The sequence below is a fragment of the Epinephelus lanceolatus genome, chromosome 11, assembly GCF_041903045.1.
Source record: "Epinephelus lanceolatus isolate andai-2023 chromosome 11, ASM4190304v1, whole genome shotgun sequence".
Classification (NCBI taxonomy): domain Eukaryota; kingdom Metazoa; phylum Chordata; class Actinopteri; order Perciformes; family Serranidae; genus Epinephelus; species Epinephelus lanceolatus.
In genome coordinates this window covers 43990001-44232500 of record NC_135744.1, presented here as the reverse complement: position 1 = coordinate 44232500, position 242500 = coordinate 43990001, and the positions used below count along the sequence as shown (strand labels likewise).

At 43.2% G+C, this 242500-nt stretch overlaps 3 protein-coding genes and 1 pseudogene across 14 annotated transcripts in view; 2 read left to right on the top strand and 2 right to left on the bottom strand.

Annotated features, from left to right (window-relative positions):
• LOC117270367 (magnesium transporter NIPA2) overlaps nucleotides 1-22858 on the top strand; it is a 23961-nt gene extending 1103 nt beyond the window's left edge. Inside the window, exons 2-11 of one of the 2 annotated variants that reach the window (XM_078172678.1) lie at nucleotides 3176-3280; nucleotides 6038-6175; nucleotides 7165-7221; nucleotides 10085-10175; nucleotides 10376-10536; nucleotides 10756-10923; nucleotides 13042-13121; nucleotides 14342-14554; nucleotides 17488-17732; nucleotides 20850-22858. In XM_078172678.1, coding sequence (XP_078028804.1) covers nucleotides 3176-3280; nucleotides 6038-6175; nucleotides 7165-7221; nucleotides 10085-10175; nucleotides 10376-10536; nucleotides 10756-10923; nucleotides 13042-13121; nucleotides 14342-14554; nucleotides 17488-17721 — 1247 coding nt within the window. In that variant the 3' untranslated portion in view covers nucleotides 17722-17732; nucleotides 20850-22858. Of the gene's footprint in view, nucleotides 1-3175; nucleotides 3281-6037; nucleotides 6176-7164; nucleotides 7222-10084; nucleotides 10176-10375; nucleotides 10537-10755; nucleotides 10924-13041; nucleotides 13122-14341; nucleotides 14555-17487; nucleotides 18852-20849 lie in introns of those variants that run through there. The other variant, XM_033647931.2, reaches the window with a different exon arrangement.
• An 18599-nt stretch (nucleotides 22859-41457) lies between these two features.
• On the bottom strand, nucleotides 41458-163304 carry LOC117269255 (glutamate receptor 1-like). Of its 4 annotated transcripts, none has more exons than XM_078172675.1 (18): nucleotides 162986-163304; nucleotides 151639-151773; nucleotides 116959-117198; nucleotides 97360-97544; nucleotides 92426-92479; nucleotides 92167-92325; nucleotides 89997-90164; nucleotides 89804-89908; nucleotides 89091-89201; nucleotides 86988-87194; nucleotides 86677-86892; nucleotides 84238-84361; nucleotides 83988-84117; nucleotides 79664-79862; nucleotides 79126-79373; nucleotides 67210-67324; nucleotides 54600-54734; nucleotides 41458-46482 (listed from the first exon to the last, which is right to left on the bottom strand). In XM_078172675.1, exons 1-18 carry the CDS (start codon nucleotides 163083-163085, stop codon nucleotides 46261-46263), a joined length of 2853 nt encoding a protein of 950 aa, XP_078028801.1. In that variant the 5' UTR covers nucleotides 163086-163304; the 3' UTR covers nucleotides 41458-46260. The 4 variants fall into 4 exon arrangements, 3 of the variants coding, with proteins under 3 accessions (XP_078028801.1, XP_078028802.1, XP_078028803.1); XM_078172676.1 differs by lacking the exon at nucleotides 67210-67324 and adding an exon at nucleotides 65005-65119; XR_013492381.1 differs by lacking the exon at nucleotides 67210-67324 and having other exon boundaries at nucleotides 46415-46482.
• Nucleotides 106779-107603, top strand: LOC144464605 (uncharacterized; annotated as a pseudogene).
• A 32963-nt stretch (nucleotides 163305-196267) lies between the features above and the next one.
• Nucleotides 196268-242500, bottom strand: part of LOC117270487 (uncharacterized) — a 149449-nt gene continuing 103216 nt past the window's right edge. For 3 of the 8 annotated variants that reach the window (XR_013492376.1, XR_013492378.1, XM_078172672.1), the window contains one exon: nucleotides 217696-219248. Coding sequence is in view for 3 of the 8 variants with exons in the window: in XM_078172670.1 (XP_078028796.1) it covers nucleotides 219061-219248 (188 nt within the window). In the remaining 5 variants the exon portion in view is untranslated. Of the gene's footprint in view, nucleotides 196941-217695; nucleotides 219249-242500 lie in introns of those variants that run through there. The other 5 variants (XM_078172673.1, XM_078172671.1, XM_078172670.1 and 2 more) reach the window with 5 other exon arrangements.

Below are 242500 nucleotides of genomic sequence, written 5' to 3'. Positions count from 1 at the left end.
AAGAATATAAGCAAAACAAGCCTGAAAAAGGCACTAAGAACGGCGTCATCAAGCATCTTGTTATCCAGAGCGAGGACTACAGTGTTTTCTTCCGGTAAACGTAAACACGTAACACCCGCCCCCTATCCAATCAGAAACCTTCCCTGCCCCAAACCTTGTGCGGATTAAACTGATCTCTGTGTAAACCCTCATTCAGAATGAATATTTCTCATGTAAACTACCTGGAAAGACTTTAATTCAGAATGATTTCATTCAGATGTATTTCATTCTGAATGAGAAGCCATCATGTAACCACACCTAGTGAAGGAGTCGATCACTGGAGAGAATGATCATCAGATTGATCCATAACAGAAATGATCATTAGTCACTTTTTAGAAACAGATTTTTCTTCATCTGTTTATGAAATATAATAAGTTCACCTTCAGCCTGAACATTAAATCACACACAAGTATTAAAATCAAAAGTAATTGGTTCCAGAAACGAGCGTACAGTTTACTGAAGGAACGAGTTCTCTCATCGCTGACACTCTGTTGACAGTACTTGAGTACTTTTACTTGAGTAAAGTTTTGATTGCAGGACTTTTTCCACACTTTGCTAATATTTCTTCTCTCTAGAGGTTCAACTAATAATTCTGCTCGTTATCAAAGAATCTGACTATTTATTATTTTCTCATTTAACAGTTCGGTCCATAAAATATTAAACATATAAATAACTTTAAGATGCTCCGAGCTGAAGCTGACATGTTGACGTGTTGACATGTCTGATCAGCAGCTGATTTAATTCACAGAGTTGCGGTATGAACAGGAGCTGCTGACAGACGATTCGGCGTCCTTCTAATTTCACTGTGCCAAAGTGTAAACAAACACAGGCTCAAAATAAACAAGGCTCAGGTTCAAATTAAAAGTGTGATTTAACTTCAGATAAACTCAAAGACTAAAAGTATCGAGGTTTTTAACGTCCTGAGGTTTAAAGGAAATGACGTCGTGATTTATTTGATCATTTCCTGGACAGTGTGATTTAATTTGGTGCTGTTTATATGAGGAAGACAGAAATGTTTTAAACTCAATTTGAACCCAAATGAATATTCATGTATTATTAATTTAATTTTGGAAACTTTATTTTTTTTGTGTTTGCTACATTGAATTCAGACAAATGTCACATTTTTCTGTTTTCAGCCGACCTGCTGAAGGTCACACGTCACACAGATCAATAGTTTCATTTATCTCGAGGGAAACTTCTGTTCAGTTTGTTTGTGTTTTTTTTCTTGCGACTAAGCAACAAATGAATTCTTACCGACTAATGACCTTTGTGGTCGAGTAACGGTTGACGGCTGGTCGAGTGTTCAGGCGGCGGCCAAAGAAATAACGAGGAGATCTGTCGCACATTAAACCTGTAAAACAAATAAATCATGGCTGAAATGAAGCTGAGGAGTTTCTGCAGTCAGGTTTAAATAGTTCGTTATTAAGTAGAGATGCAGTGATTGGTCTATTAATCGATTAGCTGATCAAAGCAAATTTGTTTGGCAACTTATTTTTAATCAAATGATCTTTTTTGTTTTGGAACATTTTCTGGTTTGATGTTTGTTAAATGTGAGAATTTGATGCTTTTCTTTCTCAAACATGAAAATAAAGTGAACAGACCTGCTGATCTCTGGACCGTTGGTCGGATTAAACAAACCATTAAAAGACGTCACAGAACGTGTTTTTGTTATTTTCTGACGTTTTATTGACAAACAGTTCATCCAAAAAAATAACAGACAGATTATGAACACATGACGAGTCACAACTGTTCTTTGTTTTTGTTGTTAACTAAACTGATGTGAGTCAGATTTGGTTCGGTCGGAGCTGTGGACGACTGATCAGCTGTCTCTGCTCCTTCCATTTAACCCTTTACCCTCAGGTTGTACTCTCCTGTTAAAATGAGACATTATCAGTTATTGTATCAGCTGAAAAAAATCCACATCTCTGATTAATTAAGAACACAGTTGGTGTCAGATCTACATGTGTATCTGTTAATGGTCGGACATCAGCTGCAGGTGAACTAAAGAATTCATTGAACCGTTTGTCGATGTGACGTCTCGTGTTTTTGTCTCAGAGAAATTTCCACAGTTAAATTAAAGCGTTTGTTCGACCTGAAATATAAACATTGATTTTTGTGTGTGTGGTGAAGAGTAACAGTCTGCAGAGTGTGTGTGTGTGTGTGTGTGTGTGTGTGTGTGTGTGCGTGCTGAGGCCTCGGTGTTGACAGTGTAAATATTGGCCCTTGTGCTGGTGCCAGCTCTCCTCTTCAGGTTTCTATTAGCACACCGGTCAAACCAGTATGACACAGTCCTGCACCAGTTCCACCACAGCAGGGCTCACAGAGGAGAGACGCAGTCAGCAAACACTCGGAGGAAACTCTGGGAACGTTTCAAAATCCTGCTGAAACCTAACGTGGCGTGTTTGTGTGGATCAAACGACTCCTCAGTGTTCAACATGATTATTGATCTGTCGTTGAGTTTCTTTAGTACACGTCAGTTTATATAAAATCTGTTCACTTTTATTGATCATTAAATTCTGCATCAGTTTAATAAAAGATAAAACAGAGCTGCTCAACACAAGATGTATTCTGATATGTGACGCTGAAAGTAGAAGGAACTTGTTACTGCTGATACTCACAGTGTGTTCGGTCGACACGTCAGAGCTGACACAGTGTTTCTGCTGGTTTTCATTAATATTATTTTAACTATCGTCAAAATGGCTGACAGTTAATTTCCTGTTGACTGATGGTTTCAGCTTTGTTAATGCTGTTATTCATTTATTTATCTCTTTATATTTATTTATTATGTGTTTATTTATATACCTGTGTGTGTGTGTTTGTTTATACATTCATTTATTTATGAATTCATTTTTTATTAGGTATTTATTTTTCTCTGAATTTATTTATTCATTTATTCCTGTTTTTATTTATTTATTGATAAATTCATACATTTATTTTTTCCAGTATTTATTTTAACATTTATTTATTTGTTTATCCCTGTTTGTATTTATTGATCATTACGTCATCTTTTTTTCCTCAGCAGGTTTTGACTTGATAAAGTTTTTAAGTGTGAACAGGAAACAAAGGTAGAAACAGTTTGAGAGGTCGACTGATGGTATGTGTGTGTGTGTGTGCGTGTGTGTGTGTGTGTCTGCAGGGTCGGTGGTCCGGGTATGGTGCGGCTCTCAGTCTGTGGTGTGTTCACTCAGCAGAGATCAAACGCTGTTCTACACAACGGACAACAACAGCACACACACCACAGGTAACAGAAACACACACACACACACACACACACACACACCCCTCTCATGTGTGTGTGTGTGTGTTCAGCTTAAAGCTCTGCAGTGTGTAAACATCCTGTTTAAATCAGTGTTTATTAAAGAGGCTGGACTCAAACTGCTGTTTAATCATCACTGACACACAACTGTGCAGCAACATTCAGCTTCATCAGATTGTTTTGATTCAGTTTTATAAGTTTCATGACGTCAAACAGTTTCCAGACGTGTTGAGCTCTGTGACTGACCCACACTGATCCAGCTGCACATTAACACAACTTTTATAACTTTATCAAATGTGTTTATACACAGTTTTAATTTGGACCCACTCTCTGAATAATGATTTCACCAAACAGGACGAAACGTTAATAAGAGAGAGACAAACAGATTAACGTCATGAAACATGGAGGAAAAAAAGACGAGTCTCACTAAATGTTCTCAGTGACTCTGCACCAAACACACGTCTACAGTCATTAAAAAAGACGAGTAGAAATGTGTGAAAAGAGAAAAACCTTCATGATGCTCTTTTGTTTTTATCATGTTATCTCTAACTCCGCCAGGAAGCCAACGTCCTCGCTCCCCCCTCCTCTGTTAAATGGTATCTCCCAGACGCACTACGTCATCAAACCATGTGATGTTTGGTATTGCCGGATTCAGGAAGCTCTCGACTTTTCAAAAATAACATTGTTTTTCTTTTATTTATTATGTATTTCACACCAGAGCAGCCTAAACACACAAAGTCCAAAATCACGATGAGTGGTGACAAGTCATGTCATGCCGTTTTTCGACGGGAAAAGTTAAAGGATTACTCGCCATCTTATGTGGAGCTGTTAGCGGGGACTTAGCTGGTTTATAAAAGGTAAGAGTCTCACTCCTACCACTATTTTTGGCTGAGATATACCGTCTAGAAAGTGGGATCATAACTTTCACGTTTCATATGGCTTTATTTGGTGATATTTTATGGTGTTTCTGTGTCATAAACAACATCAGCTATCATAATCACACCTGATTTCAATAAGGTACAATGTTTGAAGCTGGCTGAGTGTTGTTTGATCACTGATAGTACTGTTTTGAAGCTGAGTGACCGACTTGTCAGTTGGAGCTCCGCCTGGATCTTTTCATGGTAAAAACACTGTAGAATGGTCATACTTTGAGCAGTCTTCTTCAAATTTGAAACAAGTGTTCATTGATAGTGTGCCTACAGCCCCACAGTGTCATTTACCTGCTCAGATGAAGCCACAGACAGTTATTCATCCTGAAAAACATTTTTTATTTTATTTTAGGCAAAATCTTCAATTTTGTACTGACTTCAGAGGCCCATTACTCTGTCTCTGTATCACCTAGAGTGTTTCTGACACTTTCACAAGAAACTTCAGGGAGTTTTCTTTCTGGCAAGACCTCATGCATGCATGTAGTCAGAGCGGTTCAGAAGCTACAGTCATTTTAGGCGTTTTCGCTACAAAATAGGGGTGGAGAACAAGAGGTTAAATATTGTTGTGAACAAGAGGGAAGTGTTTCCAAACTTCCTCATCACCTGACACCGTCAGAAGAAGAAGAAGAAGAAGAGCAGTGACATGTCGTTCAGCAGTCGACTGAAGTTTAAATCTAACAATGAGAAACGGTTCCTTGTTTTCAGAGGGGTTTTTTTTCCACTGAATCCATGGCAACACGATACTTCCTGTTTCCCTGAAGCACTGTGGGAATTGTAGTTTCAGAACTAGTTTGAGAGGAAGATGATCCCCAAACCAAAACAAGACAGAGGAAATTAATGAGAGTGAAGAGCTATCATCAACAATATATATCATTTTTGAAAACCCGCCCATAAGGATAAAGCTCAGCACCAGAACCGACCCGTTACTCGTCATTACGTCTGAGTCAAAGCTGCCCCTCATGATCAACCCCCCCCCCCCGGCTCCAGTCCCTCACATGAAGCTGGTTCTCCGTGTCTTTGACTGGATGGTGAAAACATTCAATCACTGCCATGGTAGGAAACATGTTAGCATGCTCCTTCCACCACCATTTTAATGACATTTTTATCAGATTTTTTTTCTGACATTTTATCACCATTTCTTTGAAGATGTTATTAATCTTTTTCAGACATTCAGTTAAATTTTTTTTAATATATATTTTCATTTTCATAATATTTTTTGGGCATATTATGACTATTTTTTTCAGATATTCTTATAATATTTTTCAGACATTTTTTTTGACAGATATTTTGTTAATATTTTTAGAACCTTTTCAGACATTTTTTAAAAATATATTTCAGACATTTAAATACCATTTTTTCTTGACATTTTTATTATATTTTTCTGATGTTGTATTAACATTTATTTGGACATTTTAATAATGTATTTCAGACATTAAATGAAGATTTTCATAACATATCTTTTTTTCACAATAAAATAATATTTTTATTATAATTTCATTTATTTTTAATTATTATCAACATTTTTTGGACATTTTATCACCAGTTTTATATGGTTTGCACAACTTTATTTTTTGCACTCCGCTCTCTGTAGCACCAGTGAAAACAACCTATTCCTGGGACCACAGCGAGTCCCGGGCAGTGATCACTACATTCCATTCATATCATTATTGGGTGAACTGCTCCTTTAACACAGTCTGATTGGTCTCGTTATCATGAAGGAACTGGTTCAGTAAATTCTTCAGGGTTTGATAAGGTCGTTAAACACACAGACGACAGGTACACACCCTCATGAACACACTCTCTTTGTGTCCAGATGTGCAATCAGACGTTACCTACAACCCGTGGCTTGGCCTGACGCTGGCCCTGCTGTCGGCCTTCCTGATTGGTGGGAGCGTCATTCTGAAGAAGAAAGCTCTCCTCCGATTGGCCAGCAACGGACACACCAGAGCAGGTGAGCAGAGCCGCGGCCTCGCTGTCAGACAGATGACCAAATTTAGGTCCATGAAATGTGACCAACTCTGAGTTAAAAGTTCTCAGTTACTGATGTGTTTACAGACACGTCGATGTCGACTCTTCTTTGCTGTCAGTAAAAAATCAAACTCAAGAAACAAAAATGTAAATCAGGAATAATAATGTGAAAATAGTTGTTTTTGTTTGTCAGTGCGTCATTAACTGATCAGACAGACATTTAACTGCTGTAATGTGATTGTAAGAAGGGCTGCCCCGCCAACACTCGACCAAACGTTAGGCGACCACAGAGGTCGTTAGTCGACAAGATTTCATTGGTCATTTAGTTGCAGAGAAAACATCACAACAACACAACAAATCTGACTCACATCAGTTTAGTTAACAACAAAAACAAAGAACAGTTGTGACTCGTCACGTGTTCATAATCTGTCTGTTATTTTTTGGATGAATTGTTTGTCAATAAAAAGTATTAATATTTTCCCCAGGATAGATTATTTATCTGCAGGTTGATTTTTTTTTTTTTTTTCCAAAGAGTTCAATTAAAACAAATGAAACGTACAAACAATCAGCAGGAATGTGAAACTCAGATGATTCATGTCAGTAAAATGTGTTCAGCTTTGTTCTGTTGAGTTTCTACAGTTCCAGGATGTAAAGTCCGAGAGAGAGAAACATTCAGAGATAAAGAGTTTGGACTCTGTGTGAAACCAGCGATCAAACACAAAGTTGCTCAACTGGTTTTTAGACTTTGATTCTTTTCACTGAGAGTTCAGTCAGCAAACTGAGCACTGAAACAATTTGGTTTTTAGTATCTGAGACAGACGACGGATCGTTGATCAAAAAGCTTTTATGTGTAGAGACTTTGTGTTCTTATACTGCTGATGTTTATTAAAGAATGTGATCATTTAATTGTGTTGATGATCAGGACTTGATGATGTCATAACCTGATGATGAGTTTTGTGTTGCTGTGTTCAGGTGATGGAGGTCACGGCTACCTGAAGGACTGGCTGTGGTGGGGCGGCCTGTTGACCAGTAAGAGTTTGATGTATCACCTGTGTGACTGGAGCACCATCACTTTCATTTATGTCTGTAGAGACATCAGTTTCATCTGTGTCCACTACACAAATGTCTTTGTCCTGCGATGGTGAAGGTCTGACCCGCCCTCCTCTCCCTCTGATTGGCCGATACTTGGTGCCTTTCTTGGTTGGATTGGTTATTTTTAGACACTAGTCCATAGCCATTGGTAGCTTTGTCACCTTCTACCTATGCCAGTCCTCAATGCCTATGTGCAGTTTCACATAGATTGACCACGTCAGTGAGTAGAAAAACGTGGGACAGACAGAATGACTGACTGACAGAATGACACACTGACAGTTTCCATGATTATGTACAGCATACCATACCATGACTTAGTCATACCAAACATTAGAAAACAACACCAACATTGGTCCACAGGGGGAGCCACAGCGATCGGTCGCATTTTAGCCATTTTGAAGCATTTTTCTGTTGTTATAGCGCCACCCAGTTGCCAATTAGAGTTAAATTTCTCCAGTCACCTTGAGGCGTCCTGTTCTACATATCTACCAAGTTTAGTAAAAATCCATATGGCGGTTAGGCCTAGATAAGAAATGAGCTCTCTAGCGCCCCCATTTTGTTTGATGGGGTCAATAATGGAGGGGTCCCCTCAGATTATGTGTGGTCATATGCCTACAAAGTTGCGTGGTGATGGGTGAAACCCTTGAGATGTTATACACCTTTATGTGATGAGCCACGCCCTCCGCAATATTCATTGCCTTATAGAAGCTCAGTTTTAGTAAGTTTTCCAACTTTTGCCAAGAGGGAACTTTAGATATTGGTCCCTAGATTATGTTCACCCAGTTTCATGCAGATCGCTCAAACTTCCTAGGAAGAGATCCATTTGAAGTGTTTTTCAAAAAATTCAAAATGGTGGAAAATCTATATAAGTGGAAGTTATGGGTTCTTGAGGCAAATGTGTTCCTCATGAGGAGAGGCATCTCTGTGCAAAGTTTCATGTCTCTACCACATACGGGGCATGAGATATGCCCATTCAAAGTTTGACATTTCAATGGGTTGCTATAGCGCCCCCCTTTGGCCAATTGATGTAATATTGCTTCATTGGCATCCTCCCATGACCCTCTACCACTGTGCCAAATTTCACATGGATTGACCAAGTCAGTGAGGAGAAAAACGTGGAACACACACACACGCACACACACACAGTTTTCATCATTATGTAGTGAGATGAGGAGTGGGAATGGTTCACGTGTCATTTTACACCTGGAGGTCGAACCTTTTTGGCTTTGTGGACCTCTGAGCAACTTTTATATAAAACATTTTTAAAAATGAATCCCTAAATTTGTCAAATAATTTATTGATTTGTCAGATAAATCCATTAATTTTCAAATAAATCTCGAAATTTTCAAATAATCCATTAATTTGTCAAAAAATGTATTGATTTGTCAAATAAATACAGTTATAAGCACATAATAAGCACATACATTTTTAGCGAATCCCATTAATTAGTCAATTAAATCCATTAATTTTTCAAACACAAACTGTGTGTCCTGTGGTGAGTTATCTGGCTCCCAGGTGAGGTTACCTGTCAGGGGAAAGCCGACAGTTTGGGCTGTTTGCAAACTCTTGGTCTAAAAGTAAAAACTAATTTATTAAAGAAATGTTTGACAATAAAGAATCAATGAAAACAAATGAATAAAAACTCCTCAGTTAAATAAAAGTTAAATAAATCAGTCAGACCTTGAACCTAAACATGCTGTAAGACCTGCTGTCGCTGTTTCACTTGTTTTTACTACCAAATATAATAATGTTAATATTTGTATAGTGACATGATGCAAAGAGCTGAACTTCCCTGTTCCCGAAATGTTTCCTGAAACGTTCCGACCCTGTTTATGAGAATTATTTATATGTTGTAACATGTTTTCATTTCACGTCTGTCTGTGTGTCTGTCTGTGTGTCTGTCTGTCTGTGTGTCTGTGTGTCTGTGTGTCTGTCTGTCTGTCTGTCTGTGTGTCTGTCTGTGTGTCTGTCTGTGTGTCTGTCTGTCTGTGTGTCTGTCTGTGTGTCTGTCTGTGTGTCTGTGTGTCTGTCTGTGTGTCTGTGTGTCTGTCTGTGTGTCTGTGTGTCTGTGTGTCTGTCTGTGTGTCTGTCTGTGTGTCTGTGTGTCTGTCTGTGTGTCTGTCTGTCTGTCTGTCTGTGTGTCTGTCTGTGTGTCTGTCTGTCTGTGTGTCTGTCTGTGTGTCTGTGTGTCTGTCTGTGTGTCTGTCTGTGTGTCTGTGTGTCTGTCTGTGTGTCTGTCTGTGTGTCTGTGTGTCTGTGTGTCTGTCTGTGTGTCTGTCTGTCTGTCTGTCTGTCTGTGTGTCTGTGTGTCTGTCTGTGTGTCTGTGTGTCTGTGTGTCTGTCTGTCTGTGTGTCTGTGTGTGTGTCTGTGTGTGTGTCTGTCTGTCTGTCTGTCTGTCTGTGTGTCTGTCTGTCTGTGTGTCTGTCTGTCTGTGTATCTGTCTGTCTGTCTGTCTGTCTGTGTGTCTGTGTGTCTGTGTGTCTGTCTGTGTGTCTGTCTGTCTGTGTATCTGTCTGTCTGTCTGTGTGTCTGTCTGTCTGTGTGTCTGTCTGTGTGTCTGTGTGTCTGTCTGTCTGTGTGTCTGTCTGTCTGTGTATCTGTCTGTCTGTCTGTCTGTCTGTGTGTCTGTCTGTCTGTCTGTGTGTCTGTCTGTCTGTCTGTCTGTGTGTCTGTCTGTGTTTCTGTCTGTCTGTGTGTCTGTGTGTCTGTCTGTGTGTCTGTCTGTCTGTGTGTCTGTCTGTCTGTGTATCTGTCTGTCTGTGTGTCTGTGTGTCTGTCTGTCTGTCTGTCTGTCCTCAGTGGGAGCTGGAGAGGTCTGTAACTTTGCCGCCTACATGTTCGCTCCGGCCACGTTGGTGACGCCACTCGGCGCTCTGAGCGTCCTCATCAGGTAACTGTCAAAGTTCAGGTCAAGCTTCAGTTTATCAGCACACACGATGTTCAGGACTGATGTCAGGGAAAATACAGGAACAGTTAAAGGTCAGACAGACAGACAGACAGACAGCAGCTAACACACACACTTTGTTTTAGAGTTAGAAAAAATATTTATTGGATTAACTGTTTCTGTGTGTGTGTGTGTGTGTGTGTCAGTGCGGTTCTCTCCTCCTACCTGTTGGGGGAGGTGTTGAACGTCGTCGGGAAGCTTGGCTGTGTGCTGTGTGTGCTGGGGAGCATCTTGTTGGTCATACACGCGCCACAGGAACAGGAAGTGACATCACTGCAGGACATGACCAATAAGCTGCTGGAGCCCGGTGAGTTTTTGTTAAGATTATTATGGGCTGTCATGGCGTCTTTTAAAATGTTAATGTGTCCAGTACAATTAGATTTATGGCCCAACACGAGAACTGAAGGAAGAACTCAGACGCTTCACTGTGAATCTACTCTGTTGTACTGAACATGTGACTTCAGTGAAAGTCTGTAAGTGTGATGACAACTGTGTGTGTGTGTGTGTGTGTGTGTGTGTGTGTCAGGTTTCCTTGTGTACGTGTCGGCCGTGTTTTTGCTGTGTGCGGTGCTCGTCTTCTATTTCTCTCCTCGGGTTGGGAGCTCCAACATCCTGGTCTACATCAGCATCTGCTCGCTGCTGGGAGCCTTCACCGTCTCCTCCGTGAAGGGCCTCGCCATCGCTATCAACACCGGTGAGACACAAACACACTTTAAATGTTATATCAATGAAGGGAGTTTAAAACAAAGGCCAGAATATTGCAAAGCATGAAGCTTGCTCAGTAGTGAGGGACGCTCTGACTTGTTTTTGTTCTGTATCGACTCTTCGCCATTTAAAACTGCTCCACAACAAACGAAAACAAAGAATTATCTTGTCTTGTCTCGTGCTAACGTTATTAGCACAAGTCTATGGCATTTTACATTGTATAAATTAGCCTAGCAGCTAGCAGAGATTTTCTCTTCTCATATGAAGTCAGGATAAATCACACACAGTGTGTGGAGGCTTTATTGTCTTCACAATTTGCATCCAACCACGTGTGTGTGTTGGCTAAACGTAACCACGTGTGTGTGTTGGCTAAACGTAACCACGTGTGTGTGTCGGCTAAATGTAACCACGTGTGTGTGTCGGCTAAACGTAACCACGTGTGTGTGTCGGCTAAATGTAACCACGTGTGTGTGTTGGCTAAACGTAACCACGTGTGTGTGTTGGCTAAACGTAACCACGTGTGTGTGTCGGCTAAATGTAACCACGTGTGTGTGTCGGCTAAACGTAACCACGTGTGTGTGTCGGCTAAATGTAACCACGTGTGTGTGTTGGCTAAACGTAACCACGTGTGTGTGTCGGCTAAACGTAACCACGTGTGTGTGCTGGCTAAACGTAACCACGTGTGTGTGTCGGCTAAACGTAACCACGTGTGTGTGTTGGCTAAACGTAACCACGTGTGTGTGTCGGCTAAATGTAACCACGTGTGTGTGTTGGCTAAATGTAACCATGAGTGTGTATTGGCTAAACGTAACCACGTCTGTGTGCTGGCTAAACGTAACCACGTGTGTGTGTTGGCTAAATGTAACCATGAGTGTGTATTGGCTAAATGTAACCACGTCTGTGTGCTGGCTAAACGTAACCACGTGTGTGTGTTGGCTAAATGTAACCATGAGTGTGTATTGGCTAAACGTAACCACGTCTGTGTGCTGGCTAAACGTAACCACGTCTGTGTGCTGGCTAAATGTAACCACGTGTGTGTGTTGGCTAAATGTAACCATGAGTGTGTATTGGCTAAACGTAACCAAGTCTGTGTGCTGGCTAAACGTAACCACGTGTGTGTGTCGGCTAAACGTAACCACGTCTGTGTGCTGGCTAAACGTAACCACGTGTGTGTGTCGGCTAAATGTAACCACGTGTGTGTATTGGCTAAATGTAACCATGAGTGTGTATTGGCTAAACGTAACCACGTGTGTGTGCTGGCTAAACGTAACCACGTGTGTGTGTCGGCTAAATGCAACCACGTGTGTGTATTGGCTAAATGTAACCATGTGTGTGTGTCAGCTAAACGTAACCATGTGTGTGTGTTGGCGAAACGTAACCACATGTGTGTGTCGGCTAAACATAACCACGTACGTGTGTTGGCTAAACGTAACCACTTGTGTGCGTTGGCTAAATGTAACCACGTGTGTGCATTTGCTAAACGTAACCACGTGTGTGCATTTGCTAAACATAACCACGTGTGTGCGTTGGTTAAATGGAACCACTTGTGTGTGTGTGTGTGTGTCGGCTAAACATAACCACGTGTGTGTGTTGGCTAAACGTAACCACTTGTGTGTGTCGGCTAAACGTAACCACGTGTGTGGTGAAGGAAAAAAAAAACATCAGTTGGTGGTGTTGTACCAATGTAGTGCTTTTATTTTGAAAGAGACTGTATGCAAACTGTACATTTCCTGTGAAAACAGAAGTGTATTTTGAAAACAGACAATGCATGTAACAGGCTGAAGTTGACACGGCGTCCCAGAACATCAACAACCAACACACCCAGGGTACCTTGGACGTCATATGTGGACGTGGAAAGTCCACGACCAAACGTGGACATGTGACGAGGTCACAGTGAGGATGATGTTGAGCTGTCAGAGGAAGGGTTGCATTGTGGGTAATGTGGGCAGCTGGCAGGAGACTATGCTGTGTAAAGACGAGGACGTCTGGTGTTCTGCTTCAGTTTGAATCCTTCCTTGTTTTTTTAATCAGACAGTTTTATCACAGCGTGTCATAAACCAGTTGATGAATCGTACTCTAAAACTCATCTGTGTTTTTCTCTGTTTAGTGTTATATGATATTTCAGTGCTCGCCAGTCCTCTCACCTGGATCCTGCTCGTCACACTCATCGTCTCCATAGTAACACAGGTGAGCTGTTTCATCCTCTCATGCAGGAAGTCTGTTAGTGTCATTTTAAATACATTTTAATTTTATTCTTATTTTAGATAGTTTTCAAAGTGTTAGTTTAATTTCACTTTTTCAGAAAGGCTTATTTTCATAAATGTATTTTTACAGTAGTTGTAGTTTGTGTTTGTCAGGACCAGGTTTAATGTTTCAGACGTACGGAGCTACATACAAAATATGTGGTTGGAATATTTGGGAATATTTCACTGCTGCACTCAGAAGAAAGTTTGACCCCAGCTGGTACTAAAATATTAAATCATCTTCTTGTTAATGTGTTAAATTTCTGTGGTTTAACGTCACAGAAATACATGTTTTTCATGTCTCCGTGCTGAAGATAGCCACGGTCGGAGACATTGTGTTTCTGGGTTGTCCGTCCATCTGCCTGTACGTACATACCTATGTCCATCCCATCCTTGTGTACACCATATCTCAAGAACGCCTCAAGGGAAACTCTTCAGATTTGGCACAAACGTCCACTTGGACTGAAGAATAAACGGATTTGAATTTTGTGGTCAAAGGTCAGTGTGACCTCACAAAATAGGTTTTTGGCCGTAACTCAAGAATTCATACATTAATTATGACACAACTCGTGGAAGCTCTTAGGAATGCGTCAGGGGAATTTCTTCAAATTTGGCACAAATGTCCACTTGGACTGTGCAGTGAACTAATTAGATTTTGGTTGTCAAAGGTCAAGGTCACTGTGACCTTATATGTCTCATTTTTGTGACTGTGATATCTCAAGAACACTTAAAAGGAATTGAAATTTGACACAAACGTCCACTTGGACTAAAGAATAAACGGATTTGAATTTGGTGGTCAAAGGTCAGTGTGACCTTACAAAACCTGTTTTTGGCCATAACTTAAGAATTCATACATTAATTATGATACAACTCGACACAAACGTCTAACAGGATAAAATAATGAAGTGATGACATTTTATATCTGAAAGGTCAAAAGGTTCATTTTTATTTTATTTTTTTAACCAGGTACTGTTCCAGTTCAGTTCTTCAGCAATATCGTTTTGATTTAGTTTCAGCTTGTGTCGATATTTTTCTTTGATTATTTTCATTTTAATTTCAGTTTTTTAGTTCACGATAATCCTAAATTAGAGATCACAGACACAGACAGATGTTTGAGGATCATAAAAAAGGAGGAGCTTCTCTCACCTGTCTGTCCGCCTGCAGGTGAACTACCTGAACAAGTCTCTGGACACCTTCAACACCCTGCTGGTCTACCCCATCTACTACGTCCTCTTCACCACTGTGGTTCTGTCCACCTCCATCATCCTCTTCCAGGAGTGGAGGAGCATGGCGGCCGTGGATGTGGTCACCACGCTGGGGGCGTTCCTGGTCATCGTGGTGGGCGTGTCCATGCTCCACCTGTTCAGAGAGCTGCAGGTTAGTGGTCCCTCCCCCCTCATCCACATGAATGTGTCTTTGTGGCTGAAATTCAGCGCAGTCTTCAGAGGAGGAAGCTTCATGACACTCTGACTTTTCACAGTGTCAGAAAGAGGTTGAAACGTACGCTTCAGTTTCAGGACAAGATGCTTCTAAAATTAAAGCTGCACCATGGAGTTTTCTAGTAAACAAACAAACAAACTGCTGACGTACCTCATGTTGATCAGTCTTGGGTTTCCGTCCTCATAAAACATTTCTAAGCATCCGTGCCAGCGTCTAGTCACAGCCGGAGGCTTTATGTTTTCTGGTTGTCTGTCCATACATCAATCCGTCCCCCTCGTGAATGCAGTATCTCATTCTGTCAGGGAATTTCTTCAAATTTTGCACAAACGTTCACTTTAATTCAGTGATGGATTGATTAGATTTTTGAGGCCAAAGGTCAAGGTCATTGTGACCTTACCCATCTCATTCTCATAAACATGATAGCCCAAGAATGTGTGAAGAATTTTTTTTTTTTTTTTTTTTTTTTCAAATTTGGCTCAAACGTTCCCTTGGACTCAAGAATGAAGTGATTAGATTTTGGTGGTCAGAGGTCAAAATTCAGGGCCCCCATGACCTTGCATCCGTCTCATTCTTGTGAATGTGATGTCTCACAAACACCTTGAGAGAATTTCTTCAAATTTGGCACAAACATCCACTTTGAGTCAGGAAGGAACTGATTAGAATAAGGTGGTTGAAGGTAAAGGTCTGTGACCTGTTCTGTTGCATTCTTCTCAACATGATATCTCCTGAACACCTTCAGGGAATTTCTTCAAATTTGGTCCACTTGACGTGAAAACTGAACCGATTACACTTTGGTGCTCAGAGGTCAAAGGTCACTATGACCTTGTGACCGTCTCATTTAGCGATCGTGATATCTCAAGGTCTGTTAGGGAATCAACAACGAACTGATTAGATTTTCAAGTTCAAAGGTCAAGGTCATTGCATAGTTTACGCTCGTATTTACTCCCTGTAGCTGTCGTCCTCTAACCTACATGTGTTGGTGCATATTTTACGACATTATCAGCACCTGTGGAACAGTGTGAAACCACTGGATGAATTGTGTCACTCAAACAAAACAGGGACCCACCCATTACAAAAAAAAAAAAAAAAAAAAAAAAAAGCTGCTGTGAAATCAGGCGTTTTAGTCGCAACAACCCAAAACAAGCCGGTAAATTCACAGAGGGACTGAAACCTGGGTGGATCATTTGGTGTCCACATACTTTTGGCCATGTAGTGTTTTCTGTCTTGGTTATGGGGCTGTAATGAGCAACACATCAATTCAATCAATCAGTTTTATTTATGAAGCCCAATATCTATATCTATAGCTGAAGGCTCTGGCTCCTGATCTACTTTTGGAGACTTTAGGGACCACGAGTAACCCTGCGTTCTCAGAGCGCAGTGTTCTGGTGGGATAATATGGCACTATGAGCTCTCTAAGATATGACGGAGCTTGACCATTTAGAGCTTTATAAGTTAACAGTAGGATTTTAAATTCAATTCTGGATTTTACAGGGAGCCAGTGCAGAGAAGCTAAAACAGGAGAAATATGATCTCGTTTCTTAGTTCCTGTTAGTACACGTGCTGCTGCATTCTGAATTAGCTGGAGAGTTTTTAAGGACTTACTAGAGCTACCAGATAATAGAGAGTTACAGTAATCCAGCCTTGAGGTAACAAAAGCGTGGACCAATTTTTCTGCATCTTTTCGGGTCAGGATAGGCCTAATTTTCACAATATTACGCAGATGAAAAAATGCAGTCCGTGAGGTTTGTTTTAAATGAGAATTAAAAGACAAATCTTGATCAAATATTACTCCGAGGTTTCTTACGGTAGTGCTAGAGGCCAGAGCAATGCCATCTAGAGAAACTATGTCATCAGATAAAGAGTCTCTGAGTTGTTTGGGGCCAAGAACAATAACTTCAGTTTTGTCTGAATTTAACATCAGGAAATTGGTGCTCATCCAAGTTTTTATGTCTTTAAGGCAGTTATGGAGTTTAGTTAATTGATTACTTTCTTCTGGCTTCATCGATAAATACAACTGTGTATCATCTGCATAACAATGGAAATTTATAGAGTGATTTCTAATGATGTTACCTAAAGGAAGCATATATAGAGTAAATAGGATTGGTCCGAGCACAGAACCTTGCGGAACTCCAAAACAAACTTTGGTACGTAAGGATGATTCATTATGAACGTCAACAAACTGAAAACGATCAGATAAATAAGATTTAAACCAGTTTAGTGCAGAACCTTTTAGGCCAATTAAGTGATCCAGTCTCTGCAGTAGAATTTGATGGTCAATTGTGTCAAACGCCGCACTAAGATCTAATAAAACAAGTACAGAGATGAGTCCTTTGTCTGAAGCAATCAGAAGGTCATTTGTAATTTTAACCAGTGCTGTCTCAGTGCTATGATGCACTCTAAATCCTGACTGAAATTCCTCAAATAAATTATTATCATGGAGAAAATCACACAGCTGGTCTGCGACTACTTTCTCAAGGATCTTTGACATAAAGGGAAGATTAGATATTGGTCTATAGTTGGCTAACACCTCTGGATCCAGGGTGGGCTTTTTTAGTAGAGGTTTAATTACAGCTACCTTAAAAGACTGTGGTACATAGCCTGTTAATAAGGATATATTGATCATATCTAATATATGAGTGTTAACTAAAGGAAAGACCTCCTTAAGTAGCCTAGTTGGGATGGGGTCTAAGAGACACGTTGATGATTTAGATGAAGAAATCACTGCTGTCAATTCTTGAAGAGAAATTGGGGAGAAGCAATCTAAATATATATTAGGTCTTACAGCTGTGTTTGAGGTTAGATAGGTACTATCTGAGGACAGGAGGTCATGCGTATGATACAAGAATTTAATGTGCTGTGATGTTTTTCAGTTGACGATGAAGCAGCTGACCAGTCAGCTGTCTCAGCCGGTGGAGAGGGAGGGGCTTGCAGACGAGGTTTCAGCCAATGGACGACCAGCAGCAGGAGGAGGAGGAGGAGGAGGAGGAGGAGGAGGAGGAAGCAGGAGTAAAAAGGAGGATAAATATGGACTGATGGACAACATGGTGATAGAGAGTCTTCCTCCTATGAGAGAGGAAGGGCCGAGAGTCTTCATCATCAGCTGAGAGGGACAGAGGTTTGTGTTTCCTGTCTGGGCGGGGCTGTCGTCCTCGCGCTGATACTGTAAATCTGTGTGCACTTTATTTTAACGGCCTCTAGTCTGACAACGTTTCAGTTCACCACCGACGTCTGTCAGCGTTCAAAACAAAATTTACTGTAAAGGTTCTGAAACCAGAGAAACTGAGTCACTGCACACGTCCAAATACTGGATATAAACTGTCCAAGAGTTATTTAAGACTGACTGAAATCAAACTGTTTAAACCAACTGTGGAGGACATGTGAGACACTTTATTACGTCGATGTATCTCTGAACAGGCTCACCGGGTTCAGGATTCAAAGAGACATCAAACAGCTACAGAGAGAATTAATGTGACCACAAATACACAGAAAAGGATCAAAAAGAGACACAAAGAGATGCAAAACAATAATCAACAGAATTAATACAACTTCAGAGACACAAAAAGAAATGACAAAGATGGCTACAAAGATGTATAGGACGACTACAAAGACAAATAACATCTGCAAAGAGACAAAACGACTACAAAGATACATTAAATGACGTCAAAGACACAAAACAACTATAATGAGACACCAAGCAGCTACAAAGAGGCACAACCTCAAAGGCACAAAACAACTGCAAAAATACAAAACGACTACAAAGATGCGTAAAACAACTTCAAAGAGACAATAAAGGACTACAGAGATGTATAGGATGACTACAAATACACAGATCAACGATAAAGAGAACTGAGATGATGACAGAGACACAAAACAACTTCAGAAAGATTCAACAATAGAAAATAAAGAGGTGAAATGTTTTGCGTAGATGAAAGTGTATTAAAATAATGATGTATTGAATTGTTACGTTGCCATAGTAACGATAGACACTTGAAATGACCAGTGTAAACTGGACGTCTGTTGCTCCTGTTGAAGGAGGCGACAGGTGTGTTCAGTAACACCAGGAAACATATATGAAACCTTTAGTTTCCCTCAGTGACCTCATCAGCCTTCAGCCATCAATCATCAACCAGCTGCTTTATTTAAGTCTCGTCTTCATGTCTGATTGAAATGAATCAGCTGTTCAGAGTTTCTTCCTGTCGACAAATCCCTCAGAAAAAATAAAAGTCTCTCAGTACTCTGAGTTTCCTCCTGTCTGTGGCGAATTTTATAAAACCCAACACTGCAGCTGATGATCACCTGACGATCACCTGACGATCACCTGACGATGTGAACAGTAGCTGCTGTGTGAGGACGCCACCTGACACCTGCTCTGACCTGAGATCAGTTTAAATAAATAACAAGCTGCAGTGTATTGAGGTCACACACACAGGTGTAACCAGAGAGCGCAGACCTCGGCTCTGTGTGTACGTTTCACTCTGCTGTACAGTAACTACACCTCAAATCTACGTCTCAGGTAGAATCAAACAACACAGGTGGTTTACCTCTGAAGCTCCAGAGCTGTGTGCAGAAACGTTAACGTGCAGCACTGCTGTTTGTTTGACATCATTCTCATGTACATATTGTGTTTATTTTCAATCAGGGACAAAAAAATCTGTCTTTGCATTTTATTTTGATCAGTCTGTTTTTACAAAAGTGCTCCTGACGTCTGTAAAGAGGCTTTGACTCGACATGAGAGACATGGAGCCCTTCGGAGACACACACCCATCAGCCAGAACATTCACACCACAGGTGAAGTGAAGAACTGTGGTTATTCTGTTGCACCTTTGGTTCATTCATGTGGATACCACCTGACATGTTCACCCACTCAAACACCGGTCAGTGATCGGTGTGTATCGTGCATCGCCAGCCAGCCTGAAAATACAGAGATATGAGCCCTGATTCTCAGAGTGAAGGCAGCCTGATGAAGGTGTCGGCCGATAACAATCAGTTTTAGTTCGTTTTGAGATTAACGTCTCGTCTATTTAAGTCGGGGGTCGTCAGCCTTCGCTATCCAAAGAGCCATTTTTGGCCAAAAAGGATTAAAAAAATCTGCCTGGAGCAGCAAAACATATTTGATCATATCATAATAAAACTTACGGCCAGTTCATCAACATCACCAACTGATCTGAACGAGCGTTCACCAACATGTTTCAGTTCAGGCAGCTCCTCTGCACTCAGATAGTTATCATTATTTGGTGCTTGAACTCTGCAGCGTTGCCGATGGAAGCAAACCAGCCTGTCGGTGCACCGTTAAAGTCTCTTTTTTCCTCTGAGATTTTTTCCCTTTTTGGATTTAGAGTCCACAGCGAGGAAGACTCAAGACAACTGTCGCCATCACCCGTGCTGTTGTGGAGGAAGAGGCTCCAGGCCAGACGTACGACACGTTTTAGTGGATGAAATGTTTTTTTAAATCGCTACACAGGCTGCACATTTATACAGCTGAAGAATGTGAGATTCACTTTAAGCCTACAGAATAAATGAAAATTGAAAATGTATTTATAATTTAATTTCCATGTAGGTTTCTGTTGAAGCCACAGGGAGCAGCTGGAGAGCAGCACGTGGCTCCAGAGCTGCAGGATGCCGACCCCTGATATGATAAACCCCTGGTTTAAGTCACCACAACACATAATGAAATATTAATAATCAGAAGAAAACACTGAACTTATTGTTGACTCTGATCTGTTCTGTGGATTTGTTGACAATTAGAAAAATACAGAATATCAGCAGATTTATTCTTTGTTCCTCCCATCGCACTTTATTCACTTTAACGATCATTTCAAAACCTTTATGGACCTAAAACACATTTCATGACTTTAAATGAATGATTATAAAGATACAAATCTGATATCAGACGTCACTGTAATAATGTGAAACATTTATCCAGTTTTATTTTTGTTAGTTTGTATTTTGTGTTGAGCAGTGACTGAGGTCGTTTTCTCATCAGCACCACTAACGAAATATTTCAAATATTAGTCGTTAGTTTGTCGTCGTCAGACCAGAGGCCCCGAGGTCAAACAGATCAGGTTGTTTTAAATGAAGGAAAAAGAAAATCAAATCAGGGAATCGACCTGGTTTGTAGACGATGAGAGACTCTGTGGTTTCAGGAGACGACAGAGTTCAGAGTGAGACGTCTCTCTGCTTCTTCTTCGTCTTCTTCTTCTTCCTGTTACTGACTCGTCTTCTGGTGTTTCAGATTGTGTCTGAACGTCCTCTCTGCCGACAGCTGGAGTTTATGAAGCAGCCGACACACAGACTCTGAAATATTCTGACCATCGTTGAGTGTTTTTATAACCTCAGTCTGTCTCACAGCTCAGGCAGTAGAGCCACACTGAGCTGCAGAACAGTCCAGTCAGTATGAGAGTGCAGTGGAACAACACAGGCATAATGAATACATACAGAGTGTATATATGAACACACTCGATGATGGTCAGTGTATTGATGTGTAACGTGTGTGTGTGCGCAGCTGAAGACTCGTCTGCTGATGACGCTCAGAGGAACAAACCAATCAGACTCATTATTGACTCACAGAGTTTTGATGCTGCAAACTTAAAGGAACGTTGTGCTGCTCTGCTCTGTTCATGGCTGACACACAACACTTTGCATTAATGCCGTCAGTTAGAGGTTATGATGTCACAGCAGGTGAAACTTCACTCAGGTGAACACACTTCCTCTCTGAGCGTCAGGTGTTCAGATTGATTCTCTGTATGCTAAATATGTAGCCACAGCTGCTTAGCTTAGCTTAGCTTAGCATAAAGACTGGAAACAGGGGGAAACAGCTAGCCTGGCTCTGACTACAGATTAGATCCACTGATCAGTTCCTGTACAGCTCACTGAGAAACATGCTGATCCTGGTTTAATCTGAGTAAAACCTGCAGACTGCCGTCGGGTTCGAGCCGCAGGTTACACAACAAACTGTTTTTACTCTTTAGTTTCTGAGCAGGATCAACAAACAAGTCAGGTACGGATATACCGACTTAATTTGAATTTTGTTTTTTGCAGGATGTAGAAAATCTCAACATCGAGACAGTCGAATCATTACGATGCCACAAAATGGAGCAGATGCGTTAACCGTCTTCTGTCGGGTTCAGACCACATGATATCAGCCTGGTTACAGCCCAACGCGGCGTCGTACTGTGCCGGCTCAGATCGTGAACGAGTGTTGTACTGATAACCCATGCTTTCATCTGGTGTAGTGTGTCATAGTAGACAACAACTGACGCCACGTCTGGGACGCCTCACGACGTCCCGCAGAAAGTCTAACATGTTTGATTTTCTTCTCCCGTCACAGCCGTCACTTTGACCAATAGGAACACAGAACGATCTGTTGCCATGGAAACTGTAGGACAACAACAGCCCAGCCTTGTAGATATTTCCTGTAGGGACGTTAGCACACAGAGTAAAAAGGAAACGGCAGAAACGACATTAAAGAGGACTGTGTGAACAGGCCGAGGGTCCAGGTGCCACGTCTGAAGGGTTAGTGTCGGTCAGACGTGCTGGACTCAAAGGGTTTATCTGTTCTGTCATGTAGCGGAGTTGCTAACGTTAGCTCGCAGCCAGCCTGCTGATGTCCCGCTGATGGCCTGAAACAGATTAAACTTGCGGTCTGATCTCTGTTTAGTTGGAGCCGTCTGTTTGAATAATTCGTATGAAGAAGAGTTAAAAAACAAATATGATGCTCAATCGCGTTTTAATCTTCGTACATCTTGTAGCAAAACAAGCTTGAAAAAAGTTGATTTAATATTTTAACTATTCAGAAAAAAAGCTGTTTCCAGTCTTTATGCTAAGCTAAGCTAAGCTAAGCTAACTGACTGTAGCTTCATATTTACTGTACAGACATGAGTGTCGAACTCTCTGAACTGTTCCTTTAACTTCACATCATCAGAACAAACTTTGACAACAGAAAACAGACGTATTTTTATTTTTTATCTGCAGCAGATTTTTAGTTTCTGCAAGTTTGTATTTTAAAATTATTTTTAACCAAATTTGGCTTTTGAGGAAGCAAAAAACAGGTTTATGTTTTAGAAACTGAGCGTTTATACAAAGCTGTGTGATTTAAAGTTCAACTGCTGGAACAAAAACAAAAACTCTGGTTTAGTTTTATTTCTTTTTTCTGAAGTCTGAAATTCAAACGTTATATTTCCTGTTCGTGTTTTTATATTTTTAATGCACACAGATCGTTTCAATAAAGAACAACTTGATGAATTTTGTCATTTCCTGTTTATTCCTTTGTTTTGGTCATTTTTTTTGCCTTCGTGCCGGCGATAGCTGTGGCTGGAGGGAATTATGTTTTCGGGTTGTCCATTCGTACATGTGTCCGTCTGTACGTACGTCTGTCCAATGTATGTACTTCCTTACTTCTTATGAACACAATATCTCAGGAAGGCCTCCAGGCATTTTTTGTTTCTTCAAATTTAGCACAAACGTCCACTTGGACTGAAGAATGAACTGGTTACAATTTTGTGGTTGAAGGTCAAAGGTCACTGTGACCTCACAAATATGTTTTTGGCCGTAACTCAAGAATTCATACACTAATTATGACAAAACTCAAACAATGAACTGATTAGACTTTGGTGCTCAGAGGTCAAAGGTCACTGTGACCTTGTGGCCATCTTATTTTGTAAATGTGATATCTCAAGAAGGTCTCAAGGGAATTTCTTCAAATTTAGCACAAACGTCCACTTAGACTCAACAATGAACTGATGGGATTTCGTGGTCAAGGGTCAAAGGTCAGTATGACCTTGAATCTGTCTCATTCTTGTGAACACAATATCTTAAGAACACTGAAAGGGAACTTTTTGTGGGCAGAAGGCGTCATACAACCACAGGGTGGTGATTCTAGTTGATAATACGTTTGCTGTTAGTATCGTGTTTTTTTATAAATAATTAATTCAGTGTAGCCTGAAAAAAAAGTCAACAATAACAGGACATTGAATCTCCAGAGCTCGGAGTGATTCTCCAGAGTGTTCATTCAGCCCTAGAAGGTAAAGAATTTAAAAACTTAATTTGAGCCATTAAAACAAATACAGAAGATGAAGCTAACAAACTTTAAACAGCCTTTAAAAACAAATGTCACAGTGATTAACATGAAGAAGAAAAGACAGAGGAGAAGAGGAGGTGGGAACAGATGAATAATTTCACATTATTTATTCTTCATCTTCGTCTTCTCTGTTCATCGTCACACAGTGTTCAGTGTTCTGCTGCTCCTGTGGGGAAACTGTCTCACTGTTGTCAGGGAAGTGTTTCGTCTGTAACCTCTGAGGACTAATTATCCAGCAGCCCGACAGACAGAGTGTCAGACAGACGGACACACAGGGCTCCTCTTATTTCTCTGTTTTAATAATAATATATATAATATATTTTATTTGTAATGCACTTTTCATCTTTGGATCTCAAAGTGCTACAGGTTACAAGCATAATATAAAAACATATGAAAAAATCACTATAATTAGCTCAAATCAACAGTCAAAGGCTTTTTTGAATCAAAAGGTTTTCAGGCCTTCTTTAAAAGAGTCCAGGCTCTGTGCAGCCCTCAGCTGGAGAGGGAGGTTGTTCCACAAACGTGGTGCGGCCGAGCAAAAGGCTCGGTCTCCCATGGTGCAGAGCTTGGTGCTGGGGACACGGAGGAGTAGGCTGCCTGCAGATCTGAGGGTCAGGTGGAGGATTGTGGAGTGATTAGTTCTTGTAGGTGTGTGTCCATTGATGCATTTGTGGGTGAGCAGCAGGATTTTGTAATTGATCCGGGACGAGACAGGGAGCCAGTGCAGTGAGTGCAGGATGGGGGTTATGTGCTCATGTTTACAGATTCTCATCAGTTTTGTGCCTCCTCTGTCCTCGATCTCAGCGCTCCATCTCGAAGGATGTGTCAGCTCCTAAAATGCATCTGGAGGAGTGATGAGCGAGGATGCCCAGGTCTTTCCAGCCCCCATTACATAAAAAGAGGTGCGGCACACAACTGAGAGTCGATCTCACCCCCAGGGAATCAAACTACGCTGCACTGGCAGTGTCACTGTCAATGTAAACACGCACTTGGACGTGAATTCCCAACAGGTGGTGCGCTGGACATGATACACATTGCGAAATATGCAAATTAAGCACCACGACTGAAGCGAGTGGCTCAATCTCACTTCATTCATGAACTTCAGCGACCAGTTTGCGCCGTGATAGCCAATCAGCACTGAGATTCTGAAGACAGTTTATTCATCGATTCAGTGAATTATTTGCACACGTTATGTAAGTCAGCACAAAATATTTGATTGAAAATTTGCATCACCTTTGGTGTGAACACGACATAATGACGCTGGGGCGCCGCTTTGCGTCTGTGTGAGATGCACCAGAGTTTCCAGCAACTCCAAAGTGAACCCAACTGCATCATTAGACTGAACTTAGACAGCGTGAAAGTCTTTGACCGGTACTTTGAGGAGAGCGGAGATCGAGACCAGCAACAGCTGCAGCGTTTGTGCCGCTCAAAGCCGACATCTGTGATCCTCTCCTAACCACAGCCAAGTTGCCTCAACCTAACCGCCAACCCATTCTCATTCTGAACCTGTCAAATACTGCGGCTTTGTCACTGACGTCAGCGCCAGACACGACACCAAAAGCCACCTGTCACATCGATGTGATTCGCCGCTGGATGGCGTCAGTTTGAAACACTGCTCATAACGATGTCACAGAAGGAGCTGCAAAGTCCCCACTGGACGGTTGATCCAACAAACCCTGAACTTTCACCTGGGAGCCCGCTGCTCACTTCCTGTGTGAATGTAGTGCAAAGCCATGATGTTTTTTCTAAACCTACTGTGTTGTACCACATACTGTACTGAGAGGACACAATGCATGCAACAGGCATAAATTGGCAGGATAAGAATAAAGGTGGTGGCGAAAGTCCAGGTAGGGCAGGTGGGTGGGTCCAACTAACACTGACTTCCACCCAGGAGGCCGCTGTTCACTTCCTGTAAGATTGTAAAGCCAAACCCTGTTCTTCTTTCCGAAACTCAACCACGTGTGTGTTGTTGAAGGAAAAAAACATCAGTTGGTGGTGTTGTACTGATGTAGTGCTTTTATTTTGAAAGGGACTGTATGCAAACTGTACATTTCCTGTGAAAACAGAAGTGTATTTTGAAAACAGACAATGCATGTAACAGGCTGAAGTTGACACGGCGTCCCAGAACGTCAACAACCAACACACCCAGGGTACCTTGGACGTCATATGTGGACGTGGAAAGTCCATGACCAAACGTGGACATGTGACGAGGTCACAGTGAGGATGATGATGATGATATTTGACGTGTTGGCCACTTCTTCCTGCAGATTGTTCTGCCTCAAAATACAACTGACATGCGTGATTGTAGTAACGCCTGGTTCTTCTGTCCAAGCGGTAAAACGTGACTTGTAGGGATGAGACGATACAGCTTTTTACCAAACGTCACTTTATGACGCTGTGATGCACGGATGTCTCTTTGTTACACCTCTCTCTTCATCCTCTTCCTCAGAGACATTTGAATTGCAAACTCAACAGACACTCAGCAGGCTGAGCTGAGTCATTAAACGCCTCGTCCAGAGATCATTTAAAGTACTCAGTGGCTGCAAAACAAATCTGAGGTGTCATAAGGATAAATCTGTATTGACGATCAGCTGCTGCAGCAGCACACACACAGATTAAGATACATAATAACAGATAAATAAAACTAAAACAGAAACTGTTTGTTTTACGCAGCGTCCCAACATCAATGTTTTATTTACAGCTAAATTATTAATAACTGTTAAATGTTCTTCTTGATAAGGGCACAGCAGCTGTCACATGAACACACAGATGAATAAAATTACACCGTGGACAAAAGGGTGCGTTGGACACTGTGGACAAAGGTGCAGTTGCTTGAGCACCCTGAGCCGCCGCCTCCGCACACGCCTGCCATGAAGTCATGCCAGCGAGCCAGTGAACACGACATCCTTCAGTTACATCACTACAGGACAGAGGGACAGTCTCATGTTTCCACAGAGCTGTGTTAAGTGAAGTGAGACGTCCTCCGTGACAGTGGACCGGATCGATTTCCAGGTCAGTTAAAGAGCAATCAGTGAAGGCGACTGGGACGCTCCCCAGGACCCAGAAACTGAAGCAGCTCAACTGAATCCACACGTTACTCATTGTAGTTTAAACGTGATTTTGCTTCTCCTGCTACATGTCCACATGTCCTGTGTTCAAAGAGACATACTGAGGGTCAGGTCTGCTTCTGTTTTCCAGCTCTTCAGTAGTTCCCCAGACGTCCACTTGGTGTCGCTGTGACACAAGCCCTCAGCTGACAGCACTCAGCAGAGTGTGTGTGAGTAGGTACCATTAATCACACTGCATGTATAAAACATGAGACACCCACAGACGTCTGAGCTGCAGCTCCTTAACAACACATTTCAGATACCTGAAAGCTTTGAAACGCTCCTCTTGTCTCGACATGTCTTTATCGCCCGCTGGGTGCTAATTGCTATTCAGAAATTCAATAAAGGCAGAATGTCTCTACCTGGTTTCACCTCATCAGCCAACAGTGACCTGAACATTCAGCAGGCTGTTCACCAGGACTCCCAGGAAGGGTTACAGCTCCCGCTCCACGCCAGGTGTTGGAAATGTTTCCAGGGCTGCTGAGTCGCTGTCGTGGCTCCGAGCTGCAGCCTCATGGACACTGCATGATGTCGGGGTCGTCTTCCTCGCTCACTCAGAGCTCCTGAAACTATTTAAAGTACATTAATGAGCACCAGGTCACATGATCTGTACTGTACTTAAATACAACTATAAAGTACTGGAGTATTTCCATTTTATGCTACTTTATAGTTTTACTCCACTACATCAGCAAACACACACACACACACACACACACACACACACTACATCTGCACACACACACACACACACACTACATCTGCACACACACACTACATCTGCACACACACACACACACACTACATCTGCACACACACACACACACACTACATCTGCACACACACACACACACACTACATCTGCACACACACACTACATCTGCACACACACACACACACACTACATCTGCACACACACACTACATCTGCACACACACACTACATCTGCACACACACACACACACACTACATCTGCACACACACACTACATCTGCACACACACACTACATCTGCACACACACACACACACACTACATCTGCACACACACACTACATCTGCACACACACACACACACACACTACATCTGCACACACACACTACATCTGCACACACACACTACATCTGCACACACACACACACACACACTACATCTGCACACACACACACACACACTACATCTGCACACACACACACACACACTACATCTGCACACACACACTACATCTGCACACACACACACACACACACTACATCTGCACACACACACTACATCTGCACACACACACATCTGCACACACACACACATTACATCTGCACACACACGTCACATCTGCACACACACACACTACATCTGCACACACACATCACATCTGCACACACACACTACATCTGCACACAGACACACACACTACATCTGCACACACACGTCACATCTGCACACACACATACACACACTACATCTGCACACACACTACATCTGCACACACACATACACACACTACATCTGCACACACACGTCACATCTGCACACACACACTACATCTGCACACAGACACACACATCTGCACACACACACTACATCTGCACACACACACACACACACACTACATCTGCACACACACACACACTACATCTGCACACACACACACACTACATCTGCACACACACACACACACACACACTACATCTGCACACACACACACACACTACATCTGCACACACACACACACACACACACTACATCTGCACACACACACACACTACATCTGCACACACACACACACACTACATCTGCACACACACACACACACACACACACACACACACACACACACACACACACACACACTACATCTGCACACACACACACACTACATCTGCACACACACACACACTACATCTGCACACACACACACACACACACACACACACACACACTACATCTGCACACACACACACACACACACACACACACACACTACATCTGCACACACACACACACACTACATCTGCACACACACACACACACACACACACACACACACTACATCTGCACACACACACACACACACTACATCTGCACACACACACACACACACACACACACTACATCTGCACACACACACACACTACATCTGCACACACACACACACACTACATCTGCACACACACACACACACACACACACACACACACACACACTACATCTGCACACACACACACACACACACACTACATCTGCGCACACACACACACACACACTACATCTGCACACACACACACACACACACACACACACTACATCTGCACACACACACACACACACTACATCTGCACACACACACACACACACTACATCTGCACACACACACACACACACACACACTACATCTGCACACACACACACACACTACATCTGCACACACACACACACACTACATCTGCACACACACACACACACACACACACACACACACTACATCTGCACACACACACACACACTACACACACTACATCTGCACACACACACACACACTACATCTGCACACACACACACACACTACATCTGCACACACACACACACACACACACACACACTACATCTGCACACACACACACACACACTACATCTGCACACACACACACACACACACACTACATCTGCACACACACACACACACTACATCTGCACACACACACACACACACACACACACACACTACATCTGCACACACACACACACACACTACATCTGCACACACACACACACACACACACACACTACATCTGCACACACACACACACTACATCTGCACACACACACACACACTACATCTGCACACACACACACACAGACACACACACACACACACTACATCTGCACACACACACACACACACACACACACACTACATCTGCGCACACACACACACACACACTACATCTGCACACACACACACACACACACACACACACACACACACTACATCTACACACACACACACACACACACTACATCTGCACACACACACACACACACACACACACACACACACACTACATCTGCACACACACACACACACTACATCTGCACACACACACACACACACACACACACACTACATCTGCACACACACACACACACTACATCTGCACACACACACACACACACACACACTACATCTGCACACACACACACACACTACATCTGCACACACACACACACACACACACACACACACTACATCTGCACACACACACACACACACTACATCTGCACACACACACACACACACACACACACTACATCTGCACACACACACACACTACATCTGCACACACACACACACACTACATCTGCACACACACACACACAGACACACACACACACACACTACATCTGCACACACACACACACACACACACACACACTACATCTGCGCACACACACACACACACACTACATCTGCACACACACACACACACACACACACACACACACACACTACATCTACACACACACACACACACACACTACATCTGCACACACACACACACACACACACACACACACACACACTACATCTGCACACACACACACACACTACATCTGCACACACACACATTTGACAAACTCAGAATGAGAATGGGGACCTGACCTAACAGCTAACCAAAGGAGGCAGGGAGCGAGTCGAGGCGACAGAATCCAAAATGTAAAGTTTGTACTCAAACACAGTTTATCTTCATGGATTCTATTGATGCTGAATTGACAAGAACACTGTCGACATACGACGCCTTTTATCTTGTGTTTCTAGAGTGATGTGTTTTTGTGGACATGTAAGGAATTGTTCATATGTCATGTTTTTTTAAAGGGTGTTTGGTGTGATATTTCAAGGTTCACTTTATTTGTCATTCTTATGCAGGTACATAAAAACAAAATACTGTTTCGCAAGTTAAAAACACTTTAAAAGAGAAGAAGCAGAAAGGAAATAATCTCAGAAGGAATCTAGTTTAGTCTGTAAATATTGAATCTGCAAGTATCTTCTGTTTGAACGGCGAGACTGTGAGTCAGTGATGATGTCACAACGTACACAGATTCAACTCTTAGTACATCACCGAACCTTCTGAGTTTGACTGACTGCTGCAGCGGAGGCGTGTCGCCGTCTCCGTCAGATATAATTCCTGAAGTTTCATATCGAACCATTTTCGTTGAACTTCTTGGATGGTTCTTACAACAGAGGACACAGAGCTAATGGCACCCGTTATTCATGGGCGGGGATGGATGCTATCTGCTGACTCATGAACATACACACGTGTGTACGATCAAATGCAGCGCATTTCCTGCAGCGTTGATAAATCCAGTGCAGGTTTTTAGTACTGACGTTTTTTTATGAGCCGATGTTATCACAGATTTACAAACATGTCATGAATGAGACCAGATGTCTTCAGATGTGAGAGGATGTCACACTTTAGTCTTCTTGAAGTCTTCCACTCTGTGGTAGGATTTACACAATCGTGTTCAGACTGACGTTAGTTTTAGGATTGTCTAGCTAAAAAGTTAAACGCAACTTTTGCTGCAACTCCACATCATCTGGTAACGTGCTGCGTTAACTAATCAAATACGAGCAAGTGCATTTTCCGTCAATGTAAAGATGCGATTAGATGTGATTTCCCACCGGGCGGCACAATGGATGTGACGTGAAATACGCAAATTAAGCAGCACAAATGAAGAAGTAAGTTGCAAGTGCCTCAAAACTGTACTTAGGTACTTGACTTGTATAAATATATATACACACTGTTTTGGAGTTAGATAAACCTTTAAACGCACCAGTGTGTCACTCAAACTGCACCTCCTGCATCATATTTCATGTCTCACCTTTAAACAACTCAACACTGTATGAAATAACTCCAGACTGATCCTTTAACTTCAGGAAACAGTAACTTTATTGTGTTTACTTGGTGCAGGTTTGTGTGAGAGTAAAGAGTCTGCTGCAGGTTTGATGATGACGATCAGCATCGTGCAGCTCCGATAATTAGAGTTATTATAAAACATAGAATCACAGCTCTATCTGCTGCCACTGATAACGACTCTCCGCTGTGACGAGTCACTGCAAACCAAAAGCCATAATTACATTTTGCACACTTTGATTGGCTTTTCGTTAATTCCCTGACAGCCAATCGGCCTGGCTCCTCTTGTCTGGGTCGCTCAACTCGCGTCCATGTTTGATGGTCACTTTAAACCCCCATAATCCTCTCTCACGGATACAAACACAAAGAAGCTTCTTCTTCTTCTCTCCTTCCTGTCTGACAGCTTCAGTGTCGTTGACGAACTCTTCTTCTTATCTGACAGTTTTCAACAGATGTTCCTCCGTTAACCGTCCGTCTGCTTCCACGATGTCTTGTGTCAGATGTGATTTTTATAATCCCTCAATACAAACTGGAGCTTCGTCACACTGTCTGCATCTGTGTGTGTGTGTGTGTGTGTGTGGACATGGAGTATTTGTATGTGTTTGTATGTATGCAATTCTTGTATGTGTTGGTGTATAGACCCTTTAGGGCCCACGTCACAATGACATCATGTGATCACCTGGAGGTGCAGCTGCCTCTCCCCCACAGGGCTGTAGGCTCCATAGGAGTGTTAAAATGTGTTTGTTTGTTGTGTTATTGGGAGCCAGAATAGAAGGAGTCATGGCTCAAAACCAGCCGCCACTGCCCGTCAACAAAAACAAAGACAACTATGGTTAAATGTGATAAGACCAAAGGACTGGACGGAGGCCATCATCAAAAATGCTCACATGTGCAGCGCACACTTCATATCAGGTTAGGGAAAAAGTATTTCCTGTTGTAGGGATGAATAAGGTTATGTGTATTAAGGGTTATCATGTCCACCTCATCAGAAACTGGGGAGGGATTAAGAGGAAGATTGGATTTCTCTGCAACGCTAACTTTTTAGCACATTAGCTAACGTTAGCTTCCATAGCAAAACAAACAAGTGTGGTCCTCCTTTTCCAGTTTGCACTAGCTAATGTCTATAGAGAACTGTTTTGCCTCCAGCTAAGCCCCGCCCACCACAAAAACATCACACTGTTCACTAACAATAAAAGGGTCTATGCTCTCCTACATATATTCTAATGACTTTTTAACTGATGGGTGTAATGTTCACCTGTATGTACCCTCCACTACACCTCTGCCTGAACCTGCCCAACACGTGCATCACTAATACTCAGAGGACAGGGTGGTGGTCCGTGGTTAAACAGAGTCAGTGCTGTGAGGGTGCTGCACAAACGCTGAAGTGAAGCTTGCAGACGTTGATACTGATATTTGAAGTTTCAGTTATTGTTAAAAAAATGAGAAAACATGAATTTTCAATTGAGCACAAATCGTCCCTTTTGATTGGTGTGTGACAAGTTTGGAGACAGTGATGTCATTTAGTAACAACCTGCTGTTTTTTCTGTCATTTCATCTTCTGTGTGAGAGCTGTTTGGAAACAGTAAGCTGTGAATAGAAAAAGCAATCAAGGAAAAAAACTGTAAATGTTTCTTCAGTTTGTGGGAAAATGAAGCGGCTACAGATTTAGTGTGTAAAGTTTTCACAGTAACAGAAGAACTGGAGGCTCTGTGAGCACACAGGGCTTTTTCAAATGATTTGTTTCATACTGGAAAGTTCAATAAGACGAACATCTTTGTCTCTGCCTCCAAAGTCCGTCTCTGGCTCAGTCCCTGATGGCTCTTTCACCTTCTCTTCTTTTTTTTATGTCTTTGCTTTATTGATTGGTCTGATATCCTAATTTCCACTTCTCTCTCTCTAACTTTTCCTTTGTCTCTTTCTTTCTTTGTTTCTCGTGGACAAAAGCTCTCCTTGCCTTATCACACTTAAACCCCCATCTCTTTCTTATGACTTTGTCTCCTCACCCCTGTTTCTGTCCATTAGCTTCTGCTCTCTCCGAGCTCCCAGGACCTTTTTATTGAACGGTTTGGTGTCCCGAGGGGGACATCATATCACGTAACACCTCATTACTCCCCCGGCTGTGAGGGAGGACGGAGACAGACGGGGCCGAAACAAAGCCGCCAATTAGCCCCGGAAAGGCCCTGATTAGGAGTTTGTGGCCCATTACCTTCCACCACTCGCCCTCATAGAGACTTCCAGAAGAACAGCGATGAGGAGGAGGAGGAGGCGGACTGGATCCCTGAGGGGCTGCTGACAAAACACCAGACCATTCTCCACTGCGAAGAAATACAGAGAAGTTTCAGATGACAACAAACAACTGAAAATGAGCCAAAGTGTTTGAGGCAGTGCGAGAAACTTTGGTGTTAGACGAAATAAAATGAGATGTTGCAGCAGCACAACGACAGAAGTAAGTACACATAAAAAGACAAGTAAAAAAATTAAAGTGAAATGAGATACACTCAGCAGCCACTTTATTAGGTACACCTTGCTGGTACCAGGTTGGACCCCCTGTTTAATTCTTGGTGTCACAGACTCAACAAGGTGCTGGAAACATTCCTCAGAGAGTTTGGTCCATATTGACATGATGACATCACACAGTTGATCCATGATGAGAATCTCCCGTTCCAGCACATCCCAAAGGTGCTCTATTGGACTGAGATCTGGTGACTGTGGAGGCCATTGGAGTACAGTGAAGTCATTGTCATGTTTGAGATGATGTGAGCTTTGTGACATGGTGCGTTATCCTGCTGGAAGTAGCCATCAGAAGATGGGTACACTGTGGTCATAAAGGGATGGACACGCTCAGCAACAATACTCAGGTAGGCTGTGGTGTTTAAACCATGCTCAGTTGGTACTAAGAAAATCTCCCCCACACCATTACACCACCAGCAGCAGCCTGAAGCGTTGATACAAGGCAGGATGGATCCATGCTTCCATCTGAATGTGGTTTTTCCAATCTTCTATTGTCCAGTTTTGGTGAATTGTAGCCTCAGTTTCCTGTTGTTAGCTGACAGGAGTGGCACCTGGTGTGGTCTTCTGCTGCTGTAGCCCATCTGCTTCAAGGTTGGACAAGGTGTTGTTGCTTCAGAGATGCTCTTCTGCACACCTTGGTTGGAACCAGTGCTTATTTGACTTCCTGTTGCCTTTCTATCATCTTGAACCAGTCTGGCCATTCTCCTCTGACCTCTGGCATCAACAAGGCATTTTAGCTCACTGGATATTTGCTCTTTTTGGGACCATCCTCTGTAAACCCTAGAGATGGTTGTGCTGAAAATCCCAGTAAATACTCAGACCAGCCCGTCTGGCACCAACAACCATGCCACGTTCAAAGTCACTTCAATCACCTTTCTTCATCATTCTGATGCTCCGTTTGAACTTCAGCAGCTCGTCTTCATCATGTCTACATGACTCAATGTTAATGAGCTGCTGACACCTGATTGGCTGATTAAATATTTGAGATAACGAGCGGTTGAACAGGTGTACCTAATAAAATGGCCAGTGAGTGTACATCTCTGTAATATAAGAATAGAGGTAAACGAACTAAGAGCCATTACAGATGAGGTTTACAGCCACAGAGTCAGTAGTGACACGTGTGGAGCGAGACACATTGAGCTCATCTTTCAGGCTGACATTCTGAAATATATTTAAAAACTCAAACACTCCGTCAGCGTCTTAAGGCCCAGAGTTAATGCAGTGAGTCGTCCCTGATAACAGACAGACAGACAGCCTGCAGCTAAGCTGTTAAGGACAGACTGCCTTCAATATTCTGCACAATTTAACCGCCATGACCTTCTTCTTGAAACACATAGTCTGCCCTCCAACACTGGATTTAGTATTTGAGACTGAAAAACTAAAGCTTGAGTCATTTCAGCAAAGGCTCAAAAACAATATCTGTTTACATTCAAATGAGAAAGATCCACAACAGGACAGCGTCTAGAAGTATCGCATCGGAAAATTATGATGGAAACGCCAAAATTCGAATTAAAACCCCCTGATTCGCACAAACTAAAATACGCTCGCTTTAGCCGGTTGATTCGAAAAAATGTTGATTCGCAAAATGGGGGATGGAAACAGTTATGTTCGAATTAAGTCTGACGTAGCGCACCTCTCTCCATGGTGATATCCACACTCCGGGTCAGGAAGGCGGTAATGCATTTACAAGCTGGTTGCCAACCGCCAGAAAACGTAGAAGAAGAAGAATGCGAGACTTGTTTTGTTTCCGGTTCTGCGGGAAACTTGCGCGAGTTCGTAGTTTTCACCAAAGTCCGTACATTTAATGGAAACACACAGGATTCGTATTTCTTTTAATGCGCATTTCCCAATGATTCAAATCACTTTTGGATGGAAACATAGTTACTGAGTCCTCAGAGGGACGAGGTCGGGTCAACAAAACGTCAAACTCTGATGCAGGAGATCGCTGTTTGTTTCCTCCTGCAGCCAGGTTTCTTTAATCATAGTGTTTCCTTCACCTTAATGAGATCATTTTAACCCTGATAAAGTCATTTTGGTGCCTAAACCTAAACGAACATTAACCAAAGTGATGTCAGTAAAAGTTTTTTTTTTACAAAACATATCATACAGAGTCCTGCATCAGGTCAGGTGATCTACACAAAGTAATTAGCAGGCGATATGTTGTCTTCAATTTATATCCGTGTTTGGTTCTGAGTGAAATAAAGAACATGTGAGTCGGATCAACTGACTAAGATATTTATGAACTGAAACCTTTCCTGTCTAAGAAAAAACAAACTCCATTTAGTTCATCTGAACCAACTATAGGATGGTTAATGTTAAGGGAAGATTTACTGAGAACCAACATTAAGGCATGCTAGCTAATTACACGTAGTTAAGGCCTGGGCGCGTTACGTTTGGCGCTGGACAAACATGAAGCGCCCCAGCACAGTTCAACATTAAATGTAATTCTGTAATTTTGAAGGTTCGTTAGCTTGTTGGCTAACTGCAAACTGACCCTTTCATAATAAAATGGTCGGTATACACATGCACAGATATTTTTAAAGAACCATGTTGGCTAACTGCAAACTGACATTTCTGAAATACAGGGCCCCGTCTACACGTGTATGGATATTTTTTGGAATCTTAAACACTTGAACATAAATGGATATCATTTTACTACCCATTTATATCTGTGTCTGTACCTATAGTATTTATTACTTATCAGTACGCATATACATTGACCACATTGCTGTATATTATAGTTGTTTTATTTTGCAAAGTTGTATACCTGTATAAATATGTGTGTATATATATATATATATATATATATATATATATATATATATACAATATATACATATTTATAATTTTATTTAGGCTTTTACTGTCATTTTTCGTTTAATAGATGTTTATTGAGCATGGTTTGAGGGAGCCGGAGAGCTAAGGATTTGATTTCCCGCGACTCCACTAATAACAGTTGTCATAATAGTTGTGCATATGACAAACTGTTTTTGTGGGGATGTTTTTTAAGATTTACGTCTTCAGTAGGAACCAATGAGTTTGAGGCTGAAGGCCAAAGACAGGAAGTTAAAGTACAGAGAGAGACAAACCACCATCTTGTTGGTTTTGGTCTTTTCATGAGGAAATACAGAATAACCTGTGTCTCATGTTGTGCAGCAGTGCTTTAACTTCATGAAGAACGATCTATGGGACGCATTTACAAAGAAAATAAATCAATTTAACAACAATGATAATAAAACAAATCTATTAAATCATTTTATCTTCTCGCTCTGATCTCCATCTTCGTCGGCCCACTTCTCCTGCAGAGTTAACAGCTCGGGGCTTCTGACAGAGAGATCTGAAGGAATCTGATTAATGTAAGGTGGATTTTCAATTAAAAATAACACATCACAGCCCGGAGAAGCTCGCCGTCCTCCGCCACCAGCAGCTCTATCTGCGCCATTTAAGGAGGCTTATAGACACATTACACCATCTCAACCCGTGATCTCTGTCAGCTCCTCGTAGCTTCTCGTCACAGTCTGCCTGCTGGGGAAATAACGGCTATGCTCAAATCAAAACAACCGCCGCCTCCTGTGGTTTTTAAATGGGTGGATATGCAGCTATAAATGGAGCCAATCCGGCCTCCTCCTACCTCTCTATCTCCCCCGTCGTGTGAAATCCTAGAAGACACAGAGTCAAGTCGTTGTGCTGATGTGACAGGAGCTTTATTTTCACTCTGCTTGTTCTGAATCAGATGGCGAGGCCTGGAGGGAAGGGAGGGACGGAAACATGTTTCAAGAGCTTAATAAACATCTTTCAGTCTGTCTTTGTCTTTATATTCGACTCTCTGCGTCATAGTTTTGTTTTCTATCTGCAGTCCTCACGTTATCACTCACCTCTGGTGGCGCCCGTCTGTGCAGGTGGCTTGAGGTTTTATTTACCTTGTCCCTGATGCAATAGACCCTTTAACTGTTAGTAAAGTGTGATGTTTTTTGGTGGGCGGGGCTTAGCTGGAGGTAAAACAATTCTCCACAGGTGTTTGAGAAGGCAGGTACTATCTGTCTCCACAAACTGGCAGTAACATGATATCCATTTATGTTCAAGTGTTCAAAACATAGTCTTCAAATTGTGTGTAGTAATGTGTAGACAGGGCCTAATATTTCTCTCTTTCTGCTCTCATTTTAGTGTAGAGCGTCAGACTGAATTTACCAACGCACCATGTCAGGTCACTCACTCTCCGGGACCGCCAGTGTTACTTGAATAAGTAAACACTGACCAACGGGACCAGACTGGCCGACCCGTATGCTCTCACTCAGTGGATGGATGATGTCACAGGAAGCCAATCTTACAAAGGAGGACCACACTTGTTTGTTTTGCTATGGAAGCTAACGTTAGCTAATGTGCTAAAAAGTTAGCGTTGCAGAGAAATCCAATCTTCCTCTTAATCCCTCCCCAGTTTCTGATGAGGTGGACATGATAACCCTTAATACACATAACCTTATTCATCCCTACAACAGGAAATACTTTTTCCCTAACCTGATATGAAGTGTGCGCTGCACATGTGAGCATTTTTGATGATGGCCTCCGTCCAGTCCTTTGGTCTTATCACATTTAACCATAGTTGTCTTTGTTTTTGTTGACGGGCAGTGGCGGCTGATTTTGAGCCATGACTCCTTCTATTCTGGCTCCCAATAACACAACAACACAAACACAAGACCTAAAGGGTCTATATCCACTTCCTCTGTGGTAACTTATCCACAGGGTTGGGTGCGTTGGTAAATTCAGTCTGACGCTCTACACTAAAATGAGAGCCCTGTTGCTGGAGGAAATGGAGCGTTATATTTCTACATGAATGAACCAACGGTGGGCGGCACGGTGGTGTGATGGTTTGCACTGTTGCCTCACAGCAAGAGGGTTCGTGGTTCGATCCCGGGTGTGGGAGCCCTTCTGTGTGGAGTTTACATGTTCTCCCCGTGTCAGCGTGGGTTCTCTCTGGGTACTCCAGCTTCCTTATAAGACTGGAATCTTCTCATCCAGTTCTCCACCAGAAAGCAGGAAACTTTTAGGACTCAGAGGAGTTTGTTAAATGTTTGACAGATTGATGCATCAGAATAATGAACATTTTCTTTAATGACTTTGATGTGAAACCTTTTTATAAACATAATTTCATTCATTGGCGATAATGTTTTCACCCCAACATACACCAGGTCGAACAGATTCGTGCTGGCTGTGAAGCTCTTTAGTTTCCTGAGAAGACGTCTGTCTGTCTTTGAATTTGAGGAAATAAGTGTCACATGTCTGTCTCTCAGGTGTATTGATGGTGTTGATGTGTCCTGATTTCTGCAGGGTGGTTTTCTTCAGTAATGTTTGCTGAAGCTCCTGCAGCCTCTCATCACATTATCATTTCAATACCAGAGTGAGATTTCTCTGATCTGCTTCAGTTTTCCTCACCAGGCCCAGATTTCCCCATCAGTCAGCTCTAAAGTGGATTTTTGGAGTGCTGCTCATCAGAAATGCCTCCTGCTGTCATCAAACACTGTTTTTTATATTTACAGTCTCTGTCAGAGCCTCAAGTCTTTACCCAGAAACTTTTACATCTCTCTGCAGACGGTGTTTATACACCAGAAAGTGTCATTTCTGCCGATTGGTCATGGTCAGATAAATATAGATAATTAAACTGCAGAGAGAGTCAGTATCTGACGGCGCTGTACTGGCCTTTCAGAGCGGATTTTACCATCAACACAAATAAAGAGTTGTGATGCATCTCATGTTGAGCTGAAAATGGGAGATAAAATCTGATTTAACCTCCCATCTGGTCTCGCCATCAAACTATCAGCAAATTATTTTACACAGATGAGATGAATTTACAGCAGATATTTACCACAGCTGTGACACAAAACCAGAACTGGCTGGATTGTTTTTGGATAACTATTTCAGAGAAATATAAATGTGCTTTTTCTGCAGATCCAGTTCAGCATTTAGTACAAGTTGTATTATTGAATAGATTTAGCCTCAGTCTGTTAGCATGATACCATGACCTGTGTGTCTCATTGTGTCATACGGATTACTGTTAATTTATTATGTTGATCTGTTCTGTACGACATCTATTGCACGTCTGTCCGTCCTGGAAGAGGGATCCCTCCTCAGTTGCTCTTCCTGAGGTTTCTACTGTTTTTTCCCCGTTAAAGGGTTTTTTGGGGAGTTTTTCCTGATCAGCTGTGAGGGTCATAAGGACAGAGGGATGTCGTATGCTGTAAAGCCCTGTGAGGCAAATTGTGATTTGTGATATTGGGCTTTATAAATAAAATTGATTGATTGATTGTTAGCATGATGACCCATGACCTGTTAGCTTCAGCCTCAGTTGATTAGCATAACATTATGACCTGGGACTAGTTAGCTTTAGCCTCAGTCTGTTAGCATGACAGCATGACATGGGGCCTGTTAGCCTAGGCTATAGTCCTTTAGCACAATAACATTACCTGGGACCCAGTTAGATGTAGCCTCAGTCTGTTAGCACAGTAGCACAACCTGTAGCCTGTTAGTTTTAGCCTTAGTCAGTTAGCATGATATGGTGACATGGGACCTATTAGCCATAGCTATTGTCTTTTAGCATTGTAACATAACCTGGGACCTACATTTGGCCTCAGCCTGTTACTGTATCATGACCTGGGACCTGTTAGCTTTAGCTTCAGCTGGTTTTACAATATGACCTGCTTTACTCTGTCTGTTAGCATCAAATCATGAACTGTGACCTGTTAGCTTAATTTTGAATCAGGTAGCACAATATCATCTCTTAGAGCCTGTTAACTTTAGCTTTAGCCTGTAAGCACGATATTATGACCTCAGATTCGTTGTGCTCCTTTGTGCTGGAGTTTTCAACCTGACCACATGGTCTTCATCGGCAGATCAAGCTTACTAAGTCGTCACTGAACTATTTGTGTTTAAACTGTTCCGTATTTTGGCACATTTGGGACCTCTCATCTATGTTAGCTTCGAAACTGATGATGAAGATCAGGCAATTTAGTGAAAATGAAAGCTCCAGAACAGGCGAGTAAGTTGACGTTGAGCAGAACAGTTCATTCTTGACCCCGTTTAATACTCAGCTTTTTGTCATTACAGAATAATTGGAGGGAAAACTTCATCGGCTGACGAAGGTGTTGTGAACTGGCTGAAAGCTCCGGTACAAGTAAGTGGATCATGTGTGAATGTTTGGTTTGGCTTTATGAGACCACGAGTCGGTGAAAAAAACAAAAAGTCGAGATGATGTTCAGAGTTTTTATTAAATAGAGTAACTGATCAGAACGTAATCAACAAAATCAAAATAATTAAATATAAATAAATCAAAAAATAACATCGTTGAGAGAAACAGAGTGAAGCTCGGCACATGAATCATTCATATCATACAAATGTGAACATATTATTCCTGATATTTGTTCAGTTTCAGAGTATAAAAAGTTCAGAGCAGGTTTCCGTTAGCAGTAAAGGTCATGATTGTGTTCAGTGAACGTCACTCAGCCTCCAGGTGAAAGGAAAAGTCACACAAACAGTGGTGATCTTATTCTTTCTGTAAAATAAATAAGCAACATAATCAACGGCATGACGTCCGAGAACAGAAATTAAATGTCACAACAGAACAGAAAGACACTTTCTACATGAACTTTAACTTTGACCGAGTTAACATCTGCTCGCTAACAAAACAATTTGAGGACCAAAAAAATATAATTCAAGTTCACTGCATCGTGTGATCATGTGGACGTTTAGCTTTTGTTTCCTGCTCCAGAGAGCTCCTGCAACTCCAGAAAAAAAACACCTTCAACACTTTGACAGAAAGAAAACAACTAAACAGGAAGTCATTCGAAACATATCGACCCAGAACTTGTTAGCTAGCGCTAGCTAATCTTTGTGTTTTGCCTCCAGCTAAGCCCCACCCACCAAAAACCATCAGACCCTTTACCAACAGCAAAAGAGTCTGTATCTGCAGCGTGTTCCTTTGTGATGTCAAATGGTGGCCAGCGTTTTTTCAATATTAATGTTTTATGTATTTGCAGCATTTTTTTTCCTGAACGAACGTACGTGTTAAAGATCTTTTTTCCAGCTGAAGAAAATTGTTGATTTATCAATTAAATTATATTAAATTAAAAACAGTTATGGATTTATTTTCTTTTGAGTCATTTTTCAAGAATAATCACTGAATATTTTTTGGGTTTGGACTGATGATTGGAGGCATCACATTTATTTTTCAAATGTCAATCAATCAACAATATAATTGGCAGAATAACAATGAAAATAATATTTAGTTACAGCTAATCTTTTACCGATGTGCTTGTTTTCTTATTAAACTGCAGTTTGTTGAGTTTTCTCAGTCTCTGTATTTATATTATATTTACTCATTGTTGGGATGTGTGTACACTACGACTTTTCCTTGTTTTTGATCAGACTTAAAACTTTATCATAAAAGACGTTCGGATATAATTTAAATCGGAGCCTTGAGATGTGCCACAGTTTACACTTAAACTCGCTTGCTGTTTTGTGTAACAAAATAAAGTAAGAGGCCATGTATTTTATTTCCAGAATTACACATATTTGAAGCCAGAAGTCTGTTTGAGTTTGTCCAAAATGTTTTGAATTAACTTAAAACTATATTTTTGGGAACTGAGCCGAGAGTTTGACAAAAAGACTGAGGCCACTCTCGTGTCTGTTCAGTAAATCTGAAGCTACAGCCAGCAGCCTATTAGCTTAGCTTAGCATTAAGACTTGAAACATCTGGAAACAGTCCGACTCTGTTCAGAAGTAACAAACACACCAACATGTTGTATCCAGTTTGTTTTATTTGCACAAGCAATTGACTTGAACCAACATGTTTTATCTGATTCTAGACTTTATGGTAAGCTAAGCTAGCTGTAGCATCACGTTTACTGTACAGATGTACAATGAAAATTTAAATACAATCCCTCTCATGATTTAAACAATGTAATTATAAAATAACTAATAATTAATAAAAAATAATTGTAATAACAAAAAAGCATCTTGTATTTGGGCCAGTTTGGTGAATTATGAATATTTATTCAGCAGCTAACAGTCATTTTCATTGTCTGCACATTATTTCCTCGATTACTCTTTTTGTCAGTAAAATGTCAGAGCATAGTGAAACATGTAATTTCCCAGAGCCTGAGGTGACGTCTTTGAATCGTTTGTTTTAACTGACAAACAGTCTAAAAATCCAAAGTTATTCAGTTTATTATCATGAATGACAAAGAAAAACATCAAACTTAAGAAACATGAAATCAGCAAATGATTAAAAAAATCACTTCCACCATTTTTCCAATATCAAAATAGTTCTTCTGTGTTGGTTAATCAACTAATCGCTGCAATTTTAATAAATACCGTGGCAGAGAGACAAGTTAGAGATCTTCAGGGGTGCAAATAATGTTTGAGTCTCAGGTCTGTGTACTCACATGGATGTGAACAGACCTGAACGCGCTCTGTATGTGTTCATCAGTAGTTACTTAGTACCGTAAAACTCCAATTAAAAGCCTAGTCCCAGTTAAAGGCCCAGCCTCTTTAACCAGCCCGCTGTGGCTACACATTGTGACAAATACAGGCCTGTCTCAATTAGAGGCCTGGTCTGGTTGTCAAGCAGTTCATTTTTTTAAAAATAAAAGTTCTTCAGATGTATAAAACCAGGTTGTCGGCCACCTAAAATTATGTGTCACTTCCTGGATTCTCCTTCAGTCTGTAAGGGTCCTCAGATCTAAAGAATCAAAAGGGTTTTTCCTAAAAATTAATCCAAGGTGTGGGGATTGTTTCAACAGGATAAAGCGGGGTCAGTCCGAGTTAGATCAAATCACTGATTCATAAATGACACATTATCTAAAGCCTAATTCATATTAATATTTATACAGTTTGATCATATTTAATGATCTTTGCTAATAAACAGTTTTGTGTGAAAGGAATTAAAGGCCTGTCTCAAATATCGGCCTGTTGAGTTCAGTGATTTAAGCCAATAATAGCCCGGGCTACTAACTGAAGTTCAATGGTAATTTATTACAGTAATGTGCTGACGAGTCGTGATGAGCAGACCTACACAGATCTGCGCAGACTGTCTGCAGATTTGAAAAACAAACAAAACAAAATAAAATAAAAACATGAAATGAATATTGTTCATTTACAAGCAAAAACAAGCAAATATTCCAAAAAATTCTGCCGATTTTCATTTCGGATCACAGCTGAAAACAATCAGTAATGATGTCACAGTTCCTGATGTCATTAACGCCACATTGCATTGTAACAATGTTGTAATGTGAACACAGCGTTGGGAAGGTTACTTCTCAAAATATTATGTTACAGATTAGTGTAACTATTTTAATTACTTCATCAAAGTAATGTAACTTATTTGATTACTTTTCCAACAAACATTAAATTAGGCTATAAAACAGGCGTCCGGAAACAGGTGACGCCAAAAAGATACAAAGCTACAAAATTAATGTTTTATAAAGTTTTTACCAAAGAGAATCAACTCAGGTACTTAAATGTAATTACATATGAATTACGTTACCTATTGGTTAGCTTTAGCCTCAGTCTATTAGCATAACATTATGACCTGGAACCTGTTAGCTTTAGCCTCAGTCAGTTAGCGTGATATCGTGACGTGAGACTGGTTAGCTTTAGCTGCAGTCCATTAGCATAACATTATGACCTGGAACCTGTTAGCTTTAGCCTCAGTCTGTTAGTGTGATATCGTGATGTGAGACTGGTTAGCTTTAGCTGCAGTCCATTAGCATAACATTATGACCTGGAACCTCTTAGCTTTAGCCTCAGTCAGTTAGCACAATTTCATGACAAAGGACCCGTTAGCTTTAGCCTCAGTCTGTTAGCGTGATATCATGATCTGGGACTTGTTAGCTTCAGGCTTTAGCCACGTATTTTCTTCTTACTAACTGTGACAGATTCAATTTTTTATGTAATTTAATTACTCCCCAACACTGTGCGTCCAGAGGACATACTGCTGTATAGTTTATATAATATGTATTTTATTTTTTAGATTTTTTTTCATTTTTATGACATGGCCGCTCGTTAAGGGACAGACCGTCACGCTGCTGCAGGTGTCGGTGTTCTCTGAGTCTCTACAGGTCGACGGTCGTCAGCTCAGGCTCTGGTTCCACGTGTTCATTTCAGATCGGCTCAAACATTTTGGACCTCTGAAGACCTCTAACGTCACATCAACGTACGTCCGCCACAAAACGTACAAACAAAAAGCGTTCTGTGCAGAAAACTGGGCGTGTGACACGCCTGTCATCATGCTCATCATTATTCAGGAGGCAGCTCACTGATCAGATGCTTCCCTGAATATCATCAGCAGTTTCATCACCAACACGTGTTTGTGTGTGTTTTAATCTCATGCTCAAACTCTTCTCGCTTCTCAGATATGACAGTGGCGTTTAGTGTGAACGTGACGAAGCTGCTGAACTGGAGGAAGAGGAGTGAAGGGGCGGGATGAGGAACAGTAGAAGAAGAAGAAGAGCAGGTGCATTAATTCAGAAGGTAAAATAAAAAACGAATCCCTCCTCTGGTTCTATTATTGCAGAAGAGGAGGCGTTCAGTTTAAGACAGCGCTCGTAGAAAAAGTTTGTTTTGAAGAGTTCGTTAAACCCAGTCGCTCGTCTCTGCAGGAGCTTGTGTTGTGTTCAGGTGCTCTCTGTTCATCAGAGTTCTTCCAGTCCAGTCATAGTGGACAAGAACACTCCTCCCTCTGCCTGCCTGACCTCCTCTCCTTCACATACTCTCCTGTCCTATGTCTCCTTCTTTCATTTCCTCCTTCCTCCACCACTCTCCCTCCTTTCTTCTTTAGTTTCCTGTCGCACCTTTTCTCCTTTTGTCTTTTCTCCGTCCTCCAATCTCTTCACCTTTCCCCCCTCTTCTTTCCTACCTCCTCCATTTTTTCTTTCCTCCACTTCACCTCCTTGTCTCCTCCTTTCCTTCCTCTCCAACAGTTAGACAGACAGACAGACAGACAGACAGACAGGCAGGCAGGAGCATCCCGTCCAATCAGGAGTCTCAGTGTTGATCACATGCCTGAGGAGGACAGTCCCAGGCCGGCAGCTTTGCTCATGCAGGGTAAACCTTGAGATCCAGCTTTCGGGAAGTCATGCGCCACCACGCGTCCGTTCTCTCCTCCGAGCCCTGACGCTCCTCCTCCATAACCAGCCCCCGCCGCACCTCCTCCACCTCCTCCTCCGCCCGCCATCCCGCCAAGGCTGGTGCTTGTCATGGCGGCATCAATGAGCTCCTGCAGCACAGAGAGGAGAGAGAGGAGTGTAAAAATCTGTTTAGATCTTCAGATTGTTTTTTATCTTTAACAGGTGAATCTTTCTAACCCGTCGCAGTAAAACTCAAACCTCTCATCTTCCCTCTCTCCAAATTTTAGCTCCTTTGCACTTAATCAGTCCTGAGAAATCCAGCATCAGTTTGAGCTTTTAAAGTCAGAATCAAAAATGTACAACACCAAACGTTAAACGTTAGTTTCCAAGGGAATGTCCAGAATTTGGACAAATAAAATGTTCTGACCCGTCTTCTATTTTGGGGACAATCATGCTCAAATTGAGATTAAAAGTATGCTGAATTATTTCTGTTTGCAGTGAAGGCCTGGATGTACAGCTGACTCACTGGATCACTGTGACACTGAAGAAAACATGAAGAGTCCCTGTGAAGTTCTGCAGTTACAAGGTGCATCATCTTTTTTAATATGATTCTTAAGCATATTTATGGACTTTTATACGCAACGCACATCAGATATAATGATACCCACAGGAAGCTTCAGGCACACTGAGGCTGCTCTCAGACCTATTTGATGCAAATTGTGGTTTTAGTAATCACCTCCATGAGTTGTGTTACAAAAAGAAGCAGCCAAACTACAATAATTAATTTCCTGTTGTTATAACGCCTGCAGGATCCGTCACCGAACTGTGTCTCTCAGATCACCAACCTTTCTGTTTTAGTTTTGAGCGTAAATATTAATCGTTTGAATGTTTTTGAACAAATATGCACTGCTGTTTGGAAAGCTCAAGTATACATATATGTGTGTGTGTGTGTGTGTGTGTGTTCAGTCGTCACCAGTAGTAATAACAGTAAAAGTTGTGTTTGAGCAGCAGAGTAAACTTCCTCTCTGTGTGTCTCCTCTCAGGGAAACTAATGATGTGGATCCAGAGTTAATATCCTGTATAGGGCCTCTGAGGCTCCCACACTCCGTCGCAGTTTGCCGCCTGGCATCCACAGTCGTCAGGCAGATTGGTAGAAATAAATCCCACGTTTATTCATTTACTGGAGCGACTCTAACACTCCCAAACACCTCAGAGCCAGCACTCTCACATCTGAGGAACAAAGTCAAACAGTCATCTCCCTCCTGCTTTCACCTCCACGGCAGGAAGTTAAGAGCTTACAGTCCACCTCCGTCAGCCTGCAAAGACTGTGAACACCAGGAGGAGGTGTCTCTGCTCATCACTCTCACTGTGATCGGTTTCATTGAAAAAACACGTCTACATGTGCAGTGACAACACAGCCCTACAGCACCTGTCTCAGCACAGTCACAGTGTTTTTATACTCTGACTATAAGGCAACGAGCAAACTGTCAAATATCTTAAATCGGACACTGAACAGTGACATATTTAAAAATATTTTTCTGACGAAAATGTAATGAAGTTTTTCAGACTTTCTATGATTTATATTTATATTTTTCATACCTTTAGTGACTTTCTGACGACATGCTATACTATGACGTTTTTGACCATTTTTTGATGACGTGCTATACTATGACGTTTTTGACCATTTTCTGACGACATGCTATACTATGACGTTTTTGACCATTTTTTGATGACGTGCTATACTATGATGTTTTTGACCATTTTTTGATGACGTGCTATACTATGATGTTTTTGACCATTTTCTGACGACATGCTATACTATGACGTTTTTGACGACATGCTATGCTATGACGTTTTTGACCATTTTTTGATGACATGCTATACTATGATGTTTTTGACCATTTTCTGACGACATGCTATACTATGACGTTTTTGACGACATGCTATGCTATGACGTTTTTGACCATTTTTTGATGACGTGCTATACTATGATGTTTTTGACCATTTTCTGACGACATGCTATACTATGACGTTTTTGACGACATGCTATGCTATGACGTTTTTGACCATTTTTTGATGACATGCTATACTATGATGTTTTTGACCATTTTCTGACAACATACTGTACTATGACGTTTTTGACCATTTTCTGACAACATGCTTATACTATGACGTTTTTGACCATTTTTTGATGACGTGCTATACTATGATGTTTTTGACCATTTTCTGACAACATGCTATACTATGACGTTTTTGACGACATGCTATACTATGACGTTTTTGACCATTTTATGATGACATGCTATACTATGACGTTTTTGACCATTTTTTGATGACATGCTATACTATGACGTTTTTTTTTTTTACTATTTTCTGACGACATGCTATGCTATGACGTTTTTGACCATTTTTTGACGACATGCTATACTATGATGTTTTTTTTAATATTTTCTGACGACATGCTATACTATGACGTTTTTGTCCATTTTTTGATGACATACTATACTATGACGTTTTTGACCATTTTTTGACGACATGCTATACTATGACGTTTTTGACCATTTTTTGACGACATGCTATACTATGATTTTTTTTTTTAATATTTTCTGACGACATGCTATACTATGACATTTTTGACCATTTTTTGATGACATGTTATACTATGACGTTTTTGACCATTTTTTGATGACATGCTATACTATGACGTTTTTGTCCATTTTCTGACGACATGCTATACTATGACGTTTTTGACCATTTTTTGATGACATGTTATACTATGACGTTTTTGACCATTTTTTGATGACGTGCTATACTATGACGTTTTTGACCATTTTTTGACGACATGCTATACTATGACGTTTTTTTTTAATATTTTCTGACGACATGCTATACTATGACGTTTTTGTCCATTTTCTGACGACATGCTATACTATGACGTTTTTGACCATTTTTTGATGACGTGCTATACTATGACGTTTTTGACCATTTTCCGACGACATGCTATATTATGATGTTTTTGACCATTTTTTGATGACATGCTATACTATGACGTTTTTGACCATTTTCCGACGACATGCTATATTATGATGTTTTTGACCATTTTTTGATGACATGCTATACTATGACGTTTTTGACCATTTTTTGACGACATGCTATACTATGATTTTTTTTTAAAATATTTTCTGGCGACCTGCTATACTATGACGTTTTTGTCCATTTTCTGACGACATGCTATACTATGACGTTTTTGACCATTTTTTGATGACATGTTATACTATGACGTTTTTGACCATTTTTTGATGACGTGCTATACTATGACGTTTTTGACCATTTTTTGACGACATGCTATACTATGACGTTTTTTTTTAATATTTTCTGACGACATGCTATACTATGACGTTTTTGTCCATTTTCTGACGACATGCTATACTATGACGTTTTTGACCATTTTTTGATGACGTGCTATACTATGACGTTTTTGACCATTTTCCGACGACATGCTATATTATGATGTTTTTGACCATTTTTTGATGACATGCTATACTATGACGTTTTTGACCATTTTCCGACGACATGCTATATTATGACGTTTTTGACCATTTTTTGACAACATGCTATACTATGACGTTTTTGACCATTTTTTGATGACATGCTATATACTATGACATTTTTGATCATTTTTTGATGACTTGCTATACTATGATGTTTTTGACCATTTTTTGATGACTTGCTATACTATGACGTTTTTGACCATTTTCTGACAACATGCTATACTATGACGTTTTTGACCATTTTCCAACGACATGCTATATTATGATGTTTTTGACCATTTTTTGACGACATGCTATATACTATGACATTTTTGACCATTTTTTGATGACATGCTATACAATGACGTTTTTGACCATTTTTTAATGACATGCTATACTATGACGTTTTTGACCATTTTCCGACGACATGCTATATTATGACGTTTTTGACCATTTTTTGACAACATGCTATACTATGACGTTTTTGACCATTTTTTGATGACATGCTATACTATGACGTTTTTTTTTTTTACTATTTTCTGACGACATGCTATGCTATGACGTTTTTGACCATTTTTTGACGACATGCTATACTATGATGTTTTTTTTAATATTTTCTGACGACATGCTATACTATGACGTTTTTGACCATTTTTTGATGACGTGCTATACTATGACGTTTTTGACCATTTTCCGACGACATGCTATATTATGATGTTTTTGACCATTTTTTGATGACATGCTATACTATGACGTTTTTGACCATTTTCCGACGACATGCTATATTATGATGTTTTTGACCATTTTTTGATGACATGCTATACTATGACGTTTTTGACCATTTTTTGACGACATGCTATACTATGATTTTTTTTTTTAATATTTTCTGGCGACCTGCTATACTATGACGTTTTTGTCCATTTTCTGACGACATGCTATACTATGACGTTTTTGACCATTTTTTGATGACATGTTATACTATGACGTTTTTGACCATTTTTTGATGACGTGCTATACTATGACGTTTTTGACCATTTTTTGACGACATGCTATACTATGACGTTTTTTTTTAATATTTTCTGACGACATGCTATACTATGACGTTTTTGTCCATTTTCTGACGACATGCTATACTATGACGTTTTTGACCATTTTTTGATGACGTGCTATACTATGTTTTTGACCATTTTTTGACGACATGTTATACTATGACGTTTTTGACCATTTTTTGATGACGTGCTATACTATGACGTTTTTGACCATTTTCCGACGACATGCTATATTATGATGTTTTTGACCATTTTTTGATGACTTGGTATACTATGACGTTTTTGACCATTTTCTGACAACATGCTATACTATGACGTTTTTGACCATTTTTTGATGACTTGGTATACTATGACGTTTTTGACCATTTTCTGACGACATGCTATACTATGATGTTTTTGACCATTTTTTGATGACTTGGTATACTATGACGTTTTTGACCATTTTCTGACAACATGCTATACTATGACGTTTTTGACCATTTTTTGATGACTTGGTATACTATGACGTTTTTGACCATTTTCTGACAACATGCTATACTATGATGTTTTTGACCATTTTTTGATGACTTGGTATACTATGACGTTTTTGACCATTTTTTGATGACATGCTATATTATGATGTTTTTGACCATTTTTTGACAACATGCTATACTATGACGTTTTTGACCATTTTTTGATGACTTGGTATACTATGACGTTTTTGACCATTTTCTGACAACATGCTATACTATGACGTTTTTGACCATTTTCTGACAACATGCTATACTATGACGTTTTTGACTATTTTGTCACGACATGCTATACTATGACGTTTTTGTCAATTTTTTGACAACATGCTATACTATGATGTTTTTGTCAATTTTTTGACAACATGCTATACTATGACATTTTTGACTATTTTGTCACAACATGCTATACTATGACGTTTTTGTCTATTTTTTGACAACATGCTATACTATGATGTTTTTAACCATTTTCTAATGACATGCTATACTATGATGTTTTTGACTTTTTTGACAACATGCTATACTATGACATTTTTTACTATTTTCTGACGACATGCTATACTGTGACATTTTTGACTATTTTGTCACGACATGCTATACTATGACGTTTTTGTCTATTTTTTGACAACATGCTATACTATGACATTTTTGACTATTTTGTCATGACATGCTATACTATGACGTTTTTGTCTATTTTTTGACAACATGCTATACTATGACGTTTTTGTCTATTTTTTGACAACATGCTATACTATGACGTTTTTGTCTATTTTTTGACAACATGCTATACTATGACATTTTTGACTATTTTGTCATGACATGCTATACTATGACGTTTTTGTCTATTTTTTGACAACATGCTATACTATGACGTTTTTGTCTATTTTTTGACAACATGCTATACTATGACGTTTTTGTCTATTTTCTGATGACATGTTATACTATGACATTTTTGACGATTTTGTCATGACATGCTATACTATGATGTTTTTGTCTATTTTTTGACAACATGCTATACTATGACGTTTTTATGTATTTTTTGACAACATGCTATACTATGACGTTTTTATGTATTTTTTGACAACATGCTATACTATGACGTTTTTTTTTACCATTTTCAGACGACATGCTATATTATGACGTTTTTGACGATTTTGTCACGACATGCTATACTATGACGTTTTCTTTTTTTTTACCATTTTCCGACGACATGCTATACTATGACTTTTTTTTTTTTTACCATTTTCAGACGACATGCTATACTATGACGTTTTTTTTCGACCATTTTCAGACGACATGCTATACTATGACGTTTTGGTATATTTTCTGACGACATGCTATACTATGACGTTTTGGTATATTTTCTGATGACATGCTATACTATGACGTTTTTGACCATTTTTTGACGACATGCTCTACTATGACGTTTTTGACCATTTTCTGACATTTATTTACAATCCATCTATGCATATGCATTACAACACAATACTGTTAAATTCTGTATTTTCATGCAACCACAGAGTGATATTGCTTAATCTATATTAGATTGATGTCATATTTTATATTTTTAGGTATATATTAAAAATATCATGAAACTTATGACCTTTCCTCTGTTGCTACCCTCACATTTCCTTGTTGGGGCTCTTAGTCTTAACTCAGCAGGGTTTACACTTTACATGTTACAGCATAAACAGAACAGCACGTTTGCTCCACACTGTAATAACTGAGATGTCACATGCGTATAATGTAATGTAATGTCAATGCCATAAACTGAGTAATTTCAGCAGCAGATGGCAGAACGGTTTCACAGTTAAAACGTCGACAGTAAAGCAAAGATCCACCTCTCTTCATAATGCAATATTTATGTCTGAGTATCAATAATGTATCAGAAGAAAATGTAGCACGGTATATTGACTATCAGTCCCATGAGAACACGTCTACCTCTACAGCAGGTAACCGCAGTGTTACCCTCTCTCTGCACACCCCTCCATCTGCTCACACTGATGAAATCCTCCACACATGTTGGGTCATTGGCGCCTTCAGCGAGAGGAGTTTAAAGTCTTTGTGCTCAGACTCACATGTGAAGAGAATAACAAGAGTCCAGCAGAGATGAGAGTAACAGACTGCTGCTGCTGCTGCTGCTGCTGCTGAGGAAAAATGGCTCTAATGACTTGTTTGTTCCTTCTGAGCAGCCCATCAAAGTCTCAGCACAAACCACCACCAGTCTGTAATGAGGCAGCTGCAGTTTCATCACATACAGACGCTGGCGATGAAGAGGAGCTCGAGAGCAGCAGAGAGCCACATAACAAGAGTTCAGCTGCTGCACTTTAAAATGGCAGTAATGTCGGGTCTCCTGCCCTGCGGCTGCTCCACAGAGAGCCTCTATAACCATACAGACAAAGGTCTGATAATGACAAATAAAACTTTGCCCAAAGATGATGTGAAGCGATGCATGGCTCTCTGAAGCACCACAAATATTCACAATATCACATTTTTTCTGGTGGTGCGGTGGTGTGCAGAGGGGTGGGCTGTTCAATGTAAGATGAGGAGAAAGACGAGCAGAACACAACTGGCAGCAAAACACCTGCACATTAAATAATAATTTGAATGCTGCAACGTTTTGGTAACTTGACCTTCATCAGACAAACCTGAGCATAAAATCATTATTTTTGCCGGACGACAGTGTGCAGGAGTTTTTCAACTGATGTTGCATCGAGTCATTTTAGACTGTAAATGTTGAACATTATCTGCAGCTGTGTAGAGCCACCATTTTTTCTTTATGCTGCACAGAAATTTTCATATAGTTTTTCAGTTGTTTCATAACGTTTTTTTTTAATCCTTCGTTCAGCCTGTGTCAAAGTTTGTTTGCGCTGACATGATTTTATTTGTCAGTCGCTCTGCTCCCTTTAACGCCGTTCAATACAGACCTCCTCTGGGACCATAGAGAGACTTTGGAGTTCAATTTATATTTATTGTTGAATGCAAGATTGTAATGTAAAAGAGTATTTCTACTTTTATTGAAGTAAACAATCAGAGTACTTTACTTTTGGCCACAATACTCGTAGCGTGAGCAGCTGATAATCCCAAACCAATCATGCATTCATCATAACCCCGTCAATCAATCTTAAAAAGGTACGAAAATGTGTGTCACAATGTGTGACTCTGACTGAACCAGACTCACCTTCATTCTTCTCGACTCGATGCGGGACTTATAGCAGAACTCGACCAGAGCGACCAGCATGGCGAGCCCCAGCCCTCCGATTAGGATGTAAAACACTCCAGCCACATTACTCAGACTGAGCGCGCTCGTCTTGTCCTGTCAGCGCAGAGAGGCGGGGTCAGGGACAACCAATCACGGTGCAGATAGTCACGACATCACTACAGTTAGAATCATAGAAATCCTCAAAACAAAAAAAAAGACAAAGGGTGATGCAATCTTGTCTAATTCAGAGACACGTTTTTCAGTTTCAAAGGCTGTGACGATGACGAGGCTGTATAGTTAAATTAATCTTTAAAGGGGAACTTCACTGATTTTACCACGGTGCATTTAGGCAGGAAACATCCAATCACAGAGCCTCAAATCCTGTTAGCTGTGACACAACCTGAGTGAAAAAAAACAACAAAAAAAAACATTTTTTTTTTTACATTCTTTTACTGTTAGTGAACAGTGTGATGTTTGTTGGTGGGCGGGGCTTAGCTGGAGGCAAAACAGTTCTCCACAGACATTAGCTAGAGCTAGCTAACAAGTTGTGTTGTCTTGTTTTAGACGATGGAGGAAGATGATGTGAGTGGTGCGTTCAGAAACACTCATTGTGAGTGTGGGAGCGCACTCTGACACAAACTGGAGCGTTGATAAATTGGGAGCGCTGTCTGAATGTAGCGTTGGGTTATCCAGAGCAGCGCACTCTCAGAGTGGCAGAGCGCACTCTGGACACTCTGTCTGTGGAGACGGAGCAGCAGAGCGCCGAGCGGAGTGAATGTGTGATTAACTTAACCGTTGGTTCATTCATGTAGAAATATAACGCTGCGTTTCTTCCACCAACAGGGCTCTCATGTTAGTGTAGAGCGTCAGACTGAATTTACCAACGCACCATGTCAGGTCACTCACTCTCCGGGACCGCCAGTGTTACTTGAATAAGTAAACACTGACCAACGGGACCAGACTGGCCGACCCGTATGCTCTCACTCAGTGGATGGATGATGTCACAGGAAGCCAATCTTACTTTTTGGTTTGGAATTTTGGTTTGAATTCAAAAATTCAACAATAGTTTAAGTTCAAGTTTTTTTTGTTTGTTTGTTTGTTTTTTTGTCTTTACCAGTTTCTTAGAAACAGGTCCAGGGACTCATGGGTATTGTAGTATTTAGATACCTTCACCATGCTTAAGCAAATATCATATCCCAGAAACAAGGTTGGAATAATTAAAATAAAAATGAATAAATAAATAAATAAATAAATAAATAAATCAAATTAATAAAATTAAAATTAAATAAAAAATACATTAAAAATGAAAGCGGTCAGTAAAATAAAGCTGTGCGATTGTAACATCATCCAGGAGAGTTTCTGTCTTCAGAAACATTTAGGATATCCTCTAAAGAAAAATGAAAACAGGAATATAGAACAGGGGTAAACAAATGCTATAAATTCAGCTGCATTATGGGAAATGCAGTAACCAGCATATTTGGAGCATGACTTGTACTATATGCTGAAAGCTGCACAAGATTTACAGTTAACTTGATTTGATCATCTGTTTCAAGTTTACCAACTTGATGTAAAATTGGTGGAGTTCCCCTTTAATGTTCATCTCTGCTGAGGGTAAATGACCTCCACCATCGCCTCCAGTCGCAGCCTTTGCTAATCCATATTAATATATGTGTCACATGCAGTTTCATGCACAGGAATGCAAACAGAGTGAAGGAACACAAAGAAAGAACTCATCTCTACAGACGGATTGTTTTTGTTAATTAACTGGCTTTAAATAAAGTTTCTTCACCCACCGGTTCACAGAGTCACAGTTATATTCAGTGTAAATAAAATAACATCCGTGCTGTTCTTCACTGTCGTTACGTAACTTCTGTCAACTCGTACAAAAGAAATAAAGTTTTACATCTTTCTTTAAGAAAAAGGGGGGATCTGATTGGTTGCTGCGTTTTTGTTACTCATGACATCACTGATTGTTTTTCTGTCACATGCATCACTCAGTTTTGGTGGGCGTGGCTTAGCTCTCTCTCATCCAATAGCATGCAGTCTGTTTAAAATAAATCCATAAAGAAAAACAGCACTCCTAGTGGGTGGGGCTTCTCTTCAACAGGAAGTGTGGTGAAGTTTGGGAGAGCCTATCAGTGAGCTGTCCTCTCCAAACTGTCACAGTAACCCTCAGCCAATCACATTCTGCTGATTTCACTAAAAGACACGTTAAAGTCAGACTGAAATCAGGCTGTTTGTTTGTTTGTTTTAATATCGCTGTTGACTGAAAATCACATCAGTTGAAAACATCAAGTCAAAGTAAATATGACTTTTAAAGTACAAACTGTCCAGAGTCTCCTCCTTAGTTAACTGTTTTTGTAGTTTCATTTTTTGTAGTTTCCTGTAGTTTATTTTTTCCACCGGTACTTTACTTGTTGGTAGATGTATGTAGTTTCCTTTTTAGTAGTTACATTTCCTGTAGTTTCCTGTAATCTACTTTGGTAGTTTCCTGTAGTTCCATTTTTGTGGTTTCCTGTAGTTTTCTTTTTGTAGTTTACTGTATTTGCAGTTTCATTTTCTGGTTGAGTTTCCTTTTTTGTATAGTTTATGTTCTTGTAGTTGCCTTTACTTTACTTTTTGGTAGTTTCCTATTGTAGCACTTTCCCTTACTTAGTAGTTTCCTGTAATTTGGTTTTCCTGTAGTTTTGTTTTTGTAGCTTTCTGTAGTTTATTTTTTCCCACTGGTACTTTACTTATTGGTAGATGTATGTAGTTTCCTTTTTAGCAGTTAAATTTTCCGTAATTTCCTGTAGTTTCTTGTAGTGCCATTTTTGTAGTTTACTGTATTTGCAGTTCCATTTTCTTGTTGACTTTTTGTATAGTTTATGTTCTTGTAGTTGCCTTTACTTTTCAGTAGTTTCCTATTGTAGCAGTTTCCCTTATTTAGTAGTTTCCTGTAATTTGGGTTTCTTGTAGTTTTGTGTAGTCTCATTTTTTAGTTGTTTCCTTTTGTGTAGTGTCCTATAGTTTTCTTTAAAGTAGTTTTGTGCAGTTTACTGAGTTGTAAGTTTCCCTTTCTTCTAGTTTCCTTGGAGGTAATTTCCTGAAGTTTCTTTTTGTAGTAGTTTAATTTTTTGGTAGTTTCCTGTTATTTAGTTTTCTGGTAGTTTCGTGTTGTTTCCTTTTCCAGTAGTTTGCTATGGTTGACTGAGCTTTAAGTTTCCTTTTTTAAGTTTTCCTTCTTTTTTGTAGTTTCCCATAGTTTATTTTGTGGTAGTTTTCTAAAGGTTTGTTTCCTTTTTTGTTTTTGTTTTCCTGTAGTTTATTTTGTTATAGTTTCCTGTATTTTCTCTCTTTGTAGGTTCCTGAAGTTAAGTTTCTTATAGTTTTCTGTAGTTTCCTGCATTTTAGTTATTTGTAGTTCCCTTTCCTGTAGTTTGTTGTTTTTTCTTGCAGTTAATTGATTTAGTATGCTGTAGTTCCCCTTTGCAGTTTCCTGAATTTTACATTTTTCTAGTTTCCTCTTTTTTAGTTTCCTGTTGATATTACTGTTCATCGTTTTACAATATACCATAGCGATATTTTTGTTTCTTCTGTTGTATTTAATTCTATTGTGCGCGCACACACACAAACACACACACACACACACACACACATATATAATTTCCTGACGTCTCTGTGGTTTGTCTCATTGCTGCAGTTTCAGTTTCAGTCTGACTTTAAGTCTTTTCTCCTCACTGACGACAGACTGATGAAGGTTTGTTAGTTTGTTGGTGACGGTCTGTTACACAGCAAGTTCACAGGAAACAGGAGGGACGTGACAGATTGGACACAAAAGCATCAGAGTGTGTGTGTGTGTGTATGTGTGTGTGTGTGTGTGTGTGTGTGCGTGCGCAGGGAGGAAGAGGAGGGTGGTAAAGCTGTGGTCAGTAGCGTCAAATTCATCAAGTGTTGGTCGGCAGCCGTAAACAGAGAGAGGAATATATTTCTGTGGTTTTGAAAATCTGACTTTTTACATTCGACATGTAAACCTAAAAATCTGGAGCTTCTTCTCCAGGCAGATTAATTCCTTCTCTCCCGAAAGACAAAAACAAAACAAAAGCAAAAAAAAAAAAAAAAAAAAACCTCTAACAATATAAAAGTAAATGTGGCATCCTCAGAAAGTCGGGATTTGAATTTAAAAGTGATGTAAAAAGTCAAATTTTCCAGTCCCTCCATCCGTCCGTCTGTCTGTCCGTCCGTCCGTCTGTCTGCGGCTGCTTCACAGTGAACTGTGCTGACCACAGAATATTCTGGAGAACAGAAGGATGGCTGAGCGGAGAAAAGCCTCTGAACAAATCTGATCTGGAGACATGAAAACCCCTTATCTCCAAAAAAGTCTGCTTTGTGAGAGCGGGTTAAAGCCCGGCTCATTTTCTCATCAATTTACATAAATGTATCTGAGCATACACAGAGTCTGGAAAGAGAAGTTTTTAGGGGCACAAAGTTCAGAACATGTACTCAGAGTCACAGAGTTAGCGTTGGACAGCCTCTGAGTCTGAGTACAGACTGAAGTCATGAGGTTTCCACGTGCCATCAGAGGACTGTGTGTTTGATTTATCCTCCAGCTCTTCAGAACGGTCCACTGAGCAGCAGGATTACACTCTGAAAACAAAAACCTCTTCAACAAATGAATATAATGTTAATCATAGATGCAGATTTTAGTGCCGGCAGGTATTGAACTTAAATTTGGTCGAATTCAAACTTTTAGAAATAGTTTTATTTGCTGTCTTAAAACATCAGCTCCTCTCATATCTCACCAGGAAATACACTGCTCAAAAATCTGAAGGGAACCCTTATTAGTCACAGTCTGACAGGAAGTCAGTCAAACTTCAATCCAGTGATTGTGAATCAGTTTCAGCTGCTTTGGGTCAAATCAAAGAGACAAACAGGAAATGGTTTTACATGTGGTGTCCACAGACAGTTGCTCTCTCCTGATCCTTCCTGACTGATTCTTCTCTAGTTTGGTCTTCTGCTAGTGTCCTTGGCACTACTGGTAGCATGAGGCGGCACCTGCAGCCCAATCAGGTTGATACCAGATACCAGGAGACCGGCCGTTACACCAGGAGAGCTGGACAGGGCCGTAGAAGGGCATCAACCCAGCAGCAGGACCGCTATCTGCTCCTTTGTGTGAGGAGGAACAGGAGGAGCACTGCCAGAGCCCTACAACATGACCTCCAGCAGGCTACTGGTGTGCATGTTTCTGACCACACTGTCAGAAACAGACTCCATGAGGGTGGCATGAGGGCCCCACGTCCTCCAGTGGGACCTGTGCTCACAGTCCAACCCTGGGTTCCTCCTGGTGCAGTGGGCACTGGGTTCCTCCTGGTGCAGTGGGCACTGGGTTCCTCCTGGTGCAGAGGGCCCTGGGTTCCTCCTGGTACAGTGGGCCCTGGGTTCCTCCTGGTGCTGAGGGCCCTGGGTTCCTCCTGGTGCAGTGGGCCCTGGGTTCCTCCTGGTGCAGAGGGCCCTGGGTTCCTCCTGGTGCAGTGGGCCCTGGGTTCCTCCTGGTGCAGAGGGCCCTGGATTCCTCCTGGTGCAGAGGGCCCTGGGTTCCTCCTGGTGGAGAGGGCCCTGGGTTCCTCCTGGTGCAGAGGGCCCTGGGTTCCTCCTGGTGCAGAGGGCCCTGGGTTCCTCCTGGTGCAGTGGGCCCTGGGTTCCTCCTGGTGCAGAGGGCCCTGGGTTCCTCCTGGTGCAGTGGGCACTGGGTTCCTCCTGGTGCAGTGGGCACTGGGTTCCTCCTGGTGCAGTGGGCCCTGGGTTCCTCCTGGTGCAGAGGGCCCTGGGTTCCTCCTGGTGCAGTGGGCACTGGGTTCCTCCTGGTGCAGAGGGCCCTGGGTTCCTCCTGGTGCAGTGGACCCTTGGTTCCTCCTGGTGCAGAGGGCCCTGGGTTCCTCCTGGTGCAGAGGGCCCTGGGTTCCTCCTGGTGCAGAGGGCCCTGGGTTCCTCCTGGTGGAGAGGGCCCTGGGTTCCTCCTGGTGCAGAGGGCCCTAGGTTCCTCCTGGTGCAGTGGGCACTGGGTTCCTCCTGGTACAGAGGGCCCTGGGTTCCTCCTGGTGCAGTGGGCCCTGGGTTCCTCCTGGTGCAGAGGGCCCTGGGTTCCTCCTGGTGCAGTGGGCCCTGGGTTCCTCCTGGTGCAGTGGGCCCTGGGTTCCTCCTGGTGCAGAGGGCCCTGGGTTCCTCCTGGTGCAGAGGGCCCTGGGTTCCTCCTGGTGGAGTGGGCCCTGGGTTCCTCCTGGTGCAGTGGACTCTGGGTTCCTCCTGGTGGAGAGGGCCCTGGGTTCCTCCTGGTGCAGAGGGCCCTGGGTTCCTCCTGGTGCAGAGGGCCCTGGGTTCCTCCTGGTGCAGTGGGCCCTGGGTTCCTCCTGGTGCAGAGGGCCCTGGGTTCCTCCTGGTGCAGTGGGCACTGGGTTCCTCCTGGTGCAGTGGGCACTGGGTTCCTCCTGGTGCAGTGGGCCCTGGGTTCCTCCTGGTGCAGAGGGCCCTGGGTTCCTCCTGGTGCAGTGGGCACTGGGTTCCTCCTGGTGCAGAGGGCCCTGGGTTCCTCCTGGTGCAGTGGGCCCTTGGTTCCTCCTGGTGCAGAGGGCCCTGGGTTCCTCCTGGTGCAGAGGGCCCTGGGTTCCTCCTGGTGCAGTGGGCCCTGGGTTCCTCCTGGTGGAGAGGGCCCTGGGTTCCTCCTGGTGCAGTGGGCCCTGGGTTCCTCCTGGTGCTGAGGGTCCTGGGTTCCTCCTGGTGCAGTGGGCCCTGGGTTCCTCCTGGTGCTGAGGGCCCTGGGTTCCTCCTGGTGCAGTGGGCCCTGGGTTCCTCCTGGTGCAGTGGGCACTGGGTTCCTCCTGGTGCAGAGGGCCCTGGGTTCCTCCTGGTGCAGTGGGCCCTGGGTTCCTCCTGGTGCAGTGGGCACTGGGTTCCTCCTGGTGCAGAGGGCCCTGGGTTCCTCCTGGTGCAGTGGGCCCTGGGTTCCTCCTGGTGGAGAGGGCCCTGGGTTCCTCCTGGTGCAGAGGGCCCTAGGTTCCTCCTGGTGCAGTGGGCACTGGGTTCCTCCTGGTACAGAGGGCCCTGGGTTCCTCCTGGTGCAGTGGGCCCTGGGTTCCTCCTGGTGCAGAGGGCACTGGGTTCCTCCTGGTGCAGAGGGCCCTGGGTTCCTCCTGGTGCAGTGGGCCCTGGGTTCTTCCTGGTGCAGTGGGCCCTGGGTTCCTCCTGGTGCAGAGGGCCCTGGGTTCCTCCTGGTGCAGTGGGCCCTGGGTTCCTCCTGGTGCAGTGGGCCCTGGGTTCCTCCTGGTGCAGAGGACCCTGGGCTCCTCCTGGTGCAGTGGGCCCTGGGTTCCTCCTGGTGCTGAGGGCCCTGGGTTCCTCCTGGTGCTGAGGGCCCTGGGTTCCTCCTGGTGCAGTGGGCCCTGGGTTCCTCCTGATGCTGAGGGTCCTGGGTTCCTCCTGGTGCAGTGGGCCCTGGGTTCCTCCTGGTGCTGAGGGCCCTGGGTTCCTCCTGGTGCAGTGGGCCCTGGGTTCCTCCTGGTGCAGTGGGCACTGGGTTCCTCCTGGTGCAGAGGGCCCTGGGTTCCTCCTGGTGCAGTGGGCCCTGGGTTCCTCCTGGTGGAGAGGGCCCTGGGTTCCTCCTAGTGCAGAGGGCCCTAGGTTCCTCCTGGTGCAGTAGGCACTGGGTTCCTCCTGGTACAGAGGGCCCTGGGTTCCTCCTGGTGCAGTGGACCCTGGGTTCCTCCTGGTGCAGAGGGCACTGGGTTCCTCCTGGTGCAGAGGGCCCTGGGTTCTTCCTGGTGCAGTGGGCCCTGGGTTCCTCCTGGTGCTGAGGGCCCTGGGTTCCTCCTGGTGCAGTGGGCCCTGGGTTCCTCCTGGTGCAGTGGGCCCTGGGTTCCTCCTGGTGCAGAGGGCCCTGGGTTCCTCCTGGTGCAGTGGGCCCTGGGTTCCTCCTGGTGCAGAGGGCCCTGGGCTCCTCCTGGTGCAGTGGGCCCTGGGTTCCTCCTGGTGCTGAGGGCCCTGGGTTCCTCCTGGTGCTGAGGGCCCTGGGTTCCACCTGGTGCAGTGGGCCCTGGGTTCCTCCTGGTGCTGAGGGTCCTGGGTTCCTCCTGGTGCAGTGGGCCCTGGGTTCCTCCTGGTGCTGAGGGCCCTGGGTTCCTCCTGGTGCTGAGGGCCCTGGGTTCCTCCTGGTGCAGTGGGCCCTGGGTTCCTCCTGGTGCTGAGGGCCCTGGGCTCCTCCTGGTGCAGTGGGCCCTGGGTTCCTCCTGGTGCTGAGGGCCCTGGGCTCCTCCTGGTGCAGTGGGCCCTGGGTTCCTCCTGGTGCAGAGGGCCCTGGGTTCCTCCTGGTGCAGTGGGCCCTGGGTTCCTCCTGGTGCTGAGGGCCCTGGGTTCCTCCTGGTGCTGAGGGCCCTGGGTTCCTCCTGGTGCTGAGGGCCCTGGGTTCCTCCTGGTGCAGTGGGCCCTGGGTTCCTCCTGGTGCTGAGGGCCCTGGGTTCCTCCTGGTGCAGTGGGCCCTGGGTTCCTCCTGGTGCTGAGGGCCCTGGGTTCCTCCTGGTGCAGAGGGCCCTGGGTTCCTCATGGTGCTGAGGGCCCTGGGTTCCTCCTGGTGCTGAGGGCCCTGGGTTCCTCCTGGTGCTGAGGGCCCTGGGTTCCAGGACACCATCCTCTGACTCATCAGGAGGTCATACAGGCAGGCGGGGGCCGAACACACTACTGAGTCACATGATGAGCTGATGTGATAAAGTCACACACGTTGGATCAGCCTGTGATTTACATGTTTCACTCTGATTTTGAATCCTGCCCACAGTGGGTCGATGGTTTTGGTTTCCACTGACTGTTGTTACATCACTTTGTTCTCAGTAAAGATTTTACATTGGAATAATTTGTTCATCAAGATCTGATGTGTGATATAAATATAGATAGATAGATAGATAATGTTCCCTTCATTTTTTGAGCAGTGTATGTTGCTTTAGGTTTTGTTCTATTGATGCTTCCTGTCTGCACTCTGTCCCTTTACTGCTGTGATGTTGCAAATTTCCCTGCTGTATCTTATCGTATCTTATAAAAACATATATTTTGATTTATTGATGACTTTAAAAGGTAAACTTTGCAGGATCTTCCCTTTGCTGGCCGTGGTCAGGGTGCTCCTGGGGACAGTACACAGGTGAGGTCAGGACTTTATAAAAAAGGTAATCACCAGGCACCAGACCGTAAGCAGCACGCATCTAAGAGGAAGCCTTGAATATCATGGACACAGCTCCAGAAAAAAACAAAAAAACAAAACAAACAAAAAACGCAAATATAGGAAGGCGAATCTGGGAGTGGACAGAGCTTGTTCCAGGGTGAGAGTACATCAGGGGTGAGGACGAATGAAGAGCGATTCAGAGGTGGCCTGTTTCCTGTTGGACGGGTAGGTGCCAGTGGTTAGCTTAGTTAGCTTGCTAAAGTATCGGCTTTTTAATTACAACAATGTAACATTCCTACAAAAGTACAGTCGCTTCCAGTGATTGCAGCACATCCTCACTCCAACCTTGTCTCATATTAAAAAAAAAAAAAGTCAAAATACACTTCTGTGTTCACAGGAAATTTAACGTTTACATACAGTTGGTACAACACGGGAATCAATGTTTTTTTCTTCCTTCAGCAACAAACACACGTGGTTGGGTTTAGGAAAAATAACAGGGTTTGGCTTTACAGACTTACAGGACGCAAAAACCGCTCTCTCGGGTCAAAGTCGGTGGTTGTTGGACCCGTCCACCACCCCTCCCACCCGCCCCAGTTGGACTTTAGCCACCCTAATGTTTGTCCTTGTCCCGCTGCGTTTCCCCCTGACGCCGTTAAACAGTAATGGCAATGCTCAAGTCACTGCCCAAGCGCCGGATTTCGACGACTTCAGGCAGTGTCAGGAGGAGGGGCCAAGTTTGCATGTTTTCAAACAGTAACCTGTTGCAAGCTGCATCTGACTGCTCGCTCTGGTTAAAGAATATATAACTTGAAATATGGACATTAATAACAATAATAACATTTCATGTTATGTACCAAATTAAAGTTCAACACCTGGTGGCAGAAACAGCTGTCCAAACAGAGGAACCATCATGATGCTTTGTTTTAGACTGCAGATCTGTTTCAGTGCAGGCTTCGGCCTCTGACAGGGTCACAGCCTTTCAATGGGCCCACACTCACAGAAAAAGAGTCACATCTTAGTCACTACTTTCTCTACAAGAAAAAAAAAAGCTGACAAACTGAAGTGGACAGAAACGTTTGTTTTTCTTTTCAGAGTGTAGCTGCTGAGGTTCGGGGTATTTGGGGTGTGGGTCTGATGAGGGTATGGTGGGGTGGGGTAAACCAACACATGACCTCGGGACCAGGCCGAGCAACCTCAAGAACTGACCTTTCTGCCGGAGTCCTTGTGTCCACACTCCCCCTTGTCATACCACCACTTGTTTTTCAACTTGTCTAAGACGGCTTGTTCATTGAGCTTCAGTACTGCTAGGTTTACTGGGATTCTTCACAGAACCATGTGAGGAAGGGGGGGAAGGGGGGGGGGTTGGAAATAACATAAATAACATTATGCACCTCCATGTTATCTTATGTTATTGTTCAGCTGCACAGCAACAGGGCTGCGGAGGCTACAGCAGCAGCAGCAGCAGCAGCAGCAGCGGCAGCAATGATTTTAGCAAAACTGGCATTTGCAGTACAGTCGCTGTGGTACACTACAGAGAACACCTCAACAACAACAGAAAGAAAAACATAAAACAGGCACAATCACACAGAAAAATGCTTTGGTAAATGTTAGCGTCAAAGTGATATGCATTAATACTCCATCTAGCTTGGTTTGGCCTGACTCCCTACGTGCGAGATGTGTATTACTATATCACTTTGGGTAACCGGCAAGAGCTGAAAACACTCCGGGACCTTTGGGATCACAGAACGAAACAGTCTGCGGTCCAAAAACCAGGAAACATGTCATCTGTAATCTTTTGTGGTGGAGAGCAGCTGAAGGCCTGGATGGAGTCGACAGTGTCCATAAGCAAGGAACTGGCTCCAGAGGTAAGATGATCAGAGGGGGTATTTTACTAACAGGCTAGCCCTGATTCATTGTCAGTTATTGTGGCTCAGTCAGTTGACAGCAAAATAAATAACTCCATGTAAAGCCCTGGATCCTCCTTTGCTGTAGAAATGACCACTTACATGACGCCCATATATCTATAATAATATAAATATGTCTCCACCAGTGCACCCAGGGCTGTTTTTGGGAAAGAGTTGTGGTAGAGTCCTGTTCCACAAATGTTTGTCTTTCCCAAATTGCATCTTTAACACAGTGGTTTGTTTGTTTTAATTAGTGAGACTTTTAAATTATATCAAAAGGACGTGATCCTTTATTTACAGAAGGCCTGAGGAGCAGGGTAAAAAAAAAAAACAGTGGTGTGAGCCACAGCGCTGAAACAGCTGAGCAGAACCGTCCTGTTGGCGAGTATTTGAAGTGCGTGCAGTGGGCTAATCAGAGATTTCTTGTGGTGTTGTAACGGTGGCTTTGGTGTGGAGAAAAACGTGAATCAATATTTCTCTCTTGCTTGCTTGCTAAGCAGACTGCGTATGTTCGAGCATAGCAACTTTAACATTGTGGGCGAGTGGTTCTCCTCACGGCGCCACGGCCCAGGTTCATTTTGTTTTACAGTGGATGTTTGAAGTTCGTTAAGTGAGATTGTAATACTTTTTGTTTACGCCGATTTTGGCCGAATATTTTAACGCCCTTGTTTGTATAGTGCACAAAGTGCTTCATTCTGTTCGTTTTTCTCATTCTTGAAATGGCCTTAAGGTTTATCTCCTCTGCAGGAGATAACCTCCCATACATAGGAGATAACATCCTGTAAGTAGGAGATAGCATCCCCTATGTAAAGGAGAAATTGCTGTATGTAGACGATAACATACTATACGTAGAAGATAATATCTCATACATAGAAGATAACATCCTGTAAGTAGGAGACAATATCCCATACGTACAAGATAACATCCCATATGCACGAGATGTCTTGTACATGGGAGGTGACATCCCAGATACAGGAGATAATATCTCGTATGTAGGAGACATCTCGTACGTTGGAGGTAAACAGGATTTAGCCTACATTGCCTGCCTCTCAGTGCTTCTGTAAATACTGCAAATTGTAAATCTGGTGAAACCAGCTGTCCTCTGTCGATTTCTGAATCACCATCCACAGCTCCAGTTTGTTCACCTGTTTGAACAGACTTGGTGTTGTTCCCATTGATAAAACAGTAATCAAACAGTAATTAAAACAGTGGACCGTTTTAAGGTAGGATTATTCTCTCTAAGTTTGTTATATAAAATAGCCCCTGGATCAGAAGGTGGGATATCAACAAGGCCTAAGAGTGAATCAAATGATGGATCAAATCACCTCCTATCCCAGAGTTGAACCAGTCTTTCTACAGCTGTGAAAAACACCAAACAATAGTTTCGGGTAGTTTCAGCGGTGCCATCCGGAGTGTTTTATGCTTGATATTTAAGTTTTGGGTTGTTGCCGGTTACCCTGGTGTGTCATTGCCTGTCGTTACCCGTTGGGGGTTACGGTGATCTGACCTTGGAGTCCCCTCCCCCGATGCCGCACTCTCCCTTGTCATACCACCATCTGTTTTTCAATTTGTCCAACAGGCCCTGCTCGTTCAGTTTTAATACTGCCAAGTTTACAGGGTTTCTACGGGGATGATAGTAATGAGGGATAAAAGGGAACTAGGTGTTACCATGGTGAAGATAGCAACATCATTACAAGTACTCTACTTCTGTCAGGCATGTAATGGGTCTATAAAGGACAAGTTCACTGCTCTTCAACCCAGACCTTGTTAAAATGTAGTTTCCAGTCTACATAGTTTCGGTGAGAAAAAGTGCTGCAGACGTTCACTGGGCTTGAGTTACAGAAATAAACGGGATGTGGAAACACCTTTTGCAAATAAATTCTGACACAGCATTTAATTCACGACTGATCACCTGTTTTTTTTGCCTTTGGTGTATTCCCGTGCATTAGAATCACTCTTTCAATTTGTCTGTGTTTCCAGATGGCACGAAACGTGGCCAATACTAGCTGACATGTCAGAGCGATTAAAACTTGCCCATCCATCCATTTTCAACCGTTTATCCGAAGCAGGGTCTCAGCAGCAGAATGTTGAGCAAAATATTCCAGACGTCCCTCTCCTCAGCAACGCTTTCCAGCTCCTCCTGGAGGACCCCGAGGTGTTCCCAGACCAGACAAGATATGTGATCCCTCCAGCATGTTCTGGGTCTGCCCCGGGGCCTCCTACCAGTGGGACGTACCTGGAACACCTCTAACGCCCAGGAGGATCCTGATCAGATGTTGAACCACCTCAACCGACGCCTTTCGACGTGAAGGAGCAGCGGCTCTACTCCGAGCTCCCTCCAGATGTCTGACTCCTCCCCCTATCTCTAAGGCTGAGCCCAGACACCCTACAGAGGAAACTCATTTCAGACGCTTGTATCTGTGACCTCATTCTTTCAGTCACTACCCAGAGCTCATGACCATAGGTGAGAGTTGGGACGTCAGTGAATCAGTAAATCAAGAGCTTTGTCTTCTGGCTCAGCTCCCTCTTCACTATGACATGTTTGGTGCAGCACCGGCATCACTGCAGACACAGCACCAAACCGCCAATCCATCTCGTGCTCCATTCTACCCTCCCTGTGATCAAGACCCTGAGATACTTGAACTCCTTCACTTGAGGCAGTAACTCTCTCCCAACCCAGAGGGAACAATCCACAGTTTCCTGTCAGAGAACCATGACCTCAGATTTGGAGGTGCTGACTCTCATCATAACCCCTTTACACTCGGCTGCAAACCGTCACAGTGCATGCTAGAGGTCACGGTGTGATAATGCCAACAGAACGACATCATCTGCAAGAAGCAGAGACACAATTCTGGGGTCACCTCAGAATAAAACTTGCCCAACTGAAACAAATTATTAAAGACCTCTTTCCATTTTTCTTTCATAGGTGGATTGATGGCCAAGGTGACCTTTTTGCAACCTTGTTTTGTTTTGAGTTCTTTACCTCTACTTCTTCTGCTCTGTTCACTGGTCGAATACAGCCATGTGTAAAGCATGGCCTATACTGCCACCCTCTGACCAAACTATGCTTAGGGTAGCCTAGTTTATTCACTTAAAAACAGTTGATGGAAACACGCCTTATTCATGTTTCTTTTTTGCAACATTTCAAAAGTGTGCTAAAAATTTGCTTGACGTTTTAATGGAAACACATTGATACCAGGATCAGATCCTGGAAAAGGCTCAGATTGGTGCTCACAGGCGAGCACCTACCGGTCAGGTCACTCCCATAGTCAAAGAAAAAGCATCTTAGAAACCATCACCACTTTGTTGTCTCATCAAAGAAAAGCTGAAAGTTAAGGGGCTGCGGGCAATGTTTGGACATAATGGACCTGGAACTGATAACTAGCTCTTAGACTATCACCTTTCTCAGGGTGAAAAGACTCAGTGCCTGAAGATGATAGTTTGACTCATTTTCACGCACTTCAGTATTGTCTTTGGAACCAAACTCCTTTTCTTTGAGTGATCCCTCTTTGCTGCATTAATACAGTTTTTTGGATTCAATCAGTCCATTTCCATCCACAGTGAAGTGAAGCTCCAGTCCCAGCTGGATGAGGACACTGAACTGGCCTACTGTCCTTGTCCCAGTATACAAGCACGGGAGGGGAATCCATTTATTGAGCCAAGTATGTGCAACTCCTCTACGATAGGTGGAGATATGCCCCCTTTCAGCTTGTTAGTATTGGACCTTTTTCCTGTTGACCTATTACGTCACAGACCAAACAATCACCATTCCGTGTTTTCCTCCTAAACATGTAGATGGCATTAAGCTATAATGCAAAGATTTAAAGAGATTGTTCATAAAACAGCAAGGACGAAGTGAGTCAGCATGACGGCTGACGTCACCCTGCTTGATAAAGGAAGGACTTTAATGATTCGGGAGGAGGTCCAGATTAAATCACTTATGCTTCATAGTCAGAGGAACTATCAGGAGAATCCTAGAAAGAATCTCTCATGGGAGTCTTTCTCTGGACAAGTCCCAAGCATGACAGACTGGGAGGACATCCATGGGTAACATTTGGACATTCTGGTGGGACTATGTGTCCCAGCTGGTCTAGGGTCACCTGGGGTCCTCCAGGAGGAGCTGGAGGGAGTTTTTCTCAGCTGTGACATGCGGATGGATCGATGGATGGAAAACTGTTTGTACTGTGTCCAGTGATCAGCTGCAGCAGAATTAGTTTCTACACTAGTGAAGGAAAACAACATTTTAACACAGTCTGGACTGAAAAACAGCAAACGTATCCTGTTACTGACGACTGCGCAGCAATCCTCCACTTGCATTAATTTCCATTCATTACCTGATGAATAAAGGAGGAACAACAGTCAAATATTTGGACAAAAATTCCAACAGGAATATGAAATAACATCAGGTACCAAATTATCTTTTACACTTTGACCTACCATGTTGTTTTTCCCTACAAATGGCACTAGTACCCAGCAATTGGCTGTTGTTCCTCTTTACATAGCCATGATGATCAAAGCAAAGAAATTATAAAATGATCAGTGATGAGCAAACCAGTATAACTTCAGTGTGAGGAGATGATAACAATAATCAATGAGATGATGGCTACAGCAAAAGAAGAGTTTTGTTCTGAAGTAAATTGTTACACGAAAATAAACAATCAAGAACTGAGTATTCAAAAATGATTTGGATCCAACATTGTTTGAAAAAAAGTCAACTTGAAGTTGTAAATTTAAGAAAGACCAAAACCAACGATGTCCAACTATTTATGAACTTGAGGCGTGTGGTGATACTTTGTATTTCTTGACACAAGTGAAGTTGCCATTAAACTTTGGTCAGAACAGCAGTTGGCGTAAACAGCGATTGACAATGTTTGTTAACAGTAACTTCTGGGTAGAAAAGTTCTGCATCGCTTGCATACAATTATACAGCTCTGAGCAAACGCAGATGAGGAACAACTGAGATACCGAGAGAAAATAGTTACATCTTGTTGTATATGAGAAGTGGAGAGGGGTTTAGGTTTTTCACATTTCTGCAAAGAGCAAACATGCTCAAAGACAGCGCTGGACTTTGGATGCGTTCACACCTGCCCTGTTTGGTTCAATCAAACTCACCAAAACAACCAGACTGAGACCTTCTTGAAGAGGTGGTCTCAGTCCGGTTCCAAAGGAACTCTGGTGCGGTTGGTTTGTGGTGAGAACATGTTCTGACCTGGATGTGAAGCAACTGCAGTCACATGACACATTGTTTGGGTTAGACATGAGCATGTTACAGTCCTGGAGGATTATTAATGTGCACCTCCTCCTGTACTGCCTTAATATGCACATTCAGCACATCCAATGCATCAAAACATTGTTTTCTAGTTGGAGCCGCGCCTCGTTTTCAAACTGTATGCTTTGACTAAAATGAACAATGACAGCAATATAGTCCACGATGAGCAGCGCTAAAATCAACCTGCGTAGTTGTCCCTCCATTGTGACATTAGAGAGTGTCACATTTATCTTGCAAGTGTACTCTTCTTCAACGTTTGCTTTACTTCCTGGATTTTTCCCACATGGAAATTCTGACCAATCAAGAGCAGCTTTTTCACACAAGGCATTTGATCTGGTCCTCTTGTAAATGCTGCCGTGAGAACACGAACCAACTCTAGGCAATTATACAACTTTGGAACAACATGAGTCCCTGATTCAGACCAGAGGAGACGACTCTAGGTCTGACAGCAGCCTCAGTGTCTGAAAAAGGAGGAGATCAGCGACAGACCAGCGACCTGTATTTCTCAAAAAGACGAGGGCTCTACTATGTCAGGTGTTGGGAAATCATGGTGGCCTGGTCCTCATGACTGAATTTGTGGGAAGCATTTTGTGAGCAGTAAGCTTTATTTCTCATTTCATTTTCAGTAAACAAAGGAAAAACTTATTTGAGGCCATTGGCATTGTGTTAGTTGGGTAACACTAGGCTATTTAGTGCTGCTGTTTGGCCAACAGAGTGGCTTCACTGTATGTTTTAGGAGACACATCAGCTTGCTTGGCTCAACAAGTGACACATTATGCATATATTAAATTAATGGTAAATTAATGGAGCTGAGAGTCTAGCTTCGCCCCTGCTAACAGCTTAATTAAAGATTGTGTTTAAGAATTACCTGCGATATGTTCAGGTTTTTCATAGTTACAGCATCATAACCACGTCTCTACGTTTGGAACAAATCACTTAATTAGGCCCAAAACGTCTGTCGGACCACCACCTCTTTAAACGGCTGAAAATGACAACAGAAGTAAAGTTCATCTATTTCAAATTTCTCCGCAATTCAAATCAACTGCCAGCCGTCTACCCAGAAGTGACTGTCGACCAAATTACTGAATTATCACCTGAATCAGACGGTGGCCTCGAGGGCTCAACGCACTGCCAATTAAGAAAACACACAAGAATACACAAAACACAAGCAAATCAAGAAAACGTCTTCACCAATAATCCAAAAAACTCCCCACTGACAGATAAACAGACTTCAATAACTTCACAAACCAAACACCATGGCAACAACAAACATGTCCCGGCTGTGTGCATCACTTTTTAGTGTCCCCTAGAAACAGATTCTGTTGTCTTGTGGTGCAACTTTCAGTCAATCTCTGTAATTGCATGTTTTCTTAATTTGCAGTGAGTTGAGCTCTCAGGGCCACCGTAGAATCAGACCGCAGTCAGTTCAGCATCAATGCTGATGAAACCATTTCCTGTCAACCAGTGGCCGATGAATGAGTTTATATTTGGCCGGCTTCTGGTTTATCCACCCCAAACACTTCCAGTGGACGGGACTACTTGACAAACTCCGTCAGCCAATCGGCGTAACGAACACGTTACAAACACGCTGTAACATTAGACAGTAACGGTAGAAATAGATTTTCGTTGACTAAACCATTTTGAATTTTCTTTACCTTCAACATTTTAAATTTTCTTTGACTAAACCGTTTCATTTTTCACTAATTAAAACATTTTGAGTTTTTGAATACTAAACTGTTTAGATTTTTCATTAACTTGAATGTTTTGAATTTTTGTGGACTAAAACTGGACTAAATCTATGAAGGATAAACATAACTAGTATTTTCGTAGTATTTCCTCTTCAGAGTAAGACTGAATCTAAAATAGCTGTCAAAATGAGCACTGTGCAAAAACGCCAAAAAACATCTTTTCCCCTGAGAAACTCAGTGATGTCAAACTCTTGTTGTTGTTTACACGTTATTGACTTTATTTCTGCAGTAACTTCACTTATTGCTGTGTTTACTCTAGCAAGCTGCGACCTGCGTTTTACATCATCAACTACAACGCAGTCCCTGATTGGCTGCTTACGTCCTGATTGGTCCAGATTGGATTTTAATTTTTGGATACAAGGCGGAGCAGCATCGAGTCCAGACTCACGTTTTCAGGACGGTCTAACTGGGGTAGTTTAGCCCACCTGGACTACAAGTGTCAGTCAGAACTTAATAACATCTGTTCTTAACGTTGTCTCTTCTCTGTCGAAATCAATCAATCGGACATTTTCAAAAGAAAAATGGTAACAATGCCACTTTAGAACAAAACTCCTCACTCAGAACAAACAGCAGCACAGTCATCTTCAGTCTCAGTGACTCTGCAGCAGCAGATGAAGCAGCAGCTCTGACGCTGGCTGATAGAGTTCATACGTGGAAACGATGAAATGAAGAACTCGATATTGTCAGCTGTTAGTACGGAGAGCCGGTCAACCCAGAGAGGAGAGCACAGAGTCTGTTCAAATGGAACTAATGAGCTGTGTAAAGGTGATTATCCAATATGCTCAGCATTCGAGTGGTTTAACACAACACTGTTGCTAGGCAACTGATCACAAAGACCAACACCGTCTCTTTCGCTTTACAAAAAATGGTGAAAAACGTCCAGGGCTTGTTTTTTTGTTTTTTGTCTTTCAGCAGTAGTTATAATATCTGCCATCACAGATTTTCACTTCAGAATTTGGTTTCAATAAATCAATTTAATACAAAGGCAGAAATTTGCTCAGTTCTGTTTTTCTGTCTGTGGAACACTGACTGATATTGTAAGGACACACACACACACACACACACACACGCACACACACACGCACGCGCACACACACACACACACACACACGCCTTCTGCAGTGATTAATTTCACAACATAGAGGAACATACATATGATTACATTGAGCGTACTAATCTCATCTGCGGAGCTCATTTCCGTCCTCTGACTCTGGGTTGGCTGTAAAATGCTGATGTGAAGCAGAAAGAATGAGAACAAGATGTTCTCTCACAGAACATCTGATAACAACATGAACAAAGTCCACTGACGTCTGAAACAAAGGAGGGAAGAAACATGACTTTCAAATGCTGCTGCCAGATAAAAAAAACAGTTTGGATGAAATTCATCTTTTAACTGAGTGACCGACATGTTTGTTGGTTATTTCCTTTCAGAGAACAGTGTCCAGCAACAATTTAACCCTTTAACGTCCTGCTCCAGATTTTAATGGGGCACATTTGTGTCACTATATCTATTGATATATAGGCTATATATATATATGTTGAGCTATCTCTACCATTCGGTTTAGGTATGTTATGCAAAAAAAAAACCAAACATCCAGTAGATGTCGTTGTATCTTCGAATAATCTGTTTTTGCAGTTCGTCTCCTGAACGAAGTTGGTAACAAAAACATGCACTGCAGACCTGAAGTCTCTGTGTGGTGGGATTTTCAAAGGTAGACATGTTTATTTAACACTAGGACTGGATATCGCCACTGATTTCCAATTTGATTCGGTTCGATGCCGATTCGAATCAGGGTTATTTCAGTTACAATACCAATTTTTGCGAGTATGTGAAAGAGATTCTGAGAGAACTAATACTGTCAGTTTTACAAGGAATTATTTAAAAAAAAAAAAAAAGAAGAAGAAATTCAGGACAGGAATAAACTGAATATTTTATAACTAAATGTTTCTAGAGCAACAGTAATAATAAAATGGCGGGGTCACAATATAAACTCAATATCTGACTGGAAACAAATGTAACATGTCAACAAAACAAATCATATTCCTGACGTCACAATACTGAGTGAAGTTTAGAAAGAATAAAGAACACAGACATCAGTATCAGTCCTGCTGTGCTCTCTGCTGCTGAGGAGACTCACTGCCTGCAGTCACATGACCACAGGTCTCATGACCTTCAGGTAAGTTTTAAGATACTTTTCTGCATGTAAACATGTTGCTGATCAGGTGTAGTGATTAAGTATTGACTTTTCCTCGCGGAGGTTTCATTACACTCACAATAACTAGCGTAGTTGTGGTCAGCTCGTTATCTTCACCTCTCTGTCTCTGCCATGACGTCTCTACTCCATGTTTGTGTGTCTGTGTGTGTGTAAAGGTGATGCACCCGCCCAACGCTCAGACAGCAGGAGGACCGGCTGCTGCAGCACGATAATAAATTACACCAAAACATAAAAACAGTGAGCTAACAGTTACAGATAAAAGAACACGTAATGTCGAAGCCTTTAAATACTACGGTCATTAATAATTTAGCACCGCGGCCCGTTTACTACTGGTGAGAATAACGGGGTTAATAGCTGAGTGTCAGGTGACACCATCAGCCCGCTGAGTCGAGCTCAGACCGGCCAGTTCACACCGCTGACATGCTCACTTGTGTGCGCTTGCATGAGACATGGGCACCGCCTTCATGTGTGTTCACGTGCTTTCGCTGGTCTCGCACGCAAGCGCACACGTGAGCGCGGTGCCCAGAGAGGCAGTCAGAGCTACAGGCTACAATGAGGCTAACAACAGAGTTCAAATGAGGTTTTTCCAAACAACTTTTTATGTCGGGGCTTCAGGACACTTGGATCACTACGGACGAGCAGTATGGAGATATTTTGTGGATTCAATGATGTGTTTTTGGACGTTTGAATCTGGGGCGCCATCAGCCTCCATTAGGTGGAGTTGTGTTGCTACCTCCTCTCCCCTTGGATCTCTGCAAGTGATGTGAGGACTCTAAAACTTCACCTGAGCCTCCCTCGGCATATGGGTGAGTAGATAATGGCTGAATTTACATTTTTGGGTGCACTATCCCTTTAATGCAGTGTTTTATCTGACAGCAGCACAGTTAGAACAGAGACAGAACAAAAGATAGATAGATAGATAGATAGATAGACAGATGGATAGATGGATAGATAGGAATGTTAGTAGGGTTGTCAGTATCGTGACTGTAGAGACAGAGAGACAGGCAGGTCGCAGTCAGACAGGCAGAACAGAGGACATGACAACAGACAGGTAAACAGGCCGACAGATCAGGAACAGGCAGACAGACTGAAACACTGAGACGGACAGACAGACAGACACACATATGGACAAAGACAAACAAGAGAGAGAGAGAGACAAGACAGACAGAGACAGATTAAGAGACTGACAGTGAGACAGAAACACTGAGACAGACTGACAGACAGACAGACACACAGACAGTAAACTGACAGACAGTTCTGTAAGACAGAACTCTGAGACCCTCGTCTGAGGACTCCTGTGGGTCGGTCTGTTTGAACCGGCGCTCCGTGCTCTGCAGAGGTGGGACCAAGTTAACCATTTTCAAGTCACCAATCAGGTCTTAGACTCAAAACTTTGGGTTTCAAGTCCTCAACAAGTCAGAATCTATTTCAGTAAACACTTAAAGAGTCAAACAAGAAATGTCCTCCAGTTTGAACACCACACTGAGAATCTGTTCCGTCTCTTGAAGGGACAGTTTGGATTTTTTTTCAGTGGGGTTATTTGAGGCCTTTATCCACAGTCAGTGTGTTACCTGCAGTAAATGTCACTCGGCACGCCTCCAGTTTGGAGAAGCAGACAGGAGTCTTGACACAGAAGCTAAACAATGTCCTGCTGTGGACGAAACCATGATGTCCTCACTGTGACCTCGTCACATGTCCACGTTTGGTCATGGACTTTCCACGTCCACATATGACGTCCAAGGTACCCTGGGTGTGTTGGTTGTTGACGTTCTGGGACGCCGTGTCAACTTCAGCCTGTTACATGCATTGTCTGTTTTCAAAATACACTTCTGTTTTCACAGGAAATGTACAGTTTGCATACAGTCTCTTTCAAAATAAAAGCACTACGTCGGTACAACACCACCAACTGATGTTTTTTTCCTTCAACAACACACGTGGTTACGTTTAGGAAAAAAGAACAGGGTTTGGCTTTACAATCTTAGAGAAAGTGAACACCGCTGTCTTGGGTGAAAGTCAGTGTTTGTAGTTTCAGGTTGTTTCAAACCCTGGCGTTCAGTGGTGATTATTTACTATTTTTCTCAATGGAGTCTGACCTTAAAGAGAGCAGAGCTAACGGCTTTGGAAATGACTGTCTTCTCCCTGTGTCAGCGTGGGTTTCCTCCAGGTGCTCTGACATATTCTCCCTGTGTCAGCGTGGGTTTCCTCCAGGTGCTCTGACATGTTCTCCCTGTGTCAGCGTGGGTTTCCTCCAGGTGCTCTGACATGTTCTCCCTGTGTCAGCGTGGGTTTCCTCCAGGTGCTCTGACATGTTCTCCCCGTGTCAGTGTGGGTTTCCTCCAGGTGCTCTGACATGTTCTCCCTGTGTCAGCGTGGGTTTCCTCCGGGTGCTCTGACATGTTCTCCCTGTGTCAGCGTGGGTTTCCTCCGGGTGCTCCGACATGTTCTCCCTGTGTCAGCGTGGGTTTCCTCCAGGTGCTCCGACATGTTCTCCCTGTGTCAGCGTGGGTTTTCTCCGGGTGCTCCGACATGTTCTCCCCGTGTCAGCGTGGGTTTCCTCCAGGTGCTCTGACATGTTCTCCCCGTGTCAGCGTGGGTTTCCTCCAGGTGCTCTGACATGTTCTCCCCGTGTCAGTGTGGGCTTCCTCCAGGTGCTCTGACATGTTCTCCCTGTGTCAGCGTGGGTTTCCTCCAGGTGCTCTGACATGTTCTCCCTGTGTCAGCGTGGGTTTCCTCCAGGTGCTCTGACATGTTCTCCCTGTGTCAGTGTGGGTTTCCTCCAGGTGCTCTGACATGTTCTCCCCGTGTCAGCGTGGGTTTCCTCCAGGTGCTCTGACATGTTCTCCCCGTGTCAGTGTGGGCTTCCTCCAGGTGCTCTGACATGTTCTCCCTGTGTCAGCGTGGGTTTCCTCCAGGTGCTCTGACATGTTCTCCCTGTGTCAGCGTGGGTTTCCTCCAGGTGCTCTGACATGTTCTCCCCGTGTCAGCGTGGGTTTCCTCCAGGTGCTTTGACATGTTCTCCCCGTGTCAGCGTGGGTTTCCTCCAGGTGCTCTGACATGTTCTCCCCGTGTCAGCGTGGGTTTCCTCCAGGTGCTCTGACATGTTCTCCCTGTGTCAGCGTGGGTTTCCTCCGGGTGCTCCAACATGTTCTCCCTGTGTCAGCGTGGGTTTCCTCCAGGTGCTCTGACATGTTCTCCCCGTGTCAGCGTGGGTTTCCTCCAGGTGCTCTGACATGTTCTCCCTGTGTCAGCGTGGGTTTCCTCCAGGTGCTCCCACATGTTCTCCCTGTGTCAGCGTGGGTTTCCTCCAGGTGCTCTGACATGTTCTCCCTGTGTCAGCGTGGGTTTCCTCCAGGTGCTCTGACATGTTCTCCCTGTGTCAGCGTGGGTTTCCTCCAGGTACTCCAGCTTCCTCCCACAGTCCAAAGACATGCAGGTTAATTGGTGACTCTAAATTGTCCGTAGGTGTGAATGTGAGTGTGAATGGTTGTCTGTCTCTATGTGTCAGCCCTGTGATAGTCTGGTGACCTGTCTGGGGTGACCCCTGCCTCTCGCCCATTGTCAGCTGGGATAGGCTCCACCCCCCCCGACCCATAACAGGATAAGCGGTTACAGAAAATGAATGAATGAAATGAAAAAATGAATGTACACTTACACGTGGCTTGCTTCTGGTTCTGTCCACAGCAGTTCACTGTTTAGCTGCCATGTTGGACTCCTGTCTGCTTCTCCAGACTGGTGGCGTGCAGACCAACATCTACCGTAACACACTGACTATGGAAAAGTACAACACCACTTCAAAAGATCCAAAGTATCCCTTTAATATGTTATAGATGAGTCACTGTTAAGTTAAACCTCAAGTCATAAACCCGTGACGTACGTCCACACCTCTGCACGCCAGGCTCGCTGTTCAGGTCCCAGACTTTTTGCATATATATGTTATAAAACTGTGAAAAATAAAATGTAGTTTGGTTCATGTGACCAGTCATGTTGTTTGATTAAATCTTTTCTTGAAACTGAATATTTTATCCATTAATTTACCTCTGATTTAAAACCAGGAAGAACATGCTTATAATCAATTGATTAATTTGCACATGGAGGGTCTGATTGGTCTGATTTCCCACAACAACAGACAGAACAGGACACCAACATGAACCGCACATGGACTGTCCCCTGTCCGGAGATTCAGAGTGTACCTGAGGGGCGATCCTTTGGGCGTGGCCACTCCGTAACCTTTAGAGTCCAGGTTTCCCCCCACTTTCATGGTGTCACAGGGCTTCCTCTGCTCGATGTACTCGTTCATGGACGACTCCAGGAGGTAGGCATACTTCCCCTTCGACTTCCTGACTCTGATCACGCCCTCGTTAGTGTTCTTGACGAACACTGAAGGGTCTGCGCTTCGCATGTACGACCACATCTTCTCAAAAACTGCAATCTTTGACCGCTGACATAGAGAGTGAAGACAAAAAGAGATGATCAGGGTGTCATATGTGGCATCTTACCATAGGAAAAGCTTTTACCTTAAAGCACAGAACGCTCCTCGGCAGCACTCTGCCAGAACTCCTCGGCAAAAGTTCAAGTTTTACACTGGGTTTGTTTTTACAGCTTTTATTCAAACTTTTTTGTCATCTTTCACAGAGTTAGGGCGGGTTCAGCCCGATCCTCAACACCACAAACAAAGTGTAGAGATTATGGATTGGTATCAATCCAAAAGAAGAACAAATGTGTCCTTACCCTGAAGAACTCTTTAGTGGATCCTCCGTCCAGGGTACCATAGGCGATCTCGGTCTGCTTGGCCAGGTCCTCGGCGCTCTCTATGGGGGACACCATCCTCTCCACAGTGAGGAAGGCTGCCAGGTTGGCTGTATAGGAGGAGATGATGATGAGGGTGAAAAACCACCAAACTCCTCCCACGATTCGACCTGAGAGTGACCTGAGGAGAACGAAGGAGAACACTCATCAATCTAAAGCTCTGTCTCTTTTTTCCCGCTGCATTCATATTAACATGAAGCTGCTCAGTTCAGCCACAGTCCGATCTGTCTGAGCTCTGGAGGTCGTGGTGTTACGGCGAATCTGAACTGCACGATTTAACTCAATCTTGACAAAACTCCTTTTGGCAACAGAGCCTGAAGAAGGTGACGTTAGTTGGCCCAACGTTTTGTAACGGGCATTCAAGTACTGGTGAGATCACCTTGAACTATGGTCTGATATTCACGGTCCCCAGAGGATGTCTCCTGAATATTTTGGTGACATCATGACCTTTTGTCTAGCGTTGTCATCAGGTCTGAATCCTCACATTGGAGAAACTGGAAACAAAATTCGGTGCTTAACTTTAAAATATTTTAATCTTTTGATTATTGTTGATTTATTTTCTCACTATTACAACTAACTGACTGATTGATTTTATTTTTTAATAACTGTAGACTATATCAGCACTGACTCTGAGGTCTTTTCAGACTAATGTGAATAATTCATGAGAGCTTGTCCAACATCAATTAAAAAATTGTACCTATCTATTTCTACGAGCCTATTAGGCCTGGGCAGTATCTGTTTTATTATCTCAGGGTATCTTGGGGTCTTGTTCATGAGTGAGGGTAGAGTGGAGCATAAAATGGACTGGCAGTTTGGCACAGCGTCTGCAGGTATGCGGGTGCTGCCCCTGACTTTTCATGGTTCAGAGGGAGCTGAGCCAGAAGGCAAAGCTTTTGATTTCCTGGTCCATCTGCGTCCCAACCCTCACCTATGGTCATGAGCTCTGGGTAGTGACTGAAAGAATGAGGTCACAGATACAAGCGTCTGAAATGAGTTTCCTCTGTAGGGTGTCTGGGCTCAGCCTTAGAGATAGGTGGAGTCAGACATCTGGAGGGAGCTCGGAGTAGAGCCGCTGCTCCTTCATGTTGAGGTGGTTCAACATCTGATCAGGATCCTCCTGGTCCAGCTGGTAGGAGGCCCCGGGGCAGACCCACAACACACTGGAGGGATTATAGATCTCATCTGGTCTGGAAACACCTCGGGGTCCTCCAGGAGGAGCTGGAGAGCGTCTCCGGTCAGAGGGACGTCTGGGGTGCTTTGCTCAGCCTGCGGTCGTCAGTGAGGAAACGTGTTTGTGTGGCTGATCTGTCAAATCACTGGACGAATAACACAACTTATATTTTATCTTCTACAGTAGGTGAGAGAACTGAGGCTGAATAAAGACGGAGGGATGATTCTGCCCGCAGCAAGGGAGCACACACAAACACCAGCATCTATACCTCATATCAAATACATTCTCTCTCTCACACACACACACACACACACACACACACACACACTGATACTGTTAAGCCCTGCAGTCCGAGCCAGCTCGTCTAAAGGTGACCCTGAATGATGTGAAGCACACACACACTAACAGGGCCTGTGTCGTGATGAGGAGGGTTGACACAGAAACAAAATGTGTGTGTGTGTGTGTGTGTGTGTGTGTGCAACACAATGTTCTCACAAGAGTACTAAAACCCTGATACGAGACCTTTTTTAAGCTAATTAACTGATTAACCAAAATTCAGATGTTGTTGCTGCTTTTGTCAGATTTTTTGTCCACACTGATGTCAGTCAAAAATCCACCTAAAGGGACAATTTTCATCGAGCTTTAAAACAGTGTTGGCCGCATGTGTGAACTGTCTGACCAGCGACAATCATCCCCCTCGTTGAAACTCTGCTGGATGACACAAATGACGCAACACGCATGATCCGGCGGAGTTTTGCTGGCCCTCCTGGGCTGCTGCTCAAACTGAAACAGCTGATCAGTCATGTGAGTTAAATGCATCGACTCTTTTCGACAAAGACAAAAAACACCTCATGTGAGCAACAGTTGTTCAAAGGGTTTAGATGCCGTTTCAGATTTAAACTTTGAGGTGGATCCTACAGGAGGCCGCCGTGTCCCAGAGCCGGCTAAAGCACTGCAACACTTTTATTTCGGCTAAGAGGCGGGGCACACAAATTAAAATGGCTGTCTTATGATTTTATTTTTACCACCAATCTTTAGAGAAAACATGTCTTTGGAATTTTGATTTTCCAAACCCCTGCATTGTTTTTCCTTAAGTTTTTTTGGCTTTCTTTCTATAAAAACTTTTTAAGAAACTTTTGTTGTTTCTGAAACACTTCATATTCTACGTCTCATTTAACATTTGGACTAAAAAACAAAAAACAAATTGCATGACAAGAGTGAAAAACTGAGGCCACTGCGTGTTACTGTGTGAGGCTACAACTCTTTCAACTCCAGGATTTCATCTTCAACTTTTTACTTTCAAACATCAAAGTTTTAAAAATCTAATAACTCATTTATGGTGGAGTGAGGGTCATGGACTGTCCTCCAGCCACTCAGGGAGGGTCACACACCAGCTGCTCCTCCTCTGACAAATAAAGAACAGTCCCTAACCATCACGACTGTAAACACACACATGGTGACAAAATAACACACACACACACACACACACACACAGAACACAGAGAACACAGAGAACACAGCAGATTCAGAATAGAAACAGCCTTTGGGCTTCACACAGCAGTAACATACAACTGACCCGGCAGCACGTCACACATGATTCTATGTGTTTCATGACAACGTCTGTGCGTCTGTGTGTGTGTGTGTGTGTGTGTGTGTGTTTGTGTGTGTTTGTGATATACGTCGACATCAATCAGCGCTGTATATCTCTGACGGTGTGTTCATGTGTATTTATGTGACTACCTGTTAACAAGCTGCGACAGTAATTATCAGATTTATCTTCACTTCCTGTCGACGGTCTGTTCTGGTTACACAAACACACACACACACACACACACACACACACACACACACATTTACCACATCACTGCACAACTTGTTCACATTACAGCTTATTCATTTTATCACTGCTGTATTTTAGGTCCCTGCTGTGCAACATCAAGGCCACTATATATTATTGTTTGTGTATATTATTATTATTATTATTATTATTATTGTTATTATTACGCCAGACCATCCTTAACAAAGAACTGCCCAGATAATTTTACTATGCAGTTAGTTTCGTATAGGCACTTTATGCATTTTTATTCATGCCCATCTATCTTTTAACTCCTCTCTGGAGCAAACTGGACTGATTTCAGAGTCTGTTTTACTTATATTGTGTGTTTTTTATGCCACTGTCAAAGACAAATTTACACTTTTATGTAAAGTTTGATGGACATTAAAGAAGTCTAAGTCAGGCTCCTCCCACAGCTTCGCCAACACACCAGCAAAAAACACATCAAAAGGTGCAGAATGATAAAATAAAATAAAAGAAATTAAAAAAAAATCTGAGTAAACATCATGTGAACAGAGCTATAATCACTCCTCTCTGAGGTCACACCAAGTCACCATACTGTAACACAGAAAAATGACTTCATCGGACTAAATGAGGTTCTTTTTATATCTAGTGCAGTTTTTATAAATCATAGTTTATAGTTCATGCAGTTAGACTGTCCACCCTCTGTAAATGTAGCACCACGTTAGCTACCTGGCTCATGTTAGTGTCAAGATATTGTTGTCATAGAAACAAAACCCCATGTGCAGCACATCATAAAAACAAAAAAACAAAACGCCATCAGAGCTTTCTTCATGAAGCCCTGGGATAAAACCCTCCCCAGCGCCCTGCTCTCAGCTTTCTGCTGAAAAATGAATAAATAAATAAATAAGTAAATGTGGGCGCACGGCCTTAAAGTCAAAACATCTGTCTACAATCTCACACCGCTCCTGCAGTTTAATCCAAGTCTGTGTCCAGTCTGACGCTCAGCCGTTTTTTAGACTCTTAGTGCAACGTGGAGAATGTTTTCTTGTTTTCTTTACAAGTTCAGTGTAACACAGGTGAGTAACTGATACACACACGTGACCATTTGGGGTGAAGTGTTCCTTAAAAACCTGAATTTGTTATTTGGAGGTAATTTTTGTCAGAGTACCATGAAGCAAAACATTTATTTGATCGCAAACAAAATATTTGAGTCCAAACACTGAAGGAAGTTGTGACTCAGCCGTGTTGGTTTGTGTCTGTCCAGGTGTGCTGCCTACCTGGGGGAGATGTCACAGCCCTGCTGCATGAAGGCTCCCAGTGAGAACCAGAGAGAGTTAAAGATCCCAAAGTCGTTGGTGTGTTCTGGAGTCTCCTTTTCTTTCTGCTGGTTCTGGTTCTGAGAAAACCCTGAGAACAAAACGACATCATGTTCATTTACATCCATCAGGCTTTAAGCTGTGATGATCAGGAGGAGGATGATGATGATGATGATGATGATGATGATGATGATGATGATGATGAAAGCACCTGGAGAGTGAGTGAGCTCAGAGGAAGAGGTCGGCAGAGCTCGTCGAGAACCAGAAGAAGGCAGAGTTTCATCTTCATCATCAGAGTCTTCACCGTGCCATTCGTACGGACTGAAACGACTCACCTGAGACAGAGAGACAGACGGGTCGTTAAAGTATCTGCAGTAAAAGTACACAAGTATCACCGGCCTCATGTAGTTAAAGTATCTGCAGTAAAAGTACACAAGTATCACCGGCCTCATGTAGTTAAAGTATCTGCAGTAAAATCACAAAAGTATCACCGGCCTCATGTAGTTAAAGTATCTGCAGTAAAAGCACACAAGTATCACCGGCCTCATGTAGTTAAAGTATCTGCAGTAAAAGCACACAAGTATCATCGGCCTCATGTAGTTAAAGTATCTGCAGTAAAAGGACACAAGTATCATCGGCCTCATGTAGTTAAAGTATCTGCAGTAAAAGTACACAAGTATCATCGGCCTCATGTAGTTAAAGTATCTGCAGTAAAAGTACACAAGTATCATCGGCCTCATGTAGTTAAAGTATCTGCAGTAAAAGCACACAAGTATCACCGGCCTCATGTAGTTAAAGTATCTGCAGTAAAAGCACACAAGTATCACCGGCCTCATGTAGTTAAAGTATCTGCAGTAAAAGAACACAAGTATCACCGGCCTCATGTAGTTAAAGTATCTGCAGTAAAAGAACACAAGTATCACCGGCCTCATGTAGTTAAAGTATCTGCAGTAAAAGTACACAAGTATCACCGGCCTCATGTAGTTAAAGTATCTGCAGTAAAAGTACACAAGTATCACCGGCCTCATGTAGTTAAAGTATCTGCAGTAAAAGCACACAAGTATCACCGGCCTCATGTAGTTCAAGTATCTGCAGTAAAAGCACACAAGTATCACCGGCCTCATGTAGTTCAAGTATCTGCAGTAAAAGCACACAAGTATCATCGGCCTCATGTAGTTAAAGTATCTGCAGTAAAAGGACACAAGTATCACCGGCCTCATGTAGTTAAAGTATCTGCAGTAAAAGTACACAAGTATCATCGGCCTCATGTAGTTAAAGTATCTGCAGTAAAAGTACACAAGTATCACCGGCCTCATGTAGTTAAAGTATCTGCAGTAAAAGTACACAAGTATCACCGGCCTCATGTAGTTAAAGTATCTGCAGTAAAAGTACACAAGTATCACCGGCCTCATGTAGTTAAAGTATCTGCAGTAAAAGTACACAAGTATCATCGGCCTCATGTAGTTAAAGTATCTGCAGTAAAAGCACACAAGTATCACCGGCCTCATGTAGTTAAAGTATCTGCAGTAAAAGCACACAAGTATCACCGGCCTCATGTAGTTAAAGTATCTGCAGTAAAAGCACACAAGTATCATCGGCCTCATGTAGTTAAAGTATCTGCAGTAAAAGCACACAAGTATCACCGGCCTCATGTAGTTAAAGTATCTGCAGTAAAAGCACACAAGTATCATCGGCCTCATGTAGTTAAAGTATCTGCAGTAAAAGGACACAAGTATCATCGGCCTCATGTAGTTAAAGTATCTGCAGTAAAAGTACACAAGTATCATCGGCCTCATGTAGTTAAAGTATCTGCAGTAAAAGCACACAAGTATCACCGGCCTCATGTAGTTAAAGTATCTGCAGTAAAAGCACACAAGTATCACCGGCCTCATGTAGTTAAAGTATCTGCAGTAAAAGAACACAAGTATCACCGGCCTCATGTAGTTAAAGTATCTGCAGTAAAAGAACACAAGTATCACCGGCCTCATGTAGTTAAAGTATCTGCAGTAAAAGTACACAAGTATCACCGGCCTCATGTAGTTAAAGTATCTGCAGTAAAAGTACACAAGTATCACCGGCCTCATGTAGTTAAAGTATCTGCAGTAAAAGCACACAAGTATCACCGGCCTCATGTAGTTAAAGTATCTGCAGTAAAAGTACACAAGTATCACCGGCCTCATGTAGTTAAAGTATCTGCAGTAAAAGTACACAAGTATCACCGGCCTCATGTAGTTAAAGTATCTGCAGTAAAAGTACACAAGTATCACCGGCCTCATGTAGTTAAAGTATCTGCAGTAAAAGTACACAAGTATCATCGGCCTCATGTAGTTAAAGTATCTGCAGTAAAAGTACACAAGTATCACCGGCCTCATGTAGTTAAAGTATCTGCAGTAAAAGCACACAAGTATCACCGGCCTCATGTAGTTAAAGTATCTGCAGTAAAAGCACACAAGTATCACCGGCCTCATGTAGTTAAAGTATCTGCAGTAAAAGCACACAAGTATCATCGGCCTCATGTAGTTAAAGTATCTGCAGTAAAAGCACACAAGTATCACCGGCCTCATGTAGTTAAAGTATCTGCAGTAAAAGCACACAAGTATCATCGGCCTCATGTAGTTAAAGTATCTGCAGTAAAAGTATTACGTCTCACCAGGAAGAGGACGACGCTGACTCCGATGTAGGCGAAGACGATGCACATCCAGATCTCGTAGGCGAGCGGGTCGAGGAAGGAAAAGACTCCCGGTTTGGATTTGGTGGGTTTCTTGATCATGATGGAGATTCCCAGAGACATGAAGGGTTTGGTGAAGTCGATCACCTGCTCTCTGACCAGAGTGATGGTGAGCGGAGCAACCGCCACGTCCGCCTTCTGCAGAGAGAGAGACAGAGAGAGGAAGTGAGGAAGTGTTTATTGGTGCTGACGTCCAGCGAAGTTAAAACACGTTCGTCTCCCGTCAGACTCACCCCGTACACCAGTTCTCCCACCATGCCATTCCACATCTTTGTTTCGCTGTCTCTGGCTCCGTACTTTCCGTCGCCCACCAGCTCAAGCCGATAGGCGAAGCCCACGTGTTTGGCGATTTCCGCGGCCAGTTCTGCACAGTAACCTTCGTACCTTTCATTTCCTTCGAACTGCTCGTGGTTCTTCTTCAGCATCATGTAGGGAGCTTCCTGTTCGGAGACAGATGCTGTTACTCTGTATTTAAATCCAAATTTAAAATAAAACCAGATGAGAGTTTTTTTTGTTTAAACTTATCATGATGATGTAAATGTTGATCACAGTGTCACGTCTGTAGAATAATGACACCATCTGTGTTCAGACCGTGAGCTTCTCTCTCACTCCACAGTGCTGTGTGACAAAGGCTTTGTTTACAGCTCAAAGGAAGTGCATTGAACATTTCTACGTTATCAGCATCTATCATAACCTGCCTCATTATCAACACTACCAGGTGATTTACTCTGCTTTAATCAGAGCACTGAGGTCAAGGTTTCCAGTTCAAACTGGGATTCTTATGGTTGTTTTTTTTTCCTTTGATAGTAGCCGGGCTGCTCACAGTATCCATGCATGGATGTACAAAGAGAAGTGGATACAGCCCTGCAGCGAGGCCTCGTTCACTCCTGTGAAAGTCGGTGACCCATGTAGCCAAACAAGTTCGACTTGTGGCTCTTCTGCATCTTGGCGCCAGCAGATCTGGTGCACTAGAAACTTTGGCCAGCCACGTGGCTAACTTACAGTTTAGCGCTACGCTAACTTTAATGGCAGTCACCGAAATTAACTTACTGACTCGCCGGCCAAGGGTACTGGTAAATGAAAGAAATCCAGCGGCCAAGCATATTTTCCAAAATAATCATGTGGCTCTGCTGGACTTTCTAAATGTTTCAGACCGGATGGATCAAATCCTGGTTGTGAAAACAAACAAACGAAAACATTTTGCTAACGTCGTTATGCTAAAAAAAAATGTATCCACTGATCCACTGAAGCCTGGTGCTGTTTCTGAGGGCCTGTAGTGCAGCTTTTGAAACTGTGGATCACAGTATCATGACTGAAAGGCTCAGACAGTGGGTGGGTGTCTCTGGGAGTCACCTGACTGGACTTTCTCTGTGTCTCTTGGTCTTGGTCTGATACTGCTGCTCTTTCCTGTGGTGTACCTCAGGGCTCTGTCGTAGGTCCTGTATTATTTACTTTATACATGCTTCCACTTGGTCACATTATTAGACCAGTCCTCAGTTTCATCGTACAACTGTTATGCTGACCTACAATTAAACACAGACAAGACGGAGGTTCTGATTGTGGCTTCAGATGATCCAAGCTTTTGTGTCCTCTTGACTGGACCACTGTAACTCTATTTTTTATTCTTTGATTGTTTCATTGCATTTTGTGAATGTTATTTCTGTGAAAGGTGCTATATCAAATACTTGTATTTTCATCAAATGTATCATTGTAGCCATGTTGCTAATGCTAACACTAACAGCCAGGAAATAAACACCTGCTCAGTGGCCTAGTGGTAGAGTGTCCGCCCTGAAACAGGGAGGTTGTGGGTTCGATCCCTGGCCGGGACTATAGAAGACTATAAAGACTATAAAAAAATGGGACCCATGGCACTCAGCATCAGGGGTTGGAATTGGGGGGTTATATCACCACATGATTCCTGAGCGCGTCGCCGCTGCTGCTCACCGCTCCCTCAGGGGATGGGTCAAATGCGGAGAACAAATTTCACACACTCAGGTGTGTGACAATCAGTGGGACTTTGACTTTGAACACCAATGTTTCTTTCTGACTTCAAGTGTAAGCTAGGGTAGTTAGCATTATCATGCTATGACAGCTAACACTAACGTCAACACCAGCAGCCAGAAACAAACGTCTATGATCCACTTCCTGTTTGATAATCCACACAAAGAACACGTTTTCTTGTGGTGACAGTTTCTGTGTTCTGTGATGACGGAGGAGCTGATGAGCTGGTGGTTAAATATTTCAAGATGTCGCCAGGTTGAGTTGTAAAGTCTGGAATCTAAAACCAGTGGAAGGTGAAGACAGTTAGTGGACAGGATCATGTCTCCCAGTCTTACCAGTATGGTGGTGACGATGTAGGTTCTGTTCAGCAGACCGTAGAACTCCTCCAGCACCGGCTTATAGACGGCTGTGTTCACATAGCCTCTCTTCTCGTTCCAGTAGCCAATCTGAACACAAGATTCAAAAACATGTCAGAACAAACAGACTCACGCCTCGACACACGTGTGCAGAGCTGCAGGTTCTGACCGACGAGATGACGTGTCCTCAGAACTTGAGGAAAGGAATTTAAACGTGACAGAGAAACTGTATTTGGGATTTAATTCTGTGATCTGTCGGTGCGCTTCAGTTCCACCAACTCTCTGAAAACTGTTTGGCAATGAGGCTCATTTGCATAGAAAAGGGGGCAATCTTGCACCAAATGTTGCACATTACTTCATTTAAATAAACTGCGCTGGAGCACTGAGGCACTGTGAACTTGGCAGCGCAGTTAGAGATGCATTTCGTCGTGCAGCCTCTCTGTGAATTCGTCTGTGACGCTGTGGAGTCTGATGGAGTTTAAAAAGAAATCTGAGAGTCTGCAGGTTTTTAATACAAACAGGAGCTGCAGCAGCTGATTTCACTGATTATCTCACCTTTAAATCAGACGAGAGGGAGCTAATTATTGAAATGAGCTGATGTGATGAAAAAACCTGCCGACCTCACAGACTACACAGACACACACACACACACACACACCAAACCTCCGTTAACAAAAGACGAGCAGCAGCACCTTCCTGGGCCCCGTGTGTCTCAGCTCCATCACACTCAGAGTGTAGTTGGTTCGATGTCCTCGCTCGTCAAACTGGACGCGACCCGTCAGCCCCTCCAGACGCACCTGCACACACACACACACACACACACACAGTATTGTGTCAGTATGTCTGAACCCTGCTGTGTGTGTGTTTGTGTGTATTTATTGTCACCTGTTGCAGAGCTCTCTGTATGTCGATGCCCTGTCCCCAGGGAGCCGGAGGGTTCGCCAGACACTCCCCTGCATTGCCACGGCGAGAGATGTCGATCCGCTGCCGCCGCAGGTTCTGGAAGGCCGTCGCCATGACGCTGATGCCGTCGTATGTCAGAGCTCCTGTGTACTGAGGATGAGGATGAAGTTCAGCAGTGCTGCGGTGGTATACGTTATCATCCTGGTACTGATTTAAAAAAATTAATTGACACTTTTTATGGTTGTTTTTTGATGTAAAGACAAAAATATAAAATAAACATTTCTTCCTCTTGTTATTTTCTCAGAGGAGAACGCAGGACGTTCTGCTGCAGCACAAAGAAAACATGACATTCAATTTCAGTTTGACTCAAACATACAATATGTAATTTTCTGGCGCTAACAAACAAAACAATAAAAGAGGGAGCGATGACGTCACTGCAGTCTTTTCTGCTGCTCAGGATTCCTTCAGTGTTCTAAATTATCCACAGAGGTTTTTCCCTCTCTAAAACAGACCAGCTGATTTACACCAGCAAAGGAAGGAAAACATTTCACGTTACAAATCAATCAGTCTCCAGTCACAGTGAAATGGAGCTCCAGTCCCAGCTGGACGAGGACATCTAACTGACCTACTGTCCTTGTCCCAGTATACAAGCACGGGAGGGGAATCCATTTATTGAGCCAAGTATGTGCGACTCCTCTACGATAGGTGGAGATATGCCCCCTTTCAGCTTGTTAGTATTGGACCTTTTTCCTGTTGACCTATTACGTCACAGACCAAACAATGGACAAACAAGTTAGCTACGGTTAGCTAGCAGCTAACTGCTACCATGGTGGACAACTTTACAGCTCTGTACATTTGGTCCGTCCAAAAAGTCACGGCTCTGGATGTAGATTTCTCCATGTTGTTACCGGCTTCTTCTTCTCTTACACATTTAATGCTATTGGACTTCCGGGTCAAAGCCCGGGGCGGAAACTGTGGAGCATGCTCAGAGCGCCTCGGCCAGTTTGGGTCTGATTGACTGTATACATGCAGGAGTCACATGATCTGGGTGTGTTAGTCCCACTGTGACACATTCACTGCAGGAACATTTCACTCACACTGACATGTTCACAGGGGTTTTAAAAGAGCAGTTTTAAGGCCTTTGCACACGAGTCCATTTTTTCAGATGTGTTTTTTTAATCTGTCACAGAAACCGTGCACACTGATTCTATTGTTCTATTCGTTGTGAAAATTCACAACACGAGACAAATGTAAAGACTCCTCCTCTGGAGTCACCTATCTGACTGACATCACTTCCTCCCTGTCTTTCATTTGGCATTGCAGCTGCATGACGGGGCAGAGCTGTAATCTGTCTCCGTCTTTGTGTGCAGTCCACATCCTCCTCCTCTTCATCATCATCATCATCATCATCATCATCCCCTGAATGTTACCATCTGACCTGCTGAACATCGCTGTCTGAGTTATGAAATGATTCTGCCCCCGTTCCTCTGTCTTGTGTCAGCTGTGTCCCGCCGCCACATTTTCTTCCCTGATTCTTGGTCAAACGTCTCTAAAGGCTCTGACGGAGGAGGCAAACACAGACAATCAAACCTGCTCCAAACATTTTACAGACGAACGGAAGTTTCAGTGCAAACGTGACGGACAAAACATGAGGTCGTATTTATTTTTCAACGTGAGTTGATTTCGGACGAAAACAAAACTGACACTGTGCAAAGGCCTTTAGTCGGGTTGAGACTATAAATCCATTTTCTCTGATGTCATGGAAACATACAGAGTGTGTCGCTGATGCTGTTTGGCACAGTCGGGGCTGGAGCAGAGCTGCCGCTAACGTTTGCTCATTTCTCTGATAATTTAAGATCCAGATGTCTGATGACTAAAATCCTTCATCAAATTAAAACACAGAGTTAAAAACAACCAAAATCTAAAAAGTATATTGTAATGATGTGACTTAAAACTGGATAAAATATCACTTAATGACAACTTCTGTCTGACAACCACAGCCCTGACACAAAGGGGATATGACACCAGTGACAGGCGATGGTGAGCAAATGACACACAGCGTGTTCTTGATTAAAATGACCGATTTTGCTGGAAACGTTTGGGGCAATATGTATATGTGTGTGTGTGTGTGTGTGTGTGTGTGTGTGTGTACCCTGAGACTCCTGCGGGCCAGTTTGAGGTCTTTGCTGTCGAAGTCCAGCCAGTCCTGGTTGATCTTCTCCACAGCTGGATCGGACCGGTTCACAAGCTGGAAGCCCGTCACGTTTGGACCGAGCTTCTGGAACTCTGTCATGTTCAGGTCCATGAAGCCCTGACACACACACACACACACACACACACACACACACATTAGAGCGGGCAGTCGCACACACTGTATTCATGTCTCTCCTCCAGTAAACAGTGGGACTCACCAGATTGGCCAGGATGTAATGGTAGTTCTTCAAGTTCCTCCTCTGAGCAGCAATCTGAGGATTCAGAATAAATGATATGCTAATTACATTTTTGTGATGTTTCTAATGATGATAAAAAGCATCCATTACACATTCATCACACCCATCTGCACACTGTGTGTGTGTGTGTGTGTGTTCTCTCAAACAGCTGCTAATTGGAAGACTCAACTCGTCTTTGAGGAATTAATTGCCGATCTTCTGCCTCAGAAAGAGATGGAAAGAAAGAGGGAGAGGAGGGAGAGGAGGGAGAGGAAGGAAGGCAGGGAGGAGGAAACGGAGGAGAGGTTATAAAGAGGTGAAGAGAGAAACAGCTGTGGACAGGAGGAGAAAGAGGAGGAGGAGGAAGAGGAGGAAGCAGGTGTTGTCTCCGTCTCAGGTCCAGCTCCTAATGAGCATCAGTGGAAGAACGTTCACTGACACAGCTGGTCTGAACGCTGCTCGCTGCTGGAGGACGGACGGAGGGAGGAGAGGGCTGTTTAAACAGTTACTCCTCCTCAATCCCTCCATCCTCCCCACCTCCTCCTCTCTGCCACCTCTTGCTTTCCGACGCTGAACGCTCAATCAACGAGAGATGAAAGCCATCAAAGCTCAGTCTGTGTGTTTTGAGCTAAATGCTAACATCAGCATGCTAACAAGCTCAAAGTGACAGTAACACTGTAGATTAGCATGCTAGCATTAGCTTATTGAGGCTGATGGATCGTCGTGAGCTCTGCAGGTGTTTGGTCACATTTTATGTGTCGTTTTCGCCAGATAACTTCCCGAACTTAACCTCCTCTTGGAAAATGTAGCAACCTTTTGCAACCCTAGTCTCAACCACATTTCATCACAATCCATCCAATAATAGTTGAGATATTTCAGACTGGATCAAAGCAGTGTATCAACCAATCATCTGCTGTTGCTGTCGTCATAGAGCTGTGCAGTGAGCAGTCAGATAAGACAAGAACAACTTGATGCAACAGTATTTCAAAAACAAGGAGCACAGGATCACGACTAATGACATCCCCATGAGCCTCAGCTCTACTTTGTATTCACTGCTAATACGCTAATGTTAGCATGATAACTAAGGTGGTGAAATTATACCTGTTAAACATTTGTGTTTTAGCATTGTCACCGTAGTTTACTCTTATTCGTGGTTTTGAGAACACCTGCATGCACCTGTCCCAGTATCTTTTGTCTTACGTCTCTGCCTGCATGCCTCCCTTCACAGTCTGACGACCTGTGGCACAGACACCTGGATCTGTGGGTGGAAGAGTTTCCTTAAAAATGTCGTTGAACGTTTTGCTTCAGAGCAAATAAAGCAGCCTCTCAGGTTCACCACAGACTCTGAGTTACTTTGTGAGTGTTTGTATTTGTTGTCGGTCACACACTCTCTGCTGTGGATCTGTGGATCTGCACAGCAGCAGCAAGAGATGCTGCTCTTCACTCTTCATTTGCAGCTGTTTTCACACTTTGATTTCAGCTTCATCGATAATTGACTGTTGGCAGAGTGAGCTGCTTCACAGAGCTGTTTGTGTCGTCAGCAGGATGTTTGGAGAAAGTTTATAAGAAGCAGAGAGGGCAGCAGCAGCTCAGTGTGAACTCTGGACAGAAACCAGAAACCATCGTTTGGGAAACTCCTCTTCCTGCTGAACTCCAGCTGGTCGACTCCCACTGAAGGATCAGGTGCTGATTTTGGATCTGATGGCGTCAGCTGATTTATTTCAACTTTAGTGTCGTGTGAAAACATCAGGTGATGTTCAGCTCCACTTCATTTCATTTAGCTGCGTGTGAGTTTTAAAGCACAAGGTGAAACTCTGGATCTGCAGGGTGAAGATGTCCAGTTCAGCTGGTTGATTTTTATCATATAATAATAATAATGATCTTTAATTATAAAGCACTTTTCAAAACAGAGTGATTTACATGTCAACAATTAAAACAGACCGGACGTGAAAACAGCAGCTTTTAAAGAACTGATAGAAACACAGTGGTTTATAAAAACTGGAGAAATAAAAGAGTTTAAATGAATTTAAAACTCCAGTAAAATCAGCAAAAAACCTACATTGTAGGACTTTTGTTCTCACCTGCAGCCCGCACACTTGGAGTTCATTTTTACTTGTTACACAGCTTTTTGCAGGTCACCCATCAGGTACCCGACCCAGTGCAGGACTCTGGCTTTTAGGAATCTGTACATTTCTAAGGGCGCCTGCTCTCTGGGCCGCAGGGTGCAGAAGTAGTGCTAATCAACTGGGTCATTTTATACACTGCAGTTAAACGCCTCCAACGCTGTATCCAGGTCTCTTTATACATCCATGATCGTACGTACCACTTAAAGGGCCTCGGTGAGCACCTCTGTGGGGCTGCAGTTTAACACAGCACTACAATCTGCATGCTAACATCTTTACAGTGACAACGCCAACATACTGATGTTTAACAGGTATAATGTTTACAGTTTTCACCACTTACTTAGCATGCTAACATTAGCATAGCAGCAGTGAACACAAGGTGCAGGTGAGGCTCATGGGGACGTCAGGTAGTTCTCTGGTATTTGGTCGTGATCCTTGTTTTTACAATAATGTTGCATCAAGTCTTATCTGACGTCTTAGTGCTGCTGTTGGTGCGGCTTTATGAGGACGGCAATATCAGACGATATACTGCTTTGGTCGAGACTGAAATATCTCAACTATTATTGGATGGTAGGCATGTAACGATATGTCGAATTTCACGGTGTCGCGATAAAATAAATTCTCGATACCGTCGTGGGAACGCCACGGTAGTTGTATAGCTGCGTTCTCCTACAGAGCCGGTAATATGACTGTGTGACTACATTCCACATAATCCTTTGCATGCAACTGCGCGCGCAGGTGAGAGCAGACTTGTGCAGCTCAGCCTCTCAGCCTCCGACTCTGACCCGTGCGTGACTGGAGGAAACAGTGAATAAAAGTAAGGAGATTGATTGTTCTTCTCTGTGGATTTTCTCCGCGACCGTTCATCATAGCGAGAAGCCACGCATATCACATGAAACAGCGGAATCGTGGCTTTCACAGCGAAAAAAAAAGATAAAGTTACACTAAAATAATGTATAACAAAGCTTTCATACAGCTTTGCACACACACTACTTTTGGATGGATTACTCGCGAATGCAGGGTCGCACAGAAATGCCACACATACCACATGAAAGCGCAGGAGCAGGGCTTTCCTCTCCTCATCTCCTGTCCTGAGAAAGTGTTAGGGTCTCCTTGATGTCAAGATTGTCAACCTGGCGTGAACAAACTGAGTGAATGTGTGTTTTTGAGTTTTTCTATGACTTCCAGGGAAATGGCTGGACTTTATTTATTTTGGTTTTCTTTTACACACATCTCTACCCACCTCTCTCTCTCGGTCTCTCTCTGTCTCTCTGTGTATCTGTGAGTGAGGGATTGTGTGTTATTGAGTTTACATTATTTCTAATTTGTTAATTTTGTCGTTGTTGCAGGGTCTGATTGTTCTAAGTTCTGTATATTTGATGAATATTAAGACGACTCTATCCTCATAATTTGATGTCATTCAGATGACTTTCTAGTAATAGTACTACACTACTTTTGTTCAGAGTAGGTTAAAAAATACTGAATGTTTCCATTTTCATATTTTGTCACTATAGTTTTAATTGACATGACTTTGTTATGGCACTTTAATGTCTGCCTGCCTAGCAGTAATAGAGGGGAAATGAAAGCACATGTTCAACTGTGTGTTGATTTGTTTATGATACGCTTCCAAGTTAAAAATAACATGCTGTACAGTGTACATGCACTATTTTTGAATAAAATAGCTATTTTTAACAATAAATTTTCTCTTTTTTTCCCCTTGTATAAATACCGTGATATATATCGTATCGTGGACTCTTTATCGTGATATATATCGTATCGTGATTTTCTGGTATCGTTACATCCCTATTGGATGGATTGTGAAGAAATGTGGTTCAGACTAGGGTTACAGTTGGATGCAAAATTTCCGGAAATTTCCCAAGTGGCAGTTAAGCTCGGGAACTTTGGAACATTTCAGATGGGGGGTACTCGACCTGGTGCAGGACTGTGCTGTAGTTTTTAGCCGAGCTGCTTTCAGTAAAATTTGCAGCCCCTAGCGGCCGGCAAAGAGGAGCGAGGAGTCAGCCGTCAGTGATGATATTAAACAATCAATAAAACAGGTTTTACAACAACTATGAATCATCAGAGCCACGACAGGTCCCTGAGAATACAGTCATAGATGCGGACACACATGATTAGGCTGATTGGTCCAGTAGTTTGTGAGATCACTGCAGACAGATGAATATACTAACTAGAGTTGGGTCAATTTCCAGTTTTGCCAGTCCGGTTTGGTGTACACATGTAAACTGGTTTGATTTTATACAAACTGGCACGTGGTTTGCTCGTGGTTTGTTTACTTGACGTAATAGAAGTGCATATTTAATGGATTCAGTGTGGACAGAGAGCTCCGATGTTACGCAATGCTTCACGATGGTCAGATGCTAGTTTTCTGTCAGGACACGATGTCACTATGTTCCACTCAGGAGCGGCTGCTGACTCAGATGGGACACCTGGTAAGATTGGTACACTGGTCTGATGCTGTATTTACACCGGCCAATCGTAACACACACACACACACACACACACACACACAACCAAGCACATGATCCCTCCAGGCATAGATAATAACATCTATCTGTAACGAGGACTTTCTACAAAATCATAAGAGACCATCAAACACAGAGTTGTGCTCTCACACACCTGACACACACACACACACACACACACACACTAACAAGCTTTTCAACAGTACAGTAGATGTTGTAGTGATCGTATGGAACAGAGTCCTGTGTGTGTCATACTGCTGTTTGTTCTTTGTCTCTGATTTACTGATGTCAGGATGAGCGAGTGTTTTACCAGGTTGAGGATGGAGTTGAGTCGTTCCAGCTCGCAGTCGATGATGATCTGAAAGTCCTTCTTGTAGTCGAGGTCGGCGAGCAGCTTGATGAAGCCAGCTTCTGTCAGAGTGTCCAAGTTAACGGAGGTGACCTGCCAGCTGCGCTCCGCCGCCGTGTCCAAGATCCTCTGCAGCACCGTCAGACCTGAGACGCAAAAGACAAGATGACACGAGACAATGTGAGACATCAGGACATTAAAGGACGCCGACTCGTCCTTTAGCTTTAGAGCGTCCCGTCCGGGCGGGTAGGCCTACTTGGGAGTTATTTTTCAACAGTCACCGGCTTGCTATACATTATCCCTTACATATATGTATATATATCTATATCTATCTATATATATATATATATATATATATATATATATACAGTACAGGCCAAAAGTTTGGACACACCTTCTCATTCAATGCGTTTTCTTTATTTTCATGACTATTTACATTGTAGATTCTCACTGAAGGCATCAAAACTATGAATGAACACATGTGGAGTTATGTACTTAACAAAAAAAGGTGAAATAACTCAAAACATGTTTTATATTCTAGTTTCTTCAAAATAGCCACCCTTTGCTCTGATTACTGCTTTGCACACTCTTGGCATTCTCTCCATGAGCTTCAAGAGGTAGTCACCTGAAATGGTTTCCACTTCACAGGTGTGCCTTATCAGGGTTAATTAGTGGAATTTCTTGCTTTATCAATGGGGTTGGGACCATCAGTTGTGTTGTGCAGAAGTCAGGTTAATACACAGCCGACAGCCCTATTGGACAACTGTTAAAATTCATATTATGGCAAGAACCAATCAGCTAACTAAAGAAAAACGAGTGGCCATCATTACTTTAAGAAATGAAGGTCAGTCAGTCCGGAAAATTGCAAAAACTTTAAATGTGTCCCCAAGTGGAGTCGCAAAAACCATCAAGCGCTACAACCAAACTGGCACACATGAGGACCGACCCAGGAAAGGAAGACCAAGAGTCACCTCTGCTTCTGAGGATAAGTTCATCCGAGTCACCAGCCTCAGAAATGGCAAGTTAACAGCAGCTCAGATCAGAGACCAGATGAATGCCACACAGAGTTCTAGCAGCAGACCCATCTCTAGAACAACTGTTAAGAGGAGACTGCGCCAATCAGGCCTTCATGGTCAAATAGCTGCTAGGAAACCACTGCTAAGGAGAGGCAACAAGCAGAAGAGATTTGTTTGGGCCAAGAAACACAAGGAATGGACATTAGACCAGTGGAAATCTGTGCTTTGGTCTGATGAGTCCAAATTTGAGATCTTTGGTTCCAACCGCCGTGTCTTTGTGAGACGCAGAAAAGGTGAACGGATGGATTCCACATGCCTGGTTCCCACTGTGAAGCATGGAGGAGGAGGTGTGATGGTGTGGGGGTGTTTTGCTGGTGACACTGTTGGGGATTTATTCAAAATTGAAGGCACACTGAACCAGCATGGCTACCACAGCATCCTGCAGCGACATGCCATCCCATCCGGTTTGCGTTTAGTTGGACCATCATTTATTTTTCAACAGGACAATGACCCCAAACACACCTCCAGGCTGTGTAAGGGCTATTTGACCAAGAAGGAGAGTGATGGAGTGCTGCGGCAGATGACCTGGCCTCCACAGTCACCGGACCTGAACCCAATCCAGATGGTTTGGGGTGAGCTGGACCGCAGAGTGAAGGCAAAGGGGCCAACAAGTGCTAAACACCTCTGGGAACTCCTTCAAGACTGTTGGAAAACCATTTCAGGTGACTACCTCTTGAAGCTCATGGAGAGAATGCCAAGAGTGTGCAAAGCAGTAATCAGAGCAAAGGGTGGCTATTTTGAAGAAACTAGAATATAAAACATGTTTTCAGTTATTTCACCTTTTTTTGTTAAGTACATAACTCCACATGTGTTCATTCATAGTTTTGATGCCTTCAGTGAGAATCTACAATGTAAATAGTCATGAAAATAAAGAAAACGCATTGAATGAGAAGGTGTGTCCAAACTTTTGGCCTGTACTGTATATATATGGCACACGTGTGTAAATTAACAGTCCCTTTATTCCAAAAGTCGTAAAGAAAGCAAGGGAAGAACATTTAATAAAGCCCTGGCGGGTGGGAGCGGATGAACCCAGTTAAAGAGTACCCACCCGGACGGGACGCTCTAAAGCTAAAGGGAGTGCGCCCACAAGGAGGCAGGGATCATTTCATTGGTCAACAGTAAATCTGTCATTCTATTGGTTGGGGGATTTTGACAGGGTTGTTACACAAAAAAATCCAAGCGCAGGGCAGAAATCTGAGAGCAGAAATTCTGCGAGCGCACAGAAACAGTTTGAGCTCGAGGAGAAAAGCCGAAGCTCGAGCAGGAAATCTGTGCGAGCAACATGGTGTCTGAGTGCGAGCACACAGTTTGAGCAGAAACAGAGTAGATTCAAGTGCAAGCAGAGGCTATTTGAGTACGAGGGCAGGGTTTTTGAGCATCAATAAATAATGCTCTCAAGCTGATAGACCACTCTCTTGAATAAAGATAAGGATAAAGCTCCATATCACACCAGGTGACCACGGGCAAATGCACACACTTCAAACTGTAATACGAGCCTGGTCTCACTCTGAAGTTGTCAAAAACTGGCGCTTGGACAGTGACTTGCGGCGTCAGAAACCAATGACAAAAGCCGTCCTTCAACCTCGGCATGACACATGGAGTCGGGGAGAAATGTGGCAGGACAAGGATGAAAGTTAAGGCGGCAAAAGTCCATGTGAGGTGGGCGGGAGGGGTGGATGGGTCGGCTAGAGCAGTGTTCACTTCCTGTAAGATTGTAAAGCCAAACCCTGTTCTTTGTTCCTAAACGTAACCACGTGTGTGTGTCGACTAAACGTAACCACGTGTGTGTGTTGTTGAAGGAGAAAAACATCAGTTGGTGGTGTTGTACTGACGTAGTGCTTTTATTTTGAAAGAGACTGTATCAAACTGTACATTTCCTGTGAAAACAGAAGTGTATTTTGAAAACAGACAATGCATGTAACAGGCTGAAGTTGACACGGCGTCCCAGAACGTCAACAACCAACACACCCAGGGTACCTTGGACGTCATATGTGGACGTGGAAAGTCCATGACCAAACGTGGACATGTGACGAGGTCACAGTGAGGATGAGTTGGTTTAATACATAATACTGCATACACTGATTTATTTCATCTTATTTATCTGTAGAGTCTTTATCAGATCACAGACGGCAATAAATCAGCTGCCTCAGGTCTCTCCGCCGCTGTGGACTGTTTCCCCAGGAGGAGAGCAGGCAGCACAGCCACCAGACAGCAGAGGGTAAATGTTCTTGTTTTTATTCACTCTTCATCATTTTTTGCACTTTGAGGACCTTTTTTTTTGCACAGATGCCTTAAATAAATTTACTATTTTTGCATTGATCTCAGCCTGTGGACATTTTTGTAACTTTCTAGCTCAGTGACATTGTTGTGCTGGTGTCCCCTCTGCGTCCTGTGTCGTCTGTCCTGTGAAAAGCCACATTCACTTCAGCATAGCCTACAAACTGTAGTTTTCTGTCGGTGATGCATTCGTCATTTAAATGACTCTGCCTCGTATCTGACTTCAGTGAAACAGGAGAGTTTTAAGTCCAGTTCAGACCAAAGACTGGCGACACGAGGAAACTGTTTTAGAACTGGCCGGTCTGAGCTCCCATCAAGTAGTAACTCTCTTGTGGTTTGGTACGGCTTCTGCAGTGATGCGGGACAGACTGTTAGCATTATGCTACCTGGCTGGCTAGCGAGCTGTACCTGCTACCCAGCATGTAATTTAGTAAATGTAGCAGTTAGTTTCAGGGTAATTAATTGTTGTGTCATAAAGTTAACTGTTAGGAAGAAGGGGACGAAGCTTGTCACAAAGGATTTCATATTTTGCTGCCTATTGGAGAGTGACAGTCACTGTTTCAGTTTTCACATCATCCAGGAGATTAAAACCTGATGAATCTGAATATCACCAGCAGTCGGAGGTTTATTTTCCATTTCCTTTACTTTTCAAAGCGCCCTCCCTCAACACGTCTGCCTCGGTGCTCAAACACATTAACACAACACTGAGATATTTTCCACGTGAAGCTCGGAGGATCTGAAGAGGCAGCGGCTTCTCAAACTCAGTGTCGAGCCGCGGAGTCAAAGTGGTGTGATGTCTGCTGTCTGCCTCGGGCTGGACTTGACCTGGGTCACACTTCATAAAGCTGCTTCACACTCAGAGACGCATGATCATTTTGGTTTCGGTTAAAGTGATTTAAATACATCACAAACACATAAATATTAGTGAGGATGATGATGATGAATTATCTGAGATGAGATTTATCTGAGGAGCTATTTCCAGGCAAACTCTTTCATCTTTCACACTGTTCCCTCCGCTGGGCTGTAATACATTATTTAAGGAGGAAAGAAGCTGGCCTCGTACAGTCGGACTGTCAGCAGGAACATGAGACGCCCTCGTGATCAAACCTGAACACCTGATGAAGGTGAAAACAAGACGCTGCAGCCCTGCTGATGATCTGTGAGGCTGTGCGGAGGTGCTTTGAGCTAAATGGTCACGAAAATACACTGAACAGTTAAATCAAAACTTATGGCAATGCTGAAGGAAATATAAGTAGGATTCATCCTACAGCTTTAGGTCTGAGTTTTAGGTCACTACTGTTTCTTTTTAAAGTCTGACATGGCCTCACACCCAGGTCGTCTCTCAGCTCCTCAGACCAGCTGCTCCTCACAGTCCCATGGTCGAGACTTCAGGCTGCTGTCAGTCCTAGAGTGGTCTCCTTTGGTCTGAATCAGGGACTCATGTTGTTCCAAAGTTGTATAATTGCCTAGAGTTGGTTGGTGTTCTCACGGCAGCATTTACAAGAGGACCAGATCAAATGCCTTGTGTGAGAAAGCTGCTCTTGATTGGTCAGAATTTCCATGTGGGAAAAATCCAGGAAGTAAAGCAAACGTTGAAGAAGAGTACACTTGCAAGATAAATGTGACACTTTCTAATGTCACAATGGAGGGACAACTACGCAGGTTGATTTTAGCGCTGCTCATCGTGTTCATTATCATCCTCACTGTGACCTCGTCACGTGTCCACCTTTGGTCATGGACTTTCCATGTCCACATATGACGCCGTGTCAACTTCAGCCTGTTACATGCATTGTCTGTTTTCAAAATACACTTCTGTCAGTCTCTGTCTGTACAGTCTCTTTCAAAATAAAAGCACTACGTCTGTACAACAATGTAAATTAACATATTTTTCCTTCAACAACACACACACGTGGTTGGGTTTAGGAACAAAGAACAGGGTTTGGCTTTACAATCTTAAAGGAAGTGAACACCGCTCTCTCGGGTGAATGTCAGTGGTTGTTGGACCCATCCATCACTGCCCCCACCCGCCCCACTTGGACTTTCTCCTCCTTAACTTCTGTCCATGTCCTGCCATGTTTACCCCTGATGCTGCCAGGCACTGTTAAAATGCAGCAGCAACCGGCTGCGTATCATGCCGATGTTAAAGGACACCTTGTTTTGTTGGTTTGGAGTGAGACCAGGCTCTAATCGTGGGGCCGGGGCTACCTGCATCACAGGACATTTCCAGTTTGTAAATTGTTTTGTTGGTTCCATGTCATTTGACTTATTTTATTTTCACCACAGCACTCTGGTTGGTTTTAAACCTGCTTTATAAATAAATTTGATTTGAACTGAGATAAAACACAAGTTGCGCTGACTAGACAAAATACAAGGGCACATGTGATTCACGGGGATTGGCTGAATTTGTGTTGACTGCTGCAATGGCAGTGTCCTTTAGAGACTGACTTGGAAAATAACCATGTGGCAGATTTAATCACGACTGTATCCAGACTTTGTTTTTTATCACGATATCACAAAATTCAATTTATCATTGCACCCCTGCTGTTTCCACAACCTAACAGGCAGCTTCTTCCCTCTGTGCTTGAAAACCCTGTGAGTCAACACGCAGAGTAATCACATCAGCATTTTACACACACACACACACACACACACACACACACACACACACACACACTGATGCATGCACACCGTGTTCAAAAGACAAGTCAGCAAAATTCAGATAGACTTCAAAGAGCAGAGAGAGATGAACACAGAGACACAGTGAAGCAGGAACTTCAAAGATACTGTGTGACACGCACACACACACACACACACACACACACACTTCCTCCAGGGTTATTACCTCAGTGTGTCTCAAAGTCAGAGCAGAGAAACTTAAATTCTTAAAGACTGTACGTGCATGTGACGAACTGCGACTGTGTGTTCAGTAACACACTGGAACTAAAGGTGAGAGGAGTGTGACGATCTGTTGTGTGTGTGTGTGTATGTGTGTGTGTGTGTGTGAAGCTCCAGAGATTTATCAGCTGAATCTGCAGCTCCCCGCGGCTTTTACTACAAAAATAAAATTAAGGAATGATAGAGAGTCTCCTGCACCGACCGTCAGACACTTTTTGATATCTCTGAATAAAAAATCGTCATTTAACACTGGCTCGTTTCATAACGTCACGTATGGCTGCACTGCAGGGCCGTCCACATACTTTTATCCATGTGGTGATGGGTTGGTCTCCGCCCAGCGCAGAGCGGAGGTGGAGGAAGGAAAGTCTGCTGATAATTGGTGCTGTGTGACAGTCAGAGGTGATGATGTGATGATAGGTAACTGCTCATTAGTTTCCACACAGTGACACACTGTTTACAGCTGCCGCCAACACACACGCACACACACACACACACACACACACACAAAGTAAAAGAAGTCAAGTGTGTGTTAATGGATAATGTAACCTTCAATTAGAGACACAGCAGAGAGAAACAGTTTTATAAATATAGACACTGCTCAACGTTCGACAGCTAATCTACATAAACATCCTGGAGAGGAGAGGAAGAGAGAAAGAAAACAAAGGAGAGCAGACGAGAGCAAAAAAGGAATGAAGGAAAAGAAAGAGGAATTGAGGATATAAGGAGGAGGAGGAGGAGGAGGAGACTCCTCGGTAGAGCACCAATGTGTTTCAATCACTCCCAGTGTTTTTCCCAGCAGAGCTCTTACAGAGAATTACAGCATCAGCCTCCATCTGTCCTCACATACTCATTACAACACTGCTGTCTGTCTGATACAACACAGGCCCAATACAGGGCCAATACAGGGCCAACACTGGGCCAATACAGGGCCAACACAGGGCCAACACTGGGCCAATACAGGGCCAACACAGGGCCAATACAGGGCCAACACTGGGCCAATAAAGGGCCAATACAGGGCCAATACAGGGCCAATACAGGGCCAACACAGGGCCAACACTGGGCCAACACAGGGCCAATACAGGGCCAACACTGGGTCAATACAGGGCCAACACAGGGCCAACACTGGGCCAATACAGGGCCAACACTGGGCCAATACAGGGCCAACACTGGGCCAATACAGGGCCAACACAGGGCCAATACAGGGCCAACACTGGGCCAATACAGAGCCAACACTGGGCCAACACAGGGCCAACACTGGGTCAATACAGGGCAAACACAGGGCCAATGCTGGGCCAATACAAAGCCAACATTGGGCCAATAGAGGGTAAACACAGGACCAATACAGGGCAAATACAGAGCCAACACTGGGCCAATACAGGGCCAACACTGGGCCAATGCAGGGCAAACACAGGGCCAATGCTGGGCCAATACAAAGCCAACATTGGGCCAATAGAGGGTAAACACAGGACCAATACAGGGCAAATACAGAGCCAACACTGGGCCAATACAGGGCCAACACTGGGCCAATACAGGGCAAACACAGGGCCAATGCAGGGCCAATACAGGGCCAACACTGGGCCAATACAAAGCCAACATTGGGTCAATAGAGGGTAAACACTGGGCCAATGCTGGGCCAATAGAGGGCAAACACTGGGCCAATACAGGGCAAACACTGGGCCAATAGAGGGCAAACACAGGGCCAATGCAGGGCCAATACAGGGCCAACACTGGGCCAATACAAAGCCAACATTGGGCCAATAGAGGGTAAACACTGGGCCAATGCTGGGCCAATAGAGGGTAAACACTGGGCCAATGCTGGGCCAATACAGGGCCAACACTGGGCCAATACAGGGCAAACACAGGGCCAATGCAGGGCCAATACAGGGCCAACACTGGGCCAATACAAAGCCAACATTGGGCCAATAGAGGGTGAACACTGGGCCAATGCTGGGCCAATAGAGGGCAAACACTGGGCCAACACAGGGCCAACACAGGGCCAATACAGAGCCAACACTGGGCCAACACAGGGCCAACATTGGGCCAATAGAGGGCAAACACAGGGCCAATGCTGGGCAAACACAGGGCCAATGCTGGGCCAATACAAAGCCAACATTGGGCCAATAGAGGGTAAACACAGGGCCAATACAGGGCCAATACAGAGTCAACACTGGGCCAATACAGGGCCAACACTGGGCCAATAGAGGGCAAACACAGGGCCAATGCTGGGCCAATACAAAGCCAACATTGGGCCAATAGAGGGTGAACACTGGGCCAACACAGGGCCAACACTGGGCCAATACAGGGCCAATAGAGGGCAAACACAGGGCCAATGATGGGCCAATGCTGGGCCAACACAGGGCCAACACTGGGCCAATACAAAGCCAACATTGGGCCAATAGAGGGTAAACACTGGGCCAATAGAGGGCAAACACAGGGCCAATACAGGGCAAACACAGGGCCAATGCTGGGCCAATACAGGGCCAACACAGGGCCAATACAGGGCCAACACAGGGCCAATGCTGGGCCAATACAGGACCAACACTGAGCCAATACAAAGCCAACATTGGGCCAATAGAGGGTAAACACTGGGCCAATACAGGGCCAACACTGGGCCAATACATGGCCAATAGAGGGAAAACACTGGGCCAACACAGGGCCAATGTTGGGCCAACACAGGGCCAACACAGGGCCAATGCTGGGCCAATACAGGGCCAACACTGGGCCAATACAAAGCCAACATTGGGCTAATAGAGGGTAAACACTGGGCCAACACAGGGCCAACACTGGGCCAATACAGGGCCAATAGAGGGCAAACACAGGGCCAATGATGGGCCAATGCTGGGCCAACACAGGGCCAACACTGGGCCAATACAAAGCCAACATTGGGCCAATAGAGGGTAAACACTGGGCCAATAGAGGGCAAACACTGGGCCAACACAGGGCCAACACTGGGCCAATAGAGGGCAAACACTGGGCCAATGATGGGCCAACAGAGGGCCAACACTGGGCCAATACAGGGCCAACACAGGGTAAACACAGGGTAAACACAGGGCCAATGCTGGGCCAACACTGGGCCAACACAGGGCCAACACTGGGCCAACACTGGGCCAACACAGGATAAACACAGGGCCAATGCTGGGCCAACACTGGGCCAACACAGGGCCAACACTGGGCCAATAGAGGGCAAACACTGGGCCAACACAGGGCCAATGCTGGGCCAATACAAAGCCAACATTGGGCCAATACAGGGCAAACACTGGGCCAACACAGGGCCAATAGAGGGCAAACACTGGGCCAATGCTGGGCCAACACTGGGCAAACACAGGGCCAATAGAGGGCAAACACTGGGCCAATAGAGGGCAAACACTGGGCCAACACAGGGCCAACACTGGGCCAATAGAGGGCAAACACTGGGCCAATGATGGGCCAACAGAGGGCCAACACTGGGCCAATACAGGGCCAACACAGGGTAAACACAGGGTAAACACAGGGCCAATGCTGGGCCAACACTGGGCCAACACAGGGCCAACACTGGGCCAACACTGGGCCAACACAGGATAAACACAGGGCCAATGCTGGGCCAACACTGGGCCAACACAGGGCCAACACTGGGCCAATAGAGGGCAAACACTGGGCCAACACAGGGCCAATGCTGGGCCAATACAAAGCCAACATTGGGCCAATACAGGGCAAACACTGGGCCAACACAGGGCCAATAGAGGGCAAACACTGGGCCAATGCTGGGCCAACACTGGGCCAACACAGGGCCAATACAGGGCAAACACTGGGCCAACACAGGGCCAATACAGGGCAAACACTGGGCCAATGCTGGGCCAACACAGGGCCAACACTGGGCCAACACAGGGCCAATACAGGGCCAATAGAGGGCAGTGTTTGCCCTCTACAGAGTTTCATTGCAAACGACTCCTTCACTGTAATCGTGGTGATGAAAATTAAGAGCTAATAAAGATCAAACAGTCTTGTTACAGAAGGATTTAATGTTTCTTCAGCTAAACAGATGCTTTGTGATTTTCAGTCAGTTTTTCATATTAATGTCTCGGGTCCATCAGGACATAAAAAAAACACACCAAAGAAAACAATAAAATCACCAACAAACACAAAAATATCTGAAAGTGTTGATGCAGAAAGAGTTGAAAATAAAACTGAGCCTGTGATGTGTGTGCTGCTGCATCAATGTGTGTGTGTGTGTGTGTGTGTGTGTGTGTGTGTGTGTGTGTGTTGGTGTGTGTGTACAGGCGTGCATGCTGTGTGTCTAGCGGTGTGTTGGCGAGACATCAGACCAGTGATGCGGCAGCAGTTATGCTCACCACACATACAAAAACAGTTTCATGTTCAATTACACACAGTCTCTGTTCATGCGAGCTGATGCTTCCTCCACGGTTTATTTCCTTGGCAGCTGCTGTCTGTCTGTCTCTCTGTCCGTCCGTCTGTCCGTCCAGTGTTTTTATTTAGTTTTTATTTTCTTTAATCTGTGGTAAGGTTGAGTGAGCGCCGTGCTGCCCACTTCAGGCCACTGGAGATGAAACGCCTTGCTCAAGGGAACTTTGATGGCGGGCCAAGAGGAGCCAAATAAAAAGACGGCAGCAGAGGAAAGAGACGAACATGCAAAAGCTTTTTCAGCCCTCTGGACAGTTCAAAGAACAGAGGATGAGGAAGAGGAGGTGAGAGGAGGACAGTGAGGAGGAAGAGGATGAGGAGGAGATCAAACTGGAGGAGCAGGAGAAGAGGACAGATGTACAGAGGGAAAAGCTCCTCCAGGTAAATGTGTGATTTGTAATATAAATGAAACTGAGTCTTGTTGAGGCTGACATGGATTCGGACATGTGAGGTATCAAACTGAAGCTTTGTCAGTGTGAACAGAGGTGAGACATCGGACGAACTCCTGAAGAATTTTTCCCAGCTCTAAATTCCCAGTTCAAATTTTTCTTTTAAGGATCTCCTCACTGTTTCTCAGCAGAGAAACTCAGTTTACTCAGTTCACTTTGGTCTGATGGAGCTTTAAACTACAACATCCACGACCCTGCTGTCAGATATGGACGCCAATGCCTCCAACAGTGATGTTAAAAAAAAAAAAAAAAAGATCCCTGTAAGTCATTTTGTTGATACTAAGTCACTTTTTTGTTTTGAGAAAGTTTCTCATTTCGAGATACAAACTCAAAATTATTTAAGTAAGACATTATGCCTTACTTAATTTGAAATATTTCATTGTAGCAGGTTTGAACACAACACAAGGCCTCATTTACAGTGCCCTCCAAAAGTATTGGAACAGTGAGGCCAATTCGTTTACTTTTGTTGTAGACTGAAAATATTTGGGTTTGACATCAAAAGATGAATATGAGACAAGAGATCAACATTTCAGCTTTTATTTCCAGGTATTTACATCTGGATCTGATACACAACTTAGAAGATAGCACCTTTTTTTTGAACCCACCCATTTTTCATGAGAGCAAAAGTATTGGAACATGTGACTGACAGGTGTGTTTTGTTGCCCAGGTGTCTCCCAATTACATTGATTATTCAAACAATAAATAGCACTGAATGTCTGAGCTCAGTTTCAGATTGGGTACAACAGGTTTTGCCTGTGCAGACTGCATTTAGAGGTAAAGGTAAAGGTAAAGTTCCACTGATTGTCACACACCTGAATGTGTGAAATTTGTTCTCCACATTTGACCCATCCCCTGAGGGAGCGGTGAGCAGCAGCGGTGCCGCGCTCGGGAATCATGTGGTGATCTAACCCCCCAATTCCAACCCCTGATGCGTGAGGTGATCAAAACCAGAGAGCTGTCTATGGGTGAAAAAGAAGCAATTGTGAATCTGAGAGAAGATGGACAATCAATCAGAGCCATTGCACAAACATTGGCCATAGCCAGTACAACCATCTGGAATGTCCTGAAGAAGAAAGAAACCACTGGTGTACTAAGCAACAGATGTCGAACAGGTAGACCAAGGAAAACATCAGCAGTTGATGACAGAAACATTGTGAGAGCTGTAAAGAAAGACCCTAAAACAACTGTTAGTGACATCAGCAACAACCTCCAGAGGGCAGGAGTGAAGGTATCACAATCTACTGTTCGCAGAAGACTTCATGAACAAAAGTACAGAGGCTACACCAGAAGATGCAAACCACCCATTAGCAAGAAGAATAGGAAGGCCAGGTTGGAATTTGCCAAAAGGTACAGAGATGAGCCTCAAAAATTCTGGGAAAAAGTTTTATGGACTGATGAGACAAAGATTAACCTTTTCCAAAGTGATGGAAAGGCGAAAGTTTGGAGAAAGAAAGGATCTGCTCATGATCCCAAACATACAAGCTCATCTGTGAAACACGGTGGAGGTAATGTCATGGCTTGGGCTTGCATGGCTTCTTCTGGGACGGACTCTTTTATCTTCATTGATGATGTAACACATGATGGCAGCAGCAAAATGAACTCAGAAGTCTACAGAAACATTTTGTCTGCTAATTTAAAGAAAGATGCAACCAAACTGATTGGGAGATCCTTCATCATGCAGCAAGATAACGACCCAAAACACACTGCCAAAACAACAAAGGAGTTCATCAGGGGCAAGAAGTGGAAGGTTTTAGACTGGCCAAGTCAGTCTCCAGACTTAAACCCAATAGAGCATGCATTTTACCTGCTGAAGAGGAGACTGAAGGGAGTAACCCCCCAAAACAAACAACAGCTGAAAGAGGCTGCGGTGAAAACCTGGAAAAGCATCACAAAAGAAGAATGCAAAAGTTTGGTGATGTCAATGGGTCACAGGCTTGATGCAGTTATTGAAAGCAAAGGATTTGCAACTAAATATTAAGTCTCATTCACTTTAATATATTTTAAGTTGATATGTTCCAATACTTTTGCTCACCTAAAAATTTTGTGTTCCATTACAAATAATGCTATCTTCTAAGTTGTGTATCAGATCCAGATGTAAATACCTGGAAATAAAAGCTGAAATGTTGATCTCTTGTCTCATATTCATCTTTTGATGTCAAACCCAAATGTTTTCAGTCTACAACAAAAGTAAATGAATTGGACTCACTGTTCCAATACTTTTGGAGGGCACTGTATCTCATTTATCCACGACAGACCCAGAGTCTGAAGGTAAATCAGTTTAACAGGCAGATGTAACAACAGTCTTTAGCGTCAGGCCCATAAATAGAAATGATCAGTTTTAAGATGTAAAAGGGCAAAACATATATGAAAGGACGCACACGATTAGACGTCTAAACAATTAATCGTCCGCCCCCTCACTAGTCGACACTAGAAATATTAGTCCTTTAAACCATTTGACCTATGGCTAAGCCACGCCCCCTCCACTCACTGGACAAACTATCAACATTCAGTGAGCGGCGCTATGGCAGGTGTCACAGTACACGGCATTTCACAGGAGGCAACTGATGATTTTTGGAGACATAACGATCAGATGTCATTGAGAAGTAACCAAAAGGGCCTAAACTACGCATTGGAGGGATATATTCATCATTTTATTGTTGAGAAGGTCGATGAAAAGCTTAAATTACAAGCCAAAATTTACAGGTCACAGTGTACGCTTGTGAACCGCATCTGGTTGCCGTCACCATCAAAGACAACAAGTTAAAGTGCCACTGAAGTTAAGGTTTTTGGCTCAGAATATGAGAAAAGGATAACGGCCTTTTTACCATCTTTACCAAGAGTGTCTCTCCGTTAGTTTGGTGCTACAGTATTTACACTGAATCATTCAGCATAACGTTTGCCAACCTTTGTTATCTCTGCCATTACAGATAAGTTAATGAAGCTAAGCTCCAGAAGTTAACGTTAGCTTAAATAGAGCCCTTTGGACAACAGCTAACAATGATGTACGATCACCAAAGTACAAAACTAGAACAAAATAGGCTAATGAACTCCCAGCAAACAAGGTGACATGATGAACAACGCAGCTAGGAGCTAACGTTAGGCTAACTTTAGCTAACGTTAGCTAGAGATGTTAAAGATAACTTTATTTCTTTCCAGCAAAGTGACAATATGTTGCCTCAAACACAATGTTGACTTGACTGTCATGCAGCCGCCCGCCACTAGTGGGAGCTACAGAGCGGTCAGACAGCAGTTCCCCTCCTCGCGGTAATGCTCCAGTAGACTTTTAAACTGGAGAGACGTCTTCTCATAAACCAGCACACTTTGATCTAGAACATGAATTCAGCAGCAATGAATCTTTTTGAGATGTTATATTATTTGTTAACTTTAAGAGTTGCTGTCAGATAATGTGCAGGTTCACATTCATACTGCACGGCACAAAGTGTCTCGTACTTCAGCAGCATTTAAAATCCAACATGGTTGTTGAAGATTGTGATTAAAGGCTTCAGAGGGCTCTAAATGCACACAATATGTTTGGGACAATGTTTCAAACACTTAAAGGAGCTATATGTAAGAAATCTAAAGCAAACAGTCGTAAAATCCTCCTAATATGTCACAGAGACTAAGGAATAATGTTCATATAACATACTGATCTCACCGACAACAATAGTACAGCCAGAATATTTGCATTTAAAAAAATATTTTACGGTCTGCAAATCATGTTTATGTTTTGAATTTGTGTTTTGGCCTGTTGCGCCACCCACCGCCGTCTACCAGTCACACAGTCAGTAGAGTCTCAGCATCAGTTACAGTTACGACTGAGCTACAGCAGCACGGCAAGCAGCATTAGCAGTGTCCTGGTACATAGCATTAGCAGCCGGCTCCTCCTCAGCTGTATCCCGGCAGCAGCGTTAGCAGCAGAGAAGCCGGACTTGCTCGAACGGTCCGCTGGAAAACCGAAGATCAAGGACGCGGCGACGCGGCCCTGCCACGGCAGCCGCTCGTGGGCAAACAAATCAGTCTCCAGCGTGCTGCTGTCCAGCAACCTCGAATCTGTAGGGGAGGGGGGGTAGACACGACTCGCGGCAGTATTTTGAATTTGAGTGCAGTAACCGTTTTGGCCACATTCCTACATACAGCGCCTTTAACAATAAATTGTGATAAATTTTGACTTTGAGTGTTTGTCTTTTTTAGACTCGTCGACTGGTCTAAATTAAAGTTTCATTTAGTCGACAGGAACATCCCTCGTAACTATAGCTGTCAAATAAATGAAGCAAAGTAGATTTATAAAGTAGGATAAAGTAAACTGTACTTCAGTAGAGTAACTGGGTGAATGTACTCAGTTACCGCCTCCTGTTTCTGTAGCTCAGAGCACACGTGGCTCATGAACACCTCCTCTGCTGTATGAACTCTTCTTCCCTTCAGTTTGTGTTTCAGAGACGATGTGTGTAAAAGTTTATCGATTGTTTTCGCTCATCGTCACCGGGGGCTCTGTGTGTGTGTGTGTGTGTGTGTGTGTGTGTGTGTGTGCTGATACTGGACATAAAGGAGAGCGCTCAGCCTCAGGAAAACCCCTCTGACTCCCAACAAATATCCACCGTCTCCTCGGCAGATGTGAAGGAGCAATAACATTAGACAGACTGCACCACCGGGGCCGACAGTTACGCACTATTACGCTGGAAAGACTTCCACCGACGGTTCCTGGGCAGATGGAGCAGGCGATAAGATCAGACAGAGTCGGCCACCAACTGTCAAATGGACTATAGACCCAGCTGAGGAGGAGGAGGAGGAGGAGGAGGAGGAGGTGGAGGAGCTGGAGGAGGAGGAAGAGGTGGAGGAGACCTGTGCTGACAGACTGCAGAGGCTGATGTAGGATGATGGACTGGAATCGAACCTGTGGCCACAGCAACAAACACAATACCTTTGTCCATGGGGCACCCAGTCTCACTCTGAAGTCATCAAAATCTGGCACTTGGGCAGCGAGGTGCGGTGGTGTCAGAAACCAATGAAAAAAGGTGCGGTGGTGTCAGCGGGAAACGTGGCGGGACAAGGATGACACCTCAAACTTTCACCTGAGAGAGTGCTGTTCACTTCCTGTAAGACTGTAAAGCCAAACCCTGTTCTTTGTTCCTAAACCCAACCGTGTGTGTGTGTGTGTGTGTGTGTGTGTTGTTGAAGGAAAAAAAAATGCAAATTCTCTTTTATTTTTAAAGAGACTGTATCAAACTGTACATTTCCTGTGAAAACAGAAGTGTATTTTGAAAACAGACAATGCATGTAACAGGCTGAAGTTGACACGGCGTCCCAGAACGTCAACAGCCAACACACCCAGGGTACCTTGGACAGCATATGTGGACGTGGAAAGTCCGTGACCAAACGTGGACATGTGACGAGGTCACAGTGAGGATGTGATGACCTGGGCGCCCCTGCTCTGCTTTTTCAAGGCGGGAATTTCACATTGTTACTCCGCCTCATTGTTCTGGATAAAAGGTACACCGGCACAATGAGGAGACAGAGTTGTTTCATCTATAAAGCAGCATCTGACGTAATAAACCTGACAAAATGAACATAGACTATAAATCATTTTAAAAATCATAAAATAAAATAAATCCTAAAAGGTCATGACATCATAGAGTTGTAAAACTATAAATCATTAAATCAAGTACGATTTTAAAAGAGCTGCAGCAGCGTGAAGCGTAAAGAGTGTCAGACCTGTATGAGGAGAGTCAGCGCGAGTTAAGGCTCATTTATGCTCAACATTAAATACGGATCCGGATACAAACGCAGCCTTCTGTCCGTGCTCTGCGTTCATTTCGTCCGTATTTCTGCACGTTTCCATAAAGCTTATGGATACGGGCCAAACGGAGCAGTACCACCGGGAACCGTGGGGGCAGTGTTGCTGTCACTACCCGATACGTAGCTCTAGTGAGACACGAAGAAGAAATAACAATTCAGTTTCTCTCATCGTCAGTACTAGAGAAAAGAATTCTCCGTCCTCCAGTTACGATGTATTTAACGGCCTCACCGACCACCGCCTCCTACAACGCTGCCTCTGTTTTTGTCTTTTATGCAAGAGGCACATTATCAATATCTCCTCCACAGTCGCCATGTTTGTTTCTGAGTTTGTTGTTGTTATAAACTTTTGACTCTGGGCTGCCCCCTGGTGGATATATTGGTTAACACCCATGCCAACGTAAAGGACGCATGGAAGTATGTGGGCAGTGACGGTAACATCGTTTGAAACGGACGTATACATTTTCGTACTTAAAGGGAGCATAAATGGGCCTTAAAGTGAACAGATAAGTTTTTAGCTTCCTGTTAAAATATTCAGCGAGCAGCTTCTCTGATATCTGCAGGTCGTGCGTTCGTTGGGACATCCCAGATCTTCTTCCAATAAACCAGCAGCAGATGATCACAGTGTTCTTGGTAGGGCTGGGTATCGATTCAGATTTTCCAGATCGATTCGATTCGATTTTCAAGGACTCAGTTCGATTTGATTCACGGTTCACGATTCCATTCGATTTAATTCAGTTTAATATCAATTCAGTCAAGTATATTTCAATTATGATCCAAATTTGCTTGGATATTAAGATATTTTCTGAGAACTAACCAAGTATATTTAACAAAGAACCCTCTGACCTGGTGCGTTACTATTAAAACTACTGTTTACATTAAGAATTGACCCCAAAGCAGCACATTAGTCATCATGTACTTTTATTTAACATTACCTGACCAACACATACAAAATAAATATTTTAAATTAAATCTAATCACAAGGCAGACAATTTAAATGAAGTGGCTACAAAAAATGTAAACAAAGACATCCACAAGTTTGCTGCCTGTAACCGTCTTATAAAGTCTTTGTGCAACACACTACAGTGGTTGTGATGCACACATTGACTGTATCAGAAGAGAAACAATATACGCAGGTGAACCCTGCAGCAAAGTGAACCCTCTTCCTCAGAGAGGATCTTTGCCTCCCAGTTTGATCCTGGCGGCAGAGCAGAGTGAACCGTCTTTCTTCTCAGAGGATCTTTGTCCCATGACAGCAGGCAGCTGTTCTCCGTGTCCACAGTGTAAACAACTTCGCTGGTGATTTGACAGTCACTAGAAGCACATTATGACCCTTTGTAAAAGTTTCTGTGTGGTACCTGTGTTGTACATGAGCTAACGTTAGCAGCTAAGGACTGAGAGGCTGTCCGGTGTGTGTGTGTGTGTGTGTGTGTGTGTGTGAGTGTGTGTGTGAGTGTCTGAGTAGCGTCAGTACATTAGCTTGTTAGCCGTAACGTTAGCCTTGCTGTTTGTCATGTTAACGTTATCGTCGGCAGCCCTGAATAGCTTGTAAAGCTTTAGCATAGTTAGTTAGCACATTTGTTATCGGCCCATGTGTTTACTGCTACAGAGAATTAATAAATCTTTGGTTTATTTGCACAACGTCGCCTCTCTGCCGTCTTTTATCACGCTTGCTAACGCTAAGTTAACTTTACCAGCAGATGTGTATGAGGCACAAACTGAGGCTACAGTCAGCAGTGTGCTGATGCTTAGTGGAATTTCTTAATCTTTTCTGTGAAACTAATGTGCATTTAATAAACATGCGTACATTATTAGCGTTATATTTTTAGGGGGAAATGCGAGTGAGAAAAATGCACCGTAGACCCATGCCTTCAGTGGACGCGCTCCCACCGTTGTTTGCTGCTCTGTCTTCATTCAGTGTCCAGCTGTCTCGTGAGATCTCTCTCCATGACCTCAGGTGCTAAATGCTGATCTCGTGAGACTACCTGGGTTGATAGTACTGCTGCTGCTGCAGGCTGCTACCGGCTGTACAACACGTCCACGGAGGAAAATAAATAGTTATAGTAAAAGATCGATTTTTTAATTAATGAATCAATATTGTGCCATTTAAAGGAAAACCGATTTGAATCGATTAAATTGATTTTTTTTCAACCCAGCTCTAGTTCTTGGAAGCAAATAGTTACCAAGGGAGTTGGTGATGTAGCTCGGTCCCAGCTCATGGAGGGCTTTGTATACAAGGAGGAGGAGCTTAACATCTAAATGAAACAGGAAGTCAGTGCAGAGCAGCTCAGACTGGCCTCACGTGCTCTCTGCTCGTGGTTCTGCTTCATAGACGAGCTGCAGTTTTCAATCAGCTGAAGTCTGTCAGTAAAAAGTCGAGTCGACTTCAAATAAAGACATGAATCAGTTTTCTGCAGCATCGCTGATGTACAGTTGTGTTTCATCTGTGTAACTATGGAAACACACATTGTTTTCTCTGATGATGTCACCAAGTGGCGGCATGTACAGTGAGAATACTAAGACAAACACTTGTGCACCTCGCCACCACTCACACATCAACACGTCCTCACTTCACACTGCTCTGTATGATCGTCACTACTTCCTGCTTTGGAAGATAAATGTCTGCGCTGTATAGGACAGTAATCTGGACTGTGTGGTGCAGGCTGCGTCCTCACCTGAGTCGGAGCTGTACATGTAGACGAACCTGGTCCAGTAGAAGTGCTCCAGCAGGGCCATGAGGGGCTCCTGCAGCTGGGGCCGCAACTGCAGGACAAATTGGTTGTTGGTGTGAACGGGGAAGGACGGCGTGACGAAGCACACGTGCAGAGAGCCGCAGAAGGACATCAGCATGTTGACCGTCCGCCGGTCGTACAGACCCATGATGGCATACACGCCTTTGGAGAACTGGGAGCAGACTGGGAGGAGGAAAAGGAAGAAGAAGAGATGATTATTAAAACAGAGCTCAGTGTTTCATCAGCAGGTTAAATGACAGAAACTGAACTGATAGAGGTTTTGAGATTATGGCGGTTTACTCGGCGCCATGACCATGACCATTATTCTTTGATTTCCAGTTGTTGGGAGGTGGCACGGTGACAGAAGCTGTTCTCTTTGTATTTTTATGTCATTTTTAGGTGTCACATTAATAAAGTTGCACTGAAACAGAAACAGTCTGCAGGTCAGCGCTCTGCGAGGCCCTTCTACTTTAATTTGTTCTGTTTTGGAAGATAAAACCCTCTGAGGAGGTTTTCTGCTTATCATAGAGAATCTTAATGTTCTCCAGTTCAGCTGGTTGTGAAACGATGAGCGAAGAGTCCAACAGAAAGACAATAAAGAAGAGATTATGATCCATGATCCAAATTAAAACACAGGACTGGAGGCAGACACCAGGAAGCATCAACAACATCTGATTCACTCTGACGATTAAAGAGCAGCTGAAACACGCTTCTTCTTCATGTCTGTCATTTTCAATATGTCGTACCTGTGTGTCGACCTGTGAACAGATTCCTTCTGGATAACACTGTTTACAGACTAATATTCCACTATGATTCAAAGTATTCCAATTTTAATGTGGGTCATGTAATCCACAGATTATATTGAAATATTCTGAATTCTGTATTTATACTGAACAAAAACTGAAACACATCACTTTTGATTTTGCTCCAATTTTTCACAGGTTTAACTTAAAGATCTGAGGCGGCTGCACAAAACAACTGAAGCTAAGATTATTTTGTTTCAGGGTTTCTGTGCAACTGTGTAAGTCCCTCAGTTAAGGAGAAATTAAGCCTCAAGTGTCATAGTTGAGGAAAAACTTGAGGTGTTTTCACAGGTGACACAGGTGCGTCTCAGGGTGGTCACAGTGAAAGGTCACTCTGAAATGTCATGTCTGATCACAGCGCAGTGACACAGATGGAGCGTGTCGTTAACATGCTGACTGCAGGAACGTCCATCAGAGCTGCTGTCTGTGGACTGAATGTTCACGTCTTTACGGCCTTACGACCACACGAGTCAGTAACGATGATGAAGGTCAAGACTGTGGTGCAGATGATTTCAGACTTTAAACTGTGAAAACAGGAGCAAAAACAAAAGTGCTGCCTTTAAAGTTTGTGTGTGTGTGTGTGTGTGTGTGTGTGTGTGTTTCTCAGCAGGGCCTACAGTGACACAGCTCCTCTACATCTCTTCATCCTCATCATCATCCCTCTGTCCCTCTCTGTCTGTCAGTACACATCCCTCCATCCTCCGTCCTCTCCTTCACCTTCTGTCCTCTTCTCTCACATCTCTCTCTTTCCAATAACTTCATTTGTCTTGTTGTCCGTCCCATTTTTAAGCTCCACTTCCTTTTTTCCGCCTTCAAATCCAGGTCACCCAAACAAACCCAGAGAAAAATATAGTTCATTCTCTGTGTTGTAAAGTTTGTAATCTGCTGTCACAGGGCTGTGATGCGGTCCGGTCAGACGTGTGAGACTCCTGCATGTCTGAAAACACTTTTTACTAATAGATGTGATTTTGTATGAAGGTTTGTTTGTGCGTGGAGAGCACATCTCTGTATGATGGTTCAACTAAGACAGACACAAAGATCCTCTGAGCAGCAGCTGAATGAGACCAGGAGAAATCAGCAGTTAATGGTCAAAGAAACTGGAGGCTCAACATCGACATGTGAGCAGATTAAAACAGTGTCGATAACAAGCTGGAATAAACTTCAGCACAGCTCCTCTTTAAACTTCACAACAGAAACAGAAGGTTGGTGCACTGTTAGCACTGTTAGCACTGTTAGCACATCAGCTGAGTAGACTGGACACATCACAGGTTAAACCTCTTCAGTCTGAGTGCTGAGAGCCCAAAGAAAAATGCACTGACTCAATATTTACAGAGCAGCTGAGCTGCTGTGGTTCGATTATGATCGAGGGTCACTGAGAAGAAATTCAACATCCAAGTTCACACTGTGTTCTGCCTGTCATGAGACTCTTATTTCACTCGTCTCCTTTTCAAATGTCAATAACACATTTAATGTTGGAGTCAAACTCTTTTAATCTCTGAGTTTATTGAAGGGAAAGAAGAGGAACAGAAATGTAGACAACAGCTGATTGCAAAGGTTTCAACTCTTAAAATGTGTCTTTGAAGCGGCTCACACCAGTTAACAGAGAGTAAAACACACAAGTAGCAAAAACGTTCTGGGTCTCTTTGGACGATCTGTGCCTCATTTGTAATTTAAAACAATAAAGCATTAAGTCTTCGGGCTGTTCGTATGTTTTCCTTCAAAAAGTAATGCACAAAAATTTGTACATATCCCTCGTATTCAGGAGACGTTAGGAGGTAAGACAGGGTGGTGGATACATCAAACAAACACAGGACTTTCCCCTCAGAGACCAGCTTCTGAAACCATGTGAACTTTGAGTCATTTTAAGGTGCGTCACCTCCATGTTTCTCTTCTTTGATCTCACCACAGTAACTTTGCGTTAAGCACATAGCGTCATTCGTAAAGTGCTAATTTGTAGGATATCTAACCGCTGTATGAGGATACGTTCAAATCTGTTCTTTGTTGTCAAAATAAAAAACAGTGTCAGAGTACAAAAACTCAAAGCAAGTCAAAAGCAGACCGTTTTATTGTTGATGTTCTTGTCTGCGGTCGTAAGTGCTAACATCGTAAGTGCTAACATCGTAAGTGCTAACATCGTAGGCAACTGGACTTGCTTGTGTTTCTTGAAGACATTTCATCTCTCATCCAAGAAGCTTCTTCAGTTCTAAATGACTGTTGCAAAGTTGCAGGCTATAAACCCTGTGTGGGTGGGAACCCTTGCAGAGTCGTTAAGGTCTCACTGTGAGTCGTCGACCCACCTGGCCACCATGTCCATGTTCATTTTTTAGTGCACTGTCCCTTTAAGTGAAAATATATTTTGAATAAATTTGTTATTTAATGTTCCAGAACAGGACAGTTATCGTGTTTACTCTGATCAGCGATGTCTCCTTCAATTTCAGGTTGATCTTATTTTGTATTTTGAGTCAACTCTTCTTCATTTAAACCTTTCCACCAACACACTTCCTGTTCACTCATTTGTCATCACGTTTATTGTTTCACTGACTTCTGTATTTTTTTTTTAAATCTGCACGTAACACAGAGCAGAAAAAGCTCCACTTGTCGTTAGGCTAATCTAACGGACGATAACGTGTCGTTATCTTTATGGCAGACTGACAGAATTTCAGCGGCTGACTTATCTGCTGCCGTGTCGCTGATAAAGTGCAGTTTTCTGGGCCTCCACGTGGCAAATCCCCGCACACACCACGGCTTTAATCAAATTACTCTTCATGCAGGGCTCCTTCACAGTCAGGGATTAAGTCTTAAGACAAAATAATTCTCTCGGCTGAAGCATCATTCTGTGAATCACCGTCTTATTTTGTAGCACAATCCGATTTAGAGTGTATGAAAACGTGTCTGTGGTATCTGTGTCATCACCCGGAAAATCCTCACCGGGACAAAAAGTGCTGAAGCTTCCAGCAGGGCTCAGGACGACGGGCTGAGACACCTGTCAGTCAAACAAAACACACTCCTGTTTAATGTCCTCTTAACTATACAAACATCTGAACATCATCACAGCAGCAGCAGGAGGAGGACTGCGTCGACTTCATCCTGTAAAATATCATCATGTTCAGATATTATGTTAAAGAAGTCTGTCCTGATGATCGGAGCTACATCTGGAACAAAAATAAAAAACATATTTGATATGAAGCTCTTTTTATGTAAATACAGACATTACATGTGTCTCAGCCAAAAAGTTGCACCTGATCACACCGCAAAGATGAGAGCCGACGACCAACCAGCACGCACGTTCTGTGCCTGCGTGAAAGGAAATAACTCTCCTCCTGTGTGTATTCGTCACTCAAAAAGAGAAACCAGAAGACCAACTTGACGTCATTAGCCAGTTAGCACATTAACAGAACAACCTGATGATAAAAGAACAGTTAGCTGGTGGATTTACGGAGCGGAGGGAGAAGTTGTTGGAGGTAAAATTATAAACAACAGATTTTTGGCTTGTTGCCAGGAGCTGGCGAGCTAACAACCATCAGGACTGTGACCCGTCCACTCCAGAAGTGCAGCTGCAGGCTACAGGAGAGCGACACTGTGTCAGCTCTGAAGTGTTGTCTTAGTTTCCTTCGTACTCGAGCAAACAGGTGGAGCAGAGAGAGGGAGAAAATCCTGCTGGTTATTCTGCCGCCATGTTGGTTAAAATGTTGGTAAACAAACACAATGGAAATATTGAATTGGTAAAATGGTCGAGGTCACGGCCACATATCGTACAAGGAGCTGAAAATATGACATGCTGAACCAACCCGGTCTCACTCTGAAGTCATCCAATACCGGTGCTGACACTGACAAAAAGAGCCGTCATTTCACGTCATGTTATTGTTTCACTGACTGAATTTTGAAGTTTTACTAATATAAAATATTTTTCAGACACTTTAATAATGTTTGTTAGTGCATGTAACAGGCTGAAGTTGACACGGCGTCCCAGAGCGTCAACAACCAACACACCCAGGGTACCTTGGACGTCATAAGTGGACGTGGAAAGACCATGACCAAACCTCAAGGCAACTGAATCGAACGCAAATGGACTTAGTTTTGTCTTAGAAGACGTTTCACCTGTTATCCAAGAGGCTTCACCGTTGCAGCAGGAGTTTCAACGACCGTCGTTGACACACCATTGTAGCACTAACGAACCAGTGACATCATTGGCCTTGTGAAGACCTCCCCAGAGGTTAAATACCTGGGTTGTTTCCACACCAGTTTGTCAGACTGGTTCCAGCCTAGTCAGACAAGCATGAACTGATGAAGCCTCTTGGATAAGAGGTAAAACGTCTTCTGAGAATATCCACAGGCATCCATGACCAAACGTGGACATGTGACGAGGTCACAGTGAGGACGTGTTGATAAAATAAGGGCACATGTAAACTCACCGGATTCATGACGTGCACACCGAATAATTTTGCTCTCGCCATCGTGTCTATGTTGGTGAATCAGAGTCATTCTAAACTGACTGACCTTCATGTCTCTATAAGGAAGTGTGTTGGCCCAGAGGAGCATCGTGGATCTAGTTCCATTATGTCAGAGAGACGTCAGACATCTGTACGGCTGATATCTCCAACACTCTGCAACTCACACCAAAACTATCTGACTGATGAACAGCTCTACAGGGAAGAGGAAGAACATGTGTTTTTGATTTGGGTGTGAACTGTCGCTTTAAAACTGTGACTACTGATCAGACAGGAAGTTGGAAGCTAACGACACGTTATTACTGTTCTTCTCATATTTACAGTTGGGTCAAAACTAAATGACAAAAAAAATCTGGACTTGCTGATGAGACGGAGAAGAATGACATCTTATATCTCACACTGTGTCGAGACTATTGCTCTGAAGGCAGGAGTTAAAGGGTCAAAGGTCACATAAACACAAACACGAAGCTTCATCCATCAAACAGCTGATGTCACAGTCGAACCGTTCAAACCCTGTCTGTCTGATGTTAACTCAACAAATCAGACATCAGTAAATCTGTATTAGATCATAATGTGCAGACAGACATGTACTGTGTGTGTGTGTGTGTGTGTGTGTGTGTGTCCTTGGTGCAGCGCTAACATGCTAACAACCAGCCCTCTCCCTCTGAGCAGGCCACCACTGAAATAACTCTTCCCTCTGGGGCCATGCTATCATGCTAACAATAGATGTTTGCCCCAAGGCGAATGCTATCATGCTAACGAGGTATCTGTCTCTTAGCATTAGCGCTGCGACGACGACAGAGCGCTCCTCCATCAGAGAGGGTCGGGCAGCAGAGAGTCGACAGATGCTGAGAGCCCTCTGTGGAGTTATTTGTGTCCAAATCAACAGTGTCCTCGTGACGGGGGTCCAGATGTGGACACAGTGATTTCTAATTCATGCTATAGGCGTGAATACATGAACGCTGCCATACTGCAGTGATCGATGACCTCAGTGTTGGCTCGTCTCGTTAGAGCGCCACTGCAGAAAACTTAGACATCACTTTCAAAGTCCTGCTGCTGCTTGTTTCTGTGTCTTTGTGATATTTTATTTACAGCTGATGTTTATGCTCTGTTCCTGATGCTGTCGTCTGGTGTCTCTGTGGCTGAAAATAGAGCTGTTCCACTCAGCAAATTTTGGGTCTTTGTGGTGTTTTTGCCCTCGTTGGCCACTGTAATATGCTAAATAATCTGCCCCCCCCCACCCACCCTTTAATATCAATGAATACAAATGTTGAAAAAGGCAACAAGGACACTCGTGGTAACGTCGCAGAGACTGAGCTGACCTCGCCTCATCCTCACTGAGGGTCCTCCAGTCAGACATCTCGCTCCTCGCCACCTGAGGCTTTTAGACAGAGCTTTATTTAAACACAGCCCAGAAACGACGACGACAAGCGCCACAGGCCCCACAGCTGAGACCTCGCCATCTCCCCACAGAGCTGCTCATCCTCCTGACACATCCGTCCGTCTATACTCACGCTGCAGATCTGCCTCTCTCTGCTGTACACAATAATCACAGGGAACCAGAGGATTGTTCAGCTGAAGGCTGATTGGCGGGTAACTGTGAGGACGTCTTTCAACCAGAGGCCCTCGCCGCCATCATCCTTCACTTCCTCTGACCCACGGCTCCACTGTTTACGCTCCCTCTGCCGAAGACACGAGACCAAACTGCCCGCAGACACACATCCGACAATAAGGTCACTGTTTCACTCCGTCGTTCAGTGTTCACGTCACTTAGCCTACACTTTTCCTCAGATTGCCGTTTGTTATTAATTTTATTTTTTGTTATTCTGGAGCGGCTCGACGCTGAGCGCCGCCGAGGATTCAGCTGGAAGTCTGTCATCGCTGACATTACAAGCAGCCACAAACAGGAATGTCAGAAGGTCACAGACTGCAGACAACACAGCGGCAAAGTGAAACGTTGATTCATGTTCTCAGAGTTTTCTTCCCGGGCGTCCAGAGGACACTCTCAGTTCTCTGTCAGGACACCGGGGAGTAGGTGGAGGTAAACAAGCCGTCATCACAGCGGTGACACCTCACTAAATCCTCATTAAACACTGTGATGTATGTGAAAGACAAGAAATCTGTCCAGAAACAGTTTGTTACCTCCTCCAAACATCTTCACTGGTGAAGGTTATAATCTACAGAGCCTTAAAGGAACAGTTCATTAACAGGACCCATGGAGAGCATCCACCTGCCCAGGCTGTCTGTCAGTGGGTGGATGAGGATGATGAGGTAGATGATAAGGAGGATGAGGTGGATGATGAGGTAGATGATAAGGAGGATGAGGTGGATGATGAGGTAGATGATGAGGATGATGAGGTGGATGATGAGGTAGATGATGAGGATGATGAGGTGGATGATGAGGTGGATGATAAGGAGGATGAGGTGGATGATGAGGTAGATGATGAGGATGATGAGGTGGATGATGAGGTAGATGATGAGGATGATGAGGTGGATGATGAGGTGGATGATAAGGTGGATGATGAGGTGGATGATAAGGTGGATGATGAGGTGGATGATGAGGTGGATGATGAGGTAGATGATAAGGAGGATGAGGTGGATGATGAGGTAGATGATAAGGAGGATGAGGTGGATGATGAGGTAGATGATGAAGATGATGAGGTGGATGATTAGGTAGATGATGAGATGATGAGGTGGATGATGAGGTAGATGATAAGGAGGATGAGGTGGATGATGAGGTAGATGATGAGGATGATGAGGTGGATGATGAGGTGGATGATAAGGTGGATGATGAGGTGGATGATAAGGTGGATGATGAGGTGGATGATGAGGTGGATGATAAGGAGGATGATAAGGAGGATGAGGTGGATGATAAGGAGGATGATAAGGAGGCTGAGGTGGATGATGAGGTGGATGATAAGATGGATGAGGTGGATGATAAGGTGGATGATGAGGTGGATGATGAGGATGATGAGGTAGATGATGAGGTGGATGATGAGATGATGATGAGGATGATGAGGTAGATGATAAGGAGGATGAGGTGGATGATGAGGTTGATGATGAGGTTGATGAGGTGGATGAAGAGGTGGATGAGGATGGATGATGAGGATGATGAGGTAGATGATAAGAGGATGAGGTGGAGATGAGGTTGATGTGATGATGATGAGATGGATGATGAGAATGATGAGGTGGATGATGAGGATGATGATGAGGATGATGAGGATGATGAGGTGATGATGAGGATGATGATGAGGATGAATAGGTTGGAGATGATGAGGATGATGAGGTGGATGATGAGGATGATGAGGTGGATGCTGAGGATGATCGAGTGTCGATGCATGCAGCTGCGTATTCGGTGATGCATCGATCGAGGCTGATGCATCGATCGATCTGCAGGCTGCTGATTCGATCGATCGATCTTCGATCGATCGAGCGTGCAGCAGCGTGATGCAGCTGCATGCTGATGCATGCTGCATCTGCAGCAGCTGAGAGGTGGAAGATGATGAGGATGATGATGATGAGGTGATGCTGCAGGCATCAGCGCAGGCATCTGATGCAGGTGGCATGCATGCTCGAGGCATCGATGCATTTGAGGTGGCATGCATGCATCGATGCGGCATCGATGCTTCAGGCTGATTCGAGGCATCTGATGCATCATCGGTTCATCGGGCATCATCTTCAGGCATCTGATTCATCACTTCAGGTGCATCGATCGTCAGGCTGATGCAGGCTTCAATCGATCTTATGCAGCATCTTAGGTTCATCAGCTGCATCATCTGCCTTCATCAGTCTTTGTGTCATCAGTCTTAGTCATCAGTCTGTCACATCTTATTCATCATCTTCATCATCTTAGTCATGCAGCTGATCAGCGATCGATCGAGGCTCGATGCATGCTCGTATGCATCGAGGTCGTCATCGATGAGGCTGATGCTGCGATCGATGCAGGTGGATCATCGAGGTAGGCATGCAGCTTCATCATCTCTGTTCATCAGTCTTAGGCATGCATGCGGCATCAGCTGAGGATCGAGGCTGCATCAGCTTAGGTGCATGCAGCTGCATGCACCTCCACTCAGTCCAGCCCTCCAGTGGCTCATGTTCGTCCCTGTACCCGTCCACTGGAGGTCTACCAGCCGGCAGGCTCGTACCTGTTGTGTACTGGCGTACCGTCTTCAGCAGCCTTGGCGTGCTCACTCAAAGTCTCAAAGTGTAATTGGGTGCCGGTCCAAAAAATTACAGCAAAGCAGAAAAACCTGACAGCACCCTCTAATAAGTATAGATACTTTTTAATATAGTGGACTGAACAAGCAGCAGTCGAACGGACGGTCCCCTCCTCCTCCTGATGAAAGTCAGCTGATAAATTACGTCACTTAGAAATGTTGACATGATGCATATGGACCATACACAAGTATTGGCTACTTTGCAGACACAAACATGGACATTTTCCTCCAAAGTATTATAACCTTCGCACCAATATGCTGTCATTTGTCGGGCACTCTGGAACACCACTGGATAAAAAAAAGATCAGGTATTACAGAGAGTTCAGTGAGGTGAGTACGAGGTTTTAATGGTATCTAATTTTTCACGCCTTCCTGGAATTTCACCGTGTGTAATGGTATCTGTTATCAGAGGCCGTTTCTCGGAAAAATTCTGTGCAACAAACCATCTGGTGCGTCGGGTCAGTGATCAGCTGCTCTGACTACAAACTGAGACAATCCACAGTCCTCTGACACATCAAGTCAATTTCACTTCACTGTTCTATGTTAAACCCTCCATGTTTAGAGCCCATTCTGAATGCGTGCCGACAACAGCCGAGAGCTCCGCCCACAGGTGGTGAGCCATCCCGCTGATCTCTGACCAGCTGGGCACTCTATTTCCTGGTTTACAGGTCTGCGGCGTCGACAACTGGACCCTCAGCTCAAATAAAGGAGGAGATACGAGGTTTCCATGTGCACATGAGCTGAATGGCAGCGTGCACCCGCCTCAACCTCAGGCTCTAATTAATGTGTTTAGCAGTGATGCTGAATAATAGATTAAATGGCTGCCTTCCTCAGGGTGATACACCACTCACACTCACACACACCACACACACACACACACATAAAAACTAACACACACGTCCACATGCTGATTCCCACACAAACACATACAGTACACAAGAACACACACACACACACACACACACACTCATTGAGTCTAAAGTCATTTAGGCAACTGCTGCCTCCGAGCAACAGCGCAATAATCTCCTGCTGAGGAAGCAGCTCTGACACACACACACACACACACACACACACACACACAGGCTTCCCCCTCGCCAACAGTTGCAGGTTCAAATCCCATCTGTCCTCTCAGACTGCGTCTCATCTCTGCTGTCTCATGTCTACGTTTACATTTCACTCGTCCACTAGAGATTTTATCCACAATCCACTCAGACCATGTGACTACAAGCAGAGCCAGCTGCTGTTATTCAGCAGCAGAAGAAGAACGTCAGCTAATGGTTTAGTAGCTTTCTGAATAAAGAGGAGCTGTCCACCCTGTGGTTATATGACTCCGCCCACCAGTCCACCCTGTGGTTATATGACTCCGCCCACCAGTCCACCCTGTGGTTATATGACTCCGCCCACCAGTCCACCCTGTGGTTATATGACTCCGCCCACCAGTCCACCCTGTGGTTATATGACTCCGCCCACCAGTCCATCCTGTGGTTATATGACTCCGCCCACCAGTCCACCCTGTGGTTATATGACCCCGCCCACCAGTCCACCCTGTGGTTATATGACTCCGCCCACCAGTCCACCCTGTGGTTATATGACCCCGCCCACCAGTCCACCCTGTGGTTGTATGACTCCGCCCACCAGTCCACCCTGTGGTTATATGACTCCGCCCACCAGTCCACCCTGTGGTTGTATGACTCCGCCCACCAGTCCACCCTGTGGTTGTATGACTCCGCCCACCAGTCCACCCTGTGGTTGTATGACTCCGCCCACCAGCATGCTCTGTGGTTGTATGACTCCGCCCACCAGTCCACCCTGTGGTTGTATGACTCCACCCACCAGCCCACCCTGTGGTTGTATGACTCCGCCCACCAGTCCACCCTGTGGTTATATGACTCCGCCCACCAGTCCACCCTGTGGTTGTATGACTCCGCCCACCAGTCCACCCTGTGGTTGTATGACTCCGCCCACCAGTCCACCCTGTGGTTGTATGACTCCGCCCACCAGTCCACCCTGTGGTTGTATGACTCCGCCCACCAGTCCAGTGTCTCTGACAGTCTCCATCCATGTCAGTGAAAACATGGATGCTTCACACACAGAAGATCTATACAATCAGCACAGTTTCAAGATTAGAGTCATGAATGATGCCACAGTTTATTCCACACTACTGAAGCTGCTCCTAATTCTAACCAACGCCAAGTTGCTTATAATTTCACTTTCAGTCACTTTCAGGAAACCCACGCTGACACAGGGAGAACATGTAAACCCCCCTCAGGTTCAAACAGGAACCCTCTTGCGTTGAGGCGACAGTGTTAATATTCCTTCATTGTGTAAATTACGAAAAAGCATGTTGGCTGATTTTGTTCGTTCATTTTAAGGCTGATACGATAACGTGCTGATATCATCCTGCAGCCCTGCTGGATGTGATCTGAAGGTCTAAGTGTCCCTGAGCAGGAAACATCACCATCTCCAGGCTGATGCTGACCTCTGACCTCTACAGGAAGCAGCTAAACAACCTCACAGGATCTGGCCTTTAAATGTTGTCGCACAGCTGCTGAAATCAAACAATTAAAATATGTTTCCTATGTTTTCATTTCTGCCCTAAAGTCTTCCTCACTGGACTTAGAATAAAATAATTAAAGGAACAAACCCTGCAGTTTGTTTCCTCTCTCCTGACTGAGACATCTGATCTTCTGTTTTGTCCAACACCAAAGTACATCTCAAGATTATTAATTAAAGATAATCCCCTTTTCTCCTCGTATCTGAACAGCGGCTCTTCCTCCCCTTTGTCATTATTTGCCACATCGTGTTGTTGCTGATAAGCGTCTTTCCAGGCGAAACATGCAGCTGCACTTTATCCTCATTCCACATTTGAGGCGTTCAACTGAGCGTGAAACTACAAGTGAGTCCTCAAGGGCAAAATGTCACCAGCTCTCTCTTCTCTTTCCACCGGGCTTCCTGCCCAAATGTTTGCAACGTGATGCGTTCTTTATTTTTTATTTTCTACACCAATAAACAATAAATAACACAAACTATGGGGAGCGGGGCAGAGCTGTCCTGTGCTTCTGTCGTCTCAATCTGTACGCTCCTGATAAGGGAAGTCCTGGCAGCCAAACACAAGAGAAACACCATTTCATTTCCCCTCCGTCTCCCTCCTCCTCCTCCCATCTTCATCTGCACCTCTGGGATGGCGGTAAGTTAAAATGTTAGTTAGCTGGCTCTCATGCAGCTGCTGCTCAGAGGGTACAGTTCACATTTAAAGTGCAAAGTAAAGTGTTGAAGATCCAGACGAGGTTCACAGCTCTGTGCTGACTGACATGATTTCTTCATTATGAGCCTCCGTCTGTTTCTGTTCAGTTTCTCTTCCTTTATTTACAGGCTTAAAGTCAGAACAATGACATCACTGACGTGCTGATGTTTACTAAGGCTGACCCCTGATAGTCGACTGAAGGTTCGTCAACCACAAAGGTCATCAGTTGGCAAGATTTCAAGACCGTGAAACTCTATCAGGAGCTGCACCTTATCAAAATAAATCCAAACCTATGTGACTGGAGCATGTGTGACTTTACTTTGAAAGGACAGACACAGGAAGTGTCCACGCTCCAGTGTCAGACAGGAGTCAGGTTAATTTCCAGGGCTGGTACCTGCGGTTATTCCACAGGCTAGTTAATAACATGTTGGGCAGGATAAGTCAGAGACGCTTCTGTGTTTTTAGCATTTTTCTGGATGTCTCAAAATCCAGACAAACTGCTGAGCTTCAGTGAAACTGTAGGACAAGTCACTGACAGAAGTGATGACGCAGTAAACAACCTGCACACCCTCATGTGTCAGAGGTGAGTATGTGTCATGTAAAATGCAGAAGCAGTCCAGTGGCATAAGAAGAATAAATATTACATTTCTTTGTCACATACTCGTCCTCTGCACTTCTCTAATAAACAACAACCAGACAACCTGATGAGACAGAACAGCTTCGTCCAACTGACAGAAATACAGACGTGTCACATTTAAACCAGAGCGAGCCGTGAGCGTCTGCAGCAGCGAGGACTCCTTTCAGTCGATTCCACGTCTAGACGACCTCGTTTAATTCTCCGATCCTTCAGGTGAACAGCGTGACCGAGCGAGTTAACAGCCCCAAAAATTACCTTGACTTTAAAAAAAAAAAAAAAAAAAAAAAAAAAAACAGAAACTTTCATTTTCTGTGCTCTCAGGACTTTTTTCCTCCGGTTCCTTCGTCTCTGCTGACAGCGGCTGGATTTTCCTGCCGCTCAGAACAGAGCCCATCTCCTCAGACTGGAGGAAAAAAGAACCAATTGGCCGCTATGAAACGTCCCGTCCTGGATGTTTTAATGTGCAGCAGGGTGTGAGTTCATGAAGTCATCAGCAGAGCCTGAATCTGTGTTAACGTGAGGTCACACTCAGGTCACAGCTGCATTCAGAACCTTGTTACACGCTCTATTAGACGGAGATGGCGGCTCTACCTCGCTGCCCCTCTTCTATTCAGTCCTCCTCTGTTTGCTTCAGCCTGATTTGCTGGCATGAATGCTGCAGCGTGTTGTGTTGCCAGAGTGCTCGACTGCATTCGGGTTCCTCTACGACAGGATGTGATTATTGCTGCAGCGACACGTTCAGGGTCATCCAGACGTCTCACTCTCTCCTCTGCTGGTCCACAGTGACTCCAAAGGTCATGACCTCTGTCCAGCTCAGCTCATTAAAGGGATTTAAGAAACGTGTTTGTGGGATCTCATTGGGACTGATACAACTGTTATGTCTTCCAGGCCTGGCACGATAGCTTAGCTTAGCATATAGACTTGAAACAGCGGGAAACAGCTAGCTTCTGACCTACCAGCTCCTCTGAAGGTCACTGATTAATGAATTTGTTTAATCCGTACAAAATCAGAAACACAACATTTGCTATTTACAAATAGTTAAATGCCGGACCATTTCTTGGGTGGGAACAGTATACTTCCTGGAGTCTCCGCTGGGAGCCAGGTCTCATTCTGAAGTCGTCAAAATCGCTTGGGCAGTGACTTGCAGTACCAGAAATCAATGAAAAAAAGGCGTCCTTTCACATCAGCATGATACGAAGCCAGTTGCCGTTATAGTTAACAGCGCCCGGCAGACAAGGACGAAAGTTAAGGCAGCAAATGTCTGAGCGAGGCAGGTGGAGAGGAGTGGATGGGTTCAACAAACACTGACTTTAAGCCACATCCTGTTAGATTGTAAAGCCAAACCCTGTTCTCTTTTCCTAAACGTAACCACGTGTATGTGTTGTTGAAGAAAAAAACACATCAGTTGGTGGTGTTGTACTGACGTAGTGCTTTATTTTGAAAGAGACTGTATCAAACTGTACATTTCCTGTGAAAACAGAAGTGTATTTTGAAAACAGACAATGCATGTAACAGGCTGAAGTTGACACGGCGTCCCAGAACGTCAACAACCAACACACCCAGGGTACCTTGGACGTCATATGTGGACGTGGAAAGTCCATGACCAAACGTGGACATGTGATGAGGTCACAGTGAGGATGTGTCGCCACTGGCTCCTTGTCTCTGGAACCCATCCCAGCTGACAAGAGGCGGAGCACACTGTGGACAGATCGCTGGACTATCAGCGCTGACACAAAAGTACAGAGATTCAATAACTGTCACACCTGTGGCGGCCCTGACGCCTCGTCTCCACTTATGTCTGTACAGAGACGAGTCAACTGGAATAACTGACGTGCCTGTGAATCTCCTTCTGTCATATTTGGGTCCAGAATTTGCTGCGAATACGCTGAAAACATTTGAACTTTTGCGGTGGATTTTTCTGTTTTCTTCACTTCAGTTTCCTGAGTTTGTTGTTGGGTGAGTTTGTTTGTTTATCTATTTTTAATGCACTGTGAATCTGAGTAATGTTACTCATCTACAATACGGTTATACATTATAAACAGTCAGAGACAATATGTTTTTACATTTAGAAAATTACCAACACACTTAGCAAGCTAATTTGCTAACCCTGCAGAAGCTAACATGGTTTTTGTTCACCCCTCTGACACCACCCTCCTGACCCCCCCACCCAGGACCAAACACCAGACCTGTGGAGACAGAGCCGTCTCTAAAGCTGCCCCTTCCCTCAGACTGCACCGCCCTTACCTGATCCAAACCACCAATCAAAACTTAGCTTTTCAAAACGTCTGAACTAATGTCAGAACTAATGAGAAACGAATGAGGAACTAATGAGAAACAAATGAGAAAGGAATGAGGAATGAATGAGGAACGATTGAGGAACTAATGATAAACTAATCAGAAACTAATGAGGAACGAATGCGTAGTTACTGAGAAACTAATGAGGAACAAATGAGGAAGTAATGAGGAACTAATGACAAACGAATGAGGAACAAATGAGGAAGTAATGAGGAACTAATGACAAACGAATGAGGAACGAATGAGAAACGACTGAGGAACTAATGAGGAATGAATGAGAAACTAATGAGGAACGAATGAGTAGTTACTGAGGAACTAATGAGGAACTAATGAGGAACAAATGAGGAACTAATGAGGAATTAATGACAAACGAATGAGGAAGGAATGAGAAACGAATGAGTAGTTACTGAGAAACTAATGAGGAACAAATGAGGAACTAATGAGGAACTAATGACAAACGAATGAGGAACGAATGAGAAACTAATGAGGAACAAATGAGGAACGAATGAGTAGTTACTGAAGAACTAATGAGGAACAAATGAGGAACAGATGAGTAGTTACTGAGGAACTAATGAGGAACAAATGAGGAACTAATGACAAACGAATGAGGAACGAATGAGGAATAAATGAGTAGTTACTGAGGAACTAACGAGAAACTAATGAGGAACGAATGAGTAGTTACTGAGGAACTAATGAGAAACTAATGAGGAACGAATGAGTAGTTACTGAGGAACTAATGAAGAACGAATGAGGAACGAATGAGTAGTTACTGAGGAACTAATGAGAAACAAATGAGGAACGAATGAGTAGTTACTGAGGAACTAATGAGGAACGAATGAGGAACGAATGAGGAATAAATGAGTAGTTACTGAGGAACTAATGAGAAACTAATGAGGAACGAATGAGGAATGAATGAGAAGTTACTGAGGAACTAATGAGAAACGAATGAGGAACGAATGAGTAGTTACTGAGGAACTAATGAGGAACACATTTAGGAACGAATATAGTAGAATGAGTAGTTACTGAGGAACTAATGAGGAACTAATGAGGAACTAATGAGGAATGAATGAGTAGTTACTGAGAAACTAATGAGAAACAAATGAGTAGTTACTGAGGAACGAATGAGAAACAAATGAGTAGTTACTGAGGAACGAATGAGAAACAAATGAGGAACAAATGAGAAAAGAATGAGGAATGAATGAGAAATGAATGAGGAACTAATGAGGAATGAATGAGTAGTTACTGAGGAACTAATGAGAAACAAATGAGTAGTTACTGAGGAACGAATGAGAAACAAATGAGGAACAAATGAGAAAAGAATGAGGAATGAATGAGAAATGAATGAGGAACTAATGAGGAATGAATGAATAGTTACTGAGGAACTAATGAGGAACACATTTAGGAATGAATATAGTAGAATGAGTAGTTACTGAGGAACTAATGAGGAACTAATGAGGAACTAATGAGGAATGAATGAGTAGTTACTGAGGAACTAATGAGAAACTAATGAGGAACGAATGAGTAGTTACTGAGGAACTAATGAGAAACTAATGAGAGTTACTGAGGAACGAATGAGAAACAAATGAGGAACAAATGAGGAACGAATGAGAAAAGAATGAGGAATGAATGAGAAATGAATAAGGAACTAATGAGAAACAAATGAGTAGTTACTGAGGAACTAATGAGAAACAAATGAGGAACAAATGAGGAACGAATGAGAAAAGAATGAGGAATGAATGAGAAATGAATGAGGAACTAATGAGAAACGAATGAGGAATGAATGAGCAGTTACTGAGGAACTAATGAGGAACTAATGAGAAACAAATGAGGAACGAATGAGGAACGAATGAGTAGTTACTGAGGAAGGAATGAGGAAGGAATGAGAAACGAATGAGGAACTAATGAGGAATGAATGAGTAGTTACTGAGGAACGAATGAGAAACAAACGAGGAACAAATGAGTAGTTACTGAGGGACTAATGAGGAACTAATTATATATATATATATATATATAATTAACTTTATTTTAGGGTACACAAAAAGGGTAGGTAATGATATGATTAAATAATAGTTAGTTCCTCATTAGTTCCTCAGTAACTACTCATTAGTTCCTCATTAGTTTTGTGTAGCTTACTGTAAAGTGTTACCTAATTATTTGTGTTGTCATGTTGATGAAGATGTTTGTCTTCAGTGTTGGTGTGTTGACCTCTCTGGGCCTCCGTACACACTCCTTTAAGAGGCTAAAGCAAGTCAACTCTGTGGTAAACAAAGTGTTTGCTGATAGTTTGGCGGAGGAAGTTCTCCTCAGGTTATCTCCCCGCTCGGCGCCGCTCAGAGAGGACACTAATTATTCATATTAGCACTGTGAGGAAAACAAGGTGTCCAGAGAACAAAGGACTGATGCTGCTGTTTATCTGAGAGGACAGACTCATTTCATCTCTCTGAGTCTCAGCTCACACAATCTGTCCTGGACTCAGAGTGTCGGATCATAAACACAAACACTGCTGCTTAATAAACATAAACAAACAGCATGTACGCACGCTGCAGAATACGAGCCGCAGAAAACACAGAGTCAAAGATACGAGACAGGAAGAAATATCAAAGCATGAAATGTATGCAAATGAGAATTATCTCATGGACAAAGACACGAGCACAGTGGAACAGCTAGTAAATATGAGACAGAACAGACAGGGAGGAAGTGTCCACACAGAGGCAGGGACTGAGACAGAGACTGAGACTGAGACTGAGACAGGGACTGGGACTGAGACAGAGACTGAGACTGGGACTGAGACAGGGACAGAGACAGGGACTCAGACAGAGATAGAGATAGAGACAGGGACAGGGACAGAGACTGAGACTGGGACTGAGACAGAGACAGAGACAGAGACAGAGACTCAGACAGAGATAGAGATAGAGACAGGGACAGGGACAGAGAGAGATGTCCTCTGAGGGTTCAACAGTCTGACAGATCTGAGACACATCACAGGTTCGTCACTGACCAACTGTCTCACAGTGTGTCTGTATCTGTGTCTGATGATGATGACGATGATGATGATGATGATGGTGATGAAGAGGCAGCTGGCTCTGACAAATAAGAACGACTGTGTGAAACAAACCAGAGCAGGAACAGGAAGTCTCTGCAGTCCGTGTGTTTTGATGTGACTGTTCACTGATTGGCTCTTCGACTCGAGAGTTTAACGCACTCTGACATGTCGTGCTGACAGGAAGTGATGCAAGGCGTTACAGCTGACAGCTGTCAGTCAAAGGGAAGCAGTCGCCACTGAACACTTCCAAACAAACGATGGATTATTTTGGCTCATTTCTCCGAGACGTCACGAACAGGAAACCAACCCGACCGAGCATCTGTGGGACGTGCCAACACCCCAGAGGCACCGCCCATCCACGGTGAGGCCTCTACGGATTGGACGTAGCTCTGACATGTCAATCTCTGACTCTTTGACTCTCTGTGGAGTCAAAAGTATAAATCCCACGGTTACGTTACGAGTCGTGTCCGAGTGCTGGCTCATGTCTGAATGTTCTCTCTACTGTAAGGGCAGATGTTGCTGGAGCAGCTGCAGCTTTTAACATGAAGCTCACGGCTCAGTTCATTCATACGATGTGTGTGTGTGTGTGTGTGTGGGTGTGTGTGTGTGTGAGCTGAACTCCCTCGAGATGCTCGGCTGCTCTCCCACCATTCCCCCGCACACACACACACACTGTATCGCACTGTAAGCTGAGTACTTCTGTGTGTGTGTGTGTGTGTGTGTGTGTGTGTGCTGATTGGCTGTCCACACACACTGTTCAACACAACTTAAGACTCCAAACTTTAAACACTAAACAAGACCTGAGTGTGAACACAGCAGTGAACACAGCAGTGAACAGCTCCATCAGATCAGCTCACAAACACAGACAAGACTCTTCTTCATCTCTGAGTCGGACAGCGACTGACTGACACTCGGCTCAGGTGACAGAAATGATTTCCTCAGATGGATCTTTGCTCCTCAGGTCTCCTGAGGGAGGTTCAGGAGAAACAGATAAGATAGAGTCATCTGAAAAATAAGAACATCATTTATTTCACAGGAGATAAAGACGACTGTGACCAGCAGCAGGTTCCTCTGGGCTCCCATGTCTCTGATAAGATGGCCGCCACAAACGGAACTGTGGTGACATCACGCAGCTCCAGGAGAACTCCAGTGACGGCTGTTTGACACTGAGCTCAGATTTTACATCCAAACTATCTGCACAGTAATAAAGTAAAGTCATCCTGGTGTCACGTGTGCACAGAATATTCAAACGGACCTCGATTACAGCGGATTCCTAAAATATATGTTTGACCAATGAAATTCTTTGTTCAGAGTGATGTCATACCTCCAGGTCAGCGTGTAAGATGTAACGTTGCTAATGTGCACTTGCTAACGTTGTGTGTTGGTTGGAACAGGACGAGCTAACGTTAGCATCAAACATAGGGTCATAGGAACATCAATGCTCTGGACCCAGTGTGCTCAGCTGTTATGTGGAAAATTTGCACATGGACTTTCACACTGCGCTGATAAGAAACAGCTTTAAACAAAGATATTAAGCAAAACAACTGAAAATGGCTTGAAACATGAAACATGAAATGTCGACGCCTCATAAAGAAGCACAAAAGCTTCGCAGTTTAGCATCGTCAGTGTCTTCAGATGGAACTGCCCACAGCTGAAGGAGTTTGTTTATACGTGCCTGCAAATGCCCGAAAAATGAAACATAAATTCAAAATGGCTGACTTCCTGTTACGTTTGGGGTGTAACTCCAGGACGATCTTATTACCCCCAAACTCCACCAGATGCGTGTTGGTTGTGTCTGCGCTCCAGAACGGCAGCGGAGCCAACACGTTTCAATTCTAGTCAATGTGTGTGTTTCCACCGGCTGCGGCTGTGCTGCGTTCCGGCTCCGTCACAGCTGCGGCGCTCCGGAGCCCTCCGCAACAGATACGCAGGACTTCTATTTTTGCCGGACGCCGGAGCACAACGCAGCAATTCAGCACAGAGCAGATCGTGCAGGGCAGGAAGTCATGCACAGAAACAAAATAAAACATCCGGTTAATTTTCAAAATAAAATACACAGTGTTCACGGCGGATCATATTTCCCTGCACTACATGTTGAAAACGTCGTAATGGGCGGAGGCAGGCCTGAAGTCAACAGGTCAGAGGTTTTCAGACGTCATTTCACCCCGTTGACACCATGGACGAGGAGATGGAGGTGCACCCAGATGTCTTCCTACTCCTCTGGTTTTGTGGTTCTGTTTATAGAAACTACATCTTGTTATATCGTGCTATTATGCGTGAATTCGTGAGATCTCGTGGGTCCTCGTGACTCCCGCTGTCCGGCGGAGCTGCACCGCTCCACACAGCAAACGCAGCTGGTGGGTGTTGACGGACGATAGAGCACGCAGCAGATAACCAGCGCAGCAGTTCTGCAACGGACACACATCCAGTGGAATTCCGGCGTTAGGTCCAGGGTAGGGTTGGGTCGGTTCTCGGTAATATCAATTCGGTCCGGTATGCCATCTTGGACCGGGTTTTTTTTTTTTGAGACCTACCGGACCGCATACTCGGGCAGAACGTGTGCGGAGCGGATGCCGCGGAGGTCCGCCCGGTAAAAGTGGACATCCGCAAGCCCTGTGCGCGCAAAGCACGACCACGCGGACTTCGCTCTGCACACCAGCATCACATTTTTACACGTAGTCCGCTCCGCTTATAGTACGCCAGAGTCTGTGAGCACCTGTGTCTGCCTCTTCACCAAGCGCACAGCAAGCAGGAGAGAGAGGGGGGTGGGGCGGGGACTGAGCTAAGAGGTGCAAGTGCGCATGCGCCTCTACTGTTGCCTGGAGTTTGTTTAATAGTGACGGGGAGTCGATAATGGCGGACAATTTAGTCTCGACGAAATAAAGGAATGCACCACTATGGCAACACTTTGGCTTTGAGCCAGACGAAGGAGGCAACCCTTGTTTGCACTGATTGAGTCAGCTACAAAATTTATTTGTAAGGAATAAAAGAAACAACTTGTTACTGTCACTCTGTTGTCCTAAGGTCGTTTTTTATTTTAAATGAGTCAATTGCGTCCCCATAGTGGTGAAAATCCAGTATTACCGACTTGATGCAGTTTTTACAAAAACTGTTGTTTTTTTTTTGTTTTGTTTTTTTAATACCGACCCAACCCTAGTCCGAGGATGTTTCATGTGCCCCACACTTTTTGTGCCTCCACATAAAACGCACTGTCAGTTGTGATGCAAAGTTTCGTAAGTGCTGCAGCACCTTCGGCCGTCTCAACAATGCGATTCGATTGGTGAAATAACAATAAACAGAGCAGCGTCATTAGGGTGTTAGTACCTGTTGGTGCTCGGGCCGTAATGAGCTGCGGCAGCATCTAAAGACTTTGTGTCTTGTTCAGTTTACTCTGACTCTTATTCACACTTCTAATTTATGCTTTGACTTAGACATAATGACGGGTAACAGGTCGGCTCTGGTGCTGGGCTTTAGGGGCGGGTTTCAGAAATGGACCCGTACAGGACTCTGGCATTACATTTCATTGTGCGACACTGTGCTGGAAAACGATAATTAATGAACACCTTTGGTTTCCTCCTTTTTTCAGTTTTTGTGCTAAGCTAAGCTAACCAGCTGCTAGCTTCAACTTCATATAATTTACTGCACACACACACTGGACATCTGACTCTCTGACAGACAGTGAATTAAAGTACTCCTCAAAATGTCAAACTCTGTCTTCACTATCAAACCCTCTCAGTTTCCCAGGAGTCCTCGTGTTATTTGCAGTTTAGTATTTCCCTGATCAGGTTTCCAGTTTCTGTCCTGCTGTCAGTCCTGACGCTCGTCGTCACTCAGACTAATTCCTGATTTTTAAACAAAGTGACTTTGGGTTCAGTGTGAAGCAGCAGCTCAGAGTCTCTGCTCACACACATATTTGTTTTTCTACCTCAAAGTGTGTTGAAGAGATGCAGCCATGCTGCAGAGCGTCTCACAGGAGGCAGAGCTCAGTCTGTTTTACATTTCACACAACAACAGACCGGAGAGAGACGAGAGGGGGAGTTCATAGTAAGAGAAGAAGAGAGGCGGCTACACACGGTACAGTTTTATAATTTGCATTTTTTCCCTCTCTGACATCAATAACAGCAAGTGTGTTTCCATCCACCTGTTTTTATGTGCATTTTTAATCTGTACATGAAAATACCTGAGTGAGTGTCTGACACAGAGAGTCCGTCTGAGGTGTACGAGCTGTTGTGTGGATGAAACAGAAACAGACTGAGTGAATAAATGATGAAGAACATGAAGCACGGAGAGCTGAACACATGAGGTGTGTGTGGAGCGATGAGGAGCCTGTAACCTTCATCACATTCACACATGAAACAAACAGAAAGCACCTTTCCATCATGATTGTTTCATCACTGAGCTTCATCTCTTTGAATCAGCTCTTCTTCTCCTGCAGCTGCTTCACTGCTGACCAATCACAACACGTTTCCAACAAAGTTATCTCAAAGTTTAGCTGAATGGACAAAATGTTGGTCTTTAACCCTTTAAACTCTGCAACAGAAACAGGCCGCCACAGCCTACGCTGGTATTTTTGCTGATTGTGATGTCACTTCCTGGAGTTTCTTCAAATGCTTCATATCCCTAAAATCTGAACAACAGGAGCAGGAATCACCAGAGGAGCCACGACAAGATATTACTGCTGTGTGCTGAGTATTAGGATAAAAGTTATTGCTATTTATTACCTTTTTTTTCAGCTGCAAATTTATTCCTCAAATGAAAACTTTGTCAACATCAGTTTTACCTCCTGAAATAAAGTTTTCATTCTGTTTAATCATTTCTGTTGCAGCAAACTGTGACACAGAGCGGACAGACTGACCAACACCGTCATAACCACTGTTGTGCTAGTTACTGAAAAATAGTAAATAGTTACCGTTACTAGTTACTTCATTAAAAAGTAACTCAGTAACTCAGTTACTTAAACCAAAAAGTAATGTGTGGCTGAGACGAGTAACTTTTTAGTTACTTGCCATCCCGAAAAAAACCCTCAACTTAGGACTCTGGTCTTGGCTCGCCATCACGCCATGACCTTGACGCACGTGCACTAGTGTCATCTATACTCTGAGTGTGTCCTGGCTGTGGGTGACTGAGTGGGGACACTAGAGGGCGCTACGTGCTTTTCTTTTTTGCAGTGTAGTTTTTCTAAGCCACAAAGAAGGATCATGTTTTGGGAAACTCAGCCCTGCAGCCCAAAACATTTCCTAACTGTACTGGCTCGTAGCTACATCGCCTAAGAGACAGAGGATGGAGTTTAACCAAGGGACTGTTAGACTACAACTTGACAAAACAACTGAACGGTACAGGAAACATGCAACATGTCTTCTACAGTGGAGTCACTCGCTGTCAGGCAGCTAAACGTTTTACAGCTACAGTGCTTGGATACAAATATGGAAAATGAGCTAAAGAGAACATTTGAAGAGCTACATGATGATGTGGAGTCTGTCGCCCCCGCAGACACTGTCTGGGTTTCCATCCAAATGTATCGCAAATTTTAAGCGAATTTTGTGAAAATGCGAATTTAGCATGTTTCCATTCATTATTGTTTTGCGAGTATTGGGAGTCAACAGGTCGAGCAGTAGGTGGCGCTTCTCATGAAAAATAAAAATAAAAATGCAAAAGAACACCCGTAGCAGGAGAGGGCGCCGTGAGATGACGTCATTGAGCGTCTCATGTCAACAACTGATGTAAACAATTACCGGCACATCCATGACTATGACGAGATGGAGAGATTCCTTGGGAACTTCTTGGCTATTGCGAGAGCTCTCATCACACTCATATCGGCGTTGTCAGCGTCAGCTTCCTCGGGATAACAATGGATATCACATCACTGGATATAACGTAATGTAACGTTACAGCACTGTGATGAGACCAGCAGGTCGACAGTGACTTCAGAGATGGTGAGAGACGTGTTTCATTAAGATGCTTCATATATAAATCTATCTGACTTGACTATCTGTTATTGTTCAGGGCTAAAATGTTTTAGTGAAAGGGAACTTCAGTTTGTGAAGGAATACTGCATGCTGCGCGCCGTGTTAAAACCTGGCCAAAAATAACGGAGTAACGCACCGTTTGGTAACGGTAACTGAGTTACTGAATTTAAAAACTAACGCATTAGAGTATTAGTTACTGCCACTAATAACACGTTACTGCCCAACACTGGTCATGACACCTGTCAGAAACGTCCAGTTATTGTCCAGATCAGCCGTGTTTGCTCCTCGTGTGAAGGAGCTGTGTAACATCCTGATGTAAACTCCATCATGGAGGACGGCAGAAAGTTGAAATATTTCAGCTCTGAATGGCAGTGCTGCCTGCTGTTACTGTTGCCGCTATTCTCTGCTGGACTCACCTATTTTTTCCGTCCTGCTCTCGTCCACTAAAACGATACCCGATTCACTGTCTACAGTCTCTGTGATTCCATGTGAACGCATCATGAGTCAAAACTGGGTCTACATTACAGCCGTGCACCAAAGAGAGAGGATAATGTCATCTCAGAGCCTTACGAAGAAAAGTTCCTCCTCCTCCACGCCGCTGCATCACATCTGCAGCTTTCTGTGCCCAAGAGTAGCATGAAAGTCAAGAGCGCTCACTCCACAGCAAAATCTGCACAGCACACTGACCGGCAAAAAAAAAAAATATGTTTCAGTCGACTGAGAGGACTCCAACTGACGATTCAAATCTTGGGTTTCAAGTGGCAGGCTGAGAGCAAACAAAGTGATAACATGGAAGACAGAAACAGAGGAATGTTACAGCTACTACGGTTTTATTTTACATCATGAGGATCAGTGTTTATTTCGTTGACAGCTATTGCCGGTGCGGAGGCATAAAAAAGAACAAACACATTGTGGAAATCATCTCACACAGAGGTCCTGACCTCACTCTGAGAACTCTGGCCTGGACCTCCAACACAAGCCCAGAGTTTACTGATAGATTATTATCTCAATTTAAATGTCAGCTGTTGAGTCTGATGTGGAGGAGCAGAGCAGAGCAGAGAGAGGTGGCATGGCTGAGAGTAAAAAAGAGAAGTTAAATGAGTCAGACAGGAAGAGTGAGACAGATGAGTAAAGACAAGTCGCTCCACAGAAATGAAAAGGGCAAATAAGACCAGGACAGACAGACAGACAGACAGACACAAAGGTTTGGGTTGTCAGTAGTATCCAGAGGGCAGCTGAGATCAGCTCAGGTGCAGCAGCTCCATCATTCAGACTCTGTTCACGTCTGGTTCAGAAAAATAACCTGCAGCAGTGAACAGGATCAGGACACACCTTCAGCTCACAACATCATTCTGCTCCAATGCAGCAGCGCTCTTATTGTGGTAGTTTTACATCATCATCCTCACTGTGACCTCGTCACGTGTCCACGTTTGGTCATGGACTTTCCACGTCCACATATGACGTCCAAGGTACCCTGGGTGTGTTGGTTGTTGACGTTCTGGGACGCCGTGTCAACTTCAGCCTGTTACATGCATTGTCTGTTTTCAAAATACACTTCTGTTTTCACAGGAAATGTACAGCTTGCATACAGTCTCTTTCAAAATAAAAGCACTACGTCGGCACAACAACGGGCATAAGCACATACAGCCAGCAGCAGCAGCGACCCACCGTCTGACACCGGCACACCATGAGGACAGAAACAGAAGGCTCGGTGGGGACGGAGCAGCTGCTGCAGCAAGCCAACACGCCGTCTGCGGTCATTGTAACTTGACCAGCGGACTTCACTACAAGCTGATTGGCTGCTGAAACAGGTGACGTGCTTTAAAACCAGCCGCCGGCCATTTGACCAGCTGAGTGTCAGGTGACATCATCAGCTCAGACCGGCCAGTTCAAACCGCTGCTACAACGTTCTCAAACAGTTTTGTGTCGTCGTGAATCTTTGCTCTGAGCTGGACTTTAAGGGAACTGATGTTTGGGATGAAGGACTTCTTAAATACATTTTTAGTCACAAGAGAGACTCTACAGCGCCTCCTGGAGCTCACAAGCTCAAACTGGCTGAAGAGGATGGAAGCTGTCTTCCTCGTCCGTCTGTAAAGAGTTGGGTCGGGGGTTTTGTTGCTCATCAACTATTTTACTTTCTACTGTCAGGATCCCAGAGAGTTTATTCTTGGATGTAGAGTTTGGATCACTGTACCAGGCCAGGAGATGAAAAATTAAAACACTCTCAACCATAGATGCAATAAAAACAGAAGGACTGTCCTGATTGTAAACTGAAAGTTTCAAAAAATGTTCAAAAATGCAGTCCAAGCTGAAAAGTTTGAGGCACTCCAGGGTAATATTGATATATACTCTCAACCATAGTTTTGTTCACTAATTCTAATATTTGATGACTAAGGCGGAACTTAAACTTCTGCATTGAATCAGGGCCGAAGCTACATCTACGTCAATACAATTTATACAATGTAAAATGCCATAGGCTTGTGCTAATAACGTTAGCATGTTGTATTTGTGTATAAAACATGTTTAGTATAAGACAGTTGTTTTGTCAGTGAACCTTGTGAGCTGTAATGGAGCTGAACTGTGTAACGTTACCTTTGTTACATGTTGCTGTTGTCCCTGGCTTCATGTGAGCAGAGGAAAAGTCTGCTAGCTGCTAGGCTAATTTATACAATGTAAAATGCCATAGGCTTGTGCTAATAACGTTAGCATGTTGTATTTGTGGGGAAAATGTGTCCAGATAAAGACAAGTGTTTGTCTGTGAATGCTGCGAGTTATAGTGAAGCTGATTTGTGTTTGAAACTGTCTCTATTAAGCCATGTTTAATGTGTGTTTAATGTGTGTTTAATGTGTGTTTAATGTGTTTAATGTGTGTTTACTGTGTGTTTAATGTGTGTTTACTGTGTGTTTAATGTGTGTTTACTGTGTGTTTAACGTGTTTAATGTGTGTTTACTGTGTGTTTACTGTGTGTTTAATGTGTTTAATGTGTGTTTAATGTGTGTTTAATGTGTTTACTGTGTGTTTAATGTGTGTTTACTGTGTGTTTAACGTGTTTAATGTGTGTTTACTGTGTGTTTACTGTGTGTTTAATGTGTTTAATGTGTGTTTACTGTGTGTTTAATGTGTTTAATGTGTGTTTAATGTGTGTTTACTGTGTGTTTAATGTGTTTAATGTGTGTTTACTGTGTGTTTAACGTGTGTTTACTGTGTGTTTAATGTGTGTTTAATGTGTTTAATGTGTGTTTACTATGTGTTTAATGTGTGTTTAATGTGTGTTTACTGTGTGTTTACTGTGTGCTTAATGCGTGTTTAATGTGTGTTTAATGTGTATTTACTGTGTTTACTGTGTGCTTAATGCGTGTTTAATGTGTGTTTACTGTGTGTTTAATGTGTTTAATGTGTGTTTAATGTGTGTTTACTGTGTGCTTAATGCGTGTTTAATGTGTGTTTACTGTGTGTTTAATGTGTTTAATGCGTGTTTAATGTGTGTTTACTGTGTGTTTAATGTGTTTACTGTGTGTTTAACGTGTGTTTAATGTGTGTTTAATGTGTTTAATGTGTGTTTACTATGTGTTTAATGTGTGTTTAATGTGTGTTTACTGTGTGTTTACTGTGTGCTTAATGCGTGTTTACTGTGTGTTTACTGTGTGTTTAATGTGTTTAATGTGTGTTTAATGTGTGTTTAATGTGTTTAATGAGTGTTTAATGTGTTTAATGTGTGTTTAATGTGTGTTTACTGTGTGTTTAATGTGTTTAATGTGTGTTTACTGTGTGTTTAATGTGTGTTTACTGTGTGTTTAATGTGTTTACTGTGTGTTTAATGTGTGTTTAATGTGTTTAATGAGTGTTTAATGTGCTTAATGCGTGTTTAATGTGTGTTTAATATGTGTTTACTGTGTGTTTACTGTGTGTTTAATGTGTTTAATGTGTGTTTACTGTGTGTTTAATGTGTTTAATGTGTGTTTAATGTGTGTTTAATGTGTTTAATGTGTGTTTAATGTGTGTTTACTATGTGTTTAATGTGTGTTTAATGTGTGTTTACTGTGTGTTTAATGTGTTTAATGTGTGTTTACTGTGTGTTTAATGTGTGTTTACTGTGTGTTTAATGTGTTTAATGTGTGTTTACTGTGTGTTTACTGTGTGTTTAATGTGTTTAATGTGTGTTTACTGTGTGTTTAATGTGTTTAATGTGTGTTTAATGTGTGTTTACTGTGTGTTTACTGTGTGTTTAATGTGTTTAATGTGTGTTTACTGTGTGTTTAATGTGTTTAATGTGTGTTTATGTGTGTTTAATGTGTTTAATGTGTGTTTAATGTGTTTAATGTGTGTTTACTGTGTGCTTAATGCGTGTTTACTGTGTGTTTACTGTGTGTTTAATGTGTTTAATGTGTGTTTACTATGTGTTTAATGTGTGTTTAATGTGTGTTTACTGTGTGTTTACTGTGTGCTTAATGCGTGTTTAATGTGTGTTTAATGTGTATTTACTGTTTACTGTGTGTTTACTGTGTGTTTAATGTGTTTAATGTGTGTTTACTATGTGTTTAATGTGTGTTTAATGTGTGTTTACTGTGTGTTTACTGTGTGCTTAATGCGTGTTTAATGTGTGTTTACTGTGTGTTTAATGTGTTTAATGTGTGTTTACTGTGTGTTTAATGTGTTTAATGTGTGTTTACTGTGTGTTTACTGTGTGTTTAATGTGTTTAATGTGTGTTTACTGTGTGTTTAATGTGTTTAATGTGTGTTTAATGTGTGTTTACTGTGTGTTTAATGTGTGTTTACTGTGTGTTTAACGTGTGTTTACTGTGTGTTTAATGTGTGTTTAATGTGTTTAATGTGTGTTTACTATGTGTTTAATGTGTGTTTAATGTGTGTTTACTGTGTGTTTACTGTGTGCTTAATGCGTGTTTAATGTGTGTTTAATGTGTATTTACTGTGTTTACTGTGTGCTTAATGCGTGTTTAATGTGTGTTTACTGTGTGTTTAATGTGTTTAATGTGTGTTTAATGTGTGTTTACTGTGTGCTTAATGCGTGTTTAATGTGTGTTTACTGTGTGTTTAATGTGTTTAATGTGTGTTTACTGTGTGTTTAACGTGTGTTTAATGTGTGTTTAATGTGTTTAATGTGTGTTTACTATGTGTTTAATGTGTGTTTACTGTGTGTTTACTGTGTGCTTAATGCGTGTTTAATGTGTGTTTAATGTGTATTTACTGTGTTTACTGTGTGCTTAATGCGTGTTTACTGTGTGTTTACTGTGTGTTTAATGTGTTTAATGTGTGTTTACTGTGTGTTTAATGTGTTTAATGTGTGTTTAATGTGTTTAATGTGTGTTTAATGTGTGTTTACTATGTGTTTAATGTGTGTTTAATGTGTGTTTACTGTGTGTTTAATGTGTTTAATGTGTGTTTACTGTGTGTTTAATGTGTGTTTACTGTGTGTTTAATGTGTTTACTGTGTGCTTAATGCGTGTTTAATGTGTTTAATGTGTGTTTACTATGTGTTTAATGTGTGTTTAATGTGTGTTTACTGTGTGTTTACTGTGTGCTTAATGCGTGTTTAATGTGTGTTTACTGTGTGTTTACTGTGTGCTTAATGCGTGTTTAGTGTGTGTTTAATGTGTTTACTGTGTGCTTAATGCGTGTTTAATGTGTGTTTAATGTGTATTTACTGTGTTTACTGTGTGCTTAATGCGTGTTTAATGTGTGTTTACTGTGTACTTAATGCGTGTTTAGTGTGTGTTTACTGTGTGTTTAATGTGTATTTACTGTGTGTTTAATGTGTGTTTTACTGAGTGTTTAATGTGTGTTTATTGTGTGCTTAATGCGTGTTTACTGTGTGTTTACTGTGTGCTTAATGCATGTTTACTGTGTGTTTACTGTGTGTTTAATGCGTGTTTTGAATCAACTAAACTTTACAGCACTTCACAGAAACTTCTGTTGCCATCTAGTGTTTCGGGGGTGTAACTGCAGAGTGACACAGACACACCAATATATATACACATAAATGCTCACAGTGTCGTAGGTGTCATGTGTAGGTTCTGCCGCACAGTATAAATCCTGCCTAACATCAGTCGGGGCTGCAGCCAGATGTTCCTCCCTCTAATAACGAGGTAAACTGGGGTTAAATGAGTAACGTGTCTGAGTCTCTGCTGTGATGAGGATGTTTCACCTCCCCGAAAGCTCCTGAAGTATTAAGACTAAAATCAAAGGAGGAGATTCAGAGGGATGAGAGCTGCAGACCGGCTCGATGGGACTCTGTGGGAAGGAGCAAAGCATGACTCAGCAGAAAAACACTTGTTGCTGCACTTGTTGATAAAAAACCACTGTGAGAGCCGTCCTGAGTTTCCAAACATCAGGCTGGAAACACATTTTGGGATCCGGCGGCACTGCTGGGCACTAAAACCAAATCTGAGAGAGCATCGTTAACAGATTTTAAAATCTCAGAACGAAACTAAAACCTGTTTAATATGCAGCACAATGGAGTTTTGATCTTGAAGACGCAGAGCGAGTCTTCAGCCGTCACTGAGGGCGCTGAGGTCATGACTCCTGAGGGAGGAGTTCATATTTTACAATCAAAAACTTTTGTTTTTTTCAGGATGGTTCAGGATTTTGGCTCCGTATATTTAAATGTGGCTTTTTTTATGCAGCCAGAAACCACATTCAGATGGAAGCATGGATCCATCCTGCCTTGTATCAACGCTTCAGGCTGCTGCTGCTGGTGTAATGGTGTGGGGGAGATTTTCTTAGTACCAACTGAGCATGGTTTAAACACCACAGCCTACCTGAGTATTGTTGCTGAGCGTGTCCATCCCTTTATGACCACAGTGTACCCATCTTCTGATGGCTACTTCCAGCAGGATAACGCACCATGTCACAAAGCTCACATCATCTCAAACATGACAATGAGTTCACTGTACTCCAATGGCCTCCACAGTCACCAGATCTCAGTCCAATAGAGCACCTTTGGGATGTGCTGGAACGGGAGATTCTCATCATGGATCAACTGTGTGATGTCATCATGTCAATATGGACCAACATCTCTGAGGAATGTTTCCAGCACCTTGTTGAGTCTGTGACACCAAGAATTAAACAGGGGGTCCAACCTGGTACCAACAAGGTGTACCTAATAAAGTGGCCTTTGACTGCATTCTGCCTATAAATGCAAAACAGTTGTAGAAATGTGTAGATTTATAATATAGTTAATAAATCTTGCAGAAAATGTAAGTAAGCAGCAAACTGTGAAAAATCTGAATGATGAAAACGTTTTCTTTTCCATCTCCATCAGCTCAGCGTCTGCTCACACACTTACAGGACACCTTTAAATAGCTCCATCACATTAAGGCAGCTGCTCATGTCTTTATGTGTACACATTTAATTCAGGTGTAATGAAGCCGGCTGGTAAATTCAGCGTTTCGGGGGCAGAATAAAAACAAGGTCAGCACATTGTTCTGTAAACCTGCTGTAGAGCGCTGAACGCTCCCCGGAGCCACAGTCCATTTAGTGCTGAGCTCCCTCTGGTCTGCGTCCATTTACTCCTGCTGTCTGCTCTTTTAAAGCCAGCCTCCATTTACTGCTATTTCCCCTAAATCCCATCTCTGCTGAACGGAGTCAGGACGGTGGAAGAATGGAGCAGTGACCCATGATGGTGACTACAGTGGACGGCAGGCTCCGCCTTCACCAACAGACCAAAGATTCATGACGAGATGGAACTGTTTCAGAACGAAAAGTGTCAGCGGTGTGAACTGGCCAGTCTGAGCTCGCCTCAAGCCTGCTGGTGATGTCACCTGACACTCAGCTGGTCAAATGGCCGGCGGCTGGTTTTAAAGCACGTCACCTGTTTCAACAGCCAATCAGCTTGTAGTGAAGTGACTGTCTCACACACGTGCACGAGGAGAACATTCAGAGTTTTACAAGCAGCGTCTATATCCCTAAAATCTGACCTTAGACATGACATAATAACATGGAGGCTCTGTCTGTTGAACCAAGAAGACAAACTCTTTGTTGCGTCCCGCTCTGTCAGTGGCAGCACGTTACGCTGCGTTCACACGACCAGCGACACAGCAACAGGCTACCATTCACTTTCAATGGAATCCGTTGACATGACGCAGCTAACAAGCGTGACGTGCTACAAACCAAAGTTGAACTGACCTCAACTTTTTCAAGATTTTCCCTCAAAGCGTTCTTGAGAGATCACGTTCAGGAGAATGAGACAGAGAATGAGACAGACAAGGTCACAGTGACCTTTATCCACCAAAACCTGCTCACTTCATCGCTGAGTCCAAGTTGACATTTGTGCCAAATCTGAAGACATCCCCTCGAGGACTTCTTGTGATACCGTGTTTACATGGATGGGACGGACCGTAATTTAGTCACGTCAAACACCAAGCCAACTGAGCAGCTGGAGCAGCTTGTACCAAAGAGAAATGTCGTGCCCGCCGTTTGGACACATTTTGGCTTTCGTGAAGATGACGCTGAACAGAAAGAAATCAAATGTCAACACTGCAGAAAAACTGTTTGAGCGACCAAAGGTGACGTCAGCGATCTGTTCCAGCACCTGGAGAACAATCCCATTACTGAATGTGAACAGTGCACGACTCAAAAAAGATAAGAGAGACCGACGAGCACCTCCACAGAGCAGCTCGTAGAAACACAAGTATTTACAGAGGATAGATAATATTCAAAATACCTAAATATTAAACGAATAACTTTAACAGTTCATCTGTGTCTTTCCTTCAGTTATTTTAAATCACAAAGATCTGCACTCCTATATTAAAAAACAGTTTCAATAGTACGAGGGCAAAAACCAAAAATAAATAATCATTCATTAATCGTAATCGAGGTAAAATGTTTAATCACTCCTGATGCTGATTTGAGGTCACGTGGCCTCGCCCTGCGCTGAGGCGTAACACCTGGTACGCAGGGTCACATTCGTTACCTCCATCTCCATCTGCAAAATTGCATCGAACCTCAGAAACAGACGGTCAGAGAGAATTTCTTATCTTGTGTAGCCTGAGATATTTCACAATCTCTTTGATCCAGTGAGAATGTGTCGGTGGGAGAAAGTCTCTCCACCTGAACAGCAAACGGCCAGCGTGCTGCACACATGATTACTGAGATGCACACACTGTGGTGAAACGCCAAACAGAGCAATGAAACAGGACGGACGTATCGGCTCCTCTAGACATTTGAAAAGAGACACCTGTGTCTAGTTTAAGATGAGAAAATCCTTCGTGAGGACACAAACAGTGCAGATCAATGCAGGAGGTAAAAAGCTAAATAATAAGAAGAGAGTCTGAACAGAAAGTGCACGACAACAGTTAAAGACATAATAAGAAGCTACAGTGACGGCTGCTTTGAGTTTGTTTGGACCACTGGAGAAAGACTCTCAAACTAACTCATGAAGACACTGATGCACCGTCAGCCCACAGTTTAACTTTCATCCAGCAGATACGTCACAGTCTGAGTCAATAGCTTCTCTCTTTCAGCTCTGGTTTTGGTCTCCACCAACTGCTGAGGGAAATATCTGCCTCCTTAGCAGCTACATGCTGCGCTGTGCTCGCAGCTCGTCTCTGAGTGTGTCTGAGTGCTGTTTGCTGCAGAGCAGGTGCTGAACGCTGAGGTTATCAGACTGAAACAGACAGGAAGTGACTACAATATGACATATTTGACAAATCACAGGCTCAGTCGAGCTGCAGAGTTGCTGTTAATTATCTTCAGGGTCGACACTGTGAGCAGCACTTTCTGAAAGTCATTTGATTCAGACTAATATAAAGAATAAACCCAGAAAGGTCACAGAGGAACATTTGGCTGAATGACTTCACCAAACTCTGGCAGCCCAGAGCCATCGCTTAAAATGCAGCCTTAGCTCACGGAGGGTCTGTGGCTCCATGATAAGAATAAAAAATACATTTTCATGTCCTTGACATTTAAAAAACATCACGTCAGATTGTAGGACTTCTTTGTGTCTGAACTTACAGGCGTAGGTCATGGCGAAGCTGCTCCCCGTGTCCACCATGTCGACCTGTGGCACCAGTTTGGGGACGTCCTGGTGCTGCGCCAGGGCGAAGCGAAACACCTCGTACTCATGGGAGCCGGTGGGGAAAAGGCCTCCTGTTTCACAGAGATAAACAGTGAGAATTATTTATTATGAAACACAGAGGGAGGAGACGGAGCTGTTTACAGCAGCTAACTCTTCACCTTCACTTTGGAAACAGAGATAATTCAGTCCAGTCACCAGAAGAAAATGCTGGCAGCGAGTGTGTCTGCAAACCACAAATACGTCACAGTCGGAGGTTTCTAAAGCTGAAAACCATTGTTTGAGACTAACAAACAACAGTTTGTGATCCAGCGAGTCACTACATGGGTGTTTGTAAGCGTCCCATCCCTGTTTATCCAGCAGCCTTAAAGGCACCACACATGGGTGTCTTTTAGTGACCAGTGGCTGTTCTTAACGACCCATCACCATTTTTCCAGCAGCTTTATAGGCACATAAGGTTGGTGTTCTTGTTTAGAAAACTTTGGCTGTTTTCCAGCAACTTTATACACATCAGACGTGAGTGTTTTTACGCAAGATGAGAAAGTTTTTCCAGCAGATTATTAGGCACCAGACACGGGAGTTTTTAGTGGCCTGTGGCTGTTTTTCTCACAGCTTTATAGGCATCAAATGAGAGTTGTTTCTTGGCAACCCATTGGTGTTTATCCAGCAGCTTTTTAGCCTCTAAATATGGGTGTTTTAAACAACCCCTCACTGTTTTTGCAGCGGCTTTACAGGCACCAAACGTGGTTGTCTTTTAGCGACCGGTAGCTATTTTCAAGCGGATTTTTACACATCAGACGTGAGTGTTTTTTTAGCGACCAGTGGCTGTTTTTCCAGCAGCTTTTGAGGCAACAACTTGCTGCTGTTATTCTGGTGGCTTGTCAGGCGCTATACATAAGTTTAACAATCCGTCGCTATTTTATAGGCACCAAACGTGGGTGCTCTCTGGTGACCCATGGCTGTTTTTCCACCAGAGATAGTTTCATGAAAAGTGGACAGAAACTTCGCTGCCTTTCCAGCTGAGACATAAAGAGCAGGTATTCGAAGCCAATCCATCTTTTCCTAACCATAAACAGGTGGTGTTTGTGCCTAAACCTAGTCACGAATAAACCACAGCGCTGTTGAAAGTTAAAGAAACCTAAGTTTTAATGTATCAACTACGTGATAATGTACAGGTTAACAGAAATGTGTGATGCCAACATTATACATGTACATGTAATAAAGCTGAACTGAACTTATTTCAGGTGACTGTGCTGGATAAGTGACGTGTGCAGCTAAACATACGACCTACAGGTCTAACTAACCTGCTGAAGCTCTCATTTTGCTGTTTTGGTTTGTTTTTAAGCGTGTTGCTGTGTTTCCTGCCGTGTCACCACCTCATGCATAAACACAAGACTCATTTATAAAACCACGGCTCCACAGGCTGGTGGCCGAAAACTCCACAACTTTTGATCAAAGTTACATCTTCCAGGAGAAGAGACGGCGGCTGACATCACAAACTGAGTTCACCGCCGCCACTAAAAATAATACCGTCTGCGTTTTGCAGTAATTGCTGTTAAAAGCCTCTTTTCTCAGCTCTCATTCACTCCACTTTTCGCTCCACTCACACTCTCAACATGATGGTTTTTAGGGTCACGGTGAAATGATCTGAACACTTAAACTCTGACTGATTGCCCCTCTTGTCTTCTCTGTGTGCTGAAGTACGAGGAGGTGTTTTTATTCCATGTGTTTACAGCTTCTAAATTTACATGTTGAAGTTTAGTTTTTGTTCAGACGCTGTCACAAAGACTAAAACAGCATTTTGTCCCTGAAATAAACTGAAACCTTCACCTCTGGTTATCTCTCATTTTCTCTGCTAGAGCTGAAACAATTAGTCAGTTAATTTATTAGATCCACAGACAACTCATCAGCATCTATTTTAATAACTTAATAATAGTTTGTCTTTATTCTCTGGTTTCAGTTTCTCAGCTGTGAGAATTTGCTGCTTGTTCTTGTCTTACTGTTGGTCGGACAAGACAAAACATTTTTCACTGTTTTCTGATGTTTCATTCACCAAACAGCTGATCCTCAAAATAATCCAGAATATAACCTGTGATAAAAAAAAAATTACATAAAAAACAATAGTTCATTAGTGAAGCCTTTTAATCATTAGTGAGTAAACTTGAAGGAATAATTTATGATTTATTATTTACCTGCTTTTACCTCTGTACTTTCCCCTGTAAAAATATAATTAACAATTTATTATTATCATTATTAATTTACTCATTCATTATTATTAATATCATTATCATTATACTTTTATTTCTTACTGTTGTTATTTTTTACCTCTATACTTTTCTCTGTAAAAAAATAATTAATAAAAAAGATTATAATAATTTATTTATTATTTATTTGTACCTCTGTACTTCCCTCTGAAAAAATTCTTAAGAATATTTTCATTATTATTATTATTAATATTAATATTTTATTTAACTATTTATTTATTTACTATTTTTACCTCTGTACTTTCCTCTGTAAGAAAAATAGTCATTGACAAAAAAACTTCGTGTTTCCCTCTGAGGTGTAGTGGAGTACAAGTACAAAGTTACTTAATGTAACTGCTGTTAGATTATTACACAGCTTCTTTTTTAACTTGTTAATAAATAGTAAAAGTAGTGATTTTGTTTTTACTACAATCAACACAAACATGATCAGATCTGTCAGTAAAATCACACACGAGCTGCAGCTTCATGTAAACACAGTGACACCTGAGGACAGGTGATGACGCGGCCTCTCTACTGACCGGAAGTGAGCGGGACACGGTGCTAAGAGCTAACATAGCTGCTAGCTAACACACACGAGCGTCTAATCTCGGTCAAAGAGTGAAAACACGCTGTAATGTCACTTTATATTAAACACAATGTGCTGACAGACCTTGAGCCTCCATCAGCGGGCGATGAACATACACAAAACACGACTTTTGCTCCGTTTACAGGAAACACTTTCACACAGCTCACCTGTCACTGCTTCCGGCATGACGCCTTCAAAATAAGAGCCCGTCAATTAAAGGAATAAATATGAAAAACAACAAATTACTCGAGAACAACAGACTTCAGTTTAATATGATTCAATTTTAACTAAAGTAAAAGTACTAATACCACAGTTAAAGGAAAATGTGCCTGAAGTACTAAAAGTAAAAATACTTAATGTATAATAAAATAAAATAACATTAAATTTAAAAAGTGATGCTTAGACTGTTATTTTATATAAATAATTCTTTACTATGTTGTATGTAACTGAAACTAATAATTATTTCCATCATGGATTCATCTGCTGATTATTTTCTTCAAGAGAAAAAAATACTTGCATATAATAGACTATATTCAATATAATTACAGTTTAACTTTAAGTAAAAGTACTGATACTTTCAAAAACTCTGTTACAAGTAAAAGTCCTGTAATGAGAGTCTGACTAAAGTAAAATCAGGAGACTGTGATCATAAACATGTGCTTAAAGTATTCAAAGTAAAACTGAACGCTGTGACTGTTACACTTCTTCTTCTCCTCCCTTCAGGGTCGCCACAGCGCCTCATCTCACCCTTTCTCCTGCCTCCTCTACTGTGACTGTCACACTATGTTATATAAATAAGTCTTTACTATTTGTATGAAACTGAAACATATGATTATTTCTGTTATGGATTACTCTGCTGATTATTTTCTTCATTAAAAAAAGAGAAAAAATTACTCGGGTATAATTGAAGATGTTCAGTATGATCACAGTTTAACTTGAGTAAAAGTACTTAAACCACAGTTTAAAAAATACTCTGTTACAAGTAAAAGTCAGTCGCCTATAATCAGAAACGTGTGCTTGAGAGAGGACGAACACCAGACTACACTGTATCTCAGTTAAAGGAGTGAGTTTATGGAGCAGATGTTGTGAAGAACTGAAAACATGGAGAACATCACGAAGGGAAAAGTTTAAAAATAATGTCTCGGTCAAATCTGAAAATAAATTCGTACAAGAAGAGAAACCTAAAGTGTGTCCGTTGCTTTCTGAAAGTTGTTTTTCTTTTTTTTTTGTTGCTATGTTGTCTTGTTTACCTGTTTTGGTTTGTTTTGTTGTTGATTATTAAACATGACGTGCTGTTAAACAGATCAGTGTTATAAGCTGTGGCTTTTTAAAGTTATGACTTTATTGTAATGTTTTGCACTAGGCTATTTAAGAATCCGTCATTTTCTGTGAGAAGCTGTGACTTCATTAACGTGAATTTGTGGATGAATACATGATGTTCTTATTTCTATTTGCAGAACGAAATAAATTCTAAATAAACTCATGTTGCGGAGAAACCTTCATCTTCAGCCTGGAAACTAGAGCAGCCATAAAATCTACAATACTTCCCTCTGAAATGTGGTGGAGTTAGCATGAAGGGGAAATACTCAAGTAAAAGTACTTAGTTACATCCCAGCGCTGCTTGTTGAAACACTGATGAAGAGGAATTTAACAAAGGTCACAGGAGCAGATGAAGCAGAGTCAGCTTCACCCACTGAAAGCTGCTCACAGTGTAACATTACAGGAATATTATTAGACTTGTATCTGATTTATTCATCCAGGCTGGAAGCGTTCCATCTGCTCCGACAGAAGGTCTCACTGACTTTAACAAACACACAGAGAACCAGCGTCAGTGGTTCTTAGCGCTGAGGTTGGCGGCCACTCGGTCAGTATGCAGGTCAGATGCTCACAGGCTGCAGGAGGCATTTAAATGCAGGTTAGTTCAACTTGCTGCCACATCAGCACCAAACCTGAGCGTAAACTCTGGGCCACTGGTCCAATGAATCACATTATGGGTTCATTTTGGGAGAGTCACACGCTCTGCAGCCCACAGCTGATCCACACTGAACGTGACCAAAGCAGTCGAGGTTCAAATGGGAATGAAAGAGCAGCAGAGAGGATTCATCACGAGCACAAATGTCACAGTGAAAGAAGTTTGTGGAGAGAGACGCTCTCAGATTATTGATCCTGAAGACAGGAAACAAACCTGAGAGTTTACGAGATTATAAATGACTCAGGTTGAGCTGAATACTCAGATTAAATGAGTATCCAGCTCAGATAATGTGCTTCTTATGAATACGAGTGCCGTATGAGTAAAATGTGTCGGTGATGAAGAAGAATCTGTGCAGCTGCCTTTAATCTCTCACTGTGAAGAGTTTTCTAATAAATGCAGCAACCTCTGATCAATTTCAGGCTTAAAATAATAATTTCAGATTAGGACACACCCACTTCCAACTTAAACCCCACCCATGTCTGAGCCTGTCCCAGCTGACACTGGGTGAGAGGCAGGGTTCACCCTGGACAGGTCACCAGACTATCACAGGGCTGACACATAGAGACAGACAACCATTCACACTCACATTCACACCTACGGACAATTTAGAGTCACCAATTAACCCTTTACTGTCAGTAAACAGAGTGATGTTTGTTGGTGGGCGGGGCTTAGCTGGAGGCAAAACAGTTCTCCACAGACATTAGCTAGCGCTAGCTAACAAGTTGTGTTGTCTTGTTTTAGACGATGGAGGAAGATGATGTGAGTGGTGCGTTCAGAAACACTCATTGTGAGTGTGGGAGCGCACTCTGACACAAACTGGAGCGTTGATAAATTTGGAGCGCTGTCTGAATGTAGCGTTGGGTTATCCAGAGCAGCGCACTCTCAGAGTGGCAGAGCGCACTCTGGACACTGTCACATGTGAGCATTTTTGATGATGGCCTCCGTCCAGTCCTTTGGTCTTATCACATTTAACCATAGTTGTCTTTGTTTTTGTTGACGGGCAGTGGCGGCTGGTTTTGAGCCATGACTCCTTCTATTCTGGCTCCCAATAACACAACAAGACAAACACATTTTAACACTCCTATGGAGCCTACAGCCCTGTGGGGGAGAGGCAGAGACAGTGCAGGTAGAGCAGTTGCACTGAGGCCTGTGAGGTGGGGGGGCCCTGAGAGACCATGATTGCCACCTTGGAAATCTGCCGGTGTTCAAAGAACTTATTAAATTTTATTATTAAATTAAAAACGGTGCAATTTGTCATATCTGTCCCGAAGAAGGAAAACCATCTCTGTCATGTTAATATTTTCTTTTCTTAGAACCAACATAAGACACATCAAACAGCTGCTGCATTAATAATCTATCAATACATTAGATAATATGACCTACTGTATATGTAACCTTTTAACAGGTGATTCAGTGTTTCAGTTTTACTGACAGACAGTCAGAAAGCTCTCAGCAGAAAACAGATGTCAACAGACGCGTCCACGGTCGAGGACTGGATTTATTTTATATATTTTATTGTTGGGTTGTTGTGATGAAAAACTTACATTTATTTTGAGGATGGTAAAGAGAGAAGTTTAAAAACTGTTGATGATCATGTGTCCTCAGTGACATCTGACTTTAACACACCTCCCCCCAAACATTATGTTGAGCTACTTCAGTGTTTCCTGTTCATGGTTTAGTTGTGATTGTACAAGTCGTTCTCTTCAGGAGCTCCTGAACGCAGCTTGACAGGATCAGGACGACTCTGCCTTCAGCTCCTCTTCTTCAGACCACGACAGCATTCAGTGTCTCAATGGTGTTTGCACTCTGGGCCCTGAGTTGAGCTGCCACAACAGAACATGTGTCGAGGTACAAGAAATAATTAATTTGATATGTTGTACCTGTTGTTACTGCTTTGTTTTTATTTTTTACTATTTACACATTAATCTATTCTAAGCTTATTTCTTCCTGCCTTATATATATATATTTTCACCAACAATCACCAATAACACTTTATTATTTTATCTTCAAAGAAGAAAGGAAAAAAACAAACAAAAACAGTAAAATAAAATGAAATGAAAAAAAGATCATTACTGTACATAAATGTGTATAAAATATGATTTACAGAGAAGTCCCTCTGTGGAGGAACTGGTATCTACTGCAGAATGGAGAGTACTCTGCTCTTTTATTTAAAGTAACAGTAGTGAAACAAAGAGTAGAAATACTTCATCACAAGTAAAAGACAGACATCAAAATCTGATCTCAGTAAAAGTACATTAATATATTCATCATGATGATTCACTCATTATGACTCATTTCATATATGATATAATTAGATTATAATCACTGAGGCACGAGTGTGTTCATTACTTTAATGTTGCAGCTCGTGAATTTTCCCCAGTGTTCAATAATATTTTAATTATACATCATATTTATATTTTCATTCTGAATCTGAATCTGAGTACTATAATGCACAGTATCTGAGTAAATGTACTTAGTTACTTCCCACCTCTGAGCCTACAGCCTACGTCTATGTGTCGCTGAGGCCGAACAGTGAAACATGTTCTGGATAAGTGTCACAGTGACGTCAGTCGGCAGAGCTGCAGGACGATATCAGAGAAATTATTTATAAAAGGAGTCCAGGCTTCACGCTACACGTCCCCACAGCCTCACAGCCTCACGTCCCTACAGCCTCACAGCCTCACGTCTCCACAGCCTCACAGCCTCACAGCCTCACGTCCCTACAGCCTCACAGCCTCACGTCTCCACAGCCTCACAGCCTCACAGCCTCACGTCCCCACAGCCTCACGTCCCCACAGCCTCACAGCCTCACGTCCCCACAGCCTCACAGCCTCACGTCCCCACAGCCTCACAGCCTCACGTCCCCACAGCCTCACGTCCCCACAGCCTCACAGCCTCACGTCCCCACAGCCTCACAGCCTCACGTCCCCACAGCCTCACGTCCCCACAGCCTCACGTCTCCACAGCCTCACAGCCTCACAGCCTCACGTCCCCACAGCCTCACAGCCTCACGTCCCCACAGCCTCATGTCCTCACAGCCGTACAGCCTCACGTCCCCACAGCCTCACGTCCCCACAGCCTCATGTCCTCACAGCCGCACAGCCTCACGTCCTCACAGCCTCATGTCCCCACAGCCTCACGTCCCCACAGTCTCACATCCCCACAGTCTCACATCCCCACAGCCTCATGTCCCCACAGCCTCACAGCCTCACGTCCTCACAGCCTCACGTCCCCACAGTCTCACGTCCCCACAGCCTCATGTCCCCACAGCCTCACAGTCTCATGTCCTCACAGCCTCACATCCCCACAGCCTCACAGCCTCACAGCCTCACGTCCCCACAGCCTCACGTCTCCACAGCCTCATGTCCCTACAGCCTCATGTCCTCGCAGCCTCACGTCCCCACAGCCTCACAGCCTCACAGCCTCACGTCCCCACAGCCTCACGTCTCCACAGCCTCATGTCCCTACAGCCTCACATCCCCACAGCCTCATGTCCTCACAGCCTCACGTCCCCACAGCCTCATGTCCTCACAGCCTCACATCCCCACAGCCTCATGTCCTCACAGCCTCACAGCCTCATGTCCTCACAGCCTCATGTCCCCACAGCCTCATGTCCCCACAGCCTCACGTCCCCACAGCCTCATGTCCTCACAGCCCCACAGCCTCATGTCCTCACAGCCTCACAGCCTCATGTCCTCACAGCCTCACAGTCCTCACAGCCTCATGTCCTCACAGCCTCATGTCCCCACAGCCTCACGTCCCCACAGCCTCATGTCCTCACAGCCCCACAGCCTCATGTCCTCACAGCCTCACGTCCTCACAGCCTCACGTCCCCACAGCCTCATGTCCTCACAGCCTCACGTCTCCACAGCCTCATGTCCTCACAGCCTCACGTCCCCACAGCCTCATGTCCCCACAGCCGCACGTCCCCACAGCCTCACAGCCTCACAGCCTCATGTCCCCACAGCCTCACAGCCTCACAGCCTCACGTCCCCACAGCCTCACGTCTCCACAGCCTCATGTCCTCACAGCCTCACGTCTCCACAGCCTCATGTCCCTACAGCCTCACGTCCCCACAGCCTCATGTCCTCACAGCCTCACATCCCCACAGCCTCATGTCCCCACAGCCTCACGTCCCCACAGCCTCATGTCCTCACAGCCCCACAGCCTCATGTCCTCACAGCCCCACAGCCTCATGTCCTCACAGCCCCACAGCCTCATGTCCTCACAGCCTCACAGTCCTCACAGCCTCATGTCCTCACAGCCCCACAGCCTCATGTCCTCACAGCCCCACAGCCTCATGTCCTCACAGCCCCACAGCCTCATGTCCTCACAGCCTCACAGTCCCACAGTCACCAGCACAGGAAGCTTTCAACACAGTCAAGTGAGATTATTACGGAGATTTATGACCACACGCGCCACAGAGTTCCTTCATATTACAGGAAGACTGTAAATAACAAACACATCCGCTCAGCTGGTGGAGACACTGCAGAGATTATTGACTGATCAGAAGAAAATGAACCTGCAGCTCTGCTGATTATTGATAAATCAATACAGCAACTTCTCAAATTTGATTTGTTGTTTTCTTTGTCACATGACTCCAGTTTGAGCCTCTTTACATCGGCTCCCAGTTTGTGTTGGAACAGATTTCAGGATCTCTCTGATCACTCTTAAGGCTCCTCACGGTCTCTCTATCTGCGTCCTCTTTGTACCGTCCACACCAGGACGTACTTTGAGGTCCTCGGGCAGCAGAGGTCGTCTGTTTGTTCCAGAGGCTGAAAAGTAAAGGGGACAGAGTGTTTGCTGTCGGGGCCCCGGGGCCCTCAGGTCAGACGAGTCAGTGATGTCTTTAAGTCCCTTCTTAGAACAGACTGTTATCTGAGAGCGTTTCCTGATTTGACCTCAGTTTGAAGTTAAACTCTTTTGTTTAAATTAAGTGTTTTTATCAGTTCCTCTAAAAGTTGTTTTCATGTCGAGTCTGTTTTAATCATTGACATGTAAAGCACTTTGTAACTCCGTTTTAAAAAGTGTTTTATAAATAATAATAATAATAATAATAATAATAATAATATATTTTATTATTATTATTATTATTAATATTATTATTATTTATGACAGTCGGTTATCTTCAGGACTGTCAGTGGGACGAAACGAGCACATTAAAGATGTCAGCTTGAGCTCTGAGAAACTGTGAACGTCATTTTTGTAACTTTGTTTTACTAATCGATTAATCAAGAAAATGAGTGACTGATTAATCAATAATGAAAATGACGTTATGTAAAATAAGTCATTATATTCACGACAGATAAAAGGAGAACAAACACTGAAGCTAACAAGAGGATTTTAACAGTACGGTGGGCGATATGGCCCTAAAATGATATCAGGGTATATATTTTTTTCCGCTAACGATATTTTTGACGATCTGACAAATTAATAAGTTTTTTTTTTTTTTTAATTACTAATCACGTATAAGTCTCTAAAAGAGTCTGTTTCAGTGAAACATTCAGGACGCCACAGTTTGTTCTTCACTACTGCAGCTGCTCCTCTTTCTGTAAACACCTTCAGCCAGGCTTGTTGTTGCCATGGGTAACACTATGACGTCAATACGTCAACAAGTCCGAAAATCGCGAATATCACCACATTAATTTTTCATATCATATTAAAAGTTATTCGGCATTATGGTGACGGCTCTATCTAACAGTAACTGATGGTTTTATTAATCTGCACCAATAATATCTATAATATCAGTATATGACTCTGTGCATGCTGCTGATCTCTGTAGTATCACCTCAGGTGGAAAACAGCTACAGTTTTATGGCACCTGAACTTCTGCGTCATTTTAATATTGTGTTTATTATTGTATATATATTACAGGATGTTGCAGGAAGTCAGAAACACAAACACTAAGTCATCAGATATATAATATAATACATGAACACTAACTGACTGTAAGTCACAGAGGGAGTCCCGGCCACAGGCATTATTACAGGAGCCGTGAGTGGGCACACACACACACACACACACACACACACACACACACACGCACACACATAGATATGATTTATGATATCAAACAAAACAGATATATTAATATTACAGGATTATTATGAGAGGCAGCGGCGGGAATGTTGTCACCTAGTGACGGTGGTGTTGGAGCATCAGGCTGCCAAAAATCATTATAAGTCAAAATATGATCTGAAAAATGAACAATAAATGAACAGCTGATGAACAGCTGATGAACAGCTGATGTGCTGGGGAAAGTGTTTATCACCGGAGTTAGAGAGCTGCACGCGGTGCGTCATTAAATGGATGCACGAGCTCGTAAATGAACGAGCAAGCGGCTGGTTAGAGAGGTAAGAGCACAGCCTGCAGTGTGACATACACACACACACACACACACACACACACACACACACAAGGTAATGAGGTCCAGTCGGGTCGGTCCCGGAGCGCCCCCGGGTGCAGGCGCCCCGCCGCTCACTCACCTATGTTGATGTTACTTGGGAAACTTGTGCCGCTGCAGAGCCCGAGCAGCAGCAGCAGCAGCAGCAGCGGCGGCAGCACCGAGAAGCTCTGCGGCCGCATGGTTCCTCCGGGAGACGCGGAACAACCGGCGTAATCCCATTCACAGCGGGGCCGGCACAGATCCACCGCAGCCCGGGCACAGACTCACACATCCACCGGCAGTCCGCTCCGGTCCTCTGTGTCCGTGTCTCTGTGAGCCTCCGTCTCACCAAACATCCAGAGCTGAGCGCTGAGCTCTGCTGCCGCGTCGACTCTGACTGTCAGAGTGTGTGTTCACTGCTCTTCTACACAACTACACCCTCCCTCACCCTCCTCATCCTCTCTCTTCCTCTCACACACACTCCCTCTCTTTTTACTTCCAGAAAGCTGTTAACACAGATCATCACGCACACATACACTCACCTTCCACTGATCAGGTAGACCTACACCTGTTCAACTGCTTATCAATGCCAATCAGGTGTCAGCAGCTCATTAACATTTAGTCATGTAGACATGGTGAAGACGAGCTGCTGAAGTTCAATCGGAGCATCAGAATGATGAAGAAAGGTGATTGAAGTGACTTTGAACGTGGCATGGTTGTTGGTGCCAGACGGGCTGGTCTGAGTATTTACTGGGATTTTCAGCACAACCATCTCTAGGGTTTACAGAGGATGGTCCCAAAAAGAGCAAATATCCAGTGAGCCAAAATGCCTTGTTGATGCCAGAGGTCAGAGGAGAATGGCCAGACTGGTTCAAGATGATAGAAAGGCAACAGGAAGTCAAATAAGCACTGGTTCCAACCAAGGTGTGCAGAAGAGCATCTCTGAAGCAACAACACCTTGTCCTACCTTGAAGCAGATGGGCAAGACGAGACACAATACGATAAGATATGATACGAAATGATACAATAAGATACGACGAGGCGATATGAGGTGAGATGGGACGAGACAGGATGCGACACGGTGCGGCACCATAGTTCTTTATTCATCAGGGGAAATTTGCATTTCGCAGCACCAAGTGTCACAGAGCGCTAACAAGCGTAAAAACCACAAACTAATATAATAAGTACGTGTCAGTTAAAAATGCAAATCAGTTTAATAAATAAATAAATCTCAGTAAGAAAACAGTGAAAACCCAGAGCAGCTAAAATAAGAGAGCAGTAAAGAAACGGACTGACCGCGATGTCCTCGTCTCCTCACTGCAGCAACAGCTCGTTAAAACACGACCACGTTTGGAGGCTAAGAAGCTGCTGAAAACACATCGATGATGACTCACTAAAAAAAACAAACTGTTTTTGTTATTTGTTGGTGTTGATCAGTCGTCTGCAGCTTGGCAGGCTTCTCACTATCTGCTGACCCGTTGGAGGGGCCCGACCCCCATGTTGGGAACCACTAGACTAAACCAGCTGACTATATGTAAAGTAGTTTAAGTGGCTCCACGTGGAGCAGCTCCAACACTGATGCTCCAGTGTTAACTATCTAATGACGTCACAGAGGATCAGATATCAGACACACAGCGTGTGTGAAGCCAAAATTACTTCTGTACTTGTACTACATTACATGAAGTGTCCTCTCTGAGGATGTTTCTTCATCAAACTAACATCTTGAGTCTTGGCCTCTCTGAGGATTCACGTTGGTTTGAGTTTCTTATAGTTCTGGGAAATATTAGCGACCTGCCTCCTGTGTATCCAGTAAAATTCTGCTGTGTATCAAAACAAAAATCGTATATATTTGTACAAAATAAACGTGATCCTTCTCACTGGGATATTTCTAATAAAAAACAGATTTGAACACAGTAATCTGTTTTTATCTAGAAAAGACTTTAATGCCCGACAACAGCACAGATTTTAATCCGCAGTGAGAGCTGAGTACACACGGTGGTATCACTGTGATATCATAGTCACTGATATGACTGGTGAAATCTATACGTGTCATATTTTGATTCTGAATATAAAAAACTTTCTTGAGCTCAGCGGCTGTGACGCAGTGAACTCACTGAGATCATGTTAAATGATGAGGTGATTAAAGTCACTTTAAAGTTGAGTCAAAGTTTCTGCATTAATTAAAGTGTACACAGACTCCTTCAAGTTATTGATTTACATGTTCTCACCCAGGGATGGATTACTGAACAGGCCGACTGAGCACAGACCTCGGGGATCAAAGTGTCAGCTGCCCCGCTGGCCTTCACCTGCAAGATGTCACTCAACCAAACACCGTACTGACGAGGAGACTCAAAACGACCACAAAGAGACACAACGTGACTACAAAGGAAAAATCACCACAGAGACACAAAATCCCAAAAGATGCAACACCACTACAAAGTCTGTGTGTCCTGCTCCTGTGTAGAGGAGGTGGGAAACCTGCACATCTTCTTACCTTTGATAACAGGTGTGTGTGATAATAGATCATCTGCTCTTAAAAACAGATGAAGCACATTGACTTAATTCTTTAAGGTTCCTCAGTTAACTTTGGTTTAACAACAGATTCAGCAGAAGAAGCTCCAAATGTCTGAGTGACTGAAATATTCAAACTGAATCTGAAATATACTGACAACAAAGACACTAGATTACAAGATGCCATGTAAGGTAAGATGTAAGGTAAGGTAAGGTAAGATGTAAGGTAAGGTAAGGTAAGGTAAGATGTAAGGTAAGGTAAGATGTAAGGTAAGGTACAGTGCAGTCATCAGTTCTGCAGGTATCTGATCATAAACCAAAGTACTGGACACATTAAAATGTTGACCTGATGATGGCGCTAAATGCAAAGTGCCACTATCACTAAATTCAATTCATCCTGAAGAGGAGCAGAAATGTTTGAACCATATTTCACCACAAAGGTAAAAAAAATCTCCTGTATTTTATGTTATAGTAATTTTAACTCATTATATTGTTATATTATTGGATGGATAAATGTCTCCATGGACACCACCCTCTACCAGTCCTTGTAAAAGCGCGCCAAAGTCCTCGGAGTCTGAGGTGATTTCTTTATCAGCATCAGAGGAAACAGTCGCAGCGTCAACTTGTTGGTCTCTGCAGCGTCTAATCACAAACATGGCTGCCCTCCTACACAGTTTGCCCACACAAGGAACAATGGGGACGCTGGTAATCCCCTTCTATTCACTCTCTTTCCAGCCAATTTACTGAGACAAAATAAAGAGGGAGAGGAACATGATCAGCCTCTTTCATCCACATCCCTGCCTAATTTATTTATCTGCACTCGACAAACAGGCTAACGGCAGCGTAGGTGGATCCACTGAAAACACGACAGATGATCAACTCCTGGTGACATGTGGTGAAGACGCCTTGTTGTCGCTGCTCTCATTTATCTGCTCCATCCAGCAGCTGGAGCCTGATGTCTAAATCAAGCAGTTCTCAGTTACCCCAATGAAGATCAGATAGTTTCTGTGTTACTGGCTGAAGAGATCCACTGCCACCGTCTCTTTGGAAACTATAACTACCAATAAAACAAACAAACAAATAAACCTCACAGTGATGTCTATAAAAGATAAGCTGTTCTTAAGATTTTCAAATATCTTTTTTACAGTTTGCACATCACAAACCTAAAATCATGAACATGTTTTTGTAGTGATGCGGCACCAGGAGTCTCTGAAGCATTAGCAAACAAAAGCATCTTCAGTGGCCATGATAGAGCCAGGCAGCAGTAACATCTGTATCATAGGAGCAGCAATAATGGGCAAAACATGCAAACACAGGGAGGCCTCATGCAGCCAGGTGGGCAAACAGCAACAGAAAAATGGCTACAAACATGAGACTGACATATTTTTTCAGTCGTCATGAAAAACTTGGCTGGCCACTCCGAAAGCTGAATTTACACCTGTGCGTCAGCTCTATGCAGACTCTACGTACGTAGCCTACGTGCTTGTGAGCATTTATACTTGTGCGGTGGTGTGTCTGTGTCACTCTGCAGTTACACCTCCAAAACACTAGTCGGCGACAAAGGTTTCTGTGAAGTGCTGTAAAGTTTAGTTGATTCAAAACACACATTAAACACACATTAAGCCCTGTTTGGATTAGTTGAACATGGAGACGTGGGGTGAAGTAATTATTACCAGGAATTTTAATCCCCTCCGAACGCACCATGTCTGTAATCATTACAGATGTCAGTAAAAATTATGGCGACTTTTACCTTCTGTAAAACAGTCCAGAGAAAATACCTCGGGTAATATTGATCACGTGTGAACGCAATCCTCTGTAAAAATGTATGTAAATATTTCATCACGTCCTGTTTAGCAGCAGCAGTACAGTGATGTTAGCAGCAGTTAGCAGCAGTACAGTGATGTTAGCAGCAGTTAGCAGCAGCAGTACAGTGATGTTAGCAGCAGTTAGCAGCAGTAATACAGTGATGTTAGCAGCAGTTAGCAGCAGCAGTAACAGTGATGTTAGCAGCAGTTAGCAGCAGTACAGTGATGTTAGCAGCAGTTAGCAGCAGCAGTAGTACAGTGATGTTAGCAGCAGTTAGCAGCAGCAGTAATACAGTGATGTTAGCAGCAGTTAGCAGCAGCAGTACAGTGATGTTAGCAGCAGTTAGCAGCAGTAATACAGTGATGTTAGCAGCAGTTAGCAGCAGTACAGTGATGTTAGCAGCAGTTAGCAGCAGCAGTAACAGTGATGTTAGCAGCAGTTAGCAGCAGTAATACAGTGATGTTAGCAGCAGTTAGCAGCAGTACAGTGATGTTAGCAGCAGTTAGCAGCAGCAGTACAGTGATGTTAGCAGCAGTTAGCAGCAGTAGTACAGTGATGTTAGCAGCAGTTAGCAGCAGCAGTAACAGTGATGTTAGCAGCAGTTAGCAGCAGCAGTACAGTAATGTTAGCAGCAGTTAGCAGCAGCAGTACAGTGATGTTAGCAGCAGTTAGCAGCAGCAGTAACAGTGATGTTAGCAGCAGTAATACAGTGATGTTAGCAGCAGTTAGCAGCAGTAATACAGTGATGTTAGCAGCAGTTAGCAGCAGCAGTAGTACAGTGATGTTAGCAGCAGTTAGCAGCAGCAGTAACAGTGATGTTAGCAGCAGTTAGCAGCAGCAGTAGTACAGTGATGTTAGCAGCAGTTAGCAGCAGCAGTACAGTGATGTTAGCAGCAGTTAGCAGCAGCAGTACAGTGATGTTAGCAACAGCAGCATTACAGTGATGTTAGCAGCAGTTAGCAGCAGCAGTACAGTGATGTTAGCAACAGCAGCAGTAGTGATGTTAGCAGCAGCAGCAGCAGTACAGTGATGTTAGCAACAGCAGCATTACAGTGATGTTAGCAGCAGCAGCAGCAGTACAGTGATGTTAGCAGCAACAGCAGCAGTACAGTGATGTTAGCAACAGCAGCAGTACAGTGATGTTAGCAACAGCAGCAGTACAGTGATGTTAGCAGCAGCAGCAGCAGTACAGTGATGTTAGCAACAGCAGCAGTACAGTGATGTTAGCAGCAACAGCAGCAGTACAGTGATGTTAGCAACAGCAGCAGTACAGTGATGTTAGCAACAGCAGCAGTACAGTGATGTTAGCAGCAACAGCAGCAGTACAGTGATGTTAGCAACAGCAGCAGTACAGTGATGTTAGCAACAGCAGCATTACAGTGATGTTAGCAGCAGTTAGCAGCAGCAGTACAGTGATGTTAGCAGCAGCAGCAGCAGTACAGTGATGTTAGCAACAGCAGCAGTACAGTGATGTTAGCAACAGCAGCATTACAGTGATGTTAGCAGCAGTTAGCAGCAGCAGTACAGTGATGTTAGCAACAGCAGCAGTAGTGATGTTAGCAGCAGCAGCAGCAGTACAGTGATGTTAGCAACAGCAGCAGTACAGTGATGTTAGCAGCAGCAGCAGCAGCAGCAGTACAGTGATGTTAGCAACAGCAGCAGTAGTGATGTTAGCAGCAGCAGCAGCAGTACAGTGATGTTAGCAACAGCAGCAGTACAGTGATGTTAGCAGCAGCAGCAGCAGTACAGTGATGTTAGCAGCAGCAGCAGTACAGTGATGTTAGCAACAGCAGCAGTACAGTGATGTTAGCAGCAACAGCAGCAGTACAGTGATGTTAGCAACAGCAGCAGTACAGTGATGTTAGCAACAGCAGCATTACAGTGATGTTAGCAGCAGTTAGCAGCAGCAGTACAGTGATGTTAGCAGCAGCAGCAGCAGTACAGTGATGTTAGCAACAGCAGCAGTACAGTGATGTTAGCAACAGCAGCATTACAGTGATGTTAGCAGCAGTTAGCAGCAGCAGTACAGTGATGTTAGCAACAGCAGCAGTAGTGATGTTAGCAGCAGCAGCAGCAGTACAGTGATGTTAGCAACAGCAGCAGTACAGTGATGTTAGCAGCAGCAGCAGCAGCAGCAGTACAGTGATGTTAGCAGCAGCAGCAGTACAGTGATGTTAGCAGCAGCAGCAGTACAGTGATGTTAGCAACAGCAGCATTACAGTGATGTTAGCAGCAGTTAGCAGCAGCAGTACAGTGATGTTAGCAGCAGCAGCAGCAGTACAGTGATGTTAGCAACAGCAGCAGTACAGTGATGTTAGCAACAGCAGCATTACAGTGATGTTAGCAGCAGTTAGCAGCAGCAGTACAGTGATGTTAGCAACAGCAGCAGTAGTGATGTTAGCAGCAGCAGCAGCAGTACAGTGATGTTAGCAACAGCAGCAGTAGTGATGTTAGCAGCAGCAGCAGCAGTACAGTGATGTTAGCAACAGCAGCAGTACAGTGATGTTAGCAGCAGCAGCAGCAGTACAGTGATGTTAGCAGCAGCAGCAGTACAGTGATGTTAGCAGCAGTTAGCAGCAGTACAGTGATGTTAGCAGCAGTTAGCAGCAGCAGTACAGTGATGTTAGCAGCAGCAGCAGTACAGTGATGTTAGCAGCAGTTAGCAGCAGCAGTACAGTGATGTTAGCAGCAGTTAGCAGCAGTACAGTAATGTTAGCAGCAGTTAGCAGCAGCAGTACAGTGATGTTAGCAGCAGCAGTACAGTGATGTTAGCAGCAGTAAAAGCAGTCACTGGTGAGTTGACGTGTCCACTCTCGTTGCCTCCTCGGCTCATTTAGACTCTAATTAGCTCTGTGTGTAATTAGCTGAAGCAGCACACACAGTCAGACGTCTGGTTTATCAGTGGCGGCACATGAGCTACATCAAACAGTCTAATCTGACAGCTGCCCGCCTGCTGACGGGTGGAGGTGATGAGTTGACGGCTGCTCAGTGATAAGATCTGGAGGAGATTTGGCTGCGATGGGACTCGTCCTCTGGGGACGAACAAGAGCAGATTTGTAAGCATTTTAAGATTGAAAAGAATTGTGGTGGAAACCAAACTTGATAACATACAATAGCAGATGACAGCTGGAGGTCAGAACGCTGAACTCAGAAGTGTTTCATCACAGTTTTCTTGTTGTTATCATAAAACCTCTTTGTTACCTTTGTATTTAACGGCTTTAATCCACGTCTTATCTGCTATTCATTTATTTCCTTTTGTTTTGGACTGACAGCCTGAATGCTAATTGAGTGCTAACAACCACTTGTAAACTTCTGCTTATCATATTCTGTGGTGAGTTTTAGGCAGGGCCGTGCCGCCCATAGGGCAGGTTAGGCAAACGCTATAGGCGCCAGCATGCCAGAGGGCGCCAGGGAGTGAGGTGTTTTGGGGTTTTTTTTCTATTCTATTCAAAAAATTAGACAAGAATACACTACAAAACAACAACAGTACATATAGCCATACATCTTTAAATAATAATGAAATAATATTTCTAATTTAAATTTCTGCCTGCCTGGCATCCTTCTGCCTCTCTGGCAGGCAGCATCAATTTCGCCACAGTCCCTAACCGCTCCCCCCTCCCCCCGCTACCTGCCGTCTTCTGTAATGTGATGCTGCTGAGTGACAAACTGACAGTCAGGTGCCATTGTGATGAAGAGGCTAAAGAGGCTCCTCTGGGGCGCAGTACAAAAACAAAGAAAACAAGAGGAGGAGAAACGTGAATGAGACCGAGGTAATGATGTGATGTGATGAACACTTCATTTAAAATGGTAGAAACACAACGTAAGTTACAGTTACTGAAGCACTTGCAAGCTAATGTCAGCTCATTAGCCGCTAATGATTAGCGGTTAGGCTACTACTACGTAACGTCAATGTTACTGCGACTTCATTAGCCACTTGTTTTAGGAATACTTTAAGCATTCAGCTAGAGTTAATGTCAGTTAATGTTGCTCCCATCTTAGAGAAAGTTGGAAAGAAAGACTCAAAGTGTTTGATGGAATGAATGAGCAACATAATTTAATATATTGGCCTATCTTTTCTTTTAATGTTTAGTGTGCTGCTGCACAAACCACTCACTGTTTACCAACCAGGCATATATTCATATACTGTATATTTATGTTTTCCAATTTTCAGATTTGATGTTACAGTTGCATTTTTTTATATTTTGGCTGTTTGCTGTGTTTAAAATGTCAGTAGATCAAGGCAGGCTGTAATGACAGCTGCTATTATGGTTATTCCATGATGGTTTCACAATCAACAGCTATTTGATTAATATATTGTAAAAGCCCAGTTTGTCAAATATATGTATCTCCTCTTTTTAGATGCACTTCTGAAGTATTTGTCCCCCACCTCTGCAAATCCTGGGCCTACTAATGTAACTGCAGCCACCTCATCCACCTCAGCACCAAGTGATGCAGCCTCAAGTGCATCTCCCTCCCACACACAAACTGCCAGTGGAGAAATAAGATTATTTAGAGAATGTAGACTGTTAAGAGATTAACAAGTTTTTATTTATTTATTGTGAACTGTAAGTTAATATAACTTAAGTAATGTTCATGTTTATTGCAATGCAACATTTGTTTAATAATTAATAAAATCCAGACATTTTTTCAAGAAGTTTTTGAAATGTTTCTTCAGTAGTTTTTGAAAACCGAGGTTTGAACCGAACCGTGAGTCGGGGGGGCGCCAGCAAATATCTTGCCTAGGGTGCCAAATTGGTCAGGCACGGCCCTGGTTTTAGGTCATGATGCAAATAAAACTAAAAAACATGCCAAACAAAGAATAACACCACATCAGCATTTTAACATTTATATCATATTTCACATTGTTCCAATGCAATACAATGTGTCTCAAATCACATACTTTCCTTAGTACACTTCTATGCACACTATGTACTTATTGGCGTAGTGCGCAAATTTCGACAGGGTAGTGCTGTCTCAAACCAAACACGGCCGTTGTGCACTCACCAGAAATGACGACCGCAAATTTCGACCTCTTCTTCTTCTTTTAATGCCTAAGGTGCAGCTGTTAGCTGGTTAGCAAACTAGCGTTAGCATTTACGGTACCAAATCATTACCGACTGCTAAATTAACCCAACAAACAGTGCTGGCTTATACCCCACAACAGTATAGTGGTGCTTAGTGCAAAAAACACATGTATTTGTACAATGCAGCAACGTTCACAGTCGCACAGTCCTCGGCCGCCATTTCCTGTTTATAAAGTGGTCCCTCCCTTCTGCTACGTAGCCAAGATGGCGATCATTGAGGATGAGAAGTGTCCATAGTTCCACACTCAACCCAGATAGCACACATACATCTGGCCGACGTCGGCCTAAGGACGACACATCGGCCCTTAATTTATAATGTCTGACAAGCGTTGGCCGCATGGGCAGATATCTTTAAATTTTAATACTCTTTTGTCCCAGCTCATCAAACGTCTCTCATACGTCGGCTTTGGGTCGGCCCATACCTGCCCACACACGGAAGTCGCCACGGAAGGTGGAATTTCATCTCTGCGATCTTTGTTTGGAACTGAGCTCGCAGGTCGCAGCATCTCATCACAGTTGGTTTCAGGTAAGCTAACTGGAATAAACTGGCAGAAAATAGCTTTGTTGTTTCTTCTGTGACCGTTAGAAGAGGTTCCTGGTGAGTGGCGAGGCACGACTGGGTGTAGCTTAGCACATGTCCCCACCAACTAACGTTATCTTTCATTAGCTGTTAGCTAGTTTAGCTCATGTTAGCTAACACGCTACAACTGTGGTGTTTTCATTTTATTTTCCCTAGTTGACGTTATCTGCTCATCTGGTTATCGTGAGCACTCCTTTTGGGTTAAAGTGGAAGTGCCCGGAGCTGCCACCCGTGGTCCCAGGCAGGGCTCGAGACTTGGGATCCACTCATAGTGATGGATGCCTTCAGTATGTTGTTTATGTGATTTTATGGGCAATGTATCAGTCAGGTCTCCTCCTCTGCAAAGCAAACTGACCTGGTGGCTACAGGTAATAACGCAGTTTTGAAACCACTGTTTTTCCGAGATGAAGGACTGATTGTTGAGCTGCTGTTAACAGTTAACGGAGTTAACGCCGGATTCCGTTATTTAACCGTTTCAACACTAAATGAAGCAGAGTGACGGACCCAAAGCCTTCAGTCTGGCTAAAAGACAGCTGAAATGCTAAAAAAACAATACAGTGGTGAAGTTGTGATTTGTTTCTTGAAGTTACGTGCTCATCGTCTTTTCTGTGTCTTGCAGGCTGCCAGGAGAAGCGGACTGGCCATCAGATATTGTTTGTGGAAATTTGAAAATAAAGTTTGTCAAACTGACTTTTGTCTCTTCATTGTGCACACTTACACACGAAATAGGGTAACAGTCAGCTAGTTTTGAATGTTAGCATTGATTTCTCACATTGAATGGTGAAATATTTGTAGTTTGAAAGGTCCGACCTAAATGAATAAAGGTTGTAGTTAACGAAGCATATGAATATTAATATAGAAGGAGCGCCCACTGAGTGCAGCTTCTTTTATTGATCGTTTGAACGTTACGTGGTGGTCATTTGCGATTAAAGGCCGACCTCTCGGCGACGTCTTGGCAATGAGCAAACGTTCTCCCTGCTACGTCTTAATGATCTAAACTTGATACATCGGGCCGACGTCCTTATGACAAATAACTAAATGCCCAAACAATAAAAAAATAAATAAAAGTTACGTTAAACTTCCATAAACTTCTTAGCATTTATTTTTTGTCTGGTGAACTCAGAACTTTTATGTTATTGTTTGTACTGAACTAAAAGTTTTGAGTGGAAGCTGTTTCCAAAAACATTTTGAGCTGAGTGAACGAATCAGGGTTTACAGTGTGGAGACTTACATGATCATAGTAGGTCGAACCCAGTGAGTTTACAGTGACTACGTGTACATGCCCACGAATATTCCACTGGTATTCCAAATATGACAATCTTCTGAATTTGATTCGGGTCATGTAAACAGCAAATCCAGTTTGGATATTATGATTTAACTCGTTGCAAATGAAGCATTTTCTGATTAAGATTTGTGGGATGTGCTGGTTTCATCCAGGTTTTAGGAGCATTCTTTGGACACCTGTACAGCGCTTTCAGAATATGTGTCTCACCTGGTGTTTTTACTGCAGTTTGCAGCCATGCACCTTTTTTATGGTCAACTCTGTGTGTTGTACACAACCTAACCAGCCCACAGTTTAGGCTGGGGTAGAGACGTACTGTATGACCCAAAAGAAAATCCCACATTTCTGGTCGGAAGGAGAAACACACCTTTTAAACATTATGAAAGAACTTGATATCAGCAGGTTTTTTAATATGCACAAATATCAACATGGACCTTCCGTCCTGAGAAGGTGGTTGAAGGACTGACTGAGGGAGGCTGTGTCTGCATGGTCCAAACAGTCCACTGCTAGGAAACTTTTAGAAAATCTTGTTTTGACACAAAGAAGCACCAGTTGTTTCACTTCTGCATATTTGGACGTGATAAATGACATGTTAGGGCACGTATATCAGAGTATGCATGGCTGCATGTAAACAGGAACATTAGTGGGATATTCATTATCATTAGACATGCTGACAGCTTAGTAGGGATATTGTTGTTTTGGAATAAGGGCAAAAAGCTGAATATTTTGTGCACACAATCATTGACGCATTCTAGATCTACATCCCCTTGCTCTTCTTGTCTTTTGAGTTGGTCTGGCTTTGAGTTGAGTTTTGAACATTTGTTTCTCTAAATATTAACTAACATTATCAAAGATAATCTTTGCAGTTAAAACTGCAAAATAACAAAGAGTATTGATGTTTTTAAATACTGTTCAAATGGTAAAATTCAATTCAACCAGTCTGGGGATATCAATGTCAAACGTTAAGAAAACTGTCTTAACCACGAATTCTAGGGTGTAGGTTTCAAGGGGTATAACATTAGCAGGCTGTTATACTATCGGTTTGTGTTTTCAACATATTGACCTACACTGAACATTTGAGGTATGTAAGAAACATTGCTGAGAACATGAAACCTTTTGAAAGGTCTGCTTAATGTGACATAATATGAATTTGAGCTTAAGAACAAAGGACCCTTGGACACTGAATCCTGGTAACATGGACAAGCAAAATGAATAATATTATAATATTGTTATCACTAGTCATTTCTTGTTGTCTGATGTGTAGTTTCCACTGGTAAACTGTTTGCACACACAAATATAAAATCCTGCCCTGATACTGGACGATTCTGACGTGTCTTTACGCTGATGACTGAACTCAAGAACAATCTTGAATCACAAACATTTTAATAAAAGAAACAATAGTTTTCTTTATTGTTTCTTTTATTAAAATGTTTGTGATTCAAGATTGTTCTTGTAAATGAGGCCTGTTGTGTCTGAACCCCCACAGCTGTTTAATCTAATAATTCTTCCACATTACGGCACATTTCCACTCCATGTTACTGTCATGTAATCTGTTGTACAGGACAAACGTCTTCACATGTTCTCCTCCACTTTAATCTGCGTTCTAATCAAGATTTCATGTTGGTTTTGTTCCACTTTGTGCTGTTTGACATGAAGCTCAAACCACCAGCTGCTGTTTAAAGCTCTGCCGCTGCCTGCAGGTCCACACACAGTCTTTCTGTACATTAAATTATCTTAAACTGCCCGTAGGCTCATGAAAGAATGATGCTTTTAATCTGCAGTTTTCCATAAAGGATGATGGGAGGATGAATAAAAGATGAGTGCATTGTGCCCACACAGCACTATTGTAGCCATGCAGAGTGTATGTAATGTGTGTTTACAATGCTCAGCGCTCATATTCAGCTCCTGCGAGGGGAAATCAGAGACGTGGAAGAGTTCCTGCTCTGCTGATGTTGGAGCTTTGTTGTTCTGTGTCACCCCCCCCCCCCCCCCCCCCCCCCCCCCCCACCTGTCACCTACATAACAGCCATTCAGCTGATGTGACCTACACATGTACATTCACATGTTGTTAACAGACCATCATCTAATGAAACAGCTGCAGGGCTGCTTTGTTTTCATTACTGACCAAGTTTCCACCGTCCTGCTCACATCAGAGATCTGCTGCAGCGCTACGTCACCAGCAGGTCTCTGATCAGGACCTTCTTGGAGTCTCTTGGCGGCGTCCTGCAAGGGCTGCCAGCTGGGGACTCCATAGTTCTTCTGGGGGACTTCAACGCTCACGTGGGCAATGACGGAGAAACCTGGAGGGGGGTGATAGGGAGGAATGGCCTGCCTGATCTGAACCTGAATGGTGTTTTGTTATTGGACTTTTGACCTTCTTTCTTGGGTACTCAGCTGAATAGAGCAGCAGAGCTGTCTGAACTGATCACCACCTGGTGGTGAGTTGGATCAGGTGGCGGGGAGGCTGTCGGACAGACCTGGTAAACCCAAATGTGTAGTGAGTGTGAACTGGGAACGTCTGGCTGAGGCCCCTGTCCGTGGGGTCTTCAACTCCCACCTCCGGGAGAGTTTCTTGTGCATCCTGGGGGAGGTTGGGGACATGGAGTCTGACTGGTCCATGTTCAAAGCCTCCATTGTGGAGGCGGTTGCTAGGAGCTGTGGTCAGAAGGTTGTCGGTGCCTGTTGGGGCCGCAACTGAAGAACCCGCTGGTGGACACTAGCCGTGAGGGAGGCCGTCAGACTGAAGAAGGAGGCCTTTCGGGTCTGGCTGGCCCAGGGGTCTCCTGAAGCAGCAGACAGGTACCAATTGGCCAGAAGGGCTGCAGCTGTAGCGGTCGCTGAAGCAAAAACCTGGGCGTGGGAGGAGTTCGGGGAGGCTATGGAGAAGGACTTTGGGTTGGCCTCAAGGAAGTTCTGGCAGTCCGTTAACTGACTCAGGAAGGAAAAGCAGGGCTTGTCTCAGGCTGTGCTCAGCAGAGAGGGAGAACTGCTGACCCAAATGGGGGACATCGTCGAGCAGTGGAAGGAGCACTTTGAGGACTTCCTGAACTCGGCCATCACGTCCACTGTGAACGAGGCAGAACCTGAAGACTTGGGAGAACTCTCGCCCATATCCCTGGCAGAGGTTGCTGAGGTAGATTAAAAGCTCCCCAGTCGCAAGGCGCCGGGTGTGGATGAGATTTACCCTGAGATGCTGAAGGCTCTGGACACTGTTGGGCTGTCTTGATTGACACGCCTTTTCAGTGTCATGTGGAGGTCGGGTATGGTGCCAACGGAGTGGCAGACCAGGGTGGTGGTTCCCATCTTCAAAAAAGGGGACCGGAGGGTGTGCTCCAACTATCGGGGTATCACACTGCTCAGCCTCCCAGGTACAGTTTACTCCAGGGTTGAGGAGGCTCTGACCGATTGTCTAACCTCAGATTCAGGAGGAGCAATGCGGATTCCATCCTGGCCGTGGACCAGTGGACCAGCTCTTTACCCTTGTGAGGCTGCTGGAGGGGTCGTGGGACTTTGCCCATCCAGTCTACATGTGTGTTGTGTACCCCCCACAAGACCTCAGGGGGTTTTGCGGGGAGTACTGCGGAGTACGGGGTGCGAGCCACGCTGCTACGAGCCATGCGGTCCCTGTATGACCAAAGTGAGAGCTGTGTCCGCATACTTGGTGTAAAGCAGAACATGTTCTCGGTGGGTGTTGGCCTCCACCAAGTTTGTCCCTGATCACCAATCCTGTTTGTGATTTTCATGCACTGGGGTGTTTTACAGCTGAGTGTGAGGCAGTTGGGATGACAGTCAGGACCTCCAAGTCTGAGGTCATGGTTCTCTGTCGGAAACTGGTGGATTGCCCTCTCTGGGTTGGGGGAGAGTTACTGCCTCAAGCGAGGGAGTTCAAGTGTCTCTGGGTCTTGTTCAGTCTTGTTCTTGTTCTTTGGAGCGTGAGATGGATTGGCGGTCGGTGCGGCTTCTGCAGTGATGCGGGCGCTGTGCTGGTCCGTCGTGGTGAAGAGGGAGCTGAGCCGGAAAGTGAAGCTTTCAATTTACTGGTCCATCTCCGTTCCAACCCTCACCTCTTGAGCTCTGGGTAGTGACCGAAAGAATGAGATGATGGATACAAGCGGTGGATATGAGTTTCCTCTGTGGGGTGTCTGGGCTCAGCCTTAGAGATAGGGGGAGGAGCTCGGACATCAGGAGGGAGCTCGGAGTAGATTCGCTGCTCCTTCACGTCGAAAGGGGTCAGTTGAAGTGGTTCGGGCATCTGACAAGGATGCCTCCTGGGCGCCTCCCGCTGGAGGTGGATGGATTTCAGCAAAGGTCATACTCAAAAAGATCTAATGTCCATTTCAAAAACAAATAAGCAAAACAAACCAAGATGAGTCCTGAACTGTTTAAAATAAAGATTTAATAACAAACATGAGAATAAAGAAACATTTCAGCACTGCCACTTTATAATCGTTGGTTTAATGTTTAAAAATGTTTTGCATTTTATAAACTTACAGGTTTTCTCTTCATGTAAAATTCAGACCTGGAAAGTAACTACAGTTATTAAGTAAATGTAGTGGAGTAAAAGGTTCAATATTTCCCTCTGAGATGTGGTGGAGTTACAAGTAGAAAGCAGCATAATGCCAAGATCACATGTCACATTATCAGCCCGATGCAGCGTCGTACGGTGATAGCTTGGATTGTGGATGACGAGTGTCGTATGCGATAATCCATGGTTTCATCTGGTGTAGTGTGTCATAGTAGACGACAGCTGATGCCACGTCTGGGACACCTCACAATGTCATGACAGGAAGTCTAGCATGTTTGATTTTTTTCTTGTCTTCCACGACTTCTCCCGTCACAGCCGTCACTTTGACCAATAGGAACACAGAGCGATCTGTTGCCATGGAAACTGTAGGACAACAACAGCCCAGCCTTTTAGATATTTCCTGTTGGGACGTTAGCACACAGAGTGAAAAGGAAACAGCAGAGGCACTTTATCAACCCGCTGAGTACTGCCATTAGCATCAAGCTAGCAAAGAATGTTCTTTCTTCATAATGGAGGATATAAAGGAATCAAACTCACGGATAGTGTCTGGGCCTTTACTCAGCACAGCTGCAGAGGCTACCAGCTGCATCTCAAACACACCACACCATTTAGAATCCCTTCATTTTCTAAAAAGGCTTTTATTGTGAAACATTTGGAGGAACTTCCTGTGGAGGATTCAGTGACTGTCATAGTTTGCATGCGGTACTTCAAATGTAGCTCCGCCCATCTGGTGACACTTTTTATGTTACCACAGTAACAGTTCAGCTCAAACATGAACAGACACAGTGACTGAAATAATAATAACAATAACAACAATAATAATACTAATAATAATCATAATAAAATAGGACGAGAATAATCTGACGACATCAGACACATTATGAAAGACGACCAGGGATGGTTGCTGTGGACCAAAGTATAGTCTGTCATGTCAGTCAGTCAAGTCACGCACAGATTATATGACTCCACAATCAGCTGATCTGACACATGTGGTGTCATGTGAACCTGACATAAAATGGAAATACTGAAGTAAAATACATCTAAATTAAACTTGTGCGCAGAAGTTGAATAAATGTTCTTTACTTCTGTTTAGCTGCATGAACACTTTTTGCAACAAACTTTTATCCCTGGAAACGATAATTTACCGTCAACATAAAATATTGCCTGTTGTGTTTTGCAGTTTAGCACAAAGGTTCACATCCATTCTGTCTGCCAGCATGTTCCCTTCTAATTGTATATAAGTGCTCTGTGAAGCCATTGTTGTTATTGATTGTGTCCTCCTGCCGGCTGAGCTCAGGTACAAACCTCCAGCTTCACTTCTTCCTCTTTCCTACACGGAGTTTCACGTCAGCTGCTCTGAGGCACGAATGTGTTGGGTGATAAAAAGATGTGTCTGGTATCTTATAACACGTGCAAACACACCATAAAACTTAATGACAGAAAGAGACGTTTTTACAACTGCAGAGAGGCGACGCGTCCTGCTGCAGTTTCTCTCTGCAGAGATGTGACTGCAGCGGCAGCTCTCCCTCTGAAAACGACTTTAATCTGACCCAGAATCAGATCAGACACAGAGTACAATAAATGTGAAAGAATTAGTCCTAATGGCAAGACTGCAGAGACTCAGTGAACTGTGAAGAACAAGTGAACAGAACACCAGACGCACAGGAAGTACTCAGATCCTTCACTAACACCACGCTGTGAAAATACCACAGAACAAAAGTGCTGCATTCAAAAACCTGCCGATGTTAAAGTCTGTATTATCAGATGATTATACTCAAAGTAAAATATGTGTTAATGTAAAATGTTCCAGCTGTCAGTGTTATTCTGTTCTCATGTTTCTGGATTCAGGTTCCTGCTGCAGCTGTTTCAGGTTGAGCTCATTTGAACTCCTGCGTTATACAAGTGCAGGTCCATTTACCAAAGAGACAGGCAGGTGCTGTTCACTGACAAGTTGTTACCACGGCAACAACGTTGGTTAGATGATAAGACCATTGTGTGAACCCAGATCCACAGAGTGTATGAGGATCTGTTTGGTCACTTTAAAAAAGTCCTGTTCAGTGATTTGTTGAGCTAAAAGTTCCTCCAAGGAGTCGGACGGTTTTTCTGGTCAGTACATTTTGTTTTAAGGTTTCTGTTTTTTGTGAGTGAAAATTTGCATTAACATCACACATTTAACCGACTGTAAATACACCATATTAACCAAACTAGCCTAGCAGCAAGCACTAAGTTTATCTTCGCTAGAAAAAAAATAACAATGGTTTTATCACGATTAACCATAGACTACAAATAGCATAGAGCTAGCATTCTGGTCATATTTGTTAGCAAATTAAGCATCAGTAGTATCACAGTTAATCACAGACTGTCAATGCACCATGCTAACCAGGCTAGCTTAGCAGCTAACATTAGTGTTATATTTGCTAGAAAAAAATAGCATCAGTTTTATCACAATAACCTCGGGCAGTAAATGCACCATATTAATCAAGGTAGCCTAGCAGCTAGCAATAGATTAACTTTGTTACCAAAAATTAGCATTGGTATTATAATAGTTAACCAAAGACTATAAATGCACCATGCTAGCCAAGCTAGCATTGCAGCTAGCATTCCGGGTATGTTTGCTAACAAAATAATCACAAGTATAATCACAGTTAACCACAGGCTGTCAATGCGCCGTGCTATCCAAGCTAGCATAAATTAGCATTAGTATTATCACAGTAACCATACACTGTAAATACACCATGCAGTCCAAGCTAACTTAGCAGCTAGCATTAGGGTTTAGGGCTGACCCAAAAAATTCGAAGCTTCGAAGCTTTGTTTGATGGCACGGGCTTTGATTGAGAAAATTTTTTTTTTGAAGCTTCAGTGCTTTTTTTTACGTTTTTTGGGGGGGAAGCCTTAAACGCAACATTAACCCAACGAGCGCACTCAGAGCCGCTCTGAGTCTGTTGTCAGAGACACTTCTGATGCTCTGAGTTGCGCATCTCTTTGATTGAGCTGCAGTGTGCGCTGAGGGTTTGAATTTAACGTGCTCACAGATTCGGGCACACTATAAGCGGAGCAGACTCCGCGAGGAATGTCCGCAGTCATTCAGGCTTCCATAGTCGAGCGCACTTCCGTGTTGTAGTTTCCTGTAAAAATGTCCGTGAAACACTACATTACCCCCAATTCTTGCGCGTTTCTGTTATGGCGATGTGAAAAATACATGCCGAGCAGTCTTTTGAGTGACAGTGGTGCGCAGTCCGTGCGGTCGTAAAATCTGAGCTTTGTGCGCACAAGGCTTGCGGACGTTCTCTTTAAGTCCGCGCGGACCTCCGCGGAGTCGTCCCCCCCATCGTCGAATGCTTCGAATTAATTTCGTTCTGAGCTCCGAAGCTTCCAATGTCCAAAACTGGAGTTGAAGGTCAGCCCTATTAGGGTTATCTTTGCTAGCAAAAATTAGCATTTGTATTTTCACAGTAACCATAAACTATAAATACACTGTGCTATTCAAGCTAGCTTAGCAGCTATCGTTACGGTTATCTCTGTTAGCAATAATTAGCATTAGCATTATGACAGTTAACCATTGACTGTAAATGCACCATGCTAACTAAGATTCTTTTTTTTAGATTTATCTTTGCTAGCAAAAATCAGCATTAGTATGATCACAGTTAACCATAGATGGTAAATGCACAGCGCTAACTAAGCTAACCTAGCAGCTAGCGTTAGAGCCCTGACACACTAAGCTGACGGTCGGCGTCTGTCGCCCTGACGTGTCCCAGAACTGTAACTGAAGCTGTCAGACGAATGCTGTGCAGTAAAAAGTAAAATATTTACCTCTGTGATCTCGTGGAGTAAAAGTATAACGTTACATGAAATGGAAAAACTCGCACCTTTTTTTCAACACTTTTGGAGATTTTAAAATTTAGAAATTTTTTCAAAATGATTTTTTTCAATATGAGGTCATATTTTAATTTTTAGTTTAGGATCAGAACGTGTTTGTTAATAAGTGTCATAAGTGAACAAATAGAGGGCAGAGACGCACACAGGAAGTGGACGTGGTAAACAGGCGGCATGATACAGTAAAACAGGAAGTGAGACAGATGATGAACCATCTTCACTCCGTCAGTGTGTGACAGGCTGATTGTGTAATCAAGCGTCTCCTCTCGTATAAAATCAAAGTCTCTAATTGCCACAGATGAGTGCAGCGTCTCAGCGTCTCAGCGTGCGCTCATTAACACAGTTGGCAAATTAACTTCCTCCTGAATCATTTTCCCAGCAGCTCTGATTCTCCACAGATCTTCACCCAACATTCGTCCTGTCTTCATGAGCGCAGGTTTTCTCCCTGCGACCTGTTTTAGTCCCTAAAGTAATATCCTCATGTTTCAAACACTGCGTCTGGTAAAAAGACAGATGAGTCGTCCTCCAGGATGATCTGCGTCTGCACAACTGTATTTTCAGTATTTTTTCCAAACCAGAGCTGAGTCGACGTGTGCACGAGTTTCCCGTCCAGCATCCTGTGAAGACAAAGAGTGAAGGTGATAAATATCTGACTGGATTATGACTCCAGGTTTATTTAGTTTAGTGTAAAGTGACATGAGCAGGAACCAGAAGTTTGGACACTTTATAAAACTTTAAATTACATATTTGTTTGCAGCTAAAATGTTTTTGCAGTATTACCTTTGTTTTTCTACAGTGTGCATGAACAAGTGGAATTAATGTGATTGACCTTAAAATAAAAATGCTAATGTTACAATTTTCACATTTTTCTTTACTGTATATATATATATATATATATATGTATATATATATATATATTTCATACCTTGTTGCCCTCCCGACTGGCAACTTCATTAAACTCTCCTCGTTCGTCCTTCTTCCTTTTTTTTTCATGTTTTATTCTCCGTCTTAATCACAACGTTACAGAACGGACCGTTGACAGTCGGTGTTTGTTTGAACTCGTTTGGTCTGAACTGGACCTTACACATCAGCTACTGAACATTGCGATCAAGAGTACATCATCAGACCTGCTGCACTGTAACACCACATGGTGCAAGTGTTTGTCCAGAGCTCTGAAGTCAAAACTGCTCCACCAAATGAAAATCTGCTGTGAGATTGTAAGTCAGCCTTTGTATGAATCAGCCTTCCATGATGACGTATTGAGACTGGCTCACAACAATGTTTCTGATCTCAGCCGTGTCTTAAATAGTGACTACAGTTTGTTACCATGGAAACGGAGATACAGGGTCCCACGATTCAGTAAGGTCAGACTGAACAACTCTTTTGTGCATCAGTCGATCTTGAAGTTAAACACGGGGTTCAACCCCAGATCATCATCAGGTCATCTTCTGTCTTTATATGGTGAAATGTAATATTGTCGTCTCCTGTCATAACTTTGTGGTTGTAACGTCATGTGGGATGTTTGTTTGTTTGTTTGTTTTTTGTCCTGATGTGTGTTTGTTTTTATGATGTTGCAAATGGAGCTACTGAGATGCAAGACAAATTCCAGACCTGTTCTGACAATAAAGTATCAATCATCAATCAATCAATCTATTGGTTCCAGCTGGGAACCAAGGACTTCTGAACTAACATGTTTTTAGTCAAAATGCTCTGAATGGTTTGACATCAGGGAACTGGAACAGAACCTGTGTCATGTTGGCACAAAAGGGAAACGAGACATCACTGCTTTTCCAGCGCAGTCTGTGCCACTAACACACCGTGTTTAAACCAAAACATGACCTTCTCACCATCAGTGTTGGGCAGTAACATGTTATTAGTAACATGTTACAGTAACGCCGTTAAGTTTTTAAATTCAGTAACTCAGTTACCGTTACCAAACGGTGCGTTACTCCGTTATTTTTGGCCAGGTTTTAACACGGCGCGCAGCATGCAGTATTCCTTCACAAACTGAAGTTCCCTTTCACTAAAACATTTTAGCCCTGAACAATAACAGATAGTCAAGTCAGATAGATTTATATATGAAGCATCTTAATGAAACACGTCTCTCACCATCTCTGAAGTCACTGTCGACCTGCTGGTCTCATCACAGTGCTGTAACGTTACATTACGTTATATCCAGTGACGTGATATCCATTGTTATCCCGAGGAAGCTGACGCTGACAACGCCGATATGAGTGTGATGAGAGCTCTCGCAATAGCCAAGAAGTTCCCAAGGAATCTCTCCATCTCGTCATAGTCATGGATGTGCCGGTAATTGTTTACATCAGTTGTTGACATGAGACGCTCAATGACGTCATCTCACGGCGCCCTCTCCTGCTACGGGTGTTCTTTTGCATTTTTATTTTTATTTTTCATGAGAAGCGCCACCTACTGCTCGACCTGTTGACTCCCAATACTCGCAAAACAATAATGAATGGAAACATGCTAAATTCGCATTTTCACAAAATTCGCTTAAAATTTGCGATACATTTGGATGGAAACCCAGACAGTGTCTGCGGGGGCGACAGACTCCACATCATCATGTAGCTCTTCAAATGTTCTCTTTAGCTCATTTTCCATATTTGTATCCAAGCACTGTAGCTGTAAAACGTTTAGCTGCCTGACAGCGAGTGACTCCACTGTAGAAGACATGTTGCATGTTTCCTGTACCGTTCAGTTGTTTTGTCAAGTTGTAGTCTAACAGTCCCTTGGTTAAACTCCATCCTCTGTCTCTTAGGCGATGTAGCTACGAGCCAGTACAGTTAGGAAATGTTTTGGGCTGCAGGGCTGAGTTTCCCAAAACATGATCCTTCTTTGCGGTTTAGAAAAACTACACTGCAAAAAAGAAAAGCACGTAGCGCCCTCTAGTGTCCCCACTCAGTCACCCACAGCCAGGACGCACTCAGAGTATAGATGACACTAGTGCACGTGCGTTAAGGTCATGGCGTGATGGCGAGCCAAGACCACAGTCCTAAGTTGTTTAAAAAGTTACTTTTCTCAGTAACGCATTACTTTTTGGTTTAAGTAACTGAGTTACTGAGTTACTTTTTAATGAAGTAACTAGTAACGGTAACTGCTTACTATTTTTCAGTAACTAGCACAACACTGCTCACCGTAGCCAAGTGTTTTTTATGCCTAAACATAACCACATGTGAACTGCAGCATTATTGAAGGATAAAGTTTCAACGATACGCTACATGATAACGTACAAACCTAACATTTATTCTGGTGACTGGGTTGAGTCAATGCTCTGCACTCTCACAAAAGTACTTTGCATTAAAATAAACTTAAAGCACCAAAAGTAAAAGTACTCATTATGCAGAGTTCATAAAAATATAGATTCAGGTTTTGGGTTGTAATATTTTATACTCTGTTACATCTGTAAAAATACTTCATCATTTATTTGTTGACTTTATTTTTTTGATGCAGTTTATGACCTTGTGTTTTATTCTTGTTAATCTACAACTTAAGTTACTTGTTTCTGATTTACAGAGGAAATGAAAATATTCTTTGACCTCAAACTTGTACTTGAGTACAGTAGTTGAGTAAATGTACTTAGTTATTTTCCACAGCTGGAAACTTTCAATTCAGCAGATTGAAGGTAGAAATAAACTCTGAACAGACTTCAGTAACAAAAACACATTTTTTAAGTTAAAAAAAAAGTGTAAACAAAGTGTTTACTGTCACAACACACAAACATTACATTACTTATCTGAGTGAACTATCCTTTAACTGTGTGAACACACACCTGAGTGAAGCAGGAGGTTGGTGTTTTATTTATTGAAGCTGTCAGAGGACATCAGCTCTCAGGTCGCAGGTTCAAACCCGGCTCGGGGGCGTCAGCTGCTTTCTGCTCGCCGTCACAGCGAATCGTTCACAAAGCAGTTTTTAAACAAAAGCACTTAAGAGAAAAAAAAGCACTTTGTGGAGCGTCGAAGGCCAAAAATAACTTTTACTCAGAACACATTACAGCAAAATGAGTTCATATGATTTCACTGCAGGAGAGAAGTGAGGAGGTACAGGAGGAGGGAAGGAGGTGAAGTGAGGAGATCAATGTGTCCTTCCTTTCCTCCTTCTTTAACTCCTCCTTCCTCTCTGGTTTTCTGTCCTCCATCACCTCCAGCTTTAGCTCTACTGTCTCTCTGGTCAGTTTAACTTTAACAAATATTCTCTGGTCACAGTTTTGTTGACGACCTTTTTTCAGGCAGAGATGCTGTTTGTGTTTTGGTTGTGTTGTATGACATCACCACCTGCTCACACTGACGTCCACTCCTGAAGCAAAAAAGTGCAAAAAACAAAAAAAAACAAAAGTAAAGAAAACAAAATGTTGAATAACATTTAAAATGAATAAGGAAAAAAAAAGTCCAAACTTGAGATGGTGGCTGGATTTAAAAAATAAAAGAGAAAAAGAGGTAAACAAACAAACAAACAACATGTCTTTATTTTTGTAATCCTGAGGAAAACAGAACTTTATTTTGAAAAGACACAAAGCATGTGACGAGTCTCTGAACATCCAAACCTGATGCTGAGGGGCGTGTCATATTTTGACGAGTTGGGAAAGAACTTCATCCGTCCATATTTACACTGTCAGTTAGTTTTTGTTGATGTGTCATGAAACACGTGTGAACAAGCAGCTCCATGTTCGTGTGTCCAGTAAATATTATCTGAGTAAACACGAGGCTCAGCAGACTGACGCTGACAGCAGCTGATGTTAAAACGTGTCACAGATTATTATACACAGTATGTTATGTTATATTACAGACTTTCAGGGTCCTTTCTCAGTCCATTAAGTGCGGCTGAACATCCTGTTACCGTGGAAACACAACAAACAGCAGGAGAAAACAAATCCAGCTGACATTTAAGAAATAACAGATGAGAGGAGGAGAAAGAGTAAACACGCAGAGAGTGATTTAAACAGCCTGATTGTTGCTGCATCTGAAAACTTCCTGCGTTTTTCTTCTTTGTTGGTGTTTTACGTAACTTCTGCTGCTGTCGCTGGGAGGGCACACGACTCCTCCAACATTCACTTCCTCTTTCCATCTCTCCTGAACTCTTATTTTGACAGGTCACACAGTCAGGATTTCATCCCACAAAATAAATTACGAAGAAATATGAATGAAAACACCTCCTCCTCCTCCTCCTCCTCCTCCTCTTCCTCTCCTCCTCTTCTTCTTCCTCCTCCTCCTCCTCCTCCTCCTCCTCCTCTCGTCTCCTGGAGCTCTAACCACAGCTGACAGGCGAGCCAGTGAAGGGAAGTCTTTCCTTTTTCATCCTGCAAGCGGAGGAGACGAAGGACGGAGTGGGAGCAAAGAGGGAGGAAGACCTGAATACATCCACACTGAGCCGGTTCCATTTCTCTCCTCTCAGCCCTTCATCAGGACGCTTCATCTTCCTCACAGAGCTTTTTCACAACTGTCCCTCAAGTGAAGAAATGTTGGTACTTCAGTGTGAAAGATCAAATTGTATCTCAACACGTCTTCGAAGCCGTACGACAACACAGGTCATTTGTTCCTCCCATTAGTACGACCCACAGGAGTTTTCAAAATCAGCGCCCCTGCAGGCGACAGGACGTCAACACATCCTCATATGTTCTCACTCACTATCAGTACTTGTGCCTACAAAAAGTAATGCAGTGTAATTTGTATATAACTCATGTGATCGTGAGCCAGAAGCTGCAGGCCGAGCGAAGACAGAGGTCAGGTCGCAGAGTTTAAAGAGTGACACGTGGGGAGGAGGTCAGGGTGGTCAAACAAACACAGGATGTTAACCCAGGAACAGGTGTTTGTGTCCTGAGTCAAATCAAAGTCAATGCTCAGTGTTATTTTAAGTTTTGTTCACAACGTCCCATCACGTCACGTCATTATATCACGTTATGAAGCCCAACCATGACTCTTGTCATAAACTTAACCAGCAGTTGTGCTAATTCACACTGTGTGCGTAACTTTTCAGACGACATCATACGAATTGTTGTATGACACCGTGTCCTAACTAGATGCAACTCGAGGGAGCTTCAGCTGCTAAATCAGTTTGATTGCATTGTTTTCTTTTGGACTGTCTGACTGCCTGCGAGCGGCGCGACGCATCACAGCATGATGATGCAGGAGAACAACACATCCTCACTTCCAACTCATCAAACACCGACACTTGGTCAGCGGCCCTACACTTTAAAATATGACATGCTAGGTACCCCTCAGTGTCAGTTTTGGACGTTCAGGGACGGCGTGTCAATTTCCGCTCATCACATGCATCTTGTCTTTTCAAAATAAATGTCCACTTTCACAGAAAATGTTCAGTTATGCAGACAGTCTCTTTCAAAATAAATTTCCAATGTAAGTTAAAGTTTAGAAGAAAACTTCATGTTTATATATCAAAGCCTTTTTCTAGGTTCCTGCCCCCTGGCCCCCCTCCTCAGCTCGTTATACTTTACCCACTCTCTTGGGCAGATGGGCGGAGTTATCCGATGTCACGTGAACGCTGAAACATGCTGTATCATTCTAATGTCAAAATGACTGAACTACCACGACACTACTGAGAGAGGAGTGAGTGTGGAGAGAAAGGACATGAAACCAGCTGGAGGAGAGCTTGTTAAGCTAGCTGTTAGCAGTTAGCTGTTAGCAGTTAGCAGCTAGTTATCATTACCTCCAAGCAGCCGGTGGCCACAACGAACAGCTCACACAGGTTGTGTTTCGTGTTCACACCAAGCGTGATGTGAATTTTCACGCTGCATAATAACTTGAACGCTAAAATATTTTGTGTTGACTCACTTCATATGAGCGTGAAAACTGAATTGATGAAGGAAGTTCTGCCGGTACGTCCCCGGAGGATCTCAATGCTGATTGGCTGTCACGGCCCATAATGGTTGCTGAAGTTAAGATTTTCCAACTAGCATATTTCGCGTCATTCACGTTGCGTCCATCGCTCCAGCCGGCAGGAATTCGCTTCTAATCGCGTCTTTACATCGACTTTACTGTAATTCACAAGCACTAATTGTTTTATGTGTAAACACAACATTATACTGTGAAGCATTCAAGCTCTACTCAGTAAAAACTGGACGAAGGTCAGATTTAACGTTCTGATGATGTGTTCAATGTAATCTTGTAAAATGTAGCTTTTGCTGAGAAACCTGAATAAATCAACTGTTTGAAGGAGAAATGTTTTCACAGCACTATGAAATATTAATTATGATGCATCATGTAAAGTAAAAAGGCTTTTTGCGTATTTTTTAAAGATGTTTTTCATGTGAAAGAAGGTTGTGTTGAAGGTCGTTTCATAAATGTGTATTATTGAATTTGTGCTCATTCAAAGGTGTGCTTATTTTTTATAGTGCAGATTTCTGTGTTTTCCTGAAAACAAAAGAAGAATAAATATAAAACCATCGTTATCAGCTATTAAACAAATTGTTATTTTAAGCACTGGGATCAGTGCATGTTTAGTTCAGTTAGAAAGTTAATCTGTGCATTTTATTATTATTTTATTGTTTGTTCTTCTGAACAAGTTCATTTGTAATTCTTTTTTATTGACTATTGATTTATATGATTACTTAAAGCAAATGAGCACATATTTGTGTCTTTAATGTTAGTGAGGTTGTTTATTTGCATTTTGGTAATAAATGTGCAGAACTTTGATTGTTTAGCTGCTCGTTAAGGGCAGCGCCATATTTAATGGATCCAGTTGGACAGGGAGCATCTGATGTGATGTGATGCAGCACAATAGTCTGACGCTCGCTTACAGTGAGGACACGGTGAAATTGTGGATGAGATTGATTTTCACGTCCGGCAGCAGGGGTGAGAAATTCAAAGGAAAAACCGTCAGCTGCTGAGAGGCTTTAATTACATTCATTAGCAGCAGCTTCACTTTGTTGTTTCTAGTTTTTCCTCCTGAAAGCTTCAAGATTCAGAAATCAGGACCTGTTAGCGATCTTCAGTCGAGAGCAGGAAAGTGGACATTTATTTGTTGTACTCACTGTGCAATCATAAAGAGTGTGTGTGTGAACAGCAGCAACAGAATCTGCTGTACAGATGAAAGTGGAGCTGCTGTCAGTCAGGATCAGACGCTCCGACAGCCTCGTGTTTCCTCCTGAGCTCAGACAGCAGCCTGGTAATTGACCGGAGATGATTGATGGAGAGGAGTGATGATTTCCAACAGGAAAATGCTGCCTGGCTCAAAAGCTCGTCGTTGAGAGACCTCGTCAGTCATGACACGACACGACACTGTGTGATCCGTCCAAACCTCAGGAAACTGTTCCTGGTGAAGAAGAAGAAGAAGAAGAAGAAGAAGAAGAAGAAGAAGAGGGGATGGTAGAGTGACTTCTTCAGGGCATTCTGGGGAAAAAACAGTTTCTTTGATGGTTTTTCTGCTTTATTAGTTGATATCTGGGTCAACACACATCACACACACATCACACACACATCACACACATCACACACACATTTATTCCACGGTGAGAGATGAAGTCTTGTTATTTCTCTGTGTTGTGAGCGCGCCGCTGCTTCATGAAGCTGCTGACGTCATGATTTCAACCTCTTAAAGATGTTAATGTGAATCATGTCTGAATAAACGCATCAATAACTTTTAGTCATAATTGTCAGAGTTTTAGTTGTAGTTTGTTTCCTGTTTTATTTTGAAGGAAGTCAAGCGTCATGTCTAGTTTTACTTCCTGTCTGTGTGTCTTTAGTTAATTAGCCCCTGGTGAGTTCCTCCTCCCTCAGCTGTCAGGTCGTCTGCTGCTGCGTCCCCTGTCGCTCTTCCTGTCTTTGTTCCTCGTGCCATCCCACTTTGTTTAGTTTTTTTTATCACATGTACTTGGATTGGTTTCAGCCCGCTCCTTTAGTTTTTGTTTCTGGAACCAGCCTCATGTCATTAAAGCTTGTTCTCTGTTCATTCAATCTGTATCTGTATCTCTTTGAAACAGACACACGACACAGTCGGACCTTCTGACGTCTCTGCAACACGACACAAGTTGAATTAAAAGATGTGACATAATGACTGCACCCAAAGCTGGGGGAGGCAGAAATCTGGAAAGGCATAAAAAAAGAAGAAGGCAACACCCACCGGCTGCGTTTGCTGTGTGGAGCGGTGCAGCTCCGCCGGACAGCGGGAGTCACAATGACCCGAGAGATCTCACGAATTCACGCATAATCGCATGATCTAACAAGATGTAGTTTCTATAAACAGAACCACAAAACCAGAGGAGTAGGAAGACATCTGGGTGCACCTCCATGATTAACATCTCCTCGTCCATGGTGTCAACGGGGTGAAATGACGTCTGAAAACCTCTGACCTGTTGACTTCAGGCCTGCCTCCGCCCATTACGACGTTTTCAAGGTGTAGTGCAGGGAAATATGATCCGCCGTGAACACTGTGTATTTTATTTTGAAAATAAACCGGATGTTTTATTTTGTTTCTGTGCACGACTTCCTGCCCTGCACGATCTGCTCTGTGCTGAATTGCTGCGTTGTGCTCCGGCATCCAGCAAAAATAGAAGTCCTGCGTATCTGTTGCGGAGGGCTCCGGAGCGCCGCAGCTGTGACGGAGCAGGAACGCAGCACAGCCGCAGCCGGTGGAAACACACACATTGACTAGAACTGAAACATGTCGGCTCCGCTGACGCTTCGGAGCGCAGACGCAACCAACATGCATTTGGTAGAATTTGGGGGTCAGCCCATCCTCACCTCACTCTCTCTGTCTATCAGACCACAAATGAGACCCGAATTAGCTGCTAGCCGCCCCACGCTCCCTCCGCCTCACTCCCCGCCACTCTGGACTGCTTCTCCAAGAGGAGAGAGGGCAGCAGCTCCTTCAGTCCGCACTTGTAATGGCTTAAATTCAACCAACAAACCTCCCCCAGCGCCATGTGTCACAGCGGGCTGGTGTCTAGCAACAGCACCAGGTCTGACTTGTGTAACAGCAGCAACAGAAAGTTTGCTGATCCGTCGGGGAGTCAAGGATGTCTGGTCCCCCTGAGCTGGGCATTGCATTGGCTGAATTTGGGTTGCTGGGGGTCAGTCTCTGGAGCTGCTGCCCTCTATCCTCCCAGTGAGGTGGTCTGTAGCAGCGGGGAGTGAGGCAGAGGACACAGTGTTATTCGAGGCTCTAGCTGTTGTTAGCGACATAAATGTGACATTAAGCAGCAGCTGGTATCGTTTGGCTTCTGTTAGCAGAAGACGAGACCATGAGCAACATTTTCTCTCCATCTCTGAAACATTTCGCTGATATTGGGTGTGGTTACATGATGGCTTCTCATTCAGAATGAAATAAATCTGAATGAAATCATTCTGAATTAAAGTCTTTCCAGGTAGTTTACATGAGAAATATTCATTCTGAATGAGGGTTTACACAGAGATCAGTTTAATCGCCTTTTTTCGGGTCCGCGCAAGGTTTGGGGCAGGGAAGGTTTCTGATTGGATAGGGGGCGGGGCGGATGTTACGTGTTTACGTTTACCGGAAGAAAACACTGTAGTTCAAGCTCCGGATAACAAGATGCTTGACGACGCCGTTGTTAGGCCCCGTTCAGATGTAGCGTCTAAAAGCGTGTGAAAAACACCAGCTGTGCCATTTCCATCCTTTTATCCAAGGCGCTTCGGAGGTTGTGCTACTGTCACGCCTGCCGTTACTAAGCAACCAAAACCGCCTGTCACTCACAGGAGGAGTAAAAAAGTTACAAAGTTTATTGTTCTCTCTAATAATGAGGAAACGTGCTTAACATTTGAAGGACATTGGAAATGTTTATCCTTGCAAGAAAATGTTATGAGCAAACATTAACGTCAGAACAAACTACTCAGCTGCTAGCTTAGCACAACTGTTAGCCATAAAAACAGCATATCATCATGCTCACCAGTTATCCCAAGCTCAGAGCTGATAATTCTCCAGGCGTTGTTCCTTCTGTTGGAGTCAAAGTAGTACGACGAAGACAGGTCATATAACTCTGGGTATCCCTGGACAAAAATGATCAGTCGCTCCTCCGTTGCTTGCTGCCTTTCACACCACCGGATGTTGTGAAGTCCGTTGGACGGAAAGGAAGAAACAGGTCCGTGGAGCTGATTGGCTAATTCTTATCACATGACATGCAGTGCGCTTGCTGCATTTGAAAAAGTTGAGATTTTTCTATCTCTCTGCGCTGCGCACGAAAAAACAGGCGCGTCGCACCGAATGTGCACCGCTACGGCGTCGCTTTGGATTGTGAGCGCGCTTGACACACGTCTACATTGAAACTAATGGATTTGTGCGTGCAAAAGACGCTACATCTGAACGGCCCCTTAGTGCCTTTTTCAGGTGTGTTTTGCTTATATTCTTGAAGCAGCAGTACGACAACAACCTTGTTCTGCTAATGCTTCGTCTGTTGAGGAGGAGAAGGGAGGTAGAAGGTCGAAGAAGGGAGATAGAAGACCGTGCTGTGGAGAATGGAAACCGGTGAGTGCAACGAGTCCGACTGCTCTATCTCAGCCCGTTGCTATGCGCGCTATATACGTCATGGCGCCAGAAGGGCAAGGAAACGAGCATGTGCAGAAAGACTGGAATCACTGGAATCAGGTAGGAGGTGTATACAAGACAGAAAAATTCTTCCATTCGGGTTCTGAAAAGGAATATTCCACCCCTGTGCACCCGATTAGATTTTCATTTGGGTTGAGGTGTTTACAAGGAGCATTTCTTTCAGGTAGGGCTTCCAATCCGAATGCAAAAGGAATACATGGCTCCATGTAAACGCACGTACTGACACGTTTAATTTTCTCTATTGTCAGACTCTCCTCTTGATCAGCCTGTCTTCCTATTTTGTGTTGCTATGCAGTGCAGGCAGTGTAGGTACGTGTTCCCAGTGCTGCAGGATTCTCTTCCATTGAATCAGTCTTTGACCACCTGAGGGGATGTGCATGCTCATCTGTATCTGTAGAACAGCCAACAGGAACGCTCCCACTCAGCACTGACCTGTGATTGGCCAAAGTCTTGTATCACAGACTTTTTGAAGTCTGAAAATAGATCCAAGAGAAAGTGCAGAAGTCTAGTTTTCTCTCAGTCCACTTAAATGACAATATGCACAAAGGTTATTTCTGCCCAGTGATGCCAAAACAAAACTGCCTACTCCAGCTTTAAACACACAGATGGATTAAATTCATCTTGTTCCACCTTCTGAAATCACTAGTTAGCATCTCCTCTGCATAGTGTTATTTCTATCTTTATTGAAGTGTGGTTTTTCAATTTGAGAGAAAGATTAATTAATGTCACTTTCACATTTTCTTTTCTTTTCCTCAGACTCCTCACACTCACATCGCCCCTGCTTACACTCACATTTGCTCTGCTCCTGCTCAGACTGTAAGATTTCACTCGTTCACACGTGTTGCTGCTCTCAGATTTCCTGCGCTCCAGCGTGAGCTGCACTGCTCGCACTCAAGCTGCTTCTGCTCACTCATGAATCGTCTGCTCTCAGATCACCACTCTGCTCTTGGATTTTTTTTGTCCAACAACCTTATAACAATCCCTGAACCAGCAGAATGCCAGGTGTAGTGTTGACCAATGAAATGATTCCTGCCTCGATGCAGGTGTGTTCGCTTCAGTGGTTACTCTTTAACCAGGTTCACTCCCGCCCTTCATGACTTTATCAATGTACTTTCTTTGTTGTCTTCATGACTTTTGGCACTAAAGGACAGTAAATAAACACCAGCGCTTGTATGTTTTTATTATAATATCGAACTACATTCAGTGTAATAAGCCTCGTTTCCACCGAGCAGTTCAATTCAGTTCAGTTCAGTTCACTTTGTTTCTGTCTCCACAGTGAAAGTTGTGGATGGTCCCAACAGAAGCGTTCCTTAGCGTCCCCATGTTTGGTCCCCCCTCTGTTGGGGTACCTAGCACACAGATCTGGTACTAAAAGGTGGAGCTAGAAACCCTGCAGTCTGATTGGTCAGTAGAGGACGCTCACTCTGGTTTTATGTAACCTCTGTTCATACATCAGTAAACTACAACTATAAAATGAAAGAGAAAAAAATAACTTCATTCACTGGGCCGACTGACGGCAACTTTTAAGGTGGAACTCATACTAAAAAGAGCAGTGTTTCCCCTATATGCAACTAGCAGCGGTGCACCGGCGTTTACAATTCTCCTCTGCTCTCTGCATCGCGCACGGCGGAGTTTCGCCCCGATGCACACACACCCACACACACACACACACACACAGACAAAGCGCACACACACAGGTGAGCACACTAGAGCACGACTCAGACCGCATTTTCCTGAACGAAGACGACCCGTCCCGAGTCTGAGACAGTTATAACCGAGCACAGCACTAATGGAGCGGAGCGTGTGTTGCGTTCGGGCGTTGTCAGGTAAATAACAAATTCCGGCACTTGAATAGGCCATAGAACAACACAGCAGCATGTCAAGTTGGCCGAACCTGAGCAAAATACCGTGAAACCGATATGATTTTTTCTTAAAACTGTGATATGAACATTTTGTCATACCGCCCAGCCCTGCTTGAAGTTGATTGTTTTCAACGTAGACGTGCGGCAGTCCCGTTCAAATGCCACAGTGATGGCGTCACAGAGCACATGCATTCCCGAGCGCCTATTTTTCAGGGCGAAACAGCTCATCCTGAAATAAACAGAGTTCAGTTTGGAAAGCAGATATCAGAGCTTCACATCTGTCCCTCAAACAACAGATAGGAAAAGACAGTGACTGCACAAGTGGTGGAAAGTAATTAAGTACATTTATTCAAGTACTGTACTTCAGTATAAATCCAAGGTGTGATATTGGTACTTTAACTGCAGTAAAGGATCCAAATACATCGTCCATCACTGTAACTGCTCTTGTTCAATGTCTAATAAAGGGTTACAGAAATGTTTAAGGCTGTAGAAGTGTTTGAACACACACACACACACACACACACAGAGTCATGGAGCCCCGGAGGAGCCTAAAACCATCAACTGGCTTCAAAGAGTAGCGCGGTTTCCATGACAACTGTCATAAAAAAGCAATTAGAAAGTGATTTAAAAGCTGATTGGCCGCTAATGGTTTGACAAGAGAGAACAAAAAACTGCTGGTTCAGAGAGACACGGTGTGTGTGTGTGTGTGTGTGTGTGTGTGTGTGTGTGTGTGTGTGTGTGTGTGTGTACAGCGCTGATGATGATTTGCAGATTTACTGGGGCACAAATATACAGAGGAGTGCAGCGACTCATCCAGGAAAACACACACTCTCTCTCTCTCTCTCTCTCACACACACACACACACACACACACACACACAGTGGTGTTCACGCTGGGTTGGTGGTTGTACGGAGCTGGCAGGGAGGCAGGCAGCTGCAGTGAAGAGTGTTTTAATCCTCAGATCTGCAGGAAGACTCTCAGTGAGCTGGAGGCCTGCGGGGAGCTGAGAGAAGGTCACAGGTTCAATACCCGTCGTCACCGTCAGCAGATGGGATAAAAACACTCCTGATAAAAACACCTACAGCTACAAACTGACCATGAACTGTAACAGTCCTCTGTAATGTCAGTTACAGTACACTGGTCCTACGACCAGACTTGTTCTTCAGCTGTACGTACAAGTTAATCTGTGTTAATCACCTGGGAGCAGTGTGAGACATTATGAAATATTATGAGACATTATAAGACATTATGAAATAGTATGAGACATTATGAGACATTATGAAATATTATGAGACATTATGAGACCTTATGAGACATTATGAGACATTATGAAATATTATGAGACATTATGAGACATTATGAGACATTATGAAATATTATGAGACATTATGAGACATTATGAAATATTATGAGACATTATGAGACCTTATGAGACATTATGAAACATTATGAGACATTATGAGACATTATGAAATATTATGAGACATTATGAGACCTTATGAGACATTATGAAATATTATGAGACATTATGAGACATTATGAAATATTATGAGACATTATGAGACCTTATGAGACATTATGAAACATTATGAGACATTATGAAATATTATGAGACATTATGAGACATTATGAAATATTATGAGACATTATGAAATATTATGAGACATTATGAGACCTTGTGAGACATTATGAGACATTATAAGACATTATGAGACATTGTGAGACATTATGAGACATTATAAGAGATTATAAGACATTATGAGACATTGTGAGACATTATGAGACATCATAAGACATTATAAGACATTGTGAGACATTATAAGACATTATGAGACATTGTGAGACATTATAAGACATTATAAGACACTGTGAGACATTATGAAACATTATGAGACATCATAAGACATTATGAGACATTGTGAGACATTAGACATTGTGAGACATTATGAAACATTATGAGACATCATAAGACATTATGAGACATTGTGAGACATTATGAAACATTATGAGACATCATAAGACATTGTGAGACATTATGAGACATTGTGAGACATTATGAAACATTATGAGACATTATAAGACATTGTGAGACATTATGAAACATTATGAGACATTGTGAGACATTATGAAACATTATGAGACATCATAAGACATTATGAGACATTGTGAGATATTATAAGACATTGTGAGACATTATAAGACATTATGAGACATTGTGAGACATTATAAGACATTGTGAGACATTATAAGACATTATAAGACATTGTGAGACATTGTGAGACATTGTGAGACATTATGAGCTCTTGGGCACAGATACACAAAAGGTCAACCACCTCTACTACACAGCAGCAACACACAATCAGTGTGTTTAGATGACGTTAGAGAAAATGGATTTATTCTGTCAGTCCGACTGAAACCAGACTTTTGAAATCCATGTAAACATGTTCGTTTGACTGAAATCGTACTTTAGTCAAAGAAAACTTTATTTCCATTTGCAGTATTATATTTATGGCTCTGTTCTGTGGCCTCTCCACCCTTCAATGCACCTACGTGGAAAGCCTGAGGCAAAGAGAGCAAACCTCTCTGCCCTTCCACGTGCCTACGTGGAGAGTCTATATGTTCTGTTCACTCCAAACGCAATGCAAAATTTCACATGGCGTCACTTGCATGAGTTTGAATGCTAGAATATTTTGTGTTGACTCTCTTCATACACGTGTAGTGATGCTCAACATGCCAGCTTTTGATCAACGCCACGATTTCACAACATATGAGACACAAGTATTTGGCACTGTATCAGTTGGTCTGTTCTCTTTCAAACGTTCTGTTTCCTGTATCAGCTTCCCTTCCTTTTGAGCAAGTCATGTCTTCTCATTTCCAAATCGTCCTTCCGGTAAACAATCGATTTGATCGGCTCATTTGAGTGATGCAATGATCGAGGTGAACGATTGCTGTATTACCTGGAAGGCACACCTGTATTTATATCTGTGCACAACAGCTTATATAATGTGTGTTATCACTCTTATCACGACATAAGACGATAAAAATATCACTCATGGCTTTCTCCTTTTGTCATCTTTCACACTGGCTGCCAGTCAGAGCTTCTGATGTGTCACACACTTTCCCACGCAACAGCAACAAAGACGTTCCCCGTGAAGGTTTTCTAAATTAAATTAAATTACATGTTTTAGCTCTTTATCAGGAAGTGGGTGCACACAACATACTGATACAGTCAATTAAAAATGCATTCATAACTTTGTGTATAGGCCCAGTTGCATATTGCCACAATAATGTGTAGTTATCACAAGATCCCACAGCACACCTGGATTTGCATCACAGCACACCAGTGTGCCATGGGAAACAGTGGCGTAGATGACCTGACATGACTCTGACCAAATCTGGGTAGGTGAGGAGAAGCAATTGTTCCCAGAGCTGGTTAACTGAATAACATAAAAACAGCAGCTTAAGTGACAGGAAGTACCTTTTAATGTGTATGGGAAAGCTTGTGGGCGTGTCAACAGATGCTGACGCTACTCAAATAAACACAAGAAGTTTGTGCTCTAGAGAAAGGATCAGCACTCAGTGAATAACCTCCTAAGCCCTGTGATAAGCTAATATGGCAAGGCTTAACTATACAGACCCGTGAGCAGTGATAACTAACATGTCTTTGGGGTCATCGGGTGGGAACCTCCTTTCACCAGTGTTTCGTCTAGTTAGTCCCACGACACCTCCAGGAGGCTAGACAGTGATCTCTGGCGTCCCAGAGACACTCCCCTAATGCCAGGTCTCACTGCTCCCCGCACCAACCCAACAACCTCCTTTACCTTACTTACACATGGCTTTCTCAGCCCAAACAGCACTGCCACCTTCAACAAACCCAGGCTCCGTACATGCGAGCTCCAGGTAGAGACAGTGCTGATACTACCTTTCCTTGCACATTCACCATACTCTGTTTCACACGCTACATAGCATAACTACAATATAAGCTAAAGTTAAAGGAGCTAAATAAACTTACAGGATCAGCAAACACACTCACCTTGCAGCATGGCCTCAAACAAAATGGATTCAAATAGGCCACTCCCACACTTAAATACTTCCTCTTCCTGGATTTCCTCCTGAGAGGACTGATTGGTGGATCTCTCCACCTGATCTCAAGGAGTTATCAGAGTGATAGATAAGAACAGAGTGGCGACAGCCTTTGATGTTGCTGCCAGAGCGGTCACGTGGTTCATGTAAGCCTCAATAGTTCCAAACACAGCCTCCGCTGTCATGTTCTTCTACAGGACAGACAGCAGTGAACTCGCTTTTGAACTGTAAATATTAAAATAAACCGTACACAGGTACATTTACAACTCTTATTGAATTATTGTGTATACATCAATGTCAGTTACGTGTATTGAGTGGCTGGATGACAACTAAAAGTGTAATTAGACAAGTTTTTCTGTGTGGTTTTTTTTTTGGAGTGAAAGCTTTGTGTTAGCTTCATGGACTGCAGATAAATTAGCAACTAAACTGTAATCTGGTGCAATGCATCTCTTATGTAGCTACATGAGATTAATGTAGGCTATCTGTGAATACTCCCTGACATTGGACAATGATGATAAATGATGGTTTTCATTTTATGTATTTAAACGTTGAATGTGACAGTAAGAGCAATTGTGTGTCTGTGAGAACAAAAAAAAATTATAAGACAATGTATGAAGGCTCTTACATCACAGAAAATGATAAATTTGGCATTAAGGAAGAACAATTTTATTTAACAGAGATCATATTCCAGCATTAGGACAGCAGAACAAAGGTGGGCCTATGAAATGGTTAAAAAAGCCATATGAGATTTACTGCAGGCACAACTATGTACACAACTCTTCAAGTTGTGGTTGGACACACTGGAGGAGCTGGTGGAGAGATGCACACTGAAGATGTTCAAGGCCATCATGAATAACCCGGTTCATCCGCTCCGTAACACCTTGATGGAACAAAAAAACAGTGGTGGACGGCTCCTCTCTCTTCAGTGCAGGACAGAGAGATACAGAAGATCCTACATACCTACAGCCATCACGCTTTTTAATTCTTTTGCAAATAATAAATGATCTGACAGACAATTGAATAAAGTTATTCTTATTGTTATTATTCTTATCTTATCTGCCATTCACATCTTTAGTGAAGGACCCAATGATGGTCTGAGATACCTGGTTGAGGAATAGCAACAGTCAGCATTATAACAGCCCTGAGAGGTATTCCAGAGGTTCAACAAACTTTCAGTCTAACAATGAGCTCTGAATATGGGAAACTGAGTATTCAGTTCTAGAACAGCTGATCTGAATTGGTTGAATAAACTCTGAATATGTTAACCTTTGTATGCCCCGATTCACCATAGAAACACCAGATAAACAAAGAGCAACTTATCTCACGCTAGTGGAACACAAGCTCCTTTTACACGGTTACAGAGCGCATGTTCTGTAAAAACAGTAACACTACTGTAGTACCTGGTTCTAAGATTACTCTTAAAAGTGCCTGACAATGCCACCTCCTGCTAAGGGGCAGGAGGGACCCTTAAACCTTTAATATTTGATCAGTGTAGTGTTTGACCCACTCTGACTTCCCGAACAGGAACAATTTAAAAAAGAGGAGTATCTGGTGTAAAAGTAAGTTGGCTTTATTACAAGGAAATTGATTTGCAGTGTGGGTGGGGGGGGGGACATCATTCCACACTTAAAACAACATAAACATGAACACTCCATACAGTAGCTCCATTTGCACATAATGTTATGGCCAGATTGGCTGGATCCTATTTCCTGCCCATATTTAAAAAACTGATGGCTTGTGGAATAATCCATTGCAGAGTGAACTGGGCAATGTCATGGATAATCTACAGGCATCTTCATCTATTGCTAAAAAAATAAACTTTATGTACATGTTGTTAGTCCAGGAGTGTGGCAGATGATTTGTTTCACATAAAGATACAGTTTTGTTTAATTGGAGTGTAGTGTACCCTTAAACAGGACATGAAAGTAGGTGCTAATGTAAAGGCAGCATAAATGCATATTAACTGCAACAACACCTTGTTATTATTACAGAGAATGAGCGAGAAATTGAGGCAGAATCTGAAAATGAAAGGGAAGTACCAGGAGGCAGTATGCAGACAGAGGATGAAGGAGAGGTCAGCAGACTTCCAGGGGCCAGTCAGTCAGGGGCTGCCACTGAAGAAGCCACTTTGACAGGGGAAGGTGATCCAGGGACCAGTGTGCTAGGGGCCAGTCATGACAGGGCGAGTGTGGAGGACCTAAGGAAGCAACTTAGCGTGGAGACACTCCTAAGAAAGAGAGCAGAGAGGGTTCTAGCACAACAAAAGAGAATAAATTTGGGATTAAGAAAGAAGTACAAATTTAAAAAAAAAAAGTGACTCAGCAAAGGGTGGTCAGTTTGTTCCCATCCCTGGAGCTGGAAAAGGCATAGCTTTAGGAACAGCAAACCCTGCAAGAAGAAAACATGACGCACATACACACAACTAAGAAAAGGAACAGCCACAAAATAATTTGCTGCTCATGTAATTTCTAGCTGCCTCACTTGTGGAGTCTTTTGACAGCAGAAACTTCACAGGACTCTTTCAGGATCACCTAAACGACACAATTTAAAATAATTAAACTCAACGTTCCATATAAACATGTAATATTTCTAAACCAGAGGTAAATAATATCATTAAAACAGGTGTTGTGATGTACTCCTGTAGTGTTTCAACCACTGTGCAATGTTTTGGTCTTGTACGATTAACTTTATGAATGTAACATTCAAAGACAAGCTGAAATAGCATTTTTAAGCTGTCTAGCCTCTGTAGTGTGACTGTGACATAGTTCCAAGTTAAACATAATATATGCCTTAAATGCTGACAGAAGTAGTGGTCCTATTTTAGTCTGTCATCCCACGGCATACATATAAACAGGAATTAAATTATGAGATAATAACACTCATATATAAACATTAAACCAATACACCGTACGTAACGTTAGGTATTTGATAAAGGCTCAGGCAGAAGTATGTGCTAACACATCCTATTAACGTTACCCTTAGCTAACACCGTCAGGTTCGGATGATAAAATCTAAATAAAACCCGTTAGTAATCATCCCAACTATATGTGATTTGTCTGTGATTCATTAATCAAACAGGAACACCACAAATGTCAGGTGCTAAACCTCCAGAGCTGGCGACGTCGAGCTAACGAACTAGCAGGCAATGGCTGAAAAACGATCATAATTCCTGACTCAAAAAAAACATAATTACATTGTGAACATACAAAAAAAAAAAGATATCTACATAATAAAGGACCTCTGATATAATAAACACATCTAATGACTTAAACTTGGTCGATATTTCATCACCTTACCTCAGGAGTTTCTCGTCATGCTGCCATTGAAATAAACAGGGTCCGACTCCACGGGAGGAATGTTTGGAACTATAGAGGGCTCCATAACCCAGAAGTTCTGTCCGCCATGTTTTACAACGGAGTCCTATGGGAGTGTCGCCACTCTGTTCTTATCTATCGCTCTGGGAGTTATGTATTGTCACGACCAATTATTCGGCTTTCTCGCAATTAAACCCTCAAATGTCCGATCCTGTTTTGAGTCTCTTTACTCCACAACATAACGCTGTTCACGTTCATTAGTTGTAAACAGATTAGTTCAGTTTACTATTGGCTCAAAGTCTGGAAACAAACAGCTGACCAAACCCAGCATTAAGTGTGTGTGAATGTCAGATTGTTTCGGAAAGTTACAGAAATGAATCCAGTCCCCACACTGGGACGATGGGGTGGGAGGGGCTTCTGTGAGCATACTGGCTCCTTAAAAACTGGTTGTCAGTGAGTTGAGTTTACCTTACAGCTGGATCCAGGTCAGTGGTAGGAAGAGGGGAACGCATCATGTCAACGATGGTCCTCATAAATGTGCGTGTTGTTCCTGCTGTTCATCAGTGATCTCAGGACTAACGAGCTCCAACAACAATGCACTGTAAGCACTTTACACACTTTACACACTCACATTATACACTACAGAGTGTGTGTGTGTGTCCACATCTTCAGCTCTCGTAGAAACCAAAGACATCAGAACAGAAGTTGTTTATAAGACGTCATTTTAACAGAAGGATGATCCACTCGGACACGTTTTCTAAAGACATCAACACGATCTTCAGTCATCTTTTAGCCACCCTGTCAGCTGTTCCCCACCTCAACAGATCTAATTAAAGACTCCTGTTTTCAGATTTAGCGAGGAGAGAATAATCCAACAGGGACACGAGCGTAAAGCCCGTCACTCCCATCACTCCTCCTGATGAAAACTCTTTCTGTCCACTCAACAGAGCGATAGTTTTGGTGGTATTCCTGCTGAAAGACAGTCTGTCCTTTCAGCTCCTCTCAGCTGCTGCTGCTGAAAGGAGATCAGGAAACACAACAACTCATTCAACTCCTGAACAAAAGAATGTGCAGACTTTAAAATCAAAATAGAAACCGTTATAAAGCCGCAGTTTCTCTATCAGGCTTACTGATAAACAACAGCAGCAGAACAGAAGTCAGAGTGGGTGTGCAGCAGATTGGACGAATGACTGTGACGCAGCTAAAAGACAAGATTATAATTCTAATATTGATTCAGGATGTCCTGACACACACTCTCTCTCTCTCCACTTCTTTTCTGTTCAATCTGTTCATTAAAGGCGAAAAATGCCAAAAACTAATCTGTTCTGGCATCAGTTTTAAAGGATAAAGATATGCTGCACCGCTCAAAATGTCCAGTTCATCTGGTCCTTTACTGACATTTAGAGCAGATCCTCTGTGTTCAAAGGTTTTGCCTGCAACAGAAGGGAAAGCTGGTTTGTTTAAGAGTCCAGAAAGCTCATAAATAGTGCGAAGAAGTTTTTCTCTGGACTAGAAGTGCTATGTGAAGCTGGTAGAAATCACCAGGTGCAACACACAGACACAAGAAGTAGCTCTGGCGCCGTGGTTCATTTTTATTACCCAATCACAGATTAGGTTGCCCAAAAAAATAAAAAAATATTAGCATTGTATATTTCTGCAAACCGCAGATATGTTACATTTGTACTGCATGTTTAAACAACACTGTGGTCAACTGTGGTTAGGTTTAGGTCCCAAACCTGGAGCCTAAAGAGCCGATGGAAAAATAGCAACAGGTTGCTATGAAACACTTCTGTTTGGAGCCTAAAAAGTAAATGGATAAATGGTGACACGTTGCTACAAACACCGACATTAGGAGCCTAAAAAACTGATGGAAAACAGTGATAGGCCGCTACAAAACAACTCATTATGTTTGGAGCCTAAAAAGCCACTGGATCAACACAGACGTGTTGCTACAAAACATCCACAATTTGAGCTTAAAAAGCTGCTGGAAACAACAATGACGAGCTAAAACACAACCGGTTTTGGTGTTTGTTGGTGCTGAACCTTGGTTTGCAGTAAAGTGCAATGCCAACATAATCTCCTGGTGACTGGGCTGGGAAGACAGGGTTTGTCGGATGGGTCAAGGAAACATTGGACTTTCAACTGGGAGACTGCTGTTCATGTCCCTGATAAAAACCAAAGTTAATGTTGTAAATTTCTTGACTAGGTAAGCACATCGGACAGTTCATGACTCCCCGATGGCCTTTAACTCCTGATAATGGACACCCTGTCAGACATAATCCCTTACATACATCACATGACATATTTTTTAAGTAAATTAAGTGAAGTTACAAAACACATGTACTTAATTAACCCAAACAATGATCTCCTTTCTAAACCTAACCAGTTGTTTTGTTGCTTATGGAGTTAGATTTGTGTCTTTATTACATGCGAGAAAATAAATGATTTGATTGAAAAAAAATTAGTGAGAAAAAGTTTTCACACTGATAGCAAAAAATAATAATATTTGAGACTAAAAAAAGTTTTGAGAGAAAGTATTTTGTAAGAATATAAAAAAATAATTTGAGATTTAAAAAATGATTTCCGAGAAGAAAAACTCTCAAAAAACTTTTTTTTACTCTCAATTATCTTTTTTTTGCGATCAGTGTGAAAACATTTTCTCTCTCTCAAAAAAATGTTTCTCTCAAAACATTTTTCTTCTCTCTCTCAAAACCTAAGTCTTTGATCTCGTGTCAGGATTTTGCTTTCGCTGCGAAAATAATGTTGTGGGCGGGGCCACATTCCCATTGGCCAGTCTCAATCGAATTGACAGCTGGGTGAGTTTTTATCTTTGGAAATCCTTTTTTAAACCTCAAATTATTTTTTTTATATTCTATGACAAAATACTTTCTCTCAAAACTTTTTTTAGTCTCAAATATTATTATTTTTTGCTATCAGTGTGAAAACTTTTTCTCTCAAACATTTTTTTTTCTCTCATATCATTTATTTTCTCGCATGTAATAAAGACACAAATCTAACTCCATAGTTGCTGAGGCCCAAAGACGTAGTTGAAACCTCAGTTTTCTGCGGACATGGAAGTTTATTTTGAAAGAACACTGCAGCACGTAATGAGCGAAAATTGACACGCTGTCCCTGTTTGTCCAAAACTGACACTAATGGGAACCTAAAGCATCATAGCTTGAAGCATAAGTGACCAAGCTGCCGTATTTAATGTGTTGGGAGTGGAAACATTACATTTTACTGTCGTTGCTTTGTGAAGATTCTGCAGAGAGCAAAACTTCTAAAAACATTTGATTAAACAAAAAAAGTCGCTCAGCGTTATCCAGGGTTTACAGACTGGCAGGTTGGAAACCACTGGCTCCAAACAGACAGCCTGGCTCTGTCTAAAGATCAAACATAGTAACATAGTAACAGCACCTGTAGAGATCACCTCTCAACACGCTGTATCTCATTTGTTCACTCTGCACCAGCACAAGGGTTAAAACTACAGTTTGCTCATTTTATGTGGAACTTTTTCTCTCTGCACAGTGACTTTGCAGTAAAACCACAAATTGTCTCTTTTGTATTTCTGTTTCTGATTGGATTTAAACCAACACGATATAACATGCTAATTAGCGAGCTTTAGAGCTGCTGCTAATCCTGCTGTTTACAGTCTTTATGCTAAGCTAAAATAATTGTCTGCTGGCTGGAACTTCACTTTCAGCGTAACGACACGAGAGCAGTATCAATCTGAACATCTAACTCTCAGCAAGAAAGCAAATCTCCCAAACTTAACTCAAAGTTCAAACTCATTTACAAGTAAGTGCCAAAAGCTGTGTTTCCACCCTTCCTCCAAATGCAATCAAACAGAACAACAGAGGACAGTAATTCTGCACTTGTGGTTCAGAGCCACAGCCTTAAAGAACAAAATGAGTTTTGAAACCCAGCGAGAGTCAGTTTCTTTACTACATCTGACTCACAACATGGAAATTCATCACAGCATGGCTGCACCTGTAAATTGGGCTCATGGCAGGGGTGCAGCGCTCCCCTCCAGTATTCAGTATGGAAATGGGGGTGATCATTAGGACATCAAATTGGATTGCAGAAGACGACAAGCTGGAAGGAATTCACAACTGTGGCTCTGACTGCACTTTGTACAAAAAAGCTTGTGCTTGACAGATTGAATTACATCCCAAAATGGGGGAGGATTAAAGTCATGCAAATCAAGAGGCGATGCTGTAATGAAGGGGGAACTGTCAGACAAAAGATCCTCCGCTGACAAAAAGGAAAATCTAACAATGCTGAGAGCTTAAGAAGATGAAATGTAAATGTTACAAATGAAGAATAAGTTCAGGTGAAGACAGAACACGGTGGTTTACAGGACACGCAGAGCTCCAGGCTTCATTTAAAATAACATCTATTTTCATCACTTTTAAAAAACTGGATCTTTTTCGTTTATAGTTTTGGATGTCTGTCCTCCTGCTTCTATAACATGTTAGTCACTAATCGCCACTGAGATCTGAAGATGAGCTGACGGCTTTATGTCTGAAGGCTCAGCAGGAAATCACTACATGAGCCATCAGACGGGTTTAAAATGAGTCTAGTTTACCCAAAGGATCTAAACCGGGAGGTTTCACAGCCTGCGAGACCCTCAACACCCTCAGTCGTCCAGAAGACCCAACATAGATGAGACATTCTGAGCTTTATTGACATCAAAATAAATTGTGCAACATGAACAGTTGCTGCTCCTGTTTTTATTCTGTCTTGTCCCATAACACCAACACCACCACCTTAGTTAACTTTTCAGACAACACACACACGGTGGGGTGATCACCCAAGGCGACGTGTCTGCCGACAGAGGTCATGAGGCTGACAGAGTGGTGCGCAGAAACCTCACTCTCAATATTAACAAAACAAAAGAACTCATAACTGATTTCAGGAAGAAGCAGGACGTCCACTCACCACTGCACATCAACAGGCCAAGGGTGGAGAAGGTGAGCAGGTTTAAATTCCTCGGCACACACATTTCAGAGGACCTCAAATGGACGACAAACACAGAGGTGCTGGTCAAGACGGCACAAAAGCAGCTGTACTTCCTGGACGCTCAGGAAGGTGAACCTGTCACCTGTCGCTTCTGCTGAGAGTGTCCTCACATATGGCGCCCTGTGTGGTACATTAGATAAAACGTCTCGATTCTAGAGAATCAGAAAACCTGCACAGAACATCACTCACCAACAGCTACCTGCCCTGGATGACACCTTCACCTCCAGGTGCAGAAAACATCCTGACAGACCTCCTGAGATTCATGAACAGAACTGTAGAATCTTACAGGATGCACACGCCGCTCTCTCAGGTGAAAGTCGTGTTTGTTGGACCCATCCACCGCCCCACCTGCCTGCCCCACTTGGACTTTAGCCGCCTTAACTTTCATCCTTGTCCCACTGGGTTTCCCCCGTCACTGCCCAAGTGCCTGATTTTGACGACTTTGGAGTGAGACCAGGCTCATGTGTCTGTGACTTTCTCTATGACACACCTCTGGGTAAACGTGTTACCTTATATAAAGAAATGGCAGTAAATCATCAGGTGTGCACGTGTCATGAAGGTGTCGTGAATCCGAAGGTGATTTTGAAGCAGCTCATGGGGATTCAAATTAAGACTAAAGATACAACCCAAAAACATAACGCCTCTGGTTGTTGGCAGATAACGATCTGCTCTGCTGGAAACACTGATACATTCCTGTGACGCCATTTTAAGTCCAACCTTATCCAAACTGTCAAATTCGAGCCGTCACTTGGAAGTCTAAATGGATGCTGCACATTAAACCTCATTGCTCCAGTAATCTGCCACCGTGTGCACTGCAGAGCTGCTTCAACCTGCAGATTGACAAGATAAATCTGACTCACTGCTGACTGAACAAATCATCACAGCACAGCAGCACCTGAAGGGAGAGACGCAGAGAGCCCTGAAAAAGACATTTTTACACTCATGATGATAAAGAAGCTTTCAGGTATCTTTTATTTCCCAGTATCCCCCGTACTGTATCCCTGCTCCTTCTCTACGTGAGCCCAGGATAATGTTCATCTGTAATTTAGACATTAAAAGTGAATCAGAAATAAGACAGTTTTAATTTGTTTAATTTTTTCTGTGCAAAATATGAGGCTTTATTCAAAGACCAGGTGCAGTGGTCGGTCTAAATACAGATACGCTACTTTAGTTCATGTATGTGCAGCAGCACAAAGTCACAAAGCCACCCATATTTTGTGGCACAAACGTAGCTGTAAATGAGCCACGGGTTGTTATAAAAACACAAACACAGGTGGAAATGCATCCACAGGTCGCCAAAAAACATCCATGTTTGGTGGCACAAACAACTCGAAACACAACTGTAGGTTGCTAAAAAAAAAGACATGTTTTTTGGCACAAATGCCGCCGGTAAGGCAGCAACGGGTCACTAAAAACCTGCCGGTGTTTGTTTTGAACTGTGGTCTGCAGCTTGGCAGATGTCTCATGTCTGTCGCCTCCAAATGACCAAGTCAGCTCACATGTGTGTAATCTGAAGTACGTATTTAAAAACGTTGATATGTCACGTATGAAACATTCAAATGTAACAGATCTGTGATTTACAGAAATGTACAATGCCAACATTTTCTTGGCAACTTGGCTGGCCACGAAGTATGAACCACATGTCATCACAGTCCATCCAATAATTGACCTATGGCTAAGCCACGCCCCCTCCACTCACTGGACAAACTATCAACATTCAGTGAGCGGCGCTATGGCAGGTGTCACAGTACACGGCATTTCACAGGAGGCAACTGATGATTTTTGGAGACATAACGATCAGATGTCATTGAGAAGTAACCAAAAGGGCCTAAACTACGCATTGGAGGGATATATTCATCATTTTATTGTTGAGAAGGTCGATGAAAAGCTTAAATTACAAGCCAAAATTTACAGGTCACAGTGTACGCTTGTGAACCGCATCTGGTTGCCGTCACCATCAAAGACAACAAGTTAAAGTGCCACTGAAGTTAAGGTTTTTGGCTCAGAATATGAGAAAAGGATAACGGCCTTTTTACCATCTTTACCAAGAGTGTCTCTCCGTTAGTTTGGTGCTACAGTATTTACACTGAATCATTCAGCATAACGTTTGCCAACCTTTGTTATCTCTGCCATTACAGATAAGTTAATGAAGCTAAGCTCCAGAAGTTAACGTTAGCTTAACTAGAGCCCTTTGGACAACAGCTAACAATGATGTACGATCACCAAAGTACAAAACTAGAACACAATAGGCTAATGAACTCCCAGCAAACAAGGTGACATGATGAACAACGCAGCTAGGAGCTAACGTTAGGCTAACTTTAGCTAACGTTAGCTAGAGATGTTAAAGATAACTTTATTTCTTTCCAGCAAAGTGACAATATGTTGCCTCAAACACAATGTTGACTTACCTTAGAACAGATGTAGACATCATTGTTAATCTTATTCACGTTGAGTTGATGTTGTGGTCTAACGTTACCACACAACTTTATCCAAAGGAGACACTTTTCTCGGTTGAGATGTGGTTTAAAGTGTAAAAATACACGTGGTCGCCCAGCCTCTCAGGATACCTTGTGTCAGAGTTGCATGTACCCCATGCACACCGTTTGACCATTTTTAAACTTCAAATCTCAGAAAAAGCTCATAAAACCGAACAAACTGACTTTCTGTAATGCATTTCAATGGACGTCCAGGCAGAGAATGTCCCAGTGTATGGGAATGGCTATACGCACTGTGATTGGCTCATCGCGTTTGAGGGCGGGGCTTAGCCATAGGTCAGTTGTTGCAGTATTTTATGTATGAACAAAGTGGTGGACAGACGCATCGACTGACTAACATCTCCGTCCTTGGCTTGAAATATCTGACCAGAGGAAGCCGTGAGCGAGCAGGACTGACTGAGCAGTGCAGAAAGCTCAGGCACCACAAGTCTCAAAGTTTGAGCTGAAAACTATGAGGAGAGTTTGTTCTGAGGAGGTTCTCTCTGTGTGAGGCCTGAAAGAGCTTAAAAGAATTCAACATTTAAATTCAGCAAGTTTGATACACGGAACTATAGTGTGTTTTGCTAAGCTAAGCCGCAATGCTAACCGCTGAGATCCAGCCACTGGACGAACAGACACAAAAAAAGATGTAGATCATGTTGTCTCAATATCAAAATGATAGAGAACGAGCATAACTCCCAAATCGTGGGAGTATTCCTTTAATGAGTCTGTACTAAAACACAATGCCACATGTGAGAGGATGTTAATTGTGTCTTAAATATGCAAACAGGAAGTTGAGACTGAAAAAGCAAACAGGCTAAAGAAAGATGGAGGAGAGGAGGAAGTCTTTGAGAACAGCAGATGATCTTTTTAATAATAAACAACCCCACTCTCCCTGTATATCTCCTCAGGTTTTTTTGGATCACCTGCTGCTCCTCTGTTCAGGAAGTTTGTTTCAATATGGGCCAAAAAGTTTAGTGAAATCCGCTTTCATCCAAACAGTTTGAGGAAAAACATGTTTGCTCTCCAAGAAAAGAGCTTGTCAGGCTGAAGCTAAACAAATTCAGCATCTTTTCCCTTGTTGTCAGCAGAGGGTTTGTCAAGCTGTTTCCTGCTTTGCTTTGCTTCTTATTTGCATCATGTTGAGGTGTTGCAGAGACACCACACGCACGTGGCACCTGAGTGTTTCCATTTTCTGCAGCTTCAAACTTCTCCTCCGTCTCACAGGGAGCTACTGTACTCTTTACTGCACCACATTTGACTGACAGCTTTAGTTGCTTCCTGTCCAGTGAAAACCACGTATCTCCAGATGTGCTGATGTTGAATGTTTGAGACAAACTGAAGGATGAAGTGTTGCTTTGTGTATGGAGAAAATTCTCCTCCTCCTTGAGCTGAATTAAGTGTTTAAAAGCCCTTCTGGATGACATGTATCTGACAGCTGAAGGTTTTACATTCAGAAACAAGTGATGATCTCATTCAGGTCAACACACAGTGCTGCTGGAAAGTTTGTGAACCCTCTGAACATGGTTATTGCTTTCTAAAAAAAACAACCTTATTCTTTCTTGAGAGCAGAGGCGTCCTTCTAGCATCATCTCTCCCATGAATAGACATGTCTATTCATTTTTCACCTGATTGTAGATGCAGGTACATTTATCCCAGATGCTGCCAGAGAGGTCTGCAACTCTCTGCAGCTGATGTGTGGGTCGACTAAAGTCGCACATAATCTTCATCTAATCGATTAGTCGTGGGGAAAAAATCTGCACGTTATTTTGACTTGTGTGGTGGTGTGTCTGTGTCACTCTGCAGTTACACCTCCAAAACACTAGTCGGCGGTGGAGGACAGTGTTAAGAGCTGTAAAGTTTAGTTCAAATCAAACTTTATTTATATAGTTGATTCAAAACACACATTAAACACACATTAAACACACATTAAACATGGCTTCATAGAGACAGTTTCAAACACAAATCAGCTTCACTATAACTCGCAGCATTCACAGACAAACACTTGTCTTTATCTGGACACATTTCCCCCACAAATACAACATGCTAACGTTATTAGCACAAGTCTATGGCATTTTACATTGTATAAATTAGCCTAGCGGCTAGCGATCTTTTTCTCTTCTCATATAAAACCAGGGACAACAGCAACATGTAACAAAGGTAACGGCACATAATTTGGCTCCATTACAGCTCACAAGGTTCACTGACAAAACAACTGTCTGATATTAAACACGTTTTCCAAGCAAATACAACATGCTAACGTCATTAGCGCCAGCCTACGGCATTTTACATTGTATACATTAGCCTAGCAGCTAGCGGAGATTTCCTCTGCTCTTATGAAACCAGGATAAATCACACACGACTTAAAATGCTATTTTAGTGGAGGCTTTATTGTCTTCACAATTTATTGTTTCTTATCTGTGAAATACAGTAAATACAAGCTTTATTTCCACTGAGGGAAATGGACTTTTTACACACTAACCGGAAATACGTAGACGGCGGGTAACGTGACTTCCGGTCACTAGTAAACAAAGATGAATACCAGTGTTGTGTCCCTACTGGTTTCCAATTTAACTGGTTTCCTTACCAAACAGCTGCAGATGTGCTTCGCCTCTGTCAGCAGATTTGTCACAAATTCACAAACATACACAACATATTAGTGGCGATCTTAAAGTCGCAGCCCACATCTACCACAGCGAATATGCTTCTGTCAGTGAGCACTACGTACCAGCGACATTAAAAAAAGAAAGGAAAGAAATATGATATACACAAATTTGCGTCAAGCTGGACTCGATTTCACGTCAACAAAAGACAATATAACACAAACCGCATGTCTACCTGTGTGAGCCACTGAGACTCACAGAGCGCACAGCTTTCCTCAGGTATTAGTAAATTACGTCAGCATCCAGGTAACATTTTGATTTGGGCTGACCTGAGACAACTGGTTACCCTCGGCTTGCCTTAGAAGTACCCACACATACTATTTATCAATGTTTCTTGTTCTTTTTCCACGAGTCTACAAACATATTCAGTGCCACATTACAGTCTGCACAACACTGCACACTGACAAAGCCTGTCATGTTTAAAAAGTGACGATCTAACTCGAAAATACTCTCAAAATACGCTTAATAATATGTAAATAAAAACCAAGCACTTATAGCCACTGGATCATTACAGAGGTGAAGCAAGGACTTACATTTACTCACGTCACTGTAATTGAGTAGTTTTTTGTGTACTTGCACTTTTTAAAATCTAATTTGAGTGTTACATCAGCAGCCTATGTTTTAATTTAAGTATTATGCTTCGCTGCATTTTAAATGACTTCCGTGACCGAGTAAAAAAAAAAAAAGTCGGCCGAAATTTTAAAAAAGCAAACGGAATTGTATATGCGTTAACTACCATGACACAATAATAATAGTATTACACTGTATGACAACCTGGCAGCTAGCTCTGATGGAGACATATGAGCTCTAAGAACAAACTCACAATTATGGACGCACACTAAAAGAAATGTCGCCATGGTCCGAGAGAGGTGACGTCATGCTGTTATCTCTGTCTCTACAGGTACGCAGTGAGCGACTTAGATCGTCACTTTTTAAACATGACAGGCTTTGTCAGTGTGCAGTGTTGTGCAGACTGTAATGTGGCACAGAATATGTTTGTAGACTCGTGGAAAAAGAACAAGAAACATTATATGTGTGGGTACTTTGAAGGCAAGCCGAGGGTACCATTTTTAATGTCGCTGGTACGTAGTGCTCACTGACAGAAGCATATTCACTGTGGTAGATGTGGGCTGCGACTTTAAGATCGCCACTAATATGTTGTGTATGTTTGTGAATTTGTGACGAATCTGCTGACGGAGGTGAAGCACATCTGCAGCTGTTCGGTAAGGAAACCAGTTAAATTGGAAACCAGTAGGGACACAACACCGGCAGAGTCTACTCGACAAACATAGAAGTTCTACCTAAGTTTTCTTTTTCAGATGTCATTAAAAGTGTGGAGGCACATTCAAGCACAAAAGGCAACAAGTTGAACAAGGGTTACAAATTTTTCCACGAGGAATTTGTCCACAGTTATCAAGGTATTAAGTAGAGAGATATCGGTTGAACTGTTACAGCTACAATGACAAATCATTAGCGCGTCTACTGTAAGACATAGTTTATGTAAAGTATAAGAGGATATAGCCGACCATACTAAAGCATCATACTCTGTTTTGAGTGAAGCAATATGGCATCAGATTGTTGTGTTGATGGTTGTCAAAGTGAACGTCTTCTACGTAGCGACAATAATATTAGCCGAATGCTAATGTAGCTAACATTTTTCCCTTACGTGTGTGTTTGTGTGTGATCATAGTATCAAATGTACTAGATGGGCAGGTTTTTATGAGGGCTGGATGCTTCAAATCCATGAAGAAGAACGAGGAGCCTCACAAACTAGAGGTTTGACCATAGAGAGTGCCAGTTGCCAGTTGGCATAAGCTCCAGGTTCTTATTGCTTCCTACTGTTCTTGCTGCCGTTGCAGTACTTCTGTGCACTTGCTGCAGTTGCAGCTCTTTCTACGGAGTTCTTACACAGCTAGAAGTGTGGAAAAGTTCACACACACTCTTGTTTGTTTGTGTGGCCTTGCTGGCCCCCAGAGTGCTGCGTTTTATGTTATTTGATTAGAGAGGGACAAAATATATTTTCCAGCAAAAGTCACAGCCTTGACTTAGCTCTTTTTCTTTCATCTCTTTCCATACTTCTATTTCATCTCTCTCTATAGGCTTTTACTTCATGTTACTGGTGACACTGATGCAATGTTATGATATTATATATAATTATTATCTTTTGTTGTGTGTAGATATCACTGCCCACTGACAGTGGAAGTTTGATGGCTTATTCCTGCAGCTGCGTAGCTGGCAAAGGCTTCTGCAACCACGTAGTAGCCCTCCTTTACCAGACTGCACACTATTCGCAGCTCAGTTTGCCGACTGTTCCACCACCCCTGGCCTGCACAAGTGATTTACAGCGCTGGCATAGACCGAGAACACAGGTGGGTGTAAGATAAGTGAAATCAAGAGTAGAATATTTTCATTTAGAGCGTTATTTTCACGATCATGTTGTGTATTTACTGTGTTTTCACATTATTTAAGGACAGGTGTTTAAGTACTGATCCACACACACACAGTCATAGCACATCCTGCAAAAGTGATCACATTTTATTCTAAATTTTAAGGGAATCCATCCTGAACCTGTGAATGACGTGGTGGTGCAAAAGCCAGTGACGGTGGGCAAGAGTGGTCTTAGCTCCACATTGTACCAGGCATATTCAGGTGATAATTTATAGTCATTTTAATGTTGCTTTGAAACTATGATGCTGATTTCAATGGTTATGACTTACTATTTGTCAACCCCCTAGTGAAATGTTATATGGCAGCATTTCAGTGCCACAAAACTTTCATAGAACAATTATTATGGTTAGAAAATAGCTTCTATTACAAAGCCATTAAACAGGAGCAGAAAGAGAGTTGTTATTAGAGTACATATAAGTTTAAAGCAGCAGTTGATTAGACAGGCTGCAAATTTGAGTACTTGCCAACAGGAGCACTTGCCTAACTCTCCCTTTTTTTCTTCTTTAGGACCATTTCCTGACCCTGACATGATGGCATCTGGAGCCATTAGATGGCATGTCTGAGATAGAGCTGACTCCATCTAAATTTGGGCCTGTCCCACAAGGATCCCCGCTGTCATATCACTGCCCACCTGAAAAGTCCAGTGACCTTATCCTGCACCACTTGGCTCCTAAATTCCCGGGTCTTCCTTTTATGCAGCATACTTTTTCCAACTTGCACTTTGTTCCAACGTTGCATCAGCTCATGCACCTCCAGTCACTCCAAGTGTCACCACAAATGACCAGTGAAATTGAGAAGGGAACCAGGCAGCAGTCAAAATGTCCTGCATGGGCACAGTTACGTCGACCACGGTTAACTGCCAGTCGCTTTCGAGAGGCCTGCTCTTCCCGGGAGGGAAGTGTGGACCCAGAGTCTGCAGCAAAGGCCCTCGCTGTCCAAAAGATGAGAGGCTCCAAAAAGCAAACTGCTGCAATGAACCAGGGTCTCCTAATGGAGTCAGAGGTCCTGGCAAGTTATGCTGAAGTAATGTGAGTTAATGTGCTCCCTGCTGGATTTGTCATTCACCCAGAAGCACCACATCTCGGGGCAAGTCCAGATGGTAGGGTGTATGATCCTTCAGAGTCACCACCATTTGTACTTGTTGAAGTGAAGAGCACCACTAAACACGATGCTTTGCAGGTTGCTCACCTTAAGAGGGAAAATGGCTCTGTCAGCCTGAGGCGTTCACACCGTTACTACTGGCAGGTTCAGGGACAGTTAGCAGTAACCGGCCTGGAGTGGTGTGACTTTGTCACAGACACACAGATAAGTTTGTGTCTTGAAAGAATTTGGCGAGATGATTCATTCATAATCAAAATGAAGGACAAATTAGACCTTCTCTACTACAACACATACATGAATGTTTACTTGGAATCACACTGAACTGTTTAGGACTCTCAATAGATGTCTGATGTCATTTACTGTGAATAATTTTAATTAATCTTTTGTTTTTACTCATTTTATATTTTACATATTAACTAATTAATTAGTTGATTTTCATCTTTGCACAGTATAAAATCAAAACGTTGATGTTTATCGAATCAGTTCATGTTCATCTACCTGTCTACAGCATAACACCTTGCTCATGGCACACAAGGCCCAAAATGATGATGCTCCCACTTACCTACTGACTGTGAAGTGTGGTGAATTGATTCAATAAATCAGTTGTTTAATCAGTTGTTGTTGGTTCATGTCGAGGAAAGTAAAGGATTCAAAGTAAGTTGACCATTATAATTTATTATGAGGTAACATAACTGACATGCATAACAGTACTGATCTGGGCACCAATTAATTTACTGACAAAGCATCTTATCAGAAGGTAAAATTTCACACATTCTGATGAAATAATTACAGGTTACTTTGTGTTAGATTTCATTTCTGTTACACTGAACCACAACATTTATATATAAAAATACACAACATGTACATCTTTGAAAAAAAATGCTCAAAACTACTTAGTCAATATGTTCACATTCAAATTTATCATTTGCTGTTGATCCTCTCAGCAACCTATTCACCAATTAATTTACTGACAAATCATCTCATCTGAAGGTTTATTTTCACACATTCTGATTAAATAATTACAGGTAAATACATTTATATTACATGAAGTGTTACTTTCTGTTGGATTATTGCTCATTTCTGTTACACTGAACCACAACATTTATATATAAAAATATACAACATGTACATCTTTGAAAAAATGCTCATAATTACATTCAAATGTATAATTTTTGTTGGTTGCTGGGGCTGTTGATCCTCTCAGCAACTTATTCTTCATAGGACAAAGGTCCTTGAAAATTAACTGTAACACAACAGTTGTGCCAGATCTGGTTGACAGTGCCCATCAGAGTGAGCGGTGCAGATGAGTCCCAGATGTGGTTGGACTTAACTCTGCCTATTACCCTCTCAACTACTATCCTGAGACGGGCGATGGCTTGTGTTTTCTCGGTTTCCTCTCTTGTAAATTGAGCTGAACGCTTGAAGGGTGGAATGATGAGTTTTGCTCCAACATTAGAAAGTAGATCTTCAATGAGAAAGCCTTTGTCAGCCATCACTTCGTTACCTGGCTCAAGTAAGGGAAGGATTCCACTGATCTTTGTCATCTCCTTGTCAGAGATGCTTCCAGTGTACAGGAGCGAGATAAACGTTACCAAACCATTGGGAGCGACTCCGATCAGTCCCTTCACGGTCGTCCTGATTTTGTAGTGGAAGAACATTTCTGATTGCAATGTTAGTGAAGAGGCAGTCGCCACAGCAATTTCAGTGCAGTCCAGTATCACACAGACATTGGGACAGTGCATCTTAAATTTTGCTGGCATGACAGACTTCACCTTGTCCATGCGCACCCAGAGAGAAAGTGACCCCAGCATCAGGAAGAGACAGTTGGCCCAGGTGATGGTGACTCGACTCACGGTGGCTACACTGACCTCAAACATGTCAGCAATGAGCTGCTCTTTCATCCCAACCGCTGCTCGCATAGAGTACATTAGAAACTCATCGATTAATGGCATTCTACGAGAGGGGCTGGGTGTGATGTCTGATTGACCTATCCTCTTTGCCTTGCTCCAGTAGGCCAATCAGGAAGCAGATGGTGCAATGGACTCCCAGAAGATCTTAAACACACGTTCAGATGGAAATTTTGCGTAAAATCGTATCTGGTCGTCGGACGCACAATATCGGCTGAAGAGGGCAGGGGATGGTAAGGCTACCTCCTTCAGCTTGGCTTCCAAGTCCTGGATATAACCCACTGCCTCATCACGAACACCTAAAGTGATTGAAAAGAAAGACAGAAACTAATTCAGCCCTTCATTCCTACAGTGAGATAATACCTAAGTATTCAGTAGCTGTAATGTCATCTAATAATTTGTTATGATGATTGTTATTAAATATGAACTTTTAGCTCTCATCATCTTTTATCACAGGTATTGTGTTGTCTGGTTTTGTACTATGTGTCTTGTATATGGACCTGAGTCTGTAATCAAGTTTAACACAACACCACACAACATCACACAGCACAACATAACACATTCTGGCATACTCGAGGTAGAATCTTTCACCTGGTGGGGGCGGCGTTGCATAGTCGTGGTCGAGTTTCGCCACCTTCGTCGCTATTTCGTTGTTCTGGGCCGTCAAAGACAGCACAGACAGCCGCTTGTTGGATCTCTCGTAAACAGACTCTCTTTTCGGATGAGTAAAGTTGTTCCAAGGGAAAAGACTGGGAACAGCCCCGGGTATTAAGCGACTAACACTGCAGCCCAAGATGTAATCCTCAGACATGAAGTGTCTGCTACAGACATACGTGCTCCCCTTCTTAATGACGAAATTCGGCCCTTCCTCCCACCGGATCGCCTGACTCCATTTGTTTCTAACATCGCTGTCAACCGGGACAGAATGAAAAGAAAGATACGGCTGTTTTTGGGCAGAGCAAGAACAGCCCGGTACACTGCAGAAACTTTTGTTTCTTGCTTCCGCCATTCTCCATAGAAAGCGGAAGTTGCTTTACATGTCATCTACGTATTTCCGGTCAAAAAATGCGCAAGTGTGTAAAAGACAGACAGGAGGTCTGCGTCACTGTGACGCTGAGCGTGAGGGTGGGCAAGTTCAACTTTCTGACAACAACGGGGGTGTTTTGAAAACACCCACATTTTCACAGGTATCTTAGCCTGTCCCCCCCACCGCAGGAAATAATGGATTAATCCTGGAAAGCTGTTGATGTAGCACTTTTCTCCTTATGAAAGTAACACAGCGATTATTCGACCAATGAGAATTTGGTCGGACGAGAGCATAGCGACCAAATAATTGACCAGTCGACCAGGAGAATACAGCACTATTATTTTTCTGATGCTTCTTGGTGAAAGTTTTGATGGCCGTCCACTTCTGGGCAGAGCTGCACTCATGCTGAGCGCCCTCCATTTGTAAATGATTTGTCTTACAGTGGATGGAAGGAGCTGGAATGTTTTGGAGATGGTCTTGTAGCTTTCCTCAGACACCACCGTCTTCCTGATGTCCTCGGATGTCTCCTTTCCTCTCAGCCTTGTTGATGTGTGTGCTTTACGCCTTGGCACGACAGTGGTTTGGTTGGTTTCCTCTCTCTCTTTTAATCAGGGCTGCTCAAAACCTTTCCTAAGGACGTCTCATTGATTGTTCTGCTTCATTAAATACCTGAGCACCCACATGTGTTTCATCTGACTTACCTACTTGACTTTACTATTGCAGCTGTGGTTCACTTACTTTTGCACGTACTCTGATTTCATGTTTCACGTAGTCTGCTGGCTGCTCACACAGCTGGCTAAAAACAAGTACACGGTACATGTTGATGAACATAAACCTCACATTTCATATAGAAAAACTGCTGATGATAAAATAAGAAAATCAGTAAAACAACAGAAAAATCTAAACTGCTCAAGCAGCACTGTGTTGTTACAGATATACTCTGCAGGATTTCCCTATAAAACAATGTACAGACTCATCATCATCATCCTCACTGTGACCTCGTCACATGTCCACGTTTGGTCATGGACTTTCCACGTCCACATATGACGTCCAAGGTACCCTGGGTGTGTTGGTTGTTGACGTTCTGGGACGCCGTGTCAACTTCAGCCTGTTACATGCAGTGTTTCCCATTAATTAACGAAACTATGGCGGCCCGCCATAGTTTAATTTGACCCGCCATAGTTTCTAAATAAAAGATTTAGGCTGCCGAAAGTATTGACTTCTCATGATATAAATAATATCTCGAACGCCGTAGCGTTTTGTGCCGATGTGCTCAGGCTGTCAGATCCAGCGCTTGACAGTGCGAGCTTTTCACTCGACTAAAAATACGTGTGTGCGAACTGTAAAAAATATTTAGGGGCACATGTGCGCATAAAAAAAAAAATCAGCCGAAGCAGCCTATATTTTTGTCAATAAAAATATATGATAATGTAACCGCAAATGTTGGAGGAACTCCAGCCGCCTTCCCTCTTCCCTCTTCCCCGTGTGACACGGTTATGGGCGGTTTTCCAAGCAACTGTCGGCACAATGAATATAAGTCCCACTGTCAGCAGGGTGGAAATAAGTCAAAGGGCTCTAGTTTCCCGGTGCAGCGCAGGGTGGCGAACCCCGCGCAGAGCTAGTTTCGAGCAGCGCAACCTGAGGCGCGCTCAGTTTGGTAGTTTGGCAGACCGAGGTGCGCTGAGATGGGTGTGGTGGCGCAGCAGGGGGAGGTGTCGACAGATCCAGCTTGGCGCAGTGACAGTTTCGTGCCAAAAGTCTTCGCTGAAGGTGCGCTAAAACACATAGTTTCCCAAAATCCTGTGGGAAACACTGTACATGCTTTGTCTGTTTTCAAAATACACTTCTGTTTTCACAGGAAATATACAGTTTGCATACAGTCTCTTTCAAAATAAAAGCATTAAGTCGGTACAACACCACCAACTGATGTTTTTTTCCTTCAACAACACACACACGTGGTAACAGAACAGGGTTTGGCTTTACAGTCTTGAGGTGCATAATGAACTGGGCTTACAGTAATGTGTAGGGCAGCCTCAAGTGCAACGTATAAACATCCCCTTTTACTGTGAATACAATACTAAGCTAATAAAATAATTATTGGGAGATTCTATCCCTTTAACATCATGTGTTGATAATCGCGTCACGTCTCGCGCTTCAAGTCGTAGTTGACTTTTTAAATATTTAACCATTTAACCTCCACAGAGTGCTCTGTGCCTACACATAACCATTATGGAAATGCCATTCTGCTCGGAGCAGATATTCACCACCAAGATAAGCAGGTGTGCTCTGACTAACTCACGAGTCATTCCTGGTCTTCTTCTCTGTACAGTGAGTGTAAAGCTAAATGAAGTTTCATGCAGCTCTGCATATTCCTGAGGTCTGTTAGTGTCCAGTGTTGTTTTAATGCAAGGTGAGCAGAGCAGTGGGGACGTACGCCTGATTTAACTCCTCAGAGCCTAATGGACGGAGGAGCCCTGAGAGTGCAGCTGCACGCTCAGAAAGCTTAATCAGCCGTGTGTCCCTGCGTGCTTCATCCCACGCAAAGTCCTCCTCATGTTAAAGGAACATTTCCACACACAGCTCACCTTGTTCCCAGCGTATCACACAACGCCGACTACAGCGGATGTTTCCAGGTCAACGGTGACGTCACCAACAACAGGGGTCAGTCTGCTGTGATCAGGGATAGATTACTGAATGAGGTCCAAGGGATCAGGGGCCACTGGAGCCTCTGTTTAACGTGCATGCTTACTGTCGCAAAGATGACAAAGAGTCACAAAACAACCAATAGCAGAATCAAAACAACTGCTAATCAGCAACAACGACAAGAAACACTCCAAAAAGCCTCAAAACTACAATAAAGAGATACAAAAAGACTGCAAAGAGATTAAGAGTGACCACAAAGAGACACAAAACAACCACAACAAGACACAAAGGATGCATCAAGATACAAAACTGCTACAAGAGACGCAGTAAAACTGCAAATAGTCACAAAGCGACCACAAAGACAAATCGGACACAAAGAGACACAAAATGAAAACATTAAAAAAAAACGACCACAAAGAGACCCCAAACGACTGCAAAGAAACACAAAGCGACCAAAAGAGACACAAAGCGACCAAAAGAGACACAAAGCGACCACAAAGAGACACAAAACGACCACAAAGAAACACAAAGCGACCACAAAGAGACACAAAGCGACCAAAAGAGACACAAAGCGACCACAAAGAGACACAAAGCTACCAAAAGAGACACAAAGTGACCACAAAGAGACACAAAGCGACCACAAAGAGACACAAAGCTACCAAAAGAGACACAAAGTGACCACAAAGAGACACAAAACGACCACAAAGAAACACAAAGCGACCACAAAGAGACACAAAGCGACCAAAAGAGACACAAAGCGACCACAAAGAGACACAAAGCTACCAAAAGAGACACAAAGTGACCACAAAGAGACACAAAGCGACCACAAAGAGACACAAAGCTACCAAAAGAGACACAAAGTGACCACAAAGAGACACAAAATGACCACAAAGAGACACAAAGCGACCACAAAGAGACACAAAGCTACCAAAAGAAACACAAAGCGACCACAAAGAGACACAAAGCGACCAAAAGAAACACAAAGCGACCACAAAGAGACACAAAGCGACCAAAAGAGACACAAAGCGACCACAAAGAGACACAAAGCGACCAAAAGAGACACAAAGCGACCACAAAGAAACACAAAGCGACCAAAAGAGACACAAAGCGACCACAAAGAGACACAAAGCGACCAAAAGAGACACAAAGCGACCACAAAGAGACACAAAGTGACCACAAAGAGACACAAAGCGACCACAAAGAAACACAAAGCGACCAAAAGAGACACAAAGCGACCACAAAGAGACACAAAGCGACCAAAAGAGACACAAAACGACCACAAAGAGACACAAAGCGACCAAAAGAGACACAAAGCGACCACAAAGAGACACAAAGCGACCACAAAGAGACACAAAATGACCACAAAGAAACACAAAGCGACCAAAAGAGACACAAAGCGACCACAAAGAGACACAAAGCGACCAAAAGAGACACAAAATGACCACAAAGAAACACAAAGCGACCAAAAGAGACACAAAGCGACCACAAAGAGACACAAAGCGACCAAAAGAGACACAAAACGACCACAAAGAAACACAAAGCGACCAAAAGAGACACAAAACGACCACAAAGAAACACAAAGCGACCAAAAGAGACACAAAGCGACCACAAAGAGACACAAAGCGACCAAAAGAGACACAAAGCGACCACAAAGAGACACAAAGCGACCAAAAGAGACACAAAACGACCACAAAGAAACACAAAGCGACCAAAAGAGACACAAAATGACCACAAAGAAACACAAAGCGACCAAAAGAGACACAAAGCGACCACAAAGAGACACAAAGCGACCAAAAGAGACACAAAGCGACCACAAAGAGACACAAAGCGACCACAAAGAGACACAAAGCGACCAAAAGAGACACAAAGCGACCACAAAGAGACACAAAGCGACCACAAAGAGATACAAAGCGACCACAAAGAGACACAGAACGACCACAGAGACACAAAGCGACCACAAAGAGACACAAAGCGACACAAAGAGACACAAAACGACCACAGAGACACAAAGAGACACAAAGCGACCACAGAGAGACACAAAACAACCACAAAGAGACACAAAGCAACCACAAAGAGACACAAAGAGACACAAAGTGACCACAAAGAGACACAAAGAGACACAAAACAACCACAAAGAGACACAAAACAACCACAAAGAGACACAAAGCGACCACAAAGAGACACAAAGCCACCACAAAGAGACACAAAATGTCTGCACAGAGGAAACAGAATGAGACACAAAGAGACACAAGAAGGCTACAGGCTACAGACTGTGGTTTGCTTCAGCTGGTCAGCAGCACATGTATTAAATTCACCAGTGTTCCTCCTTCAGATCACTGCAGAGGTTATTTGAGATAAAACATAGTTAATAAAATGATCTGATTATAAGACGAGAAGATGAAGAAATATTCCACACCATCCACACTGGCCTTTTGTATGAATAATAAACACAGGAACATGCTGAAGGACAGCTCTCCCTGTTTTAAACTCCCCTCTCCTCCACCTCGGCCTCTCCTGGACGCCACATCAATAAATCATCCAATAATGTGATGAATAATTTGTGACTAATTCTGCACTGCAAAGTTTTCTCGACCTGAACTCTCCACCTCACATGCTCATCTTCCTCTTAGCCCGAGAGCGCCGTCTCCATCCGCACAGAGTCACAGACAAACTGTGGTGCAGGTTTCTGGAAAAGCACCAACAAGTTCTGTCTCATCTGTGGTCGCAGTAACCGATGGGAATATCTTAACCAGATTCATCTCCACAGACCGACCACTGCAGCAGGAACGTCACCAACAGCTGATCAAACTCTGGAAAACAAACACCAGCACCAGACATCAGAAAGTGGAGATCCAGACATAAAGATGTCGGAGACATGAAGGGAGGGACGGCGCTGCCAGCAGTGACAGCTTCATGCTGCATTCAGGTCATGTGGGAGTTCCAACCGTCAGGAAAACCTGACAGCTCAAAGACATGCGAGTCCTCGTGTGTTTGAATGTGAAGCTGGGAGCGGTCGGACACAATGACACTGAAGTTTGACTGCGGACTTAATGACTATTATTCTGCCTCTTCACAGTCGTCACACATTCGACTTCATGGTGAACAGATTTAAATGATCTACTAACGGAACAGTGGTCGTGTTCAGCCGTGGCCTCAGAGCCGCTTCGAACCTCAGACATTCTCAAGAAGTGAAGTTTTCTTGTTTAAAGACTTGATCTTTTGAGCCTGGGCTCAGCAGGGTCAGCCTCGCCGCCAGAATAAAATGATGTCAATGTACATTTCTGCAAACCATGGATTTGTTCTGCGTTAGGTCCAGAATCAGCTCAGCTCCAGGATCACAAGGAGCCAGGTCAAAGGTCAGAGGTCACAGTTCCCTGACAGAGATGGATGGAGCTAATGAATACACTCTGAATCAGCAAAAATGAAGAGCTGCTGCTGAAGATCATTTTAAAGGAAATAATCACAAATGTTTGTCACAAAAATTCAGTTTGCTTTGATTCATTTGGAGCCTCGACAGCTGAGCACTGTAAAAATGACTACACTCAGAAATCAGCATGTTTGTATCCATGCACTGAATATGAAGCCACAGCCATTCAGCATTATTATATTAGTCTGTTTTATTAATAACAAATACATGTGTACTTTCTGGTGTTGTACTTCATCAATATGGAACACATTTTGCATAATTTATTTGTTCACTAATGGTACTTTATCAGTGTTGTGCTGCATCATATCTCAGCATGCTGTATGAAGTAACAAGCTGTCAAATGCAAACAGTAAAAAAAACCATTCACCTCTGAGATGAAGTAAAGTTATACTGTGTCAGGTTGTACCTAAATATTTCTTTATCGTGTTTTCTCCACCAGTAGGGTTCCCCAGCTGACACTTCATCAAGCTGTCCTCACTGGAGAGCCACTCATGAGGGAACTTCATTACATTTTCTCCACTGGAGGAGCACCGTCGAGGGCCCTTTGTTACGTTTTCTCCACTGACATGGGACCCTAACAGGCATTTCATCAGGTTTTATTTATATATTTAACATGCATGCACCAAGAGTTGTGTCAGTCTGAACATGTAACTCTTGGAAAGAAGACTATTTCCCAACATGACAAACTAGTCTTTGTTTTAATAGTTTGTAGTCTGCAGCCCCGTCTCCACCAAACCCTTTCAGTCCAGCACCTTTGGAACCAGCAGTAAGCCTTCAGACATGGTACCTAGACCCTCGGTGTGTTCAGACAGTCCTCTTAAATGTGGGCGGGGTTGTTGTCACTCACTGCTCCGTCCAGCACTCGCTGTATTTCCTCATCAGCGGTGACACAGATGGAAGTCTGCACCTGGTTTATCGTCCACAGAACGAGGCTGCACGCCCACATTTTCACAACAAAATAGAACAGGCTGCAGTGAGAGTCTCTCTCCATGGGATATTTAAAAATAGCAGCTTTGTGCATTTAGTCCTTCTCAGGCAAGCTCAGGGGTTTAGTGTTGCTGTAGCCCACAGGAAGTGAGGATTAGAATATATGACCTTCACATAATCCGCTCCAAATTCATCTATATTTTTAAAGTCATTACTAAAAGTGTGTGTCATATAAAAACTAAAGTGATGGTCAAAGTTGTCACAGTGAAATTTAAGGTGTGCTGATGGATTCACGTCATCAACTCATGCATTGAGTAACATTACAAGTTAACGTTCCACCTTAAAAGTTGCCGGCAGTCGGCCCAGTGAATGAAGTGATTTTTTCTCTTTCATTTTATAGTTGTAGTTTACTGATGTATGAACAGAGGTTACATAAAACCAGAGTGAGCGTCCTCTACTGACCAATCAGACTGCAGGGTTTCTAGCTCCACCTTTTAGTACCAGATCTGTGTGCTAGGTACCCCAACAGAGGGGGGACCAAACATGGGGACGCTAAGGAACGCTTCTGTTGGGACCATCCACAACTTTCACTGTGGAGACAGAAACAAAGTGACTGATCTGAACTGAACTGATCTGATCTGAACTGAACTGATCTGAACTGAACTGAACCGTACGGGGCTCAACAGTCTCTGGAGCAGAGCTCACAGTCTGAACGTGTCCTTTTTTATTTTATAGACAGAAAGAATAAAACCTCACAGCTGAAAGTTGTTTGAGTTGTGAGGACTCTACAGCTTATTGAATTCTTCACTGATGTGACTCTGTGTCTTTGTGTGTGCTGTAATAGAGGCGTTGCAGCTCTACCTGCAGCTCTCAGGTCAGCCTGTAACAGTGTTAATTACTGTCCTCACTCTGTCATTCTGTTTCATGTCGGCTCATTAACCTGCTTCAAACTGTCTGTTTATCGACACCTTCTGCTGCCGTCGTCTTCCACGCTGCTCGCTCCTGCTTTGCTCTCTGCTTCAACTCGTTCTTTGTTTCTGTTCTTTTTTTTCTGTTTGTGTTTCATCCCCCCATCTGTCTCCCTCCTCTCTGCCCTCCTTCCCTTTTTGTTTGGACAGTCTTATTTAGTCTTCGATATGAAATGAGAAAACAGAAAACAACTCAGTGCTGCGTCTTCCTCCCGTCGCCCATTTCCAATCTTAGATCTTGCATTTTGTCTCTCTTTTAACTTAAATCTCTTCCTCACACTCGTTCTTTTATCCTTTTTCTGACACTGTTTGTCTTTGTCTCTGTCTCTGCGCTCTGTGCTCTCTGCCGTCTCTGTCTTTGTGAATCATGGTGGTACTTCAGTGGTAGCAGAGCTCTGAGAGCCTCCAGGAAGCCATTAGTCTTCTTTTACACTCCACCAAACATTCAGTTAATTTTTCAACCGTGACTCTTCACTGGTTGGATTTTGGAAGACAAAACTTTCTGACATATTGCTGCCCTCGACACCCCCAAACTGCTCCTCAATCAATTAACCAGACGTTCCTCCACAGACACAGAGCTCCATGTGGAGACACGAGCCTCACAAGACGTTATTCATGTATACAAATGTTTTACGAGTAACAAATTTCATCACGGCTGCACAACCCTTGTAATTCTGATAGGAGGCAAATTTGCTGGCTGATTTTTTAGCGAGACAACATAATGCAGAGACGTTGGAAAGTAGGCTGTCTGACAGATGAAGGTAATCTGTGTAAATGTGGAAGTTCTTCTTCAGTCTCAACACGCTGATGTGAAGTTGTTGCGACTCAGTCTGAGGGAAATATTTAGTGCTTTCACTGCTGATCATTTAACTACATAAATCTGAAGCTCAGTCGCAACCACAAGTTTCACTTTAGATACTTTAAACACTTTTTATGGTTCAAGCCTGTTTTTTAAATTCAGAAATGTTTTATTCAAGGATTCAAGGATTCAAGGATCTTTTATTGTCATTCACATCACATTCACATGCATTGGAACGAAATTTCAATTCTCGGGTCCTGGTATAGCTCATGTACATCAAATTCCTGTTGAAATGTTACATCCTAGACACATCAAACTTTCACCTGTGTCAGCGTGGGTTTCCTCCAGGTGCTCTGACATGTTCTCCCTGTGTCAGCGTGGGTTTCCTCCAGGTGCTCTGACATGTTCTCCCTGTGTCAGCGTGGGTTTCCTCCAGGTGCTCTGACATGTTCTCCCTGTGTCAGCGTGGGTTTCCTCCAGGTGCTCTGACATGTTCTCCTGTGTCAGCGTGGGTTTCCTCCAGGTGCTCTGACATGTTCTCCCTGTGTCAGCGTGGGTTTCCTCCAGGTGCTCTGACATGTTCTCCTGTGTCAGCGTGGGTTTCCTCCAGGTGCTCTGACATGTTCTCCCTGTGTCAGCGTGGGTTTCCTCCAGGTGCTCTGACATGTTCTCCCTGTGTCAGCGTGGGTTTCCTCCAGGTGCTCTGACATGTTCTCCCTGTGTCAGCGTGGGTTTCCTCCAGGTGCTCTGACATGTTCTCCCCGTGCCAGCGTGGGTTTCCTCCAGGTGCTCTGACATGTTCTCCCTGTGTCAGCGTGGGTTTCCTCCAGGTGCTCCGACATGTTCTCCCCGTGTCAGCGTGGGTTTCCTCCAGGTGCTCTGACATGTTCTCCCCGTGTCAGCGTGGGTTTCCTCCAGGTGCTCCGACATGTTCTCCCCGTGTCAGCGTGGGTTTCCTCCAGGTGCTCTGACATGTTCTCTCCGTGTCAGCATGGGTTTCCTCCAGGTGCTCTGACATGTTCTCCCTGTGTCAGCGTGGGTTTCCTCCAGGTGCTCTGACATGTTCTCCCCGTGTCAGCGTGGGTTTCCTCCAGGTGCTCTGACATGTTCTCTCCGTGTCAGTGTGGGTTTCCTCCAGGTGCTCTGACATGTTCTCTCCGTGTCAGCGTGGGTTTCCTCCAGGTGCTCTGACATGTTCTCTCCGTGTCAGTGTGGGTTTCCTCCAGGTGCTCCGACATGTTCTCCTGTGTCAGCGTGGGTTTCCTCCAGGTGCTCCGACATGTTCTCCTGTGTCAGCGTGGGTTTCCTCCAGGTGCTCTGACATGTTCTCTCCGTGTCAGTGTGGGTTTCCTCCAGGTGCTCTGACATGTTCTCTCCGTGTCAGTGTGGGTTTCCTCCAGGTGCTCCGACATGTTCTCCTGTGTCAGCGTGGGTTTCCTCCAGGTGCTCCGACATGTTCTCCTGTGTCAGCGTGGGTTTCCTCCAGGTGCTCCAGCTTCCTCCCACAGTCCAAAGACATGCAGGTTAACTGGTGACTCTAAATTGTCCGTAGGTGTGAATGTGAGTGTGAATGGTTGTCTGTCTCTATGTGTCAGTCCTGTGATAGTCTGGTGACTTGTCCAGGGTGAACCCTGCCTCTCACCCAGTGTCAGTGTCATTAGAAGTCTAAGCAGACGCTATATTCAGAATATTTTCATTGCTTGCCATCAGACGGCTCTTTCTAACGGGAACTAAAGCTGTTATACCGCTTTCTTCAAAGTCACCAGACTCCATTCATAAAAAGGTAATTTTACCTCACAGAACACCGGAGCTGATCGTCTACTGCTGCCTCCATCAGATAGTTTGTTGGTGTTTTAAAGGATTAGTTTGGATTTAGCAAAGTTACACAGCTCCTGCTTCTTTAAACTGTGGGTGTGGTGATCACTAGCTGCTGTAGGTAACACACTGACTGTGGATTGGTACCTCATCTAACCCCACCTCAAAAAATCCCTAAACTATCGCTTAAAGCAGGATGGAGTACTTTCACATTGTTGCATTACTACTTTTACTCAAGTAACAGATCTAAATGCTTCTTATCCACCAGAGATAATTAAATAAATACATAAAGTATGAGGATATTGGAGTGATGATACACTGATGACACTGCAGGACATTAAACAGAAGAACTGTGAACACAGGAAAATTCAAAAAGGGTCACTCCTCTGAAGACATTTGAGCCCACAGAGCTCAAACACTCGAGTGCCGCTTCGCTTTTCTTATTTTAGCAGAAATTTTCTTTGAAGTCTGGCTTGATTTAGAAATCTAAAAACCTTCAGCTATGTGTGTGTGTGTGTGTGTGTGTGTGTGTGTGTGTGTGTGTGTGTGTGAGGCGACTGGTCGTCAAACGCTCTGCAGGAGAAGAAACGAGTGGAAACGAGGCCGATGTCGGAGCGACGGACAGCAGATTGTTTTGTTGTTTCGCTGTTTTGTTCTCACCCTGATTAAAGAGCTGTGCTTCGGTTAAAATAGATCCAGACGTTTTATTTTGGGAGGCGGTCGTCAAATCTGTGACGGGAAACACAAGTTCATCTGCGAGGAGAAACAGCTGTGTGTGTGTGTACGTTTCCAAGTACTGTCCTCAGGCACAGCTCTGAGTGTAACCATCTCATCCTGCTGCCTCAGAGGGACGTGATGCACTTACTACATTGATCAGCTGCAACACTATGAACACATTAATGTGTCAATAATTATTACACAATAATATAATATGTATGATTCTGAGATGGGTCGTTCAGTGCGCTTTTACCTCAGGAAAAGATCTGAGCACTTCCTCCACCTCTGCTCCGTGTGCCTCAGGTTCAGTCATTATGAAAACTGAGGAGTTGGCGGAAAAACAGCTGATGGATCTCACACACACACACACACACACACACACACAGAGTCATGCATCATTTGCCAAAACACACATACACACACACAGTCACACACTGCCAAGAAATAAAACAAATGAGAAAGAAACACTCACACACACATCTTGGCACCATGCATGCTCACAGATGCTCATACCAATACACATGTATGCACACACACACACACACACACACACACACACACACTTTGATGTGCTGAACGCTTGTGTCATGTGTATCCAGTGGTACAGTAGCAGGCCAGGGTAATTGTCCCATTTACAGACACACTCTGGAGACAAGACAGACCTGCTGCCAACACACACACACACACACACACACACACTGAGCTGCACAGTCACTACATTGTGGAGGAACAAGGCGGCTCAAACATTTACAGCGTCAGATGAGAAGACGAGGTTCAGGACGTGTCTGAGCACAAAACAATTTACAATGAAGTTTTGGAGAGTGTGCGTCAGTGTTGGACTGTCAGACTGTTTTTTACTTGAGGTTTCAGTCTCACTCTTTGCTGCACATTCTGCCCAGATTAGTGAAAACACAAATAGCTAATCCAGCAGTCCCTTTCCTCTAGCGCCACCACCAGGATAAACTGTACATTTGTTTCCATTCTAAGATAATCTGAACCTTCAGGATGTTTCATTCTGTGCAGCACCGTCATGTCGTGGTTGTGATGACTGCTGCAGCCTGCAGGGGGCGTCAGCAGGACTTGAGTCGAAAAACACGTCTTTTCTTTATTCTTCAGCTCTCTGCACTCATTAGCTCTGTGTTCATTTGCATAACACTGTGCAGTGACTTCAGTCAGCTGTCTGGAAAAACGATTTCAGTACGGTAGAGTTTGGATTAATTAAGGGTTTAAAAAGTGTCAGCTGAAGTGAATGTAAACAAAACAGCAGCGTTCAAACAGCAGTGAGATGTTGAAATGAGTCTCTGTGTCTCTCTCTGCAGAAGCTCTGTGCTTTGCCAAACCTCTCCACCTGAACTGAGTGTAGTTTCTGGCTGTCAGTCAGACGGAGCTGCTGCAGAGTCTCTGCTGGTTAACGCCAGACTGCGAGCAGGAAACCTGACACCTGCCCGACAACATGATGGAGAGCATGAATGAAAACAGATGATGGTGAAAAATAATCAGGGAAGTTCTTGGCTGAAAAAGCTCAGTTTCACACTGGAGTTTGGTCTGACTCTGGAGTACTGATGGAGGGTTGCTCGGCTCCAGAGGGAATGATGTCGGTCCAGGTTTGGACTCACCATGTTGATCCAGACTAAAATATCCCAACAACTATTATCAGATAGAGAGACTGCACGGATGTATCAGACCTCAAGATGGCGCCTCTTCAGTCCACTGAAATTGCTCACATGGCGCACATCTCTAAAAAGTTTCTAGTTTCCATATGTGGCCTACTGAAGTAGTGTTATTCACAGGGGCCCCACCCTTTAGGGCCCACGTCACGATGACATCATGTTATCAGCTGGAGGTGCAGCTGCCTCTCCCCCACAGGGCTGTAGGCTCCATAGGAGTGTTAAAATGTGTTTGTCTTGTTGTGTTATTGGGAGCCAGAATAGAAGGAGTCATGGCTCAAAACCAGCCGCCACTGCCCGTCAACAAAAACAAAGACAACTATGGTTAAATGTGATAAGACCAAAGGACTGGACGGAGGCCATCATCAAAAATGCTCACATGTGACAGTGTCCAGAGTGCGCTCTGCCACTCTGAGAGTGCGCTGCTCTGGATAACCCAACGCTACATTCAGACAGCGCTCCCAATTTATCAACGCTCCAGTTTGTGTCAGAGTGCGCTCCCACACTCACAATGAGTGTTTCTGAACGCACCACTCACATCATCTTCCTCCATTGTCTAAAACAAGACAACACAACTTGTTAGCTAGCGCTAGCTAATGTCTGTGGAGAACTATATAACTATATATATGTGTATATATATATATATATATAAATATAAAGCAAGAGACACGGATAAAGAGGGATGGCGAGGGGCCCACAAAGACAGCTAATGAGTGAGGCAAACACCCTGAACATCTCTCTGTGACCCATCAGAGGTTCAACTGATATTCATCATCTCATCCGCGGAAGAACAAGATGCCTCAAACATTTACGGTGTAGTAACTGTACAACTGTGTGTGTGTGTGTGTGTGTGTCCCATAGGTATGAAAGGTGCTGCTGTCAGCTGCCTTTGCTGCTCCTCTGGTAATAGATATGACCCTTTGTGTGTGTGTGTGTGTGTGTGTGTGTGTGTGTGTGCATTGCTAAAAGCGAATTCACACCTCTGCTGTGTGATCTGAGGTGTGAAAGTGGAAACACTCGTACATCAAGATGACCAGGTGACACATTAATACAGTGAAACCACGACAACAGCTGCTGGAAACTGACTGTATTTACACATCAAACCACAGATATGAAATAATATATTTACATTACAAAGTGTTTCATGTGATATTCAGTGTGTCCAATGTACACATGCAAATTAATTTCAAACTGAACCTTCAGCAGGAAAAAAAACAGCCTAAATGTTTTTTGATTTCAGCTGCACTTTGGCTGCAACCATCACTTCTATTTTTACATGTATTACATTTTTATTAAGTTATTGTTCTCTTTGCTAAATGTAGTTTGGCTTACACACACACACACACACACACACACACACACACACACACACACACACACACACAGTACAAGCGAGTTAAGTAGTTTGTCTGAAGAATCCACAGGGAGCAGAGTCTGACTCACAAACAGGAGGCAATTACATTAATGATCGTCTATAAAACAATAATAATGCAGCGTATATTGTTATGAGATTATGAAGGGAACACCTCTGAGGAGACTGATCTCACAGTGACTTCATTAAATATTTATAGGGAAAGAAACTGTTGTAACTTCATGATAAAATATCACAGCAATAAAAAGCAAAAGGACCAAAAAGACCTTCATCTCTCTTCATCTCAGATTTCCCAAATCTTTTCTCAAATTCATCCCAAATAAAATGTAAACTACGTCACTTCCTGTGGAGGTGGAGGTTTCAACAACGCTCTCAGTCCTGATGTATGATGGTCAGTAAGTGGAATGGGTTGCTAAAATAAGGATTTAAAATGACAACCATCTCCCCCCACGACCGAGGGTTACATGTGATTTCATGGCCAAACTCCTAACTGTCATGTTAACAGTGCTACCTGGCTGATGTGTAGCAGGTGTGTTCACCACCACATAAACTCTGCTCACTGTCTGGAGTTTCCCTTTCACACATGAGACACACAACAGGAGACTCTCCGTGGCAGACGTGTTCTCACCTACTGGAAATACTCCATTTGGTTTAGGCGAGCGGCGGCACCTGTCAGAGTCCTGCATGAGTCTATTTTTGAAGACCTGCACCCACCCATATCCATAAAGCTCGGCACCAGAACCGACCCGTGATTAAAGACACACAAGCTACAGTCACTCACATTAAGCTGGGTTCTCTGTTCTTGAAGTACAAATGCTCCCTGTCCTGCCTTTAAAACACATCCTCATGCTCCCCAGGTGAGGACTGGCCTGGTCCATAAGGTCCACAAGTTGATGACTTGTGGGAGTGGGAATTGTGCGCCCTCCTTGTCCTCGCAAACGAAGAGGCCATTAACCGTCAGATGACGGGGACGGTGAAGAACGGGCCGACTTACGAGAGAATCGCCGAAGGACTGACCAGCCGCGGCTTCCCTCCCACGTCACTGTTTACGTCACACGCTGAGCTACACGTTTTGTTCCTTGCTCACGCCCCCCATTGCCCCGAAAAAGGCACATTCTGTATAAACAAAAGTAGGTAGGCGGCATTTTGCTGCACTCCCCGATTTTGTTTTTATACTGCCAATGCTGAAAAAAGACTGATTGGGCTTTCCTGCTAATTTGCACAACTCCTGTTTAAAAAGGACTTCTGTGTAACAATATGAGATCCCAGACTCAGACTGAAAGCATTTCCTGTGTAGTTTGTATGTAGTTAAACTACTTTCTTTAAAATACTTTTACTCTGACAAGCTAAACACTTGTTGGAGGCAGTTGAGATAATTTAACTACTTCTCATAGTGAAGAAGCCAGTGTGGTAAACTACCATTTAAACGTAGTTTCCCCGACACTGCTTAGATCCATCAAAAGAGAAGACAACACAACACCACAGAAAGTCTCAGACAAAATGCTCGTACTCATGTAAGCATTTTGTCAACCTTACACCTTCATCGACACAACAACAATCTGCAGCTTATTAAAGCACAGTAGCACTTTGAGCTAACATGCTAACATGCTCACAATGACAATGCTGATATGCTGATGTTCAGCAGGTATAATGATGATACCGTGTTCACTTTCTCAGCTGAAGGAATTCGGTCAAGAACCAAAATATTGGACACGTTAAAATGTTTACGTCATGGTGGTGTTAGATGAGAAGTCATGAGAGTTGTTAGGGTGCATCCTGAGCAAAACATCAGTGGGCGGATCACATTTAGCTGTTAAGACATTTCAGTCTGGATCAAAGTGTTGGACTGACAGACTGACATCCAAATAATCTAAAATATAAAAACAGATAAATAGTAATATATTGTGAAGATGTGCTGTGTGTATGTACTTTTCAATATTACAAAAATGGCTGGGTGACAGTATGTTAAATGTGCACTGTACTCAGGTATCTCTGTAATACGTTTTCTTTTCATTAAAGACATTAAAGTCTGCCTTTAATGTAAGGCTGTGCAATTAATCATCTGGTGATCACGATTACGATTTTGAGGTCAAACGATTTCAAAATAATGAAATCGAGGGTAAACGATTTTTGGTCACGGACACCTGGAGATGTTATTTTGTCTGCAGAAATGACATGCCGTCATGTAAACAATATAAGTCATCACATGTGCTGCATAATCATGATTTCAATTTTGACCAAAATAATCGTGATTATGATTTTTTCCATAATCGAGCAGCTTTACTTTAATGTGCAATGCTATCACATGATGAATACTGTAGCATTTTCTTTGTATATCTGACATCACACAGAAGCTCAGTGTGTGGATGTGAAGGGATGGTGTGTGTTTCCTGATGCAACAGCACTGAGCTCCGTCCTCTGAGAGTTGTGTTAACACTGAGGTTAATAATTGTCGACCTTTATGTTAAAGAAAATGCTCTGAAAGTTAATCTCCTCTTCACCCTCTGACCCCAGAATAGCAGAAACCCTGAGCTCAGTGTGGAGCGTTCAATCTCACTCATGACGTCTACATGCAAAAAATATCCAGGTTTTTGCCAATATTCAGAGAAAAGACAACACTCCCAGTAAGCTGTTCACATGGCTGATGAAACGAATATTACACTGATATTCTCTTTCACGTACAGCCATGCGTATTCTGATTAACGTGCCCTACACTGGCGTTCATGAGCAAATACCTGCACAACTAATGACGTTCACATCAGCCTCAGGGGGACCATTTATTCACTGCGAACTAATCTTTACATGCTAACATGCTAAGATAAGAAGGTAAACATTATACCTGTTTAGCATAAGAACGTTAGCAACGTCTTTGTAAACATGTTAGCATATAGCGGTACCAAGCTAGGTGTCACTTTACAGATGCTTGGTTCCATCTACTACTGCTGTGTGAATATGAATTCACTGGTTGACGGACATAAACAGCTGGTGGAGCTAATTCTCTAGTTGGTGCCATTAAACAATGGCACAAGAGCTTGTCATGCTGTGGGGGAGATCAAGATATGATGGGAACCAGTCTTGCTTGTATTTATTTCACATGCAAAGACAATCGAGACAATCAATCCGCCAGGTTGGACCATGATGGTTATCAGATGAACAAGCACTTCCCTGACATTGGTGTTTTCCTGGTTCATCTCAAACTGAATTGTTGTGTAAATATTTGCTCATTGCAAAAACACAAAACAAACTGATAACATATGTGCCAGTACCAGGAAACAGTCTGTGCTAAAAGTGTGAGAAAATGGATCACAATCACTTCTCACTGATTCATTCCATTAGTTAATAAACTGATGCCTTTGTCCAAAGCGACTTACAATAAGGGTATTTAACCAGGTGGACAAAACCCCAAGAAGTACCAGAGTCATGCACGTACATCAACTGCAGCAAATATACTGAACTGCTTCAAGTGCAACATTGAAGCTGCATTTATATTCAGACTTTTTGCTCTTATGTGACCTACAGATCTGGGGTGGTATTCACAAAGCTTCCTAGTGCTAAGAGTGATGAAATTCTGAGAAAATTCTTAGAATTGTGGCGCTTTCTTAGAGTTTCCCCTTAAAGTCAAGACTAGGTCCTTGTAAAGATAAAAGTTAGAACATCTTCGCCCCTAACAGAGTTTCTAAGATGCAGGGGGAAAGAAGTTTCTTAATCAGAGGAGAAAATGGTGGAAACACAAAGAGGTTGAAGAAATAACTTCCAGTCTGACGTAGATGGCTTCTTTCACACCTCTTTCAATCCATCTTTCTTCCCTGGCCAAGATGTGGACATTGCTGTCCTCGAAGGAGTGTCCCTTCTCCTTTAGATGTAAATGGACAGCTGAGTCTTGACCCGAGGAGCTGGCTCTCCTGCGCTGTACCATGCGCTTGTGGAGTGGTTGTTTTGTTTCATAATTGACGTCTTGAGATCTCTCCCCAGACGACTTCACACCCATTAACACCTGGTCCCATCTAATCCTAACGACACACATGATGGATGGGTGGAGCAACGACTCACATGTGACCTTAACAACTCTGTAAGGGTCCACACAGAATTTAAAGCCTGCGAATCCACACCAGTCCTTTAGAACTGAAGAAGCCTCTTGGATAAGAGGTGAAACATCACCAAGAAATGCACGCAAGTCCTGTTGCCCATGACATAGCACTTCTGATTACCATGACCTGGATGACTGAGATGCCACCAGGACCTAGTTCAGGGTGTGGAGTAGTGGGGTAGTGTGTTGAACCTGTGTAGGTTAAAGACCAGCCGGGCTGCTGCATTCTCAAATAACTGTTATGAGAGGTCGGGGTGGTAGATACAGGCTCATCGGTCAGGAGCAAGTTGCAGTAATCTAGGTGTAAATGACAAGAGCCTGGACCAGAACCTGCACCAACTCCTGGGTGGAGAATATCCTCCTGATTCTGTGGAGAATGAATCTGCTGAAGTGGGTTGGCACAAAGACAACTGGTCATCCAGTGTCACACCTTTGGGCCTTTTCCACTGTCACTTTTAGCCACTTGAGTATAGCCATGTCATGCCGATTTGCATCCCCATCCTCAGTTTAGATGCACTGTGCAACCATGAACTGCGCTCCTTTTTGTAAGTAACAGGAGACTTTTATTGTAAAGAACCTAGAGGAAATTAAATGTGATTATCACTGAAATAGCAGAACTTTGTTAGCAGCTTTACTTCAATAAAGACAAGTCTAATAATACGCCAGGGAGCAAGAGTAAAGAAACCAAACCAAGCCAATGCTGCCCATGACTGTCAAAGAGGTGCACTAGGTTCCTTTCAGTCCTAGTCAGGGACACCACATTGTTCTCAACGGTGATGGAGAAGTCACAGATGGAAGGAGATTTCGCTGGAAGGAGGAGCAGCTCAGTCATGGCAAGATTAAACGTCAGGTGGTGTGCAGATGTCCACTGAGAGACAAGTAAAGATTTGTGCTCTCATCTGGGTTTCAGATGAGAGTTGAGTGACTTGGTGTAGAGAGAAAAATAGAAGGGACCCAGAATTGAACCCTGAGGGACCCCGGTTTCAGGCACAGATCCAAGTTACCACGTAAAGACCAAGAATCAGTGAAGAAAATGTGGCAGTGGGACACAGCCATGACAAGACAGAGGAACAGGGTGCAAAGAATAATTTTATGACTCAGACAGCTACGATCAACAGGTCAGATAGAAATATTCAGGTAGATGCTGATAAGGATGAGGAGGATGTTGATTGCACACAGACAGAGACAGAGACAGAGACAGTGTGGAGACGGAGATGGAGGACGGACAACTAAATGCATTGGACTCAGTGTGTAAGGTTTCTGTGCGTTAGATGACGGATTAAATAAATGCATAAAAAAAAATAATAAAAAACCAGACTCAGTGTGCAAAGGCCTTAAGTGTGGTCCTTGAGGACGGACACAGACAGAGAGAGCGCAGAGCCTAAGATTCACAGTTCTTGGAGGATATAAAGGCAAATCTGGCGTTTCATTGTGTCAAACGCGCTCAAAAGGTCCAGCAGGATGAGGACGGAGCAGTGTGGAGTGTGACAGCAAAGAGGGCAGTCTAAGATAAGTGGCCTTTATCTAAAGAGGACTGGTGGGGATCACGAAGGTCGCTGTGGTGGAGATATGCAGAAAGTTGAACGCATCAAGCAAATTCAAGTGTTTTAGAAAAGAATGAAAGTGAGACAGGTCAACAGGGTTTGTACATCAATCTGTTAAAGTGCATCTGTTTTTTGTCCTCTCTGGGAAATTCTGACTTTTTCTGTGGTGCAGGGAAGACGTGGCACATCACGACTAATTAAATATGAGTACAGGATCAGTGGTTTCTATCTTTGTTCCTCATACTGTACATACATACTCATACACTACATCTTATGAAATACACTGACAGCTTGTTTTGTGTTTTCGTGAACGAGGAAATATTTAAAGAATACTTCAACACCTGTCTGTGACCTCTCCGACCTTCCTGCCTCGTTTTGCTGAACTGCTACATAAGGCTCACACAGGTTTACAGAGGACACAGTTCAACTGTGAATGCTGCCACATGGTGAGAATGAAGATGACTGCAACTTCCCTGCTGCTGCTGCTGCTGCTGCTGCTGCTGCTGGTGGTCTGTTCCGTCTCTACGGGCGATGTATCCAAATACCAACAACCCGATCTGCAAGACATCCATGCTGCTCTGAGAGAGATGACCGCCTTGCTTACTAAACAGAGGATTGAGACAAGACTGTTGCAAAGACAGAGTGAAGGTACAGTATTAAGTCAGGTAATGATGCATTAGGAACCTTTTTGACAGAGCCTTTAGTTTTACAGGGGTGTTAATATCATATCACAGCAGTTCATTTTCTTTATATTTAAAAATATATTTAAGCAATGTCCAAAGAAACTGATGGTGCAGTGGCATCAAACTCACTGAGTTATTTATCCTCTGTTTGTAGAACAAGCAGCGAAGCTGAAAGAGCTGACGACTGAAGTGAACGAGCTGAGGCTACAGCTGCAAGGTAGTCTGTGGAAATCATCACTGGTCTCAATATTTCTAGATAGTAAATTTAACGTATATATTTTTGTGACACCTGTTCCATTGTTTGGCGTAAAGTTGATTTTTTTTAATATACTTTATTAATCCCCCTGAGGGGAAATTCAATTTTTTCACTCCGTTGTCATTAACACACATGCACAAACAGGACCTATACATGCACAAAGTGGAGAGATGTCAGAGTGAGGGGGCTGCCCTTGGTGAGGCGCCCTGAGCAGTTGGGGGGTTCAGTGCCTTGCTCAAGGGCACCCCGGCAGTGCCCAGCACATCACCAGGAGGTGAACTGGCACCTCTCCAGCCACCAGTCCACGCTCTGTATTTTGGTCCAGATGGGGACTTGAATCGGCGACCCACCGGTTCCCAACCCAGGTCCCTATGGACTGAGCTATTGCCGCCTACTATTACTTATTCTAAAATTCCCAAAACTGCTGTGGTTGCAATAATTTCTTTTCAGCGAATTACTCCAAGATCAAGGTGGAACTAGAATGTGTGTTTCTTGGATAAAATATGATCTCTATAGTCCAGTCAATCAGACACAAAAATGGGCCCAACCCAGGAGAAAATAGTAATGTTCTAGTCTTTATCGGTTCTAACACCCTTCTACATCATATACTAAAAGTTTACCTTCGTGGATTTCGTGGGAAATTCTTTTTACAGAGTCAAAAGCAAAGTTTCAATATTTTACAGTTACATGGTGAAATGGTGTTAATATTGGAGGGTCTATGTGCACCTATCAAACATATTCGATATATATTTCTTTTTTGGGGGCCAAACTGTTAAATAAATAAACCACTATAAATCACTTTTTAAGAGGATTTTCAGTTAGTGTGGGATTTTATCTGGGAAAGCAATGTTTGACAATTAAATGCTTTTAATTGTCAAACATTGCTTTCAAATGTTTTTGTGTTTTTTAAGGTAAGACTCGTATTGGATTAAAGAGATAACAATCACATATCCGTCCCTCTGTCTCAGAAAAACAGGTGGCTTTCTCAGCCGCTCTGGTGTCCTCAGGTGATGTGACTATCGGACCCTTTCCCAAACACACCATGCTGGTCTTCAAACACGTCACCACAAATATTGGAAATGCCTACAACCCACACACAGGTACCTGAACTCTGAAATCTTAACAATATATGTCGCTTTTGTGTTGATGTCAGTCTGATTGACAGAATTAAAAGTTGATTTTCCCTCTGAAAACAAATGTCCAACAGGTATTTTTACTGCACCGGTGAGAGGAGCCTACCACTTTGTGTGGTACGTAGGTGTAAATGGAGCAACTAATCATGCTGCAGCGGCTGAGTTGGTGAAGAACTCTGAGCACATTTATCTTGCATGGGAGCAACAGACGAACCATTATGGGACAGGCTCTAATGGTGTTGACCTGCTGCTAGAGGTTGGAGATGTTGTGTTTGTGCGTCTGTGGGCTAACACAAAGGTGTCTGACAATTGGTTTCATCATGTCACCTTCACTGGTCATCTGATTTTCACCATGTAAGACAGCAACAGTTCCTCTTTCTCCGCCTCTATGATAGTCATGCAGGTTAATGCTGTCTTAAACAATTCTTGCACTTAATATGTCTGAAATCTGATCTGATAATCTTTAATCAACGTAGCAATGGATGC

What these genes read in the sequence shown, in the direction of transcription:
- LOC117269255 (XM_078172675.1), bottom strand. Translation starts at nt 163,085, where the DNA reads ATGCGGCCGCAGAGCTTCTCGGTGCTGCCGCCGCTGCTGCTGCTGCTG. An exon ending in ATTACATCCTGGCCAATCTG is followed by an intron (nt 92,326 to 92,425) that starts GTGAGTCCCACT and finishes TGTGTGTGTCAG; the next exon opens with GGCTTCATGGACCTGAACAT. An exon ending in CCACTAAAGAGTTCTTCAGG is followed by an intron (nt 79,374 to 79,663) that starts GTAAGGACACAT and finishes TCTCTATGTCAG; the next exon opens with CGGTCAAAGATTGCAGTTTT.